The following is a 288358-nucleotide window of genomic DNA, read 5'->3' on the forward strand; positions in this document are numbered from 1 at the left end:
TGGATTTGAGATGGAAGTATAATAAATAAAAATCCCTACCATAACTAAAAAACCAAATTCATCCAGAACTTTGTCTGTGCAAAGATTTAAGAATTGATACATGGACTGACCATCAACTGCTCCAGCTAGGCTGGAGGCTGGATGTTGAAATTTCTACACTGGTGTCCTGGGTTCAGCAGTAGCAGTAATTTTTCTCCTTCTTAGTAGCTGGCGCAGTGCTGTGGTTTTGACTTTCAGCCTGGGAACAGCGCTGATAACACCAATGTTTTTAGTTGCTGCTCAGTAATGTTTACTCCGACCAAGAACTTTCTGAGCCTCATGCTCTGCCAGGGAGGAGGGGAAGCTGGGAGGAAGCACAGACAGGGCACCCAACCCAAACTAGCCAAAGGGGTATTCCATACCACAGCACGTCATGCCCAGTGTATAAACTGGGGGCAGTTACCCAGAAGGGCTAGATCACTGCTCAGGTCAGGCTCAGTATTGGTCAGCAGGTGGTGAGCGGCTGTATTCTTCTCCTTTGTTATTTCCCTTATCATTATTATTATTGGTGGTAGCAGTAGTGATTTGTGTTATACCTGAGTTACTAAACTGTTCTTATCTCAACCCGTGGGAGTTACATTCTTTTGATTCTCCTCCTCATCCCTCCGAGAGCAAGGGGAGGAACAGGGGAGAGCGAGCGAGTGGCAGCTATTATAAAACATCACTTCTAGCTTGCTTCATCGCCTGAGTACATTCACATGTTCTTCATAGCACAGCTTTCTCCAGCAATTCAGGAGCTACCATGCTGCTAAACTAGACTGACAGTCCAATACAATCCTTCCCATCCTAATAGCCTGATTTTTTTTCTCGGAGGTTTCACCATCAGTTCTAACGCTGTCTCATCTAGGGGGTGTTCTAAACTCAGATTCAGGCTAGTTTTTTTGCTGGCTTTGCAGCAAGTTCTGACCCATAGCTGAGACAGCATTTGTACTTCTGACAGCTCTCAGAGTTTGTACCTTGTTTGAAAGCCATGCATTTGCAGAAGGATAAAAAAGCATCTCTGTATGTTAATTACTGTGTTTACAATGGCCCTAGTGGCAATGGCAACAGTCAGTTTCATCTAATGATATTTTCCTGCGAAGACATGAAATTTTTATACCCATAGACCAACCTCTACCAACTTGAGTTAATTTCTGATAGCACCTTTGGCATATATTCTGTTAATGTCCAGTTTTACCCTACTGCTCTCAGAGGTCTGTGTTTATGTGGTTTATTGGAGGCTACTTTAGACAGTCTGGGTTTGCCCTTACAATGGCTGGTGAATCCTAACAATTCTGTCAAGCACCAGCCCTGGATTTTCCACTGTTCCTGTCATTTTGCCACTTCATATCATCCTGCTTGTTTTAAGGGTCTCACCTTGAGTTTACATCTCAAATTCACCGCAAAGCTCTTACTGTCTTCAGAAGCTCTGTATTAGAACCTAAATGGTTCCATTACTCAGGCAGCTACTACCAGGCAAGTCTCACGGTAAAGACGAATAGATGGAAGCCCACAGGGACAGCTGTGTAGGAAAGCCTGCAGCAAAGGCCTCATTGCGCTGGAGAAAGAGCTCCTGGTTGTGGTCTGTCTGCAGCTCCTGGAGCCCTGGCTTTTTGTGCTTGTTGAAGAATTGCAGCTGCTGACACTGTCAATAGGCCAGAAAAAGGAGCAGCTGAAAGAGAGGGAGGAAGAGAAGGACGATGTAGGACCTCTTGACTTGACCCCACACTTCTGTAGTGTAATTTTTTCCTCCCTCTCCCTTGCCATACTTCACCCATAAAAAACTTGATTATTATGATTTAATGCAGGTGAAGAGAATTACACTTTTAAGACTTGAAGAGTTGTTTCATTTTCAACCCTAGGGGTTTACAGTGAGGGAGTGGGAAATGAGTTATGAGAGATCATGGGTGTGATTTTACACATATGGGTTTTTTTGGGCATTCAGGCTCAGGAGCTGGGTTTTTAACACTGCTGAAAAAATTCCAAACTGAGGATTGCAAACTTCAAATGAATGCCATAAAATGAAATGCAATCTTTGCACAAGACCATTTGTCTCTTAAATTTCACATCCAACAATCGTAACAGCATCCTTGTAAATCTAGAAAATTCATTGTTCATGTTATTTTGTGTTTAAATACAGAACGTTAATTAAACCCCTATTTTAAAGCCTGTCGTTTACTGATGCATGTCTTACAGAATAAGCTATGGATCCTCAGCATACAGAGTGACTACAAAAAAGAAACTGTAATTTCCTATGTAGTTAAAATTTTTCTGGAGACCTTATTGCTTACCAAATACAGTTCAGTCATCTAATTATTATGTTTCCAAAAAACATGTTGTTTCAATAACTGAGCTCCTTATTAGATATTTCTCTTGCAAAGCGAATTCGGAACTTTCCATCCTGTTTTGTTTGGTTGCTTTTTTTTCCCTACACCACGTAACTGCATAGATTTGGCATATAATTGGACATATTCATGTTTTAGCAGATGAAGAAAAAACGGAAATCTAGGGGTTTTTTTAAGAGCTGAGTGATTATTTTTATTATTGAAAATATGATAAACATATTCTGTAGACAACCTTACAGCTGATTGAGAAAAGCCTGTAAAGAGAGCTGTAGCCCTTCAGGACAGCGTTATGCTTTGGGGACCCTGCAGGAGGCCAGGGCACAAGAAGATCCAGTTGGGCTCAAGACTGTGGGCTACTGGGACCACGGGGCTGCTTGGGCAGACCTTGCTCCCAGCTGGACTAAAGCAGTGCCAGAGCTGTGACTGATGCTTTGACATAGGAAGCCTACCAGCAGTATGAGAAGAGCTTGGTTTTGGAAGCTACTGTATGATCCAAGGCTAGACCAGGAGAGATGGATGTGTGTGGGATATTGAACCCTGACTGTGGAATTTGCTGGCATGCTCCAACATGGGCTTCAGTTTACCTTCTTGCAAAAACCATGATGTGCAGTGGGAAAAAGAGGACTTGTAGGTCGTACAGCACAGTTCACCTGGTAAGAGGCTTACCAGTCTGGATGCAGACTGATACCAGTCTGATTGCTCAGATGTTACCTAAGGATTAAAGAGCCCTGCTGTTTCCTCCAAATTCCTCATTTCTTCCTGCATCAAGAAATTTCAACCAGTCTTTGAAAATACATGCTGGAGTCTTTCACTCCAAGCCCTCCTGGCTGCAGCTCACAAGCAACAGATACTGCTCTCCAGCTTACTGATCCCTTATCTAGAGGGAAGCTGTTCTGAAAGCTCTCTGCTTAATAAAAGCATGCCATCTATCACACATCATAAAAATGAAATAGAGGGATGTCAGACAGCAAATATAAACACTCCCACAGACCTCCTGCCACTGTAAAATATTTATGGGGTTGGAGCTAGACTGGCATACTGTCCCTGATAATGTTCCCACTGGCTTACCAGCACCTACAGTTTTCTTGGCTGTTCGCAGAACAGTTTCAGCTCTAGTTTCAATTCAATAAATGACTTTATCCAGGCCCTGCCCTTAAGAAAGTCCCAGATGTGGCCAGCTCCCCCTCACTGCACTAAAACTGTGTTCAGCTGTATCAGAATAGCCATAATTAAGCCTACTTTGAGCACTGTGGTTTTCAAAGAATAGTCCCAAAAGTCTAACTGCCACCACCTCATTTCCCCCCATGAAATTTCTCACACAAATCACCATGAACTGTCAAGGCAACAAAAGTCCTTCTTAGACAAAAGAGCCAGAACAGAGGAAATAAAAACAGGCTGTTCACCAAGTTTAACATAAAACCCAAAACCTCGTCAACCCCAAAACCTGCAATTTTGGGAAATCATGTGTGAAACCACCACCATTTCCATCTTTTCTCCTACAGGTGGCATGTAATAGTACAGTTTTCAGTGCTATTGTTCTTGACTTATGAGATGTTCATAACATTCTTACGAATTTCCAAGAATTTTTGTGTAGGAATGCCAATAATAGCTCACTGAGAAAGTCAGATCTGTAGAAGAAATCCTGAATGGAAAGAGCAAAGAAGACACTTTTTCATTACCATAAAAACCTCTTCTGAGGAACAGCTCTGAGTCCAAGTGAGAAAGCCTCAAGCAGTAAGCAGAGGAGTGAGTCTGCATAAACAGAGCTCCCTGAAAGATACAGCAGGATGTGATGCCAAAGAAATGTCTCTGATTTTCAACATGATGTGGAAAAAATTAAAAACAAAGAATGAAAGGGAGAATGATACAGAAAGGTGCTGTTGGCAGAGTGGGCCACCAGAATAAGACTGGTACTGCAGCCAGAGATTCAAAAGCTCACAGCAGGATAACCAGAAAGTAGATCAAATATTTATGCTGAACTTTTCTTCTGGTTTTAAGACTCCAACACTCCACTCCAACAGCCTTTTTACTACCATACAGACATAAAGTCCATCAAAGGATGTGAGAGCAGAAGTTCATCAGAAAGCACTTTTATATTTAAGTGATAAGTGCTTTACGCTAAGACACAAATGAAGGGTAGTTCTCCTGATAGGGCTTTTATGTACATAAATCTGATGGACACCCAATGCAATGTTGATTAGAAAATCTACCTCACATGAATGGGCTGCTTTTACTCGAATGCTCTTTCCTAGCTGTGCAGTTCTCTTTATTTTTTATTAAAGCATGTGGCTGCTCTGAGAAGCTGTGCTGCTGAAAGGAATTGCAGTGAGCATAATACCAACTGCTCATCATTGCATATTTTTCCAACACTAGCAAGAGAATGCTAGAATAAGAGTCCAAAAGGAATTTTGTTCCATTATAAACTCATACACTTGGAAGCTCAATTAGTCCTTCACTCATTGAATTCCATAGCAAAATTAGGGCTGGATCCCATTTGCTTTGGACAGAGGGGGAAATACATTGGAAACACACTGCAGAGAGAGTTTGCTGCACCAGAACAGCCTGAGGTGGGAGGCAAGAGCCACACTAGGTAAAGGATCTAGGGTGAAGGAAGTATTTCATAGAAGTCATGAAAGTTATGATCAACAATCTGGATCCAAATCATAAAGAAGTTACCTTCTCAGTAAAACCTCCTGTAATTAAAATCACCTAAGTTCAAAAGGGAAAAAAGAATGCCTTGCTACGTTCTTAATGAAAGCCAGGATACTTGAGTGTAGTTACCTGAAAAAAGCAGGCTGAAATTTTGAAAGCCTCTAGTGTTAAATACAAAAGTCAGCTTGCAGCAAGCCAAGACTAGACTTTCTTGCTGATAATACAGTTAAACAAAGTAATACTTATTTGATTAAGTGTGGCTTGGAATTCTTTCTGTTTGCATCTCTCGAGTCACATAAAAATACACTAAGTTAAAAATCTGAATAATTACAGTAGTGGCTTTATTTATAAAAGCTGCCACTTCTTTTGCCAGGTCATTTGGAGCATTCTGCAGCAAAATAAACATATGTTGAAAATATAAACACACTAACATGAAAACAGCCTCTTCGCATTTGAACAAGGGCCAGTTAAAAAAGGCAAAAGATAAAATAATAAAAATAAAATAAATTAAAATAAAATAAGCCATCAGGTAAAGGGAGAAGACAGAAAATAGAAACAAAAAAAAAAAAAAGATAAATCACAGATCAAATGTGACTTAGCTGAAACACCTCTGAAGCAAAGTGGGAGGACAGCTGGAAATACCCTCTAAGATGCTGTCTTATGACAGTGACTGGGATGGGGGGAAGCAGTTACTGGGCCAGTGCAGGTGCTCTCCAGTGACAAAACACCACAAATACCTTGTGGGGGTGTTCCACTGCTGTCATTCTGAAAAGAAGGAAAGGATAAAACATTGAAAGTCTTCTCTCTTGCAAAATAAGCCCTGGCACCTGCTCTGCCCCGTGCCCGCCAGCCTGCTCTCCACGGATATGTGGAGAAGCAGTCTTCACAGTATGAACCAGCTGCATCTATGCCCTCTCTCCAGAGGAAAGACGCACCTCAAGAAAAGTGTCATGACCTGAAGGGAATTGTTGTGTCCCTTAGCTCCATTTTACTCTCATTCCTTTCCCTGCCTTAACCTGTAAACTGCAAATCTGGAAGAGGGATAGACCAATCCAGAAAATATCAAGTAAGAATTCAAGACTACAAGGGACTGTGTCCAGGTGGCAGCAGATCACAGCAGCCTCAGCACGTAGGAAGCCTCCACAGGTCCTAACACTACTGAGGCCCTTAAGACAAGGGTGAGCTACCAACCTGCTTAGCATTATAAACTGCATGTGGAAAACCTCCTATGTCAGAGAGTTCCCAGCATCATGGGTCTGCCACCAGTCATGATGGTGCACATGAACTACTCTGAACTACACCTGGAACTGCTGGAAATTTCTAGTTTCCAGGACTTAAAACAAGAACAGAAAAAAACCCAAATCCTAAACACCCAAACCAAACATGTATTTGCTCCTCTCACACAATTCTTTGGATTTTTAACTCGGTAACTTTAAGCCATCAAAATTAACCACAGAAAGTTCCTGTCCAGGAATAAGCCCTGAGCTCTTTCATGACACCAAACACCCTCAGCATCATTCATTCACCTTTCTTTAAAAGAGAAACAACCTTTATATGTGTCTTCAGCAGTTCTGTGAAGCCTCAGGCACACACCTCACAAAATATTTAAGCTCTTGCTTAACTTTATGCATTTAAACTCACAGGGCCCAGAGCAGGAACACAAAAATGGGTGTGCAGAGTGAAATATAACCCTTTATGCAATAGATTAAGTCAATATATTGTCTTGGTATCACCTCTGGCAAAGAACAAAATTTTAAAAGTAAAGGAAAGACCAATATTTTGCAATTAAATTAATAGCTGATCTTGATTCTGTGTTCAGATACATACACAAAATCCTAATGAAGTGCAAAAATGTCATTCATGTGAGTGCAAAGCTGAAATTAAAAGACTGTGTGGAGATCATTTAACTGCCTCAGAAGAGAAATTGAGCAAATGCTTTCTAGCTTTGCTTGTCAATGTGAGCAGAGACTAAGCATGGGTATAAACTTATCATCACTGGTACTACCAAAGCACAACAGGGTGTTGAAAGACATGTCTGAGGTATGGACAGAGAAGTCTGATCAGTGGTATTTCTACAGAAGCTCTTGGAGCTCTCATTAGAAGGAATGCCGGGGTACTCAGTGTATTGAGGCCTATACTGAATGCAGTTTCTGGCTGCAGAAATGTAACTCTTCATAAAAAGTCAACAGCACTCTTTTTATTGGCAAGTACCTGAATGACACCTTGGGTAGCCTGAGGATACTCAGAATAGTGTGCTGTGTCAGAGACATCACTGTACTTTTAAAAAGCCTCACTAGTCCAGACACACAAATCAGGTTTTCTTTTGTTTATACAGTGCCTGAAAGAGATACTATTTAAATTTAACACAGTAAACTATCAATGAGGAGAATTCTGGAAACATTTGGTGTTCCATATTCTTGACTGCCCTCATGATAATTCTGTTTCAGAGTAATTTCTAGATCTTAATCCATCTCCCTCTCTTAGGATCACTTATTTGATCTCTCTACCCCTTCTATATAACCATGGTTACCAGATATGAAGGCAAGAAATACTGAACCATCAAACAATCTGAGCAGGCTTTAGCCATTCAATGATCCCGAGGATGCGATGCAGGGACACAGCTAAGGGGCTGTACAGCTACATGCCAGCTTCATCTGTCCCTAGCTTATACTGTACCAGGAGAAGCGCTCTCGGCTGTGTTGCTCCTGGTCCCTGGAGAGGTACCTGAGCTTGAGCTGCTTAGGTTTAAATAAAATCTCAGCTGAGGAGCAGTCAGATGACTTCCAAGAGACTGTCCTTTTCATGATCTGACACGAACAGTGACATGGACTATACAAGAGTCCCCACACACAGAGATCCTAAAATCACGGGGCCAAATTTATTCTCAGTGTAGCTGTATTGGCACTAATGAAGCTACATCTGGGATGAATTTGGTGCTTAGCCTGCAAAAAATGAAACCTTATAAAAATCTATGGCTGAATTAATGACAATGCTGAACAGTAAGTAATTTTCCAGTAGGTTCCAATACACAGTGGTAATAAATTGTTTTCCTTCTTTACTGGCAGCCAGCCTTGTTTAATCAGACTGCTAGAAGCTGGGAAATGTCCAGAAATCATAGCTGCTCTTTGCTCCTCAAACATGGTATCCTTTAGGGCTAAAAAACCTGACTATGTGTACACCTGTGATACACCAGCACAACATCCTCCCCTGACAGGTCTGCTTTGCACAGCAGCATCCAGTCTGAAGCTCTGCTGTTTCCAAAGGGCTGGAGTTGGTGCAGAAAGCAAAACTGATGTCCTGACAGACGAGTGTAAAGGCATAGCTCCCTAATGCATTAAGTATTACTTGAATGAACTATGGCTGGAGAACATCTCTCAGGAGAGAAGGGGAAAAGTCTGTAAGAAGAGAGTCCCACTGAAACGTTGCTCCTGCCTGAGATGGCAAAGCTGGCAGAAAACCTCACCCCAGCAAGCAGCACAAGTGAAGAAATGGCTATTCTGATGCAGCTCTATTTTACCCTGCACACTTGAGAGCAACAAGAAATGCAGAACTAGCTTTGTGGAAGGTCCATGTGGGGCACAGGTGTGTTCACTAACCTCTCTCCCCCCGATTCTCAGTTCTGGCTGCAAGGGAATGTGTTGCCATGGTCTTTGCCACTGAAATTAATTTTGCTCTGACTGCAAGATAATATGATCCATTGTGTTGCTGTGAAAAATACCAAGGGAAGAATAAAATACTTGTTTTAAAAATGATGTAACTTAATGTTCCCAAATGTTCACGAAAACAGCATTTCAAAAAGAGAATGGGAAAAAAAACAACCCATAGAAAAAAGGTATTCTAATAGCCTTTGGTTTTTAACTTCTTTCCTGCCACTGAAAACAGTGGCCTCTGTCTAGCATTTAACCTTTCTTGCACCTCCACAGAACTTCGGCTGAAGCACTGAAAAGCTGTAGTATGTGCTGTTGCTTCACACTAGCTGTACTCATGTTATTATGATACAAATGAATGTATCTGACTCACAGCAGGCATCATACCTATAAAGAACTCCGAGGGCTGTAATATCTCTAAAGACCTCAAACAATATAATTAATTATAAACCATTCTAGATTTCCATAATCAGAGTGAACCTTTCCAGGTGTTCTTTAGCCAAATCACTTAAGCAGTGTCCAGGTTTCTTTACAAACAATGTTCCATTTGCTCGTTTATAGTTTTCTGTCCTTTGGCCTCCTTAAAATGTGAGATTCAAATCTGCTACTTCTTAATCTTCAGGAATCTCTTGCTGACCCTTGAACTTCTAGAAAATGGCAGTGAAAGGATTGCAGATGTGCTCCTCTTAAAAACTTATGGATATACATTATCTGGACTTTAGGCTCTGTCTGCTTTTAGCGTAGCTGATACTGCTGTTATCTCTAACATGTGGGCAGACTCTCACCCTTCCTTTCCTTTCTGCAGACAGCTACAAATGAGCTGTTTAACAAATGTGCTGTTTCCTATCACCCAATATCTATTCCTCACTATCATTTTTCATTGACCCCATCATCATCCTTTGTATGCTGTGTATATATATAAGATCATTTAACATCTATCACACTAGCCACATATAAATTCCAGAACTGGACAGTTGTAAGATACTATTTTACATGGAACCAACCTCAGTTATCTGAATGATTTGCAGATGTGATCTAGGAGCTGCCTTGTAGTGCCGTGGGAGGAATGGTTACTGTGACCAATAGCTTCCTATTGCACGCTGGAGTGTGACCACTGTTTGCAGTATTAGAGTCACCCTCAGTATCAGCTCCTAAGTAGTACAATAATCAAGTTATGCAAAGTGGGCAAAAGTGTCTTTTGATGAAGTAAACAGGAAAACCTATTTCCAATTCTATTAGGAAAAACAAATGAACTAGTGTTTGTTCTTGGATGATTAGACTCAGAAGTATGTGGTGGGTTTGAGAAGCTTCCATCGATGACTCCTCTGCCACTTTACATTATGGTTCTCCTTCTGGAGCACTTTGGAAGAGCTGACAGTGCCTTAATTGCTCAGCAGATGACTCCAATGATGTCAGTGGCAATGGGGTTATTCTTTCTTTGATTTTGAAAAGGCCTGATATATTTTACTTTCCTCTGCAGCTTCCTGGAATTCTACACAAAATACAGTATATTTTGTATTTACTAGCACCTTTTCTTTATTCTCAACATTTTGCATATTCCCTAACTGTAATAACCTGTGATGTACAATAAGGATGAAGAAAGCAAAAAGCAATCAATAAGCCTACTGCCAGTTCAGGTATTCCTTATGTTGGTTAACAATTCACATATGCTGAAAGCTCCCTAAAATTTTGTACATTTCTTAAAGGTATATTCAGATATAGTAGATATATTTAGTATGCACTACAAGAACTAATTTAAAAATCACAACTGACAAGTAGAATCATATCAGCTCACTGTGACATCCTTCTTTCTAATAGCCAGCCAAAATTATCCCTTGTAACAGAGCTACAATTCATTATTTTTGGGTAGGAAGAGGCATCAAAAGCCAACATCTTTGGTTTAAGTAAATGTAATGAATGTGTATTTATTACTATCACTTCAGCAATAGATGTTAATTTGTGTAGTAACAAAGTAGAGAATATCAATATGAAATGGACCAATTGATGCAGCTCACATACAGCCAAGCAGCTGACAGTAAGTAAATCCCAGGGGTAATGCTGTTCTCCTTAAATGACTGACATTTACAAGGAGAATTTAGCCGTTAAATGCTCAGCAGGTGTAAGGTGGGATGTCATCATGTCTTTTCATTTTCCCATTTTTCTTCTGCTCGAGCTGCCCCTATATTGGGTTTCCGTAACAATCACAGAAGTGTCACCATCTGATAAGCGACCTGGTTTACAGATTCAGGGAAAGCTTATTTTACAGATATTAAAATGCAGTCAAGGCAGCAGATTTTAAAAGGAGTTGTCCCCCATTATTGTTATTTGATTTTCTGCAGCTCATCAAGTTTTGTATTCATTAAGCCACGACTTTTTCCATAGTAAAGCAGAGACTAAACTGCTCATAGCCTACCAGATAAACATATTTTCCACCAGAAGCACACACCGGAGACTTTGCTTCAAGATGGTTCTTTTTCCCTTACAAATGTCATGTTAAGCCTTCAGCCTCTCAGAAACCCTCAGTTTATTTACAATGACAAATATACGCTGTGGTTTATAGTAAATATTTAAGTCAGCATGTTTGATGTTACTTCTCTGGTTCAAGCAGACACCCGCTTGTTGCACTGCAGGGTCAGCACACTATAAGATTCAGTATTTAAACTTACTGAGATCCTTATGGCAGTCCCCAGAGATAGGAAGAATGCACAGTGGCATGGAGAGCCCCACATTCCTCATGCTAGGCACTGAAGCACCGTGTAGGACCGGCAGGGAAAGGTGATGGCCGATGTGGTGGCTCTGCGCCAGTGGGATCGGGGCACCGGGGCCGCCCTAGACTGGTGGTGGCTGCAGGAGAGGCGCTCCTTAAGGTGGTTTATGCCATAAAATTGAAAAGGTTTATTAAGTACCTGCACAGAGCCACTGCGTTACAGACCGTACCGGCAAAGGAACCCAGGCTCGCTGTAAGTGACCGGGCCGTGAGGCCAGGCCGCCGAAGACGCCCATCTCTGCTCCACAGATAGACCCGCGGCCGCCGGGGGGCGCTGCGCAACAGGGTACGGCGGGGCCGCCGGAAAGCCGCAGGGAGGGGAGGGCGCAGCCCCGCCCCGCCCCGAGGCTGTTGCGCGCCTGGGCTGGGCTGGGGGACGCGGCCGGGGGACGCGGCCGGGGGCAGCGGGGTTGGCCGCTGTCCTCTGTTACCCGGCGGAGAACGGGGAGTGCTCGCCAGGCTTACGGAGCGCGGTCGTGGCTCTTGCCTCATCGCCTTCCCCCGAGCCTTGGGGCGCTGCGTGCTCAGACCCCCCCTTGGAGGCCCAGGGCAGCGCCGCAGCTGCTGGCGGTCACAGAATCAGGATGGTTTGAACGGACCGTTAAAGTTTATCTAGACCACCCCGCCTGCCCTGAGCAGGGACATCGCTGTGCTTGCCGTGAAGCCCCAGGCGGGAGGCACCCTGCATGGCAGGCAGAGACCCACAGTGTGCCAGCTCTGTGTGGTAGCCACGTCCTGAGGGGCAGCCGAGGGCCGGTCCAGGCTGCCTCAGGCGCCCCGCTGGCCCTGGGATCACTGTGGCCGCTTCCTGGGTCACCACACGGGCGGCACAGCCCATGGCTGGTGGCAGAGAGCAGGCAGGGGTGCGGGCTCTACCCGTGGCCTCAGGGTGGGCGTCCACAAGTTCTTTCAGCTCACCTAATCCATTGAAAAATTATTTTAACTTCTGTTGGGTTTGGGGTTTTTTTCCTCCTCTGCATTTTTTACATCTTACTCCAAGCTTTTTGAGGTTTTATTTCTATTTTCAAAACAAACAGAGAGAGTGCTTTCTTCTGGTTGTGTGTAAGCATAAGCACCCTCTAGATACAGTCCTGAATATTTTTATTTACTTTTTTTTCCAGCATATTTCATCTGTGTCTTATTCACAGTGCAAACAAATACTTGAGTATTATGACATCTCAACTGGGCTTCTTGAACGTGATTACACAGCATTACCCAAAACCTCCTTGAGCCAGTGAAGTGGCTCACAAGTGCTGTTTACAGCCCCTGATGGAGGCCCTGCTCCTCTCCCAGCTCCATCTCCACAGCTAATTAAAACAACTGTGGTATAAAAAGGATGTTGGGATCATTTGTGCTAACACATCTCTGTCAAGCCGTGTTTGTTCCAGAATTAGGGAATCCTGACTTTCTGGATTCTATATTCTCCTCTGGGAATGAGTTGAGAGACTCACCAGTCAAGGGCAGCTGGCTACAGCTGTCAGCCTGACTTTTGGCCAAAGCTGTTGTTATGTTTGACATACAACTTTTAAACATTTAAATTATATACAGAAACATTTAATGATTTTTCCCCCTTGAGACTTCCTGAAGTATTACAAGCAGGTAGAAACGAGACTGTGTTGCTCGGTATTTCCAGTGTTTAGGCACTTCTGCTGAGTCTTTACTTTCAGTTGTGCCAAGGAAGCGCTGACTGGTACATCCTAGCTGGGGCTCCACAGATCTTAGTGGAAGAAGGTGTCACCTAAAGGGAAGATCTGTAAACTTTCTGTGACTGAGATGACCTTTGTGTGAAATAAAATATCTTCATTCATATTCATATCTATCTGCCTTGAATATGCCATCTATTCATAACCTGTCTGCCTTGAATTACGCTGTCAAGTGTGCATACTAAATCATAGAAAACATTTAGAAATATCAAATTCTGTGGTTCAACTCTGATTTTTTTTTGTTTTTCCACAATAGTCGTAGTATAAACTAGGGATCATGAGGGCTTTCCCTTGAAACGATCTGAAATGTCCTACAGCCACAGAAATTTTTCTTACCTACTTGCGTTTTACATGAGAACACCAAGTTATATTTTCTCTGTTTTTATGGGAAGACTGTGCAGGTAACTGAAGAGTGAGCAGGACTAAGTCTTGAGACTCAAGAGAAAATGAGTCCAAAGAATGGCTTAGAAGAGAATAAATGTTATTGAAAGATTTTTTTGTCTTTTCCTAACCTAATTCTGGCATACAATTAACCTCACAATGCAGGATGCTCATTTATTTGGTGGCCTCTCATAGCAGTTGTATCCATTTCCCACAGTTGACTGGAGTCATGGGGCATTCCAGTGAACAGTATGCTGAATAACAGGCTTACAACATGGACCAAGTGCTGAGAGATGGTGTACATTAGGTTCGGCACAGTGCCACGCTAATGTGATGGCACAGCTTCCAGATGGGAGCTGGCTCCTCTCCTGCCAGCTCAGAGTGCAGGCAGAGCGAACCCATGTCTGCCTGCACCCATCTGCCCTATGAGTCCCTGCTTTGCCAGAAGGTAAGAAAATGCATTATCACACAGAACATACATGGTTCCTATTTGTGCAAATGGCTTCCTTATATTCCCGGCTAAGCTTCTAAAATAAACTGTCTTGCTGCTGATATGCTAGAGTTCATGTGCAGTTTCCTTCTCTTGCAGAGCCTGAGGAACCGATAACTTAAGTTGATTTGAAGAGGCTATTTAAGAACTAAGCAACAGTGCTGCAATGATAGGAAGCCATTTGTTTCTTTCGTGCTGGGTGCTTGGGCAATGCAGCATATGGGTTATGCCGTCTTGTGCAATGCACAACCACATATTCATTTACACAGAAACAGTCTGAACTGGCATTCCAGTTTCCCACACTCTCATCTGAGAAATACAAATGAAGCTCAACGGAACAGGGTTTTGCCCTCCTGACTATACCAATAACCATCCCACATCCTCTAGAGTGTTCTTTCATAGTGCATTTAAGGGATAAAGTTTTCCCACTAAAAATTGCCACAGGAACATTCTCTGTTCATCAAAACATGAAACCAAGTGGCTGCTGCTCCTAGAAAAACATGAAGACATTGTTGTGAACATTGCTTTAGTATTTACAGGGAAATGGGAAAAAAAGCACCCTTTTAGAGAGATTTAACTCAAATCCCCATGTGCAGCAGGGCTGCCTATAGCCTAAAGCCAATAGTTTTTGATCCTATGCCTTGCAATCTGAAGCTATCCAGTGGTTCTGCAGTTGTGTTTGTTTTGGAAGATACACAACAAATTATGAGAGAAAGTGTATACGAGATATCACAAAGACCTGTAGGGAAAGGGGTTGCGGCTCCGAGGAGGGGAAAGCTTTGTGCGTGTGGCCTCTGAAAACCAAAAAAATGTCTGTAGATAATATTTGCTTTTTCTGCACTCCTTTGGGCAAACTAAAATAAAGGACAGAGGGAAATTACAGGATTTTTTAAGCTATAGCCCTTGGTTACTAAGGCTCAGACAATGTTTTAATCAGTTGATCTACTGAGGAGGGGAGCAGAATGTTTTAGCCTCAAACTTTCAGAGAAGGTTGTAGAGCAGACAGGAAATCTGCACTGTAAATGGGAATCTGCTGTGAGATGGTTGAAATGCTGAAGTTCTGTTGGGGGAGGGGGGAAAAATAGCCATCTGAATTTTCTTACATCTCCAGTTGGAATGAAAAGTGAAAATTTATACCCTCCCGTATACCAAGTATTCCCCAAAGTTGAATTTTGGGAATACCAAAGTGGACTTATCAGAACATTTCATTTGAGTGAAGTCAGAGCATTTTGTCTTGATAAAGTAAAAAGACTTTGTTTCAGCTTTTGATTTGGAAGCTCTTTGACACAAAAAATGATGGAAGCCTGTTATCTGGAGGATGTGTTCCTCCCTGAAAAATGTCATGGATTGTTTTTTCAAGCAAGCTGGGCCAGGAGAAGTTCATTGGAATCTAACTCTGCAGTGATGGGAAACTTCATAGTAACTCAAAAGACACTAAAACATTCTAGTAAGAGTGGCAGCAGCTTGAAAATCCTCAGATTTCAACCTGCAAGGATACTGGAATGCATCTTTGCTTGGAAGTTCAATGAAAAAACTTGTAACAGGTAAAGGAGGACAGATAGCCCCTCCATCTTACATGCAATGGGCACTATGTGCAGCTAGCCCAGTCTTCATTAGCTTAAGACAGTGGTATATTAAAAACATTCTGACCAAGCCAAAATAAATGGCCTCAGTATATTAAATTTTTCTTATGCCCATAGGAAATCAAAAACACAGTAAAGGCACTGCAAAATACTGAGGGTACCTTGGCTTTTGCACATGGAGATGATTCAGATCCATGTTTTTACGTGTCTGTTTGTATAGCCAGCTTGTAAAGGTGAGAAACTGTTTCATCTTTACTGTGGTTTCTCCTGCTCCAGGAACTGGAGCACAAGGTTACCGTGGCAATGAATTACAATCTGAAAATTGCACATTAGAGGGCTAACGGAGCTGGCAATCACATTACATATATATAGATACAATATATATACAGTGCTACAGTATGAAATCTATTGAAAAACTGTTATTATTTTGAGTAACTTTTTAAATCAGCATAATTAAGGCGACATGGTCAAATAAAAGAATTATTAGTAACTGGGCAGTTAATTGTGACTGTGATTAGTTTTCAGTTGTAACTAGCAGTTGTTATCCTGACGTCACCTTACTTTAGAAAATGTCAGAACAGCCTTGCCAAGCAGCCAGAAACCCAGGCTGTGAGGTGAAAATAAAAGTGTTACATATATATAATGATGGAAGTTCTACAAGTAGATTAAATGTTCATCAGTGGGAAAAATGACAGAAAAAGCAAGAGAAAATGTTGTTGGCCTCAAGGGAGCTACAAAGGAAGCAAGCTAAGGAACGTGCAAGTAAGGAAGGAAGAGCAGGGTTCAGACTAAAAACAAGTGAAAACAGACATGTTATCTTGGCCCAAGAAGTCCCTCACTGCTGGCTTTCATGAAAATAAAGTCAGATGCAGATCCTAATATTTATTAATCATGAAAGGGATGATAAAAAATAGTTATGTGACTAAATGCAAGTGAAATTTCACAGGTGAGTGAGTAAAGGAGGGAGGAACTATTGGCCACAGCTGACAAAATGCAAAGTGCACAGAACAAGTAAAAATGAAGAGATGGGAAATAGTGATTTACTACAATTGAGCCCTTAATGGAAACAGATTAATTTCAGGTTGTACAAGGGAAAGACATGAAATGTGAACTCTATTATCTGATCTGATACTGAGGAGGAGGGCAGTTATTTTAAAGGAGATTCATATGGTTGATAAGGAGGAAGGAAATAAGAACAAGTTTCAATTAAGACCTGGGAAACCAGGGAGGAACGAAACAACAAACACTGTCAAGGAGATGGACTAGCTGACCTTGCAGGTCTTCTCTATCTCATGCTTCTTTGACTCTTCTGAAAAGAGCAGGGTCTCAGCAGATATTTAGGATGTCATGTTAATGGCCAACTTCAGCAAAAAGGACTTGTCCAGCTATAAAGAGTTGCTTTTCTGCAACCTCTTTGTGATTTTAGGATAGTGAAGTTACTAAAATGCAGCTCTGAGTTTCATCAAACCATATCTTTAACATACTGGCAATGAATAGAGGTTCAGCTTTTCTCCTCTTACAGTTCAAGTGTGGTAGTATCCGAGTTGTGAATTATTTTGATGTTTTTCCAGCTGCTTTGTAGTCTGCTGAGAATAACCAGGATATTTGGCTGTGCTGATCTGCAGTCACTTCACATAGAAGCCACCCTGTTCACGTGCTGGCAAGCATCCGGTTGGTATTTGTGGGTCACGCTCCAGTAGTTTGCTGTAGCCTTGCACTGGGCTGTTTCATTGCACACCGTTTCATCCAAGTCCTTGGTTTTGGGCAGATGCAAGATACTTGCTTTCTGAGTTCTTCCCCAGCTAAACAAGAATGACCACAACCGTGGAGATGGTGGTAAGGTACTTTCTAACAGCCTGTCCACCAGTCACATCCTTCCTAAGCACTTAATTTTTGCCTGCTTGCCTGTCCTGTTCTGTTTTTTAATTTGCAGTCATGCTCTGACTGTTCAAAAAGACGAGCAGCTGCAGGGTGTTTTAACAGGCATGGCTGCTGGAAAACGTTTTCTCCAGAGCTGCACTTCACCCTCTATTTTCCCTCCTCTCCTGGGCAACCTCACTTGTACCTAGCACCCAGTCCCTGAACACAAAGCTGTTGAGAATCACCTTTCAGGGCTGGTAGATGTCCAGAAAGACCTTTAGCCAACTCTTATGTTCTTTGGTTTTCATGCAAAGGCCGGGGTGCTTCAGTACAGTGGGAAATAATCACAGTCTTACTGACATTCATGTCCAGCTCTGCAGATGTGTGGATTCATCAGTAGTGAAGAAAGTATTTTTTCTCCCTCATCTGCATTTGCACCAGCCAGAGCAATGGGTGATGCCATCTCACAGGACACAGTCTCGCTCCATTTAGAGGGGAGATCAGCTACAAATTGACAGATTGGGTCAAAGGCTTTCAATAGCCCATACAGCCCGACGGAAAGTGCAGCTCCTAGTCTGGCGCAAATTCACGGGCGTGTAGAAGCATGCAAAGCAAACTCTGCACTTCTAGGACTACATACTGAGAAAGCCATGCTCTTAATGGTGTAAGGTCAATGCTAGCACCAAGATGTCTTGCACAGTGAAAGCATGTGTATGACATTAGTTGACATCAGCATTATTCTGTGTTATTAATGACAATGGCATCTGTAGTTACTGAAACCATCCACAGCGGTGCTCTCTAGTTTTACTAGCATCAACATCATCATACAACCAGGTACCAGAGTTCTCTTTTAATGAAGAAAGTCCAGGAAGTTGTTGACCACTGAAGGCCAACAGATCTGTAGTGGCAGGAGCCTGTCCCTGTTTTGGTTTACACAACAGACTTTGATGATTTGGAAGCTGTTATTTCTCAGCCCTTTGGAGAGGGAGGTTCTGCACTAACACCAGATGCTGACTCCAGACAATGTTTACTAGCCCTGAGAAAACTGCACTTCCATTGATATGGGTGGCTTTTTGTGGTGCATTGACTTGCTGCTCAGTGTTTGTAAACTTTTTGGTCAGTTCTTCCCAGGTCTCTGAAAGGTGTGGAGCTGCTACAGCTGCCCCAGGGCAGTGGTGCAGTTGACACCCAGCTCCTCCAGTCTGTCCCTTGCTTGGACAAATCTTAGTAGCAAACTAATTGGAAGTGCCAGATACAGCCACCAGAGAATATGTGAAAGGGATGGAGGCTCAAGCTAGTCAGACTGACTGTTGCAGATAGCTTGTCCAGCTTCAGCTTTATAAACAGTATATACTTTGCTTCCTACTTCTGCATGAGAGTGTGGGAGACAGTGTGTACAAACATAACTGGAAAAGCCCTCGATACATACTGTCTTTTAATCGAGTATGTCCTAGAGAGGGAAAGAATAAACATTAGTAAACAATTCTGACCTTCCCCTAACCTTTGCAATGAAATCATCCTATAATTTATGGTTTGATTTTTTAGAATAACTTTTTATTAGATGAACAAGCTTATGTGAGCATGAAAGAGTTCATCAGTCAAGAACATAGGTACACAACTCCTGAAGAGTAGGAAGAATAGGCTCCTTTTTTTGCCCCACACAAAAAAGAAAGAGTCATGAAGAATGTCTTGAGCACGAGTTGGAATCCAGACAGATGTGGAAAAACCCTCTCCTTTTTGTGTTTTATGGCACTCTGCTATCTTTTCAAAGTTCTGTTTTTTGTGTCAGCACTCAGCAGATTTAAGGTGAGATAAAGTGCCCATTCTTTTCTTTTTACCCCCTTTTTTTCCCCCAGCAGAGTATCTGGGATCTTAAAACCAAAAAAACCTTTTGATTTATCAGCCCTAATTGTCTTGTTTCAGAGGAGATCATTAGCACGCCCAGACATAGCGCAGATGTTCCAGTGATGACATGTCAGCAGAAGGAGTGTATTTCTCCTTTGCTTCCTCCCTCTTTCTTATTTATTGTCTAATCTCCTTCCCCTCAACACATTTGTCATTTATATCAGTGTGATGCTTGTTAGTGGGAGTGAAGGGGAAGGAGCAGCACTTGCAGCATGGCAGGACTATGCTGCCAGTGGTGGTGAGCACTACTGGGCTGGGCTAGTGCTGCAGCTGCAGGGCAGGGAGGTCTCAGAGATGGGGTGGCCCATGCATTTCTGTGTGCTGTGAAACCAGCTTATTACTGTGGGTGTCCTCTGCTGAGCATGGCTATGGCGTATCAGCACATGGGGTAGTGTGTATCAGGATATTAGTAGGATTAGCAGGGATGGGTAGGACTCCCTTGGATACACAGGCAGCCAGCATTTGTATGTCTTGCCTGAGAAAAGCATCCCACCATTACCTGAGTAAACCATCTCAACTGCTGTCCTGGCTTCATGCCCTGGTGATGAGGCCCTTTCCCCGAGGCTGTTCATTTGCAGGCAGCCTGGGTGAAAAAAGGCTTACAACAATTCAGCTTCTGCAGCACACTTACTTAAGCAAAGTATTATTTATGAACATTTTCCTTTAAGAACTAAATGTCCTCTGGCCTGAGGGAGAGCAATAAATGCACTAAATTATGTTCTCAATCCAGAATTAATCTGTTTGACTGAACAAGGGAGTAAAGAAGGGATGAAACAAGAGCTTTGATTTATAAAGGAGTTTTCCTTCCAGCTGCCTGGCAGTCTGTGTTGGAGAGCACAGACCCTAGGACACCCCTGAGTCTGAAAAGTTAAAGAGCAAAAATTGCAATTATATCTAGAATTTTAAAACATTTCCTGTAAGGAAAATCCCTAAGGAACAGGAAAGATGAGAAAGACCCCAGATAGCCATCTTGATAAGAAACATTTTGCAAAGAAAAACTAACAGAAGCCCTGCCAAATCAGGATCCTTGGTACATGGTTATATATAAAGTCCTTCTCATTTCCCCCTCAAACCTATGCTGCATGCAAGACTAATTTTATTCTTGTCATGGCAAATAATTCCATGGCTGCTTTCCATTTTAGGAGTAAAGGCCAAACTGCTGAAGTACAGTTGCACCCAATTTAAGTTCCAGTATATCTGCATGAGTAGTTATTAACATAGTTATTAACTCTTAACACATTCACAACAGAAATGTCATACAGAGGCATCATATTTCCCACCGTATCTTGTATGTTTTTAACATGAGGAAGCCAGTAATGGGGTGAGCCAGAATGCACAACTTCCACCTTCCAGTTCCACTTTCCTCATTCATTAAGAAAGCTGTGGAAGACCTTGGGAAGAGCTGAAGAGCTCACAGCTGCTGCTCTCCCACCCCAAACAAGATATCCACAAAGACACAATCCCCCTCCTCCTTCCTACCCCGCATCACTCTCCGTCTGGAGAGAAGGGAGGTTTTGGTAGCAGTTCTGACTTTGTGATGGCAAAGGGAAGCAGTTTGGGCTTCAGTGCTCCTGAGTCTTTTGTAGCCAAACTTTAATATTAAAATTACTGCCTCCAAACAGGAATTCTCTTCAATTGACTAACAAGTCCAGAGTTAGCTTTTTTGTGGCACAGATGCTCAGATTATTTTCCTGCTTTGTCTGCACAGCACAGTCCTTCCCTGAATTATGCTTCTTAGAATGCACTCAGCATTGGTTTTGGAATAACGTGTTTCCATTCTAAACACATTTCTTTAAAGCAGTAAAGATACCTACAAACCCAGGGCCCCGAGAAGACAAGAACCTGTCTTCTGTAAGAGAAGGAAATGAGGTTGTCTTTGTCATTGGGGCTGACTAAAACCATCGCTGGCTGTGGTACACATTTCTTACTGTAAGATATGAATGGTTTGTGCCTTCCTTGCTGGATGTCACCGTGGTAGGTCAAGAAAAGATCCTGCATGAACTGTTAGGGTTAAATTACTCCCTCAATAGAAGGTTGCCATGGAACACTTGCATCTGGAATAAGTCCAGCAGTTTCCTGAACAGTCCTGTGCTCTGCAGGGCCTTCTAAACTTGCTGCTGGAGAGCTCGTTAGTGAGTTATTAGTGCAGTGGAGATAACAGGTCTTTTTGCCAGTCAAGATGCATTGTTTGGAAATCTGTTCTTGTCTAGCTATATCTTAAAAATGAGACTATAAATGTATTTGCTAAAAAGGCAGCACTGATAGATGGCATACTTCTTTAAAGCACTTGATGTTGTAGGATACTTTAAATGCAAAGGAGCTTCAGTCAGAATCAGCATGCCCCATATGGAGTGGATTACCAACCAAAGAGACAATATGTGTCAAAATAGAATTTGGAAGCAGGAGAACATTGGCAATGGAATGTCATCATTGAGCAAGTGTATTTCTAAGAGGAATCCAGTTTTCCTCCCATGTTATTTAATGCTTTTATCAATAAACACATAGGAAACATAAGCTTAATATTACTGTAATATTAATATGTATAAAATGTTGATATTGGTATAACGTATTGATAACAAACTGCCCATGCAAAGGCAGTGTAAGATGTAACAATTGTGTGCTGAAGTTTAACAAATTTGGACTGCAAATGAAATATGGACTTTCAACAGTGAGGACAGCTAAATAGCTGGCAAATCACCTCATCAGAATACCTGTCAGGTGAATTTAACATAGTGTGTAATTAATTCCCACATAATTGGATGTTCAGGAGATGCGGATAACTGCTCAAGGGTGAAGAATGGCAAAGTCTGAGCCATGGTAGAGTCTTTTGTTTCATGGTGATGGACTGTCAGGCAAGTGCTTTCATAGCTGTCATGTGGGACCAGTGGATTTGTTTCAAGACTGAGCAAGGAGATCGCCATGTCTCTGCCCTCAGTTTTCCATAGTGTTTTTCACCACTTTTAATCAGAATTTCTCCTCCACGTTTGTTCTGGTGATACATACAACTACCAGGAAGAGTTACAGGAAATGGTGCAGGAACAAGTCAAGCACACATGGGAGTGTTTGGAAAGCCAGTTGTTAGATGCACTTCAGATGCTGCTCATTTGGGATACTGGTAGCTGTTCTGCTCACAGTTATTTCCAAAAATACACTAAACACTGACGTGAACAGCAAATTCTTTCCTTAATCAATACTTTCACTTTGGCACAGTTTTGTTCTGTGTTAGACAAATTAGAAAGGGAAAAGTGGCTGCAAATAGAAGCTAAAATATTTCAGACAAAAAAGAAGATCCATTATGGGGAAGATTCTGTTCTCTACTGAGTGGCATTCTTAGAAACAAGTGAAGTTCAATATTTCTTCCCAAAACCTTGTCCTCAGTCTGGCACGCTTATGGGAAAAGCAAACCAAGAATAGCATGCAGGACATGGTATATTACAAATACTCTAGGCATTATGAATGTAAACCAAAATATGTCACTGTAGATGTTATTGCCTTGTAGACTATTAATTTCTCTTCTCTTTTATTATCCCAAAATAAGTTTCTTTATAAACTAACAAACTTATAAACTGTGTGCAAACTTATAAACTGAGGTAAAAACCTCAGAGATATATTTTTTCAGATGCTATATTCATTTAAAATAACTTTGTGACTTTTACTTAAATAAATATTAAGGTCTTCAAACATTGACCTTTCTCTTCAGAAATGGAGTTGTTCTTAAACAGTTAAGCATCTGGGTGAGTTTCTTCTTTTGAAAGAGGGAATTGAAATAAAGAGAGATTTAAAAATAAAACCAGATGCAGATAAACACTTGAATTTCAGGATCAGAAATCAATCTTTTGGTTAAAAAGTATTCAATGACAAACTACATCAGCTTGAGAACTGCGTTGTTTTGAACTGCATATCATTCACCTTCATGAAACAACAAAACCCTCCAACCCTCGAGAACTGCTGTCAGATATCCTAGAGACAGATGCAAGTGTTGCAGGCTGGATCCTCTCTATATGTATTTCCCCAGCCTTCATATCTTTTCTTTACACCAAAGAAAAATTTTCTTTTTCTGTCTCTTCATCCCATATTTTCCTAAATATTCACAGTTTAGCCTTAAGGTTGAAGAAGTCACACTCCAACACAGCATGTGAATGAAGCTGTGAGGCAGTGGTGGACTCTGTACTGCTGATCTCCAAGTCACCGTCTCTGCAAAGAGTCTTTCTGTCCGCTAAACACCCCTGATGCTGGCTGACTTCAGTGGGGCCTGCAAAGTAGTAAGCTTTTCAGAAATACACAGAATCATAGAATCATAGAATGGTTGAGGTTGGAAATGGAAAGTTCCAAACCCCCTGCCATGGGCAGGGACACCTCACACTAGACCATGTCACACAAGGCTTCGTCCAACCTGGCCTTGAACACTGCCAGGGGATGGAGCATTTACCACTTCTTTGGGCAACCTGTTCCAGTACCTCACCACCCTAACAGGAAAGAACTTCTTTATATCTAACCTGAACTTCCCTGTTTAAGTTTGAACCCATTACCCCTTGTCCTGTCACTACAGTCCTTGACGAAGAGTCCCTCCCCAGCATCCCTATAGGCCCCCTTCAGATACTGGCAGGCTGCTATGAGGTCTCCACGCAGCCTTCTCTTCTCCAGGCTGAACAGGCCCAACTTTCTCAGCCTGTCTTCATACGGGAGGTGCTCCAGTCCCCTGATCATCCTCGTGGCCCTCCTCTGGACTTGTTTCAGCAGTTCCATGTCCTTTTTATGTTGAGGACACCAGAACTGCACACAATACTCCAGGTGAGGTCTCACGAGAGGAGAGCAGAGGGGCAGAATCACCTCCTTCGACCTGCTGGTCACGCTCCTTTTGATGCAGCCCAGGATACGGTTGGCTTTCTGGGCTGCGAGCGCACACTGAAGCCGGCTCATGTTCATTTTCTCATCAACCAGCACCCCCAAGTCCTTCTCCTCAGGGCCGCTCTGAATCTCTTCTTTGCCCAATCTGTAGCTGTGTCTGGGATTGCTCCAACCCAGGTGTAGGACCTTGCACTCGGCATGGTTAAACTTCATAAGGTTGGCATCAGCCCACCTCACAAGCGTGTCAAGGTCCCTCTGGATGGCATCCCTTCCCTCCAGCATATCAACCGGACCACACAGCTTGGTGTCATCAGCAAACTTGCTGAGGGCGCACTCAATCCCACTGTCCATGTCAGTGACGAAGATGTTGAACAAGACTGGTCCCAACACTGATCCCTGAGGGACACCACTTGTTACCGGTCTCCACCCGGACATCGAGCCATTGACCACAGCTCTTTGTGTGCGGCCATCCAGCCAGTTCTTTATCCACCGAGTGGTCTATCCATCAAATTGATATCTCTCCAATTTAGAGACAAGGATGTCATGCGGGACAGTGTCGAATGCTTTGCACAAGTCCAGGTAGATGACATCAATTGCACTACCCCTGTCCGTCAGTTCCATAGCCCCATCATAGAAGGCCACCAAATTGGTCAGGCAGGATTTCCCCTTAGTGAAGCCATGCTGGCTGTCACCAAGCACCTTGTTGTTTTTCATGTGCCTTAGCATGCCTTCCAGGAGAATGTGCTCCAAGATTTTGCCAGGCACAGAGGTGAGACTGACTGGTCTGTAGCTCCCTGGGTCTTCCATTTTCCCCAAATGCATACCAAAAAGCATCAGGATTAGCCAGTTATAAAATCTGCTGTTGTTACTGTGGCTGTGGCTTCTCATAATTAGTTTCAAGATAGGTAAAGTTTCTGATGCTGAGATGCTTCTGACAATGTGCATGAGGCTGAGTGGGTAGTACTGATGTAAATCACCACCCATGCTCTTAGCAGGGTTGCTGTTGCAGTCCCTCACTGAATTTGCACTGGGGCTGCACTCTGTCAACAGAAGCAGCACGTTTCTGTACTTCCCAAGAAAAGGAGAAAAATGGCTGCATGGAAGAAACTTCCGCATTACAGACATTCCAGTTGTTCCTTTGAGCCGCAGCCATAACTCTCTCCAGATGTAACCCTTCACTTCTCCCTCTTTACGAGTTTATTTTCCTTGTAAGGAAGAAAAACATGGAAAAGATTTTTGGTGGGTGTAAACCAAACTGAGAAGTACCGAATGTAAAGAATGAAGAAGCCTTTACACAATATCCAACTACAGCCAGTGAACTGAGTCGCAACACACAAAGCCATGGAAGTACTAAACCCCATCAGATCCCTCTGTCTAGGTGGAATTCATCTTCTTGCTTAACATTACATGGGAGAAGAGTATGCCTTTGCTGGTACATACGCAGGAAAGGAAATCTCTGCCTCAGTCTATGGCTTGAGGAAGGAGTATTTGTCCTCAGTAGCTCCTGCTGCAAACTCTGGACCAGACCGAAGTCTGAAGGTGCTACACACATCCTGCCTAAGAGGTTTTGATCACAGCAAACACGTACGTACAAGGCTGTGGCAGCTCCACAGCTCTCATTCTTATTTGTAGGTGCTCTCTAGAGGAGGAAAAAGGTATACAGTGAATGCACTCATTTTCACACTTTTTAAGCAGTCTCCTGGTGGGAGTATGGTGATCGGTTTGGATTTCAGTTTAAGTTTTGAGCATAGGCACATGCTTTTCCAGTCTTTGTGTAAGAAAGGACAAACACTTCCCATTTTTCATGGCTGGAGGGTCACTGCAGCTAATCCTCTGCCTAGGCCTGACAAAACAGGAATAGAAGTAAGCACGTGGAAGCAAGTGAAGACCTTCTGTTGGGGAGTGATGGACACTGAATTGCCACTGAACAGCATCTCAGTGTGAGGCCTGCTGTTCTGGTATGTGTGAGATATCGTAATCTTCCAAGGATGGTCTGAACTACTGATTCCGTAATACACTTTTGAAAGAAAATCTGCATACACATATGCAAAAGGCAGCGATTATTCCATATTTTATGTCAACACATAGATATCCTACAGAGTATTGTTTTTATCCCTTCCACCCAGCTTCTTTTTTTCTTTGGTCTGGTTTGTGTTTAGATTCTTATTAAAAACATGTGAAAGTATCACAAACATGAATTTGGCTGCCAGAAGTTAGGTTCCTAAAACCATATGTAGGTATCTTAGAATGGCTGATGTTCAGAGATGGGGAATTCAGAATGTGACAGAGCAAAGTATTGATTTAGATGCTTACATAAAAAAAAAAAAATACAGATGCTTGTTTTAAGCTATCAAATTGGAAAAAAATTGGCTAGTATAATCAAGAAAGCAGCACAAAAACTGTGAACTTCTGAGCACCTGACAAGTTAAATGCTTAAATGATTAGCAGAACATGGCAAGGCCACAAACTTTCCAAGACATTCACTGGGAATCTTAAACAAAATGGTTGGAATTCTAGCCTTCTTCAAGTTCACTTGTTATTGGCAATAGACCAACATTCAGACTGACTGTGAGCAAACCAAAGGCTGATTTAAGAGTAATATAGAAGCCTTAGTTCAGCAGAGCAATTTGTACCACATACTAGTTGGGGCTGCCAGCCTGAGGAGGTATCCAACCTTAGCAGTGCTGCTTCTACTGCTGCTTTCTCTAGATGCTCATGCTTTACTGCAGGTACTCGGAAGTGTATGAGCATGAGCACTTTATTGCCAGGGTTTTTTCAACTTGTGCAGAATAACTTGAAGTCTGTGGGAGACATGAAGCCACTCAACCTGCTCAGGCTGTGCTGCACACTGACAGGCTCAAGAAAGGACCAAAGGAGAAAGGTGCTGAGGGAGCTGGCGGAGGTCATTGCTAGGCCACTTTCCATCATCTTTGGTAAGTCGTGGGAAATGGGCGAGGTGCCTGAGGATTGGCGGATGGCAAAGGTCACACCAATCTATAAGAAGGGCAAGAAGGAGGACCCGGGTAATTATAGACCGGTCAGCCTTACCTCCATCCCTGGAAAGATGATGGAACAACTTATTCTTGACTCCATCACTAGGCATATCAAGGATCAGGGGGTCATTAAGAACAGCCAACATGGTTTTATGAGGGGGAAGTCATGTATGACCAACCTTATAGCCTTCTATGAGGAAGTGACTAGGTGGAGGGATGATGGTAGAGCGGTAGATGTAGTTTTTCTTGATTTCAGTAAGGCATTTGATACTGTCTCCCACAGCATCCTCATAGATAAGCTAAGGAAGTGTGGGCTTGACGATCAAGTAGTGAGGTGGATCGAGAACTGGTTGAAAGGAAGAAGGCAGAGAGTTGTGGTCAATGGCGCAGAATCTAGCTGGAGGTCTGTGACTAGTGGAGTTCCTCAGGGGTCGGTGCTGGGACCAGTGCTGTTTAATATTTTCATCAATGACCTGGATGAGGGAACTGAGTGCACCCTCAGCAAGTTTGCTGATGACACAAAACTGGGAGGAGTGGCTGACACACCAGAGGACTGTGCTGCCATTCAGCGAGACCTGGACAGGCTGGAGAGTTGGGCGGGGAGAAACTTGATGAAATTTAACAAGGGCAAGTGTAGAGTCTTGCATCTGGGGAAGAACAACCCCATGTACCAGTACAGGTTGGGGGTTGACCTGCTGGAAAGTAGTGAAGGGGAAAGGGACCTGGGGGTCCTGGTGGATAGGAGGATGACCATGAGCCAGCAATGTGCTCTTGTGGCCAAGAAGGCAAATGGCATCTTAGGGTGCATTAGAAAGGGAGTGGTTAGTAGGTCAAGAGAGGTTCTCCTCCCCCTCTACTCAGCCTTGGTGAGGCCGCATCTGGAATATTGCGTCCAGTTCTGGGCCCCTCTGTTCAAGAAGGACAGGGAATTGCTTGAAGGAGTCCAGCGCAGAGCCACAAAGATGATTAAGGGAGTGGAACATCTCCCTTATGAGGAGAGGCTGAGGGAGCTGGGTCTCTTTAGCTTGCAAAAGAGGAGACTGAGGGGTGACCTCATCAATGTTTACAAATATGTGAAGGGTAGGTGTCAGGATGATGGAGCTAGGCTTTTTTCAGTGATATCCAGTGATAGGACAAGGGGCAATGGGTGTAAACTGGAACATAGGAAGTTCCACGTTAACATCAGGAAGAACTTCTTTACTGTAAGAGTGACAGAGCACTGGAACAGGTTGCCCAGGGGGGTTGTGGAGTCTCCTACACTGGAGATATTCAAGGCCCGCCTGGACAAGTTCCTGTGTGATGTACTGTAGGTTACCCTGCTCTTGCAGGGGGGTTGGACTAGATGATCTTTTTAGGTCCCTTCCAACCCTTGGGATTCTGTGATTCTGTGATTCTGTGACACTGCATATATCATAGAATCATAGAATAGTTAGGGTTAGAAAAGGACCTTAAGATCATCTAGTTCCAACTCCCCTGCCATGGGCAGGGACACCTCACACTAGACCATGTCACACAAGGCTTCGTCCAGCCTGGCCTTGAACACCGCCAGGGATGGAGCATTCACAGCTTACCTGGCAACCTGTTCCAGTGCCTCACCACCCTAACAGGAAAGAATTTCCTCCTCATATCCAATCTAAACTTCCCCTGTTTAAGTTTTAACCCATTACCCCTTGTCCTGTCACTACAGTCCCTAATGAAGAGTCCCTCCCCAGCATCCCTATAGGCCCCCTTCAGATACTGGAAGGCTGCTATGAGGCCTCCACGCAGCCTTCTCTTCTCCAGGCTGAACAGCCCCAACTTTCTCAGCCTGTCTTCATACAGGAGGTGCTCCAGTCCCCTGATCATCCTTGTGGCCCTCCCCTGCACTTCTTCCAACAGTTCCATGTCCTTGTTAATGTTGAGGACACCAGAACTGCACACAATACTCCAGGTGAGGTCTTACAAGAGCAGAGTAGAGGGGCAGGATCACCTCCTTCGACCTGCTGGTCACGCGCCTTTTGATGCAGCCCAGGATACGGTTGGCTTCTGGGCTGCGAGCACACACTGAAGCTGGCTCATGTTCATTTTCTCATCAACCAACACCCCCAAGTCCTTCTGCGCAGGGCCGCTCTGAATCTCTTCTCTGCCCAACCTGTAGCTGTGCCTGGGATACCTGGGATACCAGCCTCTTGAATACAACACTTAGCCATAAAGCAGCGAAAGTGAGTGCTAGACTCTATTAAACCTGTCAGGATCTGAATAACTATTTGTTTCTCAGGAGAAGAGCATAACTGTATGATGGACATCTCTGGGAAGAGACATGCACTTCCTCATCACACAGGATAAGCACCAATGGTGCAGAAAACAATGCTGGGCACCTGGGACCCACAAGAGAGTGAGTGACCTTCTGGCACTCAGTAACATGGGACCATCTTGGGGTGGGTAAAAGCCGATACTTGTGCATTTTGTAATACAAAAGATACACACTACTCACTCGTATGAGCAAAAACTGTAACTGTGCACTCCTGGAAGACCAGACTAGTTGGTTAACTGCAGCCAGACCCTCCCACTCCCTCTCCCTGCAGCTCTATGTTCCCACTTCACTACGGGCTGCTGCAAACCACAGCACAGCTGAGAGCAGAGCAGGCAACAAAGGGCTGCAACAAGCTCCCAGGCACAGCCTCTTGCTGCCTGCCTCCCCTACCTCACACACCAGTGCTCTTCTGAGAATGTGGCCCTGGGGCAGCGCATCCCGGTGGCACCTAGTGCCTCAGCCCTCAGAGGAGCATGGAAAAAGAAGGAGTTGGTGCCTGCTGTTTCCTCTTTGGCACCAGACTCGAGTGCTGCCGGATGGGCTCAAGGGAGTTGCTGGAGAGCAGACCCACAGCTGGCATTTCCACTGGCTGTATAAGGCATTGGGGTAACTAGGAGAGATGCTCTGGATTGCCTAGATGGGACAGATGACTTCTATTTAGGTATTAAGATGCCAAATTTAGGAATCCAGAATAGGAAGTCTGCTTATGGCCTTGGTGCGCTATGACCGTTGCTTATTATGCTGCTCATAATTGTGTCATTGTTTCCGTATGGTTCCTGCTTTATTATATCCATCTGCTGCTCCATATTTTATATTTGAAGTGCAGGCTTTCTGTGCCACAGATTTGCTCTGTGCTTATCACATAGTACAGGCATGCCAACACCCAAATTCTGCACTTCCCTGGAGCCCCTGGCAGAAGCGCTTCACAGTTAAATGAAACAGTTAAGACAGTAGATAGTTTAGGAAGAAGCTTCATTTCTGCTTAGAGCACCAGCAGTTGAGTTTTTTGCTTGCTGGTGCCTGCTGTCTATGGCAGCAAAAATTCAGGAGTTGAAGGGCAAATCAAGAAGCTGATTCTCCTCTCAGTCTTTTCAAGCTGTAGACATCATTGTCAGTGTGCTGAGAAGACAAGTTTTCATGAAGGCTTTAGACGTCATCTTTGCATCTTTCTTTGTATCCAGCTAAAACAAGGAGTTACAACATTAGGCACAGACTGCTGCCACCCTCTTCTACTCATGGTGGTTTCACAGCAGCTTTGCATGCCAGTATGAAGTGACCCTGCTAGGTTTAACAAAAGGCCATTCTTGGGCCAAGATTTTCAAGTGCTACAATGATCCTGACTGCTCAGCTGTCTCGGGCTGCTCAGGTCTTGACTTTTCAGAGGGCACCCAGGAATTCAGTGCCCCAGTGACTTCACTTTCAACCACTACTTATGGTTGAGTCAGCATCTCAGCCTGGATGTTGCTCAGGGACATGCGTTTTCATTCCTCAAAATCCACTTCAATGATCTGATTCATGGTTATTTGTGTATGCGTATTCCCATGCTGGGCTGTACTCCCTCAGTTACAGACAAAAAAGGCAATACTCCGGCGTGCAGTAGAGCAAAGGCAAGGCTCTACATATCTTTTTGCTGAAAACCTGCACAGTCTTTTGTTGAGAAGTTCTAGAAATTATATGTAGTTCCTAGATAATTTTATGTTCAAAAGAAAAGCAGATGTGATCCCTTTGGTGTCCATGGATGCAAAGTTGAGAAGTATTTAATAGTTACAGTTCTTCCCACCTGAATTGTTCTACACAACAGCTTTGAAAACTGTAATTTGCATGATGCTTCGGTAGGTTTATATGTGACTGGATTGATGATGATGGAATAAGCAGACTTTTTCAGTAGGCCTGAGATGAATTAGTAGCTTAAATCACAGTACCCACAACTACTTTCCTCATCAGTTTGGTTTTACTTTATTTCACCAGTTATAACTGATGCCCCTAATGAAGCAGGTGTAAGCAGCTAAAAAATAACCCTATATGGTTTCACAGGTCTGTGGGGAAAGTAAGGGAGCAGTCACATTCTTCTGCAATACAGGCACTTGAACTTGCAGTAACTGCTCCCCAGAGGCTCACATTATCCAGCATTGATAGAGCACTGTAAGTTTGCTTCAGCCTTTGAGAAATAGGGAAGGCCTGGTTTCTATCTTAAGAGTTTATTATCTGCAAGATGTATACAGCATTATTGTTCAGTGGCCCTGCTGCAGATGAGAAGGTGAGGGATGCAGTGCTTTGCCCAAAGTTACATGAAGTTTGTGGTCAAAAGAATGGACCATGTTTGCCCAAGTTGAGTCCAGCACCCAAGCACAAGGCCATCCCTTCACTCCTGTGTTTTCAATGTACATTGGCAACAGTGGCCACCCCAGAGGAAGCTGTGGGGCCTGAGGTGGTGGTGGTAGAGCTGTTAATAAAGCTCCAGGGTACATACTATAAGGCAGCTTTGGAGATCAGGCCTGCTTTAGTAGCCAAGAGGAAAAGGCAGAGCTCACCTAAGGACAGGTCACTGGGAGAGGTTCTGTTGAGGGGTGGTCTGCAAGGAACGGGCCAGGACATTGTTCTGGGACACAGGGGACGAGCCCGGGAAGAAAAATGGTCAAGAGACATTACATGGAGCAACAAAAGACCCATGGAGAGATGGTTTATCATTGAGAAAGTGTAGGTGTGTGTGAAAGAGCGGGATATGAGTGATTTGGGGAATACCATCCCCAGCGTGTGCCTGGGTATCTGTGTTGACGTGGCCATTGAAAGCTGCTCCTCATGTAACCGCTCAGCAGTCCTGTGAGAATTACACAGCTGCTGTACCCTCTCCGACAGGACTAGGCCCTGCCCAAGGCTCCTTGAGGAGCGCTGGGGGTAGCCACGGGTGAGACCAGCCTTTGGGAGGCCTGTAGTGTCCAGCTGGAGCCCCACCACATCAAAGAGCTGGAAAACAACTGGTGAAGTCAGGAGTGTGGGGAGAGAGAGCTGGGGAGCTGCTGCTGCTGTGGTGTGTGGGAGATTACAGCTGGAAGCACAGGGAGCTGCGAGGTGGCCAGAGGGCGGACAAGCCACGTGCCTGTAGGATGGAGTGAGGGCACATGGAATAAGACAGAGGAAGAGAATGCAGAGAGGAAATAGGGAGGCCAAGCACAGAGCCCCTCAGTCCTTTGGCAGCCAAGTAATCCTCTCTCCTTGTCAGGTCAGCACTGGAGCCAATCCACATCTTTCCAGGCACTGCTCCTCCTTGGTGGTGCTCACACCCCTCACTGCCACCTCCCCTTCTCCTGCAGACCTGCTTAGGCTGTCCCTTTGAGTGGCTAACTGAAAGGGCAGTAGTTAAAAGCTCACCAGCTCTTTCTGAGTGTGCTTGAAAAAGCCTACTCATATTTTTTCCTGCACTTCATTCCTGCTCTCCAGAAAAAGCATTTTTGAGAGAATAAAACCAGCTAATCATGATCTATCTACATAAGATCAGTATATACCTAACACAGAATACCAACTGCAGCAATGGTGCTGAAGAGTCCGCAACACGTTTTGCAAGATTTGCTCTTAAAGACATTGCAGTGAGTCAATGTATTGGAAGCCTAACGGCTTCACACAGATGTTGTTTGCTGAAAATGGCTGGAGGGTCAAGTTCAGGCTTACTTTGTTCTACTAAATTACAGAACAAAGACTTGGCTGGTTGCTTAGCGAAATAATCTGTAATAGATACCATAGGACTGACTTTTTGTGTGTATATGGGCATTAGAGAAGTGGGGTGGAGACTAAACACCCCTTCCCTCCAAATCAGGCAGAATATATTCTCATCAATCATATGGGAATTACTGAAAAGTTGCACACATGTTCAGGAGACAGGAGATATGCTCAGCTTTTAAAACAAGAAGCAGATGGAAAGGAGATGGCATTGATTCCGGCTGAGTGTGTTAGAGCAGGTAATAATTAAACAAGAAGCACCCAACAGAGTAGAGCAAGACACTACACAATCTTTGAGACAAAGGGAAGACATCCGAAGGTCTGAGAACTGTTACAGCATTAGAATTTTCCCTTTTGTGAGAGTAACTGCTCGTTGCAGAGCATGGAAGGTTCACAGCAGTGTTTGGAGCTGCCCAACCAAAGGGAAAACATGGTCCTTCCCCCTTGCTCTGTATTCCTGCCTGGTCTATCTGTTAGCAAGTGTCTTGTCAAACACAAATATCAATGTTAGTAATGTCTAAGTGCTTCCTTAGTACCAAAATAAATCAAATGTAGAATTAAAGAAATAGTAAAATTTAAAAATATCACACAAAAAATTAATTACAGCCTATCTTAAATAGGATAACTGTCATCTTCACTACATCAGTTAACTTTTCAATTCCATTGCTGATTTAGTTGTGGCTCCTTCATCTCTTAGCAAAGAATTACTTCAGTTGAACTACTTAAAACTGTATATAAGGACTGAAGCTATCTCCGTATGTAGAGGAGCTTCTAAATATGTGTAACAACACTTGATAAACAAATAAATGAAAAAAAATCAAATAAAAAATACCATTTAAATGCCAGTTTACTCCTCAGGTCTCCTGAGTAAGCCAGGCATAGGCAGAAAGTTTCCACTAAATGCTTAGTTTTTACTAGCTTGATAAAAATGTCTTTCTGTTACCTTTGTATAGCACAGTGAAAGATGTCATACAGCCTCAGCAAATACTGAACAGTCACTTTAAAACAGCAGTGAAGCCAGAAGCTTGTAGCAGACACTGGAACAAATTCAAGTCTCATGTCTTTGCCACCTCCTTCCTTCTCTGAAAGTCAATGCAGTGAATTCAGCCCTTCATTTAAGAATGAGAGGGATTCACAGATAACTCAATAGTCCTGTCACAGCTGCAGAGGAATTTTTTCCTTTCGTTATCTAATTACTAGGGAAATGGTCTTCCTCAAATGTTGCATGAGCAATGAATCAGTTGGTCACTGTGGAAAAAAAAATCGCTGCAGTAGATCATTAGTCTCATAATCTTCTGGGGTCACAACTTTGTATCTCCTGTAGCTGAGCCTTACTTCCAATCCATCCATCTTACCAGTCAACCTTCTTGTTCCTGATCTACTCTATGTGTTTAAAGGTTTATTTCTCCTCTACAGCTTCCTAGCCCTTCCCTGTAAGTCATTTATTGGTAACGTAGCATCCTACAGCCTCCTTAAGTGCTTAAGTCCCTTGTGCCCAGCCACCTTGTGTTTGTGCTTGTACCCATTATGCTTGAAGGACAAGGCTTCTGTGGTGTCATGTTCTCCTGTAGAAAAAGAAATCTTTCCCAGTTTTAGGCACCGAGAAAATTTGTCCTTCTCTAAAGGGAAGTTTCTTCCTGGTGTACTGAGTCAAATTATCTCACCCTCCTGCCTAGTTTAATTTACCCGTGCTCGGCCTGTTCTCATACACAGAGCATATAGCAGGGGACGACAAACTGTTGGATCTTTAAAAATTAAATCTTTAGGTTTTCATGTTAGTTGCATGGCGAGTGTTTGTTATAACAGAGCTTTGACATGCTTGGAAGTCTCAGCAGACACCTGAGATACTTCCTGATGTCTCTTTTGTGCCTAAAAGGGGAAAAGTCCAGATTTAAGCCTGGGTCTTTTTGCTTTTGCTGGGAAAATGTTAAACTTCATGACCAGGAGAGCAACGGAAGACAGATGTTGTTTGTGTTTTTGCCATACCCTTGATTTGGTTGCCTTCTATTTGTCTTCTGTGGGTATAAAATGTGCTCTCCCCGGGTTTGCTGTAAGGTTTGCTTGGTGTTTGGTCTTTACAGCGATGAGGGATGAGGGCACACCCTGCTCCTCCTTGACAGGAGAATTGCGAAATTTAAGGTTGATGTTTTGTTAATATGGCTCTGAATGTGAATTTGGGTAAACTGCCGACAAGTAAGCTAGCCCATGCAATGCACTGACCAATTCACATAGCATCCTCAATTCTGCTCTGCTGCCGTTATCCTGAGCTGCCACAGTCCAGTTTTGGAAAGAGTTGCTGAAGTTTCCTTTGCAATCTGTTACTGAAACAAAGAACAGTACACAACCCAATGAAATGTGGTGCATCAGTTAAGTAGAGCAACATGACGAAAACATCTGAAAAGCGAGTTGAACAATTACTTCCATTCTTCCTTTCTGAAAAATCACCGTGTACAGTAGGGTAGCATCTTGAATGGTTAAGTGCCCCTTAAATACAACATACAGGCAAAACAAGAACAGTGCTTCAATATTAAAAGCATTCCTGCTGTGTCACATCATGCCGCCTGCATAAGCTAAATTCAAGACTTTTTATTGTCAAGAGGCACTATCGTTACACTACATTTTAATATGGATCTTTGCCAACAATCATAAATAAAACACTCACTCATGAACAATTCCTAAAGGCAGTGTGTCAGATGGTATTTCATTAAAGTTTGCTACAATGTAGAGGAACACTGTAGGTCATGGCCAGTTGTGATTTTCCTTCCCCTGAATGTCTCTGGGTGCTTTGTCTATTCCCAAAAGACTTTTTAGTTAATTTATGTCATGGCTATCAGAAGATCCTTCTTGGTAATGGATGAATGAAATCACAGGTAAAGGGTAGAGAAAATCAGTGCCATTGTCAAGAGATGTCTAATGTGGGAAACCTGTAAAAGCTGTGACAGCAAAAAAGCTGGATAAGGCAGAAAAAATTTTAAATGCAGGATGGTGACAAGAAAAAATTCTTGTTAATAACCTGGTGGTTAAATGAAAATTGTATTTCCTAAATGCCTTTAAAGATTAAATCCATACGTGACAACATATTCAAATGTACTGGTCTCTGTTATGTAAATTCTGAATTTTCCATAAAACAGAAAATGTCACTTGACACTTGATACTCTTCAGAAATCTGCTGCAGGGATGAAAAAATTGGACAGCCTTGTTCAAACTCGGCAAGAAGCATGCGAAGTAAAAGATGAATGTCTCTCTGTTTACCAGACCGCTGTGGTGGTCATAGCAATAAACAGTTTTAAAAGGCTTTAATTTATAAAGTAACCTCCTGGTTTTTCTTCTCGCTGGACCACTCCTGTATTCTCAGCAATTAGCTGCTCACCACATGTATCTGAAGCATAAGGCTGAATTACTTTCACAGAAAGCTGTATTTAGTAACTCATTACAAGGCTGACATCACTGAAACAAAAGTTCAGTCATGTAGGGATGTGGCAGAGGTTATCATGCAGCACATTACTAATATACTAGGGGGAAAGATTATGTCAACTGCCTGCTAGTGTCCACATCCAGGATGCAATCTCCCCAGGGGATAAACACTCTTGGCAAGCACTGAAACCCAGAAATCTTCCTTGCAAAGCTGTTTGCAATTTGCAGCCAAAGCTATTCACAAATGCTGGGACCCAAGACTACAGTCCTTGACAGCACACGGCTCCAGACATTTCCATGGGGGAAGTTTAATCTACAAGGATGTAGAAATATAAAACAAAGTATTGCTCAAAGTAACTGTTTGTCAGATCATGTGCCTCTAATTTGGTTTCCAGTGACATTACACAGCTGCAGCCAATGGATTCCAGCCAGGCCCAGCAGTCACTGAGGTTCTTTTTGGTTTAAATTTAGTATCTGAACATGTTTTGCTCATCATTAAAATGGAGAGTAATTGCTCAAAAGTGAACCATAGATGTTACAACTGCAAAGAACTTATTAGGTCACCTAGTCCCATCCTCAGAGCAATGCAGGATTGAAAACACATTGCAACAAATACTAAACAGAGCTGTGTTTGGTTTCTTTTTTTCTGTTCTTTTTCTTTATTGTAATCATTAATCAGTATATTCGAAAGTTTAAGAAACAACCACAAATGCCAGTGTAAACATGCTTCAGGTATATAAGTAATATAAAGTATTGCACATACAAAAGTCCTGTGTTCGGTATCTCCTTACGGTGCTATTTCATCAGAGTTGTGTGGATGATGAGACTGTAATGAGCTAGCTGATCTTATTTCTGAGGTTGCTACACACAACAGTTCAATATTTACAAAAGCTAGAAGCTCACTGTATTTTCCATGGGAGAATGATTTTGCCTGGAATGTATGGGGTACAGAGGTGTGCAAATATGGGACAGGCTTGCTTTATGGTGATACTTATCAGCTGATTCCTCTACTCTACCAGGGGTCAGCTCAAACCCGTTTAGGGGATGGAGTCTGTTTAGTGGTTTTTTGGGAGACTGGGAAGTGGTCAGGCCTCCCCATCCTCAGAAAACAAGAGTGAAGCGCCTCAGTTTTTTGGGGCAAGTGCTGCCTCCTCCTCTCATTGAATCTCATGGGCACACTGCATCTAATAAGCTGAAGACTCCATAGAGGTCCTCCTGCAATTTTGCCTTAGATATGAAGATGGAACACACCTGCTCAGGTTTCTAGCTTCTGCTTGTATTTCACAGGTCAGCCTGCCTGCAAGAAATGGTAAAACTGTAAAATCTGTTTGACAGAAGTGACAATGTCTCATGGCTAGTCCTGTCCCAAAGTCTTAGGAAGAAAGGTAGTAACTTAAAATGAGCCAAGTACTGTAGGTTACCCTGCTCTTGCAGGGGGGTTGGACTAGATGATCTTTTTAGGTCCCTTCCAACCCTTGGGATTCTGTGATTCTGTGATTCTGTGATGAGGACATTTGCTGATTAAGAACATGAGATGGATTAGAAAGAAAAGGAGCTCAGGAGAAGGGAAGTGTGATGTGTGTTTCAGAAAATGAACAATCCCTCCTGAAGTTTACCCAATATAACTAATTTCACACTCACAGGCAGCACTGGAAAACTCAAACTTTCAGGCACAAATTTGCACAGATGAGAGCTTAGAGCCCCTGCTGAGATAAGGACCATTTGCTGATAGAAGAGAAAGAATGAAGCCTCTCTTCTTCAGAATCCTCAACCCACAAAAAAACCCCAAACCAATCAAACTCTTCCCCTCTCCCTCTCCTCTGCCCCACCAAATGTATATTTTTATACTCTTTATCTCAAAATACCTTTCCTTCTTTTTGTCCATGCTTGGCTGGCTGGCATCCTGTTTTTCTGCATAAATACAAATCCGTTCCACCTTCCTTGCAAGACTTTGCTTAGGAAATCATTAGAATCAGCCCTCAACTTCGCTGAAATCAACAGTTCATGTTGCCAGCTTTTAAATTGTAAAGTAATAACAGTATAAGACAAAGATTTCTTTACGTGAACAGTGTTAGGGTGTATGACACAAATTAAACAGAAGATACAGTGGCAGTAACCATGCCATTTTAAGAGGTCATTTCCACAAAGTAACAGGATGATGACAAAAAAACCCTACCCTAGCCCAAAACCCCCAAGCCTTCTCAGTATCACCACTATGGCTGTGATAATTTAAAGCAGCATTTCACAAACGATGGAATCCTGTGTCGGCTGTACAGGTGTCAGCCATCAGCAATACAAGGAGAAGGTAACTCATCCCCTTCTCTAGTCTGTGCATGGATTTATCTGTGTGTGATACTGCCAGCTCTGGATTGAAAGAGATACAGCATGTACTTGTTTATCATATCTTCTCTTGTAAAATGTTGCATAAATCCACTTTGCAAAACACTTTCTAGCCAAGAAAGATGTGTTCTGTGTGTACAATAGGTTTACTTTTCTATTTACATGCAAGATAAGTACGTGATTTCTATTTTTTTTACGTTCTCTCAAAATCTAAGTTGATGATTATATCAGATATTTATCCCGAAAAGGTGGAAAAATAAATAATTGTGCCCCATCTATGAAGTTCTTTATAGACTACCTTTGTTTTTCAGAAGTACTTTCACAGTACTGATATATTGCTTGTCTCCCTGAGCCATAATTTCATAAAAGTTCTTATTCTTAGGGAGGTGTCAAAGGTATTCTGCATGATACAGTAGCATTCAGAAGTTTTGTCCTGGCCCATCTTCTAGACAATACAGCAATGCAAGTGTTCTCTCCTTGGGAGATTTGGGCTTGTTCTGGAAGCATCTCAGTATAACACACGTGTTCAAAAGCATCTGCTGAAATGTAGACTGACTGGAATATGGGATAAACATTCTGTTCAGTGGTGAGTGTGTTTGTAAGGCAGTGATAAAGCTCCTTTCTTTGGCAAGGATGGCCATCATGTGGCATGTTCTCAGAACATTGCATAGATCAGATTATGACACCATGTCACTTGCATGTACAATAGAAGACTTGTGGAAGGAATCCTTCATTTAATCCTCATCATGTCTCTAGTTTCAGGCAGGATTCTGACTTGAACTGTCACTCTCTTCCTCTATGCATCAGTAGTCTTGTTATTTGTCAGTTGTTGCCTGTCAGCCATGTCATCTTGAGGAGGTCTAGTTCTGTCAAAAAAGCCACACTGCAGGAAACAATCAACAGAAACAAAGGCATCATGGTAAGACAACCACAGGAAGACTCAGATGCAGTTTGATTCTTTACTTAGTTAACCTGAAAGGTCAGATAAAATCTATGGCAGCTTGATAGACTGTGAAGCTTTTTAATTTCTATTCAAATCGTTCCTTATGAAAAATGAAAGCTTTAGGTGCAAGGCATTGAGTTTAAAAAGTCAACTAATATGAAAGGTATCTTTGCAGGAGATGTAAAGTAGGTCTGAATGCTGGTACTGACTAATCAGAAAACTGCTGATTTTAGCTCAGCAAGACACTCATTCAGAAAAGATATTTAGATTGACAAATTGTAATAATAATAGAGGTGGAATATGTGTTGGGAAATGTGCTCAGGACAGTGTTGCGAGCTAGACTAAAGATCATGAAAGATGAGATTCCTCTCACCTAACTCTGTCTAAAAGTTACCCTTTTGATTGAAAGGTTGAAAATTATGTAGACTTCACAACAGGTCAAAGAAGAGTACCACCAAAAGGTAATTCCTTTTATCCTCCCATGTTTTAGACATAGCGTTTTGCTGTTATTAACTGACTAGGCGAATCTGGAAATTTAACATGGGCTGGACACCTACCCCATACCTTTAGGCAGCTAAAGGCAGATGAGCTATAGCCTAAAACTTAAGAAATTTTTTTAATGGGAACTGAGAGGATGACTGAAAGCTGCATTGGCTCCCTGTAATACAGCATTTTCCAGTAACTTAAAACTTGTGAATGGAGTCTAACAACCAACACAGAACTAGAAAACTTTAAAATCAGAAGATATGGCATACTAATATGAAAGGAAATCTAAAAACTAATTCTCAAAGCTGGGAATGTTGTTACATGCTGACAAAAACTGGAAGTTCCTGAAGTACTCAGAGAAAACAAAGCTACAGTCACTTCTTTTTGAACCTAAACATCCTGAAAAAGAGGATCCTAGGTCTTGGAAAACAGAGCCAACTCTTCATGCCCATTTATAACCAGATTTTAATAATAAAGGAGGACTTTGAAAACAAGTTCCCTGCATAAAGGTCAGTGACATTAGCATGTCCGAAATACCAAAACAAAAAAGACACATGTGTATTCTTGCTTTTGCTCCAAACTATTAAAGATGATGAAATTCCAGCCTCTCTTTTTCTGATCTGTCAGTGTCTTCTAGTATATTTCCATTTTTGTAAGGCAACAGTAACAGTAATAATGCAACATACCTTCCATAAGGCTAAGGTCAACATAGCTAGTACCAGTAGTCCAAGAAGTATTGCTAGTATTATAACCCATAAAGGGATTACAAAGGAGACATTTGGAGTGGACCAAACAACAGATGTTCTGATCTGAAATGAAAAGAATACATTGAATTAACAAAAATTAAGCAAGTAAAGCAAATTTGCCAGTAGACTACAGAGGTTATAAGCATTCACTTCAACAGCATCTTTGAGGATTAGAAATACACGTTGCTTGGAATTCTTCCATGTTGGCTTCATTTACTGGAAGTTGTTTTCCACTTGTTCATGATAATTACTAGAAATGGGATTTGCACATACATATAAATCTTGTGATGTCAGACATATTAATCATTTTCATTTAATACAGAGTTGCAAAAAATACCCTTCTCTGCAGATGCTTCAAGGAACAAAGTTCTACTTGCATGCTGGTACAGCCTGGGCCAGTGTGACTGATTTATGCTGAATTACTCTGAAACAATGGTTGACTTCAGCCCAAACCCTTAATTCACACCACAACAGATACCAGTATATTATTCTAATTTTTGCTGACACACCAGTATACATTTTAACCAAGACTTGCATATCAGCTAAGCAATCCAAGAATGAAACTCAAGCAGAATGCATTGTCTTTGTGATAAAGCCAAATGCATACTATGATGCTACTCCTTAAAAGAAGCCAAACATATGGACTATTATCTAAATGGGATATAGGCATGAAACTCTCTTATTGTCTAAGGCTCTAGAAAGAGGCAGGTATGTATAACAAGAGTTGTCAAAGGTTTTAATTGACTTAGATAACTTCTCTCTAGACATTCATCTCAACAAAGAGTAATAATAACCCTTCTGTATTTCTGTTTCTGGGACCATCCACATATGTAACGTCCTCCTCACTCTCCCTTCAATACCTTGTACCAAACTTATTCTACGCTCTAAGACTCCTCTTGGAAGGTTCCATGTTAATCTCATTGAATATTTGCTCTCTCCCTGCTGCTCCCAAGTGGGAAGGAATGAGTTTGAGCTTTCCTTAGCTCCTCAGCCACAATTACGTCCGTTCAGTTTTAGTTTATTTTCTCAAAATCTCCTCTTTATTGTTAGCCTTGGAAATTATTTCTCTCTGGGGTTTTCTCTCTCGTTGGACCTCTCTCATTTACTCCTAGTCTCCTTTAAACAGGATAAGTATGTGCCAGATGGAAGTTATTTTCTTCATGACAAGATGAAATTGGTTTGCAAAGCAAACTGATTACACAAACTCTCAAGTGGTCTTCCTCTTCAGTGGTTGAGGTACAGCTAGAAAATCTACTCTTCTTAATAAGCTGCTTGGCTATTGCCCAATTTCTGAGCTGCACTCACTGCAAATTCCCTGTCTGCTTGTTGGGTTTTTGTATTCTTAGCTCACTGGTTGATGCACCTGAAATTCAGCACAATTTCATTCATGGAACAGCATCCTAAGTTTGAAGACTGGACATGACTTCATAGTCCAGCCCAAAAGTAAATCAATTTCTGTGCCTCTCACTATTCTCCTTGAAGATGGTAGATTTCAGCCTTTCTGCAACATCTAGCCCATTCCTCTCACTCTTTCTCATGATCAGCATACTTTCCCAGACTTTTCATTCTGCAAGCACCAGCAGATTTGTCTCAGCTACTGTCATGCTTAACTGGAAGACATTTTTGAATAGTCCTTTCCACTTACTTCATCTGTGCAGCCTGCTGTCCCCTGCTCTGACACAGCACTCTGTAAGCTGATGAGGTCTACTGATACATATATTTTTTATAATATCCCTCAATGTTATGGGACGCAGATCATAATTGAAATAGGGACAAACTTTCTATGTGGGACACCATTTGCTTTCTACCAAAGCTTACATTGAGGGTTACACAGAAAAATCTGAGACACTGCCCAGCCCTTTTGAGGTCAACACTTTGACATGGATCTTCACCTAGAAGATATAGTGCTTGCAGTGCCATACCATCATTGATCTAACAAATATATTCAGCTACTACATTCTGGTGCAGCTGTAAATAGTTCTGACACTAGAAGACCTCAAAATGATAGCATATACAAGGAATAAATATGCTAGCCAATTACGGGGAAAAATACTATTTCAAGGCCAGCAGAATTAGTAAGAAACCCCATGAAATCCTACTCTTGGGTCCTAACAGATTTCTTGCCATTTCAGGGATACCATTCCCTTCCCCAGCCTCCTCTCTGGGTTACTTAGCCACTGCAGAACTGCAGAGGCTCTCTGTATCATTAGGTTCAGCAAAATCAGTGCTCATTTAGTAAGGACAAAATGTTTTTGAATGGCTCTCCTTGTGTCTCAGTGGTACTGTATCTGGCATTAAAATGCAAAGGCAGAGGAAAAGGTCATCTGAACTGTCTGCAGATTCCTTCCCAGAGAAAACCCAGTAGGGTCCATCCAGACCTCAAAGCATGTTTGACATCCTGCTGAAATCAGTGGAAACAGTCTATTTCATTAGGGACAGTGGATTTCATTAGGCTTTAGATAAAGCAGATAGTAGTGTATGCAACTACAAGTACCTCTGTAGCCACTCCATGTCTTCTTTTATGCACCACTTCCTGTGTGTTTGCTGCATTTGCATGTTTTGTTTTCTTCCCTCAGACTGTGAAAACAATAAGGCAACCTAGCTGTTCTTGTGATACCTATAGAGCAGCTATCAGCATGGGTCCAGATAAAGACATTTGGGTCTTCCTGAGGACACACTGTAATCAATTATTAGTGGTGTAGCAGTGCTCAGATTTGCTTGTATTGCATGGGTTCAGAATCCTCTCTCCCTACTTCCTTCTGTCATTCTGCCTTTACAGATAGTAGAGTCAACTTAGAGTGTAATTTAAGTAGCTCAGCTGGAGCCTGACAAATGCTGAAATATAAACAAGAAACTGTAATCTTACAGAAGTGCAGAGCATCATGCTTATAATCCTTAGATTATCAGCAATGAGTAAAACAGACAGCAGAAATCAGGTCTCTCCTGTATTCAGAATGCTGCTGCAAGGCTGCCACATCTCTCTTCCCTTGCAGGAGGGAGGGCAATGGCTAATGAGATATTTGCCTGCTAAAATCCTAAAACCATTCTGTTGTACCCACACCCTTTTCTCATTAATCCTTCTTTGTCTTGGGTTTTTGAAAGCAAGGGAAGGGTTGTGCTAAATGCTTGAGATTTATTTCCTGAGCAGGGGATTATATGTAGCCGTCAGTCTCACTCCTGCCTGTGTGCATTACCAGTAGAATATAACACCCCTGGGCTCCTCTATACAAAGACTTGCAGGGCTACTAATGCAATTCATGGTGAATAGTTTGACACTGCAAGTTCTGAACACCCACGGAGGCAGAAGCTGGAGGGAAAGAAAGAAACAAAGCATCCCTTCAGTTTTGCCTGCCTCATTTCAGTGTTTCCACAGAAGTCTGTCCCTCCTCCACCCCATGCTGTCCACAACAGTTTTACATGTGATTTTGATTTAAGACAAGTTTGTATTATTGAGCTTGGAGTTCTATCATCTTCTCCGTGTGGTAGGTTTAGTACTGCAGGATCTGAGCCAGTGAACATTATCTGGGGGGGAATTATCTGTTTTCATTTAAGGTGGCCAATGTGAAGAAGCAGAATTTTTACACACGTGTTGCATGTTGGCACTGTACTTTCAGTGTGTGTTGGCTTTCCTCTCCACTCATGACTAGAAGACCTTCTTATAGTGGACACTGAAAACAGTGGTTGCTTCTCTGTCAGGCTGGTGAAAAGCACACAGACTTGAGAGGAGCCATCTGACTTTTGGCCTTTCACACTGCTGATTGTCTCACACCTTTTGTATGCAAAAGACTGACAAGGAATGCCATCTGGCTCAAGCTCTGAGATGAGGGTGAAGCTAACCAGACAGTTATGGTCAGAGCCTTTGTCTGCTATTGGAAATAAATTCCAAGCTAGTCTTAGCACAGATGCTGTCTGACATTCTTAACTTCAGGATCATTGTTGTAGTTCCATGAAAGTAATTTGTTGCTCATGGAAGTATTTCTATACGGGGCTTTTATTTTCCTTTTTTAAAACGTGCCACAGTGAAGCACATTGTAAGCAGATAAAACAAACGTTAGGGTTTTTGCCATTGATTTTTGTACAGTTTTGATTGTGCTCCTGATTTTGGTGTTACTTCAAAATTGTTTTCAACTCCACTGCAAGGCAGCGTAACACAGTAAAGCATATGTGGTAAATTGCCAGTTCATCAGCAGTCCCTTGTGGACAGATGGGAATTAGGTTTTACTAGAGCAAACACAGAATCACAGAATGGTTTGGGTTGGAAAGAACCTTAAGATCATCTAGTTCCAACCCCCCTGCCATGGGCAGGGACACCTCACACTAGACCAAGGCAGCCCAGGATACGGTTGGCCTTCTGGGCTGTGAGCGCACACTGCCGGCCCATGTTAAGTTTCTCATCAACCAACACCCCCAATCTATAGTCACAATTCAGTGCCTGCTAATGGGATTCTCACAAAGCTGTTTTTCCCCTCTTGTTCTTTAAAAGACACATTTTAAAAAATAAAAATAACTTCTCCATAATTCAATCTGCTATTTTAGGCAACAGTAGCTAAACTGATTATTATTCTAATGCTACCTCTTTTATTTCCCATGATGACCTTTCTCTAATCTTTTTTGCTTACACAGACTGAGAAACAGGAACTCTTTAGTACTCCTACATGTTCCCATCCAGCCTTTGCAGCATGATGTTCTTGTATGCACTGAAAAAATGCTCAACATAAAATGTAAAAGCTCCCTTGAGCTTGGAGTTACAAGTAATATTGACATTTTTATTTACATTTTACAAATGTTTGTGCAACTGTATTTCATAAGGAATCTAAGCACATTTAAAATGAAAGTACTACCACTGTGTAATAGCTAAAAAGGGAGTTATAAGCCTAAAACCAGTCTAAAGTCTATATATAAAACCAGTCTATAAGTCTAAAACCAGTTTTACTCACTGTAGGACACTGGTCAAAATCTTAGACTAGAGGCATCCTGTCTGAAGATCCTATTAAATATTTAAGAAAATCAAGCATATTTTATTAAGCACCAAAACTGGCTCAAGACTCTTAAATTAAAATGGAACAAACTATTGCTTATTCTAACTCTGTATTTTGTATTATAAAAAGTACTTTCACCTTGTATATGAAACTCATCAAGTAGGGTAGCATTTTTTATCATAAAACCGCTAAGAAAAAGTGTCCGTTTTCTCTTGAATGGTAGAACTGTTAACAAGGAAATCCAGTCAGTTGTACAATATATAGGTGTAATCTCAAGCCTATCAAAATTAATAGTAATACTTTTATTGATGTCAATAGATTCTGGTTTAAGATCCAATAAGTAAGTTCCAAGCTAATTTTCTGTCTGATGCCACTTTAACTCTATGGTCTTACTAGACAAGATTCCGATTTTCTTATATTTACATAGCCTTTCACATACCTATGTATTATGGCAGGGGTGTTGGAACTAGATTATTTTAAGGTCCTTTCCAACCCTAACTATTCTATAATTCTATGACCCTCTGTCAATATATAGACCTATATTCTATGATGGTGGAAATAAAGACCTCAGTGCTGCAAATATGACTACATGACTCTGTACGTTACTGGTGTATATGGGATTATTCATTGTCACTAAAATTATATATACATATCAGCCTGCATAATTGGAACCCAGTACTCTATGAGTTAAATGAAGGACATATGCTCTATTGTTTTAGAATATGTTATCTACACTATATAAACTGTAAAGTTCTAGATGACTATTAGATATGTACTTTTGACAATTAATTTTAAGATATTAAAATCTTTATTCCACTTCCACCCTTGCATTGTCTGAAAGAAACCTATAAACTTCCAAATAAATCTTTGGAGACTTTTAAAATACAACCAGTGATCTTTTTCAGAAGGAGCAAAAATATTAAGCACCGTCCAACTTCAAGCAAATATTTCTTCTTGCAAGTGGAACATCAAAAGAGCTTGTGCATATAACACATCAAGTTGTAGAGCTGGCAAGCATCCACTGCCATGTTCAGATATGAAACAACATAAAAGCGCTATCATTTTTCAACATTTTACAGTTGCCATTACAGGCATTTTGCTGTAAATCATCTGCGGCAAATAACAAGCATTATACTGGCTGGAGTAAGAGAATAAAATGCTTATCTGATCATTTGGTAGATCATCTGACACTTTTTTGAGAACAGCAGGCTATCACCTGGGGTGAAGCACTTCAGTCCACATGAAGGCACCACTATCAACAGAGTTCTGCACAACATGTGTTTCTGGTATGTAACACATGCTGCAAGAAAATAAAAAGAGCCTGAGTATATCTGTCAGCTTGGAGCCTTTGAACCTTTCTGGATGAATACTGTATTAAGCATCAAATCTCTCTGGTGAAATCATAATTAGTGGTTGGAGTCACTGAGCCTATAGGACCAAGATTTCACCTTACGTCTTCACAGAATAAGTATCAATCAACCATTCAATCTGGCCTTGTTCAAACCAAAACTTTATAGCTTGTATCCTCTAAAATACATTCAAAGTAAGCAGTAGTGTGCATTATTATGTTGCTTTTCCACATAAGAAAACATTCTGCTCCCTACTACAACATCTCAACAGACTGATAAAAAGTATTTGCACCACAATTTAACTTGGAAAAGTTTGTACTGAGCTTACCTTTTACAAGAAGGACTGTAAATGATAAATCTTTAGAAAGATGAGAACAGTAAGTCTTCAAATTTCAGGTTACTCTTATATTAGAATCAAATTATGCACTCATATATTACTTATTTTTATCAGTAAGGACAAAACAGAGTGAATTTTAATCATGGTATAAAACACTATAAGAAGCAAGTTCCTTTAAATTGCTCCCCAGAGTCAATGCTTTGGCATCAGCAAACAACTAAATTAAAGTTACACCTCCAAGATTAATTTTTTATGTAATAATTCATGGCCATACAAATCTTGCTCTGCAAATAGATACTTTGGTATCTATCTATCTATCTATCTATCTATCTATCTATCTATCTATCTATCTATCTATCTATCTATCTATCTATCTATCTGCTTATCTACTTACCTACCTACTTATTACATCTGTAGGGGTTACCAGGTAATTTCATATCTTGCACCTGATGTGCCGTGAGGTGGAAACCCTAGAGAGGCATGGACTCCCTTCTGAAAATCAGGGTATCAAAGAAGTTTAATACAGATGAGAGAGAAGTTTCCAGAAACAATCCATTACTGCTGGTTGGGAGAAGAGCAGGATCTCTAAACCTGACAGAAACAAGGTTTTGGATTCTGCACAAAAATTTCCTCCAGATTTTTTTTACCCTGAACAAGGTAACTAGATACTTGCTTTATCAGTTTTGTTGTTTTCTTCTGGGTGAAAAATCCACCCTGACTGCAATAAAGCACTTTGCACATTAGTGAAGCAAGAGACTATTTTAAAATGGAATTAGTATCGTATATCATCAACTTCCACAGAAAGCAATAAAGGTATTTCCTTGATGTATTATTTCAGGAATTTACACTACAGACACAGGAAAGACTGATCTCAGTATTTTCATCTATAAAAACTCTCATAGCTGTGATCAAAATGACCCAATATATGTGCTTCACAAAAAGACCCCATTTTCAGTTACTCACGGCTATGGTTCCCTCAGGGAGCTTTGTTGGTTGTACTTTATACGGCATGCTCTTAACTTTGAAGGACACATTGGAAGACAGAGTATAGAGATCATTCTTTCTCTGAAATTCAGTAAAAAAGGAAATTATTAAAACCCATGTTTATGCTTAAAAGCACTACGAGAAACAAGAAGAGAAAAAAATACAGAGCACTGATTTCCTAAGGCAAAGATGGCTTTTTTTGGTAAAGGGTGCAGTCATCCTGGGATCTGTATGTGTCCACGAGACAAATACATCATACAGCATAAAGCTTAACTACAAAGATTTCATGTTCATATGTGGAAGCGTTAGATGTGCAGAAAGACACATACAGTTGTTTCTCATAGTTCTGTCTGAAATAGGAGACTGGTGAGTTTGAAGCAGGGGGGAGGTTTATGGGGTGTCTATGTTTTAAAATCTTGCTTCTGCTCACCAAACCCAAAACAAATGCAGGTATCTTCAGAAGATTTCTGGCCCGTGTTGAGACCAGACTGGTAGAGCTCCTGAAGGCATCAAAGGAATGGCTGTGCCTTCCCATCAAAGAACAACAATAGGAACAAACATCTTTGCACTTCACTTAGAGTGTGATTGATTTCTTATTGCAGTAGAGCTCAAAACCCCCAGAAGAACTGCCTTTGCTTTTTTTACTACATTATGCAACTGCAATAGGAATGTATAGAAGTCATTGTTTAACTTATATATATGTATAAATACTTATATAGCTCTCATTAAGTACTTCAACAAACCCAAAGATGTGCAGACATAAAAAAAATAAAAGAAGTATTGCTCTGCTAGTTCTCTGTGTTTTATTTATGCTTGTCTGTATTTATAAACTATTATTCAATTAGGCATCACTCTCCCTGGTTCAGAATGACTTAAAAGTGCTACATTATATAGCTCATGCTGTGATTTTTAATTAGTGTTTTCACCTCATTTGGAAGCCAGGTTGGCACTGACACACTACATCTGACCCCTTGTGTCTCATCGTGCTCTTCTAACCTTGGCAATAATCTCCCTCTCTGTGCGAAGTGCCTTGAAACGACAGTTAAGTGCTGGCATGTCCACTGGAAAAAAAAGTTGCCTAAATCTGTAACAATCCGGGATAAGTGCTGACATGTGAAGTGCATGTTCCCTAAAAGAATCTTAATAGTTGCAACATTTACTACAAGGATACAAATATTTTCCACACACATATTTTGAATCCTATTGAGCTCTTTGCATCATTGATATTTAACTGGAGTTATTTTTGAAGGTTAAGCACATCAGGTATCAAGTAAATCTTTTAGTTCACTTTGAATTTTACATGTTTCAATTTCAACCAAATGTTATCTTGTCACAGACAGATGATCCTCCACTCCAGCTACATCCTTTTTTTCCTTGTTTTTATCCCAAAGACGGATGGCTGAGTGGGTACCGTGCTTTTCTGGAAGGCAACAATCCTGCTTCTAATTCCACCTCTGCAACTGATTTTTGGGTGACACCACATGCAACTCATCTCATACATGCCATCCTATGTAAAATTGGGGTAGTGGTACAGATCTCTGAAAGTGCTTTGATATGCTCTAAAAAGTGTTAGGAAGTCAAGTGTTAATATGTCCACTGGAATACAGAGGGCTGGGAGTTATGCCTATCATATCGCTTTACATTATACTCCTGGAATTAAACAGTTTTCATCTCCTGTATGAGAATATTTTCAAAGCCCTTAATCATTCTTGCTAGCTGTGCCAACCCTTTCTAAATAATGATGTTCAGAATTCAACACACTATTTGGTTACTGCTTTACTGTTTCGTAGATCAGCAACTGAAGTAAGAAGACCCCATGATAATTTACGTTAATGTTTCTTTTCTTCACTGATGGAGAAAGGTTTGTGATGTGAAAATGGTCTGAAATAAGCATAACCTAAACCTGGGAGCCAACGTGGACACAGCTGGATTACCATAGCCCAACTAAAGTTTTCAGAGAACTGATGAGTTTGGGAGGCACCTCTGGACATTCATTGTCTTACTCCGGCCACATGCTCAGAACAGGGTCAACTAGAGCAGTATGTTCAGGACCATGTCCATTTGGGTTTTGAATATGTCCAAGAACAGAGACTCCACAAACTCTAGGAGCAACCTATTCCAGTGTTTGACTACCGCTACAGTAAAAAATTTCTTTTAATGTTTAAATGGAATTTTCTGTATTTTAATTTGTGCTTCTTCCCACTTATCCTGTTACTGGATATCATTGAGAAGGCCTGGCTCTGTCTTCTTTACTCCCTCCTATATCAGATGTTTACACACACTGCTAAGATCATGCCCAAGCCTTTTCTTCTTCAGACTGAACAATCCCATATGTCTCAGCCTCTCCTGGTGTTTCAGATGCTCCAAGGCCTTAATCATTGTTGTGGCCCTTGGCTGGACTTGATCCAGTATGTCCATGTCTCACTTGTCCCAGGGAGCCCAGGACTGGACACAGCACTCTAGATCTGTTTCACCATTGCTGACTAGAAAGAGTCACCTCCCTCAACCGGCTGGCATTGCTTTTCCTAATGCAGCCCAAGAGGCTGTCAACTTTCTTTGCTGCAAGGGCAGACACACTGGGCTGATGTTCAACTTGGTGTCCACCGGGACACCAAGATCCTTCGCTAGAACACTGCCTTCCAGCTGGTTGGCCTCCAGCCTGTGCTAATGTACTGCGTTATTGCTCCTGTGGTACAGGACTTTGCATTTCCCTTCGTCACACTTTGTGAAATTCCTGCCAGCCCACTTCTCCAGCCTCTTCTGAAGGGCAGTGCAACCATCTGGTGTATCAATGACTCCTTCTACTGTTCTGTCATCTGCAAACTTGCTGAAAGTGTATCCTGTCCCATTATCAAAGTAACTAATGATGTTAAATAGTACTGGCCCTGGTACTGACCCCTGGGATATACTACTACTGACAGACTTCCAGCCAACTTCATGCTGCTGATCACAACACTTCAATCCTGGCAGTTCTGTTTTGAATCCACAGCTCTGACCACCTATCTTCATTTATTTTGACAGTGTCAAAAACCTTGCTAAAGTCCAGATACAAAACAATGACTGCTCTTCACTTGTCCTCCAAGATGAACCTCAATTATCACAGAAGGCTATCGGGTTGTCATGATTTCCCCTTCATAAATCCACACTGTCAACTCCCCATCACCTTCTTGTCCTTCAAATGTTTGCAAATGGCTTCCAGTTTTTTTCCTCCATCACTTTATCAGGGATTGAACTGAGGCTGACTGGCCTGTAGTTCTCTTGATCCTCCTTCCTGAAGACCGGTGTGACATTTACTTTCTTCCAAACCTCAGGAACTTCTCCCAGTCACCATGACTTCAAAGATGATTGAGAGTGATCTCTCACTGACAGCTCCCTCAGCACTTGTAGGTGTATCCCATCAGGTCCTTTGGACTTTTTAATGTCCAATTTGTTTTACTGTTCCCCTAACCTGATATTCCTCCACCAAAGGTAAATGTTGATTGCTGCAGGTTTTGCCTCTGGTCATAGAGGCCTCATATGACTATATGCAGATTTTACCAGCAAAGACCAAAGTGAAGGAGGCATTGAGTAACCCAGCCCCTTCTGTGTCTCATTCAGCAGAACAGCCATATTTTCCCTGAAGGCATATTTTCAGCTGAAGGCTGCTCTCCTGCGGTCCAGGGTTATAGTTCTGGTATTGGCCTTGTCCACTCTGTCTTCTTTTTAAAAAACTAGTTTTCTCTTTAAATATGTGTTTACCAGTGACATCCCTGGCAGTGTTCAAGGCCAGGTTGGATGAAGCCTTGGGTGGGATGGTTTAGTGTGAGGTGTCCCTGACTATGGCAGGGGGGTTGGAACTGGATGATCTTGAGGTCCTTTCCAACCCTAACTATTCTATGATTCTATGATTCTATGACATGAAGCCAGCACATTTAGTGCCTTCTGGAACTCATTTGGCTATGCCATAATTTTGTCCTTTTAAAATACTGAGAGCAGCTGAATGTTTATTATCGGAATATTTAACCTCTTCTTGGGGCTTACATTAGGAATGAGCAATATGACGAAAACTACTTTAAATAACGACATTGGGATAGTCAAATCAGCTCCTTAACATAGACAGCAGGGAAGCCAACCACCGTTTCTATCAATCAAGAGTGTTTGAAATGAAAAATTAGACCAATTTAATATTGCACTTGGCAAATACATATTTTTTATACACTTTCATGGTGCTGAACATCTATGAATAATTTTTGTGAAATTTTGTGAAAAAATAGTTTTTCCTCATCACAGTAATTATTTTCTATTTTCAGACTCAAGCCGTTCTTCCTCTTTTACTCTACAGTGATAGACTTCTCGCACAAAGCCCCAGCATGCTTCTGTAGTTGTGGAATGATCTGCATTCAGAAAAAAAACCAAAAAAGCCTTGTGTTTTCAATTCTAAGCAATTCATATTAAGCAGAATTTTGCATATTATTTCTATGCTTTATAAAAGTAATCTGTTATGGAGAGAGCAGGATATGTTATATTATTAAAGAAGTAGACCTTTGACATAACAGCCTGATTGACTAGGGTACAGTAAAGGCATTAACTCTCTTGAAACATCATCTAAAGGAAACACAGCACTCATGGAAAAATAAATTGTTTCACCTACTATACATGGCTTATTTCATTTTCAGCTTATATCAGCAGTAAGAACATCAGAGAAGGGTACTTCCTGTGGATTAATGCTTGGCTGGGGTTAATAACCTTGGGTTGTGCCCACAGCTATCAACTCTTCTTGAGCCTTTGTTAGGCTCCTGGAAATGCTGCACATCTCCATTGCTTTACAGGAATGGAGACTATAAAAGACTCAAGAGTATTTTTCCTGCATTCACAGAATTATGTGTTTGTGGCAAAGGGCTTTGAAACAATGACTGTGGTCAGCAGCAGTTGCAAACAGGATTTTTACTTGTACCAACACCTTGCAGATACATGCAGCTGTCTCTCCCATACCCTTGTTTGTAATTCTCAAGTCGTTTGTGAGAAACGTTTCTTTACTGTATCATTTTTTAAATGGTGTATGCTTAAATATGCAGTATTTACTGGAAGGAGCAGAACCTGTGGTTTGCAATTCAAGCTGAGGACTTCATTATGGCTCAGAGGAAGGCGAAGGAGGAATTTGGTATTTATGATTGTCAGTGCCTAATGACCAACAGTAGGGAGCCCAGCCCAGTGTAGCCTAAGCCAGCTACACTGGTCTTTTGAGGTTCCTCTTGTGTTAGAACAGCAGAGCCGGCTCTTGAGCACGTTGCTGAGACAGTAGCTTGCCAGTATCTTGGTAAGCAGGCAAAACACAGCCATTCCCTGTGTTGTGTGGGTGGTAGATCCCTGCTGGTGTGTTTATTAAGGCTTCTCGCTCTCTACACACTTTTGTTTTACAAATAGATTTTTGAACTGAAAGCTTTGTTTTCTTTAACAGTTGTGAGACACAGAAGCATTCAGAAATGATGGAAAGTGTTCCAAACAAATATTCAGTATAATGTTTCTCTAAGTACTATTGAGACAAACAGAAATAATGCGGGAAGTGCTGGAAAATCCTGGATAATTTGAAGGAGAGTTTTCCAGCCTCCAGCTGGTAGTTTGTGCAGGAAGCTCACGCAAAAACCTGAAGTCTCCCCAAAGCATCGTTAAAGGATATGGACGCATTCTAGTCAGAGACCAGGCTAAAATGCAGGTACAAATACGGCCCACAGGTAGACTAATGGTAGGAGGAACAAAACTTTTAGCAGCTTAAAGGAGTCTGACAGTTCATTGTTTTTCTGCAGGTTTGAAGAGTTTAACTACTGGAGAGATTCCCCAGAACGATTTTGTTCCATTTCCTCTGTGGAACATTTTCAGCTTCTCCGAAATACTTTTTTTCTGGTTAGGTGTAGCCCAGTGAAGTCACCCTAACTGAAGGGCATGTACTTTCTCTATCACAAGCTGCACACTTTGGTGGAATTTTCCCCCCAGAACTTACGTCTTTTGCATTTGGAGCTCAGTATTGTTACAGCAGTATTGGCCCTGCTTGATTAAAACTTGTTTCCTTTTGCGTCTGCTGGAGTCTGGCACATTTTAGACAAGAGGGAAAGCAATACAGTGTTACCTTTTAAATATATGCTTTGGGAATTCACTAGCTTGCTTGCTTTGACCCATACCTCCAAAAACCTGAACTACTGCCAATATAGAGTAGCTTGCATAAATGCCGAGAGTAGAGGTCATACAACTATTAGTTCTTGTATTAATTTGTTAGAAAAATGTATGTATAGCTCTGTGCATGGTCAAAAAGTACTTGTGCTATCTGTAACAAGAGGGTATGTCCACCCATATGTATCTGTGACCAAAGACAGCTCCTCTGAAAATCAAGACATCTTCATCTCTATCATTAACTTCTTAAACTTCACATATTATATCATTTACATTAATTTTATCAGACTTTTAAATTACAATAGAGGCAGGTATTTTGTTGTGATTTCAGAAGACTTTAATTTACAGATTTTAAATTATCGATTTAAGATGCTATTTCTTCACATACCTAACGTTACCTATACTTTAGCTCACCTAGCAAGCGTCTCGTGTTCTGCTCTTGTTGACATTTTGACATTATTTTAAATAACAATGAATGAAAACAGAACTAGTCCACACCCTAAACCCTCCATCTAGTTCAGCCCAGGGCCAAGGCTATTTCTTTCTAGCCTTTATTCCACATAAACAACTGAGTCCAGTGTAATACAGCATTTTTGACACACACGGTTTTATTTTCTACATATTTTGCTTTTTCAAATAACAAGGGTTGTTTGACATAAAGGCAAATTTCTTTGTTGACTTCCTCCTTTTGTTATTTTATGAGGCCTGAAGGGCAGTGCATCAAGTTTATGGCTCTTATTCCCACTCTGAATTAAAATAATATACTTAAGTTCCCTACGTGTCTTATAAATGGCAATTAATGAGAGAACAAGGTATCTCTCTCACTGATTTTCCTGGTGCTTCCCCAGTTCCATCCATGGATAGAGAATTTAGGCTGGACACAGAATTATTCTTTGAAAACACTAACCAAACTTCCCTTGAGCTCAAGGAAGAAGTGGAATCTTACAGCAACATGTGGGTAGGGAAAAGGATGAGCCATCCTACAGACCCCCTGGGTGCAGAGGCCTCATGGCAAACACTCCTACAAAAACATCTTTTGCTTACTCCACTGTCCTTACATACACTTCCTATCAAACAAGACTTTTTATGGGCTGTGATTTTACCTTTCATCTGTATCCTGAGGAAACATTTCTATTTCCTTCAAATAGTAACTTGCGAGCCTTGTAAAGGCTCAAAAACTCCATGTAAATCAACAGCATCTTTTTCCAAGTAAAAAAAAAAAGGTAATCCCCAGAGAACTGCTGCATCCTCCCATTTGTGTTGCAGAAGCTGCCAGAATAACATGACCCCTGCTTCACATGCAAACTTAGATACTGAGAAGAGAGAGAGCAAGTAGTGTGATGGGATCTGGTTGACTTCCTCCCACTCACCTCAAAACAGTTCCCTTTTTCACAGCCCCTTTTAAAATTAAGTTATACAACCATCGCCATAAAAGACTGTAGACCATAATTAGTTTCCTAAAAAGGGCATCATCTGCTCTTAGTAAGCCTGTAAACTTCCTAGTTCCTAAGGTTATTCCAGAAGTAAACTAAAGTATACCTAAAAAGCAACTGCTGTTAGCTAGGCTGAAATCTGCAGATTCAATCTGAGGAATGAAATACAGTCAAATAATCAGGATATGGTGGTTCTGAACCAGTAAGGAAGATTGAAGGGCCAGACTGGACTGCACAGTCATGGTTTTGTAAAGAAACTTAAGAGTAAAAATTGCTGTCTCTACAGCAACATCCCAAACTCTTTTGCACTTTCAATTAATGTATGAAATTTTCATATACTAAAGAAAGCACGATAATAGTGAAATACAACATTCCTGAAGAGTGTTATAATCTAAATGAAGATATGGTGATATGCAGAAGAAATTGTGCTCATTAAAGCTGAGAACACACTGTCATTACACACTTTCTCCTCATAGATATGCTAATACAAACCTCAGAAGAATTTTATTGAAAGTGATTGATTAATGCTAGGATGAAGTAATTCCCATTTCTCATCGAAGTTATATGGATCAGTCTGCATATTCTGTTGCCATAAAAGATCAGTCATGTATTGAGTGACTCCTTCCTCTTCCACTTAGTTTAACTGACAACAGCTGACCCCTTTGCCTCTTGACAGTTGTAATCTGTCACCTTAAAACCCAGACTCCCATAACATATAACAGTTAAATGACGTGCAATGATTAGACATGTTTGAGTAAATAAAGCAGCCCAAATTTCCCAACCAGCCAACAAAGACACAGATAGACATTGTGCAAAGGCCAAGAAGAATCACAGACTTTTTTGGATTAACTTCAAAGCCTGGCTGTAAATATGAACCCTCTAGTAAAGCTGACTTTTGGACTCAGATTTGCTGATCAAGCAAGTAATAGCCTGATTCGTGCAAAAGAGAAACAACCTTACATGGTTATGTTACGTTGCGTCCTGTTAGGGCTATATTATGTTCCCATTTGTGTAATCATGGTATTTCTGAGTCATGAGGGGGAGATCCGAGGAGATCTTGCCCTATGTTCTTTGAACTCTGATAGGTACTTTTAAATATAAGACTCAGGAGTTGGCTAGTAAAACATCTGTTTCAAAAATTCATTTCTAAATGATGAATCTGTACCATCTGTCTGATTTGTGACATCGTTCCAGGCTCCAAGCTCTTTGGACCCTTACAGCACTGTTGGACATAGAACTTGGCTCATTCTTTCAGCCTGTATTGAAAGTTTCTCAGAGTGATAAAAATCTCCTTCTGGGAGAGCCTGGGGAGGCAGTAATATAAAAACACCCACAGAGGGTGTGCAAAATTCCCAAAAGGTTTGAAGCTTATTTTGTTTTCTTTCAATGTTATTGAATATAATTGTGTTGTTTCTCTCTTGACTTTTAGACAGATCCAGATATTTGAATTTGGCACCCCTGACTGTGTGAACTTTAAGAGCTAGAAGGGAGAAAAATCTAGTTTTAATCTGAGAAAGCTGAAAGGGAACAGAAACATGGCAGCCACACTGTAATAGGGTGCTGCCTTAGTACACAAAGCCATGTTTTGCCTTCTCTGTTAAATAGTTGAGTGGCTCTGAACACGCACTCATCCTTCATTTTAGATGCCTAAAAATGGAAATATATGCTTGACATAATAAAGATGATGAGTGCTGCAACACCCACATCTGAAGTGTCTGACCTCAGACTGCTATCCAAACCCTGAAATTCAATATCTAGGCTCCCTGTACAGCATACCAAGACAATGAGGTACTCAGGCAAATTGACTTGTACTAACCATCAGGGTAGTGCATGAGGACTGTCCCTTATCAGGAAAAGAGGCACCCAAATCAGGATTAAGTGAGAATATTTACACCCTTTCAGAAGGCAGCATCTAAAAATTACTTAAAAGGATCCTAAAGCATTAGTTGAAAGACTTAAAGACTTTATTCAATATTCAGCAGCAGATGCCAGAGCTGGCAGTCTGGTGATTAGAGAATTCATGACTGGAAGACATGAATTCAATTCCCTCCTCAGCTTGAGAAACCCCATATCCCTGCTTTATAGAGTGATGGTGTTCCCTTTCTGCTGAAGCTGCACCTCTACAAGGACATTAAAAGTAATTGAGAGGTCTAGAAGGGTATAGAAATGAGAAAGAGCCTGATGAAATACCTTGTTATTTTGGGCCATCAGCTAGAAGTCCTTCCAGTTCTCTCATCCTTCATCTCCTTGCGTTCATTGCCTGGCACCTGGGCCTATCATCACTGTTAGAGTGAATGTTTTAATTGTACTTCCTTGATGAGAAATTTTGTTGAGAATCTCCATATTTTACTACTGGTGAACTGAGTGAAGGGAGGTTCAGGCATAGCAAGCAGGACTTACTAAGGAGCAAGGAGGAGCTAAAAGGCCTGCAGCCCTGGCATTGCTTACTTGTGTTTCCATACCCCCAAGTCCCAAGGCATACTTTGACCGTTCTCTGCTATCCAGATCAGAAGGAAGGCAGGAAAGGTGTTTCAAATCAGCTAGATAAAGAATCCTTTAAAGACATCTCTCTGTCTTGTCACTGGCTACAGAGTTAGGCAAACAAAACTGACATCAAATTTGCAGATGACTAAAATTAGACGTGTCCCACTGCCCCATTAAACATGCCACTGAATTTCATGCAGTTATCCTTGTTCTGAACCTAAGTCAGGCTAGCTAAACTTACAATTTAGAAAAATATTTTGTCTTTATGAAGAGCCACTTTTGTCTTTATGAAGCCACTAAGGAGATTGCGTGTCTTCTGTAGCTAGTTTTGTTGCAACTGTTACACATCCTCTGTCACATCCAAAAAATGAGAGAGGCATTCTCTGTTTCTCATTATTTTTTTTTTTTTTTTAGCTTTAATCTCTTACAGTTATTTCTTGTTCCATACTAAACTGGACTTGGAAAAACTTTTATGAGGCTAATACCCACTGAAATAGCTGTAAACAGCCTAGAAAATTGGCATCTAGGGATCTGTGCAAGGAGTTTCATTTACGTGTGTGTTTTTTCACAGGACCTTGGTTTTGGCCCTTAAAGAGTTACTTAGACTTCACCAGTAGAATGATGAAGAGAAAGACTTGATTGAATCTGGAATATATCACATCCAGTTCGCAGTAAGGTAGTTAGCTAAGGGAGCTAAGTGTTACTTCTTGCTTGGTGAGGAAGACAGGGAAGGTTCACTGTGATACTGCTTGCACAGAGCAGTGACCAAAATTATCACAGATTGTTCCAGCCAAGGAGAATATCTCTGCCTCTTTGCCTGTCTCAATGTGTTAGGAACAGTGGACTAGTGCAGTTAAGAGAGACTAGCCAGTGTGCAAATGTCGGGTAGACTCTTACTGGAATGAGAACAAAATTGAATAAAATTCCCACCATATTTTCCAAAATGTGCTTTTTCTATGAGTGCAGAGATGCTTTACTGGCATTTTCTGTGCAAAACTTTGTCAGATCTTTGCAAAAGATTACACTAGAAGATGTCCACCTCAGTTACCAAGATTTGGGAGGACAGAGGGACATTCAAACTATCAAGATCTTGGGCTTAAATTTAAACCAGAGCCTGCCCTTTTTTCCCCACTAGCAGATGACTCACTGAGCAAACCTAAATGGAGTACATTTAGCCTAGCCTTTCAAACACATTTGCTAAATATGCCTCTACCTAAAAGCATTATATATTTGTTACAGGAAGTGAAGAAAAGCTATGGCATGGTTAAACTTCGTGAAGTGGGCTGATGCCAACCTTACGAAGTTTAACCATGCCGAGTGCAAGGTCCTGCACCTGAGTCGGAGCAATCCCAGGCACAGCTACAGGTTGGGCAGAGAAGAGATTCAGAGCAGCCCTGCGGAGAAGGACTTGGGGGTGCTGGTCGATGAGAAAATGAACATGAGCCGGCTTCAGTGTGCGCTCGCAGCCCAGAAAGCCAACCGTATCCTGGGCTGCATCGAAAGGCGCGTGACCAGAAGGTCGAAGGAGCTGATCCTGCCCCTCTACTCTGCTCTCGTGAGACCTCACCTGGAGTATTGTGTACAGTTCTGGTGTCCTCAACATAAAAAGGACATGGAACTGTTGGAACAAGTCCAGAGGAGGGCCACGAGGATGATCAGGGGACTGGAGCACCTCCCGTATGAAGACAGGCTGAGGAAGTTGGGGCTGGAGAAGAGAAGGCTGCATGGAGACCTCATAGCAGCCTTCCAGTATCTGAAGGGGCCTATAGGGATGCTGGGGAGGGACTATTCGTCAGGGACTGTGGTGACAGGACAAGGGGTAACAGATTCAAACTTAAACAGGGGAAGTTTAGATTGGATATAAGGAGGAAGTTCTTTACTGTGAGGGTGGTGAGGCACTGGAATGGGTTGCCCAGGGAAGTTGCGAGTGCTCCATCCCTGGCAGTGTTCAAGGCCACGTTGGACGAAACCTTGGGTGGCACAGTTTAGCAAGAGGTGTCCCTGCCCATAGCAGGGGTGTTGGAACTAGATGATCTTAAGATCCTTTCCAACCCTAACTATTCTATGATTCTATATACAAGTTTCTTGGAATTGATTGTTTATGAAAAGAATTGACAAATCAGGAATTAATTCACCTAGTATCTGAAAGGATGCCCTTTGTTACTGAGCTAGACAGAAATCACTTTTCCTCAAGTAAGGCCAAATAATTCTATGCTCTTTTCAGTCATAATGGTGCTCATAGCTGTTGCAGAAGAAACACAGAATGTACCCTTTCTCTAGTCCTGATAGAGAGGTAGACAAACCTTTCATGTTATCCTTCTGGTAAGTACTGCCATAGTCCCGTACACTAAGAGAAACCCATGACCCTCAAAGTATGTAACCACTGTGGATTTGGAGCCATGATGATTAGCCATTGAACTGGCATTCAATTTCCTGTAAATACTGTCCCATCTGTACTCTTGTTTCTCCAGGAAAGCAAGTCAAGCAAGTTGTAATCTGAAGATCCTCAGTTCTTTCCTTCCTAGGTTAAGAGGTACTGTCAATAAATCATTCTTCTACAGCTATGGGGAACACAAGAAGGTTCTCGTGTTCTAGGTAGAAAGACTGGCGAATTTTAAATTACATTAAGAAGGAAGGTGATAATCAATCAGTTTGACCAACAGAGGATCTCCAGATTTTTCCTAGTAACAGCAAACTGAATTATAAGTTTTCCAATGCCCAGTGTTACAGATACGACAACCACATTGCCAGCTGTGAGGTAACAGCTCACAGTGCAATCCCTCTGCTTTATGCAGTACAGATAGAATTCTGAGGGCAGGTGAAGTTGCAAATGCAAGAATTTTCAAAGAGAAGTTTATTTTTTTCCATGGTCTGCATTGTCCATTCTTTTTAGTGGTGATACACAGATTGTCACTACAAGAGTATTTGTATGCATATGAGCTCAATACATATTACTCTTCCCTAGATTAACAGACAATAACAATAAATTTTTAAGCTGGACACAGTGTACACCATATACTATTTGTCTCCAAGAAAAACCTTTCATTGGGAAAGACATGATGAATGCACAGCACATCGTGGAGACCTAAATGATCATTGACTTGGACCAGTCTAGGAAAGCAGAAACAAAACCAGGAGAGGTGTTTAAAAATAATCTTGGTATTTTCATGTAAGATTCAGGACATAAATTAGAGAGGGGGTGATAGTGAAAAAAAGAATAAGCAGCATGCATGCGACCTGAACAGGAAGCAGTGAGATGTTACCTTCAAAGAAAGTGATAACAAAAAGGATTTGCATTTGATCCATTCAATGCCATCATTTGTATTCTTACATATCTGTTCAAATAAAAGATGCAGGGGTCTTATGCATAGAAAGAGACTTTTGTGTGCATTACCTCCAGGAATGTTTGGGCCCATAGCCGGGACCTGATTTTCAGCGCTGCACTCTTTCCTTTTTCCAGTTGTCCCACAGTGCAGGAAATCAGGATACACTTCACATTTGTACAGTTCTGTGTGCAAAACAAAGGGAAGTCATACTTGTGCTTTAAAAGTGCATATAATCATTTTCAAATGCTTGTGCTTTAAAAATGCATATAATCACTTTCAAATGCCATAAACTAGCAAAACAAATCAACTTCCCCTTAAAGAATTAAATCAGTAGCTTCATCTAATATACACGATAGATATCCCATGAGTCATTGTGAGAACTATAAACCAAGGGGGAGAGTCTTTTTGCACTACCAGTGAATACAACCACCTACCTATAGTAATGAATATAAAAGTAATAATTTTCAACAACATTTACTCTGAAAAACTCTTAAAATATCCAGGTACTTATTAATCCTTTGAAGCATGTGCTTTGTCTTCATCTATCAGTCATTTTGTGATTTCAACACTTCTTTTTCATGTTCTCTATGCCTAAAGCCTTTATGTTCTTAAATTTTTCTCTTAACTCTCCTTTTACTGATGTTTACGTTATAGCAGCCAGAATATTTGCTCAGATTCTTTAGTTGCTCTACTTGAAACTTGCTGTCCATGAAACATTCCTGATGAGCAGTGATTCTGGCTCATACACAGGGTTGAAGACAAAAGCCAAGCAATGCAACTCAAAACTATATACTCTGTTAAAGTCTGCCAGAAGAATGTCTCAAAGGTTGAAGGCTGACTGGAAGCCACAGAAGGAAATGAGCAGAGTCTCACAGGGTAACCACAAAAATTATGTGGTTGTTTGGGGTGTAGAAAGGAAGAAAGATCTTATAGAAAAACGAGTAAATGTGTGTGTAAAATAATGTATAGGTATATATATGCAAATGGATTTTGCCTTTTTAGTTTTCGTTTGATTCATGAGGAAGGCTCAGGTTTTAATTGATTCACATTTTTAGAACAGAGATCTGTAAAAGAATCCTTCCCTTACAGATGTTTTATTGACACTCATCACAGAAGGTCTTGTGACCTTGAAAGCAAAACCAAGTTTTCATAAGTATGTTCCCTTGGGACAGTGAGAATGGCTACATTACCAAAGCCCATACTTCAGGAAATGAGATGATAATGTATGTATTCCCTAAAGGAATACATACACAGCTTTATACATATCTTTCCCTGCAAATCCAAATCTCTGTCTTATCACAAGTTAAGTAGAAGATGTGTGCTTACTCACTGTTTTCTGCCTGAAAAATGAAACTGCAAACCCTGGAACTTGCAATTCTAAACTTTTTTTTTCTTCTAATGAATATTTCTAAGTATCTGTTTATTTGGCTTTTTTGGCTTATTTGGCTTTTCACATTTAAACATTCTCTAACCAGATTTATTTATCTTGCAGGAAAGAGGAGAGCTATTTTCATTAATCATAGTAGTCAAAAACACATATCAACAAAATAAATCATTAATATGCAGAAAAGTCTACTTTTGGCTGACATTTTAGGACCTGAACACATATTTCTATTATTCTTAGTAATGCATTTAGCCTGTAGTGATTTTCACAACACTGTAACATTAGAACTAATGGAAAAGAAACCAAATGTTTAACAAACAATGTAAATATAAGTTCTCAGAACACTTTTTCCTCTCTGTAAAAATGCTTTGATGAAAAAAAACTTAGAATTTATGATTTGACAAAAATCCAAATTTTAACAAAGAATCACCTTTGGCCAATCAACCATTTTCCAGAGCAACAAGTCACTTTCCATGTATACTTCCAATATGTCAAATAAAAATTTATTTTTTCTGGATCCATAGTATGCAATGCCAAAGGCACACAGAATTGAGACACATGTCTAACTGAACAAATGACATGCTGCTTTTCTATGGCCATCCTGGAAAAGTCCTGCTATATATCCAGTGGTAAGCACCGTATCCAACCCTAACCGAATTTGTACTTATTAAAAGCATAATGCACTAGAAGACTGCTTATCACAGAGCCAATTTTACATTAGTAAGTACTCAGCTAAATACTGTCTACATCAAGCAGCTGAAAAATCTCTGCTTCCTAGTTTAAGATGCAGGCACAGTACATACTTAAAAACTTTGTTAACCACTTTCAGTTGCTGCAGTAATTTCTATGGTGGTAGCACATGAACCTAATCACTGAGAAAGATAACTGATAATTTAGGTATTACTGAAGAACAGATTAAGTGTTCTGTGGTATTAACTGGAATGTCTTCAATAGCCTGGGCATTTTTCCTGCAGCCCCAGTGGAATCAGATTCTTCCCAGGGTATTAGGTTGATGAAAGAATTACATAGGAAACAACAGTGATTATTGTTTCAAATGGGTTCATCTGTGATTTTGTTTTTAATAACATTATGGTATTCATTACTTTCAGATTCTATCTTCTTCCTGTTATAAAAATTGCCAAATTAACTTCCAGAAGCAGCATAATTATTCTATTACTCCAGAATACTTAGGTCTGTGAGGTTCTCTTCTTCCTACCAAATTCTAGTGATGTCATGCAATTCAAACATGAGCTTGCATTAAACAGCTTAATATGAGACTGGACAGCATGACAGAAGCTCTGCCTGGGGTTTAGAAAAATAGAAGGAAAGCACTGACTGCATGACCCCAAGGTCACCAAGTTTGAAAACAGCCTCCAGGCAAGGGGAGCTGATACCTGAAGTGCTGAATTTTCTAAGGATGGGGCATTGTATGCAGCAGTGCAAAAAACCCTAACCTTCTGAAAATACAGCCAAGGTCAAATACTCAGGTACCAGAATGGCTAATCAGAACTATTTTCATGGGAGAGAGATCTCTCTCTTGCTCCAGCATTGTCTGTAATGTTTAAAATGCATTTGCCTTGCTCGTGGTACTGTAAGTACCTTTCCACATGAATATAAATACTGACTGGGGAAAACAAATATATTCCAAAGCATTTGCATGTCAGAACTATTACTTTACATGAAAATGTTCATTTTAAGTGTGAATTACGCTTTATGAAAGAGCCAGAATGCTAGGAGTCAAGCTAACAGTGATATACCTACCTTCAGAAGACTGACTCTGAAATATAATTCATTAGAAAAAGGTGCATTCTCCAAATCTGTGTTGAAATTCCGTGTGATAAGTGTGCAACTGCAAGACCACGAAGGTTTCTCTGTAAGCAGCCAGGAGTAAGACAACCAGGAATCTGGCATGTGTGATCTTTAATGCAAAGCCGTGTCAAACAAAATAGCTAACCTGTGGCTTGGTGATATGTAATAAGCAGTATTTTAAACTTAGGGCTTAAAAATCACTTAGAAAAATACTTAAAAATCAGTAAATAAATTGCAGTCAAACCAACAGCCACCTTGATAAACTGTATGTGTATTCCCAGTTGATAGTGTTTAGATAGCTCACCAATATTTTTGCAGAGTTTTTCCTGTAAGGTTCTGCCACTGTGATTTCCCTTCTCCTGATGTAATGAGAAATTGTGGAATTATATAAAAAAGCAGCAAGTTCAGGAGTGTCTTGTGGAATAGCAAACTGCAAAGAGAAAAAAAATGTGAATGCTAATGACATACTCATGCAATGATTCTAACAGATTTGTTCTCTTTTCAGAGGTCTTGAATTTTGGATTAACACTGTTTTTTCAATTTAACTCCACAGCCATGAGAATATGCTGTCTTCAGCTATGAGTATGATGAGTAATAGCATAGCAAGATATTGCTCAGTTATAACAGATGCCATTTTTTCCACTTTTCACTGGCATTAATTTCATTGCTGTACTTGATTTTGTTAGACTCTTTGGGTCAGAATCTGATCCCTATAACAGAATAAATTCAAAGCTGCTGCACAGAAATCTCGTAATTAGTTCAGATCAGAATTTGTCTATTGAAATAAATATAAGGATTTTACAGCTTCAGAACATAAAAGAAAAGGAAACCTGAATTCTAGCACTGCAACTTTTGCTCATTATTTTTTACAGATTTCTTTAGGTAACAACTCAAATTTGTATAACGCAACAGCTTGTTCTTTTTTATTCTCATATTACATGTACTCTCTTCAGCATTTCTGTTCTCTGATTAAAAGCTGTATTTATTGTTGGTAGTTTGATTTCTACACAGAGCATTTATGGCTTCTTTCAAGAAGCCTCAGAGAACACCTGGGAATAGAGTTGTTATGAGGGAAAGATAAATCGTAATTCGTAACAATCTAATCATGTAAAATCACAACAAAACACATGAGGAAATTTGCAATAAGTTCTCAACAGGAATTCAGCTAAACATAGATGAGACTATTCTTTAAGGGCATCAGATTATAAAAAGCTACACCAGATCCATCTTATCAGTACCTTTAACCTCTGAACATAAAATATGTTAAATTCCTGAAGAAAACTATCGTAATTGTAAGAAATGTTGTACACTAGAGGGAAATGAATAGCTATAAACACACAAAACCTTCCACACACTAATGCTGTGTAGTACTAGATTTGGAAAACCTGTACTATTCTTCTGATTAAAATCATGAGGTTGAAGAAGGAACCGTTTTGATATTCTCTGAGACTTTCAGTCAAAAGCATCCAACAAAGTGAATGATACTAGAATTTATTAACTGATGAAAACCCCTTAGGCAAAAATAAGATGGTTTTTTTTCTATTGCTTAATTAGGTTAACATTGTCTTTTTGCAATAAGGAAACAGTTAAATAGCTAGTAAATCTCTTCCTCTCAATGTGATAACATGTGGGAATTCTCTTTCCAGGATTCTTTCAGCAGCACATATACACTTCTTTAATGATGACAAATTAAAAGAACCACAACATATTATCACACGCCTTTGAAGAAGCCCTCAATATATAATCACAACTGATGCATACGTAGATCCGTTTGAACACGAGATGGTTTCTATATAAGTCTTTTTTTTTTTTTTTAATATAGATTGTAGTCAATCATGTTAATGGATGCACCTGACCCATGTGGTGGATTTTAGCTGTTATTTTGCTGCTCCTCCAACAGATACCTCACTCATGGTACTGCAGTGCTCAGCTACTGAGAATGTGCCATGTGTGTCACCTTGTATTGGCTACCGTAGTTGGAAACCACTGCCTATACCTCTGGTATTTGTAGACACAGGCTCCATAAAACTACTTTTCGCCATCAGTCTGGGGAAAAATAACCCAACTCTTCAGAAATAAATATTGGCTCAGGCCAAAAGTCCATCTTCTCATCAGCACTACCTTTAAACAGGTGTGGAAGGAAGAGTTCATTCATACATTCAGGAACAGGACATTCATACACAATGCTCTCTCCTAATAACTTTCAGCTTCCAAATGTTTTCAGTTTAGGGACTTCCTGATCTGCATGAATTTTTTGTTCATTTATTAATCTTCACTGGTCTTCTCTTTTGCAAATTTGTCCAGTTTCCTTTTAAAACCATGTAAACTTCTAATCCTGACTACTTCCCCTGGCAACAAGTTCCAGATATCTAATAACTGCCACTATGAACTGCCACTTCCGTTTGCTTGTTTGAATCTGGCTTTACAGGCTTCATTTGATGCTCCAATTCTGGTACAGTGAACATGCTGCCCTCCTGTGCAGGAACAGGCAGAGCAGTCAATCACTACCCACACTCTTCTCGCCACTTCTGATCTTGCAGATCACATTTCTGCATAGTCACCTCCTTTCTAGATTAAAGCACCCTAGTGTACTTAGTTCCTCTGTTCCGTATCTTTCATCAGTCCTTTCCCTACACTTCACACCTTTTGCAAGACTCATAATTTTATTATCATTTCACATACCTCAGTGCCTTCAGAGGAAGATAAGCTACACGGAAGTCCCTAAGTAAGAGTCATCCCGTGTGTGCAGAGGTTTAATTTATCTTTGTGGAAGAAACAGAAAAAAAGAGGAAACCTTTCTACAAGACCAGAGATTCAGCAATGGGGAAGAAGACACTGATCTAACTGAAACTGAACCATCTAAGTAATTTCAAACGGGAAACGCCCAAGAACCCAAAGAGAGCTAGGTTCTGAAACCCAAGAGGAGCCATGCATATAATGTCCTTACACTTATTTGGGAATTTGAGCCAGCCATCCTGCTGTTTATACAAAACCTGAAGGAAGTTTTCTCTGTATCCTCTTCCCATCTGAAGCAATAGATAAGCATGACATATCTGAAACCTGATTTGTCTATTCATGCTATTCAGTGCTTTGAAAAACTGCAAATAAGGATGCTTAAATTCTTGCAATAATGATTGTGCATCCACAGCCATATTCTACTAAGACAGATGGAGCAATATTTCATTATTACAGGAAGATTTCTCAGAAGCCTCATAAGAATTGAGTCCTGTTTATGTAACAGATGCAATCATTGGCAAGGAGGAGAAGCAAGAGCAAACTAAAAAAATAAAGCAATAATAACCATCAAAACCACATTGCCTGAAAATGTCATAAGAATTGTGGCACTATTCTACCTAGCAGCTCTGCCCTCCTGACAGTAATGCTCTCAGTTTCTTAACTGAAACTTAGAGCACAGTGACTAGGGAGGGATGAAATCCTTTTCATGTACTTGCAACATGATCTGCTTTAATAATGTATTCGGTAAACATCATTTTTTCTGTATTCTTGTAAGTATATATTGCAGTTCTGTCTCTTGCAGCTCCTGTGGTTGTGAGAAATCCCCTTCACTCGAAAGATGTCCCCACTTCCATCTACTGTACTAAACTCAAACCCCTCTTGGTATGCAAAAGACGCATAGTACTTTTAGCATTTGGAACACAGCTCTCTCGGCAAGATGTTTAGCAGGCTACTGGTTAAACTCGACAAGTGCTGTTTACTCCAGAAGTGTCTGGAATCAGTTATGCTTAATAAATTGGATACCTTGTTTTTGATGGAATAATATGTAGAGCTGTGTTTAGCTAAATCTTCTGACTTGGAGCCAAACCAAGTTCTTTTGGGGGGATCTGCCATCACAAACATAGATCTTAAAACAGGCTTGTAGACACTGCTGTATCAACACTTTTAACTGAGGCAGCTGCTACTAGGCTTCCCCTTGTTACTCTTTCCTCCAAACTCTGAGATCTCCAGCTCTGCTACAAAATAAAAACCATGTCCATGGAAGGGGAAGAGATTTGGACAGTAAACAATACCTAAGAATAACACTTCTGAAAAAATAGGCAGAGGAATTTTCTCTTTTTTGCTGGTATGATTAAAATAATTACACAATCATTTCCAAGTAGAAAAACCAAAACGCTGTCATGTTGCTGACAAAGTTGTAACAATTATGAGTTAATACTGATTAAGCCATAGAACATTTGTAGACTATATGAAGGCTTTTATCAAGTGGCAGTACATGAAAACTTCCATTTCTAGAGTATATGCAGAATGCAGAATTCCAGTTGATAGCTTCACTTCATAGGATATTGAAAGTATGTTCTTTGAAAAATTAAAATCATTAACACTTTAAGACGGGTAAAAAATACATAGGCTTCTAAAATTACTCCCATTCTACAGATTATACTGTCTCATACAATGCTGAACTTAAACATCATATAAAATATCGCACATGATATTAAAACCTGTGGGGAGCCCACAGGGAAGCTCACGGCTGGAGCGTTTGTCCTGCAGGGACAGGATAAGGGACCAGTGCTTGTTCAGCCCAGAGGTGAGAATGCTTTGAGTGGGCTGAAGCTGTCAAAGGGAGAAGGCTGTCACAAAAATGAAGCCAGGTTTTTCACAGAGGTGCGCGGTGGTATGATGTGGCAATGGGATAAGTGGAAACAACAGAAATTCAGACTGAACGTTGGGAAAAACCTTTTTCCTGTAAGGGCAATCCAGAAGCATAAAAATTTGCCCAGAGAGGTTTTGCAGCCTCCATTCTTGTTTTTTTTTTTTTTAAAGACTGGACTGGATAAAGCCCTGAAGAATCTAGTCTGATCTTACAGCTGATCCTGCTTGAGTAGGATGTTGGATCAGAGTGCTCCTAAGGTCCCTTCAAACCTGAATTAGCCTGTGATACTGAATAAAACAAGTCACTATTCAAATTATTTGTATCACCAGGTAAATTTTGTGTATTGGAATAAAACCCTAAAATTGTGTTACATGCTTTAAAAATACTGCTACAAAACCTGGTGTCTGTCTGTTGTGTATTAAATAAACAGCTCCAAGAAGTCAATGTTCTTCAATTTAATGATAGGACATTATTGTGCTATAAAGGAATTTCCCCACTGCTAACAGGTTCAGATGTAAGAGCTTTTGATAAACAAACCACTGATAGGCTGTATCAGACTCAACTGAAAAGCTATGTGCATCCCTTGACATAACAAAGGTTTATGTCACCTTTTGGAGATCATCCACTGAGCACCTGATGTGCAGATGACTTTCTGAATTAGTGTACTCTTTCAGACACAAGAATTCTTAGGATCTCATGAGAGCGGAAATATTTTGTCTCAGCTATTCAAAGCCATGTTATAAATGACCCTCAAGGAAAACCCTGCAAATTTCTGTTTAAAAAATTATCTTGTATCTGTGATACTGAATTGAAATACAAGTTTCTCCTGATAAGAAGAGAACAAAAACCAAATGCATACTGTGCAACACGTCTGCCAAACTAGAAACACTACACATTATACCTTGCTTCTTACCCAGTTAAAATGGTCTCAGGGTAACTAAAAAACTCCACAAAAGCTTCATCCTATTGTGAACTCTAGGCAGAAAAAAATCAAGCAAAGTGCAGACAGGGATGGAAATAAAAGAGGCTGACTTACCTTTATTTGCATTGTATTAATAGGAGAGCTGGTTTGACAGTGCAATGGTCCGTGTGTCTGAATATGAAGAATATAAAGAAGAAATTCTTCTCGACTGGACACAGGCCAACCAACATGGAGAACTGTATTGTTGATGGCACTTGGTCCTATGTTGTGCAGCTGCCAAACAAATATCATCAGTAATTTCCACGGCAGTAAACAAGAACAAAAAATACAGCAACCACTACTCAGACATTTTCAAATTCCTAGTGTTCACAGCCATGAAGTACTTTGGGAAAGATGTATAGTTTATTAATACAATTTTATTGATGGACAATCTGTGGCAGGTAGGGGAAAAGGACCTCTCTATGTTTGTTACAAAGACAGTGGAAAATCTAGGTGAACAACCTTTTCTGTCTGAGTCAGTGTTCAAGAAATCCATCACCTTTCCCACTTTTTTCTACATGAGAAAGCTGAAATTACCTAAAAAGGCATAAAACCCCCAAATCAAAACATACTAGCAAAATACACTATACAAATATATATACAATGAACCTTAACAGAACATGCTTGAAAATAGCCGAAACTTCAGGGCATGAAAGAATCGCATTTCAGAGTGCAGGAATAGAAGTTATAGCAGAGCTTAAACTAGTTTTTGTGGTTAAGAAAGAACTCTATTTTCAACATTTCTCAGTTCAGATTTCACCAAAAGAAAATAAGGAAGTAGTTTTCCTAAAGTAACATCCCCAGACATTATTCTTTTCTGGGGAAATGAATAAAGACAGAAATAACAGAAATCTGGGCTGTTAAAAAAGTTTTATTAGATCAGTTTACAATTTGAAAATATCTGATGGCCACAGGAAATTTGGATATGTGTTAACACTGGGCATGAGAGCTAAAGAAGCAGAGCACCATGAAGCTTTACTCAAAGCTTCTAGAGATGTAGAGAACCTCCTTTCTTTGAATGTGTAGAATTTTTGTGACAGATAAGCTTTACTTAGAACTGAATAAACCCCACTTGCAATCCTACGTCTTCTCCAGTAAAGGGTTTTTGGGTGGGTGTTTGGCCTTTTTTATGCTTTGCTGATACCAATAAACCATGAAAGTGGTTTAATCACTGTAACTAACCACTGTAACTATTTTAAAGTATTTTTTAAATACATTTGAAGTCACATATATAGTTCCACAAACAGCCCAAATGCTTGAGACAAGAATTTTTGTTAGAGAATTTTCAGTTTAGAGAATTATGTTAAGAAGAGGAATTCAGAAATAATATTTTGTATTTTACGGTCTAATTCATTACAGTTTTGTATTAGTCATGCAAATTGCAATCTTAAACTGTTGATTAAGCTCAGTTGCTTATATTTTCTTGAGTGCTAGTTTGTGAATTATGACCATACGTGAAGCACTCTGTTTTACCCCCTATAATAGAAGTCATCCATCAGATTCCAAAGATGGTCTTTATTCCATGAGGTTTCCTCAATGCACTTTCTTCTAACCTGAATGCTATTCTTTTAAATGAGGAATCAACCACAGAAAAAACACAACAGTATAAGGTAGAAATATGTATACTTCAGAAATTAAGAGTATTTTCAACTGAGCATTTTCTGAAGAATGACGTAAGAAGTTACATGTGTGTGTAAAGGTTTTTTTCAGTTAGCTAAAAATTACAGTAAAATTATTTTTTCCTGTGCACAACACTCACAGCTTTTAATGAGAAACCAGTCAAATAACTGAAAATGTTTGTCATTGATTACAATGAGCCTTTAAGCACTCTTTTTATAGAATCACAGAATCATAGAATAGTTAGGGTTGGAAAGTACCTCAAGATCATCTAGTTCCAACACCCCTGCCATAGGCAGGGACACCTCACACTAAACTATCCCACCCAAGGCTTCATCCAACCTGGCCTTGAACACTGCCAGGGATGGAGCACTCACAACCTCCCTGGGCAACCCATTCCATTGCCTCACCACTCTAACAGGAAAGAATTTCCTCCTTATATCCAATCTAAACTTCCCCTGTTTTAGTTTTAACCCGTTACCCCTTGTCCTGTCACTACAGTCCCTGACGAAGAGTCCCTCCCCAGCATCCCTATAGGCCCCCTTCACGTACTGGAAGGCTGCTATGAGGTCTCCACGCAGCCTTCTCTTCTCCAGGCTGAACAGCCCCAACTTCCTCAGCCTGTCTTCATACAGGAGGTGCTCCAGTCCCCTGATCATCCTCGTGGCCCTCCTCTGGACTTGTTCCAGCAGTCCCATGTCCTTTTTATGTTGAGGACACCAGAACTGCACACAATACTCCAGGTGAGGTCTCACGAGAGCAGAGTAGAGGGGCAGGATCAGCTCCTTCGACCTGCTGGTCACGCTCCTTTTGATGCAGCCCAGGATACGGTTGGCTTTCTGGGCTGCGAGCGCACACTGAAGCCAGCCCATGTTCATTTTCTCATCGACCAGCACCCCCAAGTCCTTCTGCGCAGGGCCGCTCTGAATCTCTTCTTTGCCCAATCATTATTGTCAAACACCCAAAATGTTTACAGATCCCTTAAATGTCAAAGACAGTCTCCTAAAAATAGCAAAATAGTATCTCCTTCACTAACATGAACAGATAGTGTGGTTGTGAATTCTCAGATTAAATTTGGTCATGTGCTAAAGTCAGATTGCTTACATTTGTGGCTTTATATAGTTTCAGATAAAGACAACAAACCAAATCCATTAGGATTTACATGGCTGCAGCATGAGGTCCTGTGGCAACAAATATAAATCTTACCTCATAAATGTGTTCTACTAAAGGACCAAGTTCTTCTTCTTTTGTAGGTTCCTCTTTGGGTTCCCAGTTGTGAAGCGGCAAAATAATTGTTGGGGGGTGAGACACTCTGTAATATATAAAACAAGTAACTGTTTTTAGTGATCAGCCATATTACTTCTAGAAAAAAGTCAAGATTATTAGAGAAACCTGAGCCCTTAAGGGCTTTTTTGGGGGGCATGCGTATTAGAATTAGGTGAGGTGAACAATACAATGCTTCCATAAAGTACTACCCAGTCCTTACAGACTACAGAGGGTGTGTGCATTTAGTTTCATACTTCCTCTGATGGACGATCCTTTCCAGACAAGGGAGAGACTCTTTCCTATTTAAAGAATGCAGTCTATCACACATGTACATCATTCTCACTGATGAGGTATCTGAATATATTATCCACAAAACTAGAGTAATGATACATAATGTATTTTTTCATTTCAGTTTAAAGCCTGTATATGTTTGATGCTATGCATCTTCCTTCCCTGCAAGACATTTTTAGATATTTAACTGCTCTGACTGTAAATTCCATATAACCTCTGTTATCATTCCTTTTAAAACCATTTCAAAGTAATCTATCTCATTTTACAAGCAGAAACTCATGTTTCAATAAATTGAATCAAGAACTAGAGCCTGAAATAGTGCTTCAGGCTTCCCATTTGCTTTGCAAATGAAGTAGCAGCTAAGGCATTCCCTGGAAAACTATTGCAGCTCGCAACACAAAGATCAAATATAAATGAAGAAAACAGTGACTTAATATTTGACATCTTTCTTTCTGCCTGCTATTTTATTTTTCCTTTCCTTCTCTGTCTGACCTCAAGAAAGAACCAAGTGTCTCCTGTTGACATTTCTATTTGAATCACAAGCATTTTCTTTCCCATAAAACCTGAAAGTTCCTTGGAGGGGTCCCATTCAGATGCCAACTTTAACCTTATTCATTTATTGTGTAGCTGGGAAATCAGATCCCAAGAATTTCTTTTGGCAGGGTAAATGAGTCAGTCTCACCTCTGTGCCTGGCAAAATCTTGGAGCACATTCTCCTGGATGGCATGCTAAGGCACATGAAAAACAACAAAGTGCTTGGTGACAGCCAGCATGGCTTCACTAAGGGGAAATCCTGCCTGACCAATTTGGTGGCCTTCTATGATGGGGCTACAGAACTGATGGACAAGGGTAAAGCAGTTGATGTCATCTACCTGCACTTGTGCAAAGCGTTTGACACTGTCCCACACAACATCCTTGTCTCTAAACTGGAGAGACATCAATTTGATGGATGGACCACTCGGTGGATAAAGAACTGGCTGGACGGCCGCACACAAAGAGTTGTGGTCAATGGCTCAATGTCCGGCTGGAGACTGGTAACGAGTGGTGTCCCTCAGGGATCGGTGTTGGGACCGGTCTTGTTTAACATCTTCATCGCTGACATGGACAGTGGGATTGAGTGCGCCCTCAGCAAGTTTGCTGATGACACCAAGCTGTGTGGTTTGGTTGATACGCTTGAGGGAAGGGATGCCATCCAGAGGAACCTCGACATGCTTGTGAGGTGGGCTGATGCCAGCCTTATGAAGTTCAACCATGATAAGTGCAAGGTCCTACACCTGGGTCGGAGCAATCCCAGGCACAGCTACAGGTTGGGCAGAGAAGAGATTCAGAGCGGCCCTGCGCAGAAGGACTTGGGGGTGCTGGTCGATGAGAAAATGAACATGGGCTGGCTTCAGTGTGCGCTCGCAGCCCAGAAAGCCAACCGTATCCTGAGCTGCATCAAAAGGAGCGTGACCAGCAGGTCAAAGGAGGTGATCCTGCCCCTCTACTCTGCTCTTGTGAGACCTCACCTGGAGTATTGTGTGCAGTTCTGGTGTCCTCAACATAAAAAGGACATGGAACTGCTGGAACAAGTCCAGAGGAGGGCCACGAGGATGATCAGGGGACTGGAGCAGCTCCCGTATGAAGATAGGCTGAGGAAGTTGGGGCTGTTCAGCCTGCAGAAGAGGAGGCTGCGTGGAGACCTCATAGCAGCCTTCCAGTATCTGAAGGGGGCCTATAGGGATGGTGGGGAGGGACTCTTCGTCAGGGACTGTAGTGACAGGACAAGGGGTAACGGGTTAAAACTAAAACAGGGGAAGTTTAGATTGGATATAAGGAGGAAGTTCTTTCCTGTTAGGGTGTTGACGCACTGGAATTGGCTGCCCAGGGAGGTTGTGAGTGCTCCATCCCTGGCGGTGTTCAAGGCCAGGTTGGATGAAGCCTTGGGTGGGATGGTTTAGTGTGAGGTGTCCCTGCCAATGCAGGGGTGTTGGAGCTAGATGATCTTGAGGTCCTTTCCAACCCTAACTATTCTATGATTCTGTGATTCTATGAGTTCTGGCACAGATGTCTGCCATCTGCTAGCACTGAGAGTAACTCTTGGTGCTAAAATGGTCAGAATTACCTTTTCTTTACAAGGCTCAACAATCATTGCTTTGCTGGTTTTCAGAATCTTTAGCTGAAAGAAAAGCTGTAAAATTTCAATGTTTGTTCTGCCAAAGCTGAAAGTTTGCTGACGGGAAACTTTTAAAAAAAGAATTGCTAATGAGGGTCTTTGTTATTTTGTTCCCAGCATATAACATTTAACTAAAATGGACTTCAGTACACCAATATTAATTCACTTTCCCTTGACTCTCAAGAGAGAAAGCATGACAGCAGATTGCCCCTTGAAGTAAAGAACAGAAGCCTGGATGGTTTGGTTGGAAACACTGACGTCTTAAAATATTTCAGGGAGAAACAAACTGTTCTTGCTTCCAGCTTTTACGTCATAATCAATGAATGAAATGTGTTATAGAAATGCTTGTAAAGAATATAGCTTCTCAAAGCAGCAACGGATCCCACAGAAGAACAACATAATACAATCCAGCTAACATACAACTGTTCATGAAATTTAGGATATCTTGGAGTATCATGCTAACTCTAGATACTTCCTCAGACTTCAAAATACCGGCAGCTTGTACTAACAAGTATGCCAGAGGAAAAATTTACAAACCAAGCCAAATAATAAAGGAAGTGAAACATATTCATTACAAACTAATTTCTGATAAGGTACTAAGCCTACTTAGCTTGTTATATTTCACAAAAGGATTAGAATTATTAATTGTTGTTGGAGAACAGTAATAGGTTACAAAAGCCAAGATACAGAGAACCTTAAGCTACTGCAAAAATTTGTAAACCATAAACTGCACATAGACAAAAAGAATCAGGCATGAGGCTTCAAAACCCAGTGTTTCCTATTACACTGCCTGTGCATTATTTTTCTGTATCCCCCATTCCTCTAGTACTATTTCAAAAGTGGGAAATAACAACTATAATACTCTAGGACTTTTATAGGAAAAAAAGATAAGCAGAATAACCAAATCTTAGTTAAAGGAGCAACTGCTCACTGAATGAACTATCTAATGAGCCACCTAGATTTCTTTTGAACAGGATACTGAAGAAGACTTCTTCCTTTCTGATAGACGCAGTATTTGCTCGGGTCCACTGTGCAAGTATATATGCGTGTATACATACACATAATTTGATAACTACTTACTTTTCTTTAGTAAAATGTACAATGTTTCCAGTTTCACTTTGTGCAACTGTGCAGAGCAGTAGGGAAACCAATGCAAGATATTTTCAAGTCCAAATGTGGACACAGTCTCCCTTTTATTTTTATCTAGGAAATTGTGAGCAAATAGTTCCCTTGGAGCTGTATGCTTTAACATCACTGAGTAATTAGCAAAATCTGTCAACAAAGCATTTGGGAATTTTCCTTTGTACATGCATGCTATAGTTAATAAGAAAACTAAAAGACTTAAGAGGAAAGGAACTGGAAGTCATTCAGTTTAATAATGCCTCTGTATTTAATGACCTGTTTCTTAGCACTGCAGGCAGCAATTCAAGCCACTTTTTCCACTTGTGGGCATGCTGTTTTTAAGAACATAGGATGTTTTGGTCATTTCATTCATCTATTTACCTATTACAGAACTTTTCATTAAAAACAATACACTGTAGCACAGAGAGAAAATGGTGGAAGCAAAAAGTTTCTCCGAAGTTTACAAAGGATACAAAAAGTTTGGAAGATTTTTCTGCGAAAGTGATGAGCCACCTCACTGACAGAAAACCCGCAACAAACCAAACAACAAAACTAGAATCCACAGCACTGGAAACAGCCCTTACTGAGAAGTCTTGTGCATGTATCCATAACCATTTCACTGATGCACTGAAACTCCAGGATGTCCTTAACCTGGGCGTCCACACATGGCAACATCTAGCAGCTGCTGGCTCCTAGCATTCTCTCACACAACTGCAGCCCACCAACTAACCCCTATGATTCCTATTTCCTCAGCCTCTATTTCTCTTTCTGCATTATCTTCCCACTCATTCTGTATTTTTCACCTCTTTTCCTATGCAGCTCCTTTCTCTAGATCACCAGTAACTACGGAAAGTGAAATAATACTCTTGTTTCTGTTTGTTAAACGTAGTCTTTCAACCGCTCCTTTTCAGAAATAAAAGCATTAACATATATCCACACAGTCTTTGAGTGACAGTCCTCTTTTTTTCCACCTAACTCTAGCCTTAGGGTTAGCCTTCTTAACCTCAAAAACACTTACAAAAACGTGATGAAAACTACTTTCAAAATCTCCCTGGCTTAGATTGAATATTAGAGCAGAAAATATGGTCCCTGTGATCTGCAAAATAACTTGACCCTGCTCATGAGAGGTAGTCAAAGTTTTGTCTTAGAAGTGATAATAATAAATGGATTTTTATAAATCCATAAGAACATAAATGCATTTTTTTTTTTACACCAAATGTAGCCCATTGAGGCGCATAATGTAAGAGACATCTTCCCCTCTTGCATCAACCAGCCTCATGGCCTGACTATGGGAGCGAAGCTGGGCCATGTACCTGCCTTCTCCCCTCACAAAGCTGAGAATGGTTAAGGTCCAGAGCTGTAGTTTGTGAAAAGGAGATGTAGGTAACCTGAGATCCCAGACAAAAAGCATTTTGGGCAATTATTTACTTTAAAAGCACATCCCCCCGACTTCCTCCAGGATGCCAGAATAGAGTCTAGTTCCAAAATTTTACAGGGTAGCCTGAAATTCAGGGACTCATAGAATTATAGAATTGTTTAGGTTGGAGAAGACCTTTAAGATTATTGAATACAACCAATAACCTAGCACTACCAAGTCCACCACTAAACCATGTCCCTAAGTGCCAGATCTGAATGTCTTTTAAATATCTCCAGGGATGGTGATTCAACCACTTCCCTGGGTAGCCTGTTCCAATGCTTGACAACCCTTTCAGTGAAGAGGTTTTTCTTCTTAATATCCATCCTAAACCTCCCCTAAGGTCCGCCCTGAGCCTCCTTTTCTCCAGGCTAACCAACCCCAGTTCCCTCAGCCACTCCTCGTAAGACTTGTGCTCCAGACCCTTCACCAGTTTTTGCTGCCCTTCTCTGGATTCTCCCCAGCACCTCAATGTCTTTCTCCTAGTGAGGGTCCCAGAGCTGAACACAGTATTCAAGGTGCAGCTTCACCAGTGCTGAGTACAGGAGGACGATCACTTCCCTAGTCCTGCTGGCCACACTGTTTCTGATATAAACCAGGATGCTTTTGGCTTTCTTGACCACCTGGGCACAAGCTGGCTCATGTTCAGCTGGCAATTATCACCTTATGCATTTTTTAGTTTCTGAAGCCAAGCTGTATGTGAGAATAGAGATAGAAATCATATCCTGGGATTCTTTAGTTTTGGCATCCCATGTGTCAGTGGACAGGCACCTGTTTCAGGTGCAAATGTAAGATTCCTACAACAGTAGCTGACTGACCTCTTGTCATAGCTCATTCCTTTTTAATCCTTTCTCCAAAGGCCTCACCCTACTCCCTATTACTATATGCCTTGCCATAATGTGTTTCATCCTTCCATGCATAAAAGCATTAGATTCTGCTTTGGTATTCGGAATTAAGTGCCTAAGCAGACCTACACATATGAACAGGTATTTTGCATGAGCAACTTCAACACATAATTTGAATTCTCAGATAAAATGTTAGCTCTGACTGGTGTTATGACTGTGTGGGATTCTACAGCATACTGCACTTGCACAGATAGTAAATTTATTGGAGTCCATGTGGGTAGTCTAGCCCCATATAACCTGGTAAATCCTTAGTAGCCCCATCCCACAAGTCTAGTAAGGATGACACTACCTGGTAATTCTCAGACATTCTGGATGGATAAAGTGTTTGAGATTATAATGTGCCAAAAGATTCACTACATGAGATTATTCTATGTTGAAAGATTTAATAAAAAAAATAGTTGCTACTGTTATGAATTGAAATGATTAAATACTTACCCTCTGATCTGTACTTGAGCTGCAGCACTGATGTTGATACGCAGGTTAACTAAATTGCTGATGGGATTAACCTTGTTAGAACTGTAAACAAGGTTTGAAAAAGGTTAATTAGCAGAACTCCAGAATGTTATAAATACAGCACTGAATATCACAAGGCCTACAATTAGGAAGCAATGCCATTGGATATATTACAGCATTGGCTTGGTATCACCACTTTTCAGTCTTGTAGGACACTGGTATTTCACTTTGATACTATCTGAGCTCATCACATGTTTAATAATCAACTCAAGCTTCCTTTGAAGACTCCTATGCATGAATATGATGTAAATTTATTTAGCTCAGAATATCATGTAAATTCCTTGTTCAACTTGGCTATCTGTATGGATAGGAGTATCTTAATAGCATACAAGGGTGTTTCATGCATTGGAAGAAGGCAGTATGAGTGAACAAGATAGGCTTTGTTATGAAAAATATTTGATTTTATGACTCCAAACTTGTGACTTCTGCATGATAGTCTTTGAAGAAAAAGAACCAAAATAAGCTGTTTCTTTACCTTTATTTTCTCTCCTCCCCTGTTCGGAGAGTATTTACAGTCTTAATCCCACTTAACAGTGAAAACAGATCCCTATGTGTAAAGCCTAGTGCTCTTACTCATTTTGTTGCCTTATTGCAAAATCTTAAAGGTAGTTTCTCTTACGTCAAAAGGCCATCTCTATAACTGTAGCCCATTCCTATAAGAAGATTTTCCAGGTTCATATTCATGAAGACAGTGAAAATAAATAATTACAGATTAAAAATTTATTTAATTATGGGATTAATGATCCTAATTTTGGAGGTTTTTTTCCAAGCAAGTATGGAAGTACTTCCTTGCTTCATGCAGACCAAGTTTTTGTTGCTGTCACAGTTTACTGTTATCACATCTGGGTAGCATCAGTCAAACGGAAACATTCAGAGGAGGCCAGCATTCCCAGTGACTGACTCCTGAGGAGTAAAGGGCAATACTGCTTTGATCCAGGCTTTCTGGTTACAGATTGCTAAAATTAGGAGCAGCTCTAATTTGTCTGTAAACTAACGTAGATTCCCCTCACATATAATTTGAACTTTTGATATAATCCTCTATATCCATTGCTTTGAGTACAAAAATACAGAAGTTGCTTTAAGTATAAAAATGACTATACCATGAATTTGTTAGAATAAACTGCTCTCCAATTTGTATAATGGTGATATTTTCCACAGAATTAAAATACAGATTTTGATCATATATATTATGCATTCAAAACTTGTTTGTAGTTTATGGTATTTTGCAGAGAAGAAAATAGTTTAAATAAAAGTGCAGGACATCTCACTTATTTAAGGGGCATATAATTGCCTAGCAAAATCCACATCAGGAAAAGAATCAGATTTCAAGACACTACTCAGCCTCTTGCTTATTTCCTTTAAGGAATGAACTTCATTCAGTCTTGCAAATCAAAATATTTGTTTTCCACTTTATGTTTTGAAGCAAATTAAAGGTATTTCTTTTGAATAACCTGGACCAGGAGACAAATTCAGACATCACCTCTGCTTCCCTTTCCTTCCATTTAGGTAATATCCTGTTTCTGCCTTATGGATTTCTGTTTCCTTTTTCTTTTAAGATTGTTTTACCTGTTCACTAAGGGCACAGATATGCACAAACTGTAGTGCTGCTTGAGAATTAATGTACAAAGCAGTGAGTTTTAACTGCATTGTACATTCTTTATGTGGAAAGTTCTACCTTTTTTTTTTTTTTTTTTTTTTTAAGTAAAAACACTGGTGTGTCCTTCATCATTTTGATACCAGTTTGTGGAAACTGTCCTTTTCGGTCACACAACATATTTCCTCCCTTTACATTTTAGTGAGTCACACTCATGGAGAAGCATGAGATGTTGCTATTTCCTGAAGTTCAGACTTACTCCTTAGTACAGCTTTCTCACTTTTTCTACAAAAGTGACCTACCCTCAACTCTTATTATCTGGACAGATTTACCTACCCAAAAATCTCAGTGTCTCCAATTTCATAATATGAAAAGGGTAGTGACAAAAGCCTCCAATACCCATTTAAAACTGTATTGTTTGCATTAATGCCCTGACAGTGAACAGTGGTATGGACATGGGACCTGAAAGCTAGACATCCTATCTTGTATCTCTCTCTGGAGGAGCACATATATGATCTCCAGCTCACCAGCCAGACCCCTGGAGAGGGCTGAGGCCTGACCCAACACCTCATTGTCTTCTGTGGCACTGTTGTGCCCTTTCTGAGTTCCTGCACTTCCCTTCCTTCAAGGGTTACATTATGAAAACATGACTTAAACATTTTAAGTGCCTCAGTTATTTACCACAGTGAACATGATCAAGGCCCTCATTAAAGGCCAGACATTAGCAATTAAGTCTCTGTGTGTGGGACAGGAGGGCACATCAGGAACTCCGGTGTGCATTTGTGGAGGACAGATGGAGCAGAAGCCTTGCCACCAACTGAAGACGTTTGTTCTTGCTGTTATTCTAGAGCATCCCGTACTGTGCTTTTTTTGTCCCTGTGGAGGAAGTACTGCTTGCTGTATTCTCCAGCAGTAATATTTCAGTCCAACAAATGTGGAGGAAACTAATGGAAAAATGACAAAGCTTCACCTAAAACCATCAAACTGAAACCATTTTCTCTCTTCATGCCAGTAAATCTGTTGAGCACATTTTAACTGCTTTCCTTCTATTTTCTGAACTGTTGTGAAGAAGTGGCATGTCTTTTTGTTTTCAGAGCATGACAGGTTTTTAAATACAGAACTTTGTTACAAGGTGATCACTGTTCATTAATTCTGAAGTGGAAAACAAAGTGCAAATTTGGCAAATGTGCAGAAGATCCTTGGAGCACTGACTAAAATCAGGTAATCTGAATTTTAACAAAATAAAATCCTCAGAATAACTCTAAGACTAAATAATAAAAGCTAACAAGGTTCCAACTCTACAAAACTTCCTGAAGAAAGCTACCATAGGAAAGCCTGTGACATAACTACTGACGCTAAAGTGATCTTACATATTAAACTTCAGATATCTATAGGAATTCAGAATTTGATAAAATATCTAACCTCTTTATTTGCAGCTCAAAATTGATGCTGAAATCTGCATTTTCAAAATGCTGAACGGAAAATCGAATGCCTGTAGAGAACTGACAAAGAAATAAAACAACAGGTTACTAACAATGGTTAATCTCTCCATATCAAAAAAGCAGTACTGTTCAACATTTCATTTCACAGACCTGTATAGAATACTGTTGCTTTTTAAAATCAGTATGAAGTAATATTATTTAGTTGTTTTCAGGAAGAAATACTATCCTGCCAGTATACGTCACCAGATGGAAAATTTGGCTGGACAGAGGAAAGATCAAGAGCAGCAGAGAAGCACACTCCCAAGAACACAGCGGTGGGCCCTTCTTCATCCAGATAGTCTTTGCTTTACTTTGCCAAGTCAAAAGAAAGTAATAGCTGTCTGGCACCTCCCATCCCTCCCTCCATCCATGCATGCCTTTATCCATGTCTCCAAGGCTTCCTGCTCCTCCTGTTGTCCCTGAAACTGGGACATATGATCTGCATGTTTTAGGTGTTGCAGGGCTGACTGATGACTTGTTTTTCTTAAGCAGCAGCTGAATAGCTTAGTTTGATTTGGTTTGAGTTTTTCATTGCAGTTCAGTTAAGAGGAATACAGCTTCAACGTATTTGCAGGTCAGCTTATCACCTTTGTAGTCTTTACACTTGTAGTCATACACTTACAGTGTACGACTACAGAAGGTAGAGGGCAAAACACAGTTCCCAAAACTGAAGGAGATAAGCACTACCTTGTCTTTATGCAGACCTTGCTTCCTTCCTCTGGTAATTTCCATTTGCTTTGCAAATGGGCACAGAGTAAAGCAAAACAAGTTAATTCATAAGAGAGAATGAACTTGAGGGCTAACTGAAGGAGGAATATACAATAACATACGGTGCGATCTCTGTAAGTCTCTTGCTGTACATATTTACAGGCCTGGTATCTAAGTGGCATGGGAGCAGTAGGAGACACCATCTGCCCTCATTGTTAAATTAATAAAATTGTACTGCAATGTTTAAATTAATATTTTTAATTGCCTCATTTCAACTGCATGTCTGTTAAATCTCGTAATTTTTCTAATGTAAGTTTTGCATTGAGACTGCCAGCAAAGTCTACTGTCTGCAATCTTGAACAACTTCTCCCTCCCTCCCTTATTGCCTGATGGTAGAATTTCCTGCCAGATAACTTGCATGCTGTGCTTTCATTTCTTTAAAAAGGATGGTTACATATAGTCATATTCTTCATGTGGAGAAACAATCTTCCTGAGAAATTCATCAAAAGGCATTAGGAAATGAGGACATCATTCCTTCATCTCTGCCAGTATCTGAGTTGATTATGGGGGAGGGTGGAAGAACAAAAACAAAAAAAAAAAAAGAAGAGCTGTCTGCTTGGCACATTTTTCTTAACATACTTCGGGTAGCATTGCCAGCAACAGATCAGGACACAACAACTCAGAGTTTTATGTTCGGGACCTACATTCAACATCACTGAAGAGAAGCCATTTTCCTCTGTGGGTGTCACTTCAGAAGTTTAATCAATTCCTTTTTCCCAAGCTTTTAATTTTCATTCAGTTCTCCTTCTTTCCTCCCTTGCAGTGGTGCATCACTGAATTTTAGCCCGTCTCCAGAACAAGACTTAGCTAATGTTTCAATTACTGCTTTCAGTTGTCCTACGCTGAAAGCAATACTGTCATCATAAAAGAAATGGCAAATACAAATCTTTGAATTCTAACCATTTAAATGACATAGCTATAGCTAAGCTCTCTTTTTAGCAGTTAAACCTTTAAAATTAAAAGATAATGCTCATTCAATTAAACAGAAGCTGAATAGCTGACTTGCAATGGATAAGTTGTTTTTGAGACCACTTTCAGAGATGACTTTAACAACTGCATTGATATTGCATTCACCTTCAAAAATAAAAAGATTTTTTTTAATCTCTGAGACAAAAAATTCTAAATATTCAACCTGGCATTAATTCAACTTGGCATCTCTCTCACTGCTTTTACTAATCAGTTTGTATAAATTTGTTTCTACTTATAGCAACAACAAAAAAGATTTGATGAACCTAAGATAAAATTTTCCTCAGATAGAGCAGGCATGAACTGCAGTTTTGATGATCTGTTATACCCCTGAGGCTTAATCCCTTATCTAATACTGAAATACACTCCTACTGTACAAGTCTAATAAGTTGCAGATGTTGCCTTTTGTATGATGGTATGACTTTGTTAATGTCAAGTGGCTCTTGACACTGCCACTAATAATGGGGCAAAGATGTCCACACGCCCTTGCTGAAAACACACTGAGGCCAAATGAGCTGAATTTGCTGGAGCTTGTAACTTAGCAATCACTCAACCTCCTTATTTTAGTAGGCCAATCATTTTATCAGAATAGTTTAATTTTATTTAAAATTTTCCAAGTGAAGCTAGTTTAATTAAAATTGCATTATTTTCCACATCAGTAGCATCATGTATCTTTGAAATACATGTAATTTCTGCTTTAGTGATAAGCTTTAATCTGTTATTATGTGTGACAGTATCTAGGAGTACATTGGGAAACAGGGCTAGCTTTTTTTGAAGTGTCTTTCATATGCTGTCACTTTGGTACATACCAAGAAATAGGCAAGATGTTAGTTAGGGTGTTGAGGCACTGGAATGGGTTGCCCAGGGAGGTTGTGAGTGCTCCATCCCTGGCAGTGTTCAAGGCCAAGCTGGATGAAGCCTTGGGTAGGATGGTTTAGTGTGAGGTGTCCCTGCCCATGGCAGCGGGGTTGGAACTAGATGATCTTGAGGTCCTTTCCAACCCTAACTATTCTATGATTCTAAGATCTTACAAGTCTCCCAGTCTTCTAAACTTATTTCTATTCATTTCTATTAATTTCCAAATTGTTCTACTAGCATTTGTGATAAACTTACATCTCACTTTCTAAAGCTGCTGAACAGGCATTAGGAAGTTTGTCAGTCTGATCCATTTCATTGTCATAAATAAGCACTTTGAGCACTCTTTGCCAGTGAAATGGTATCTGACATTTAGTTTGCATTCTGAGCTATATGGTATTGTGATTTACCTTCCCAAAGTCAGAGGTACACCAATTTTGATGTCAATAACCCTTTTTGAAGATGTGTAGGGCCAGACAACTCTGTAGCCTGCTGCAGTAATGTCCCATGGGTTATATCACAAAATCCTGACACAACACTCATACTCATGATGTTAAAGAGTTCAAGAACTCTAGGATTTCAGGGTGCTGAAAAGTCATTAGGGTGACTCAATAGTTAAGAGTTTTAGGAATGTTTGATTGTGACCTAACCCTCCCTTCCCACTCCCTCACAACTTCCACAAAGAGTCCTTTCTGAACGAGTATTTTGAGAATAACTGATCTCCTTCCAGAGCAGAATTGTTTTGCAAAACTGGAAGTGGACCAGAGCAACCTTTCGTGATTTATGCGACTTGTACAAAGGGCTGGTATTTCACTTTTGGAAGTACATTTGCATCATAAATGCATTTGGACTGAAAAAGCTCAAGTCCTTTCACCTTTACTAAGCTTCCAGGAGAGCTGTTTTCAAAGGAAAAGTTAGGCTTTAAGCTTTCACTCACTATACTCAAGCACTTTTTCCAACTGGCTTTGTAATGCTCTATCTTCGTATACCTTAATTTTAAGCGCTGGATTCTTTCGTGTATAAGACAGAATATCCTTCAACATGTTACGAACCCTGCTGTTTTATTATGCTTCTTCTGTCTCTCTTTATGAAGTATTTTGCTTAGGAATATTTGGCAACAGTGCATTTATGGCAGCCATAGAGCTGATCCTGAAAAGAAACAGGATTAGTTACGCTGTGAGACTTCATAAGGAGACAGATGAGAGTAGTACTGCTTTAGTGGCCATCAAATAGCATTCCTGAAGTCATCACACTGCCAGCATTTTGGGTCAAGGATGAGGTAGAAACAGGGCTTTGCATTCAAAGGGAGGAGTGTGAAAGGCTATAGTCTAATACTGCCACATTCAGACCTTTCCTTTGCTTATGTTTATGACAATATGCACACCAGAAAGATATGCTCCTAGCTTGGTATACAATGTCAGTGTCTTTTGTGTTTAGTCTTCCTTTTCTTTTCCAAACTCATGTGTTTCTATGCTCTCCTTCCCCCCTGCCACTGCATTCTGATCATCCACAAGATTCATGTCCACTTCAGTCTGTATCCTGAGAATTTGCTGCTGCTATGAGACTAACCAGGAAACCACTAAGCAGATAATCCAGATCTGGTTTTCTGGTACAAGAAAATATTTGACTTGACTTGGAATATATCTAATGCTTCAGCCAATCATTGCCTCCATCATCCCATTATGAAAACTCCATTCCTCAGAAAGGTTTTCAACTACTCTTACTTTTTAGTAGTTTCATTTAGTAGAATAAACCAAAATCTACAAAACCTTTTTGCTCTCTTCTCTCTATCCTTCCTAGAAAATGTTTATAGTACCAGCTTCAGACTTCCAGTTCCACAGTAGTTCAACAGAGAACAATCCTCATCAGGCAGGTTCCAGCTCCCAGTAGGTCCATTGCTTGGGATTAATTTTTCAGTGGTTTCCACCTTCTTATAATCCCAAAGAGTCTCTCTGGGACTGCTCATGACCATGAAAGCAGACTGTATGAGACACCTCGTCTCACATTCATTTTCAAAAGCTCCATGACTGATCTGAAGCTAACCCTATGATCCAAACAAGTTTATTCTAGTCCCAGGCTCCTATGCGATGACTCAATTTGTTCTTACTATTGAGGGTCAGGCAGGAAATGCTTCAAGATCATAAGAGGCCAGGAGAACACTTCTTTATAGAAAGGCTGAAGAGTGAAATATTGATCTTCCATACGACAAATCTTAATTTCATAGGATTTTGAAAATACGATTTGCTTTGGTTTCTTTGCAAAGCCCCAGGTCCAATATAAAATGCAAACTGTGGTAGTTTTCAATTACAAGCTCCTGTTTATTCTTCATGTATGTTCATGTTGACTACTTAGATTTTATTAGGACAGCTTTTTATCTAGGTATAAAAGTTGGATTATCTGGGTTTAGTTAAATATACATAGCATTTATGAATATATGAGCAGCACTAGAATTCCTCTGGAAGGGGATCCATAGCCCAGCATTGATGGATTCAGCACTTCTGGGATTGCCTTGTTTTATCATGAAATAGAAGTGATGACAGCTGTGTAATGGGTAGCACTTTTTTAATCTCCAAATCTATGTTTAATCCTTATCTGCTGTCCATTGTCAGTTATTATTCAGTTCCACTTTTGTCTAAAAACAAGGCTACCAATGTTCCATCTGATGTGTAGCATGATTTATGAGTAAATGTCTTAGGAAAATGTTTAGAATTACATTAATAACTTGAAAGAAAACTTGATTCCAACCATATTTTCACATATATATAAATCATGATATAAACTGATAAGACAACTCTTGCACACTCAAGATAATAATCAGGCAAAGAAGCTGTCATTTACCATACATATCATAAGTAGAAAGAATACTAAAAGGGAGAAATAAACAGATCGCGTTATAGATTGGGATTCTCTCTTCATCACACTAGTGCAACTTTTCTGACTTAAATTGAGACACTCATTTTCTTTATAGTAAGTGAAATAAAACACAGGCTTTAACATCACTAACCTTTCAGAACACCAAATTGTTAGTTTTTCAGAAGCACAGTTCTTCCTCTTACTACACTGACAATTTCCTGTCTAAGTAAGTAATTTGCTTTACATGCTGCTTACTGAGACACATTCTGCTAATTAAGTAGGTTTCCATTTTCTCCCCTTTAAAACTCAATCAGGTAAAAATCAGTAAATGCATCTGGTTTTCCCTTACATTTGCGCCAGCCACCATGGGGTTCCCAAGATCACAAACCACCATTCTAGTTTCATTTTCCATCTTGTAATCACAGCTCAATACACGCAGTGCCTGTAACAAAAGGACACCGATATGGAGGTCAGAGATCACAGTGAAATGTATCCGGTTGGGAAAGTGATGTCTTTTTGTCTGTGACATGTCTTTTGATTTCAGACACCTGCTCAGTGCACTATCAAAACATTTAGTTGGTTATTGTCAGACAATGGGGGAAAACTGATGCCAGGGAAAAACAAACAGGAAAGTTTCCCAGTACCTTAAGAGCCATGATGAGATCACTCTATCCCTAGTTTTAATATACTGCTTTGTTGTTGTGAATCATTCCTATAGCCCTGATGACTCAATAGAGACAAAAAGAGTAGGCAAAACTGGGTGAGAAGGATAGGCCTTATGTTAATTGCCATAGTTGTTATCATCCATCATCAGTCTCTACAGACTGAATTTCTGGCATCGGCAGAACTTTATCAAGGACCAAGTCTAAAACTTTATTTTCTAACATGTGGTAAAGTACTTAGAATATTAAATACTTGTGTAAAAACATAAACTGTTACCTGTGTCTAGAATTCAGCAACAAAGGAGATTATAGATTTTTACATTATCAGAAATTAAACTACTTTTTGCTCATAGCAATAAGTACAATTTAACTGTTTTTCTAGCAACTCTTCATTCAAAGTCCAGTTTTTACCTAACATTTCTCAGGCAGTTTTGTTCAGTACCTTTGAGGATACGCTTGTATAATTTCCCTCTAAAGCTCTTAATGTTAAATGTATCCTTTCTTTTTTTTTTTCAACCCTTTAGTCTTTATCATTAGTTGTTATCATCTGTGACAAAACAGACTGTATAAAAGGAGAAACAGAAATAGTGCAAGTTAGGAGATACAGAGTAAGACAAAGCAACAAAATGTTTGCTTATTTTTCTGTTTTCCTCTTCAGCATATTCAATAAAAGAAAATACTTCCACATCTGTACAGAAGTAAACCAGCTTTGTAAAAGCAGGATGCAGCTAGTTGTTGCTATAAGGCTCTCTCACTACCTTTCCTCTCACTTGTGATTCTTACAGATTAAACAATACGTGCAAGGTCATGCTCTTTATATACAAAGACCTGAGAAATCTACAGACCACTGACTAGTGACTAATTCTTATCTGTAAAAGCCAGCATGGACATGCTGACCGTATAATTTCCTGAGATTAAAAGAAAAGATAGGGCATGTCCTAAAAGGAGCCCATGTAAATCATGCCCTCAGTCAGTATGCCTCACTGTATACTGACACTTTTAACAGTTTGTTAGGAAGAAACATAGTTTGTTACACAGCATGTCCAGTGCACTAATAGCCTTTTCAAGACTCTCTAGGGTTGGGAGGGAGGGATTTTTGCACTCTTTCCAGCTGGTTAATTAGAGGTGGGAAGCAACACAGGGGAGAAAAGAGGGCATTAATATAGCTGAAACCACACTTGTTTGGAAAACTCTTTGTTTTAGCATGATGTGTGGGTTTACAGTTTTGATTTTGTTTGGTGGCGCATGTGGAAATTAAGGTCTAAATATTAGAAAATAAAATATTAGAAATGTTAGAAAATAAAAATCCATCTAAAATAATATAAATATTAGAAAATAAATATCCATCTAAATATCAGAAAATAAAAAATCCACCTAAATTTGACATTTGGCACTTTATTAATACTGTATCATAGACCAGCACAGACAGCAAATCAGCCCTTATCACATAGGTTTTGTCACTCAAAGTCTGAGCAAGTAGAGATTTGTGAGTAGCTTTTCCCCAGTTTAGAGGTTATGCTCTTAGACTGAAAATGATTAATGGCACAGAATATATATGACCAGCATCACAAAAGCTAATTTGTGCAGCATAAAAATGTGACAAAGGGTCAGATGTGGTAGAATTTCTTCAATACTGAGATTTATTGCCTTTTTTTGTTCACTGATCACCTTTCTGAGGTGGTTAAGTACAAAACAGGAAAATTAAGACCAGGCACGAAGCAAGCAAGAGCAGACAGAGACTTACATACCTAGCATTGTCAGCATGTGTGAGTTCATATGGAACTCAGCCAGATGGAAGGTTTTGCCACAAAACCCTTCTACCTGCCACTGGTAGCAATTTATATTTTTATAGCAACACATGGTCTTTTTTTGGCAGAAGCAAACCCCCAACAATTAACACATGTGCTCCCAGGGTGCATTTTAACTGGAAAATGATTGGATGCTTTAAGTAATCCAGGCAGCCTACGAACTTGAAACTTTCTGGTGGTCTTAGCGATGAATTACTAATTGATGCCAGACCAGTTAAGCACAACAGGCTGCAGAGTAAAGACATCTCCTCTCTCTCCTTGATCAACACCTTCCGATTTTAATTTCTGAGGAAAAGTGGATGGATTAGGTACGAGGTGTCAGAATCTAGCTTCTTATCTAGCTGAGGTATGAAGAGCTAGTATTTGTCCTCACAAGATTCACATCATATCTCATTTAGTCAGCTACCATTGACTTATTGTAAGAATTTTCAGGTAAGACAAGAACGTTTCAGTTTTTCCCCTATTTTAAGACAGTGTCATGCTTTAGTTAAGAAAGGCATGAGGATAATGGCTCAGTGCCTATCCACTGCAATATAAATCTGGTGGTGATCTGCAGTTTCTAGTCTGAGCAGAAACAGTTATGCCAAAATTCATCATGTGTTTGGTGTGGAACAAATACCCTTTAGGGCTTTGTATTTGCATGACCAGCTTCACTTAGTTATTTCATGAGAATCTGGGTTCCAGCCATTGCTACTAACGCAGGATCGAGAGGTTCAATATGGGGAACTCTTTCACTGGGCAAAGGATCAGCACACAGTATTCAAGCAATGGCTTGGGATTCAAGCACCCAGTCGTGCTATTGTAGTGTAAGAATATACCATACAGCATGTATACACTGTCTCTGGATCTACTGCTGGCCATGAAAATACGAGGTAATATAATATGTGGTTACAGTTTTTCCATTGCAGCTAATCTCAGTAACTCCACACCTAATGCATATGGACAGTTACTACAAGCCAGTGGGTTTCCAGGAACTTGTAAAGCTGTGGTAATTTACTCATTTACCTGGTCTCTGGACCTTTTAAGTGTTTTAGCAATACAGCTAATGAATAACACATTTGATTTCATTGTAAGTCACTGCATTTCATTAATCAGCTTTTGACTGAAGGAAATATCAGTATGTGCAAGAATCAATGAAACTTCAAAATTACATCCTTGGCCTCAAACTTTAAGATCACATGCATTTACTTGGCTCTCTGCTTGCCTTTGATCATGTACATCTTTGCAAAACACTCCCTTGGTACAGTTGCACAGTGTATGTACAATATGCTACAGAATCAGGTTGGAGATAACAAGATAATGTCAGCCGAGGCAGGTCAAACATTGTACTCCATAAAGCTGAAGGCAAGTGAATTTTCAGTTAAGTTGTTGATTTTAACACTTTCTTAGTGTAATTCAAATGATGTATATAACCCAATAAATTGTTTGAAAAAATTCAGTTTGGACAGGAAATACGGAATAAATTTGTTTCTCTATTAGGTAGACTAAATTCAGAGTAACCCCATAGTAAAGTAGCTTAATATACTTTATGAGTATAGTTACTTTGAAATGATGGCAGCATAATAGAATTATTTGATTCTAAACATTTTTCAGTTCCATCAGAAACGTATCGAATGATTTACTCAGCTCATTACGTTTCATTTATTCTGCTCTGAGTCTACCTGTTTTGCTGGCTCAGAGGTGAATATGATCTCTGCCTTAATACAAGGAATTCTGCAGTTTGGAGAAAAACAGCTACACAGAGGACTGTAAACACTGATATACTGAAGAGTCAATGAAATCCTTAGCTGCAGAGCTTTAAGAGCATGATTGCAACAGGCTCTACCACAAATCCAACTGTTTGCTCAAATGACTGTATTAAATGAAGTACATTTCTGGAGCAGTCACACATGCCCCACTGGCAGGGTGCAGTGCAAACACAAATTCAGAAGTGAAATCCTGACTCCACTGAAACTGGCAGTAAAACATTAATTTTAACCTATGGTCCATGCATCAAAGTACCAGCAGACCTAGAGACCTTTTTTCCACATACCTCAGTGGTTACTGCATAGCAGTGTGATAATTTCTTCTGTGTTCTTGTCAAGCAGTTCAACCTGCCATATTTTTTTTAAGCCCTATAGATTGAAATAATTAAGTTCCTCTTTAATTTATACTCATTTACACTATGACCCTGAAGAATTTGGCCATCCTGGTAACACATGAACCTCTGAGCACTCAGGGAAAAAAATTAAAAACCCTGCTAATTCTTGTTCGAAGTGGTCAAATTACTTAATTTGCACATTTAGACAGAATGAATTAAATGAGAAAACACAAGAAGGTTATAAAAGAATGTCTGAGTTTAAAAATCTGTTTTTCCAGCCTAAATTTTCTTTTTAAATTACAAAGATTACATGTTCTTTCTCATGCTCACAGCAGTTTTAGATGGCATACTGCAGCTCAGAGAAGTGACTGAACACATACTACAGCCAACCTCCACCAGTGGTTAAATGCCAGAAGATTTTAGCTTTGTCTTTTAAAAGAAAATTACCATACCAATTTCTTTCCAAATGCACTAAGAAGTGAATTTTTCAGTTTATTTAAATGGCACCATAGTATCATGAAGACCATAGTTTTTAAAAATATTTACAGTTTAAAACCAACAGAAAGACTAAACTTGCTTTCAGTACCATACATAACCCTTGTGAAAACTGCCCCTGAAATGCAGACGAAAAGACACTAAGAATGACATAGACAGTAGGACTAATGTTTTGTTCCGTCTCAGAAAGAACTTTATGACATCTCTTTGTATGGAATAAGTATGAAAAGTAAGAGGATAAGGAAATGGCTGGTAAGTTGCGTTCAACTTCCTTAAAAATATTTGCCTTTAGAAAGGAAATTAATTTGTTTTCTCCCACTCTCACCCTTGAGGCCCTTCTGAACATTTCAGGCACTGACAGAAAAAAGCAAGCTCATGTTGCAGCAGCTTGGGAGATTTATGTGCAGATGAGGCGATTGAGACTTGCTGTCCAACAGAGAATACATGAACACTCTGCTTGTTTGCAGGATAGTGTTTCGCCTTTGCTCTTAGAAAACAAACAGACCCAAGAAGGAAACACTGTGTGTTCAGTACAGCTCAGCAGGACTTCAGTCAACATTAGTCCTTCTGTGAACACTGACACATTTTACATTAGAACTGCTTTTTTGGCCTATCCATAAGACAAGATAATGACTACAATTGAGTCAAGTTTATACTGCAGTCAAAGTTCAGCTATTCAGGATATCAGAGACTGGGATATCCTTAATAATGGTAAAACACTGGTATGCTGGGACCATAAGAAAGCAGTGTCCAAGTGTCTGGGGTTCAGCAGGGCTCATTAACTTTGACTGAGAGCTGGTAACACAGGATCCAAGGTTGGAAGCACTCAGGGAATTCTGTACTATCACTCCCCGCTACTGGTAAGGTTTACTGTTTCAGAATCTGAATGATGCAAATACCTCTATCCCTAGGAGAAATGTGACAGTATCTGTATGATATTGTAACTAAGTTAATAGCAAGGCGCTGGACTTTAGCTGACTCTGAACAGAATGCTCCTGTCCTTCCTGACTTCTAGTGACATAGCTAATCTCTAGCCTGGCCTGTGTAAGCAAGGACAGCTGAGAGCCGATGGAATCTCCCTCCATAAGAGGCACCTCTTTACTTCCTGCTTTTGGGTGGTATACCCTAACAGGTGGTGAACCTTGCTCCCAGTTCTTCTGCTTTTTTACCACTAACATTTTGATTTTCATTTACCTTGTTGTTGCGTTCAACCCCAGTGTAATCTGCTTCAGGTGGAATCTTTATATGTAGTTCAGCTTCATAGGCTCCTTCCCCATCATTCCGTGGATTTATTATGAGCATGACATAGTTTTCTTCTCCAATTATTAGCTGATCTTTATCCCTGTAAAGGATGTACTACTTGTCAGGAGTTAAAACATGCACAATTACAATTTACATATGAATAGAGCACAAGGACATTTTGTTCTGAAAGATATTCTGTGAACACAGAATAAAATATTTTCCATAAAAATGACCCCATGGGAAAGAATGCCAGCACTGGGTAGGTTCTGTGGCTTACCACAAAACTTGAAAATTACTGATACAAAATTTCAGAGCCTGACTACTTTCTAACCAGAAAGAAGTATTTAGTGGAGGAACTGCTTGCCACAGGGGTCCCATCAGCAGTGTTTTCCAGAGGACACAAGGGTGGTGGAATTCCAGTTTTCCTCTCATGCCCATTGTAAAATGAACGATGACAGAAGACTTTCAGTGGCACTGTGCCCTTTCCTTTCACAGCTATGTACTGATTTTGACGGCACAATCACCTGTCAGAGGTTCCCCACTTGACATACTTCTCTGTCTATTGGAGGAACTGTTGCCATGTTTTGAAATTCTGTTATTCTGAGATGCATTCACCTCACTGTACAATCAGTTCAGGTGAACTGTGTCCCAAGTTCAAAGTCACTGGCACACTGAAATGAACAAATTTAAAATCTTTGAACAATCATTTGTATTATCTCTCAGCATTAAGACAACTAGGATCACTCCTAGCAAACACTTGCAAAACTATATTTTCTATGATAGCCATTAAACATCATGAATGTGTCTGACAAAAATACGTTTTCAAGTGTGTATTTCTCCATTTCTGGGTTTTCTAGAGGAAATGGATGTGCAAATTAAAATCTGTAAATTAGGTAAGAATGAGTAGCTATAGCAAACAAAAGAACTGTATTCTACACATTCTGTTAAGGCAGCTATAAGAGTCCAGATTTTGTTATATGTGGCATCATTTATTTTATATAACTTACGGCACAGCAGAAAGCTGCAAGTCAGGAACGCACAAGTTGTCCTCCCCACAGTCAACCAGAATGTAAGCCTGGATTGTTGCAAAATAAAAGAAGTTGTAATACAGTTAGTGCATCCTTCAGAGTCTAAATCACTTCATTAAATATCACTAACTCATATGTCTTTAGTATCATTAGCACTGCCTTAGTGAATCAATCTCTTTCTCATTTCTGTAAGTTCCTTTCCGCACAAGTAGTTGGAGACTATGCATACTGTCAACTATGCCCTTAGCAGAATAGTAACACTTTTCAGGTCCTTTCCCACACTAAATTGTCTTATATATTCTAGAATGAAATTAAAATTATCAACACAACAAAGTTTTGGAAATGCTTTAAAGGCCTGTTTCTATATTTATATTCAATTTACATTTTGAATTAATTAAATCCTTGCTGTGCAATTTCTTGGCATGATATTCTGTTATAAGGAAGATGACAGAGTATTTGTAAATGCTTTCATGTTTATAATACAGAAAATGTGGCATGCAAAATTCATACCTGTTCTGTTAATGAGTTTTTCTGGTAATAGTTCAGTATTGGCTTCACAGTCAAGCTATCTTCAAAACTGGATTCATCCAAACTATAATTCAAGTTTATACTGATGGGAGATAGTTTATCTCTAAATTCTGTTTCATCCTGTAAGCAACAATCACATAATAAAAAACAATGGTTAAATACAATTATTTTAGATTAGTACAGTATGGCAACAGATTCAGACTTCAGTCTTTATCAAGGTAAAGATATGGTTCTGACAGCTGCTGGCCAAATTATGGCTGTAGGCAATGTCATTAGGAAAGCAAAGTGACTCAACAGTAACTGGAATGCCCAGAACACATTGCCTCCACAGCCCCACATCTGGAAGAAGGTGGCTGAGCTGAGTAGACCCAGAATTTTTTCAAAGCATTAGCCTAAAATGAAGCTGTTTAAAAGAGACACACAGAACCAACTCCTATCAGCTACTGCCCACCTTCCTTTCAGAATGGAGGTAGGGCATGTGTGGATTTGTGGAGGTAACATTGTTGGTTTACTCCAAAATCAAGAATTTATATGGATTAACAATGGTAATACTCCACCACCTTTATTGCCTGAGTATTGCTTTACATACTGCTTGAGACTTCTTTCTTTTACCTCCCACGGCATTTCTAGGACCAGCCTTGGAATCTGCTTCAATCACGAGGTAATTCCAGCTGCAAGTGAGTAACTAATGACACTTTCTCCTTCACAACCTCAGTTCCACAGTTTTAAGTTTTCTAAAAACAATTTTAAAATATCTTAAAAATATTTTAAAAACAGATTAATTGTAGGCCAGTATTGCTGGTGACACTCCTTCAAAATACCTTTTGAAAATGAATTGGCATGATCTTTTGCATGTTTAGTGGACTGTCCCACAGTGAACATCACAGGGAGAGCAATCTTGCATTTTTGTATCAGGAGATGCAGTATTTAATCAGAATTTCCAGAAAAGCATGAAATGAATGTATTTGTACACAGAGGAACTGTACGCTCTTTAAAGGAGTCTTTCTTTTATACTTACATTGACAAAAGATGAGCCAAAGATTTACATAGAGAATTTTGCCCAGGTAGAAGAATGTTCTGGACACCCAGATGAGGGCTTTCCTGTCTCACATTTCCGCAATTTTGGGATCTAAGAACAATGGAAATTGTTCTTCCTTTTCCAGTGGCTCCTTTTTTCTATTATTATCTTTGGATGCTTGATACTACTCAAATATTTTGAACAACTTACTCTGAGATAAACAAGAAAGTCCTGGCAATGGAGCTGTTTCTGTCTTTCTATCACAATGGAGAAATAATGATGTGACTGATGGTAATCAAAGAAGAGGGTCCTCTTAACAGCTCCTTTCTGTTTCAATGAATCTAGTTGCAATTCACCTTTCAGCACTAAAGGATAGAAGTAAATCACATTTTCATTAATTTAACATGGAAAGAAAAAATAGTAAACTATTACTTACGTATTATAGACAATTACTCTAATAAAGTCTTCCAAGCAGGACTAATTCATGGTTTAAGTGCCTGTCTGTTTAGCAGCACAGTAGTTTTTAATCCAAAATATGGAGTATATGTAATTTAAGTTTACTAATTTCATTTACAGATTGTACTTTTACTGAACTTCTGCTTCTTTTTATTTATTTATTTTCAAAACATAACATTCTCCAACAGGGTACATTCTTGGTTTTATTTGGAAAATTGCCTAAGCTGAATAAAAAAATCCTTCAAGTGAATAATACAAGCTTTGTGTTTTATATATATGTATCTGCATATACCTACACACACACACATCTTTTTAACTGTATTTTCTTGCCTTAGGGAGATCTCACTCATATCATGTTTTAAGATGTAAGATAAAAATACATCTGAAATTGAGTGGGCCAGAGTAAATTACAGGAATACAAAACATTTCTTACCTATCCCATCTGAAATACTTTGACCTTCAAAATCTGCGCAGACTCTTACAGTGAAGCTACATGTAAAAAAAGTAGAAGTAATTATTAGCAGAAAGAGAATTGGCAGTTCCCAAGTCTACCTTTTAAGCTTTCTTTTCTCAAAAATATTTTCATTGAGATCTGCTTTTAGCTACCTGTGACATTCTCTAAGTTAGCAAGTCTCCTATGGTCCACTAATAATCAAAGAAGAGAAGGTCTGAATATCTTCCAGGGAAAGGTATGGAGAAAAGCCTCTGTTCCCACTAATTCTTGAGACAGCCTACAGACGTAACACTTCCAATACTATTGGCAAAGTTGGGTTCCTTATGTTGACCTTCAGCAAACCACCTTTGTATGAAGCTGTCTGCTGAAGTCCTTTTTGGTTCATCATGGTCAAATAAGAAAGATCCTTGAGCATTTAGCCAACACTCAAGCTGTTTTCTATCAAATCAAAACACACAGGATGCCAATGTATTCCATGACATTCCATTATTCATTATTTCAAAAAAGCTCTAATTCACTCCAAACATACCAACTGAATTGTTCAATTTGTGTGGCACAAGACTAACCAGAATGTATTTTAATTTGCTACATTTAGCATAAAGTGACAGACACCTGACCTAAATCAAAGTACAGAGAAAGTGATTATTCATGTCCATTAATTAATATACTAATGTAACACATTCTACACAATGCAAAACACTGTAAGTTTATTGTTTTTCATTTGCCTGCTCATAGTGTACAGGAATCTTTTTTGAGCCTAGCAATATTTACATCACAGTTATAACTGTATTACCTAAACATCAGACATAATTATTTCTCATAATGAACATTTCTTTCTATTTCTCTGTAAGAAAAGCAATAAATTTGCAGTTACAGTCAACATCTGACAGGAGAAGCCCGTCATAGTTTTATTGGCTGATAAATTCTAAGAAGATTTACTATAAAAATTAATTTTAAAAACCTAAAAATTAAAAACGCTTGTAGAAAAGTTTAACTTCATAAGGCATCTATGCAAGTTATATAAATATATAACTGAATCATATGTTAAAAAGCTTTCACAAGTTACTCTGGATAGCTAAGGAAACAGATATACTAATGCTTGTTGCTGTTAACAGGGTGTACTTTCCTGATGAGTGAGAAAACAAGAAGTCTGTCACTGGAAAAATGCTTTTGATTTTTGATTCCTGCTGTCACATTCCACAAGTACTTAGCTCTCCACACAATTATTTCCAAATAAGTCCCATATAATGTAAGAAAATTGGTGATGTGAAGGGTTTGGGGCTTTCTAAAACTTTCAAGTGTCCTGGTTACCAATCATTCTTCAAGAGCATTTTCATGGCTTCAGAAAATACTTTGTTGTATATATATATGTGTATGCATATATGTATGTGTACGCATACATAAGACTCAGCTAAACATGAATTGTAGGTTAGCACTGGAAGATGTGAAATCATCTTGGGTTAAATAAAAGTAAATTTAAAGTAGTCATTGCTCTTAATCTCCTCACTAGTGTTATACTATAGACTAACTTCTCCACGCAGTGGATTCAACGCCAGTGACATAACCTTTAAAATAACCTATAATCACATTCTAATTGCATGTTTGCTTCCTCTGACAAATGTAATGAAACTGTGCCACATCTGGGATTCATGTCACTCTCATGACCCTGTTAAACACTTCCCTCTTGGGCAAAAAAAATTGCCTCATGCCATTAAACTCCACTTAACTGTAGCCTTCAAATGACTTTACACTCCATGCAGAAAGTGCAAATTCAGTCATATTCTTACTTCTTTGCAATTAAAAATTAACACATGAAGAACCAATTATTCCTAATACACAAGGACGAGGACTAGAACAACGAAAATGAGAAAAGCTTGTGTAATTGCCTAAGTGCAATTTAGACATCAGGCTTCATAGGCCAGTCTCACATATCATGGCATAATAGCGGATTTTCACAAATGTAAACTCATGAACTGCCATCGTGTATTAAACGTTGTGACCTCACTTTGGAGGTCTCACATAATTTTTGCACTGTCATGTTTAAAAATAAGGCTGAGTTAAAAATCCATCTTGAAATGCTTTACTTGTTAAATAGCACAATTTCAGTGTACGTTTAATTTACTGTAATGAACAGAGTAGTTCATCATACACATGTTATAACAAAGTCACATTCTTAAGTGTTACTTTAAGAGCCAAGGTTTAATCCTTCCTCTACCGGCAGAGCACCTCCTAGGCACAGTAAAAAATACAATAGCTGGGCTTAGAAGCTTGTTTGTAGGAGCAATCAACCAAACAAGACTATTAACAGTTTAAAGAAGAAAACTTCAGCAGATAAGGAACAAGTGGGAAACAGTCCATCATCCTAAAGCATATGAACTTTTACATGCTATCAATCTTGCCTTTCTGAAGAGATGCTCGTATCACTCAAGCTTATGTGTGATCTATGTCTGATTTGAAGAGTATTTGACTATAGCTACAAAGCAGAGGGAAAGCTTTAAACCTGAATTTACTAGCTTTTCCTGGTAGTCTCAGGTCAACAAACTAGTTTGTTTTAATTACTTTTATCTTCTTCAGGTAGACAGAAACGTTTTTAATTATTTTATATTTTAATTATTAGAAGAAGTAGCTTAAAAATATTCCTCTTTCTTCAAAACTACTCATGGCATAGATGGGGGTAGTCTCTTTAGAAGTCAATCCAAATTACCTAATATTACCCAAAATGGTTAATCCTTAGAAAATCAGTTACACATAATGTTTTCCGGACTGCAGGTTCTCCCAGAAAGAATTTATTTTGGTCTGGCTATTCTAGTAGGTGAAAAAATAGCAAACTTAGTTCAGGAAGTGAAAAGCAAGGAATTACCAGATCCTACCAGACATCATTTGTTATTGTTAACAATTTCTTTAGCACACAGGATTGCACATGGAGAGGAAGAATGAATAATGCATTAGCAGAAAGGCACTTTAAGCTCTGATGCTATAGACCTCCATTCTGTGTGAGGCTTATAGCTAACCTGCAAGGTCACAAACCTCTACAGAAGAATAGCAGAAGCTGTTATCCTCTACTGATGAATGACCTTTAAACAAATTGTTTCCTTTTTGAAGAATAATACTTAAAAGCAAGTCAATATAGTTCTATTTTGATGCTCTTGGCCTACTTCTGGATTTTGTTATGCCAAAGTCTAACCCAGTGACCCAGAATGACCAACACAGAGCTTGAATCCTGAAGGTTTTCCATGGCTACGCTATGTCACATGGCCAGACTGCGGCAACACAAATGCTGCTAGATAACTCAAATGACTGCCTTTTGGCTACCTCTAGGACTACTAAAACTAATACTATCAAAGCACTCAGCTGCATTCCTGGCACAGCAGAGGTCTGCAACACAGCAAGGGGCTTCCTGGGTAGCAACTGTCACCACTTGCCTACTTTACTCCTATCAGCCCCTGAGGTGTAAGGTACAAGATTTCTGACTCCTGGCCACATGACTTTGCTGTCTGACTCATGGAGTCAGGCTTGCCCCAGACTAGGGCAAATCTCACACAAAGATATTTCAACAAAGTACAAAGGCCCTTAGGTCCCTATCCATGGGGCACCAATCACATCCAGTTTCAAATTAAGTCAATGGGAAAGGAAAATACTAGGAATAGAAAGGAGCAAAATTAGAAAAATACCTCAAAAGTTACGCAGTTAAGAACAACATTTGATAATCAGATCTCAAATGGTAACAGAAATACCAGTGCAGGGGTAAATTAGACCTCTAGGTAGCTGGAACCCAGTCTTGGGCTTAATAGATTATATGATGTGGAAACAGCTTTTTAAAAAGTAAGCATTTATTTACCCCTTTTTCCAGAAATTGACCTGCATCTTTCAAACTTAAAAAAAAAAAAAAAAAGAAAAAAAAATTAACATTTTCTTTCATAGCTTCGAAGTTGCAGAATTTGTTCCAAATGTATTAGGTTTTGGGAACTCAGAAAGAGTCACATTTTAAAAATGGCAGAGAAAGAATTACATGTTTCTAGAAGGTCAGACAATTCTCTTAAGAATGTGCATAAAAATGTCTTTTTGTGCATATCTCCTCTGTGCTGCAGCTTTCAGATCTATATCTTGGCAAAAATAATATTCTCCTAATAGTTTAAAATGTGGAATAATCTAAATTATTCATACACACACACTTCCTCAAGCTTTTTGGGTAGGAGGTTTTCTTTCATTCTAATTTTGCAGTGTCAGTCCGTACACATTTTATACAGGTTGCACAGCTGGCTCAGAGACACAGAAATCTATCCCATGGGACTGAGGAATTCTTTGCTTGCTGGAGTTTCCCTACTAATAGTTTTCATATGGAGAATACAAGCTTCAACTAAGGAGAAAAATTACAACATGGAAAATAGCAGCTGATCTTCAATTGTTTTGTAACACAAACCAAATCTTTAGGGAAGAGGATTTTTGAATAAAGCAGACAGAAACTAAATTATGCTCTTGTATTAAAACTCTTGTAGATATAAACCAAATACCTTCTGGCTTATTGTAACACAGTAATGAAAAGTAGTGAAAATACTGCATGTTAAAGGAGCATATTTTGTTTTTTCTCATTTTTTAAAACCATGTCTCACAGCAGGAATAGTTTTTTTACAGAAATGTTTCTATTTATTTTCTTGTGCGAAACCACACCTTTTTTTCTTTAGTACACTGTTGGCAAACATTAAGGTTTCAAAATCATTTCCATTATGACAAAAATCATTCTTAAAAAGTATGAAAATTCTGAAAAAACATAATTTCGATCAATGAACATGCTTCAGGCCAGTGCTGATATTTTAAATTCTCTATCACATCAACTATTAAATCAAAAGGTGCTTGAATCAAAAAAATCAGGATGGATCTTGATCTGGATCCTATTCCAGAAAGGCCAAAGCTTTTTAAAGTTGTGAGACTTAGTTCTATCAAGTGCCTTCCCCATTGCTCTGTAAATTGGTGATTTTCTACACAGGATATAGGAACAAGGAACATTATGGCAAATATGGGAAGTCCCATAAAGTGTGGAAGAATAGAGCAAAAGTGAAACTCTCTTGACAGCCGCTTTCCAGATGCACTGAAAGCTGACTCATTTAGCCGTTTAGATGTACCCCAGTTGAGTTTCTTTATGACTACTGAATGAACTTTTTCTGGTCATGAGTATTTTTTCTGGTTCATATTTAATAATTTGTTCTATAAACACTTTTGCTGACTTTGACATTTGAGATGATTTTTAGAATTCATTTGATATAAAGAGTATCTCAAGTGTGGGGAATCCCTTTGACCACCTCTGGTTTAAAAGCAGTGAAAAATTTCTGCAGTCAACTTGTCTTCTGGAGTCCTCCTTTACACATGGATGTCCTTTTCATCCAGCCCACTTCCTGGCAGGATTTCTGCTTCTAATGTGTTTAAATAAAATTATATGAATAGTTTTTCTGTCTTAGAAATCTGTTCCTCTGTGTCTCTGGCAGGACTCACTTCTATTTTGTATTCAAGTTGTACGTGTTTATGCTCTGTTTTGTTTTCAGTTTCCTCATTTGTTATGATTTCCACTTTTAAACAGTATCTTATGTATTTGCAATAGCCTCTTTTATCAGCTGTTCCTGGGGTCCTTTCTAAGTGAATTTTTACTAGTGTAGTAAACGTGCCTTTATGTGCTATTATGTGCTATTAGATAGCCTCCAACTGTCCTGCAAGCATTTTATATTTGTAACTGATCTTAAATTGTTTTAATTAGCTTCAAGTTTTTGAATGTACTTTTTCGTTTCAAAGTTAAATGCTACTGTGGCGGAGGGTTTCTCTTTTAAAGATATATGCAACATTGTCTTGTACAAGGCACTAAAAAAACTCTGACCAATGACAGCCAGAGACAGCATTCTGTGAACTGCTCTCAGGATGGCCAGCCAGATATCTTCTCTCTTCCACAAAGGACTGAGATCTGTCTTTCTCTAGCAGAAAACAGTGGATCCACCAACTCTTTGCATCACTTTCACTGAAATATTTTCTCAAGAAAGATGTGTATTTTGACAGATCATTGTTCCTGTGTTTTGTCTGTCTTAGCTGTTTCACGTTCCATTCATCCAAGCACTGCATGTGAATTTGTATCTTGATCCCTAGGAGACAATGAGCATTCTCCTACACAGGCGATCCAGTGTATGAAAGCACTCAACCTTTAAGTACTTCATTTTGAGAATCTGTGAAGTACTGGAAGACATCTAAAAAACCTCTGTTCTGTATAGGGTTTTTTGTTGCATTCAACATAGTATGTTTGAGCATCTTTTTTGAACTTTGCATATGTTCAACAAAAAGCTGCAAGAAAAGTTAGGAAGTTAGGAATAGAAAGAGGATGAGGATTTTTTTTGGTCTTATCATGAACTTACCAAGCCACCAAAAGCTGAGATTCAGGGATCAGACAAGTTTTATTGTCTGGATTCACAATCATGGGGTTCAGAATGAGCTGAGCATTCACCGTCACCACAGGTCTGGCTCTGAGGGACAGAAACAAGGTTCACTGCACACAGGAGCACATTAGTACCTATGTTGCAGCAGAGAAAACACTTAACAGAGATGGTTACATTGAAGCCAGAAATATAGGGCTGCTTCTGAGGAAATATTTACATAATCCTCCTCCTACCCAAAAGAACTTTATGGTTTTTGTCAGAAACTGTAACTCCTACTATGACATTTTGAAAGTTCTTCACAAAAGAAATCATAGGTCAACGGCATCAGTGAAACAGCCTCCTACAGTTAACCAATAGGTGTCTCTTGGGACTAAGGCACATCGGACACATTTCATCACATTGGATTTTCATAAAGGTGCAGAGTCTGCCTTTTGGGATTTACAGCAGTCTTCTGGCCATACTTTATACAGCTGGATTTGTTATATACCGTCTCCACTAACAGTGACATAATCAGACTTGCTAACTCTGTTTAAGATTCTTAAAACAAGAAACAATTTGGTTAAAGTAGAAATTGATCTACAATATCTTGAGCCAATAAACAACTCTGTCTGACAGGCCTTGAGACAATCAACTTCAGAAACCAGGAACAATCATCACAAAATTCTGCTGAATATGCAAATACACAGTTATAGTGATTGGAATCATCCCTTAGAATAACAATCTGTTAAGTAATGAGATAATCTATAGCTGAGAACAATTTGGAAGACAAATGAAAACAAGAAAGGGTCTAAATTCTGCTTTTTTAAGACCGCAGTACTATTTTATAGTAGCTTACTTAATTCTGGCAAAAAGTTTGTTAAAAAATTAATTTCCTCATATTTTAATCCACAGCTGAGCTTTTACAATTACTTCTCTATACTACTTCAGCAAAACATTAAAAAAATTACTTTCTCTGCAAGAGTGAAAACTTTTTTTTCTAGCATACTGCAGTTAATAAAATCCTGTTTCTCCAATATGACAAGTTGCGTATTTGATATACTCTGGCCAGGAAATGGCCTCCTGCTATTCATTTTCTTAAATTAAATTGAACACATTTTTACTGCTATCTAAAATACACACTGGATCTAATTCTCCAGTGTTTCACATCCTGTGCAGTCATTCATGCCACTGCAACATGATGCACTGCAAAGTATTCACATGGTTCTTTCTCTGGGCAGCAGGAAAATCAGGTCTACTCACTACACCTATGACGGCAGCTAAAACAAGCTAGCATTCCTGTTTTACTAAACTCATGCTTTGACAAATATTCAGCTGGGAAGCAGAACATGCCTTTCCTCAGTCAGGTACTGTTGGGAATACAGACTACAAGAAGACAGACAGGAATCAAGAAATATGACTACATTGTTGCATCAATGGATGGTAGATCTTTAAATGCAAGGAACTGTCGGCATGGCCGGACTATGAGGGTAGCAAATATTTGTTTATGCATTTGGTAGCTTCACTTCATACCTCTAACCAAGCAGTGCGTTTAGTGAAAATCCATAGTCAGCAACAACCTTGTGATTTTTAAAACAGGATAAAATGTCTTTCTAGCACCATTCCCACATGGAAAAAATCAGTTTAGAATGTTATGCTTTTTAAATTTCTCATTTAAAATTAACTGAGGAGTCAAACATTCCAGAAGTTTCTTGACTTAAGACTCAAGCATGGAAAGTATGGAAAATTTCATTGAAAATGACAGTTTTAAGCATGGGAAAAAAGCTTTTGTTTCTCACAGGATGCTTAGTTTATCATCTGTAATTATCATCTTTTACACATTGCACTACGGAAACAAAGGAATGTGAAATTTGCTTATTTGCAGAACTCCTACCAAAGCTGTAAAATAGAAAATCCATTGTATTACCACTTACCTGTAAACAACTGCTTTTCCAGCTCCAAATGCACCTACAATTAAATCTGGAAAAACAAAACAGCTTCAGAAGAACTATATAGAGGCCTCTCATGCATTTTTTTCCCAGTCTAAATAAGACTATTTACATTAAAAGAGCAGTAACATAAAACAAGTGTGATAATTCCTTTCTAAGTGATTTTTTTTTTTTTTCCAAAAGTGTACCTGGAAGAAACATATTACATTGTCAGAGATGGCCTTATAAATGCCTTGGTGGTATCCAGTAAGTGCCAATCTATTTAAGACAAGACTAGCCATGCCACAATCTCACTTCTCTCCAGCTTTCAAGGAGTATTCAAGGGGGAAAAGGATACCATTAACCCTATATATTTTATTCTAAACCATTAATTTTCCATTACACAGAGAGATACAAACCACTTTGTTGTCACTTTCATACAGGTCATGTTGAAAATTTACAATGTTCCTTCCTGAAAATCCTTCCCATCCTGCTTTATGTTTTAAGCAATCTGTTCATTAATGGAAGCATTACACCTCTGCATACATAAATACAATGCACAGGTCAGAGGATGGCTGATTTCATAGTTTCTAATGTTTTCAGCATCGTAGCAGCATGTACTAAGTCTTATGATAATTATCCGTCTAAAGCCATCTATTTCCCCATCGATCACCATTTGGAGCCAACAACCCCAGCACTACACTGGGCCCTCATCACATCTTTGTTATTGGATACCAGCCTGGGCTGGGAATTTACAGGCTCATATATGTCTTCTTTTTGCTTGGAGTCCCGTGCAGGGCCAAGATCCAGACTGGCTTGCTGGACTACTCAGGCCTATTGGAGAAAAGCTGGAGCCAAGCAGTGAAGAAAAAGGATCAGCTTCCCTGCTGCCTCTAGCTGGAGCACAGTTCAAGAAAAAGAAAGAGCTTTGTTCCATTTTCAAACTCCCTAGTGCCCATCTGGGCACCTTTTTCACTCCACTGTTACCGTATGATTTGATTTACACATGTCCAATTCAGTAGACTGAATCTTACAACAGACCTTGCAGTGGTACAGACTGGCAACCTAAATTGATCTAAATGAGTTAATCGAAACAATACTCAGGGTTGTAAACAAAACCTTACTTGCTTGTTTCCATTGTTTGAACACTGGTTTGCTTATGAAGCCCTGAAGCAAACAAGCATGATGCAAATACCAAATTTGATGGTAATCAGTTGGGTAGTTTGGGCCAGGTCTGGCAGTGTGTTTTCCAGCACTCTGCCTTTCAGATGATGAGGATTCCACTAGTTTAAACAAGAACTCCACATGGACAACAGCCTGTCCTACAATGAATGCCACTGAAGAATGTCAGCAGAGAGGAGCAGACATGGACAGTTTATGGGTCTGATCCTCTTTCTGTACAACATTTACATTTTTCTACTTTCATTGGCCTTAGAGAAATAGGCTTCAGGGTCAGGAATGTTTTAAATAGAAGAAAAAAAAGAGTGTTGTTTCTATCTCCTTTTTGGGACATTTATAAGTTCTTTTCACTAGCAGCTTTACAGACAGCTTGCACACAGTACCAAAACCTAAAGATGCTTTCTTTTAAATAAACAACTGATTGAGATGTAACCACCACCATAAAGGCTGCACAGTGCACATGGCAGAACTTTTTCTGTCAGCTCCCCAGTAGCAGCACCCATGGTAACCCCCAAAAGATTGAATGTTTTATTGGGTGTTTTTTGCAATTGTGTTTGGATTTTTTTTTTTTTTGGTGGGGTTTAGTTTGGGTTTTTTTAAAGGAAAAAAGAAACATCATGTTATGAACAGAAAGTGAAAGACAAGAAGGAAGACGTTTCTGTTCTGTTTCCCAGTTGAACACTCTTTATGAGTTCTGCAACAGACTTAACTTAGGGTATGTACTGTTTCAAACTCAATAACTCAAAAGGTTTCAATACAGGGCTATTTTATGGCAGACACAAAACAGGTAGTTGTCTGAGACTTATCCAGATCCTGATCTTGTGATGATTTCATAATCTGATCTTTCACTAAAAAATTAAGCACTCCAACCTTTCACAGGCACAAGGGAAAGCTTGAACACACAACTTGAGTAAGCTTAATAAAACGGAGCCTGTTTGAATTTGAAGATAAAAAGAATGAGTCTGTCACATACAATTTGCCTCACTGGTACAAGCAAACTCTTTAATTTCTACAGCTGTGTGGATTTAGGTCCCCACTGTCTCAGCATCCGCTCTGTAATATTAAAGGAGATTTTGCACATCTGCTTAATAGTTAAATCCTGGTTTCTTTGGAACAGAGTCCAGCTTTTTGATGACAGAGAGTAATGGGTCTAAAGGAACAACTGTAGGCCCCAGTTGCCGAAAGATTGGTTTTCCATGAGCAGTCTTCTTGCATTGCCACCTCAGCCGGGTTTGGAGGCACAGCAAAAAAAGATGAGGACATTCAATCATGGCATCATCACAAAGGCTCTATTTGAGCACAATCTATTGGGCAGCCAGGACTGTGCTCATCCTGCTCTCATTTGGAAGCTCTCACTTTTTCCCTGACATGTTCCTTACTTTCTCTTCTAAGCCATGCTTATTCTTGACCCAAAGAGCTTGAATGGACGAAACTACTCAGGAAGAGAAGTGGACTTAAGAATGAATATGCAAACAACAAAACATACTTCTACCCAGTAGTGCCATATATGATCTAATATAAGGAGTAAGTCATTACATATTCCAGCAGAGCATTCACTAGAAGATCCATTAGGGATTTTGCTTTGGTTCTACTTGTTCTGTTACAGAACAGTAGTTTTATTCTTCTTTTTTCCATTGCCTTGTGGGGGCTTCTATACCGATCATTGGAAAAAAAAACATTTTTGACATTGATACGAATCCATGAGATTTGAATACATATCCACACTTTTAGAAGCAGAATTTTTGAATTTCTTGTGTTCTGCAGAAGAAAAGTAACTAATAATTTCTCTGAAAAAATGCATGAGACGTCTAAATTATCCGAAGTTTGGAAACTTTCCCCTCCTAAGAATAGAGAGAAGTTGTCTTAAGTCATTGCTAATGCTACACATGCAATGTCACTGATACAAAGGTCACAGCTGAAAAATAAGTGTTTAGCAAGCAATTTGGAATTACATAGCAGTAAAAGCCAGCTTAACTACTTATAAACCTCCCAGAGTCTAAAGAAGACAGTATGAAAACCTTTGCTTCTTTGCATTTGTGAAGGGTTTTTTTCAAGCCCCATAAAAGGAGAGAGAAAGAGAGAGAAAGAAAGAAAAAGTATAGAAAAAAGAATAAATGAGCTTTGGGGTCACAACCACACTGCAAAAACTAAGAAAACAAGCACAGAGTGACTCTGAAGGAATTTTCAACTTGAATTTCAAGCTTGTGGTTGTATGCAATAAAATCCCAGTTGGTGGTGTTCACAGAGCTTAATCCTGAAACAAGTGTCTTTGGCATGTACTTTGCTGAAGTCAAGGGGCACTGTGCAACGTTAAACAATCCTAATGCTGATTTCAGATATTACTTTGCTCTGAAGGGAAGGCTTGCAAGGTACTGTCCAGTGAAGAAGATCCATTTTTTTGAGATAAATTTATCATAAAAGGTCAAGGAAGGAGTATTCACAGATGGCACTGAAGGCACATCGGTTTTTGCAAGCTGCTTTTGTGCTATATGTCTGTGCCAGACCTGAAACACCATGTGATAAAGGGCAGAAACTTGCCATGATGCTTACTAAGCATTCAACCAGCTGGAGGAAGTAGGAAAATCCACAAAGTGTTACCTCCAGTCTCAACAAGATATATTCATTTAATAATTCGAGCAAATTCTTTTGGTTTTCAAAGGACGTCTTCATCTCCTGTGAAAGACCCAGCCCCAGGGACTCTGAGCAGAGAGGAACATGTGCTGTGCTCAGCATCCCATACTTGGCTGGAGTCTGTCCAGCAATCCCAAGAGAAATTGCTAAGGCATGGTATCTCATCTCACTTCACCGGAGACAGTGGCCAAGAACAACAGCCAATGAAGGACTACATAATTGGCACACGCTTCACTTGTGAGAAACCCAGAAATGAAACAATAAGATAGCTGAGTCACCTCCCCACTGCAACCCTACCAGGATACAGGCAGGGAAGTGTTGATGTTATGGACTCAGAATGATTTGCTGACAGCCTTAAACACCATTTTTTGTAGTCTGTCAGTTTAATTGCAGAGTATAAATAAGAACTGGAAAACAATTAAATCTGATCCGAGTATGGGTGCTAATGGAAATTTCATAAAAGAGAAAACTGAGTAACTGGAAACCCTGTTGAAAAATCTCTGTGAGCTTTTCTTGTGTTTTGTTTCCCTCAGTGCATCAGGTGCCGGAAAGGCCCGTGGTCAGATTTCTGTTTGTTTTCTAGAGTTTCAGAGAGCAGTACACTCCCAAATCTCAGTAGGAAAGGTCCAGAATAAAATTTCCTTTAAATGGCCATTACTTCAGGTTTCACTATAATAAACAACACAGGACTATCCAGTTCAGCCAACTTTACTCAAGAATTTGAGTTAAATACTACAAACAACCACCCCTCAAATCAGAGTCACTTGATTCCAATCATACCATTCTCAATTGCCTTGATCCTTCTTTGTTTTTCAACCATTCTGGTAGCAGGTCTGTTAACACCTAAACCTAATTCATTCCAATGCTGCCTTTTGTCTGAATGTGTCCTTTTCATAACAGAATGTTATTATTCATTATATTACAAACAAATCCAAAAGAGTTAATGTTCAATCACTTCACTAAATCCCTACTTAGTGGGATTGATTATCCTTACATTCCACTGGGTACAATATTGTCATTTCATTAAATATCTCAAAGAATTTTAGAAAAGCATGCCTGTAAATTGCACAGATAACAATTTGCCATAAAACTAGCATATTTGTAGGAAATTCTTAGCTTGTCAGTACATTTTTGAGTGATTATTCATGTGAAAACTTAATTAGCTGGTAGAAATACTTCAGCTTTTCTGCATCTGGGGCAGAACTCACTCCTTGTTCTGGCTCCCACGACTGCAGCCTTCTGACCAAAGCAGATGCCACTTCTCATTGATTTAATTTGTTTGTCTTCCACAAATCTCCTGGACCAACTTCATAATTTAGTCATCACGAGGTTATGATTTGTGATATTGTTGGCACAATGCCTATTGTTCTCAAAAAAAATCATGAATGCTGAAGAACCCTTGCCTCTCAGAAACTTGAGGATTTTCTTCCTGCTGTTTGAGTTAAGGTACTTTGCAGATAGAGCTGTTAAATACTCTTATTTTAATAAGATTAGACCGGATTACTGAAGTTCTGAGTGAAATTTGTCTGATTGTCAAAATGTATCCTCTTTAAAATGTTTCTAGAGTAATTTGTTTATATTATCTACATGCTATTCTTAAGATAACAGCTGAGCATGAAGATGCCTTTATACATTTCCCTAAGATGAGAAAGGCTTGACTAAAAAGAATAACCAAAGGAACAGCCCTGCAGCTGTGTTTGGATAAAAGCAGGATACCTTGAAGATGAATCTTCAGTGGCACTGCCTCCAGGGTGACTCTCTAAATTAATAATGAACAACTTGCACAAGAATCTAAGCAGGCAGGAAGCAGAAACAATAGTGCATAATTCACTTAAGCAATTAACTAATTAACTAATCAACAGTCTTTGAATAATGAATTAATCCAGAGCACTGCTCTGAATCCACCCACAGTCTTAAAAGAAACTGGGTAAATCATCCTGGTTCACAAACACGTTTGAAGAAACTACAGTGTGCTGGAGGATATGCTGCAAGCAAGTGACTGAGCAAGTAAGCAAGCTTAATGAGTTGACTAAATTATTCATTATAAACTCTTTCCTCAGCTATAATCAGCCATCAAGTGACTGAACATATGCTGAAATGTGAGGGTGGAAACCTTGCAGCCTCCAAATGCCTGAACCCTACACAGATAGATGAACCAGCTGGAAGTGCGGCACTGTCACGTAGATAATCACAGGCTCCAAACACTCAGTGGCGACCAGCTTTGAACAGATGCCCAGAAGCCAAAAGGAACAAATTTCTTTCCCATTAAACAGATTTATGGATATATCTTGTTCCTATGAAAATTAAACTATGCTAAGGGAAAAAGACAAAATTATAAACAAAATAAACTACAATTCAAAATACATACCTAAGCTGAGGTTACAGTCCATGCTCCAGGCCTTGATGACATAAATACAGCTCAGGATGGAGCAAAGGGCCCCTAAAAGCCCCAGATTTACTGGGGAGTGGAGTGGAAGCTGTATTGAAAGGTATAATTACATTGCTCAGATGTTCCCACACAGAAGACTGCCAGCAAGGTTGTACTGAGTCAGGGATTTCAGAATAAATTTATGCAAACCTTGAAGAGCTGCTGTTACAGAGAATGCCAGGGCTATATGAACTGTGCTATGTGCCTCATCAGTATGGCCTCAGACATGGCATGATGCTTTGCCATGTCCTAACCTCAGTACCAAAAAAGTGCAGTACAGAATCTTGCACATAATTCCTTCCAACTACTACTGCATTTGCACTTAAACTGATCAAAAAAGCCCATCAGCCCATCTCTTACACTTTTTCATTCCATTCACTGCATTCCAGCTTTATTTCTTTAACCCGCTTTATTTTTTTACACAACTGTCAATCCAGAGTAACGGCATTAAGTCAGTATTTACTATAGCAGCATTAAGTGAGATCAGATCCTCTCCTTTGGATATAACCTCAGAACATGAGCTGTCAGAAAGCTGTGAAATGGACAGTCTGCTGAAAGATGTCACAATTACATCAGTGTTAGTAAATCAGTGTCAGAGAATGTAATGTGTCTGTGTACCATACCTGCACCATCTGCTGTGGTATCAATAAGATTGGCCCTAAAGCAATTGGCCCATGCCAATTATTAGCCTCCAAAAGAGAGCACTTAGCAATCCTGTTTTGGGAAGAAAGTGAATTTGAAAGTATGGATAAGGACTGTTCAGTGGCAGTTTAGAGCTAAAGACAGCATATTTAATTTACTACGGTAGGTGCATCTTTAAAGGATTATTTGGTCTTTTCCGTCAAATACTGGGTACATATTGTATACTGGAGAGATACTGATGTAGTATGCTAAAAAGTTTGTCAGTGTCATGCTTGGAAGACTGGGAAAGCTTCGTGTTGTTTGTTCCTCTGAATAGTCACATCAAAAAGAATGGAGCTGGCTTGGTACATCCAATCTATCTGACTGTCAGGTTTAATTTGCTTCCTCTTACTGCTTCCCTCTCACTAGCTCTAACTGACTATAAAGCTTAGTCAGGTTCTGCCTAACTCTTAAATCACTACAGGGAAAGAAGAATCCATCCATTCACTACCATCACCACCACTGTCTGGCATTGAAATTCTTCTGCTAGGTGAGGAACAGTGCTCGGTTTGTTTGGCGCTGGAGCTAGGGAATGAACAACATCAGAGAGAGAGAGAAACTGCATATCTTTAAAATGACACAGCTGTTAGGATGATCAGCAGAGTTTTCTGGCTCTGATGCTTCCCAGGGTTGAAAGTTTCCCACTACCCCCGAGCCTGCAAAGCGGAGACTACCATATTATCACCCCTGTCTGTGTAGATAAAGGAACAGTTCTGGGCACATAACATCTGGAGTGTCTGCGAATATGACACAATTTACAGAAGACCTTCCCTGGAAAGCTGTGGTGACGTAAACCAAGGATTGTACTTAATAACAAAATCTAACTCTTCCCTGTTGAAAGGTTAGAAAAATCCTAGCATCTTCACAATGCTGAAAGTAGAGGTCTGTTACTGTTACAGTGATAACATCTATGCCAGGGCAGCTGAAGACAGATAGTCATTACATTGACAGGACTGCTAATGAAAATTAAAAACAGCCCTGTCTCCATGCTGACCCTACTAGAGAGTTTCATTTTTAGGTACGATGTTGACTAGTTGGTCATTCATCTGTCTGTATCCTGTGCTTTGTGCAGTGAGTGGCTACACAAGTGAAATTAAAATAAAGTCAGGACATGAGCTTAAGCCCAGATTTTCATAATTTTAGCACAGACTCTGGTCATATTTTAGTATATACTCTTCCAGATAGTAGCCAGTAATGCTCTGGACCAAGGACCTTTCTCAAAAGGCAGTTTGGATACAGCCATCCTGTTTCAGTGGGCAGGAAGGTTTCATCTGAGGATGGTGAGCTGTGCTGTGACCCAGCAGGACTGTACAATTCCCTGGATATCTCCTGTTGGCCACTTCTGGAGACATGCAACAGTGCTAGACAGATCTCTCACCTACATCCATATGGCTGCATTATGTTCTTCCTTGCCCACTCTTCTACTCCACCATTAAATCTGCCCATGATCAGTTTTCTCCCATATTTATTATACAACTGGAGTCCTGGGGGAGAAGAAAGTCTTCCTCTGCCTTTCCTAAATAAGACCAAGAAGCAAGAGGTGGTCTTTCTCCCTTTGCTGGCCAGGAGTTGCAGGAAGATGAGGATGGAGAAACCACCCTTCCATCCAGAGGGAAGCAAGAGGACTTGTTCAGCCCTGAGTATTAGGCTGCCTTTGTCTGCTCCCTATTTCCTTCTCTGATCCTGATCTTATACTGGCATTTGGATAAAGAAAGATATCGCCTCCTGTACCAAATGGCTGCTCTTCTCCAGAAGGCTGTGATTCACCTTCACTTTTTAGGAACTGTATTCCCCAACTGATTATTCAGCCTCTGAGAGCAGTGGTTCCTGGGCTCAATAGAGTTGAGCCCAGGATGAAGCTTAGCAGTCTGTGATAAGAAGCCACACAAACAGCTGGTATCTTCTGGCTTCCAGGTCTGAGACCTGCTCCAAGAACCTTAATACATGCTCTGATTCAAAGAAGAAGATCTGAAACTCTCAAAATGCTTTTAATGCACTAAAAATGAAATAGGAGAGTAACTCACATCTCTCAGCCTCTCATTTCTCTGCAGGGATGTGCCTGCCTGTTGTAGTTTAACCCTAGCTGAGAATTCAGTACCACTCTGCGGATCAATTCCACTCACCACCCCAATGGGATGGGAAGGAGAACTGGAAAATGTAAAACTGATGAGTTGAGAACAGCTTAATAACTGAAATTAAAAATATTGTATTTATAAATACTAATACTAAAAGAAAAATGAGAGAGAATAAAATCCAAGAAAGACAAGTGAAGCACAATGCAATTGCTCACCACCTGGTGCCTGACACCCAGCCTGACCCTGAGCCTGATCAGCCTCTACTGGCCAACTCCCCCCCAGTTTATATATCGAGCATAACATGCTGTGGTATGGAATACCCTTTCAGCTAGTTTGGGCCAGGTGTCCTGTCTCTGCTCCCCCACAGCTTCTTGTGCCCCTCCTCACTGGCAGAGCATGAGAGTCCTTGATTTAGAGTAGGCACTACTTAGCAACAACCAAAACATCTATGTGTTAACATACTAAATCCAAAACACAGCACTGTAACAGCAACCAAGAAAAAAACTAACTCGATCCCAGCCAAAACCAGGACACTGCCTCAAGACCAGTGTTAGGCTCCAGGGCATACAAGCACAGCTATAGTTATGTGAGTCCTCACAAACTGGTGCCAGTCCTAAACTTCTTGCAAGCATGATCCCTCTTTAAGCTCATGTAGTTTCACACAATACTTGAACTATAGCCATGGTAGAGCCAATTCCTTGGAAAATCTCACCTTAGATTGTGGCAATACATATTTATACCTGCAGCCCCACATCACAGCTGGCTCTTACTTCCCAGGCAATAGGAACTGAACTGCTGAGAGTGACGAGTCAGCATAATGTGGGTTTACGACATTTTTCTTTTATAAAATGGTGGATTTTATAATATACACTTTCAAAAGCTTAAATGAAAAATTTTGAGATTATTTTCTTCTAATATTTCATGACACAATTTGAACTGCAGTCCTGATCAGCAGTTCGGCAAGCAATGAATTAAAGGCTAGTTTCCGAGACCTTCTGTAGTCAGCAAACACTCTGCCTCTCAGCTGACGTCTAAAATAAAACATCCTTCCTATTCTGTCCAATTTCAGTACCTCGTTTCCTCTTTCTACAAGAGCTGCCCTTCAGCATTTCCGTCAGGAGGTGAAGAAGAAAAGCTCTGACACGAGAAGGATTACTTACTTAGTTGCCTAGTGTGTTTGTCCTGGTCTTGCATTTCCCTGTATTATTTCCTTTTTTTTTTTCTTCCATAGGAAGCCATTCTATTTTTGTGCTAAAACTGTGCCATGGTTGTGCTATTTTTTCAGCTTTTTTGGTGCTTCAAGCCTTTCTGAGTTAAAGAAGAGGTGGTTGATGGAGAGTGAGGTTTTTATTTTCTGTTATTTACTGACAGATTCTTAACAGTGCTCTGGATTGACCATCCAGATATTCAGCTCAGAGGTGGAAGGAAAAGCTAGTTAAAGTAAATACAGGTTTGGGCTTGGGTTTGGTGTTTATAAAATAAATAATTCATGTAATAAACCAAAACCATCGAACACATAGTGAGCTGATACTACAACATGAAATTCCTCAAATAGGATGCATAGTGGAGACAAGTAGGACAGCTCCATGAAATCTCACAACTGAACTGACTATAGCAGTTCCTCAGTACACATTTAGAAAGATGGAGACCCATCACCCAAGCTTTTCACAAATTAGCTTAAGAGATGCTCCATATAAAGTATGCTAATACACTTCTTAGACTTCTACCCTTCTTTCTTCCCCATGCTGCTCAAAGATGACCTTCCTTATCTCTATCTTTTCAATCTTACAAATGTCAGGAATGCAATATCCTGTTTTCTTTGGTTTTGCTGGGGGGCCTCGTGGGTGCTTTAGGAAATGCTTAAATGCTGAAACTTTAATAAAGAGCTCTGTTGTCCAAAAGAACCTCATTAGTCATGGACAATGAAAGACTATTAATAGCAACATCAACAATATGCAAACAAAAAGAGCAGTGTTTAAAAGCCCCTTCTTTTCTGAAAAGCTAAAGATCCTCTCACTTCACTCTTGTGATAGCCTCACTTTATCACTCTGCAGTCAGCTTTTCTGTTTGTAAAACAGTAATTTCTATTGTAAACATCCCTACCCAGAAACTCTCTTCTGCTTTTGGAAAGACACCTCCCAAGTGTTTTTCAATCCATCACAAAAAAAGTAAAAGAGATCCCATTACTGACCCTTTGAAAATCACAATTTTCACTTTTGAAACAACTTTTAACAACACTGTCCTTTAAATAACCCAGGCTAAAATGTGATTTCATAGTTAAGTTAGAGAAGTAAAGACTGATAGCATTTTACTGTGGATGAACCTTTCATAAGAAAAATATATGATGTTTTACTGCACACCCCTGCTAAGGCTTCTGAATTGCCATGAAAAGAAACAGAACAGATTTGCTTCTAGAGGAGAGAGTAAATACAAGCACATTTAAAATAGCTCCAACATTCAGAATACTTAAATGCTAGGAACATGCCTCTTAAATATCTCCCTGGTGAAGCTCAACTAATGTTATAAACTTGATGAATTTGAATGTGTGCCAGGTAAACTAATAAGGGAGAATGAAGGCTAACCTAAAAAGCAAGAGTCCATATGGCAAAATGAAATAAAAGGGGTAGAAGGACCCAAATGAAATATCTGCATTTAAGCAATGTATTTGCATTCTCTCTGCTTTTTTGAAATGCAGTCAAAGCCATTAAGTAACTATGTATAGCTCAATGTCTGTTTGGACAGCAGAAAACAACTTAGCAACACAACCAAGTCAATCCCTTCTTCTAAAGCACAGCATGTTTTTCATTAAGAAAGAATGCTAGGATGAAGGAGACCTTGCAAGTTCAATAAGCTAAAGGCATCCAATTTTTAGAAGTGGGGGGAAAGGGTTAAGCTTTTTATTGTAAACTTCACATGTTTTATGTTAATGTAACCATTTAAGCCCTTTCTTGACTTTCTGATCATGTCTTTTGACAGGAAAGGGAGTATTTGTTTTGTCTGATTTTAACTCTCAGGAAAGCAGGCTAGAACTATCCAAAAATATCTATTCTTTATTCTGACCCCTGCCTTCCAAAAGCAGCAGTTTAGGCATGATGCATTTTCCAGAGAATGGAAGTATGAATTCCCCTTACTAATGGAAAAATCTTACCTGGGTAATCATTCTTGTCTACATCTGAGTCTCCTCTTAGAGTGAAGCCAAATCCCGAAGGCATGGACTGTGAGGCCCAGGCTCCATTGAGAACCTGGGAAGGGTTGGTATTTAACCCATTACTGTATCCATTGTAAATTAGCACTTTTCCTCTTCTATCTTCTCCTGCAAATGGTGCACCAATAGCAATGTCTGCAGTGCAACAGAAGGATAAAAAGAATGGGCACGATTAAAATAAAGCAAAAATTAAGTCCCTAAGTCTATATACATGCAGGAACTTCAATGTTCTGTACTTCCATATGGATTCTAGTTTTAACGCAAATATACAAAAATGTTTGTAGTGTCTTTTCGGTGTCACTTTCATGACAAAAGGTTATAAAATCATCCTATGAAAGGGTTATTGCATTATACTAAATAGGCAGTCCACATTGGATTCCTCCACTGTATTTCCAGGGCGTTCAATAAGCTTTAATAAACCAAGATCTAATCTAGCGCCTGCTTCTACTTCCATATTTTTAAAGAGACACAAATTATTCTTGAGTTCCTCTGTCACCTAATTAATACAGAACAGCTGTTAGATGAATTTTCTTTTTCCAGATAAAGTATTGAACATAGACAAAAAAACAAAACCCAAAAAAACCCACTCAAACTTCTAGTGCTTTAGCGTGCAAAAGAGAGCAATGAAATAAAATGTTTTGGTCTATACCAAGCCAACTTCTTACTGAGAAATGGAAATAGTACCGAGTCAGGAACTGAACAGGAGTCCTTGGGCATTATGCAGTTAAGCACTGACATCCTTAAAAATGAGGTGACATATCCAAGAAGCACAACTTATAATGCTCTTCTTACTTCCTACACATGGGATGTGGAGAGAATCATGTGTCTAGATTGAGATTCAACAGCCGCACGAGCTGATTTACCTAATAGGGAACATTAGAGGAGGATACGTATCTACAACTCTCACTTTTAGATTCTGATCTAGCAGCTGATGCTGGACTCCTTTACTAAACTTGACTTCAGCACTTGGAATTTGTACCTTTGCTCTAAAGGTAGAAGTACACCAAAGCTCTATAGCATCTACAGTTATGAAGCAGAAGACTTTGCCTCCAGATCCTTCTTAACCTTCTCTGTACACTGAGAGAAAACAGTAGGAATGTCTCCATGCTGCCTTACCAGAATGCTGGAGAGCAGGGATACCAGCCTTCCCTGCCCAGAGAAGCAGAGGGCACCTACTATTGCTCACAGGTAAAAAAAAGTCACCACTGTGGAGTTCAGACCAGCTGAGCTGGTGGGATTCCAGGAAAACCCTTCTGCCCACAGGACAATATTCAGATTTTGTGCACCCTGAACTTAAATACAATCCTATGGCTCCTGGCATGACATATACCTTGCACAGGAGCCACACACTGGTGACATTGCCCTAGAATCTAGCGGCTATGGTGCTGTGAAAAACAGCCTTCAAGTTACAAAGGAGCTAGGACCATTAATTTTTCTGTAGTGGGCCAACCGTCTTCAAGGCTACTGTACAAAACACCTCCTCCAGGAAAATCTCCTTGCAGTTTCAGATGCAGAGATGCTTGCTTTGCATCTTGGAAATAAGAACTAAGAAAATATATGCAGGGAAAAACAAGCTGCAGCTGACCATGTCTGAAGAGGCTAGCTAGGTATTCAAGGCACCCAAGCTATTTCAGATAACTCAGCAAGTTAGTTTACTTGGACTGTTATACAGAGATATATATCATTATATTACATATAAATTACCATTATATCCATCCTGATTGAGATCTCCAAGGTGTGTGATTGCACTGCCAAATCTACCAAACACTTCAGTGCCTGTCAGAACTTGTGCATCTTGGAAGAGGAAAGCACTTTCTTGCAGGTACAGATAAACTTGCCCAACTTCTTTAGGTTTGCTCTCAAATTCTCGTTCCATGAAGAGAGGGGCACCAACTAAAATATCATCTAAACTGGAACAGTCAAACAAAAACCAGTGTCACTGAGATACTGAGTGTAATCCACACAGTTAATGCATTTGTTAAACAGGAAGCTGATAATTATCATCATAGAGTCATAGGCTAACTGAGGTAAGAAAGCGTTTCTGGAGTTCTAGTTCAAACACTTAGTCAGCTAGGGAAGGCTGCCCAGGGCCATGCTGAATCCAGTTTTGAATATCTCCATGGATGTAGACTCCACAGCTTCTCTAGGCAACTGCTTCCAGTGCTGGATCACCCTCACACCAAAAACATTTCTTCCCAGGTTTAAATGGAGTTTCTCGCACTTCAGTTTATGCCCACAATAGACACTGAAAAGCTATACTACAAAGTTCATGATCTAGGAGTCAGGGATTTAACTAAGAGGGGAACCTGTGTTAACAGAGCAAATTCTGTCTGCTAACAGTGCTAGTGAGAGAGAATTTTATTATAAAATCTAGCTTTTAAAAGTGATATATGAGTAAGTGAACAATAGAAAAATTGCCACTTTCCAGCAGATTTTTGAAGCAATATACATAAATCACAGAACCACAGACTCATTTAGGCTGGAAGGAACCTTGAAGATCATCTAGTTCCAAGCACCTCATCATAGGCAGGGACACTTTCCACTAGACCAGGTTGCTCAAAGCCCCATCCAATCTGGCCTTGAACACATGTTAAGCCTTTTTCATCCAAATGCTGTCCCTTCTCTTCAAAATGGAAACATTATGAAATTGTTTTAAAAAATGAAACGTGGTTAGAGCACCAATTAATAGTGAATGCCTCACCACTAATTCAAATGGAAGCTGGGAGACAAAGCCAAAGCTTTATTTAAGAAAACACTTCTGTTTAATATTAAGTACATGAGTAGTTGCAGTGCTCATGTAATTTGCTGTATTAAGTGTTAAAGGGAAAGGACATAATAAAATCACAAAAATATGAGGCTTAGAGGGAAAAGTCCTCCTTTTCCCTCAATCAGTATAAGAATCAGTAGAAGAAGACGGACTAATCAAACAGTATTTTGCATGTTGTTCTAAATGGGGGTGTTTTGAAACATGTTATCAACATCCATTTAGCAGGGAAAAAAGACCCTTTACTGAACAGTAAAGAATAAAACAAGGCAAGATTGATAGACACATAACAAGCAGAAATATTCTTAATAAATTATTCTGAGATATGAAATGATCATATCAGATTAATTTTTGAAGGTTGCTCAAACCCATATAAAGTAATAGGATAATTTCAATTATATTCAGTAGATGTTGCCCATTCATATTAAAGAACTCTGTTATTGTAAATAACTAACGCAACTTGATCCCAAAATTTTCGATTTAGAAAAAATATTCTCTTGCTTTAATGGGAAATTTTGTTCAAACTATATCAAACTTGTAGAAAATCTTTCAATATTCCTAATTGTGATGTCTTCACAAAGGCTTTATCCATTAGTAAACCAACTAATAACATTGCATTATATTGTTTTCCCAATTCTGAAAGAAAAAAACCCCTATGTGATTTGGGAGTAGCTCAGCTAAGATATGTATCATATAATTTTGTACAGAATATCTCATCTAGAAGCCTTTTGATCACATTGTAGAACTTACACATTCTACAAATTGTGACAAAGTACTTCTAGAAATGTTATTTTCCTATTACATTTTATAGCATGTTTCCATAAAGGAAACTGTAATTCAAAATATCAGGTCACTTCAGTACAGTTGTTCTATTCTTTATACATCAGACTTTACCCCATGGCATGAATAACTTAAAAAGGAAGGAAGTAGATCCTGACTTGACATCAAAGGTGGGATTTGCCTTTCACATATCAAAAGTCCTCCTCTACTAATGAAAGTTGTTCATGTGGGACAGAATGTCAGCTGAAACAGTCACCATGAAACAATAGCAACAAGAAAAACATCATAAATGCTCTTTTTTTTTTTACAAGTTTTTTTACATATGTTATGCACTAAAAGCATTATACAGTATTACTAACACCAATTACTATTCTATTACATTGCAGCCCAGACACTTCTAGTAAGACTGGGACCCCACATATGCTGTATAAACCACGACGTAAAAGATGAGCTTGGCTCCAATGAATAGTTTACAAATGAAGGATTATAAAACTAAGGGGAGATTTTTTTACGGGTGTTAAGGAATCAAAAGATTCAGAGCCAGGAAGCTCCCAGTATATAGGTATAAAATATGTAGATACCTAGACACCTTTAAAGCTCTGGTCCATAGAGCAATATCTAGAGTGCCTACAATGGTGAACAGAGGCAGACTATTTATCATCCACAGTGGCCTAAAATTCAGCAGAAGCTTAACCCAGAATACAAGATTCGCCAGGTGAGACACAAAACAAGCAGACAGGAAGGAGCTGGAGTCTGTTGTGCACGGATCACAGCAGCTCAGCTGGAAAAGCATAGTGCTGGGCTTATTTTTCTAGGAAAATTTCTACTTTGTTAAAATAAATTACAATGGCTGCCTAAAATACATGAACAGGCCAGGGACCAGAACCCAGTAACTAGGATGGCTTGCCTTCTGATGTGCTGAGGGAAAGGTGGGAGGAAGGCAGTAATCTAAATTTCACTGACCTTTCTAAACTGGTTACAGGCACAGAGCTACCTGGAACACCCACAGCACTCAGTTTGCCTTCCCTCCAGGTCTTGGCATGTCCCACCCACACCAAAACCTTCCTTTCCTCACCCTCTTGATTATTCCCCTTCTCTGTCAGTGCCGAGCTCTGTAGGTCAAGGCAAGCTGCTTCAGCAAGCCCTCTGCAAGAAGGAATTCTACCTCAGGAAGTTCTAGTGGTTTGAGTTTGGTTTGGTTTTTGCACTGTCACAACAGCGTACTACAGCCAGAGAGGAAGGATTCTTCCGCTACCCTGGTCTCTCTGATCCTCGTTTACTTATAACTGATTTCTCTCCAAGTGGGTCACAAGCAAGCAATTGCTGTTTACCATGCTTTATAGTCAGTTTCACCTTCCAGCTCCTACCATTCAAATATCTAGACATCAAGCAGTCAAACGTGTGTGTGTGTCATTTGTGGGGTTATGAGCATCTATGTGATTAGAATCATGTGTTTTTTGTTGTTGAAGAAGGCTATTTCAATTGGCTTTTAAATTGTAGGAGTTTATATCTACAAAATTAAAGTTCTGAGCCATATTCAGGTTCATGTGATCCCTTTTAAAAGCCTGTAAGAGCAAAGCATAAGCAAATGCCCCTGGACAGTAATATTAAACCATAAAGTGCAGTTCATTTTGCAATGGTATTTTGAACTGGTTCATTAGATTTATTTCAATACTGCACTAAGAAGTTGCAGTTAATATAAATCATATATTTATTTTGTCTAACACAATAAGGTAACTAGCCAGTACTGCTTCCTTTCTGTTAACAAAAACTTTAAAAGGCACAAGCTGACCACCTGCTGTGACTGTGTGCAGTTCCTTTGTATCCTGCTGAGCAATAAAAAGCAGGAGTATGGGAAATGCCAAGAGGTCAAAGTATAACTATGGAAAGCTTTGATAAAGGCCAAATAAAAGACCAGTAAACAGTTTATTCCACTATTTTTATTGGGCTGTTCCAGTCTAAATTGGAAGTGTTCTCTTTTTCTTCTTTACTAGGAATGTAGTCTGTAAGTTGATAGCAAAGTTGTTTTGTCAAGTTTCATTGTGGATTTCTCATTATAAGCACTGGGCAATTAAATGGTAGTTCAAATAATATCCTGAATTTCTCTATTCTGCCTACAACATGATGTGGTTCAGATAAAACTAAGAGTCACCCCAGAACACCTTAAGAACTGCTGGAGCAGAAAGGTATACACAGCATTTTTTCCCTAGGGTAAGCCTAATCATTGAGCCTTTTCTTCAGTCCTGTTACAGCAAAGCATCATTCCTATTACTCTTTTCAGCATATAACTTCGTCAGATTTCTCATACTGATAAAGCCAGCACTTATTTTTATCCTTAGATACACAGAAAACCTAAGTGAATTTGAAGTGACATTTCCCTTTTACTTTTTTTCCTCTCTCTGTTTTACTCTCCCTTTCAGACAAATATTTGTATCAACTACGTGTGCAAACTAGCAAAGGCAGACTACACATCTAATCAGACATGTTTATCAAGTTAAGCTTTTTGTGTTTTGTTTTCGGTGGGATGTTTGGATCACAGAGACAGTCATTAGATTTCTTTTAAGATACAGACTGGGAGACCACACAGGCCTCAACAGCAGTTTGATTATATTATTGACATAAACTGTGGTCTTAGAGGTCCACAGAAAATACGAGACCTGCCAAGTAACCCCATGGTTCACAGGAAATAACCTGCACAGGAAGTAGTTTGGTTCAGTGAAAAGTTAAATAGCAAGTTCTCTAAAAGTCTAATGAGTGTCTATTGTAACTTAATGTTTCTCCACACTTTCACATTAGTAAAGTGCTATGGTACTACGACAAAATTTGACCTCAGAAACTTGGAAAGATCTGAATACTATGAAGCAGCTGAAACATCTGAAACTTCTTTTTGTTGTTGTTGTTGTTGTTATTGATTCTGGGTTTGGGGGGTTTTTTTGTTTGTTTTGTTTTGGAAACAAAGTGCTGACCAGCACTCTCCCTCAGTCAAGCACAGTGCTGGTCATAACAACTGTGGCCATTGACACTTTTTGGTCCTCTGGATGATGAAAATAGATGTCCAATCAGCAGGTGCTCGAATGAGGAGCTTTTAAAATTGAGAAGTGAAGCTATGGATGGTCCACATGTGAGAAGGCTTACCTGCTTTTGAGAATGGGAGAATGAATTTTTGACTTTCACCTATCTCTTCCCAATAGTAGCTTGTGCTGTTTATTTGCTGTTCTATAAGGATCTGTTTCCTAAGACATTAGACATTCCTGCTCTGCCACACTGTTTTGAATAAATATTCAGGAAGACAAACTCACCCAAACTAGGCCTGCAAATACCTGTGCCACTGCAACTGCAGAAAGATAAACCTACATGAATAATTAAAATTAGAAAAGCAGAGAAGCCAAGAGAAGCATTTTGAGGTACGAAGCACCTGAAAACCTATGTCTATTAATAAACATCAGGCATTGCTTCTATGAATGTTCAGTGGAGCTGAATATATTTGGTAACCTACCCATCATTGTTAACATCAGATACTGCAACAGTGTACCCAAAATAAGACGCCATCTGGAAATAAAAAACAACAGATAGGCTTTCACGTATCAATTTAATTTTTTTTTTACTGATAATCCTCTTTGTTTCTATGGTCATTAATTCTAAAATCTATTTTATATATTGAAGCTATGTTAATAAAACTATATCCTCTAGAGATGTTATATTTGATCACATAGTTGTTTGACATTACCTGTTCACCAGTGAAATTCTGGACAAAGGTCAAGTCTGAAGAATTAATAATTGAGACCTGGAAACAGAAAAACATGGAAAGTTTCAAGCACAACATCACTGCAAACCAATCTGTCACACTGTGGCCAAGAAAAAACAATTATTTTCTGTCTCACCACAGTTTTCCTATATGATCTTGAATGAATCACTAAGATTTTATGAGTCTCATATAAATACAAATAAATATATAAATACAAATAAATATATAAATAAAATGGGGAAATAAACGGGAAAAAGACTGCTTCCCTTCCTTACTGGACACTGAACAGAAGCAAATCAGATTGTCAGCTAATCAGCGACTACATTATTAGTCATGAAAACAGGAACTTATACCATAAAGAAATATATGCATACATACATAAGCACTCACATACACACTTTTCCTCTGAAAAATGATATGGATAAGTTCCAGAGACACAATGATTTCTGGGTTCACAAAACTAGAGAATGTGTCTGTGGCTAGGGTCTCTGTTTCCCAGTCAGGTTAGTTCTGAAACTTTCTTTTCCTATGAGGTAAAAGATGCATCCACATACATATGTAATTTTCTCCCATCACTTCTAACTTAGTATTTTGCATCTAGTATTCAGTGTATATACTTAGAGCACTTAAAATAAACAGTGGGTATGAATTATCTGAACTTGGACTTCTCACCACTGTAGACACAGAACTGCACATGAAATATGCTAACCTAAGGGTAAGCTCAGGTCTGAGAACACTCACTGGGTATAAGGATTCTGGTCATACTCAAAGCATGCTTGAAATTGCCTATTGTAAACAGACTTCAGAAGGGACTAAGCACTTAATATTCAAAAGTAAGGCATTTCAGCCCAGCCAGATAAGCCTGAGAGCGAAAGTCAGTAGCATTTTTCTCTTATTAGAAAGCTTAGGAACAAGGAGACAGAAAATACAATGTAGCCTTTAGCTTTCCAAAGAGTCTAACTGCCTTCTCAATATAAAAAGGATAATATGTGGGTCCAGTACATACATAGCCAAAGTTCTGCGCTCCCCTTGGGACTCCAGCAACCAACTCTGAAAGTAAATGATCAAACAGTGAATTGGTTATGCCACTAGTCGTACATGCAACATGTATCCCATGCCACTTAAATCTTCCTTGATATATAACACTTAGGATTTTAATTTGTTATCGTATCAGAAGCACCTGCAAATCCCTTAAAGGCATTTACTCATAAGTTTTTAACTTCCCCTAAGTGCATTTAGTTGCACGAAATAGTGTATCTTAAATTTTGAATACACTCATCCAGACAACTCTTTCTGCCTAGCATCAGTTGACATAGCACAGCATAATAAAGCTCTTAGTACAATTCAGCTTGTTATCTGACAGCTGTGGATTGATGCAAACAGAATTTATTGTGGCATCGCACATTACAGTTCAGAAGCTAAACACAACTGTCCTTACAAATACTTCTTTCTGATTGCACAACTGTTTGCCTCGTCTATTATTTTGCTTGATGCCATGAAAGTGACAAGTTCTGCACAGGCTATCTAAAAGTATTAAAATGAAATTTTTGTGAGTGACACTGGAATGACCCATTGAACAAGAACATGATGCATTTGGTCTAGCTGCCTTACAGGATGTAATTCTGCTCAGTGGTGAAATCTCAAACAACTAGTGGAAAAAAATAGGGGAGGGAAATGAGAAGAGAGCAGTCACAGCCTGCAGTCTTACTTGTCTTAATCTTCCCTCATTAGGATATCTATATCAGAAGACAGCAGCAGTAACTTCAGATGCCAGAGAACCTCAGACACCTGCCTGTACTGACCTAGCATTCCTCTGTTCCTCTCTGGATTTATATACTCTCCTGTTGAATGTGTTTGGTCAAGGGGAGATGGAAGGAACAATGACTTATTGAACAGGAGATGGGATGACTCCTAGTTTTTTTGAACCCGTTATGGCACAGGACTGTAAACTCTAATTTATAGGGATTAGGCAGCAGCAGCTCTGAGGAGAGGGGTTCATTTGTAGAAAGGTGCTATATCTCTATTGGCTTTGTGCGTCTGGACTATGGGGCTGTTCACCCCATCAAGAAAGCTAACCCTTAAACAATACTTTCTGACTGACTGTCAGCCTTACACAAAAACATAGCCCTTTAGGTATGAAACACCAGAATCACAGATATTTTCAGTTTACTATATGTTTGAAATCAGGTATACACTCATAATACCTACAAAAAACTAAATCATGGACAAATTTCTACTTATAACTAACTATTTTAACACACTCTACAAAAGAGACAGCTGTGATGGGAGCTTTACTACTAGGGTGGATTCAGCTTGCAGGGACACAACAAAACTAGCGTTCAATTTCTAACACACCCAGAAAACTTTACAACTTAAAAATCAGACAACATTCAGCTGTCACTTTGTGCTATGAGTTCAGCACAGCAGTTAAGTGGGATTTAAGTCTTGTTGGTATTTAGTTAAAGCATCAGTTGTGTTCCAGGAACTACTGCTCTTAAACCTAGCCCCTGCAGGATGGATTGCTCTGACTTGTCAGAGAACTGCAGAACTATGTTTCTGGAGCTGCCACTTTCCAGGGCAGTTTTCCCTGGCCATGTGAAATTAATAAATATTCTATGTCACCTTTTGCCAGAGGGAACAACTTGAACCTCAGTGTTTGAGCTGAATTCTAAGTAATGTAATGACATTCTGCACATGTAAGAAAAGCTTTATCCTGCAATTTTGGTCAAAAGTTGTTCCTCAGTGCACGTTGCTCTACTTCATCAAAACATGACTGTAGACTGCTAGAAGGTCGTGTTTTACTGATCATGAAACATTTCAAGTGAAGGTTTCACAGTGATGTGTTTAAGCAATGCTATTAAGTATGGGAAAGTCTGGTTCTTTGTGGATGACAGTTGCTGCCTAAATGGAAGTTGTTCTAAATATATCCTGTATCAAACTTACTTGATCCAAGAACCTTTACAAAGTCTCAAGCATAATTCTATATTCAGAGATTTATGAATTCAGCTTTTCCTAATTCAAGCGAAAACTGAACACCTCACCTTCCTGCAGAATGTTTTTTCTCCTTCTAAACTCAGCTTTTAATAAAAGGAACTCAATTCTTCTGTCTCCTGATGTTAAATGTAAGGCTCAGGGTAGGAGCAAGAGCACGGGGAACTTATTCTTACAGCATTATGCCTGTGCAGGAAAATACAATGTATGAAAAGGATCAGTTAATGAACTGCCCCAGGCACCCCATCCTTAAGGCACATGGACTGGAACTAGGGAAACTTTTATAGAGCAAAGAGCTGCTTTCACCAGTAAGAGCTGGTATAGACACCTGTCTTTCTCCAGAAGCATCTGAATGTTACCCCCTAGCCTGAGCTGTGAAGTTTATGTGGCAGTCAGAAGTGTGCTTTTAACATGCACAGACATTTCCAAGCCATGTTGCACCTGGCCAGCCATATGCTGAGGTCCAGCAACCTCTATGAAGGTGAGTAACTTGAATATGGACTGAAAGACTGTACAGGACTGCACCGTTGGCTCTACATGGAAATTAGGAAATTAATAGGTGCATGGCCATGCGGTTTCTATTCAAGTACGTAGCTTCTTACCTTGTTCAGAATCCCCAGTAAATTCCCCAGCAGCCACTGAGTATCCTGTTTAAAGGTAAATTACAAGGAAAACACTTGATAAACTATTTGTTTAAAAAAAAAACCATGCAAGCTCTATCAGATTTTTCTGTTCACCAGATCAGCACAATGCAATTTTTCTAACATCAGTATACTAAAACTGTGTGGAAGAAAGGGAAAATTGTTTATCATATTATTATGGCTAAATTAAGTGTAGGTCTGAATGTATAATAAATCTATCCCTTTTCTCAAAAAATGAGTTTTAAAATCGTTAATACTTCATAATTTATCTGAAAAACCAGCAGCTACTGTGGTGGTTTGCCCTAACAGCTACTGGCACAGTTTAGGTCTTCATTACTGTACTGTAACATCTGAGTATCCTGTTTCAGCCTATACAGAAGACAGATTTCCAAAGATGCAGTGAAGTCCCTCCTGGAGCTTTAGTAAACCTGTGAAATAATTGCTGTTGACACAGTAAAGACTTTTGGATTTTATCAGGGACTGTAACTTCAAATCTATGGGCAGAGCACTGCATCTTTTCTATACTTATGTGAAGAAAAAACTATCTTACATGCAGAGACACATTAATATCATTACAAATAAAAAGATATAATTGGGAACATTTTGTATTTCTGCTTAATTATTTAAGATCAAATAATAAGAAACCCAATGAGCCATTTAAGATCTCAACGCTCAAACCATGCTCCTGTGCATAATTATAAGCATGGTCATAATCCCGTTGAAGTAACTAACAAAATACTAATTTGCTGTTGTGCAGAACATGTTCAAATCATCTCAAAATTGGGACATTAGTAATTTAGGGCTACTTTTCAATATATGTAAGAGCCACGCTCTTAGAACATATTGCTAATTGGCACAGAGATTAGCTTACCCATGTAATTGTCATCATATGAGGGTGGTGCCACTCCTGTTTGCTTCTCTCGTGCCAGTTTCCTCAGAATATCCTTGAAGGAATAATTTGCAATGATATCCACAATACTTGCAGTGATTACCTGACCTGGATTCAAATAACTTCATAAATGAAAGGAGCAGAAAGGAGAGATAGTTTCTACAAAACAGGGCTAGCAGTACATTGGAACAGAGCTGAAGGGATAATATAGCACAGATGCAAACAGCAGACATCTTCTCCCAATCTTTCTCCATTATTACTCTGAAAGTCCTAAGAGTGCACATAAATCAGTACAATAGGCATTCAGACTTTACTGGACTACCACAAAAACATCTCAAGATCCATATCAAGGTGCTGATTCAAACTAAAGTCTAGCATTTTCAGGCTCAGCTACCTTTTGATGGTGTACTGTATAAATGTAGTAGACCAGTGGAAGCAATGTCTTAATGAAGAATTCAAAGCTATGAGTTCTCTGCCATCATAATCAATTAGATCTTCCTCCTTCAATGGCAATGCAAAACCACACACTAATGAGCCAGACAATGGGCAAGTTGGTAGTCAGAGTCTGGGAAATCAGCTACATGACATGTCAGAACAGGTTAGAGCAAAAATACCCTTTTAACCCTTTACTAAAACCACTTCAGGTTTTATCTACATGAAAAACTACATCTTGGAAATTACAGTGATGCCACAAATAAGCTAAAAATAGATGCAGATAGCAATGAAAAGGCGGCGTTCACAAATAAGTAAGTGAAAAAAACTGAAAATATTGCATTCATTGCACAAATTTTAGCTATTTTTAAAACTGCAGTATTTCTAGGGAAGAAGTGTGCTTACTAATCAAATGACAAATGTGCTAAATTGGCAACAAAAGAAGTTACTTCTATTTGTTTCGCCTCCTACCCAACCTTCATCCTGAGTTCTCTCTGACTTATTTTTATCCTCAATTGCTTGCTAAGCAATTCTTCTGACTTACATTTGCTGAAAATAAGACCAGAGACTGGTTATCTTAAACTGAGAAAACAACGGAAATCTAGTACAACATTTTCCACAATACTTTCTGCTTCACTTCTTAGATCAAGTTAACCAGCCAGATGAACATACCTTGCCAATAAAAACTACCAGGCCCGCCTACTATCAGGTCTCCATTCTACAAAAAGCAGAATTGAATAAAATTACACAACAAAAGAACACAACAAAATTAAGCGTGCATGGGAAAAACAATTTAAATGACCAAAAGAATATCAGAATCATGACAAAGGAGAATAGCTCCGTACAAGGAAAGGATGTAGGTGCATGGACATGCAGGGAAAGCCACAGTCAAATAAAGTTAAGATCACCCTATGCATCTTCACTTGAATAAAAACCATAATTTTTTTAGCACTAACATAGCACTCTAAAAATTGCTGATTATTTGTAACTAAGTCAGCATAACAGGGTATTTGCATTCATTGAAGCAACATAATGCTTTACAGAAAATACACTTTTGTCTGCTGTACCACGAGGTCTTTACTCCTCGACTATTAACAGTGTGAATAACTATGTAGGTGCAGAACACTGAAAACAACAGCAATGACCAAAGTTATGTGAGATCCTGGTGCTGTAATAATGGCACATGTAATAACAATAATTGCACAGTTTATTCTTTGGCCCATAATGTTGTTTCCGGATCTTCTTGGCATATAAGAACAACTAGCTGTTTCCCCTAAGCACTTTCACTGTCACCTCCAAAGAGAATGGTCTTACTCAATGACTTCTCTGTACTCCAAAGGCATCTTTATACAGAATCACAGAATCACAGAATCCCAAGGGTTGGAAGGGACCTCAAAAGATCATCTAGTCCAACCCCCCTGCAAGAGCAAGGTAACCTACAGTACATCACACAGGAACTTGTCCAGGCGGGCCTTGAATATCTCCAGTGTAGGAGACTCCACAACCCCCCTGGGCAACCTGTTCCAGTGCTCTGTCACTCTTACAGTAAAGAAGTTCTTCCTGATGTTAACGTGGAACTTCCTATGCTCCAGTTTACACCCATTGCCCATTGTCCTATCACTGGATATCACTGAAAAAAGCCTAGCTCCATCATCCTGACACCTACCCTTTACATATTTGTAAACATTGATGAGGTCACCCCTCAGTCTCCTCTTCTCCAAGCTAAAGAGACCCAGCTCCCTCAGCCTCTCCTCATAAGGGAGATGTTCCACTCCCTTAATCATCTTTGTGGCTCTGCGCTGGACTCCTTCTAGCAATTCCCTGTCCTTCTTGAACAGAGGGGCCCAGAACTGGACGCAATATTCCAGATGCGGCCTCACCAAGGCTGAGTAGAGGGGGAGGAGAACCTCTCTTGACCTACTAACCACTCCCTTTCTAATGCACCCTAAGATGCCATTTGCCTTCTTGGCCACAAGAGCACATTGCTGGCTCATGGTCATCCTCCTATCCACTAGGACCCCCAGGTCCCTTTCCCCTTCGCTACTTTCCAGCAGGTCAACCCCCAACCTGTACTGGTACATGGGGTTGTTCTTCCCCAGATGCAAGACTCTACACTTGCCCTTGTTAAATTTCATCAAGTTTCTCCCCGCCCAACTCTCCAGCCTGTCCAGGTCTCGCTGAATGGCAGCACAGTCCTCTGGTGTGTCAGCCACTCCTCCCAGTTTTGTGTCATCAGCAAACTTGCTGAGGGTGCACTCAGTTCCCTCATCCAGGTCATTGATGAAAATATTAAACAGCACCGGTCCCAGCACCGACCCCTGAGGAACTCCACTAGTCACAGACCTCCAGCTAGATTCTGCGCCATTGACCACAACTCTCTTTACAAGCTATTTTAACTTTTTAAAACTAGCTGGTACCCACCCATTATTTCCTGAAAGTCAGGTCTTTGGATAGCATTGTAACTGGGACACACTGAGATAGAAGAACATAAAAATTTTTGCCTAATTATTAAGACAGACTGAGCAGTAAGATTGGAATGCTGCCAATTGATAAACAAGTGCTGATTGCAGTATTTCTTTTATTAATGAAACCAGGAAGTTTGAAGCTTGCAAAGGGGGAAAAAACTTGCAAAAACTTCACAAAACTCTCCATATGCAACAGCATGGGTAAACTCTTGATCGCTTGTGCTTGAACACTGGTGAGATATCAGAATTACATTTGTTAAAGAATTTCGGAAGAATAATCTCACCTTGTAAAAATCTAAGCTGAAACCTGCTTGACAAAAGCCTTGTCCTTCGGGATCTGCATTGCCTGCAATTATGAACATAGAAGACTTTTATTGATTTCACAGTACACATGGAAGACAGCTTACACATCCCTGGAACTGTAAGGCTGTAAATGCAAAATTACCAAAATACATGAAAAGATATGCATCCTTTTTTAGAAGAGGCAGAGCAAAACAAGACTTTCTATAGGACCCTGAACATGCAGCTCCCTTGTGAAGATTTTGAATAGCAGGAGCAGGAATATAGGAGTTAGTCGGGACTTCTGCCTCTCAGTGCTAAGGAAGGACCTTTGCAACAACTACCAGGGATTCAGTTTTAATTTGGCCGGACATACAAAAATAAACAACTTAACAAGAAATCCTAGAATGGTCACCAGAGTCTGCTCTGCCATAAACACAAGAATTAGTGTTTACCAAGGCATTCTCAAAAAATGCTGACTGACATAGTAGATGGCTCAGCATGGGTCAATGTTCAGATGACATTTAGTTATCTGTACTATGGCTAGGGAAAGGGCACATGTCCTTCACAAAGGCCAGGCCTTTAATTGATATACATTTGCTCAATGAGGATTGAACAGAAAATCTAAAAACAGATTTTCTGATAGGCCACGGAAAGCATTATTGGGCTACATTATTATCACATATCTGTCAGATGTCAAGAAAATACAGCTACATGAAGTGGTGCTGTCTCTAAATCTCCACAGGAAAGAGACCTTTTAATTATGTGAAGTGTCTGATTTTTCTGTAAAACACCTGTTACTTTCTTGACAAAATCAGAAACTCAAAGGTAGGAACACAGTTTGCAATAGAGGAACAGTTAAAGATGTGTTTTGAAATTAGCCCATGTGCACAGGGCAAGAATGCTAGCTGCAGTAGCAGAGTCTTTGTATCATGATAAGGAACAACATCATAGATTTGCTTCCACAGTTTCCCCTGGAAGGGACAGGTAAGCCCATTGTATTTGCTGTCTAACACACGTTGCCTTTAGAAATGTAACTGAAAGAACAATTATCTTATCTGTCAACGCACAAACTGCCACAGACCTAGCCCAGTCTAAAGCTCAGTAAAGTCACATATTAAAATCCTATTGATTTTAATAGTGTGGAGCACTGAGATTAATGAAGGTATTAAGAATCAGCATAAACACTTAGACACAGGATGCTGAACAGGATGAACAACTGATATAATCTAAAGTGTGGCATTTTCTGCAGACTTCTAGGTAACTGAACTTGGTTCTAAATATATATGTATTTTTTCCCTACTCCCCTAGAAGTAAGGCCCAGAGATGGCTACCACATCCTCAAAACAGCACAGAGAAGAATGTAGAACAGCACTGCTAGTGTGCATGGCTTTCTTCCATGCTGGAAGTTCTTCATAAATGAGCTATTGTGAATAGTATTGGCATGAATGCTGTAGAGGCTGTGTTTCTGTACAGGATCTGGTCTTCAGATGGTGATCCTGTGATGAGAGATTTATACTTAGCATAAGCATGAATAATTGGTTTAAAATGCTATTTGGTTCTTATCTAGATCTGTTTGCTACATTTTAAAGCCATTTAAATTGAACCAATTATAACTCATCACTATAACTGCGTAAGCTTAATTTACTTAATTTTTCCCCTTTCAATTAAACAATAAAGCACCCAATTACAGGCATATAATTGAATGTCAATTTTTCGCTAAACCCTCATCCAGTGCAATAATGTCATATAGTAATCTTCGTTCAACCAAGACTGTGTGAAGACTGAAAGGATGAAAGCACAGAGTACAATATCAATTCCTCCAGCACGGGATTGCTCCTATTTATACTTACTGTTGCGACAAGGTGAATATTCAGCATAGGCACTGAAGTTCTGAATTGCTACATAGCAGGTGCCAACAGGGTCCTTTTCAGGGCTGTCTTTAAGGGTTCTCCAATGATATAAGGGAGCACAAGCCTATCAAAACAGAAACAATGTTGTACGCACCTCTCACATACTCACCTATCTGGCAATTGTAGTTAATAAACAGTGTATGAGGATTCTCTCTGGTACTGTATCATTCATTCACAATGTATTGACAGAAGAAAATGCAGGACCACTGCTTCTTATAGTTTCATTATAACCTGAAAAGCATAATCTGATCTTTCACTTACAGGTCTTTGTAGGTGAAATCTGTCAGGGAACACCCCTCACATTAAAGCATATGTTAGAGATACCCTCTAAGCCTGCCTTATAAGTAATATATTTGCTCTATTACTGCTCATTGCACAAGATTTGATCCCATAGTTTAACATATAGATCACATACATGTGGTTGAAGACATTCCTACTTCTGTCCTGATATGTCTAAAGATAATGGGTGTTGCTGTCATTATATTCAGAAGGAAATTTGTTGTGTCATATCATTTATCACAATCATCAAATTGTGTCTTATAAAACCTTAAACTTTTAGAGAGATGATACAGCTATAATGGATTCAACAGTCTCTGGGTGAACATGTTTTTGCTAGGTTCTGGCTACTGAACTAATTTGATCTGTGTTACAGTAGTGGTGTTACAAACATTGCAGTATAAGGATAAAAGATATACAAGCGGTGGAGAGAGTGACATCATCTTTTTTGAAAGTAACACAGATAATTGGAAAAATAAAAAAGATAAGCTGTCAGGTATGCAAGTCATTCTTTAGGGGCTCCTGTGACCTAAAACTTTTCAATTGTCAGGGTGGTGGAGACACTAATTCTCCCTACAACCTTGCCTCTGTAAGATACAAACAAATCCTTTGTTCATTTCCTACCTTGTCTTACTTCTCCAAGCAGAAGCCTGTCTACCTCTGGCAAGGTTTTGTTATTATTCACAGTACTATATAAACCTTCATTCTACAATCAGTTCCAGCTGGATGAACCACTGTGCTACTCAGTGCTTACCAAGGAAGCCAGCACTTGTGGAACAATGGTTTAAGGAATTGGGACTCTTAGTACGTCCCTACCTAGAAGACCTTACAGATTAAAACAGAAAGCAAAACCAGAGTGCAGTGAAGAAGAGTATGTGTCTTATGAGCATGATTTTAGGTACATATGACATCGAGCAAAATAGATGGAAACAAGAGCTCAATATAAGCAGAACTGTTGACCTGACACAGTTTACCATCACATCTGAGTTTTTTAAAAATAGAAGTTTCTGACAGCTTGGTGACATTTTCTTTTTCTCTCCATTCAAAGCTTAAAAGGCAAACTTTTCTACCTTCACTCTTACCAGTTTTGCTTGAAAAGTGTTGACTATATGTCTGATAAGCCTGAGAAGAGTTATCAGAGGCAAACCAAAGTTTGGTCAGTACAGACACAGCACATCAGTTGGTGCTGAGGTTTTCGGTTAACTTGATTAAGATTCACCAAATGATGATAAAGAAGCTTTATTTTGAACTGTTTGGTGGAGTACACAAAATGAAAAATCTGCAGCTATTTTTAGCATTTTTACATCCACTTAGCTCTGCAACATGACAGGGTGATGTTTTATTCATTACCTATTTCATGTCAAAATCCTTCCCTAGGTTAACCACAAGGCATACTACATAAGGGAAAGCATTTCCTTTAGACTTCTTTCCTTATGACTACTTATTGAGTAATAACTGGAAGTTTTAAACAAATCCCAAGACACAAACTGTGGCTTTGCAACCGTAAAAACTAACAAAATTAATGACCAAATTAATTATTCTTATCACAGTTATTTTAGTTGCATTTTTGATGTAAACTTTTGTGTAAATATAAAATGTCTATGTATAAGCAGCACCACCGCTACTTTGCTAAGCAATAAAAGTATCTGCCCCCTGCTGGGGTTCTCTATGAACACAGGTGAAATGCTCAGCGAAACTGAAAACCAAACATTGCACTTTGACAGCAGTCTTGATTAGGAACTTTCTTATTACTTTTTTTGTGGCTGCTTTACCAGGATTATGACACAGCTTTTCAAACCAATGTAAATATGACAAAAGAAGTTAGTACTTTCTCTCAGTAATGGGTCTTCAGCACAAAAATCTTGGCTTCCATTACATTCTGCATTTAACATTCCAAATAAATCTTCAGAATACAAAACATTTTATAGCATATAGCTATCAGTTCTTGTGTATCTCTAAAATATATTTATTATCTGTTAAAAAATCATAATTTATTTCATAAAAATATGGAATTCTGCTATTTTCATGACAGCAGGATTATCTTCACTAGGTCAGTTCAACCTGATTTTATAGGCTGCTTTCATTTTCTGAGTCATAATCTGTTTTATAATTCCAGCATAAGTCTAGAGTTTTTTCCATTATCTACACATAAAGAGCTATTAAAGACATACACTTGAGAAAAATAAACATTATCTCCAAATGAATACTGAATGCGTAAGACTTACCACAACTTTCTCCTTATGAGCTTTGACTGTTGCCCCAAACCACTGGTTTGTCTTAAACTCAATAGGTTCCCTGGTGCCATTGACTTTAATTTTCCTGTTGTCTGACAAGCAAAGAAGCAGTTGACAGCTTATTTTCAAAAAGTATTACCCTGAGAATTACAGATACAAGTGAACAGACTGATGGACATACTACATTGCATCCACTGTCATCATCTATCAGCTTAATAGGAAATGGACTTTCTCGTATCATTTATGCTTTTCACTGGTCAGCAGAAAACAACTTAAATTCATGTATGAAAATCAAAAGTAATTATATAGAAAGTTCAGAAAAAATAAAAAGGACTGAAAGAAGAAACCCTGTTTTCCCCCGCCAAAACAAACAAGCAAACAAAAAGGTTTAGCTGGAATTTATGATAAAGAATGAACAAGAATCTACAAAAGTAGGTGAAAAACCCTGAAAAGTTTTCTCATGTGTGGTAGAAGCTTCCCATGCCATGCAAAAAACATGTTCTATAATTAGTTTTTGTCAAACAAATGACATTTCTCAGCATGCTTATTCGAAGACCAACACTATAGATAGCAAAGGACTTAGTTCTTAACAGAATTACATGTGTACACACTGCCACAAGAGACAGCTTCTTAATGTTGCTTTATATACACTCTTGCAGATGTCAGCATAAGAGAAGCCATCTGGGCAAAGACTCAGGCCAATTATAATGCATTTCAGGTTTTAATAAAAAGCAGACATCCCTTCCTTTCACCCTCAGTTCTCTGAAGTAAACTGATTTCCCATATGTTCATGAGCTATGCTCTTCCCTTACAAGTCACTCCTAATGAACTTCTCAATTTATACACAAGCAGGGCATTACTCTTTCCCCCTTATATCTGCATTCCCTTATGTTTGCTTCTGGTTCCTATCAGGAGAGATTTCACAAGAATCAATCCTTTTTATTCAGTATACGTGACAATAAAACTATATACTATCTTCCTTAGAACGTAGGGAAAAAGTATGTCAGATTACATTCTATGGATTTGCACACAATTTTTAAACCTGCGGAAAAATGCAGTCAACTCTTTGAAAAGCCAACACTTCCTGGGATTTGCCCAATAGGAATAGAGGAGATTCCTGAAGGCTTTTCTAGGATGTTGGAGCACCAGTTACTTCAGCTCATGGTAACCTCATAAATATTACAGATATTAACTGAAGTAGCAACAAAAATACATTTTATCTAGAGGACACGGGTACTCTGTAATTTTTTCTAATAAGAAGAAAAGCTGAATGAGAATGCATCTGTGAAAGTTTGAAAGTCTCTGAGAAAACATCATCCTTCATACAAATACTTGGTTTTGTGCTGCACCAGTTACAGTAGCTAGTATGGAAATCCATTATTAGGGATAGGAGAGAGAGAAATTTTAGGAACATTTAGATCTTAAAAATTCAGGAAGTATAACTTAAAATCAATCAAAAAATATTAATTTTTAGAATGTATTTTATTTAAGTTATGCCAAAACTTTAAGAGTGTGGGAGACAGCGACACACCGCATTGCAGGAGCTGCCAGCTTCTCGCTAGTTGTTGGCAGCACCACTTGTGATTATTTTTTCCAGTGAAGTCAGACAATTTCAAACTTTAAAGGTTTCTTTTTTCTCGTTTAATGCTCCTGCAAATCTGAACATGATCAGTGTCCACAGATGAGATCCTGGTAGAAACAAAGCTTTTGAAGCTTGAAAATCAGCCATGGTCAGCTTACAGTAGCCAATGCTAGCCTGGCTCTGAGGATACTCACAAACAGTATTCTAACTTAAAAAGAGCTTACATTTTCAGTCAAACCAGCATACTTGTCTACTGGCAAAGTATACCAGAATTTGAAAAGAAGTTAGGTTTAAAACTAGGGCAACTGTTTGCAGGATTTATAAAACCACAGCTGAATTTACCAGTAAATCTGCAAGAACTGTACACACACCCACTGCGCTTAGTGGCACATGGTGTAGTATGAATCTTTCATCATGTGGTGTGGGATTTTCGTTATAAAATGATTAGTAAATCACCCCAGACACTATTAATAAATAGCTTTTTTCCCCCTAACTGAATCTCTTTTGTTAGAAATTCTCTAATCAGCTTTGTTCAGGATCCGGATTCACAGTTTCTGAGGCTATGCCTAAAAATACAGTTTCATCTTTTGTATCTAACAACCAATCAATATTTCAGATTGCTGTAAAACTATCACTGCTTCCCCTCCAACTTTATGAAAATGAAGCTATATACACAACTAACTTGCCTGAATACATGTAGACTGTTATTACTGTGCCCTGGTTGTATTCAGTTAGACAACAAGCCTCTGAACGAAGCCACTGTAAATGTCCACTTCTGAGCTAGTCATCCACTTAGAGATGCGGTAGGTATGGCACATGTTCTCCTCCTAAAGCAAATATCTGCGAAGGTCAGATGAACCATGGCCTAAATGTACTTTTTTTTTTCTTTACCAACTGTAGATAGCCATGGGTGACCAGTTTAGACCAGACTCAGGTAAAAACAATTTATTTACTCAGATAAATCCCAATCCAATTAAAAAAAAAGTTTTATTTGTGTCTTCAATACATCCCTCAAAACTGTGTTATCCAAGCATTTAAAAAATAACATGTCTGTACCCTGACAGCACCCTTATATGACAGGGAAATATCTCTCCTTGTGTTATTATGGGGATCTGAGGCCCACAGGCTATATCTATACTGTACCTTACCCAGGGGCTAAGCTGTACTTCCGTGAACAGCAAAAACTTGGCTTGAATTCAGGTTGCATTTAAATGTCATCTTCTCTTCTGGAAGAGAATGCCTGGCCCCTTTCAGGAAGGAGTCCAGGCTATCTCGTATCACGATACGTGACACTAGCGCAAGGACAGCCAGAATACAAGGCAGCAGCTGGGCTGGGCACACAACGCCTGAGCTTGTCCACACAGCGGTCCAGCGAGTGCCTTGAGTACCAGCTGGACTGTTTCAGAGCCAGCCCAGGAGCTGTTCCAGATGGTCAACAGTCTGGATGACTCGCAAATTTGGCTTCAAACTCAGCCCTGGAGTCACTCTTAATTCTACTGCCTAAGACAGCAGCCTGTATTGCAGGCTAAGGCCCAGACAAGCAGGAGTATACAAAGAGCAGACACATGTATAAATATAAACACAGGTACAAGGGCATCCTTAAACTGTATTTCAGCAACACAAAAGCATCTAATTTTCTGCTGCAGGAGCCAAGACTCCTATACATTGTTACTGCCCCACAATCCAAAAGCAGCTCTGGAGATGATGAAATATGATTCTCAAAATCAGCATTCCATCACCCATTTTTTAGACTTGAGGAACCTAGGGACTACCAAAGGGGAAAAAGCCCCTTAAAACACCAAAGGACTAGCTGGACAAGTAGAAAAGTTTGAATTCAGCAAATAGCAAACCTATGTAAAAACAGAGATTAATCTTTAGGAATTAGAACCTGAACCTAGAGCAAGTGGTAATGCCAATCCATCATTTGCACACATTAGACTAAATTTGGTGCTTTCTATGGTGACTGGTCTCTCAGTCACTGAGTCAGTACATTATAAACCATTTAACAGGCATGAATCAAACATTACTCTTGTAAATATTTCTTTGTTGCAGTAACCAGCATCTGCATAAGAAACAGATGTATTTGCAAACACCGACAGTGGCTCACTGCGATTCATTTGGCTCTTTAAAACTAGAAGTAAAAAAATGCATCCTCTAGTGTAACTTGGAAATACTCAAATGAACAAAAGCAGATAAAAATGTTTTAATCAAACTCAACATAGGGAAAAAATGCTTTTAATCAAAGCAACAAATCCAGCTAGGTAATACACCTGTAACTGTGTCAGGTAAGTTTCTCACTGTTCAGGAACTTCGAAAAGTGTTATCTTTACTTGCTCCATGTGTGTTTGCCTGTATCTACTGGATAAACACAGATGACCATTACCAAGCACCTGCAGCAGGCTCAGTTACACTCTGCTCCCTAAGCTGTACCTACTCAAGATTACAACCAGGATGGCAAATCCCTTTCAAATACCTGTTCTGATACATGTGTGTATGTACCTATGCACATCCATACAGATAAATAAATATAGACAATACAAAATGTGAAACATATATTTCATATATTTATACATAATTATATATAAACACAGTAGAGGTGAATAATCACCTCAACCTATCTATATTTATATAAAATGGGAATACAAACGTATAAAACCAACAAACATTTATATTTATATAAATACATATAGGTCAATGAAAGTGAATATCCCCCTCACACGGAGACAACACCTGGTATGCTATGTAGTTTTGAGACACCAGTACAAGATATGCAGATGTTTGGTCCAAAGAAGAAAACACAAAAGAGGATCTGTTTGCACTTCATCTGGTGTGCACTAGGTAGAGAGAGGAGAAAGCCAAAGTCCCATCTGAGGTATGCAGCAGAAAGAAAAGAGGCAACAGACACAAGCTGCAGAAAGTGCATTTCTGATTATATATAAAGAACAAACTCTTCTAAGTGAGGGTGATTAAGCACTGGAGCAGGATCCCCAAAGAGGCTATGGCATCTCCATCCTTGAGTAGATTCAGAACATGGTTATGCAAGCCTTTGAGCAACCTAATTTAACTTTGAAATGGGCATCGTTAGGGTACTGGCTTACAGAAGGGAAGAGAAAGAGGGAAGGGTTTGTACTGGCATACATGGTTCCATATTCTAGAAGTGAGGGAAGAGAGAGCATCTTGTCAACCCTCTGACCATTGCAGAGTAGTATCATTTTGGTATCACTACCATAAAAGAGTCCAATGATACCACCCATTTCTAAGCAAAGGGAAGTCAGTAACATTTACAGGGTCATTGCTATTACATGCTCAACAGAGCAACAGAATACAAATGCAAAGCTGGAGACTATGATCTAGAGAACCAAGCCACAGAATTGCTTTGGACATTAATGCTGGGGCAAAAAGACTCTATAGTGTTTAGAGACAGTAAGGATATGCAAAACACTTGCATGACAAGAAAAGTTGCTTCTATTTTGGGATTTATCTGACTCTGCAAACATCTATTGAATTTCTGTTTTTTATTGTGCCTTAGATGCTATTCAAATGAGTTATTTTAATTTAATAGATCATATCTAGAGAGCTTTATTTGGACTTCCATTCCATGAATCAAGAAAAAAAGAATCACCAAACCCAACAGCATTTTTTTCCCCTCAGTATAATCTGATCAAAAACATACTAAGACCTCAGAGCTTGAACTAACATCGCTAAGGGTATTTTTTCCCTTCTTTAGATAAAGTTGAGACTTATAAAAGAAACTCATGAGGGTCTATTATAAATCAGAATGCTACAAATGAACCATGAGGCTTCAGATAAGGTCTTACTGGCATAGTGGACTGAAATGTGTCAACATTTAAAAGAACAGCGAAGCTCTCCCTCAGCACTTTCTCTTCAGATGCAAATTCAGTTTTGTAACAGGATTCTAAATTTTCCCTAGAATCTTACCATCTCTACAGCTAACGATTTTTTCATGTAACTAAACCTCTCAAGTCCCACAATACATCCTTTCCTTACACAGTACCTGGGTTCTGTTACAATCAGCTCAACTGCTGGCCAGAGCAGCTCATGTTTTTTATCAACCGCACGCTTGGCCAGAAATGATCTACATCCCACTGCCCTGTTCCTCTTCAGAGGCTGTTCAAATTTTCTCCAACTAGTTTAGAAAAATAAACCTGTTTTACTAAAACTGGGAAAGTTAATTGATAGCAAAGACAACACCTCAGTGACTTCTGGAAACTTAGGAGAAGTAGTATCTAAAAATCTGCCTTTAGGAGCTAATTTAAAACATAAAAACTTGTTGCAGTCTGTTAAGTATTAGAATTAAAAGTTACCATTATAATGAGTTCCTGAAATCTGAACTATTAGCTTTTTACCGGATTTCAAATCCAACAGTGGACTTCAGGGGGCATTTAAGCTTGCTTCTGGCTGCAAGATGCTTTAAGTGGCTCATAAGCTCCCCAGTTAATCAAGCGGGGAGAAAGATTTCTTCATACTGCTCTCCTGCTACCTCTCCTGGCAGCTGAACGGAAGAGCACCCAGTTTAAACAAGGACTCGGTAATTTTACCTCAATGCTAAAGCAGAAATAGTAATTGTAAACCTCATTTCATAATAGAGGAACTGAAAAGAAGTTATCTTGGTGTAGTTAAGAGAGCAAAGACAGATCACAGCTCTTTAATATAATGCCAACACTTGTTCCCTTTTCCTATCACTGAGTTTCAAAGAGTATCACAGCCTTCCACTGCAATGAAATAGGATGGCTTTACAGAGCAGGGAAACAAGGGAGAAGGGTCTCTGCCCTTCAGTCCGTATCTCCTGGAGTAAGGGGATACTATAAACCCTTCCATTATACTGTATCTCAGTTTTATGCTGCAATGGAGCAAGCTAAAGCACTAGTTGTGCTTTCAAGGGCAGTGCTTTCAGCTTTCAAGAAGCTTTCAAGCTTCTTCCCAGAGTCTTGACCCCAGTGCCCAGATTTAGGGAGCTTTAAAGAACTGCAAACATGGAACTGCAGAGTCACTGCTGTATCAACAGCAGGAAACATGAAGAGTTCCTGCTAAAGCCCCTTCTTGGCTGAAGGCCATATCACTGGCCAACCCATACGGGAATGTCTTGTTACATGACTTGCTTATGGATGGGTTGGCTCAACTCCTATAGCATATCAAAATTTCATCCTCCTTCCCATCTCTGCTCCCCTGTCCCTTGTCAGGAACTGTATTTTGTCAATAGGATTAATTACTGATGTCAGTTTGTAAGTAAATCACCTCACTGCTTTGGAAATCCCTGGATTAGCTTCTCTGAAGACCAGAGAGAGGTGAGCTAAGCAATTTAGTTGACATCTGGGAAGAATTGCTGGTTGAACAATTTCAGTCAGGTGGCATTACTTTTAGGAATGGGCTGCAGATACTCCTGCACCTCTGTTAACTCCAACAAAGCTATCTTCTCAACAGAGAAGTTTAGCCACACACATTTCCACACAAACACAAGTTATGCATCTGCTCATAGCACTCAGACCAGGTTGGGCATCTCGTCATACGCACGGTGTCAAAGAGATGATTTTAGGAGTAGTCTTGATCTTGGGTATCAGTGTTAGTAGTAAGGATCCCAGTCTGACAGCTGGACCATGGCACTCAAAAGTAATGACACATTTTCTAAAGGTGTTTTACCTTTCACTAGGAATTGAGTACTGAACTGAATACTGAGTGTTCCTACTTGGAACAATAGTTATCAATGCAATGTCTACTCCCTCATGTGATCTTAATTTCTAAGAAGGAACAAGAAAGCTTCACAAGCAATAATGATTTGTCTTTTGTCATTTAGAGCTTATGTGACACAAAGAATGGAGCTTAGTCCTGAGTGTCACAGCTGTGTGGTGGAAGGAAGTTGGCTGTACCTTGCCAGTTACCCTGGGTGCAATTCTTGCAGTGTCAGATCTCTGATCCATGGGGAAACATTACAGTTGTCTTACACCAATGTCAAAATATCAGGTCCAGTTAGGCTTAGCACTTGTGTTCTCCTTTCAGGACTCTATAAAGTATTATTCACAAACAAAATTCTTCAACAAATTAGCCTTTACAGGACCAAAGACCATATCTCAGTGCTTACCATAATATTATCCCAAGCAAGCCTATTTTTTTCCACCAAGGTGGCTGTCGCTTACTTGGTTCCTTCAGATTACTTTCTGAACGAGTATTCCCTCTATCTAAGACACTATATACTTTACAAACTCAACACATTCTTTTTGCCTTCCTTCCCTTCCTTGACTTATAACCCTGATCTTGTTCATTGTTGCCCCTTAACAAGCCTTAAATACATGTGGAGAGAGATTTTGTTCCTGTTTAGTTTGTTATAATTTACACCCCCATAAACAAGGCATATCTATCCATCCTCAGTATCTGTAAAATACTGAATAACTATAAATTAGTGCAAAGCAACTCAACATCTGTAAAATCACAATATTCAACAATGTCCAGAATCTTGACTGCAGCTATCACAGAATACTAGTCAGTGTTCTCACTGTTTTCACTTATTAGGACCAAGATGTTAATAGTATTCACACAAATGACATCAAAACATTTGCAAGTGAAAGAACTCTTCTTGAAACTCTGTTCTTGTCGAAACAGTAAGATAATGTGTACAGTTACGTATGAGTCTTAGCAATTACGTGTCCACTTAAACACTCATTTGTGGCAGCAGAAGTCCAAATAACATCCAAGTGCATTGCATGTTTCCCCCTCAATGGCAGAACAAAACTTGCACTGAATGCAACCATACCTGAGCTTCATTTGTGTACCCAGTCCTTGCAAATGGAAGACATGAGCCTCATGCCCACGTATAATTTAAGCCAGTGGTTTTCAACCACTTGGATTTGTTGATCTCTTGAATTTTTTTGTTATGGTGGAAATTTCATAGTTTCATGACCTGCGGAATCTAACTTGGGATACAGTACTTGTGACTCTGCTTTTTTTTTTTTTGCAATATTCATAGAAGTCTTCCATTGAACTTTTGTGGCTGAAAAATACTGATTTAGTAAATTCTTTATCTATTTGTTGGGTCACACTGCCCTTTAAGTGTTACATTATACTCTTCCTTTCTTTCTAGTGCCACTCAATTTTTACTTCTGAACTTAATTTAAAATGCTTTCAACTATGCAGCAGTTTTGTCTCTTTTATTGTGCTTAGTGAATCTAACTGAAAGAGCTGATATTATTTGGTTAGTCAAGAAAAAAGTACTTTAAAAAGGAAGGCTTTGTATAAAAATGCATCAAAATGAAATCTTCCAGCTCTGAAGCAGTCTCTGTAGTTTTTCAGTTTTGTTTCAGAAAACATTCTCAAAGCTTTCCAAGACTTTTAAAAATCTTCTATGAGGCATGAAGCATTAATCTTTAAAATTAGAGCTGCCAGGGCTGAGTGCCCAGTCTTCTAACAATTACTGAGTGGTTTTGTTTTGGGAAAATGGATAATCTTGTGGCTAAGGAGCTGGAGGAGAAGAAAAAATCCTGAGTCAGTTACCAGTATCATCACCAACTTCATCTATGACCTTTGACAACTCAGACTGACTTTTTCTATTTATTAGAATAAAAGTGTGAATATAAATATAAAATGGGAATAGCAGCATTTCTGAGTGATGTTGTAGGGAGAAAGCACAGTGAGTACAAGGTGCCTGTACAAGAAAGAATGTAAACTGAAAATACCCTTATTAAGGACTGTCCAAATCCCCTTAGGCATACAATGGTCAAAAGCTTCAAAAGGAAATGTGTGTAACAGACTATCTGAAATAATATAATTTAGGATAGAGCTCACGTGGACTACTCTGCTTGGGGGAATAGAGAAAAAGATGGAGAACACACTCCTCTAAGTAGTGTATTTTGGAGGGAAAAAACTGACATGAAATATACAACCATACTAAAGCAAAAAGAGTAATCTAAGGCACGTTGGAGATGGCCCTTATGTTCCCGGCAATAAAGAACAGATGTTGGTACAAGCCACGCAAATCTTCCCACGATCCCAGTCTGTGAAGCAGCTGGCCAGTGAACAATGACACCTTTACTGGCCTCGGTACTGGAACGAGACAGCTAATGATAACTCTGCTAAACCTGCCTACATTGCACCATGTATCTACCCAATGAGCTCGCTCTGGCTTAACTTCAGCTGTCTACAAGTCATCTACCCAGAGGACACAACCAACCATCTCAGGCAGACTGAATGAATCACACTTTGGAGATTCCAAGCTGAATAGTTGCATGATAAAGTCCAAAGCCTTGTCAACATACTCATCAACCTGTGTTTGTGCCTTTATCTGAAACACAGTATCTGCGAAAGGACATCTCTGCCCAGAGTATGGAGTTGTTCTGAGTTTCCCACAGGAAAGCCAGATGTTCTCCTGGGATATCTAGTGATGAAACCTAGATGAAACTAAATGAAACCTTCCAGGTTTCATCAAAAGATTTTCATTAATTTTTCAAAATACCTCTTCAAAATGCAATAGAATTTTCATTTGGTCTGTAAGTTTTCTATTCAAACCTGAAATTGACTTGTACAGATAATATATTCCACTTCTGTTACATGAACTACCTAATCATAAAATGGAAATACAGGAATATTTCCTACACTGGCCTAATTTTAAAGATATACACTCAGGGCATATGACAATAAAAATATTGTGTGCATACTATGTCTGTACATTCACATTTATATATAACCATATGCTGTAGGTAGTACTACATGCCTTAGTAGGTACATAAACATACAGGACTATCTCTTACTCAACTATCTCTTACTCTGTTTTGAAGAGTTCCCAGAATGATGGGAGGGTCATTCTGAGCAGAGTTTCTAGACACTAACATCGAAGTAGGATGTGGGTGGCTGGAGCTGGAAGGGGTAGAGAGATGCACTCCTTACTTGCTACATTTAAGTAAGCTCTTCTAATTTAATTTGTGCTCTTAGAAAAGAAGTGAACTGCATTGTGTTTGCATTTAAATAAACCACAAATGTTAAGATTAAATATAAAGAATCACAATTTTTGCTTAATGATTAAACTGTCAAAGTCTGCTTAAATGAAGGAATCAGTTTTAAAGTCCCTGCAAACACTAGGTTTAAATTATTTTCAAGACCTATAAAGAGACAATAGAAAACATAAACAGCCTGAATTGTTTAAAACGTGTGTTCCCTCTAATTAAATAAGAAACATCTGTCTTGGGACTTTGGAAGTGGGTATACTCTATCCTCATTGTGCCTAAATCAGTTAGGATCTAGCTTCCAGTGATCAGAAGTAAAATTCTTTCTTGCTGAAAAGAATTCAGTAAGCATGCCACATGAGGTACTTCAGCCAGCTGAACAGACGGAAAACCCCTTGCTGAAAGTAACAGCAAATAGCAATCCTGTGAGTTCCAGGATTCAGGGAAGTGTATGAGACATTTGTCTTCTGAGCACTCAAACCCCCTTTTACTCCAGTGTTTTCAAAATGAGGAATCTGCTAAAAAACACCGAAGCATTATTAAAAAAAAGAAAATAACCAAACCAAAACAAAAACAAAACATGGCAGTTATAAAGATGAACTACACAGAGCTCCTGGAGGTCATACTCCTGTTATTTCTCTGAGGACCATTAAACCACTTCCCCACAAGCACACATGCATACAGCCTCCCAGGAGCAGAGTTTCTCCAGCCAACTGCAGATACGCAGCCCAAAGCGATACAACTAAAGCGAGCCCGGATGAAACTTGCGCCGAAGGGGGACCTGAGCATAGCCAAGCATCACGCACGATATCCAACGATTCACTTACTGGTGTTATCAAAGGGTATCTGCCTGCACTGGGTGGCGGGCCAGGCGCAGTAGTACACCGCTCCTCCTTCCACTATGTCTGGCTGCGTGGTGTTGGCTTTGGGAGCTCCCACCAGGACACTGACCCTGCGAAACACATCGAGAAGTTACCGGGAGATGGGGACCAACAGCCGACGGCCCCGGCGAGGGGGGCCGGGGACTGTCACCCCAGGTGTGCCTATCGCCTTCAGCACAGCCTGCCCCCAGCCACGGCCGAGCGGGAGGGGCCGAGGGCGCTCGCTGGGGCACAGCCCGGTCCCCGCCACCCCCCGGGACCGCGCCGAGGGAGCGACCAGCCCGGCGGCGGCGGCGGCACTCACGTGCTGGAGTCAGGGATGTAGAAGTCCACCGAGTACCCGAAGTAGCTGCCCGGGGGCCCGCTGTACACCGTTAGCTTCTCCTCGTCCAGGTTGAAGGCCACCAGCGCCGGCGCCCAGAGCAGAGCTGACAGGAGCAGGAGAGGGCACGGCCGATGCCGGTGCCGGGCGCGGCACCAGCAGCTGAGGCTCAGCATCCTGGCCCCTTCCGCGGACGGCTCTCGGGGGCAGAGCGGAGCGGAGCGGAGCAGCTGCCGTGAGGAGCCGCGGAGATCTGGCTGCCGCCGTGCGCTGGCAGCGGGACGGGGGCTGGCGGGGGAGGCTCGGCCACACTCACTCCGCCGCCGCCGCCGCCGCTGAAGAGCCAGCCGCGCTCGGGCGCCCCCTGGCGGCCCGTGCTCGGCGACAGGGGCGAGCAGCGCAGGGCAGCTGGAGCCCCGCGGCGGCCGTGGGGAGCCGCGGTGAGGCACGGCTGGGAGCAAGGTGGCTCGGAGGGGAAGGTCTTACTCTAGCAGGCAGCGTTTGAATCCGTGGGTCCCTCCGCTAACAGTCCGGGGCCGTCTCACCCGCGTCTCTGTCGCTGAAGGAGAAGCGGTCCCGGAGGTGTGGGCACCTCGGCCCAGCTCCGCAAGACTCCGCCGGCGCTGTCTGCCAGAGGGGATGGTGCTGGCAGCACTTGTGGCTGCGGTGTGGCCTTGGGGCCCCGGAGCAGGGAGGGCAGCGTTCTCCATCCCGGCTGAACACGGTGCTCGGGTGTTGCATTGCACCCAGCCACGCCGCATTTGGGGAAACCGGTTCATTTTACTGTGAAATTCTACCTGTGAAGTTGTGAGAAACGCTTGCTAAGCAGGACATCCGTTAACTTTGCCCGCAGAGTTACCTGTGGGTGTGTTTGGACAGTCGTGATCACAAGGAAACATGGTAGAGTTGAGGCTGGTGGATTCTGGTTTAATTTCTTTCAGTTTCCAGCGTTTTCAAGAGTTTGAACTGGAGCGATACCTGAAATTCGCTTTTAGGAAAGTAAAGTGCATAGGAAAACAAACTTTCATCAGTGTTATGGGACCCTAAGCATGGCTATTATTTTAACAAAGAGAAACAAACAGCAACCAAAACCACCGTCTAACCACAGGAAAGATGTAAATCCATCCACACAGTTTATTAGGAAATGCATTCCTCTGTAAGTCGCTCTGTTAGTGCTTCCCTGGCGACACAAAGTTTTCATATGCTGAAGGGGGCACCTTACACTGGCACAGAAGGAAAGCACTGTTGTAGTTCTTTACCACAGCTCTGTGCAGGAGCAGGTGTCCTGCCTCTTTTCCCACTGAAATAACCAATACCACTTTGCATCTGACGCTGAACAGAGCTTTTAGAAAGCTCCTCTTAATATTTCGTCATAGAAGCAACTAAAACCAGTAAAGCTGTGTAACTCCTGTCTTGATTCATTCTGACCTTGGCAAAGCCCACAGTAGTGTTCTGGGTGGTTTTGTCAAGAATATGTAAAACCTGACTGTCTGAAATGCTGCACAGCTAATGGGGGATCACACCCACATCTGGAGGAACAGCGCTCTTGTATTTTTTCTGGCCAACTCAAAGATACGAAGAAAAAGAGAAACATTTTACTGTGTATTCTGTTCCATTAGGAGGAAAAAAAAAAAAAGATTGTTTTCAGCTTTTATAATACAGATGTGTCCAAAACAATATCAGAGAAAGATCAGAGAACTCATTTATAAATATGTCACAGTAGAGCATACCTATGAAAGCAGCTGGGAGTAGTTTGTTTTGTTCTGAGGTTCTGTTTTCTTTACTTTGTGTTTATTTTATTTTAAGTGCTTCATGGCAAGATTATTCAGATAAGACTGACATTCCTGTTCACAAAAATAGAACAGTGTGTTTATTTCCAGCATTAACAGTGTGACCCTTAGCTGTCCCCACAGGCTTGTAATATTCCTTAATTCTGCTGGACTTACATTTGTGCTGACTTTACTCTTGCTGTTTAAGTGAAACATCACCATCATTTTGTTATTTTACATTGAACAAGATCTAAGCACCAGTAATAAATTCAGAAGTACCTCAATTACTTGTAGGGTTAATACCTACTCTTAAAAAGGCAAGAAAGTTGTATTGCTTTGTGCTAAGTAATAACTATGTCTTGCTCTTAGCATAACAGCCACTCTCCCCATACCCTTTTCCTTCTTCATATTAAGGAGATGTGAGTGTAGCATATTCCAAATCAATTCAAAAGGATAAATGGAAAGAATAACCTTTCTAGTTTTAGAAGGATTTGCAGTGTTTCCCTAAATAATCTGGACCTGTTCTGATCAGTGGAAGATTATTCCAAACTGTTTTCCTCAGACTTCTGTTTTCCGCAGATATTAGAAATGTTTGGGCTGGACCTTATGACCTGTGCTGCTCAAGAAGCAGCAGCTGCCCCAGTTGTTGGTAGGCTGAAGTTTGCTCTTCAGTGTACCTGTGACCTGACACATTAGCTGCTTGTAATACTAAACTAAAAAGTCTTGATATACTCTAGAACATGACATGGAACCCGGACAGACAGTTTTGTAAGAACATTTGGCCTAGAGTCCAAAAGTCATTATCTACCCTACAGAGTAACTGGAACGTCAGATGTGGGACCAAATAATACATGCAGAAAAATGCAAGATTCGTACTGTGGATTTCCACATACTATGTTATGTGCAGTAGGTGAGGTCATTATGGTCTTTCCAGTCTTAAAAATAGATCAGTCAAGGCTTCTGTGGAAAGTTTTGCTGAAGCAAAACTTAAATATTAGTATTTCATAGAAGGCTCTACTAGGAAAGCTTTGATCTTAGTAATGCACCTGCTGGCAGAGGAAGGGTATTTCAAAGATTAATACAGGATTGTAACACAAATATTTTTAAAATTAATTACAATTTTACTGTTAAATCTTTTCAAAAGGTGGCAGTACAGAAACTTAAGTGTCCAATTCCCATGGGAAAGCTTACCTTTTCTCTTAGTTGTTTCCTAGTTTTGTTTCTGTAGGTAGGAAGTTTTCTCCGTAACTGTAATTGGAGCCATTGTATTTTATATGTGGAGACAGTCATCCAGTGGGACAGCAAATGCACTGTGGAATGCGTTGCGCTAATGGAAGTTCTTGTTCCTGCTCATGAACTGTTGTGTAGACATACCCGTCTTGCTACTCTAATGGATTTTACTCCCACATCACTTGCCTACTCTATCCAGGCCCATCTTGGGCTCCTTTTCCCTAGACTCATCACCACAACAAAAAGAGGTAATTAAAAAGCATACAGATGGCTCAGATAAGCATTATTTCTAACTGTCTGAAAGATATAGCCAAGAACTTCAGCAGAAGTTATTTAAAACCAAAGTGCCCTGCAAGTGCTTCAGTCATTCACGCTTTTAAAGGGGTCTTCATGTGGATTTTAACAAGAATATTTACATTTGGATGTATACTGGCTGCTTACCTTGAACAGCTCAGGCTTTAACAAAGCAAAAATATATTAGTTAGCCTTGAGACTTTCAAATATTACTCACCTGGGCTAATATGAGGTACTGGAAGTAGTCTTTCCATTATTTATTTAGCTAATTTTTTAGAGCATCTAACTGTAAACTCCAGTATACATCGAAGTGGTAACAATTTCTCTTTTACCATTCAACCAGCACTTGACCCCAAGACCTCTTTGCCTTCATCTCTTTGTTATGGAAGTAAGTTTAGAGCAGAGGCACCAGCACCTTGCTGAACGATTTTCTGTCTCACAGGGCTTCAAGACATGAGAGGGAGAACCCAGTTTTCTGGACCAGCTATCTAAGGGCCTGCTAACTGTACCATGTTGCCACTTAGGACACCAGTTGTCTCTTGGAAGATACTGATCTTTATTTGGCAATTTAAACTGAACCGCTGTGAAATACATAAAAAAATCATTCACTTACAGTAGTAATCAAAATGCCATTTAATTGCAAATTTTGTTCATGTGCTTTCTTTACAGTTAGCAGCATCAATTTGCTCTGTGTTTAATTCCATGGAGTGCTGTGGACTTACAGACTAAGCCTCAATTTGCAAACTGCAATACATACATATATATATATACACACACATATGTAGCCTATGTTTTTGGCACTTAGAGCAGTACAACCTCTGAAAATTATATAGATTTCTGGTTATTTTTCTGTGGAAGCAAACTAGACATTAATGCCCCCCATATTATAAGTCTGCCTTCTAAACAACCACATGCTTTTAGGGGACAAAAGGTGAATTTCCATAAAATCAGAATCTCTTCCATCTTGTTCATCAGGGAGGCAAGGACAGGAAGGTTCATTTGGCTGCAGTTCTTGGATAAATGGCCAAGTTCCATTCACCACTGTTAGTTACATTAGGCACCATTAGCCTCTGTAGTCAAGAACACATGAAGTAAACCAGAAGGCAGGTCTCAAATCTGGGCAGTATGAAGGAAAAAGGATACAGGAATAAGGGTTCTTATACCACATTAAGCATCACATACATTTCTCTGGAGCGTGACAGAAGCTTTAATACAAGCTAATGCTTACACACAGGTCTCACTTAGCTAGGCATCTAAGTTTTATTTATTGTTTTGTGAGAGAGAACATAAACTGTATCTGACAGTGGACTAGAAAAAGGATGTTACTTCTAACAGATTCGGTCTGTGATTCAGTGCAGGCTGTGTTGTTCAAGTCTATTACAAGCCAAGACAAAATGGCAGAATCCAGGAGAAAGAGCAAGAGAAGTGACATTTCACCTTCTGAGACATCAGTGCGAGCCTGCCTAAAGACATTAACTGCAAAACCAGCTAAAGCAAGTATCTGTCAAGCCTATTTTAGGGAAAGTAAATTCCAGACTTGCCAGGCAGCCCAGATTAAGAGAATCTGCTTTAATTATCTGTATGCTTTTGAGTGCAACTACTCTTGCACAAGACTTTCATGACCAGGCCCAAGCAGCAAGGCCGAATACTAAGTTAAGTGGGTTACAGAAGATGAATTAAGGAATTTCTTCACATTATTGTCACCTGCAAAGGAACTGTTTTTTTCTAGAGAAGGAGATCTCCAAAAAAAGGTAAGGCAGCTGCTGAGTTCTGCAGTAAGGAATGGTCATGGGAATTTCAGAAGTTCATTTTTAAATGAGTCCTCATTGAACTTGTTTGGTAGCTGAGGGGAGGCAGGACTTCAGCAGTGGCCTCTGTAAGAAGTCACCTGGAGCTGTCCCCATGTTGCACAGAGCCAGTTCCAGCTGGCTCCATGACAGACTTGCCGCCAGACAAAGCTAAGCAAAGCTGGTGGTGTCTCTGTGATCACAAAGCATGAGAAATGCTGTGGGGCAGCTGGGAGGGAGGAGTGAGAATATGCAAGAGAAACAGCCCTGCAGATACCAAAGACAGCAATGAAGGAGGGGAGGAGGTGCTCCAGGCATGGGAGCAGAGATTCTCCTGAAGTCTATGGTGAAGCAAGCTGTACCCCTGCAGCCTGTGGTGAAGAAGGTTGTCCCCCCTGCAGCCCATGGAGATCCGCGGCAGAGCAGATGCCCACCTGCAGCCTGGGGAGGACCCCATACTGGCACAGGAGGATGCCGGAAGGAGGCTCTGACTCTGTGGAAAGCCTGCTGGAGCAGGCTCCTGGAAGGACCTGTGGCCCTGTGGAGGCAGGAGCTCACGCTAGAGCAACCAGCCAAGGCCAGCCACCACAGATCTATACTGTTCACCCACTTCCAGATGCAAACATAACAGACACATTGTACAGTCTTGCAGAGGACATTTCTGTAAGGGTCACACACAGGATGTTCTCTTTCCACCACTACCACACGCTTTACAGTGCACATTCTCCAACAAGGGTTCCCCCCCCAACACTACACACCTCATTTTCAACCAAATCAGTTTGTTTTCCTGCATGCTGATCATTCTGGAGTTATATTGTTATTTACATATGAAAATAGAATCTTAAAAATTACCAACTCTGAATGTGAAATCAAGCTCCGCTGGCAATAGCAGAGCCTCTGCAATCACAGTTAAGACGCAGTAAAATTATCTTCCCCACCCCGAGATGTGCTCAGCTCAAAACCTGATATTTATAAACCCGTGTTCCCTTTTCGGTATCTTAGAGAAGCAGGGAACAAATCTGATTAAAACCAAACTTACGGCATCATGATTCAAGGAAAAGATTTTATTTTAGGGCTAACAAGTTGATAATAAATAAAGGAATATAATAATGTAATAGCAGATGTTCTCATGCACTTAACACATACAGTAACGCTGGCTTACACTGCTGTTTGGACAAATTGAGAAGAGGTATTTGGCAATATTATAAGTTTGAATAGTTAAAGGATTATAGAACAAGAAATTCTTTCCGCTGTTTTTACATTTCTTTTATACAAATTCAAATAAATATTAATACATCTATTTTTCCTCGGATTTTGTTCACTTTTAACATGCCTGATAACTGAGCCACAGTAATATACAACTGCCAAGAAAGAGTATTTATGAATTATACTTACTGATATTCCTAAAGATGTATCATATTGATGTGACATTGTGCAAGCTCTTTAGGTAAAATTCGATTTCAGGTAAAATTGCAAAAAATTTAAAACTCATTAAAACATACCCAGTGCAAAGGCCAGTCTAGTCCACACATTATGGTACTGTAATGTAAGCCAATATAATTTAAATAATAGAACATGCCTATATGATTCAGAGGAAGCTGAATATGTTTCATGTTTTAAAGATCTGACATCTAATATGCAGATTCTGCAGTATCAGACATTTTTCAAATCTTCATGAGATGGCAAAATAACGCTAAGACTTCAGGCTTTTTTTTTGTTTTAAGGATAACTCACATTAACAGTACTACAGTGGCCAAAAAAGACAAACTATTATAATAGAAATCAATCTGATTAAAAAATTAAATATTCCAATTAACACTGAAAAAGTGTTTGTAATCATTATTTACAATTCATCAATGATACCAGTGTATAACTCCACACAGTCAAAGCAAACCACTTTCCAAGTAATACCAATGCTTGTATCCTCACTCAAGGATACCGTGGTTTTACGTTGTCAGTTCAAGGAAGGTGATCGATCTGTGGTCCACAGTAATTCGATATATGGCCATTTGGTTTGCAAGCAGCGTTTTACAGGAGTGTCATCCGTCTGCAGCATTGGTTCTTCAAAACCCATAACAACGGCTGTGCCTTCTACATACATGACCTGCCAAAATGAAACCAGTTATGGCAGCTCAAGGCTGTTTAAAAACGTTTAAGGTGAGATGATTTTCATTGGGCAGGAGAGGGTTTGTTATGACACTTTTTTCTTTTGATTACAAAGATTAAATCCATGATTTTTTTTATACACTTTTTATTTCTTCTTTTAATGAAATTAGGTATGAAATTGAAAAAAAAAAAATAATCAAAACTCAAGTGCCTGAAAACCCTGATCAGGCCATATTCATTTCACTGTTAATTCAACAGTTAAGGCCCAAATTCGTATAAGAAATAAATATGAAAATGCAATGCAAAAAATTCTGTGACAACAGATCTTCTGCTACTGTTGCACTTGCAAAGACTGATACAGTCATTTTATACAGGAAATGTTTCTTAGGCTTAACTTTATAGAGTTTTGATTTGCCGTAAAATGGAACTTCTGTTGTAAATCAGCTCTATTCAGAAAACAGTATTTTAAATGTTATAGGGAGAATCCTCAGAAAACAAAAAAACTTGTTTAAAATTTATTACGTGTATATGTTCAATAGCAAAAATAAATGCATTTGCCTACATTTTTGTATATGGAACTGTTGAAGATTTCACAGGGGTAATTTTAAGGACTTATATCCAAGCTATGCCATGGCCTGAGGATCTAGATTTTCTCAAAGAGTCTTCTCACTTGAAGCCATTTTTGTTCCCTATGTCTATGAATGCCTTACACTCTTCTACCCTAAATACTAATTCAGGAACTCACATAAAGGCAGTGCTGGTGTGTCATGTGTACTCTTTCTTCCAAGAAAGCTGAAAATTAAACTTGCATTTCCAACCCTCCCCCCCCCCCCCCCAACCCCGCAAATGGTTCAAAAAATATTGATTTTTGATGCAAATCTGGGCTACTAAAATATAGCACAAAAACAAATTCCAAAAATCTCATTTGAGATGTAGGGTTACTTATACGTGTTGCAATTTGTGTGACTCCATTGTCCTTTACAGTTCAGATCCCACTTCTCATGGATAAAGATGGAAAATGCGCTATTCAAAACATGCAGCTTAAAGAGATGTAGATTAGCCAATTGATCCAGTACACTACCTAGGAGATATTCAGGAGCACAACAGTTTCCAATTCCAAAAATATCCTTTTGGAATAAAATTCCTGAAGTAGTAGTTTTGTAAAAACAGTTGAGTATTTTGCCTGTAACTACAGTCAGTTTTGCATACTAGTTGTTATTAGGGTTAGGTTTGAGTCTCTTATATCTTACCTTTTCATTATAGTTTGACTGCTTCAGTCCATTGTAATGGTAAACAGTGAATGACTCTGAAACCCTGGAGTCCTAGTAGAAAGAAGACAGTTTCATATGACACATATATCATTGCTTCTCTTTATGACGAGACAGATGCATTTAAACAGGAAGACTCAAGGCCATTGTAAAAAAAGTACAATTTCTTTAAGGTGACATGAAAATTTTGTTCATTTTACCTTTCTTATTAGAAATAAAAAAAAGATGTCAGTAAATTAATAAGTTAATACCCCAAAAGCAATTAACGATTTTCTCTGTACATCTGGACACTCTAAACTACAACTTCAGCACTGACCATGTAGAAACCATCCTAATCTTTAAAGTCAGATACCTTATGTACTAGCCACATTTGTGTGTATTTATGACTGTCTGGATGCTACAAAGCTAAATATTTACTAAGGAGCAGATCCAATCTCCAACCCTTCATTTGAGAGCTAAGAAGTAATTTACACCTGTGCCTGCCTAACTGTAAACTACTTTAACTGTAAATTCATTGTGAAAACACCTGTTCAGCTGAGGCCTAACAGCAGATGTGCTGCAGTTGTCACCTTTACCATTCCAGGTGTTTAAATGCTTTAGTCCTAAAAGGACTGAAAAGCTTTGCATTTCACCGAATCAGGAAAAAAATCAGGTGTAATATTATCTCTTTTATGCCTATTGGACCAGGCTCGAAACAAAAGCTTATCCCTTTTTTAAGCAGACTGAGGTAAAGGCTGGAATGAGAATAAATCTGCTTGGGTTACAGTACTTCCATCAGATTACAAAAAGCCCTCATTCATTTTTTTCCTCTTACATGATTCAAAATCCTTATCTCTGTATGCGTCTCTCACAGCAACCCAAGCTGTTCAGTGGAGGGGTGTTGGTGAAAAGGAATAAGTGGTAACTCTACTTACAGGAATTGCTTCACAGAGATAAATAAAAGTGAGCTTTGCTGGAAGAAATGAGGACACTTATTCTGTTCACCAAGGAAGGTACGCTTACCCTGAAGGAAAAGAAGTGCTGCTTTCCAGTTCCTGCCCCATGGATGTCAAGAATTTTGTGCAGCAATTGTTTCCCAAATAGTGGGCTATCGGGGAACTGAGGAATCCCTCTCTCCAAGTGACTGCCCAAAACAGTCAGCACTAACAAGTCAGGCTTGCTCTCTCAGGCTGAATGATCTTTGTTTAAGCCAACAGCTTTAAACAGGAAAGCTGAGGAATCTTCGTGCTTTTGAGGTGGCATTTAACACTAAGACAGTAAGAATGGGGTTTGAATATTCGCATCAAAGAAGGAACCAAATCTAGATCTCAGCACTAGCTATGTGCTATTGTATAAAGAGAAACATCAACAATTCCAACTATCACTAGCATCTGCCGTTTCCTCACAGTGTTTTAGAGAAAGACACTCATCTTCATTTCTACAAAAGCCTCTGAAGAAGTACTCCTCTCAGCCCTTCTCTTGCCTCCACCAGCCTATCTTTCTGTCCCTGGAGAAACCCTCCCCCTTCTGCTGATACAAGCACCGGCATGGCCATGGCACAAACCTCCATAAACCTCCAAGGAGAGCTCTCATCTGGACCAGCTCCCTGTTCTGGAATTTTCCATTACCCTGGCAGACACTGACTTCCACATATGCTAAGCATAACTCTATCATGACTTTTTGTTAAACTGTCAAAAATTTTACATTATTGGAGATACAATAAAAATAGTTTAAAGATGCTTGTAATCTTTTCCCATTTGCTAGCAATTACAGCAGACAAGAATGATAAAACCAGTATGGTCGTTTATTCTCAGAAAAAACAAACTTATGTGAACTTTCTGAGTAAGGAACCAGTTCAGTTTCAAATGCAAAGTGATTATGTATTTCCTGAAGTCGATTTTAGAACTTGTTGCTACAATGGAGTTTCCTTCCAGTATAAAGCTGACAAATTCATGGACAGCTTATGCAAAATGGAAGCCTCCAGTTTGTTGTGCAATACAAGAAAAGAAATCATTTGCTGGTCACCTGTTCTGAATGCAATACTTGTTATTAGAAATAGCTCTGTGATATTGATGGAAGTGTTTAATGAATCAAAAAGACAAGAACAGACAATGCTCTGGAGCAATAAAGCGCTACTGATTACCTGCTCAGGGAAGAATTCTTGCAGAAAGGGACCCAGTAATATGATGCCCAGTCCTTCTGGGTCTAATTTGGTCTTCATGAGGTTTACACTGTGACAAAAACATTGAATATAAAAGTATGAGTAAGACATTTTTACTCTTGCCTAAGTTACGCTGCGCTACCACAGTACTGGCTGCCAAATATAGCAATACCATCCTATTTTTAATCGTGACAACTGCACCAGAATGGCATGCAAGTTGCCAAAACATAGTTATTTTTAAATAAAAGTAATTTGTTATTTTAAATTAAGTGCTAATTCTGAAGGACCACCATATTTGGTAAAATAATTTGAAACCCATATAATCTAAAACCAGGTTTACAACCCAAAAGGTGTTTTGCTATCTTGGAAGCATTCTTGAACTTAAGAGACATAAACCAGTCAGCTTTCAAATACAGCTCTGTAACTGCCAAATAACCTGTTTTTAAATGGAGGCTTGAAAAACCTCCAAGATTTTCTCTAAGTACACTGAAATAAAATTAGAGTTTAACAGATACGTTTCTTATTTACATCACATCCTTGATATTGAAGAAGCCAAACCCAATAAATAATGAAAATATTTACAGTTCTAATCTGACAGCCTTACTGCACGAATACAGTACCATTTCAGGTCACTACAGATGAATGCCAATTCTTATTTTTTATTTCTATTTAAGCAATATATTTCTACAGACATCAGATCACTTAAACATTTATTTGCATCTGCCTATCCTTTTGGCTAAGTTACAAGTTGTACCATACACAAGAATGTCCTCAGTGGGTCAGACCAACTGAGTGTCTTGCCAGTATCCTCCTTCTGACACTGTTCAGTAGTGGATGCTTATGATAGAGTACAACAGGACAGACAGTGATATCCTTAGTTTTCCCTCCCCATTTCCAGCAGTCTGCTGCTCAAAGACATCTTCAGTGAGAGGCAGTATATAAAATGCAAAGATATGTATTTCTTCTTTCCATGAATATGACTAATTGGCTTAGAACCCACATACACTTGTGGCACTTCATAAGCTCTGCTCACAAAATTAAACTATGGATTCTGGGAATAAGTATCTCCTCCTGTTTTGAACCTGTCACCCGACCATTCAGTTTAGTGACACCTCGTTTTTGCATTGTGAGAAGCAATTAACAATCAGTCTGTATTTATTCAGAAACTCCTGATTTTAGAAACCTCTCTTACATGCCAGTGGCTATCTCTCTCTTCCAGGTCAAACAGTCCTAACCTAGTTCTTCCTTGTACTGATGCCGTCCTTAATGTTAATAACCTTCAATTAGCCTTGTTGCCTTCCTGTTGACTTCCTACAATGTTCTTTTTAAAATGGAGTGAAACATCATACATTTATAAGATGGCATAATTTCTAGAAATCCCACTCTGTATGTCTGTCTACTACTGAGTATCAGTTTAAATCCAAGATCTGTTTCCTGAATTATAATATCTAGCTCACAAGCCAACAATATTTATGTAAAATCAGGATTGTTTTATCCCCTGTGCAATCATTCATTTTTGTTGTACTGAGACTTCTGATTTGCTTAAAAAAAGTACTACTGGCTTTTACTTTATAACTCTGCGGTTTAGTCTTCAGAAGATTTTAACTCTGCTTTATTTTGTATTTAATGTTCCATAAATGTAGATTCTTCCCTATTTGTTTTCCATGCAGGCACTACATTTTCCTTTCAGGAGACAGTGTCTTAGCTTCTCATAGCTACCTCTTTTACCACGTAGGCCTTTAACCACTTAGGTCTCTTTTGCCAGGGTATGTGGGCAGAAAGTGTCTTTCTAAGACCTTTTCAGTTACTGCAGCAGGTAAGCATTCTATCCTTTTGGCTACCAGTTATGTGTCTTCATTTTTAAATTTTTAGTAGTTTCCTTTCTTGGTCCTAACATAGTACTAGTAGTAAATTATTTGGCTTTTTTTTTTTTTCTGCACCAATTCACACACAATACATCATGTAATTCTTAAGAGTGGCTCGGTTAAGGAGCTTGGAAGAGGAATTTAAGGTTCGTAAGACAGAATGTGGTATTGCGATGATCCTATAAACTGTTAATTTAATAGCTAGGAAAAAAAAAAAGACATTTCACTATTCAAGAGAAACTACAACTGAGGATTCACAAGACACTGGACTTTCAACCTTCTATTCCTCATTCTTACTCTCAATTTAAGATATTTCAGTAGCTGTCTGAAACCTGCTGAAATTCTTGAAATCCCTAACAGAGCTGTAAAAACATTGTGTTTGTACACAGAACCAAGTCAGTAAAGGTAATTTTGAAAATGCATTTAAAAATACGCAATGAAATCAAAACAAGCAATATACTCACTAATGAAATATAAGAACTGTTTAAAAATGCAGAGCCATACTGTTCTTAAGTATGGACAGTGCACAAAGCTGAATCAGTTAAGCAGGAAGGGAGATTTAATAAAATTTGACTGCTGTTTGATGCTTTTTCATTCAGCAAACAGTTAGCACTGTTTGGCGTTACTGATATTGCAGCAGAGCTACCAAAACAAGTGTGTGTGCATGCTCCAGTCACTTTTGTAAGAGTCCTAGCATCTTAACTGAAGAGGTTATGAACACTGGGGTGATGATACTGATGGCAGTTGCACGGTAGCGGATGAGAAGTGTCTGGGGACAAAAGCCTCCAGCACTAGTCAAACAGATAGGATAAAATGTTTTAAACAAGCTAAACCTAGACTGACAGATGTACTCAACTCAGTGCCCCAAAGAGTATCAGATGTTTTTTTAGAAACAGACAAAACCAAAGAAGAGACCTGGGTTCTTAGATGTATTTACTAAAAGACTAGAAAATTTTACTAAAATCACATGCAGTGGTATTCAGTACTGGAATGGCTAATCCACTTTGGTAATTCACATCTGCCCTACAAAGTTTTTCCTTCTATACTTCTTAACCTCTAAGCAGGTCTGACCATTACTCATCTTGAGATTCTGAGAAGCTTGAAGACTTGAGTTAGATGATCACAAAGCATTTCCATTTAGTTCTTGAACTAAAAACGCAAGTAGTACACTTGGAAGCAATGACTTTACTTAAAACCAAGCAAATGAACAAAAAACAACCAGAAAAGCCTGTGTGGAATAGATAGGACATCTTGAGTAGGTCCTTAAGACAGTAATATTAGACAATGAACAAATCCGGCAAAAACCTTTAAGAGGAGTTGATTCAAGACTGAATATTCCATGATCTGATCGAGCTTTTTCAATATAGCAGACCGTCTGACTGGCTCCTCTGACATTATTTTGTAGTTGATTTGCTATGGGCAACAAAATAGGCCAGGGCTATGCCACAAATACCCTGAAGGCCGAACATCCCAACAGAAAAAATGCTGAATGCAAAAGGAGGATTTCTGTGGATTTACTGAGGCAGCAGAACAAAATGGCCAAAAGAAAGCTTCTGAGACCTATTAAACTAAGGCTTTTTTCTTTCCCTCACTTTAAAAAAAACCAACAACATATCTTTTGCAGATTTCACAGTGTACTGACATATTACGAATGCCAGCCTTTTGATCTTGGATTTTTTCCTGGTTTAGTTTCCTGGGTGTCTTTTGATTTCAATTTTCACTCCTACTCTTCATACAGAACAGCTCAGTGAACTTTGTTGTACTTAGTAACATTTGAAAGGACAAAAAATGGCATCAAATCTCAAGACAGCTGTGGTAAGCAAACTTGCAGTTTCCAGAGCCCTTCTACAGGAAGAATGGGTTTAGACCCCAATAAACTAGACTGTACATCTTCAAAAGAGCAGAACCATCTTTTGGAGAGGTAAAAAAGTTCAAGCACATAGTCCTCCTAAACATTTAATGGCAAAACATGGTAAGCTTTGACATTGAAGGTTGTTAACTGCTGCCACTGAGTATTAGTCCTGTCTGCCCACATAAAATCTAAAATAAATTACTTTTTCATTTGATAGTTTTAACTCTAATCCTAGAAATCAAGATGTCATCTCTGGAAACAAATGACAGTTATAAGCACTACAGGGTACTGAGTGCTGGTGAAAACAGAAGTGCAACTGGAACAGTTTCAGCTCCAAACTGTGTAGACAGATCCAGTGCTAATCCAATTGCTATTCTGACTTTGAATACGTAGAATGTTTGCCTCTTTTATCACAGTTTCACTGTCACCCAACATATGGAAATATAGTCACAACTACCTCCTCAATATATAGTAATACAGTAGATCTGAGGGTTTTTTTTTTTGTTTCTAATTATCACTACAAAAGTTAGGCATTTTAATTTGAGTTCCTCATGTTTAATTTAAAGCTGACTTAAATACTCTAAAATAACATTGTCCCCAGAACGCAAGCTAGAAAAATCCAAAACACCCCCCGCCCCCAAAATATAACTGACACATGGTTAATTGAAACCAGAAAAAAGAAACCTAAATTATAATTAATGTGTGGTTAAACCTCTGTAGTATTTAAATTTTATCGTACTTACTATTCAGGATCTGAAACAAGATCCAGAGCCTTCATTACGTCTTCTAGTAGAGAGTCAGATATAAAACCATTATCTGAAGAAGTAGCAAAGCTCCTCATTAGGAAAAGAAACAAGCTTTCCATAAGTACACATTTTACTCAAAAATACAAACATTACATATCTTTATCTTTAAAATTTGCAAGTGTGAGGTTCTAGAAGGAACATAGTTTTCAAACACTTCTCTCCCTCTTCAAAAAAGAAAGAGAACTATAACACAGAAACTCTGTTTACTGTTCATACACTCAGTAGCTTAATACTCACTAAGAATTCAATCTTTTTATAGCAATCTCCATCTCCGCTAGATACCTGGGGATGACAACTGTACTTTTTTTCCCTTTTGATTAATTAAACCAGCACCTGAATGGTGGACATCCTCTGCTTTCCAAAACATAAGAAAATTTTCTGTGTATGCCACATGCATTCAAGAACAAAATTTAATGAAGAATGCGATCACAGTGGATCAGTTATTTTAGGAAAATGTAAGGGAAATCAAATTATATTTAAGCTTTATGTTAATTAGAAAGAACATTACAAGGTTAAAAATCTTATGCTACAAGAACTCAGCTCCACAGCATTATACGCAACCTCCCTTACTATAGAATTCTCAGAAAATTTCTTCACATCACTTGTAGATTGACTTCTGCATAGAAAATACCTACTCTTACATACTAAGTATTTAATTCTTCTCTTAATCAGCTCAAGTATAAACAGGGTATTACCCTGGCATGGAATTTGAAATGGATTTTAAAGTGCAGTATTTGAAACAAATTTCAGAAAATGATGGTCCTCTTTTTTGAAGAGACACCCCTACACGATGCAGAACTCATCACTACCTGGAATTTGTCTCTGCTAGTGAGTACATTTCAACTAAAAAAATCTTATTTCAACATGAAGTACAGCCCTTACCCTCAGGGTCGTATGTCTGGAAAACCCTTCTAGCTTGTTCTGAAGGCGCTTCAGGAGCAACAAGAGCCATATCCTTAGGGAAGAAAAAAAAAAAGGAAAAAAAAAAAAACGAAGAAGAAAGCTGTCAGAATATTCTTAATTCAGATCCAGATTACTAAGGCAATGCTTAGCCATGCTACACAGCGTTGGACCTTAAATTAATGAAAATGTAAATATAACAGAAGAAAAATTTAGGTAATTTGGCAATATTGCTGGTATGTTAACGATTATTCCGCAGACTTCTATACAAACTTTACGTAACTCTCTTTGTGCAGATGTTATGGCACAAAAGCTAATTGGAGAATATATATATTATGTGGAGTTTTAGATTTATAGTATTGTTCCTCATGTCAGAAAACACACATACACGTACCCAGTGAAATTTATTCAGTGTACTATGAATACAATGAAATATATAAACATTATTTAGATAGAAAACTGTTAGAGAATGTTTTAAAGCCCATCTCATAGACTGGCAGAACATCAATTCATTAGCTGCATGAAAAAGTATGATTTCAACAGCAGCTATTGTAATGCTTCTATTTATCTGTGACTTTTTTCATTTCAAATACAATCATGCTTTCCAAAACATATGCGGAGGCACACTATTGAAAACCAGCAATAAGCACAGCCCTCTGGTTTTATGCCCCCAAAATTACTAGGAAAAAAAGTGAAATTGGTAAGTTACTCATAAGAAATTAAAGGTGGCATAAATAGTAAGAAATGCACCTATTCAAGACACCCTTTAGTCTAAAAAGATATAAAGATCTGATATTCAAATTGAAGATAAAACTCCAAAATAGAGCTCCAAAACCTGCTTGCTAGGAGTACTTAAATTCCTGCATCTCCTCTTGCAAATTTACAATCGCCCATGTTGTTTTTCCACAAAGAAAGGAAAATGAAAAACTTGCTCAGAGGGCAACACTGCATTTGGCAATACCAGTGCATAGTTTTTCTTCCTGTTGAAGTGAAAACGTGATGTTACCTGCTATGCTACGAACAGTAAAAACCCCAGAAACAGCAGCACTGACACTACTCCGAGTAATATTAAACTCTGAGAAACGTGCTTTTGTTTGTATTAAGCGAACTAATTTGTTACAAAACAAAGTGTCCTCGAGTTACATTAAAGTCTTTTATAAAGTATATGTTTTTGTTTTTTTCCTGTTCACTTCCTGTTCAGCTCAACTTTGCTTTCTGAAGATGACTTAGATTCTCCTGAAACAGAAAATCACAACACCATCCTCTCATTGTACCTGTATGTCCTAACAGTGAACTTTGGTTCAAACCATACAAATCTGTAAGTGTGAAGGAAAGCCCAGAAAAGAAATCAGAAAATGCAGAACTAAAAGATGCATAATGACCTACTGTTCTTTTAACAGATTAAGAGACCTGCTTTGGGGAAGGAACAGAAGCCAATCATACATTTGACCAGAATTCAATTCTTACCCAGTTTCTCTTAATAGCTGACTCCAAATCAGTCAAGAATTTAAGTATATACCTAGTGGCATCCAGCATATACTTAAAAACTTTCCTGAATGAAAGCCAACTGCCTAGGACACACCAATAAGAGTAACGAGAAACACAACATATGCTTAAAAATAATAGGCAACAGTTTTACTTTTAACAGATAAATGATACAGCTATTTCTGACATACGGTGCAAACAACGGGGGGTTACAGAGCTCCTCTCATTTCCATGTAGAGGAGAGACAAGAATTTGGTATTATACGGGATTATATTAGACAAAAAAGAGACATCTGTGCTGCCTTCCAAGGGTCTACATCAGTAGCCCATTATATACTTTCACTCCTAAGGGCTACTCCATTGCCACTTCAGCACAATGCAAACATCTACATTACAAAGTGAAGCAGTGCATAGAGGGAAGGACTGCAGTTCAATTTGCTGTGATGTACTGAAGGGAGTATCCACACTGCAACTTTACGGGCAATGAAGTTTGTGCCAAATGTCAGATTAGAAAGAATCCTCCAGTGTGAGGGTGATGGAACAGGTTTTCCTGAGGAGCTGTGGCTGCCCCATCCCTAGCAGTGTTCAAAGTCAGGCTGGACGGGGCTTGGAGCAGCCTGGTCTACTGGAACATGTGGCTGGGGGGTTGGAACTAGATGACCTTTAAAGTGCTTTCCAGCCCAATCCATTCTGTGATTCTGTACCTAGAACACCCACAGAAAATCAGTACTTTAACAGTGTATCTTCATGTTTATGTATATTCAAATATTTTCCTTAAACTATGTTGTAGATAAAGAGACCATAGTGTTTTAATAACATCTACAGCTCAACATAATAGGTTCATGATGCTGAACTATGTATAAAGTTGTGCAGTTGTTGAGTATAGATTCTCTACGATTCTCTACAATAACTCTTCTATAACTGGTAATGTTAATGTGATTATATAAGGTACACACATACACTGTAAAATTTGATAATATGTGACCAACTCTTAAATAATTTGGAATACTCTGGAAGTTTAATTTTTGGGGGTCAGTATTACAGAACATACTAAGTAGGAGTAGATTTCATTATCAGTAAATTACAGTAAACTACTGCAAATAATTCTCAGTTTAAAATCGATGGTGCCGTAGTATATGCAGCTTATTAACAACAAAATGGTCATTGATTTTAATATTCAGGGTTTCACTACAAAGAGGGGATCTTTTTATGGTAGGCTCCTATTAATGATTAGCAGCTCATGGAGCCACTGTAACAAGGGAGAACTCTTAAAATTTCCATGATATGGAAGGATATAACCAATGGAACTTCCAACTGCACAGGCGTTATTTAAAATGCAAACTACATAGTTCTACTTTGGTTTATGAGCATGCAGTTCTTTCCATAAAATCTTAGTGTAATCCAAGAATAAAGACTATCATTAGCACTGTTCTCCCTCCCCCCAAATTATCTTGTTAACGCTGTTCTTTCCACAGTTTCATGTGACTAAAACCAGATTTTTTAAAATAAATCTCCTGCAACTACCAACAATATTTATTTTTTTTTTGATAGACCGATTAAAGAGTGTGCATTTCTGTTGGCATTTTGGCTTTCCAGATTACTTCAGTTATTTTAGTCACTGAATGCACTACTTAGTACTGAAAATTCTCCATGTCTTTCAACTGAACTTTCAAATACGGTAAAGCCTCCCAATTATTACATGTTAATGCTTTTTATTTATTGAATGTGATTTATTGATACTCTAAGCAAGTCATTTCAGGGGGAAACTTAAAAAAGTTACCTGCCTTGGAGACATTACCAAAACCCTGCATCTCTTATCTTAAAAATAATTCTAGTTTTCAATTGAGACTGTTGTACTACAAATAGTTAAAACCGCAAGATTTTAATCCTGTATATACAAATCCCATGCACTGTCTAACTTCAGATGTCATTCACTTCCAGTATCCAGAAAACTTTAAAAGTTCAACTAGTCCATATATTTGTTTCTAGGGAGAAAGAAAGTAACATACCTCCTTCAGGCAGCAAGGCTGAAAACGTGACAAATATCTAACAAAAACATACTTCAGCTGCCCAAGCCGATATTTCATCATATGTGCCAAAATATATCCCCCACCCCAGCCTTATGAATTGTTATTTTGATGTATCCCATGCATCGAAAGTTCCATATAAGGGAATCCCATCAACAGTTAATTATTATAATTATTTCCAATACTAAATACAACATGTCACAAAAATCATGTTTCACTCGTTGGCTCTTGTGATACACAAACAAGTCATTTTATATTACTTTGAAAATTTATTCTCATCAGTAGTACCAGTTATTTTAAGATCCCATGTTTACCCCCAGAGGCAAAAAATACTCTTTGTAAGTTTTAATGAAAACATTCCAGAAGTTTTCATTCTCCAAATCAAAAGCAGAACATAATGGCTAAGCCACGCTGAAATCCTGACTATGAATTTTTACAAAGATCCCACCCTGAAAGACCTGTTGCCCTTGAAAATGAAATCTGTTTACATATGGACTGCTCTACAGTTCTACACCAGCACTGCTGGGTGATATGTGGAAGAATTACATATTGTAGCACTAATCTCCTTCTTAAAAATTTGCCTAAAGGCAATATAGAATCACTGATAAATTATCAATTTGCTATAATCAGATCTGCAAGAACGAAGATTATTTAATCTAGTCTTGTATTACAGAGAAAAGCATGTATTTTTCAATGCTATAATCAGTGGCTTTCAAGCCATTAACTTTTCCAAAATGGTTTCCTAAGAAAACAAGGTTGATGAGATCTCTGAAACCAATTCCCATCTCTCTAGCTGACTTCTGAATCCACTGCCCAATTTCCATATTATTTAACAGACAGAATGGGGTCTCATGACTGGTTGTTGAAACTGGAAGCCAAGCAGGGAGGAAACATACTGGTTTGTGTGCCCACTGAGTGGAAGAGGGAACGCAGAATCCTGCTGTGAACTGCTATGTTGGGCAACAGGTACAGCCATTCAAACACTGCTAGCCCAAGCCCAGACCTGGACTGCATGCTGGTAATCCACAGGAGACAAGCGGTGTGTTATTATAGCAGGTACGAGTGTGTGGGAATGGGAAAAAGAGAGGTGCAAGACAGAGACGGAAAGATCAAAAATCGCTTCAGAAAGGGTCTATGAGACAAGCTGCTGGAAGACAGGCTTCAGATGGTTTATTCTTACCTAATGTGCTTTGACATAGAAACGCTTACGTGTGTAGTTTTAAATTAGCTTAAAGTAGTTGCACTGTTTCACTAACTACCCAGAAGCAACCTTGGATTTCTTCGAAGAACACTGCTTTATTAAGGTTCACATCACTCTTGAGGGCTTCAGAGATGGCAAAACATTTGGTGAAGATACAGACTGTTCTGACAGATGCTGGGGAGGAAGGTGGCAGCAAAAGACCACATCAGAAATCCAAAAATCATTTGATAAAAGCATGGGTCCAATAAAAAGGAGAATAATGGGCAGTTATGCCATTATCCGTGCCACTTCCATGAAGGAGCCCTGAAAAGGGACAGAATTGGAGAACTATGCTAGAGCAACAAAGCAAAGCAACTCCTAGAGACCTTACCTGTGAATTCCATACTGAAGCATTTGATGTTATTTGACATAAATGTCAGTTGAAAGACTGCCAGTTGGGCTCTTAACAGAAAGATGTTCAATGAAGACTAGTTCAAGACTCCCACTGCTGTTCAGGGACATCATCTGCACCAATAGTTTGGAAGGGCTGCTGCCCATAGCTGTTGCAGTGGTAGTATCCTCTAAAAACTGCTTATAGTGCTTTTCTTGTGCTGGCTGGTGGAATATGACATTGGTCTGCAGCGTGTTATCTTCTGTGATAGAAAATATTAAAAGTGTCAAAGTAGTGGAAAATACCCACAGAATACTAGGAGGAATAAAAGATTTTCCTGCTTGAGAGCTGTATGCAGAGGAACTGAAAGAAACGTCCTTGACTTAGTTGTCCCTACAGAAGAGCTCTGTAGCCACAACTGTTCCCACTTCAGAATGGCAGGTGTCTAAGATCATGTACTGTATCCTGCTCAGCCCTGAAAAGGGACTTCGCTCTACCTGGGATTCAGAAAAAGCCGAAAGAAAATCCTTTCCTTGAACAAGGGAGGAAAAAGACAAAAGGAAGCATGCCACCCCCATGGTAGCAAAGTTCTTGTCATAGGTTAGATAATAAAACACAGGCCTTGTAATTCAGACCAGCAGAAGATTACATAGTGTTCAAACTGTAGAGGTGGTGGTGGAGGAGAAACACTCACGGTAAGCAATTTGTTTCAGCAAGGTGGTTGAAAGGGAGCGAACTGGCTCTAGTTGCACTCTGCCTTGTGAGTAAGATTGAAAGGACTGCATTTACTTGGCAGTACCTCCAGCACCTTGGTGGTACTGCAAATGAAGAGAGATCTTAATATGGCAGAATGAAAAGCTACATAAGGACAACTACTTATTGAAATCCTTTTTCACCTTCACCCATACTACCCAGACAGAAGAAGGAGCCTGCTTGATCCAAGGGTGGGGTGAGGCTGTAGAGGAAAAGTAAACACAAACCAAGGAGCAAGAATTAGTAATAGAGAGATCTACAGTGAGCACGCTCTCAGCCTATCCATCTGGAAAGCAGGGCTTAACATACACTCAGCTAAGTTATGGAAACCTTAATATAAGGTTCATTCCTGTGGGAGAGGATGGTTTAATGAGACAGTCATCAAAAAAAGCCACAGCACTGTGGTCTTTCAAAAACCAGAGAAACTCAGACTACAGCAAATATATGTTTAACAGTTACATTGCCATAGATGATGGGTTTTTTTAGTTCAAAACATTGCAAGAAGGCAACAATTCACTTGTTGACACATAAAGTAAGAGCTTTTCAGCATGTTTCCTGCTTTGAAGGACAGATTATAAAAGATTACTGTAGAGTCATATACATTTGGTATATAGTTTGTTTTGGGGTTTTTTTCTTTTTAAATTATTATTCACTTGTTTTGCTCATCATCACAGAACAACGACTGCTCTGAAAGCAAAAATATGTTACTGGAATTATACACCAGGAGTTAGCAAACTTGAGTTTATTGGAATTCTCATCTAATTACTAAATTACATATTACCCTTCAGTTACAAGTTTAATCCAAAAGGGAGCTTTTCAAATTATCTGTTGTTTGCCATATTTAGACATTTATTTCTTTAGGACAGAATATAGTAGTATACAAATGCCAAACTTCATTCCAAAGAGGAACCAAACTGGAAATGGGCAAATCCCATGGTTTAGGACTCCCCAAAACTTCACAATATAATTTATTCAAGGGGAATAGTAGCTTCTATTATCATGCAACTTTTTTCCTACTTCAGGAAAATATCTGTATTAGATAACATTCCTATACCTAATACAGTTTCTGTATCTAATACTGTTGTATCTAATATATCTAATACATAATACTGTTATATCTAATATATCTAATACATAGACGTGAAGTGTTTGCTATAAAACCCGTGGTGAGCGTTAACATACTATTTGGCAATTACAATAAGGAGGTAGGAAATGAACAAGTATGACAGATGGGTTCATCCATCAAACTGATGTCTCTCCAATTTAGAAAGAAGGATGTCATGCAGGACAGTGTCAAACACTCTGCACAAGTCACAAGTCTAGATGACACCAACTGCTTTTCCCTGTCCATCAGTTCTGCAGCCCCATCATTGAAGGCCACCAAACTCTACCATCAGGCATCACTGTTTTTCATGTGCCTTTGCATGCCTCCCAGGAGAATATGCTCCAAGATTTTGCCAGGCACGGAAGTGAGACTGACTGGTCTGTAATTACTTGGGTCATCCATTTTCGCCTTCTTGAAAATGGGGGTTATGTTTTCTTTTTTCCAGTCATCGGGAACTTCACCTGACTGCCATGATTTTTCAAATACGATGGCCAGTGGCTTAGCAGCTTCATTTGCCAGCTCCTTCAGGACCCGCGGATGGATTTCATCAGGTCCCATGGATTTGTGCACAGTCAAGTTCCCAAGATGATGTCAAACCTGATCCTCTCCTACAGTGGGCCTAGGGTCTTCATTCTCACAGTCCCTGCGTCTGCCTTCCAAAACTTAAGCAGCAGGGCTAGCGCACTTGTCAGTGAAGGCTAACGCAAAGAGGTCATTAAGAACCTTGGCCTTCTCCAAATCTCTCACGCTCCGCCAGTGAGGGGGGGGGGCACAAAAGCCGGGAGGGAACAGAGACAGGACACCTGACCCAAACTAGCCAAAGCTAGTTCATTCCATACCACAGCACATCATGCCCTGCATATAAACTGGGGGGAGTTACCCAGAAGGCCCAGATTGCTGCTCAGGTCGGTCTGGGTATTGGTCACTGGGTGGTGAAAAATTGTACTGTGCATCACTGCTGTTTATATTTTTGTTTCCCTTTCCCCTTTTAATTTTATGCTCTCTCCCCTGGTTGTTTATTTTTTTATTATTGTTATTATTATTAGTATTAGTATCATATTGGACTTTAGTTTACATTCCTTTGATTCTCCTCCCCAACCCACCCAGGGGGGAAGGGAGGGATGACTGAACAGCTGTGTGGTGCTGAGTTACTGGCTGGCTCTAAACCACGACAACATTGTATTAAAAAAGGTGTGTTAAAAAACACTTGATGTCAGCACACAGTGAAAGGCTGTATCCCACTGCACTGCTACCTGAGCAATAGCATAAACAATACATCACTATTTAGTATAGCAGTAAACAGAATAATCATCGCAGAACTGAGTAGCGCATGAACCTGGAAAGGCTGGGGCACCTGACTAGTGGAATAAGCAAATGGTGGAGGAAAAAGTATTTTGGTTTTTACTTCATTTGGCATTAGGAATAGTACTTTTTTACGCAACACTTCTCTGTAAATACAAATTTGGTTGATATTTAAAAGCTGCAATACTATTAAAACCTCTGTAAATGTATTCATCATATTTAAACAATGAGCCAGAATGCCTCTTCCTCCAAATTTGAAAAACAGAGTATCTACCCGTCATGTGATGACTCAGGCCCAATGTCTTCACTATTGTATCAAATATAGCTGGAATCAACATTGGTTTCACACCTAAAAAGGATATAGAATAATACAATGAGGTTCTCAGCCTTTTTTCCTATGCTGTTTGTTGACTTTTAGAATTCACTTGATACAGTGACTTACAAACTATAAAACTGCATTTAGCAATGTCGTTGATGCATTTGCTATTTGCAAGCTGCACTGCATATACTACCAAAAAGACAAGACTAAAATTCGTTTCTTTAAAAAATAGCCTTTCATTTGATATGACAACATGCATACAAACTAGAAGTTGCTCATACCTTCCTTCCTGAAACCTTCCTTCCTGAAACAATTCCTTCTAGGTGTTAATAAATACTCTTATGTGGTAGACCCATTCCATTACCATTCCAGTCTCCAATTCCACTTTATATAATAAGTCACTCATTCAAATACGAGGAAAAGGTAGGTACTCCTCAGGACTGCTTTGTCTACAACTGGACCCACCATTTCCATACTACTTCATGCATTTTTCACAACAGGTGCTTTACACATTCGCTGCTACAATCTATACCACTAAAATATAGCCAGCTAACTTTCAGAAATAATGCGGCATTTAAGGTATAGCCAAAATATTGTTTCATGGAGATGACTGCACATTAGTCTCACACATTCCCACAGCCTAGTGCTAATCTTTAAAAATCAGATAAAGTTTATTTTTTAACAAACTGAAGCACAAACTCAGACAAAGGAAAGTAAACAGATCATATGCTTTGAAGGGAGCCAGGAAACTAGAAAACTGAATAAATTGATGATTGCTAGAATCACTTTTTTCCTAATTATATTTAAAATAGACTTGAAGTGATTAGGGAATACAATTTTTCTAAAAATGGTTAATGTGGTATACATGGTTATTACTTAGGCATATTTTCTTTGTGAGTTTTCCAAGTCAGGAGTGCTCCTATGACATATTGAGAGGTTAGCAGTTCACAAGAAATTCCTTCATTTTTCATTTGTGGACTTAGTACAGGTTCTCTTAATTCCACTCTTGCTTTCTTTCCTTCTTTCCTCCTTTCTTCCTTCCTTCCTTCCTCTGTTTTAAAGGGCATCTCATGGAACAAGTGGCTGTGCTTTTTTAGATGTGAATTTTCCTGGATCAAAAGTTCCTATTAGAACTGCCAGAACTATTCCTCACACCCCATTTTACAAGTTTTCATCTAACCTTGGAAATAGCATGCAAGGAATCAATACATTCTCTCATCTACCTCAGCACAAACCAGGATTAAAATGTGTAACATTTCAGGAGTAGTAATTCAGTGACACAAAACTTGGAACAATGAAAACAAAAATATATGAAAAATGGTATCATCTAAGCAGCTCTACACTCAACTACTTCCTATATAAAACTGAATCTCTTCCTCTGAAAGAAAACAGATGGATGAGAAGTATTTTCCCAAAAGGAAGTAATTTGCTGATTTGCTTAGGGGCATATACAATGACATTTCATGGTCTGTACCAGCCAACCACAAACACTGTCCTTAAATTACCATTGTGAAAGCTGCAGATAATGGGAGGAATGTTAAAAATTTCCTAAAACTTTAAGAACATATAGATATGACTAAATGGCTGAAATTAGTCAGAGAATTAGGGTAAACACAGTGAGCACAATTCTTTTAGAATGGTAAATCCCAAACAACTGGTTAGATTAACATTCAGAGTCTTACATCTCAGTTTAATGACCTCTACATTACAGTTTCTATGTTTCAACTCAAAGGCAAATGGTGCAAAACCACATGACTGAGTTACCTCCTTATGATCTTAGTGAGGACCACACTATGAGAAGTAGATCCTCATAATTGCTACTCATTATTATGGGATGAACAGCAGTTCCGACAAGAGCAATTGAAGCATTACAGGACCCTGACTTAATTCCTAGATGTTCTCCCTTTAGAGCTTTTGCCACAAATTATCAAAATGCCTTCTACTGCCCAAAGATCCATTGTCCAGTCTTCAAAGACATTCACTTCTTTACCACCCAACCTCAGGAACTGGAAGACCACCAGAATGCTCTTTAATACTTTTCACATGCAATTTCCTCAACATATATAGGTATGTTATTATACTCCAGCCCTGATAAAAATAGGTCATGTGATCTTAGATTCCATAGCTATGTCTTTCTATTCCTAGCTCAACATTTTTAGTTACTGTACTAGGCTAATAAAAACAAAAAAATCCATATAGCTGGATCTCCACTTCAACACCTCTTTGTAGCTGTGCAGCAGATCACACTCCATTCTTCTAATAATACCTCAAAGACTCCCAAATCCTGTGTAACTAGAGTCCTACCTGACTCTGGAAGATGGAGTGATGATCCTGTATCACCAGTCCTAAAACCAGGAAATCCAAGTCAGGCCCACTAAAATTCTGAAAAATTTAGTACAGTCTCTTGACTCTGATTTAGGATATGAGAATGTATGTCATAATCACAGTGTTTCCAGTCTACTGCATCAGACTATAATTTGGTCCAAGTAGTGTCTATACTGGATTTCATATGGCACAATGATCCACAAATCCTAACTTTCTAGTTCTGCAGATCAGCCCCAGCTGTCTACCACTTCCATCTTCCCACTCAACCTTTCTACTATACTCTACATATCTCTGCTCCTCTTGGAAGTCCAGAGCTCTCCAAGAAACTCTGAGGCCCAAAAGGATGTCAGGTAGGTTGTAAAACCAGAATTAGTTCTTTATCTCTTGGACTGGAGAGGGCATACCTGGCTTCTTCACAATCCTTCTTTTCCAAGCCTCGTGCAAAACATAGAAGAGAACATGTCCTGTGGAAAGTTCATATAGTCACTCCAACTGGCTTTGGGTTCCCCACTAGTTAAAAATTCTTTTAGTATAGCTGAAGTACAGCTATACTAAACCCAAGATATCTGATTTTTTTCCCCTGCAGCTATCGCAGTTGGCTGATCATTCCAACAAAGTGGAAAATGGGAAAATAAAAGGAGACAGAAATGTTTCTCCTGACCAAAGCCAAAAAATTGTATGACAGCAGAGCTTCTCATGAAAGCTACCTTCACTTAAAGCCTAAATTACATTTCTAATAACAAAAAAACTCCCCAAAACCCAGAGACCTCATAAATGACAGTGCTACAGATTTGTTGTATTTAGAGAAAATAAAGCCACTATGACTTTGGGTAAATTGATATAATGAACTTGTTTCATTAAAAAGAAATACGCCACCATACACCGTTGCATCACAAAGTCTGTTTTACTACAATGAAAAGTTTCAACAAAGTCTAGAAGTTGCATGGATAAACACTGTTGTGAAAATCACTGATAAGAAGAAGCAAAGCACAAGTTTTCCCATGGAAAACTTCACAAACAAATAAACTGCCCAGAAATGTCTGATCATAGAAAGAAACTCACACCTATGTTAGAAAAAAATATCATCCACAAGTACAAACTGAATAGACTCACGAAGAACAGAATAAGGTTTCGCATTATGGTCTGTGATCTTCCAAAGCTAGAATAGGGTAGATACCTTACAGAAGCATTTTATTTTGAGGTGCCCCTGCCAACTATGAGGCCTCAAAGTTGGCCTTTCTGTTAGGAAACTGATTTGGACAAAGCACCCCTTATGAACTACAGCGTTATTCAAAACAATTTTAATTCACTTAGCAATAGCATTCATACTCTGAAGCTTAAACCAACCAGTAACTTCAATTTTCTTTGGAGGTCCACAGATCCCACAAGAAACAACCTGCTCTACCATTCCTTTCAAAAAGGGGTCTCTTCCTACAGAAAGGAGCTCTTAATTTAACAGCTAATAGAAACACTTGAAGATTCACTGCTGATTTAGCCAGGTCGGAGCTATTGTCAGGAACAGAGCAGCATTTGCCTCCCTGCTGTTAATCAGCACACAGTTAAACCCTTCTTTAGCCCAGAAGTTATTTCTGCACATCTATATTCTTTCTATTAGATATCTAGACTGTCCCAAGCAGAACAAATTCCACTTACTGAGGGAAAATAAAGACTCTGAAGCCACATGCTCTGTAACTACTTCCTGAAGTAGAATTCTTCAAAATCTGATTTTGATTTCTTCTCTGATAAAGACTTTTTCAAAATTTGATTACCTGCTCTCACTGGTCATGGGAGCAAAAAACAAAAGGAAGGGCATAGCTATTTTTCACTATCTTCTTAAAGTACAGGAGTTCCAAGTTAAAGGATAAATACGATTTATTTGGATATATACAGGTTACTTTTGCAGAGATAAGAGCTGCTAACGCACACTAGTAATGGTTGAATTTTTACATATGCATCTTCTTTTCTTTCATGGTCACTGACATTTTCTGTTGGTGTTCTGAGATTATATGCTGTACGAAATAACACCTGCCCTTAGCCCAGTTCTGGTAAATACCACTGACCCAAATTCAGAATCTCCTATAGCAGTGTCAGTGTTTGTTCAGGTGTCCCTCTGATGAACTTTGGTGAAAAGGATTCTTTAGGAACAGAAGTGAATGTTCTTTCTTCTGAGAGACAATACTATCAAGGATGCTGAAGAACAGCCCTGAGAACATGCAGAACAGGTTACAGTGATCAAAGTCAGAAAAATAAATGTAATCCAAACCTGTAAGTACAGTCCCAACACAGCAGAACAGGCACATTTTCCTTGAAAAGCAGTAATTTGTAACTTGTTCAGATGTCTCAGCTAGGAGTTTAGTCTGCTTATCTGATTCTTCGAGTCTAGAAGTGCCACAATGCTGTAACTGAAAATGGACAGATGCTGTTGTGGCCTCTGTGCTTCAAGACCTGTGAATAAACTAAGGGAATTTTTAAAAAACTTACACAGCTCTGAAGTGTCCCCATGGACAGTTTCAAGTCACCAGACAGACACTCATTCCATCCTGTCTTTTAACTTCCAAAGAGTCTGAATTCAAACTTTCAGACAATGTGAATGTGCACATCAGCAGATAGTAGTTAGAAAGCAGCTATTAACCTGCTGTTATTCTTCCTATTGTTTGTACTGAAATATTTTCTTGTTCTATTTCATATAACATTTTCAACCTGTTGGCATTCTTCTTTGTAGCGTCTGACCACACTCTTGACATTCCTAAAGTTCTGAAGAGTCTCAGCTTGTTCCAACTTCCTATGTTACAAGCATCATAAAAATAACCAAGAACAGACCATACAGCACTTGATCCAGAGCATCACAGCTTTATCCCTATATCAAGTAATTTAAAGCTGCCCCAATTCTCACTTTTTTTCCTACAATAAAATAAAAAACCAGAAAACCAACCCAAACCCTAACAAAAAACAAAACCAAAAGTCCTTTAACTTTAAAGTTGATTTTTAGACAACATTTACAATACTGTCTATTTGCCTTACCACCATCTGACAGAGCATGCAGGAATACTTAGTGTGTCAGAAGAAAGCTTCCTTGATCGTTTTTGTTGGCCTGAGGCCATTTGAAAGTTTTCTTACTGAGAGGGAGGGAGGGAGGGCAGGGAGAGGCAGGAATGATGACTGCTTGGATTTAGCTGCCTATGAAGAACCTACATACTCATTTTCAGGGAAAATCTACCTTGTTGCAAATGCACAGTCCATTACCACTAGCAGCAATAGCCACCCTTATTTCTTCAGCAAATGTTAAATTTGTATAGCTGAGTATTAAGCAACTTTCTGGACTTATACACACACAGCTGTAACTGAAAGAAAGATAACACATTGGGATTAATCAGTTCTCCCTGCTAAAGTTTGTCGCCTCTCCAAACTATTGACACAAGCTTTTGCAGCTCTATTACGATATACATAAGTATAAGAGTTATGAAAAACTAACTGTTCAGGTGATACAGATACTCATATGTCCTTTCCAACTACATACCACACTCATCTGCAGAACAAGCTGTAATATTTTTATTAAATTCAGTGTTCCAGGTGTGGCCTCACAAGTGCTGAGTAGAGAGGGAGATGATCCACTGCACTTCAACTCGTTGTGTCTGCATGGTTGCCTCCAATATATATAACTGTAAGTAACTGTTTGGCTGGCAACAGATCAGCTAAGATCCAGGAAGAAAAATTACTGATATTCTCATCAATAAAACCTTTTGCTTGTTGAACCTCCCATGCTCGAGAAATGTCTCCACGACAGCAACGAAGATTGTCCCGCTCCCCAATTTTACCCTGCTACTTGTCCATAGTAGCACTAGCCTGGGAAGATTGCTTTATTCTAGGTTTCTAGGCCAAATTATTTTTATATCAACTAATGACAAAGGTGACTACTATTTTGCCTAGTAACTGCCTAATGTTCATCTATTTAATCATAAGGGTTTAGGCTCCTGTAAATCATAAGCAGCTTGAAAGAATTAAAGCTGCATTTACTTTTTTTCAAACTTAATCTGCACTACTTTTGGCTCCACAGTTCATTTTTCTCTTTCCATTCTGAAGATTTCTCTCTCATGTAATCAAAATCACCATCAAGACAGAAGTTACATCCTCAGTATCAAGCACCAGCCAGACAATTACACACACTACTTCAATAACTTGCTGACTAACCACTGGCAATTAATTCCAAGTTTCTTCCTGTAGTTTTTGGCATGTAGCTTCAACTGACAAAATAAATGGACTGCTGACATGATTTGTATTTCCACTGTAGCTGACATCTCTGCTCCACCTGAAATGTTCAGCAAGCTTAAATTTATAAATGGTGAGATCAGACATGCAAATTCCAGGACTCAGAACTTTGACACACCTTCAGCTCCTGCTTCTTTACATCAAATAAAAAAAAAAAAAAAAAAATCTAGGATATTCTTTGCCAAGCCTATGCTGCTTCCCTTCCCTGCTTTATTTCCTAAGATAATAATCACAACCTTCAGCTTTCTGCAGGCTAAGCGGAGTTCAGTGAAGAAAAAGGAACCAAGCTGTATTGGAGGCGCCAGACATTGATGCCAATTATGTTAAACCCAGCAAACAGGCCCCAGCATCCTAAGAGAAAGAGCATTAGAAAAAGATTTCTATCTGGAAAGGGTCACTGTAGGAACAAAACATTAAGAAGGTGTAGTAACATTCTAGACAGGTAAGGTATATTTGACTGGTATAACAGAGTGATTATGCCTATTTGCATCAGACTGCTATCTAGAAGACAAGGTACTGACTTCAATGGTATAATTCAGAAAAAAATGTGGATTAGATTTCAAAATTGAAATAAAAAAGCTTTACTGGTAAGAGAGGCAGAAAAAAAAAACCATTCAAAGGAGGATAAGGATTTTTCTGTCACCATGGAGTAAGGAAGAAAAAGCATTTATCAGACACAAGGGATTCAGGGAAGCTCTAGCACAGCATTTGCAGCAGAATCTGCAAAAAAAAAAATACTCAGTGTGCAACACAGACTAATTAATTTAAAGGATTTTTAAATTTAAAGGTAAAGAACCACTGCCACATGCAAATTCTCATTGTACTGGGAGGTTTGTTCGTTTTTCTAAGAAAAATCTTAGGTTTTGTGTTCCCTTTTTAAAGATTAATTTCCCTAAAGAAAACTTTGGCCTAAATAGCTCAACTTTGTCTTATGTTCTAGTACTTACTTTCAAGATTTAAACCTACGATAGTCATTCATTTGTAAGATACTAAGGATAGGAAAGCTCATTTCTAGTAAGTACTAATAAATGTACTAGTAAGTAGCATTTAAAGTTTCAACAGCTATTTTTAAGCAGAAAGAAGTGTTGCATAGAAATAGAAAAATGTAAGTAAAGCAACTTAAATCTTCAACTAAAGAAACAGAAACTGTCTTCTCAGAAAATTTGGTCTCATATTTTGAGAACTCATCTGAAAAGCTTTTTGTATGTTCTACAGATTACAGTACATACTTGATAAAATAAATATAAGGAATTTATTATTACAGTCCTGATACATATTTTAAATCTAGAATAAATACAAGGAATTATTATTAGAGTGTTGATACTGAATTTAAATCCAGAACAATAAACTATGGTTATAGATTAAAAATTGTGAAAGTACTGTCCGGGAGATTAAACTACGAAGAGGCACCTACACATAACTATTTCCTTTTTATATCTCTCACACTATAGAAATTTAACACAGTGCTTACCCCAATTATGGTATTCTAAAGCGTAACCTTCCCCCAACCTAATAAATTAATCTAGAACTGAAAGACTTTACTAAAATTTATGAGATATCATTAAACCATATAAACAACTCTGCCTTAAAGGGAAGGCTTAATTAAAACATTTGGTGACTACATTTTTACATTAAAGCCACATGAAACTCACACTGTAGCAAGATCTGAACTTTGAATTTATGCGGTGTTTATCTGCCCGAGGTTACCAAAAAATCATATCGAAAATACCTTAGCAAAAAAGACTGTGAGGTGCGTTTCACTGCCAAGTATCCAAATGGGAAATTTTGGAGATTTCAAATAGGAACCAACCTAAAAAAGTGCAACAAAATCAGAAACACAAAGCAAACCCAAAAGATTCATCTAGTTAGTGATCAAGTTAATGAGAATTCAGTTAGTGGAGTTCCAACTGCTCTGAAAACTAATATAAAACATCAATGAGATGACAAAACAGTCTAAAATACTTAGATTTTAATTTCGATCACTGGGTTTTTTTTTTTTTGTTTTTTTTTTTTTTTTTTTTGACAAGATAGCTTACGATAATTAACTGAAATAAAACAGCAGTGAGATTGTAGTATCAACAATATCCCTTATTTCACCATTGGAGACATGCTTCAAACTGTACATAAATACTCTTATGCTTAACAATACTACAACTGGATGTTAAATGAGGCAGAAGTCCACATGACTTATTAGCTGGTTTTGGATGAATCAACTCAGAACTGACATTTTCTTAATAAACGGACAGTTAGTTACAGTCAATACACCAGTGCTGTGCAAACTACTTAATCCTCTTTAACCTTGACATAAGCTACAGGTATTCAGTAGAGATTGACAAGAATAATCAAAAAGCCTTTTGAAATTGAGTAGTAACATTGTTTCAAAGTTGTATTTGTAAAGCAAGAAATGTACAACAGGAAGAAACAATATGGACTAGGCTGCACTTCAGTTACTTTCAAATGTTCACAGATAAATACGTAAGTAGCTTTTAGGTCTTCAACATATTCTATTCAGAATACACTTACTTTACAGTTGTTTTACCATATTTACTTATGGCTCTTAAATTGAAGACAGTGATAGCATAAAACAACAATAAAACTGCAACATTCATCCACTGTGAGACTTCAGAGTTTTATCAGCATCTGCATAACTTGCATTAAGCCTTATTTTAGTAAAAATGTAAGCTTCTGCCTGGCTATATTACATTGGTACAATAAAGTTCTAATTTAAATAGCAACAACATTTTCCCAGTAAGATGCATTTAACAACTTTTTCATGTATTTGTTTTTCATGCGGCATTATAAGGTCCTTTGCAACCCTAACTATTCTATGATTCTATGATTATTCTCAGGTTTAATGTCAACATACTCTGAAAATTCTTTAGTATCTCAAATTCACAGTGAAGCTGTTAGCAATACTGTCTAAGAGGTCAACACCACCTTAATAAAGTTCTTAAATGATGCATAAAACTGCTTACCTTACAATATCTCAGAGATTCCATCAATGTCAAAAAGCCTACTGTTGCCTGTTTATGTATACCAAGAAGTTCTGTTCAAAACAAAACAAAAAATTACAAGAAAAATCTGAAAAGACTCTTCTAAGCAGGTTTGGGTTTTTTTTAACTTTAAAAATTGATCAACTAACAACAATTCTAAGAATCATGCAGTGTTAGCAACAATAGCAAAACATCATGATATAGTCAAAGGCCAGTAACAGTTTCATAACTTCCCTCTCTAAGAGCCAAAAGTACAAGTTTACTGTTGATAGCCTTTTTTCAAAAGCTGTTGGATTTGGTAGAATACCAAGTACTTGTAACTTGCACCAGAATTATTCTCAGAAAAATTTAAGAAAAGCAGCTATCTTGAAGAGGAAAGAATCCCATATATATGCATATATGTGTTACCCCACACTCCCACCCTTTTTTTTTTTTTTTTTTCAGAGATAGTTCTCTGGTAGTTTTTATCCTTCATAATTTCACACTCTGAATAATAAAACAACTTTGCAACTAATAGTTTTGTTTGTAGGAAAGAAAGCATTTACTCTATTTGGCATTCTGTTCTGACTTCCACTTAATGCATCCTACAGCTCTCAAACACACACACAGCTGTCAGGAATAGCTGAAATATTTATGTACAACTGATTGGAAGAGCACTTACAGACCCTTATTGAAGAATAAAAGTACTTCAAAATTTAAGCTTAGAAACTAGCTATAAGCATAAGGATTTGAAGAAGCTCTGGGCTTACATACATATCATCGCAGCAGTGCAAGTATTGTCTACTTGGAACATTTCTGCTAGGTCCCCAAACTACCTAAATAAAGAGCAGTACATGCCTGATCCTGCAAATAAACATGGGAACACACACCATGACCAATTTAAAAATATCTGTATTTCCTTTTTTTCAGAGCACAATGACTTTCTATTTGAAAGTTCCCTCTAAAGCACTAAGTTCCAACTATGTTTTTTAACACTGATAATTCATGTACAACAGCATAAAACTATGACAACCTTCATTGATGGGCTAAAGCCTCAGGACCACAGGAAGTAAAATAAACTCTTCTAAATATTTCTGGACTTCCAAAAACCAACTCTGCATTTCACCGTAACTCATAGCACTAGGCATGGGATGCCATGGTTTCTTCACCAACTTCAAGCTTACCTCACTGAATTTTGCAACAGTGAAGAAGTTATAGTGATGGCTTAGCATTTTCCTCTACTGTTTAGCAAAAGAAACCCAAACAAAACAAACCCCACCCCCCAAAAAAAACCCAAACCACAACCCAAAGAAACAAACAAAAAGAACCCCAAAAAACCAACGAAACAAAAAAAAAAAACAAGCCCAAACAACTGAAACCAAACAAAAACCCAACTTCAACAAAACAACTGCCAAAACCTTACAAATACTAACTTGTTCCTTGCCTTTGTGGCCTGGAAGTACAACTGCTTCCTTGGAGTTGTCAGCTATACATATCAAAAGGTTCTTTTTACAGTGCAGAATCCTTTGATTTGAAACTGTGTTTTTAAGGATTATCTTCAAACTTGCCTGGAATTAAAACATTAAGGGGGGCACAGATAATACTTTGCAGCAGCCCATTATCTCACTGACTTATAGCTATGTTGCTATAAACTACCATTTGCTGAAACAATTCATCCTTTGAGCTGAGGGCAAGAGAATTAGCCTAAATAAAAACCAAAAAACCCACTAGTGAAGGATCCTTCAAACTAGGGAAGAGCTACTTTTCAGAAATAGCACATTTATATGTGCAATGAAGGGAAATGAATGGCAGAAGTAAGCAACAGAATGTTAAAATTTTAACACATCACATGTATTTCTTAAAAATCATTCACAGATATCAATGTAAAGTTCAGTCGGCTAAACTAAGGCTTCAGATTTAGTAGCTAATGCTCAGATCAGTACAGCAAAGTCACATATAAATAATACTTAGTACTCAGAAAATGATTTGGAATAATTCTATGATTTAAGTATTTTCTTCCCTTTACAGATAACTGAGTATCTCATAGTCAAGCTACATTGACTGTGTATGTGAAAGCTGTTAGGTTAACTTCAGCACAGTCATGGGTCTACCCATGCCTCCTTCAGAATTAGTCAACTGGTAAGACAGGAACAAAACCAAAAATCACTCTTCTATGAGTTACAAGGAAACAAAGGAAACCAAGCTGCTCTAAATCAAAGTTCATCCCTGTTTATATAATCACCTGACCGAAAAAAAAAAACCCACCAAAACACACACCTGCAAGAGATCTGGTAACACCAAAGATCACCTAAGAAAACGAATATGTACACCTCTTGTCAGAAAGTTAGCTCCTCCTTTTTCAAAATGTACTCTTGCAACGTACTTCAATTTCTAAAAAGGGAGAAACCTCAAGCCTTTACAAAAAAAAAAACAGGTCCAAACAAACGCCGGTTTTAAAAATCTAGTGATAGCTTCCAACCGTATCGGATACCGCCACCTAGTGACAACAGAAACACATCAAGAATTCCTGGACACTACTTAGAAAAACCTATTACAGCATTTTCTATATTTATATTAAATTGCTACACGTCCCATAAGAATTAAACTCTTTAATAAAAGAGAAAAAAATATATTCACCTCCCTATATTCTTCCTATTGTGGATAATTGTGGCAAGAGAGGAGAATATAGTAAGAAGAAAGATTTAAAAGGGAATACACAGAAAGTTAAAGAAGATGCATCATTCCACTGGTATTCTTAGCAGTGGTAACCAAGAATAATTCCAGTTAGTAACTCCTAGCATATTTAGAAAATACGCAATACTGTAAGAGTCAGAGCTCTGAGTATAATCTGCAAATTACCTGGTAATGCCTTAAGTTTCTAATTTAGTATAGATTTTTGTCACTGATAAAATTACTGGCAGGACCTTTAAAATGGCTTTAAAATAATTTAAGAAATTTACTTCTTAATTAAAAATTTATTACCTAAACAGCTGAACATGAGGTAAAGCAGCTTTATGTAACTTCTGAGTAAAAACTGTAAGGCAAATGCTGTTTCAGAAACTCAATTTAGTAAACGTGTTTACTTATGATAACAGCATCACCTAACTAGCATCTTTTCCATTCCTGCGTTGTGGCTGAATCTTCACACTGCTGCCCCTGCAAATATGCCATGAACCACATCACATCCATTGCTTTCTGCAGTTCCTTAGCACCGCTGTTCCCCCAATACCAGGGATACCTCTCCTGTCCCTCAGTTTCAGAAGTTCCTAATTGCAGAAGTACCTGAAATCTTTCCATTATACATGGAAAGATAAAGCAGCACTGTCAATCAACTCTGTACAATACTAATGTCAAACCACTCAACTTGTATTTCCTTGACCAGATGAATTTTAGGCAAGTGACCAGTAACCAAACCAGAAAAATGCACTAAAAGCTAGCTTCAAAAAATAGTCAGCAAATACATTTAGTACTTGTTTTTTTCACACCTGCAACCTTTCTGCAAGAGAAATTCATAGGATTGGTAGAAAAGAAGCCAAATAAAGTCAAAATGCTAGAGAAATGACTGAAGAAGATGACAAATACGACTGATAAAGGAAATGTGACAATGTATCCAAAATTCAGTCTTGCCTAAGTAGCTGTGAACAGTACTGGCCGCTCTTCATCCCTCTTGCTGATAGACTACACAAATCACTTTGTAATATACAATGTAATAGACTTAGAACAGTGAATTAGCTGGGTTTGACTGTAATTATCCCAAGAACTTGAAGAAAATGGAGGGCTCCCAACATTAGTTAAGTTCAATTACTCGACTGGTGAAAAACAGGACACATAATATGGGATTCTTAAAATTTATGAAAAATTATACTCTGGTCCTTCTCTCACGCCAAAGAGAGACAGATGTTTCTATGGGAGTTCTGGATTTTTAGGGCAGAACTGATGAGAACCTAAATGTGAAATATTACTGAGTGCAAAGAGTTCAATATGCTCAGTAAAATAAAACAATTCTAACTTGGGTAACTAACAAATAAGGTCTACCAGAAAGAAATCTGAAAGACAAGGGGATGAACTGCAAAGATTTCAAAAAAAGTTATGTTAAATTGTAAAACAGCAAATTATCCCAGTTCAAAGGAAAGCTGCAAGAGCAATTCAGATTGATCATAATCTAACAATTCAGACTGATAAATCACAATCTAAAAATCAAAAAGTGATGACTTGGATGACGGAAAAATCCTTGTAATAAACATGCTGATGAGCCCAAGATAAACTTTGGAGCAATAGCAGAGAGGATGCAAACACTTTCATAATCCAAGTGTTCCTGCTTTCAAATAATCTGTTTGTCAGATTAAATGCAAGAACCCCACAGAAGTTTCCCAATCACCTCTGTGGCCCTCCACCACACTCATTCCACTACATCAGTATCTTTCCTGTACCGTGGAGCCCAAAGTGGATATACCACTCCAGAGGTGGTCCCACAAGTGCCAGATAGAGGGAAAAACCATCACTTCCCTCCTCCTAACGTAGCCCACAGTGCAGCTGGCCTTCTTTGCCAGAATGGCATGCTGATGCCTCATGGTCAACTCACTCAGGTTCTTTCCTGCAAAGCTGCATCCTAGCCAGCCAGTACTGCCTTGTGCTCTTGCATAGGCTTATTCCACCCCAGACGCAGGATCTGAGAATGAGACCATTTCTCTAGTTTGATGCGGCTGTTCTGAATAGTGGCACTATACCCAGTGTAATGACCAACTTTCACAACTTGCAAAGACTACATTTCCTTCCATTATTCAGGCCACCAGTTATCTTGTAATTTCAACCTGCAGCTGACAATCCTGTATTCGTCAATATTAACAGAGATTTAGTGCAAGTATGTTTTATTTCCATTGGAGGTCTGCTTAAATCAAAGGACAGTAAACAAGGAGACTGTCAAAACAGAAATAGAGCACAGAGCACATTCCAAATCTGTAGGTCACAGTAAGTAAAAAATATGAACAAGCATAAAATAGAATCAACTTACTCATTCCTGAACATTCTCTGTCTCCATCCCACACATTGGAAACAGCATGCCCCGTCAACAGGAGGTTAATCAAACTTTGGCTACATAACAGAAAGAAACAGCCTATCAAAAGGGATATAAAATTCATTTCTGAAAAAGTGGTTAACTCTAACAAATGCAAAAATATTGTATTACCTGGTCAGCTAAGCAGGTACTGACCAAGTATATTCCTTTAATTAGCTTGTATTTGTAATTCAGTGATGCTAATACCATCTCTACTCTTTCAACCAACACAGTGATACAAAAATGTAGCCCCGAATTTGGGAATTATTCCTCTGAAAGTTCAGCAATAACAGAAGCATTTCCTCAGAAATGTGTTACTTTTAGCTAGCACAAAGTTATGGTTGAATCTTTGTTGCCATATCAATATTTTCCTAAAAGAATGATCAGTTATAGACACATAAAAAAAAAAATAGCGCACTAATCTATTTTAAGAGGCAGCGACCATATTTTGCAGCTTACCTTCCATGACCGTAAACGGGATCTATCAATGGCTCAGCTGCATCTTCAATTTCATTTTTAATATTTTCAATACCCTGCAGAAAAATTACAAACATTTTGCTCTTTTAAGGAATAACTTGCCACATATACAACAACAGAATGCAACAGTAAAACATTAGGAGGCTGATGTCCTTACATGAGCTGATACCTAAACACACTTCTCTTGGTAAGAGATGTTGGAGATTTATGAGGTAATATGTTTCCAAAATATGCAATTTTATCATTAAAGGAGAAAAGAAAGAAAAAAAAACAAAACAGGACTGAGGTTTTCACACTGGAAATGAACAGCAACATGGAATGAAGACACCATTCCATGCATTTGTCTAGATTTGATTCAGTTTATCAGTTTAGTGTTCACCTTTTATGGGAAAAAAGGGTTATATGATCAAACTTTCTCTTAACAAAGAAAAACACACACACATAAAAAGCATCAAACAGCCCACAAACCTTTGTGAGTATTACAGAATACAGAAAGAGCAATACACCAAATCTGTTTGTCCACACCGAATACTGATCCCAGACTGCATCCTTCATTTCAGGGAAACTTTTGAATGCTCGTTTACTAAAGACAGAAAAACCCAACAAAAAAGAAGATTGTATTTATATGAGGCATTAGCATAGTGTCACAAAGCACAAGAACTACTAATAGCCAACATGAAAATACCCAAGTAAAAGCTGAGTAAAACTGGTGTTATACACAGAATGACACAGCAGCTGTTCTGGAGTTACTATAACTGCCATAAAGTCATTAGTATTTACCCATCAGAAGATGAATAATTCTGGAGCAATGTGCAAAAATGAACATAGTTTTTATATGCAAACACTAAGCATGAAGTTATACACACTTGTGAAATAGCAGAGGGTTGAACCAGTAATTCTACAACACACTGTTACTGAAACTGAATAGTCTATGTATCACCAAAATAAATTTGCATTATACAGCATTCTGAAAGACTTTCAGTCCATAAACAGTGGAAAAAAATCCCCAACCTTCAGGTAAGAACATTTTTCAGGCTTTCAAAGTAATTATTACATTTCCCATGAGAATTTGATTTTGTTAGACTAGATTTGGTAAAAAGCAGTATGTTAAAAACCATGAGAGGTATGTTAAAATCTAGGAAACTTATCTAGTTGTATAACAGCGTTGCTGTCTGGATGATAAGGTAACTCCAGGTGACCATGTATTTAAAAAGAAATAAAAAAGGAATTAAAAAAAAAAAAAAAAAAAGAGGAAAGGAAAAGATCCATCAAGGTTCCAGTGACGTAATGCACTTTCTATTTCTTGGGACAGAGCTAAATACTTTTCAGAACACAAACATCAGGTTGTACTGAGTAACTCAAACTAGATCACACTCTCTGCTTATCTTGCATAAACTTGTGTGTTAATTTCTTTCACATTTTTATAAAGTATTGTTTAAAAAAAAATAAACATCTACAAAAATATATATCCATACACAGGTTTATTCTGCCTAACACTTGAGATTTTTAATCTACCTTTCATTATCAATAGGTATGCATGGCACACAAGGTATGCAAGGCAAAGTCAGTTCTGAAATCCATCATTCATCTTGCTCTGAAGGCATATGCCAGTGTTAATTTTCAGTGAGAAAGGCTGAGAAAAACTGAAGTGGGTACCACAAGTTCAGAGATGGAGGAGGTGAGTGGAAGGGGCAGGGGGAGCAGGAAATTAGTGTTTCGATCAGATAACATCACAAATTGTATACCTTCCTCTTCTGTCTTTCTTCATATGATGATGGGTTTAAAGAACAAACTATAATTACTACTGAAATGACAACCAGTAGCTACTGTAGTCCTAATTAGCAACATTTTCCATCTCAACTGTTTTTTAAAATTCTGTTGCTCTTTATTTCCTCTTTGGGGATTTATTCGTATAATGATTACAACAATTACTAGAACTGTAAGCTCTGCATTTAGACCCCCAGAAGACAGCAGTTTTTAAAGCATGAAACAAAAGATGAAATATTCTTACAAATATTTCTTATGTTGTCTCAAATAAGGAGAAATACCACATCACATTTTTTTCAGTATAAAGCTTTTCAGCCAGAATTACTTGTGAAGACTATGTATAAATACTGAGGACTAACATCTTCAACTTAAACATGACTCTTAGTAAGATATGCTCGTATACTTGAAAAGCACAAGTTATCTGGCAAATTTCCCACATTACATTGCTCCAGTTTTATTTTAAAGCTAATGCTTATGCTCAAAATATTCCATTTTAAACAGCAAAATGAAAGAAAAACCACCAAAACCCCCAAACCAAAATTTGAAATCTACGCTTAACCTGATGTGTAACACAAAAAGCTCCTGAACATACCCCTTTTAGGGCTGTGAATATTAGTGTTACTTCAAAATACTGTATTTTAAATGTTCCAACGTATTACTTACTGAATTAATGCATGAAATCGCTCAAAGCCAAGCTCTTCGACAGCCAAGGCAGCTATACACAAGAGACACTTTTCAGCACTACACATGGCAAAAAAATGACACAAGATACACACAGCAAGCTAGTATACTTTCAAGCTTTAATTATATTTTTAATCCTCCCTTAAGATTTAATTTTTTTTAGTGATTAGTATAAACTAATTTACCATACCATTAAGATTCCACCATACAAATTAGTGAGAACATTTCTATTTGGACTAATTGATTTATTAAAAGCACAAAGCCACTGGAGTGGATAGCCTTGAAAATATTTGTCAAATACTAAGCACTTGATTTGTTTACAAAACATGGCTGTCACAAAGTCATCAAGCATATGCATACTGTAAATATAATTTTGCAGGTCAAGAAGAAGTATTATTTCCTAGAAAAGCAAGCATGATTATTTGAATCATTTTATCAATGTAGGTAAGCTGTATTTTTTCTTCATATATACATTTCTATTACCAAAATTTTGGTGGTTTTTTCCCCCTTTTAATGTCTATTTATGACAAACAAGTAGAATTATTCTAAACAGTGTTATACATCCTGTTTTTAAAGAAATTCTCAATGGTTTCTTTTAATAATGAATAAACAGCCTTTCAAATAAGATTCGTGTCCAAGACAGAAAAAAAATACAGCATTAGTGTCTTCCCAAGTTCAACACAGGCTTTATACCTTTGTTCCCCTCAACATTTCCAAACCAAAGAGATGAAATGAACTTTTAAAATCAATTTTTTTTTTACCAAGGGGAAATTATACTTGCCAGTTGTGCAATCATCAAATTCTATAGGCTTTCAAATATGAAGACTCTAGCAGTCTTTAGTGCCCCTTAGGTCCACAAGGACTTTATATTCTTACTAGAAGAATAATACAAATGAGCCTTCTGATAAATGCCACTTAATGATGAATATCTAAAAAATGTCTGACCACGTAGCTACTGAATTTGGCTGCATTCAATTCATTAAAGCCCTGAAGTCATAAGGCTAATACTACTGATTAATTCTTCCCACAAGAACTCTAGGAAAGGCTTTTTATGCTCTTTCTGATTATATTTTGAATGATGCACTTGACTCTCCTACATGCAAATACAACAGTTTCTACAGGAATAAAATACTTTCATTTTCTACTTCAGAAATAACGCAGCCGTAGCCCTAGGAGTGTTAGGTTTTGACTTTTGAAAAACTACACAGAGTCGGTAAAATTACATTATCATGAGCAGAACTAAACTTAAGAAAATGTATTTTTAAGACTTTTATTTATAATACGAAATAATGAATCTAAACTGCAGAAAATGTTCCAGGAACTAACCCTGATGCAAGAATGTTATGTTTTGTAAGCAGAAAGTTAGAGGGACTAAATCATATAAAGCAATCTTTGAACCTGGGAACTTGCACTACTACAGCCAATGCATGGCCAACAAGAAGTCACTGGTATACACCACAAAAGCAGATGAAAAATGCTATTGCATTCAGTAAGTGTGCTCGAATCCACCTTTTGTTCACACAGCAGGATGATAGGCAGTTTCATTCTGTTACTACAGAACAGAGTGAAATGGTAAAAGAACTACTATTTGAAACAAACGGAAAGAAGTAGAAATCCTAAAGAAAAGCGTAACTATATGTAACCCAAACAATGCTAAATAAAGACAGTGCTTAGAGGAGAGGAAGAGAACAAACAGCATTAGAACATGAGCTGTATGAGAGACACAACTGGACTCATGCTGTGTCTAATGATATTTCATGGTTTTATTATAAACACATTCCCATATTCAATTCCCAATTAGCAGCAGCCTGCCACATGGAATTGTATTTGTAATACTCCCCCACACATCTCTTAAGTCCTACCAACTATGACAATGCCAGTTCCTATTTTTATTGATTACAGCAACCAAGCATGAAATAAGTTTATTCCTTTGCACTAGTAGTAACAGAACTCTACGTAATTAATAATACCTTCTTCTCCACATCTTTGTCCCAAGCTTAACCAGGGAAGAAGCTAGTCTAGCAGGACAGAAAAGAAAAACAAAACAAAAAACCCTAACAAATACATATTAAATAAGGAAGTGTACTGCATTATACAGATAAAGTAAAATACTGTTTGAACTGTAAAATACATACAAGAGGTACATTCAGTGTCTAGCAGGGAATGTAGGATAAGAACAACAAAGGTTAACATTGCTCATAACAAAAGTAGACTTCATGCTATGTATCCTGCTGTTCCTAAGAACATTCCATGGTACTGAGGACAAGTCATGCAGAACTTGTAGACTTGTACAGAAATATGAACAATGTAGATATGTAACAGAATGGATTAGTTCATTAATTGCGTGTTGAGAGCAATTACTGACTGTGTGTTTAAAAAGACCTTCTGCTAAACAGTTTCAACAGTTAAAAGTTCTTTAGAATAAGGCAATAGATTAATAAACAGGACAGTAAAAGTGCATGGATTACTAGGCTCTGCTTCGCTTTTTCTTCAAAGGAAGCTTCATAATATGAGAAAAAGTTTCAGAGATAACTAAAAATCCACAGAAATTAGGAATTTCAATCACAACCGCCTTATCTTGCAAAGGAAAATTTTCTTTTTTCTTTTAAACACAAAAGCTGTATCTACAACTTTCTCTATACTTTTTCCTAATACAAAACCCCTGCTTATGTGGTGACGTGTTTTTTTTCAATTAAGTAACATTTTAATTATTGTTTGAGCCTTCTAAAGCATCTGATAGAAGCAGATGAAGCTGACTTGTAACATAAACAGCTCCTGCACTATTAATTGCTATAGCTAGCTGTGCATATATAAATCTACTTGTAGATTTCTTACTTTGTAGTTATGCCACAAACTGCAGAATAAAATATTCCTTCCATCAAAAGACAGCACCTTTATAAACATGTTCTCATGCAAAAAGCTTTTCATACTTCTGAAGGGACACATTTGGAACAAAAACTAAAAGAGGCTTATCTCTTAACATGTTAGGTATCTCCTAATAAAAGATTAGTAAATACATGTCTCAATGATCATGTGTGCATAGATGAACTTCCCATGTCACTGGCTCCACAGCAGTTAGATGACTAGATATCTTAGCGCAACAGATGATGTTTACTAGATCCCTGATGTCAGTGACTAATCATAGAATCTCCCATTAGAAGGGACCCATAAGGATCATCAAGTCCAACCCTTCACTCCTCACAGGACTACCCAACACTAAATCATGTGATTAAGAATGTCCTCCAGTTGCTCCTTCTGATAGTCTAGGTGCTGACTGACCTCTCTTTCAGTGAAGAACATTTTCCTAATGTCCCATATGAACTTCCCCTGACACAGCTTCATTCCATTTCCTCATGTCCTATTGTTGGTTACCAGAGAGAGGAGATCCTCTCTGGAGCTCTCTGGAAGACCTCCCCCTCCGCTGCCCCCCTTAAGGAAGTTGTGTACTGTGATGAGGTCACCCCTTAGCCTTCTTTTCTCCAAGCTAAACAAAACAAGTGACATCTCAGCTGCTCCTCCTAAGTCCCGCCCTCAAGACCTTTCACCACCTTGGTCACTGTCCTCTGGGCACACTCTTAATAGCTTCATGACCTTCTCGTATTTAGATGTCCAAAACTGCACACAGTACTCAACATGGGGCCTCACCATTGCAGTGTAGAGTGGGACAATCACCTTCCTCAACCAGATAGCTGTGCTGTGCTTGATGCACCCCAGGACACGGTTGGCCCTTTTGACTGCCAGGGCACACTGTTAACTCATGTTCAATTTGCCATCAACCCAAACCCCTATTTAATGCCTTGGATGGAACAACTGTACAGAATCTTCTTCAAACTGTTTTGGAAACAATAGTTATGACAGTTACTGCAGTTATTCAAAATATCAAGCTGCATATGAAAGAATCAAGACATTTCCAAAAAAGAGGTAACCAAAAAATTCTAACTCAAAAAAAACCAGAACAAAACCCTCTTTAATCTACTAGATTTGATTAAGCTGTTTTGGTACTGCACATAATCAAAGGAAAAAAGACTACTTTTCCGTAACAGGGGATCCAGAATATTTTATAGTAGATCAAGCACTGCAGAAATTCCTACAAAAGCTCTTCTGAAATAAAGCAACAAGTGACACATCAAAATATTTCTCCAGTGTTAGGAAGCATATAGATTTTTTCAAATTAAAGTCACACCAGGCCCCAATAAATAACAAAATAAAATTGAAAAATTACAGAAATTGCTCAAATTCAAAAGAAACACATATCAGAACTCCAGTTATAGATAGCACATTCCTTTCAACAAGAAGGATCAATGCCTCTGATTACAACAGACAAAAATCCATCTCTTGCTAATGGAATCACAAAGGCGAAAAAGGACCATCTGTGTAACAATAAGCACTGCCCCTCAAAAAAACCGTAATACTTCAGTAAGTGATGGGTAATTTAGTATAGAAATACATCTTACAAGGCTGTTCCTCTTGATGACTAGATTCTGCAGGACTTTCAGAAATACTAGCAGTTTCTTCGGTTGTTTTTCCTCTTATCCACGTTGCCAGAGAGTACGACTCTGAATTATCAGAGCAAGCCATTTCCAAAATGTCACATAATGTATGACAGAGAAGGTTCTTCTGGTCCTCTTCTGAAAGATCAGAGACCTTCATGAGTTCAGTTGCTGCTAATCAGTACATTATATAAGCCACTAGTATCTTTTTAAATACAATGTTATCTAAATAATTGAGTTGATTACTTTTATCTTGTTAATTATTAATGTTAATTGCTGTTGGACTATACTGGACCAAATAATTATAAAGCTGCCTTTAGAAAAATGTGGTTTAATATGATTTCTAATCCATTTCCTTTCCTAATAATAGATTTCAATTAAATATTTATAAAACATAGAAGTACTATGGACAGACACAGACCTCACAAATGGGAGTTTAGAGACATGTATACATACTGTATGACTCAGAATGGTATGGAAGAACAGTTTAAAATGTACAATATTTTAAAGTCTTTGTACTGGGACATGCTTTACAAATAAAAAATAAGGAGAAAAAGAAGACTCAGTACCTGGACAGTCTCTCCAATTAGACTTCTCACTGGTAAAAAGCCTCTTCAAAAGGAATGCCTTTGTTATCAAAACATAAAATAATATCAAAATACACGACACACCAACTTTTACATTGTGTCACAAAGCATTTTTGTATGTTGTTAGAAGGTTGCTCGTAATTTAGTAGGAGACCCCAAGCCTGCACTGTTTACTGATTTTTCCCATTCAAACTAACTACAAAGGTAGCCTCACACTTGATCGAGTTTAAATCTCAAGTATGCTTCAAATACACAGAGTGTATATCTACATAAACATCTCTGGACTCAAAGGACTGCATTACTGGAGTAAAAAGCCCATCTCTTTTAACCACTGCAATTCATAATTCACATAACAGAATAACAAAAAACTACACATATGTATATCCCTGATTTGTTTTCCATCAACACTAATGTAATTAGAAGAACAGATTCAAAGAGAAGGAACAATGAAAGAAAAAAATTTGGGAAGTAGACTCCTAGTCTTTGTAATTACTCTGTTAAGATGCTCTTTCAGGTACTTGTAGCACCTTAAAAATAGATGCTTCAACTTTCACAGGCTCAAAAACTGATTACTTCAAGGCATTCTAATATAGTTTGCTAAAGCAGCCATTGTGACACATATATCACCCTTCTTAAGTACAGGGAATTTGACAGATGAGAAAGGATTAGGATTACATTTATATCTGATCTTTTACTTCTCTCCTTTACCTTGCACTACCCATTTCCAAGTTAGCCTCTGCTTGGATCAACCTGCACCACTTCCTCAAACAAATCCACTTCCGTAAACTTCCAGTTCAAAATCAGACCATCTCTACCTTTCTACTGAGTTTTCTGTCTCCTCCACACTGTATTATGAAATCCAAATACAACTGATCTGCAATTCTTTTAATATTTTAGTTCCACATACATAAAGAATAGATTTTGGGCTTACTAATTTTAAACCATTTCTACAATAAAAATATCTTACCTGCACAGGTGCAATCACTGCACAAGGGCCACCTTCAAATTGTTCTAATGCAGTTGATTCAGATTCACTAAAGACAAATCCTGGCAAATGAAAAATTAGTATATTTAGTGAAATATGTAAACAAGCACATGTTTATGTATACTCCTTCCCTAACAGAAATGACACCCATTCTATTCTCCTCTACAAATTAGCTAAGTTTTCAAGATTTTTTTTTCCCTTCTGATTATGCAAAAGAATGTGCTTCAACTATATGAAGAAAAAAAAAAGTCATGAATACAGATGAAAGCACAGAAATTACTTATCTCAGCAATGAAATCATGACTAGAAGGGGACAACAGCTAGGGTTTTAAAGAAAAGGATTCTTAACAGCAAAACTGTCACTAGAACACATTTGGCTGAACACATTAACCATAATTTTATTATGGTTTATTTCTTATATATAAAATAAAAATTGTGATAATATTTTTTTTTTACATATGTAAAATAAAGGCTGTCTTTGGACCCTCACTGAACATGCATAATATGTTTCTCTTCCCTACGAAGGGCACAGTATGCAACCCACTGATCTCATTTCTGGCTTATTAGTGCTTCCTATTAAGACTGAATTATGCTGAACAACTGAAATATTTACTCGTATCACTGAACCAAGCCTCTTAAGGGTTTTCTTTCAGAGAAGAGACACTGTATTTATTGAGATGCAAGATCACTCATTTTCCCCCTCCCCCCAGTCTTTAATGTATTTGTATTTCAGAATTACCTGACCGCCACATAACAGAGCAAATACTGGAGTAATTACTGCAAAATTGTTTGTTTCTACCTTGCCCTTATACTTTTCTTCAAGATACAGAGATTCACAGCTTGCATTTCTCACAGATAAGTGCATATACACGGATTACTACCTCGATGAAGCAGATACCCAGCAACCTACTCACAGTGAGTGATAGTTTGCATTATCTTCTAAGTGCTGATAAGATTGTGCTGAAGTTACTCTAGTTCAATGTAATCTAAAAACCATGCAACTGTAGTCAGCAACCCAGCAAGCACAAGCAAGTAGAGGTAGGGAGAAAGGGGACACGCATGCATATTTTCGCAGCAGTGTCAGGCTAAGCACAAAGAATATTCAATGCTGCTTTCCCACACTTTCTCCTCTTCCCAATTCTGTATCACTACATGCTGCCATATCAAAAGCATCTCTAATCCCTGGATGTGAATTTGTACTGGGGAAATGCGTGTCCCCAGTGCAGACTTCCACACTATTGCATGACAGTTATATCACCCAAACCAGCACAAGAGAGGATTACTTTATGTTTTGTGGGCCATATTTCATCACATAAATGACTGTTGTTCAACAACAATGTGATTTTTTTTTTTTAAAGGATGGATCAATGTAGCCATTCTTCTTTTAAAAAAAGGGGTTTCCCCTGTGTCTGACAGAAGGCTCCAGGGTTTGGGTTTTTTTTTAACTGAATGTGCAAATGTGCATTACAAACATTTATTTTATATCCGAACCCCATATGCAGATCAATCCTACATGCTTAAGTCCCCAGCATCACCTAATGTAGCAACAAAGCTCCATTAATCCATACTTTAACCAAAGTTTGCACTCATTAAGCCTGTTAACATGCTTCAATAAGAAATACCACCAGTCCTTTAAACTCTCTGAATTAGTTTATGCAGGCTTATGATATTAAAAGCTAAGTCATCTTCTACTTTGAAGCATGACTGCATGCTATCTAAACACACCGCAACCACCAGGCTTTTTTTAGTTGTTTTAATGATTTAGCCACTGCAGAAGAAAAACATACTTGGATGTGGTATCACTGAACCACATTTAAGAAATCTTGAATTTGTTTCACATTCTTCAGGCTTCTTATAGAAAGCATGAGCTGTCTCAGATTAAACCTGCTCTATTTTTCAAAACTGCTACCTAAAAATAAAGAAAATTGAGTGTGACCCTCCAGAGTGAACACAAATTTGAGGCAGATAATGCAAAATTGATATTACACAGAATTTAAAAGAATCCAACCAAAGCAAAAAAACATGCTTCATGCCTAACGGAACATTTAATTTCTTCTTACCTAAATGCTGCTTATTGCATCGTAAACATCAATTTTGTTCTAAAATCTGTTAAGCCCTTAAAAGTTAAGTGCTTCAGGGATATTAGTCTTACTCTCTTTTTTACAACTTCTACAAAATCTGAAGTCAGCTCAGGCAAAATCTCAAAACCCTGTAGTGTGAAGTCCAGCTGGGTTAAAGGCTACCTCAGCCTACAGTCACACCTACTTACCTTTCTACCCTCCACAGTAATTACACCTTGGGCAATCTCTATAAACATCCATCAACTCCAGGCTCATCCATGTGATTCATAGGAATGGCCTGGCCACCCTTTAAGCTACCACCTAAGACTAGCATCTCTAATCCAGACTAATTTCTACTTAAGAGCGAGTGGGCTGCAGCCAAAAGCATCTTTTAAAAAAAAAACCAAAAACAAAAAAACAAAACATCTGCCTCCTTTTTATCCATTACTATAATTATTTACCTATAAGACATGGAAGACAGTATGATCATCATTCATCTTCCTTTTAATTTATAACCCTATTAAAGGCTCCATTAACCCCAATTTTTTTTTCCAACATCACTACTATTCTACAGCTTTGACCTCACTGACCCTATTTTTTTCCAATTTCACTACTGTTCTACTGCTTTAACCTTTTTTCTGGGCAAGGGGAGAAGCATGTCTAGATTCCTGTTGGCAATCAGTGTATTGCCCAACATTGTCAGTTATGGTCAGTATGATATTCCCAAATCTGTCTTTGTATCATTTGTCCTCTATTAATCACAACACACACTTTTATTCTCTTTATTTCCCCAAAACAGCATTTACCGAGGCCCATGTTTCTTTCTATATCTAACTGTTAAATCTTCTACACAGAGTTTGCCAAAATTAATGTATGGCTTAGTTACTTACTCTTGTTTTTCATCTAACACTTCACATCATTGCCCAAAGCACTACAAACCACATTCATTCTTTTATTATGACAGTCCCACTGCTTTCCTGCATCTCTTTATTATTTGCCTATTTCTCAAAATACTGCTATTGTTGGGTTATTTCGTTTTGGTTTTTTTTTTTTTTTTTTTTTTTTTTTTTTTTACAGCCAAGACAGTGTAGACATTGGTAACACTAGTTTTACAAAGGATGCTGTACTTCACTGTTTTCACTCTCTGTGAGAATGAATGAAAGAAACAAGGGGAGTAGCTAAAGAGCATGCAACATTACCCACATTAGAAAAAAAACTTGTTCTATCTCTGATCAAACTAGCTACAAAGATGCTGGGCTATTGATTTTTTTTGTCCTGTTCTCTGCAGAGCCAGCCTCTCACCATGGAACCACATTTCTTTTTCTCTTTTGGAATACCAGAAATGCCTGACAGAAACATTAGAACAACCCATTATTACCCAAATACAAGGTTTGAAACATGTCTTAATGTTTCATCCTTTCTCTAGAGCTGGGCGTAGAATGATAAGACACATTTTGCATGGCTTTGGGTTTTCAAAGTGTGTTTTTATAGTAAACAAACTTCTGAAATTTTCTGTAGGGAAAAAAATCCCAAATCAAACCAGACAACTTTTTCTCACACACAAAGAAAGGAGCGCTTACTACAGCAATACCACAACAAAACTCCCAATAATGGGTTGTGGATAAAGAACCAGGAAGTCATTGAAGGGTTTGAGGAATGTATCCAAATTACTTAGTAGGCTAGCACTAAACTGGGCAAAAAGCTGCCAGAAAACTAAGATAAAATTCCAATGCATCTGCCTTCTTTCACACCTTTGTAAAAACCCTGAAACTCTTTGACTGAAACTTCTGAATCTGAACCCCGATAAAAGCCTTCTATGTGAGCATTCCTCAAGACCTTTTATTTTCTTGAAGCCCATCCGGAATAAAGAATGGATTCACTACCACTGTATCTTTTCTTAAAGTAAGGACAGTATCTTTCCAGATACTCCTTTTCAGGCCTAGGCAGAAGCAAAGAGTTTCAGGGTTCACTAATTATCCGGGTAATTGTGTTACAGGGCATTTCAAATTCTCACTGTTCTGAGACTACATCATTAGTCACCATGCCCACTAGGCAGAAAATACAATCTTAAAAGCTTCACTTACATGTTCACACCCCATTTTTTCACAGTAAATGGTATCACCTATTCTCCTTCCAGTTTAACAGTGCTGAAAGGGCTGTTACTTACATACAGACATAGTCTCTCAAAAACCCGTATTTCTGTTCCAAAGCCTAACTTTTCATTCAGCAAGCTTCACAAGAGGTTTTGAAACCTTCAGAATGAACTCAATATTTTAAGACAACTCTGTATTATGTTAATGCATTAAATAAACATTTAAATCTCATACACAATAAAAAGGCATTTGCCAGTCTAGAACAGCAAGATGTGGTTATTTTCTGTGTAAACACAGTGTCATTACCCCAAAACCAATATGTTACTCCAAGAGAGGAAAGAAGAAAAAAGTTTACCAGTATAAAACTGAGAACAGACTTCTTCCCTAGAGAAGGCTGTTAGATAGCTCTACTCAGCAGCATGTCCCCACTGTTTTTCCAAAAGCTACTGTTGTCTCACATTTAATAGTAGTATGCCTTGTGTTAGGAAGACAGACTACTTCTTGCTGGCAGAATTAGCAAATCTACTTAAACAGAAACAACACCTTCTGCTTATACAGAAGCTCTAAGTTGGTGGTCATCAGTACTTCTTTCTTTGAAGGCCTTCTCACATGATGTGTGAATTCCTGGCAGCAAGTTTGGTTTCTAACTTATTAATTTTTACAGATGCCTTACAAGCAGCCCATAGACCATGACCTGAAGACCACTCACCAAGGTTTAGTTTGCTAAGTGTGACTGGCATTGGTAAAGCAGAAGCTCCACCAGAAGACTTGAAGAGTCAATACTTATGGCAGACAAGCAGCAACAAGTAGGCAGAGGTCAGCCAACAGGAGTAACCACCTCCTCCAGCTGTTTGTATAATCCATACTTGTCTATACTCTAACTGTGAATAAATGAAAAATGCTTTTCTTCCTGATTAACTGTTTACAAGTAATATGGAACTCAGAGATGAAAAGCAGACAAGTGCAAATATTCTATTAATCACAGCCATCAGAACGTTTTACAAGAATTACAGAGATACCAATCACTATTTCTCTTCCATCACCCAAATTAATTCAAAGTTATTAAACTCAACACAGAGGAACACTTTTCCAATTGCTACTTCTATTTAAGACTTTAAAGAGTGGCAAGTGTGCTCCTTCTGCTCAAAATGTATCTGCTTGCTTGGTAAAGATATTATTTCCTAGTAACCCTGCTCTGATCGTGGTCTAACAATATTATAGCTCCAAAGACTTAAACCCACTACTACAGAATCTAGCTCCTCAACCAAGGATGTAATAAAAGCCAATCTGGTGATGTTTCAGTGTAGTGGACCAAAAACAGAGTTCCAAGCATGTAATAAACAGAAAACCTACAGAGAATAGGGGAGAATGACAGCTTGTCTTTTCTGCCTCTCCTTCCAGCTCTCAGGCTTAAAGAGGATCTAGATAAAACACTTTTTTTACATTGTATGTTACACGTATCGTTCATATACATGAACACTATTCATGTATACATGAACTATAGTATTAAAACTTCCCTGCAATGCTTCTGAAGTTAAATAGTTGTTTTGAGAAGACTGGCCCATATCTTTGTTTCCAAAGACCAGTTGGAAAATAGCTTAAGTAATTTTGAAAGGATGCTGCGCTCAAACATGCCAGACATTCATAGCTGTGTAGACCTGATGCTACATGCCTCAAGGCTGATCTGAAGAGTGCCTCTATGAACAGCATTTGTGTCTTGGGTCAATGAATAAAATAACTCCTAACAAGAGTATGCTTCTTTAGGGTTCAGTCCTCCCTAACTCCTTCCCAAGTCATCATATTTATGCCAAGAAACACTGAAGTACAGAACCAAGCCTTTACACTACATTCTATGTCCACTTTGAGGATTTTGGAGAACAGTACTTACAAAGTTCAAACTGCAAATTCTTCTGCAACCATAAAGAAAAATAAAGCTATTTAAAACCAACCAAACAAAAACCAACTGCAACAACAGCTTTGCAACCATGCCTTTAAATCAGGAATCAAACCAGTATATTTAAAGCTGCCAGTGCAGCAAACTGAGGGAGTTAGTCACCAACTTCAAACAGCACAGCACACTAGCTAGGTCAGTTCTGTTAACTGGCCGCAGATCAGCCTCCCCCAGTTCTGACCAAACAACTATGATGGTTAACGAGTGTGGTGCATGACAAGGATTCCCAGAACACTGCTATGTTTACTGAGAAACTGGCTGGTTTGAGTCTTACATTACTCAACACCCTCCCTACTCTCTACTTTTCTTTCCAACTGTAAACTATAATTCTTAACTTCCAAATGGTTTGAGAAAGGATCAGACAACATTCAGAAATAAATACCAGTGTTGGCACGACACCCTAAGAAAACTCAAAACCAAACTACAAAAAAAAAAAAAAAACCCAAACACCAGACCACTTGTATGATACTTTCTGTACATATGATGTGAAACAAGGCTCTGTCTTTTAAACTTTGTGGAAATAATAAAGCTTGATTTTTATGCTCAGGGTTTTTTTAATCTTGATGAGTCAGTTTTGACAAAACTCTGCAGTAAGTAAATGGCGCAGAACTTTTTCAACAGAACAGAAATCAAAAGTTGGGTAAATACATTATGCTGCTACACAACATAAAGAACCAAGTCTGACTTTTTTGATTCCCAGCACAAATCCTCCAAACAACACACTAGTTTACTGCCATGTGGTTTTACTACATGAAATTGACTATACTAAAGAGGATGCAGAGAAGGAAACAGATATACTACACAGTATAGTTACAGGACTTTTCCCAAAGACAGTTAAGAAATAATAGCTCCTTTCCAGGACCCACCAAGAACACGAGAGGCCTGTTCCATTAATCTTTCACAGGATCACATGTGTGGGACATTACAACACACATTCCAGTAAGTACGGAAATGGCTAAAAATTCTTATACAAACTATCTTGAAAAATGTCGATTTTGGTAATCTAACATTACTAGTTAAAAAAAATAATTAAACATTTTAACACTACTTTCTCTGATTTCACAAAAACCTTGTACTGAAACAGAAATACTCAACCAAAACTTGAGATATTTAAAAATTATATTTCAATTAAAATAATTGATTCAGTAAAAAAAGTAGCACTTTATTAGGCCTGCTTAAATTCTAGACCTTAGAAGGAATTTAGCACTTCTTCCCCCAACTATTTCTCACTGAATGATCTGATCACAAATCAACCTATGGAAAAAGATAGGAGAGTCTCTGTACTCTGGGTCCTGTGAGAGGGGAGAAGCTGTGCAGCTCCCAAATCAACATCACACATGCATCTAATAAAACTACGTAAACGACGAAACTCACGTTAAAAAAACCAAACAGAAGAGCAAGGAACAGAGAGCACTAAAAACATCCTTCTGTTTCGGCCAACATTAACCTGAGACTTGAACGCATTATATTATTTTTTATCTATGAATTTCACTATCGTTTGGAGATTTTCTCCAGTAATTAGTGATGTTTTTTATTAAGATGTTCATAACCATTACTAGAACTCTTCAAAGCCCACAGTAAGTTACAGAGAAGGTTATTACTCCCTTCTTCCAGCCAGGACAGGTACAGAGACAGTTTTCTTGAGCATTATTTTTATTGGTAAAGTCTCTCTACTACACACCCTGCAACTGCAGTTTTGGAAGAACACCACGAAGTCTCCATCAAGAGGAAACTATGCGTAGGTTGCATAATTTAAATACGGTAAAACACCTTACAAATACCTCAGGTTCCACGGTTGTTTTGCTTTATCTCTTGCCCCACCCTAAAGACGGCGTGCACCTGCTTCAACCGCGGAAGAACCAGTTTAAAACAATGCGTGGGTCTGTCCCAAGCCTGCCCTCACTTTCGCCACGTCTATTTAAGACTCCCATACTCTTCCTCTTCCCCCCCCCCCCCCCAAAATATATATATAAAAACCCCAGACAACTCGTGTTCATGCTCCCACAAGCTATGTAAATAACGGCACAAGATGCTGTGAGATACATTTTAAGAAGTGCGGTCCCCTCCCCACTGTTTCAAGGTCCTTTGCAGGTTTGTAGCCAAAGACGACCAAGCTGCAAAAACGTAACGCTTAGCCAGTGAAACTGCTGTATCATTTTTCCCGTGGGCCACGCGGAGTTGCCGGCGACGGGAACATGAACGACAACGACTACCCCCCGTCCCCGTCCCCGTCCCCTTCCACAGCGGCGCGGCGCGGCGCGACCACCGCCCCTCTCGAACACACGGACACGGATAGCCCCGCATTCCCCGCGGCGCCAGCGGAGGCGGCCGGGCAACCGCCCGGGAGAGCTGTGGGTGTGTCCGGGCAGGTGGGCCGAGAGCTGTGGGGCGGGCCGAGGACTGAGCAAGGCCTCCGGTGAGGAGGGGGCAGAAGGCCGGGCAGGCACCGGGGCGGACGGAGGGCCGGGCGGGGAGCGGGGCCGGGACACGGTTCACGGTTCACGCAGATACCTTGCGCCCAACGGCAGAAGATGGTGTCGGCCAGTCCGCGGGGCCCGGCCTTCTTGCCCCACACCAGGTGGACAAGTTCCTGGCCCGCCTCAGACATGACGGGGCGACGGCAGCCCTGAGGCCGGGCGGGCGAGGCGGCTCCCGGCAGCAGAAGCTCCTGTAACAGCCGCGGCCCCTGCGCAGGGGAGGGGCCGCACCGGGAGGGCGGGGCCAGGGCGGGATCTGGCCGGGCGGCACTGGGAGGTGCGCATGCGTGGCGGCCGCTTTTCCGCTTCCCCAGCAGGCCGTCGTGCTTCCGCGGGAGACGGGGGAAGGGTGGCGGGGGTACTGGGGTAGGCTGCGTCGGCCGGAGCGCAGGTAGGCGGTGAGGAGAGCTGCGCTGCGCTGCTCTGCTCTGCTCTGTCCTGGTAGCCCGGGTGCTAGCGAGACCGCAGCATGGTGTGTGGGGTGTGTGTAGGCGAGCGTAGCACTGAGCCCAAGTAGTAGCCCGCATGGAATCATTCTGTGATTTTATAATCAAGCCTGAGGCGTCTCTGCTCATGTCAGCGGGGTTGTAACTAGATGGTCTTAAGCTCTTTTCAAATCCAAATCATTCTGTGATCCTACGGTTGTCAGCCGCGGCTGCGAGGCCAGTTTCTTCAGCGAGCAGGTCCCATTGGCCTCTCGCCCTCTGGGTTCGGGCGGGCTGCTGCTTGCACTGCGGTTTGGGTGCTGCTCTGCACGGGCTGCCCCAGACAGTTCCTTAGCTGCTGAGGTGCGGGAAGTGGCACTGAAGGAGATGGCCTTTAAGGTTTCATGCGAAGCAGACAAATCAAGTGTTAAGGCTTCCAGTCATTAATATGGGCTGGATATATCAAGGTGCCTCAGGAATTCAGTCATGCCAGTGTTTAGAGTGTTTTTCTTTATAGTGTTCTGTAGTGGTGTGGAAGTGCTAATGACATAGGTAAAATGTAGTGCTACCATATGTACATGAAAAATCTATACTATTTCAGAAACAGCTCTTTTACCTGGCAGTACATACATTCATACAGTGGTTTGAAATGAAGAATGAAAGGTAGACATTTAATTTTCTTAGACCACTTAGAGGAGTGGTGTTAGATGGACATCCTGTGAACTTGAATATATTTTTGGGAAGTAACTCTGCTTAATGTAGTAATAATTTTTATTTTTTTTTTCCCCCAACAGACACTCTAGAAATAAAGGTTGGCTATTTGTATAAAAGATAATTGCCATTCTAATGGGAATTCTTCATGAAGGTTTTGTGGTCAGTGTTGTGTACTAGATTAACATAGACTTCATTAAACAAAATTCTTCCAAAGGGTGGTAACTATTACCACTGGCAAGACTGGATTAAGGATGTTCTCTTTGAAAAAAGTGCTTCAATCTAAAAATTTTCTAGGTGAGGCTATTGCATATGCCATCTTAGAATTCTTTATGTCGTGTACAGATGGAATTGTGCTGTGATGTGCCTACCCACTTCATCATTGCATACACTCATTACTTTTACGGAGATTAAGCACATAGGGAGACTGAAATGTGCAGTCATTCTGCTTTAAGTATGTAAATGGTCAGTATCAGGGTGTTTAAAAGCTTTCTAACATGTCATACCACAAAATGATCAGAAGATGGTGTGGTTGTACTGATTTTTTAAGCATTTTCAAATAGCTGAGCTATTAAACATTTTCTGAATAATTACTGACAAGCCATCAATTTCCATTGGTATCGATTACAGAATGCATTCTGGATTTGCATAAGTAATGCTTATAATGGACACTTCCTGATTTTTAGCATGAAGAAAGAACTCCAAATGAGAAAGAATTTAAAGGCATAACAACTAAATCATGTTCTGGACATACTACAATAAAGGTCATAGTATTTTTAGTTTCTCTGTGATTCGAATAAATTTTTCAGTAAAATGCAAATTATGTAGATAAAGTATTTTGAGTTTAATGCTAGGTATAGCAGGGTTGGAATTGTAATATCCCATAAGAAGGAGGCAAATATCAAAGTGTATGTATTTTAAAGTGTATTGAATATAGCTTTGAAATATTTCAGAGAATGTATATCACAGTGGTGTGATGGTGCAAGCATAAGTCAACTAGCTCAACAAAGTTCAGACAATCCATTGATAAGAAGTCTTTATGAGGAGGAGGAAGGAACTGCAAGTTTTAGCTCATCTCCTCAAGCTGCTAGGCTTGTTCTGAGGAAGCAAACTTACATTGCCATGGATGCTCAAGGTGTACTCTGAAAAAAAACGATTTGGTGAATGAGTGGAGAATTGAGAGGTGCTGTAAAACAAAGGTGCTGAATCTACAGCTGGATGATGGCCACTGCTGTGTGGAAGAGGGATTGTACCATCCTGAGGCACCAAAAGGCTGGAAAAGCTCCTCCATTTCCCTCTCTGGTACATTGAATCATTATTTGTGTGTTGTCAAAAGCAAGTTAATTAGAATGAGAGTGCCCTGTGATGGGTGCAAACAGGATCCACACCGAAACAGGTATAAGGAAAAGCTCAGTCACAAACTTGGGAGCTGTGAGCAGAAGAGGTGCTGCTGTTTAATGTGCAAATAAGTGCAATTGTTTTGCTTTTTCCTCATAGTGTGGAAGAATGCTTGTTGGCTGCGCATCTGTGATTATGAGCTAGCAGCTAATCCTCTTGTAAAGTCACAATATGAAGTTGAATTTGTATTTCTAACCTGAGTTAGAATGACAAATAGCCACATTTTGGTGTGGTGGCAGTTTTGTTGTGTAGCAGTGATAGTGAGCTTTTAGGCTATTAGCCTAGCTCTCTGCTATGTAAAAATGACTTAACTTCTGAAGTGACTGTTGTATATCTCTGGTATTGCTAACTTGCTCCATGTAATTTGAATACAGATACGAGAAAGCAAGTCTTCAGAATTGCTATACTGACAAAAGCAAAGACAGCCATGAGAGACACAAGCTGTAGATTGATTTTATCTATCTTGATTTGGTTCAAGATTTGTGTGGTTCAATATAGACAAAAAGTAATCTGGGAACAAGGAAGCAATTTTGGGCATATGTGCCAACTGGAAAACCTGCCATGTGCTGGTTAGGAAAAATGTTAGGAAATTATTTTGGAAATGCCACTGAAATCATTAGCCTTACTGTTATGCTAACAGGCAGGGTACTTAACAAAGCGATCCCACACTAGCCATATAACATGCATGGTTTATTAAGCAAGCACATTATAGCAAATAAGGTCACTAAAGCAAACAAGCACGCTAACCTGAATCAGGTATATATAACAAATAAGCGCAATAAAGTGAATCATATATATGTAGGTATAACACACAGGAAAATTAGCAATGCATCAAATCATTACTGCATAGAGAGAACAGTAATTAAGAATTAAGAAATACACCAATTACCACCTAATCATCATCCGGGCCCACACTCCCAGCTGGGAAACCCTGTTGCAGTTGATGTCAGGAATCTCAGGTAATTGGGGAAAATTCCTACATGGTGCATCCACCACGTGGTGAGGCTTTGGATTTGGCTGCAAGAGGGTCCTGCTTTTATACTCTTAGAACAAACGGCTTTATGCCAGATTTCTAATTGTTTACTTGTGGCTGTGCAGTTTCTCATGATCTCCCTGTTCGCTTTGAGTGTTGGGCAGGCGCCCTGGTGTGGGCAAGTATGAAAGCCATAGAAGAGTGCCATGCTTGTGTTTTCCTGCTTCTTTCTGACAAACAGCCACAGTGAACATAAATATATATACGTTATCAAATACACTTTGACAAAAACATACTTTACTATGTATCTTACAGTCATGAGCAGGGTTCAACTCTCAACTAGGTTCCCATCCATTACACTAATAAAAATGGCAAAAAGGAAACTGTATAATCAGCTCTAGAAAATGGCACTGAATACAAGTGAATGAGACTGTCAATGTCATCAGTTATGACTTTTGAACTCCTACTGCTCATCTTTTAAGTTTTGGGCATTCATAAGCTAGTGATACGCATGCCAAAGAATGGGACTGGGAAATACGTGTGTGAATTTGTGGAGGTTGCAGTTCGTGAGGAGGAGACTAGAAAGGAGGATTAGGAGAAAAGCATATGAGAAGACTGGTATTTTGGGTTTAGGAGCATACCAGGGGTTCTGTTTTTAAAGGTTGTTAGTTATGTTCACTAGGGGAAAAACTACGGGCTCAGTCATGTCTAGTATCAGGTTGACTTATATACACTGAACAGAATGTGTGTGGATTGGAGTACTTTCTAAAAATATGAAACAGTGGTGTTTAAATCTTGTTTCTGTGGACTCTGGGATGTATGCACAGTACTGTAAAGTCAGGGTTTCATGAAAGACAAACCAGCAGACTCCTCTGCATATTGGGTCTTTTCCTCCTTAGCATGTTTAAACGTATGCAAATCAAGAAAGATTAAAAATCGGTACTCGAAAGCATTGCTTGGATATATTCTGAGTAGAATGCACAGGTTTGAACTACTTTTCCAGATAGTTTCTATCCAATGCACAAGTCTTGTTTTCGTTGGTTTGGGGCTTGTTTTTTTTCTTTAACGATGGACTGCCATCTTGTGGCACTTTCAGAAATAGCTGCAAGTTTTCTTTTTTTCTTTTTAAATAATATGCACTGTTCACTTAATTTTTTTTTCCCCATTGTGAAATGCTGTTAATTCCCTCTGCAGACTGGTTTGGTGGTTTTGGGTTTTATTAGGAAAAGATAGCAATAGCCTTTTTCTTCCTTCTAGTTTCTAATCCAGACTCACTTGGTTTATCTTGATTCTGTTGATCTCAGTATGTAACACCTCATAGCAGTTCACTACACATAACAAGAAGATAAAGAACATAAGCATATGTTCTGTATGTGTGCAGGCCCTTTTGGTTTACTTAATGTATTTTTTAAGGATTAAGTCTATTCATGAAAGTTTTTGTATTAATTGAGGGTTTACAGGCTTTATGGGTATGAACTGTTGACAGTGAGCAGTACAAATGACAAATATTGTATATTTTTGCCAGACAAATCTCAATAAAGTTCATCTACAGTGAGATAGCTTTGTCTTACTTGTCTTTAAAAATTTGTTGTCTGTCTTGGGTAGTAGGAAAAACAAATATATTAATAAATGTCAAGCAGCTTAGTGCATACAGCTCCAAAGGGAATCACAGTGCTGGTATGTAATGGTATATTTATTCTATTTAAGTTTATTTAAATTGTTCTGATATTAATGAGGAGGTAGAATTGCCTATAACAATTATAAGTTTCCTACAGTTCCATTTTCTGTTACTCCTTTAATCACTTCACTTCCCCCCCCCCCCAACCTAATGAAAATCACACCATGAGGTCTATATAGAAAAAAAGGTTATGAAGAAGTTGGAACATTATGGTGGGCTAGAAAGGGCAACTGAACCAAATCACAAGGGTTTAGTTGTTTACCTGTTGTTTGGATACCTAACATGCTACCAATGCCTGTGTACCAGGCCTTTGTTGATAGTGGAACCTGAAGTGTTATGTACCTGTTTGCTTTCACAATGATTCCTGAGAGAAATTTTGATACAAAAAAGTCCACTCAAAATTCCATTTACGTGCACATTTGTGTCTGGGAATAACTAATGTTATCATTTTACAAGATGGTAATGTATTTTGAGCTGTGCATTATCACCACATTCTCTGAGTAGGTAGACTCCCAGTCTCAGAAACAGAAAGCTCTGATGTATCTTATTTTCTCATTCTAAATGTTGTATTAGTGCTAGATTTGAAAAAATTCTTGGAGGACTGACTCCTATTGGAATTATAGAAAAGTGAAAATGGGCAATTTTTTGGTGGATATTTGCCATCAGAATCTGTCCATGAGATAAAACAAGCTATTGATTAGCCTGAGTGTGTTAATCTTTGGGATTGATGTCCCTGAGGAATGGGAAGGCATTTCTGAAGAATCACAACTTTCTGTAATAGCAAATACAGCAAGTTAAAAAAGAATTCTTTCTTACACACACACACGTGTATATATATATATATATATATATAGTATCTTAATGCTATAGATGATAGTCTAGTCTTAAGTGAGCTGTTTAAAACTGCTGGAACTAGAACCGATGAGTGAATATCCGTGTATGTTACCATAAAAGTCAGTTGGAGAAACTCTCTTAAGACTCAGTTTGGAGTTCTAGAAAGCAGGCATTCTTTATTGTCGAGCTGGGCACACAGCGAATGGTTTCACAAAGGTGAGTGCTCCCCTTATGTGCCTTCAGCAGCTACTTACTTAGCATGCTCATGCATATTTACAGTCTTTCCAGGAGCTAATTATAATATTTGCATCCTAATTAAGCGTGCACTTCTTGCTGAGCTGGGGGTGGTCTCTGGTGGTTGTCGACAGTCTTCTTCACTGTGTTTACTGAGTGACCTCGGTGCTTGTGCATGCTTGCAAGGTCCTAGTGGTGAGTTAGCAGGGGTATGTCCTTGCTTCTGTGCTGTTCCAGTCTCGCTCCACGTTGGGCGCCACTCTGTTGTCTTGAAGGCTAGCATCCTTGGTCTTATTTACTGTCTCCTTAAGTTATCGCTCCCATGATGTTTCTTCCCCAGTCAGCCAAACATACCTTTCTCTCTACTTAAGTTAGAACAGTTTGGGCTATTCTGCTATATTAAAGGCACACACACTATTGTTAGTTTAAAATTTAAGCCTACCTATATTAATAGTACAACCTACACCAGAACATAATGATTCTACTCACTGTTGCATTTCATTTAAGATCAGTAAGTATGGAAAAAAGTATGACAGAAAATGGACTATTTTAGAAACAGTCATTTATTCATTTTTTGCAAGTTATTGTGGTGGCATTCTCATGTTGTTTAAAGGCAAGAGTCTTTTTTTTTTTTTTTTATTTCCCCTCCCAAAGCATGCAAGCATGCTGAGCTTTTCTCTTATTTTCAAATAAAATGATCTTACAGAGACAGGTAAAATTTAAACATTCAGTTATGCTTATATAACAATATCCTTGTATCCTGTGACTCATACGCAGTGTATGGTTTACAGCAAATACCTCCGGATTATGGCCTGCAATGTTTTTGGAGAGAAAAAGGAAAAAAAATGGCATTGTAATTGGCAAGAAAAAGTCTGTAATTATTAAGACTATTAGGAATATAATTACATTAAGAATGTCAAGTACCAACACAGTGATGTTAATACTGTCTCTCTGGCATTATTAGTTACAAGTGGCTCAGACCAGCTTAGTGCGACATGAATGGGCTAATAACTTGCTCTGCAGTCACTGCCCTCTGGTTAATTGCATAGTTTACCTGGCAGTGACAGTGCACTGAAGAAAAGATAAGAACAGCTAGTAATGCAGTTAAATTTTTAAAAGGCAATTTTAGTAATATGAACTACATTTCAAGCTGGAACATTATTTGAAACTAAAACCTGAATTGTTTATTTTCAATAAAGCTGTACTGAAATATATTAATAGTATTGAAATGTTAACAGAATTAAATGCACATAATTTAGTCAAAATTGGATGGGAAAGTTCCAGTTCCGCAAAAGGACTAGTTTCCTGCAGAAAATTCCATCGAAGTATTTAGACCAGTTTTACTTTTTATCTTGGAGAGAATGGGGGAAAGTTAGTTTTGCTGGGAAAGCTTTGTGTTGGAAGAATGCAGAATGAAGAGGTTGTTCAGGCTGCTGATAGGAGAAAATGAAGATACTCAAAAGTCTGTATTAAAAGGGACAGGAACAGCATTCTGTACGTGTGGCCATCAAAACCATTTGCCCATTTAAATGTCTTGCTGTCTAAATTATTTTTCTTACTTTCACAGGTTTTCTGTTCTGAATTATTTTCTGAAAGCCAGGCACAGTTGTGCTCCTCTTTATGTTCTCATTTCTTTTTCATCTACAGTACTTATGTTTCATGACACCTGCCTTTTGTTTAATTTTCCATCCTTAACCATTGTTCTGACACCTTAAGTATTAATATAAAGGTTATTGCTTTTTTATTCCCATATGACATTTTGCCCCTCAGGTCTGTTATGGAAATTCATTGTTTCATCTTTTTTTCACAAAGGTAGCTGAAAATCTCATCTACTTTCATACTGATAGCCTTTCCCTAAGAGTCTGTGAGTTCCTTCGGCCTGTGACACACTCTGCAAAAGTATCACGTATCTGTGACATTTTAAGAATACATAAGGAAGAATACAAGGACAAGAGATTCACAGCGAGAAATCATGTTGGGAACAGTAAATTTGTTTAGAGGAGATGCTGGGCAGCACTGAGAAAAGCATCCACCAGATAAGAAAGGGAGGTCATGAGTAAGTTACTGTAACTTCGGAATTGATTTGAGATTGGTTGTTTCTTTCATCAGAACATGAATTTCTGCTTGCTCCTTATGGAATGTTATCATCACACCAGCCTATGCTATAGGATTTTTATACATCAGTATGGCTTATATATCACTTATTGCATAGACCATGAATGTGTGAGTCAGGCACTCAATCGTGTGGTTGCTTCAGATCATTAAAATTCAAATTGCTACATTTGAATAAAAGTTCTTTGTCCACTAGAGGGTGTTGTGGTTCTTAGAATAGCTAGAATAATGCTGCTTAGTTTGACTAAAGTCAGCGCAATAAAAAAATCCTTGGCACAATCGGGTGGCTAAGAAATTAAGGGTCAGGGAGCTTTGCTGATTTATAGCAACTGAACATCTGCTTTGGAACACACAAAATGAAGGATTTGAAATTTATGGTTTCCTACAACACCATGACTTGTCCCTGTTTTACATACTGTTGGATTTTTACTGGCAACTTTTATTCTTGAACATATAAACCACTTTATTCTTTTTTTCTTTTAAATTTCTCCACCTACAAAATTATGCTGACATTTTTGTTTGCTTGTAATTTTCTCATTTTCTTTATAACAAAAGAATTAACACTACTAAAATGTAATACACATTCTCCCGTTCATTTGTCATTCTAAGCAGCAATTGAGAGGCATCAAAGCTTCAAGAGATGATTGTAATCTAGAATATTTAGATGAATTAGGAACATATCCTCAGTACCACGTTCCTCTCTTAGTTAAAAACTCTGTAGATTAATAGAAGTATTTCCTCAATACTGCATTCCTCTGTTAGTTAAAACAATCTATTCTTGAGATAAAATACTTTGACTGGTTCATGGTCCTCATGGGAGTGTTATAAAAAGTTTCCTTTTAAATTTTGCCATTAGGTGAAAACAAGTAAGGTTCCATTTTGTACAAATTGAGTTTGTACTGAAGGGGGCCTACAAGGATGTGGGAGAGGGACTCTTCATCAAGGACTGTAGCCATAGGACAAGGGGGAGTGGGTTTAAAATTAAACAGAGGAAGTTCAAGTTAGATATAAGGAAGAAGTTCTTTACTGTGAGGGTGGTGAGGCACTGGAACAGGTTGCTCAAAGAAGTGGTAAATTCTCCATCCCTGGCATTGTTCAAGGCCAGGTTGGACAGGGCTTGAGCTACATGGTTGAGTGTGAGGTGTCCCTGCTCATGGCAGGGGGTTGGAACTAGATGATCTTAAGGTCCTTTCCAGCCCAAACCATTCTATGATTCTATGATTCATTGGATTTTATAAAACTCAGTTCCAGAAATGTCTGAGGGTATCAAGAGGTGCATTTTTTTTCCCTCTTCTTCCCCTCTGCCCCTTTGGAATATACTAAATATCTTTAGGTATTACATGCTCTTAGAAAAATATATGAACTCCTGAAAAGTAAGACTAAGAAGAAAGCTTTCCATCCAGCATAACAGTGTGACTTCTGGTAACACTGCTGTTCAGAAGGAATAATCAGCAGATTAATCTAGAGTATTATAGCAACTCTCAAGATGGCTAGATGTGGAAAACAGAGGTGACAGCCTGATATTGGGGCATCTTGTTGAGTCACTAGAAATGGTTGAAGTTGAAATGCTTGTTATTAAATTGTATGAAACTGGTAACGTCAGAGCCTGTTCTGCAATTTGACATATGGTACCTCCTTGCATAGGGTTCTACAAAACTTAGCACTACGTGAAGCACGTATGGATGAGTTTCAAAATCCTTTCGTCTCTATCGCCTCATCATTTTTTTTGTTTTATATATCATCGGAAGCAGTTAGGATTAGTATACAGTCAGCGGCATCATCTATGTGCAGAGAAATCCTTGAGTAGCTTTCTTCACCTCTTCTTTAATAGCTTAATTCTGGAGCAGTGCAACTGAAAGCAAAATGCAAGAGCATGTCAGGAGCTGTGAATGTGAGTTGGTGCTACGATTAATCACATGACAAGAGTGGAACATTTTTGGCTTGGCAACTTTCACATGACACTGAAAGTCAAAATCAATGTGCAGCTTAATATGGCAAAAATTTCAACAAGCTTTGTGTGTTTCAGTGAAGAAATATGTTCATTTCAAGGAATTAGTGGTGAGGATGTATACCCTAAGCCTTGCACCTCTGGGCTTCCAGTGTTGTTGCATTTGCATCAGAAGTTGCTACCCTGACAGAGCGAATGAAAATCCTGAGGGAGATGCAAGGCCAGCACAGAACTGGTTGTGGCTTCCCAGATTTCTGGATTATTTTTTTATTATTATTATCTTTATGTAATAGTTTGCAGTTGTTGAAAACAGTTGCTGAGCAACTTGTCGCTATATGTTGTGGCCTCCTTATCTGTGGTAAGCTTTCTTCGGGTTACCTATATATCCTCTGTGCCATGTGGTCTGGGAGGGACATCCACATTCCATTCTATGATGAGACGACTAGCTGAGCAGATAAGGGGAGAGCAGTGGATGCTGTATGTCTTGCATTTAGCAAGGCCTTTAACAGTCTACCTAGGATTCTTACAGCCCAACTGCTGAGCTATGGACTAGATAAATAGACAGTAAGGTGGGTGGAAAATTATCTCAACCCCTAAGCTTTAAGGGTGGTGATCACTGGTACAAAGCTCACAGCTGGCTATGAGTGTCATACCTCAGGGATTGATGCCAACAATGCTTGTCTTCAGTAAGAACTTGTACACTGGATAGAGTGCATCCTTTGCAAGTTTGGTGCTAATATGAGTTGCAAAGGGCCATCAGTACACTGGAGGGCAGGGCTGGTGGTTGAGGGATTTTGTCAGCCTCCAGAAATGGGCTGTCAGGAATCTCATGAAATTCACCAAAGGCAAATGTGAAGTCCTGCATCTGGGGTGGAATGAGCCCATGCAAAAGCACAAGGCAGGACTGGCTGGCTAAGAGGCAGCTTTGTAGAAAAGGATCCAAGGTCCTTGTGGGCAGTGAGTTACACATGAACCATCAGTGTGCCCTTCTGGCAGGGAAAGCCAGCTACATTAGGAGGATAGTCAGCAGGTGGAGAGGAAGTGATGGTTCTTTCCCTCTTTCTGGAATTCGTGAGGCCACATCTCTGGTGCTGTATCCAGTTTTGGCTTACCCTGCACAGAAAAGACATTGACAGAGTGAACAAGTGCATCAGAGGGCCATAGTGATGCTTCAGGGGCTGAAAACCATGATATACAAAGGAAGGACTAAGAGAGAAATTTGTTCCATCCTAAGAAAAGGTGGCTAATGCAGCTGAGGGAGTCTTGATTGCTGTGTATGACTACCGAACAGAAGGATGTTGAGAGGACAGAGCTAGACTTTTATCAGAGGAGCACCGTGGAAAGACAGGAGGCTGTGACATGAGAAACTCCATCCCAGTGCAAGGGGAAAATCTTTTGCCCCAGGAGTGGTCAAATGCTGGAGCAGGTTGCCTGGATAGGTTGTTGAATCTCTGCCCATGGAGATACTTGAAACTTGAGTGGCCATTGCCTTCAGCAGCTGGATCTATATTGTAGTAGGAGGTTGGTGTAAATGTTCTCCCTTGGTTCCTTCCAACTGACATGACTCACTCTGAGGGATTTATTTACATGGTGGTCATTAAGTGTGTATGGACTAATGCCAGTAAGAGAGATCTATTTCTCTTTATTCATATTTTTAAAGTAGAAAATAGAGGTCAATAGTATTTCACTTTGCATGGGACGGTATAAAGATGAAACAACTAAAATTGAGAAGAAATAAGTTGTGAATTTTCATTTGTATGGTATGTTACTTGAATCTTGGAAGTGCATTAACAGTATACAGTTATTTCACCTTCTCCATCTTCTTGATACTTCATTTGATATAGAGTGCTTTGATTAACAGATAAGCAGTTTCCTACTGGAAGTCTCTTGAGGCCTTCCAGCCCCATTAATAGCTAGAAAATTAACAGACTTTGAGAATTTCCCCTCTGACAGTCCAGTATTTGAAAGCTTAAAAAAGAAAGGTTTGTATGTAGTTAGTAATCAGTTACAGGGTCATCTTTGTTCCCTTAAGCTAATGGTCCAGAGAGGAAAAGCACAGGACAAAAATAGTGTGCAATGTATACCAAAGTCTAAAGTCTGGTATCAGGTTGACTACTGCACATCGATAATTGAGCCGTTTCTAGTCTTTCTTGGTTCTCTCTCTTGCAATTCCCCCCCCCCCCCCCCCCATGTTATATATTTCTTGTATCAAATAATTTTATTCAGAAATAAATAGTAGTTACAGAGACATTATAGCCTCACTATGGGATTAAATACACACACAGTTCTGGGTGAACTTGTATAAATCATAACAGTGTACTCCATCAACTTCCAGTTTTACACCCGTAAGATAAGGCATTAAGTACAGTTTTTACTTTGTAAAATGAAGAAAGGGAAACAATAAGAATTTATTGGACCCAATAAACAAAAGAAAAGGGAGTAGAATTTAAGAAGTTGTGTGCTAACTTGAAACAATCCAGAGATGAATATTAAATATGTGTGCTATGTATCTATAGCTGTTCAGTGTAATAAATAACACGAAAAAAAACTGTCAATCATAGGACCCAGCTTAGTTTCGGCATTTGTGTAAGATCAAGAATCATTGTTTTGTGTAAGATCAACCAGGCTGAATGAGAAACTACAGACTGACTTTTTACATTCCACTCCTTTGAACTGGGTTTGTGTAGGTAAAGACTAGGAAATAATAATGCGCCAGCTGTTTCCTATGTTACCAAATGTTACAGCTACCTTGCTGTTTGCCTATAGATCTTGCTATAGCTGGGTCTTTTGCCCTCTTTGAGCTTCTTAATGGGCATGGTCAGCAGTATTTGATTTCCCTGCTTGCCTCGAAGTTTTGCAATGTCAAAATTAATATTTTAGATTACTGAACGGAATTAGGATTCAGCACAAAGATTTGTTATTGACTTGTTGGAAATTAGGACAGGTCTGGAAGCATTATCTCCTGCAGTACGTTCTGAAGTATTTTTCAAGAAAAATTTAAAATACATTTTAAAGTATTTTCAATAAACACCTTACTAACTGTTTTGCCAGAAAGCATGAAAAATACATTATGCTCTTACATCTAACTGTGCATGGTAAAGAAATACGGTAGTGTTAACTTATGTAATCAACATGTTAAGTCCAAAGCTGGATGGATTTTCAACAAGTGGTTTTGAAGGGCTGCCATTTTCCTGTACTTAACTACAAGTTAATGTCAATGAAATGGTGTAATAAAGCATTTTTCAGGAACTGAAGCAAAATAGCTTTCACAGGGGAAATTTTTAAATCAGATCCTATATATTTACTTTTTGTAACAGTCACCCAAATACCAGTAGTAGTTCCCTAGACAGAAGATGGTCTCTTTCCTGTTTCAGAATAAATGGTACAAAAAGCTTGGTTGTGATGGTGTTAGAAACGTTTTGATGTTGGATGCCGAGTACATCACAAAAGTCATCTTCAATGCCTGTCCAAATTTCTGTTAGTATGAAAGCTGGCATGAATGCCAGTGCCAGACCTTCAGCTTAAAAAATTGGCAGAGATGTGCCAGATGCTCTTCCAGCAGCTCACCTGGAACACTGAAGGCAATAGGAACTCTACTTGGTTTTTGAAACACACACCCTTTTCCCAGTATATCAGTACCCAGTACTGAATTCTGTCTTCATCAGTGGAAGTTCAGGATACAAGTGCTTCTTCAGAATCATCAACAGTCAAACAATGGGAGAGAGATCTGCTTTATTTTTCATCTAAAGCTAACTGAGAAGCTTTACCAAAATAATCACCCACACAATATATTCAGCCAATGAGAGTGTTCAAAAGCTTCTCAAAGCTGTACTGTTATGGTATGCCTAAAAGGAAAAGCTTGAAGATCAGTCACCAAAGACACACAATCACCCTAAAGTAGTTACTAACTGCCAGTATCTGGTTTCAGGCTGGAGCAAGCAGTAAGCTACACAGCACTAGCTTCTTTAGGTATTTGTGTCATGTATGTTTATAATGCAAAAACTGAAAGAGAGTATAAGGTCCACTGAAAAATACATTTCTTATTACAGCTAATTTTTTTTTGAGTTCCTTACCAGACGTAAGAGAAACATAACTGTGAAAGGGAAAAAAAAAAACACCCCAATATTATTCTACTTAGAAGATAGTGAAATCTTTTAATATTGAAGGAGAGAATAGGATTAAGTTGGTCAAAAGAGACTGATTTCATTGAAGAAGAAAATAGCTGTAAGACTTAAAGTACCTCTGAAAGTGGGGAAAGAAAGGCAAAAAAAACCCTGAAAACCTTATTAAAATCTCATTAGGAAAAAAAATAGGTTAGTAATGCAAAGGTAAACCAATTGTAAGAAAAGTAATTAGAGTGTGGTGGGTTGACCCTGGCTGGATGCCTGGTGCCCACCTCTATCACTCCCCTTCCTGCTCCTGGACAGGGAAAAGACAGCACAATGAAAGTCTTGTGGGTTTAGGTAAAGGCAAGGAGAGATCACTTACCAGTTACTGTCACGGACAAACCTTTCACAGGGTCACAGTCTTCTTCAGGCATCCTCCTGCTCTGGCATGGGGTCCTCCATGGGTTGCAGATGGATGTCTCCTCCACTGTGCACCTCCATGGGCTGCAAGGGGACTGTGCCTCACCATGGGCTGCACCATGGGCTGCAGGGAATCCTCTGCTGCAGTGCCTGGAGCACCTCCTCCCCTCCTTCTGCACTGACCTTGGTATTTGAAAAGCTGCTCCTCTCACATATTCTCATTCCTCTCTCCCGGCTGCAGCTCCTCCTGGGCAGTAGTTTTATTCAGTTTTTTAAGTATGTCATCCCAGAGGCACTACCACCATTGCTTATGGCCTCAGCCATGGCCATCGGCGGGTGCGTCTGGAGCCGGCTGGCATTGGCTCTATTAGACACAGAGGAAGCTTCTAGCAGCTTCTCACAGCAGCCCCTCCCTTCCAAAACCTTGCCATGTAAAGTGTATTATTTGTTCTGAAGGCCATGCTTTTTTGCATTTTTTTCTCAACCTGTCTGAAGTGTGATTTAAGGTTAATAAGGTGTTCCTCGCCCAAACCTGTAAGGAATCCATGAAGCAGGGCCATTTGACATCTTAACAAGTGCCCTAGATGCCCAGCGATCCTCCGAGTGTCTGAAGTTTACGGAACTGTTCTGCAGTCAACAGGCAGAGGGCAAGCACCACAAATGTCAAAGGAAGCAGAAGGCTTTCACAGTGACTCTTGATGACACTGAAGGGTCTCTCACATACACTCACACAGCCAATGCTGTGAAAGCCGAAAGGTAAAGATCCTTGGTGTCTCATTTTATTGGTTTTGTTTAATTTGAATTCCTAAACAAACAAAGCACATGCAATTATTCTTTTAGTCTGTCTCTGCATCTTTCCTTTCAACTATACCTAAAACCTTCTGAATCCTAGAAACTAATTTCAAACAATATGGACAGTGTGGATCTGGTATCTTAAAGGTACTGAATTTTGAGAAGCTTTGTGAAAATTGGTATTTGAGATTTCCTTTATTGAGGAAAAGACAAAAAGAACTTATATGTGTTAGTACATGTAGAACCGCTACTTGTGCTGAAACAGAAATTGGCTGGGCAGTTACCATGTGTGAGATTTCACCTTTTGCCCAGACAAATACTGGGATAGAAGCAGGAGCTGTGGCAGCCAAACTGTGTGGGGGATGTCATACATAACCTGCTAGGTGAAAAGGACTCATTAATTCTGTTGCTTATGAAAAAATATGTTGTATGATTCTTGTTATATTTCAATGTAAAATATTTATGATCACAGTTGAAAATACTCATAGAAACAGACTATAAGATTTATTCCTTGTTTTGTAATTAAGTTTTACTAGTATATTGTAGTTACATATATATTTTTGTTTCAAATAACTTTTAACATATATGCTCACAGGGGCGTCCTGGCCTAGTCAACTAAGCCCTTTCAATAAAGTAGAGAACTGTTTTTTTGTTGTCCACAAGTCATGCGATATCTTCCCTAGGAAAGTTATATGCAGTTTTTAAAGAGCATTTTTGGTCAAGAAAACTTTGATTTTTTTTCTACTCACTGCAAACAATGACATTTCAAATAAAGCTGCAATTCTTCCTCTGCCTTGAATAAAGATAGTTTTAACAGAAACTTCTTAAATCAGGAGAAAATACATGATTTAGTGCTCTCACTTGCAGTTCTATAAGCTACGTAATGTTAGTTCTCTCACCTGCAGTTCTATAAACCATGTAATGTTATATTATAAAACTTTGGTAGATATACGATACAGACTTCACAGTCAGTTTGCAGAACGTGTTTGTCTAGAATACAGTAAGTTAAACTATGGAAAAGTTTGTGCAATCCGTTTTCTTACTATTAAAAAAAAAAGGAAGAACAAACCCAACATGTTCTGCTACTGCTATTAAAATGATTAAGTAATTTACACTGCAGAGATCCACTTCCAAACTTAAGCCCTCAAACAAAACCATTGTTTTTCAACACAGGGAAAGTACATAGAGCTCCTGGCTTCATTCTATTTTGATGAAATATGTCATTGGTAAAAGAGAGTTCAAGCTTCCCTAAACCAATTAAAATGTTTTTGCCTCAGGTGGTAAATAAAAACACATGATAGAACTAAAGCAGACTGGGAGAGTGGTAATCAGTACAGTGGTTCAGTATTGAACAATATTGAACACTGTAACAATAACACATAATAAATCATTTTGAAAGGTACATTGGATATATTTTTTTCAAGGACAGATAAAGTATACTCACAAGGATCAAAAGGACACTTTAGTTATTTTTATGTTCTATTTTAGAAATTATTGGCAGTTCCTTTTTAAAGTAGCGTTAGCTTGATGGCAAAATATTTATGAGAATACTTTTGGGTATAGGTGAGTTGGATGTAAATATGTTTTATTGAAAGATTTCTTGGAAGCATTATGCAACTGTAATGTTTCACTTTTAAGAGCACTATCTTGATTTTTATACATTAAGTATCTGGATCTTATAAATTTGAGATGTAGTCAATCCACTTATATCATGCAAGCCAATGATAAGAGTTCAGGTTGTGTTGTTACTGTACCATCTTTTCCTTTATACAAGTAATTTACTAAATGAAAAATTGTTTGTATTAGAAGAACATTTTGCTAAAGCCATGCCCAGATTCCTGGCAGTTCCAGCAGACTCAGTATTTCACCCAGAAGGTTCAAAAGGAATCCAAACAGACTGTTCTTTGCATTTTTACACTCCACAAAATGAGTCAGTTTGATGCGGTTCATTCACCCAAGTCCATGAAAGGTAACAGTTAATGTACAGAATGGCAAAGTATGCTGAAAAACAAAAACTATATGTTTAGAATAGAAATTATTTAAACAATAAGGCAAAGCAAAATTTACAGTGTGACTTCTGCGTTTTGACCTTGAAACCAAACTTTTTCATTTTGATTAAATTGCTTTTTTTATTTACTTCATTTACTACTTTGTTTACTTCTCAAATGTAATTTCCTTTAACTAGATTATGTCCTAATTTGGGAAAATTATTGCCCATTTTCAGTAAGAACTCGTCCATTTCTGAGAAATATTTGCACCTGCTGATGACGTATACCCATTTAAGAAAACGAGCTTCCATTGTTTTCCTTTGCATCATCAGAATTTCCTTATTTGAACACAAGCATGCCAAAATACTCAAAGACGATGAGCAAAAGCTTTTATGGAACCTAGCTTTACTTCAATAGGACTGAGAACTCCTGTATAAGCAACAGATCTTGTACTTATTTCAGTTGCTTGCCTAATGACTAAAACTGTGCTTTGCTTCCTTGTAAACACTTCTGAAAGTTCTGCTCTTGTATCTCTTCCCCACAAATTTTGTTGATTGGGGTTTTTTTCTTTTGTGACAATAGCTTTTTACTGTGATAAAGCTGACATTCTCTTCTAGATTTTGTGTGTCAGTAAATCATTTTTAGAACTATAAAGTTCTAAAATATCCAGGAAACATTATAAGCATCTTCCTGTAAAACTGCAGTTCTTTGTTCATGTATGAATTAATGAATGATTGGAGCATTGTATGGTTTTACTTCCAACTTTTTATGAGCTACATTTTTTCCCCATTGTCAAAGAGATTTTTGAGCTGAGTTACAGGTGCCAAGGAGATAATGAAGATTCCCCATGATCTAAACTGAGCAACAAGAAAAAGTCTTGCTATTGTATTTGTATGAAAGGGCTATTACCCATTAGATGCCAGCTTCTAGCTATGCAGTGACATTATGCTTAACAAAGAGGTTCATGCTTTCTGCACCCTCTCAACCTAAGATGAACAAAAAAGAGAGTATCAGGATCCATAGGAGCGCTGATTAATCTTTCCAACTGCTTGAGGTTGAAGAAAACCCCAATGGTTGCAAATATCATACTGCATAATTATCAACTTCTGCTTACCAGTCTCTAATGTTAATTCCAGCAGATAGCATAAAGATGTGTTTAAAATGTTATTGTGTTTGATTTGGAAAAAGAACATTAGATTTTCAAACAGAAGCATTTGGAAAATGGGATTTTAAAGTAAAATTTAAAATATTGTGTTGCAGTCGAGTCCAGCAAATCATAGCAATTTGTGGTCATGACCCAATACGGCCGTTGCTGGAAGCATTAGGAAGTGGTGGCAGCTTAGCCAAACTGCAGTGAGTGGAAGAGCTGCTGAATGTCACCAACTAAAGGCTGGAAATAAAAGGGCTGTTCTGGGCCATAGCAAGGAGAGAGCTGAGCTGTACTTGCCACCCATTTCTTCCTCCCATCCCCAGGAAAATCCATGATAAATGAGCGTGCTGAAAATTGTCTTCTGCAGACTGTTCTGTATGTTAGCTTGTATTTGGCCAGTCTCAGTTTCAAATATATTGAAGCAGCCAATAGACTAGACAATCCTAATATGTAAAAGATACATTAAATAGGTCATTACATCATCAGAAAACCAGTATTTGGTTCTGAGTGATCACATTACTACGAATATGAAATATAACACATTATCTTGAATTATACCTAAACACTTTATTACATTCTTGTATTAAGAGAGAAAGGTTACTACTAAATGAGAACTGACAGTTCAAGCAGGCGGTCTCATTTAACATCAGACCTGTCGTCTGCTGGAAGTTCTGGTTTTATCTGTGAGATTTTGATCACTACTATGTTGTTTGTTTTTTTTCTGGAACCTGTATCAGTTGAGGTAGATGAAGTCTTTCTGCTTTTTACAGGGAACTGAATAGCACCAAAACTAAAATTATTACATAGGGTTATGGAATGTTATTTAATCAACTAGTGGATTCAAAGAATGTAATAATTTAATGCTTATTTATTTTAGTTTAATATGTTCATACTGTGTTTGTTTTATCCTTTAACTGAATTACCACAATACAGACTTTTGGAAACACATAGTTTGGATATTTCTTTTCCAGATACTAGCTTTATAACTCTGTTAAGAACAGAAGGTCTTCTATGTGATGGTGCCTTTGTACCCTCTTCCTCAAGAGGTGAAAAGTGGGATGCATGAGTAAAGCTCACCCAAAGTGTATTTTATTAGCAGAATTTAGTAGCACATTAGTGACTGTCTACCAAGTAGAAAACAAGCTGTACCTCTTCACAAGCACCATCAGTTGCCTTTTGAATGCTCTTTCCTGCCATGTCCGAGGATGTCCTCCAGAGCATTCTGAGACTGTGTTTGTACTGAGGTTTAATCCACCGCAAATATTGTTCATGCACCCATTCATATGTATGTCACTGTTGAGCTATTAGCATTGCTATACACAGTGTTTCTGTTTAAGAAAGTTAGAATAGGATAAAAAAAAACCTCTTTCCTATTGGAAAATTTCCCTTAAGGCCAAATGAATTTGATAGTACTGTAAAAATTTTGTGATAAAATGCCAGACTTTTCAGGTCAAAATATAACTGGGATGCTGAAGGTAAATTCTGGAGGACCCCAGATTAGCTAAAAATTTGTTGTAGTTCACGTGGATTATTGTGTCAGCATCCCCAGAAATCCTGTGGGAAATGTCTTAGATTTGGGTAAAGCTCTCAGTGGACAGGAGTCTTCATCAGAAAGCAACACACATGCTGGAAATGGAAGTGAAAGGGAGTTTGATTAACTTTTGCTACTGCTTGGGAAAGCTGAGACCAAATTTTCTCTCTTTCCCAAAGGACAGTCAAGGTCAAGGACAACAAATATCTTTTGAGAAGGGAGTTTGGAGAAGTTCTTAGTGCAGCACTACCATGTGGAATACTCTGCTTCTATTATGCATTAGTTGACCTCTCAAGGTAAATATTTACCTTCACAGGAAGAAAACAGCAGTAACAAAAATACAATAGATGTCATTTGCAGCTTTAAAAAGTGCAAGATAATGCCCCTTCCATTTTTTTATCATATTTTTTTTTACTACTACTGTTTAGGGACATGAAAGAGGGACGAAAGTTTCAGTATTCTGTGCACTGTATTAACAAATGCAGAAGGCAATCATTATCCCAGTGTTTATCAGAAAATTGGTATTTCATGCAAAATGTGGCAAATGACAGCAAATGTGATAGATCCAAGAAACAGCGTGAAGAAAAAAGAATGTTACATTTATTAAATGATACCTGAATTTTAGTGTAAGCCTTAATGCCTTATGTATTTCCTTTTTCTTTTTACACCTCTTTTTTTTTCTATAGGCAACGTAGAAATTGATTAAGTGATGAAAAAGAACCTCCAAATCATAGAAATTAAAGGTTCTACTTCATCATTCTTATTCTCCAGTGCTTTGTTTGGTCTCATTTTAAAGGAACCCCATGGCAGCAAAGCCATTACTGCGTTCCTGTGTTTATTCCAAACCCGTAAGAGCATTAAAGGATTTCTCACATTGGTTCCATATTTTTCCAGATTTTCAATATCTTTTATCCTAAAAGATATTTTGGGCTATCTAGATTATCCTAAGAAACTGATCTTTATATCCTTCAAATATTTGTGGCCACCCTTTGTAGCTTCATGCAAGGTTTGATTTTTTTACACCAGTACTCGTGGCCACCAAGCACATGCATTGTATTCCTGTGGGTCCTCTCCAGGGAAACATGGGGAAGAAATATTGCTGCTTTCTAGGCAGTTACACAAATGTGCAGTCCTAAAAAGGCATAAAGCTTAAACAAGATGCATTTTACTGTGTCATATTTGATGTGCATTTCTTTCAGGAGCAGCCCTAGTTTCTCTTGTCACCAGTGCTCAGTTAAAGCTATTTGCTGTATGCGCCTCCCCGCTGCTGTGCCGATAGGTCTGTAGGGGGGTTCCCACTGGTAAGCTAGGTCAGGAAACTAATAAAGGCTGCAGTTTTTAATTATTCTTCCTTTAGGTTATTTTTAGGATATCATCTGTCTCTATAGCGCCAGCAGGTGATTTGCTATTTCAGATGCTATTCTGGTCTTCCACAAACCATTTTACACACAGTGGTTTCTTGCAGCTCATCCCAGCTGTATTTTGTTAACTAAAAACTGGAAAGATAAACAACCTGAATCTTAAACATCCACAATTAAAGTGCCAAATGCATGTACATATTAAAGATATTTAGTCAGTGTGATTTCCTCATAGTATATCTGTTCATATTTAAGAATTATGATCTTAATTGTGCTGTGTTTTCGATTTTTCTTTGTTCCCACTCATGCTCTCAGAAGACTGAAAAAGTATTGCTGCTCTTCCTATAATATATACACTTGAGAAAACACTGAAAAGGCATTTTTGTTAAGTACTCCAGGCAATAACAGAGCATTGATGCAGCTACTTTGGCCATCCCACATTCTTACTGGTTTTGCACCAGAAGGCAAGAAACAGAAAGTCAGTCCCAAAGTGGTATTACAGTACACCCTAGTGACCCAGTTCTAGACAGATATAAATCATGTAACCATACATCTATTTATTCCCCAGCTTGTATTGATAACGGGGTTGCTCCAACTCAGATGCAGTACCAAACGGATTAACTAGGTGCTGACACCTTCACTGCTTCCCTACTCCCCATCCTGATCCATTTGGTTTTGCACTGACCAGACCTACTGCCTCTGGACTCCTTACTTAGCTTGAAGGTGAAGAAGGCATATAAGCAGTAGTGGAAAGAATACTCCTGTATCACTTGTTTGACTTGAGCAGTTGGTCAATGAGGTATTTCTTTTAGGAGAAGTGGTTGAGGGAGTCGGGTGTTTTGGTATCATTTTTTTATTTACAAAGATTGCTCAAAATGTCAGGAATTATAAGCCTCTTTCAGATAGCATTTGGCATAACTCTTCCTGGGCTTTTTTTAGGGCTATAATCCCAATGTTGTTCAGGACATATTGTTGATTTATTGATTCCTTCTCTTCATGTCTTTGGTCTTTTTGCCTCAAATGCACAAAACAGTATTCTGCAAAAATCTTCCCACCTGCATAACTGATGTGCTTTTGTTTGTCTGTCATACGTGCTTGCTCCTGAGTTGGCACAACTGTTGCTTCATGTCACATTGTTGCATGAAGGAGTTCAATGGCATTTTACAACTGTCTTTTTCTGCCTACAAAAAAACCACTCAAGTGATCAAAGTGGAGCTCTTCCTAGAACAGATATCAATCGAAGTATATAGCGCACAGTAAGGTGCATGGTTGGTGTGATGGGTTTAAATGTTTTAGAGTAACCTAATTTTAACATAAATACCTGATACAAAATTAGTAAGGGGCTACAGCTGGTCAAATAGGAATTAATGGATAAATCATGTGAGAGAGGTAAAATAATGTAGGTTTTGATATTAAGTGAAAGATAAGGAGAATAAACAAAAGGAAGAGTCCCAGGCCTGTAAGAGATCGTAATGGATATTAGTCCAGCCATATGGAATGGAGAGACTGAGACAGCTGGGGTTAAGTGACCTGAAAAAATCTCACACACTTAAGTCTTAAAGTAGAGTATCATGCTCCTAGTATCTTATTCCAGCTTAGAGGGGAATAGGTGAAAAATCAAATTCATACAATTTGTCAGCTACTAAACTAATTAATACATCAGGTGAGTTCCAGGCTTTCTGATACAAAACTAATTTTTGTGCATTTTGAGCATTTTGAATCCATGTGCCTTTGCCATCACCTCTGATAATCTTTGCTGTTGCAGTTCAGTTACAAACTATATTTCCAACAGTTCACCAGGAAAATGTCCTTAAATGGCAGAACTTGTGCAAGGGGATGTATGTTTGAAGCTTTCTTAATGTCGTGCAAAAATAAGTATGTCACCTGGGAAAAAATAGGTACTCAAATATTATTTCATGGTGGGGCCTTTCTCCCTCAGGTCATACCCTCTTGAGAAAAATAATCTTAGCATTCTGCTTGAATAGAACCTGCAGTCCTTGAATGTTATTACAGAGCTTTTATTCCTAGACTTTCCTACCTTAGTTTCTTTATAGGGGAATGTTATTTTTCAGGTGGAGGGGGATGAGAAGGAAAATATTAAATATTGTTAGGATGCTTTCTTCATCCTCTTTTAATTCCATGCTCCACAGATCCAATAAAGAATAGGAGTATCTCTTTGGCTTTACCCAGTAATTCTTGATCTAAATCCAACTGTCAGTGACGTAAGCGCAACTCTTTTATTCCTGTAGGAAAAAATTACAATGAACTTAGCACTGGACTCAAGTATCACTTTTCTACTTTAAAAGGGACAGAAGCACTCATCTGTCGGCCTGACCCAGTCTCAAGGGAGGTGTGTTGCCTACCTGGGGCACGGATCAGGGATGTTGCAAAGAGCCTGCCTGCTCTAGTAAGTCCAACGGACTATTACCCACTTCTAGTGATCCATGTGGGTGCTAGGGATATAGATAGTAGCAGCCTGGGGAACATAAAGAAGGACTACAGAGCCCTGGGAGAGGTGGTTAGGGGCTCTGGAGCTCAGATAAAAAAAGCTCTGGAGCTTTTCATCAATTCTCCAGGATACAGGGGAGGACCGTAAAAAAGCTAGGAGGATTGGCCAGGTTAATAAATGGTTAAAAGGGTGGTGCCATAGTCAGGGGTTTGGGTGTCTTGAACATGGGACCCAAGTTTGTAGGCCAGGTCTACTGGGGGCTGGTGGAGCTGCTCTGATAAAGAAGGGGAAGAGCGGTTTTGGTGGGAGGCTTGCCCGGCTGGTCAAGAAAGCTTTAAACTAGATGTGTTGGGGGAGGGGGGCATCATTCCATCCCAACACTCCCAGTCAGTTGCCAGCACCTATAATAAATGCTTGGAGCAATGTAGAGATATTCCAGCCGCTCCAGCCAATGATCTGGCTTCGTTTGGAGCTTGGCTCAGATGCCTCTATACAAACGCCCATAGCATGGGGAACAAACAAGAGGAATTAGAGATGTGTGCACGTCTGCAGGGGTATGATATAATAGGCATCACAGAAACATGGTGGGATGGCTCCTATGACTGGAGTGTTGGAATGGAAGGTTACAGGCTCTTTAGAAAAGACAGGCCTGGCAGGCGGGGAGGGGGAGTTGCCCTTTATGTTAGGGATAGGCTGGAGAGTATGGAACTCTGTCTGGGGGCAGGTGAGCAACCAACGGAGAATTTGTGGGTCAGGGTTAGACAGCTATGGGGGACATTACTGTGTGGTTCTGCTACAGATCACCCGATCAAGAGGACTCTGTGAATGAAGCGCTCTACAGACAGATAGGAAAAGCCTCACACTTGCAGGCACTTGTTCTCATAGGGGACTTCAACCATCCTGATATCTGTTGGAGGGATGGTACGACCCAGCACAAGCAATCCAGGAGGTTCCTCGATTGTGTGGAGACAACTTCCTTCCGCAAGTAATAGAGGAGCTGACAAGGAGAGGTGCCATGCTTGACCTTGTGCTCACCAACAGGGAAGGGCTCGTTGGAAATGTGATGCTCCAGGGCAGCCTTGGTTACAGTGGTCATGAGATGGTCGAATTTGAGATCCTCAGGACAGTGGGAACAGCGTGCAGCAAGCTCACTGCCCTGGACTTCAAGAGAGCAGACTTTGGCCTCTTCAGGAGCCTGCTTAGTAAGGTTCCATGGGATATAGCCCTAGAGGATGGGGGGGGCCCAAGGCTGTTGGTTGATATTCAAGGATCACCTGCTACAAGCTCAGGAGTGCTGCATCCCAACTAGAAGGAAGTGCAGCAGGAGGGCCAGGAGACCTCCTTGGATGGATAAGGAGCTGCTGAGGAAACTTCAAAGGAAAAAAGAGGCTTATAAAAGGTGGAAGCAAGGACAGGCAGCCTGGGTAGAGTACAGGGATGTTGTCCGGGAAGCTAGGGACCAGGTTAGGAAGGCTAAGGCCCAGTTAGAATTAAACTTGGCCAGGGATGTTAAGGATGACAGGAAGGGATGCTATAGGTACGAAGCGAATAAAAAACAGACCAGGGACAATGTAGGCCCCTAAGGAAGCTCTTGGGAGAACTGGCTACCCTGGATTTGGAGAAGGCTGAGGTTCTGAATGACTTCTTTGCCTCGGTCTTCACTGGCAAAGGCTCTGACCACATCACCAAAGTCTTGGAAGGCAGACGCAGGGGCTGTGAGAATGAAGACCTTGGGCCCACTGTAGGAGAGGATCTGGTTCAAGACCATCTTAAAAATCTGAACGTGCACAAGTCCATGGGACCTGATGGAATCCATCCGCGGGTCCTGAAGGAGCTGGCGAATGAAGTTGCTAAGCCACTGGCCATCATATTTGAAAAATCATGGCAGTCAGGTGAAGTTCCTGATGACTGGAAAAAGGGAAATATAACCCCCATTTTCAAGAAGGGGAAAATGGAAGCCCCGGGGAACTACAGACCAGTCAGTCTCACCTCTGTGCCTGGCAAAATCTTGGAGCACATTCTCCTGGAAGACATTCTAAAGCACATGAAAAACAGCAAGGTGCTTGGTGACAGCCAGCATGGCTTCACTAAGGGGAAATCCTGCCTGACCAATTTGGTGGCCTTCTATGATGGGGCTACAGAATTGATGGACAGGGATAGAGCAGTTGATGTCATCTACCTGGACTTGTGTAAAGCATTTGACACTGTCCCCCATGACATCCTTGTCTCTAAACTGGAGAGGCATCAATTTGATGGACGGACCTCTCGGTGGATAAAGAACTGGCTGGATGGCCACACACAAAGAGTTGTGGTCAATGGCTCAATGTCCGGCTGGAGACCGGTAACGAGTGGTGTCCCTCAGGGATCGGTGTTGGGACCTGTCTTGTTCAACATCTTCATCGCTGACATGGACAGTGGGATTGAGTGCGCCCTCAGCAAGTTTGCCGGTGACACCAAGCTGTGTGGTTTGGTTGATATGCTGGAGGAAAGGGATGCCATCCAGAGGGACCTTGACACACTTGTGAGGTGGACTGATGCCAACCTTATGAAGTTCAACCATGACAAGTGCAAGGTCCTACACCTGGGTTGGAGCAATCCCAGGCACAGCTACAGGTTGGGCAGAGAAGAGATTCAGAGCGGCCCTGCAGAGAAGGACTTGGGGGTGTTGGTCAATGAGAAACAGGCCATGAGCCAGCTTCAGTGTGCGCTCGCAGCCCAGAAAGCCAACCGTATCCTGGGCTGCATCAAGAGGAGCGTGACCAGCAGGTCGAAGGAGGTGATCCTGCCCCTCTGCTCTGCTCTTGTGAGACCTCACCTGGAGTATTGTGTGCAGTTCTGGTGTCCTCAACATAAAAAGGACATGGAACTGCTGGAACAAGTCCAGAGGAGGGCCACGAGGATGATCAGGGGACTGGAGCACCTCCCGTATGAAGACAGGCTGAGAAAGTTGGGGCTGTTCAGCCTGGAGAAGAGAAGGCTGCGTGGAGGCCTCATAGCAGCTTTCCAGTATCTGAAGGGGGCCTATAGGGATGCTGGGGAGGGACTCTTCATCAGGGACTGTAGTGACAGGACAAGGGGTAACGGGTTAAAACTTAAACAGGGGAAGTTTAGATTGGATATAAGGAGGAAATTCTTTCCTGTTAGGGTGGTGAGGCACTGGAATCGGTTGCCCAAGGAAGCTGTGAATGCTCCATCCCTGGTGGTGTTCAAGGCCAGGTTGGACAGAGCCACGGGTGACATGGTTTAGTGTAAGGTGTCCCTGCCCATGGCAGGGGTGTTGGAACTAGATGATCTTAAGGTCCTTTCCAACCCTAACTATTCTATGATTCTATGATCACATACAAGCTTAGCTTATACAAATGTGCAATAGCTTGAACACAAGCAGTAGCCACAAAAACACCAAGATGGAAGAAACATGGCTGTGCCATTCTCCCAAATTAACAGAAATTGCCCTTTTTTCTTTATCTTGCAAGATTATGAAATATTATGAGATTTTAGGAACAAAGAAAATGGATGAGATCATCTTTTGTGTTTGCTAACAATAGAAACACAGTACTATGCTGTTTCCAATTAACAGTGGAGCAATACTGGAACATATGCCATTAATACACAGGTAAAGGGATTTTTCTGCTAATCAGAATGAATTGCTGCATTCAACACAGAGCTGCTACAGGTCTTTAAATTGCTTTTGCCTTGCTGTATGGATATAGCCGAACATAGCTTAATACATTTTTTACATGATGTAATTTTACCTAACTCATACAATGTCAGGGTAATAATAACGATATTCTAATATTAATGCAAGCACAAGATATACATATTGATGAATAATGGTCATATGTTTTTGGATCTCCTTGCCAAGTCATATTAAAATGACAAATAATTGCCATTGCTTCAGAGAAATGGTGCAGGCTCTGTAGTCAAAAAGCACATTAGGGACCCACAGCGTCCATTTGTTATCCTTTGTCAGGAAAACATGGTTCTTTAATGAAAGTGAATGAAAGGACACTGATTGAGGACAGTGACACTAAACCTCTTTCTCAACAGGAGCCATGACATGAGTATTAATAAGCAGATTGAAAGGTTAAGACTCAGCTTTGAAACTCTGGAAGCACAGTAGAATCTGAAATAACTCCCCCCTCATAATATGGGGAAAATCACAGTGTAAAATGCAATGTATAAGCCTTCTGGCCACAGGAGGATAGAGTGAATGGAAATTGGTTCCCAGACAATTCAGGCAAATGCCATTTAAAATTTTAACCAAAATATATTTTTGTTAAAGTCTTGCTTTTAATTCTGTCTTGATAAACGATCTCTTTCCTTCTCATTATCCCATCCCTTTTTGCTCCCAGCACCATAAAAGTGCTAACGAAATCAACCTGGGCATTTCCTAAGCATTAACAAGAGTAACTGAGAAAGCAAGGGCACAAGGATGCAGCCTGAGTTAAGTACAAATCAGTAGCCTAAAGCAACGCATTTAGTAAGAATCCAACATGTATGTTACTTGGGAGAATGAAGCGTTATCAGTTTAAGATTTTTGAATGCATAATTCATTACAGTGATCACTTAGTAATTACTGAGAATCTAGAGGAGCTAGTCAGGGTCATGGATGAGTCTGAAACAGGCAGTCCCTGATCCTGCTGAGCTCTGTACATATGTGTGGTCCCACCAAATCAGTGGTGCACGGAAGGGGACAGTGCATGTGCATGTGTCTCTGCAGGATGGTGGCTGGAGCTGTTGTGTCTCTGTTGGTAAGGTTTTGCCTCTCTGAAACTCTGTATGATCTGCACAAACCCTGTATGATCACAGTCTGTGACCACCTTTGCAGGTTTATGTTCTTTTTATAGTCCTACTTTCCTATGCACAGAAAATATCTTCCAGGAACTTAATGGGTTTACTGTTATAGGGAAAAGTCCTACAATACTCAAATATCATTTTCTCCATTCCAGTAGCAAAGCTGGGCAAAACACTCAAAGTCTAGATGTGTTTGAATGCAGAGACTGGTTCTGTTCGTCACAGAGATAAAGTGATGTGCAATGTTCACGATTAGATTTCAGTATATTCCAACAAGATTAGAAGACTAACTGAATGTTTTACCTCCTAAACACCTGACAAAATGGCAAACCATTTGAATCTTCAAACATATTAAAGAAAATCATTTAAATACAGATTTAAGTGTATTTAAGTGGTTATAATAATTCCAAATTACTTTGAAGTATTTGGTTTATCTTTAGGCAAGGCTAATAACAATGTGGGCCAAATCTGCACCAGGTAATTTAGAGGCCCTGGGACTATTTACTGAGGCAGAAGCCAACAGCATGGCATGACCCATATCCATATTATTAAACACTTTGAGTCTTCAAACAGGTTGCCTCCATGCATGCTGCCAGCTTGTGGTAACTCCTAAACTGTGCTTAGGAGTTGGCTGAGATAGCTAGTTGAGACAGGGCAAAATTATATCATGACTTTAATAATTGTATGATAGAGGAGTTCCATTGTTCACTGGTGCTGTTTTGTTTAATGGTATATCTGTGTGTTAGGGACTGGTAACAGACTGATTTCTTCAGTAAACAGTCACTGAATCAATACAAGTTGATGTTATTTTATATTCAAACTAGGGAAACAACTGAGATTGTAAGGATGAAATGGCTACAGAAAATAATCTAAGAGATCCCTGTGAGATGATTCAATTTAAATTAAGCATAAAGAAAATGTAAAAGTAATTTGCATTGATAGTACTTGATTGAAAGTAATTTGTCAAGCAAGGGACCACCATCTGTTGGAAATCACAAAGGGGAAAAAAAGGAGTGTATATGCTGGTGAGATGATGGAAATCCTCGGCTCACTTCTGGGTCTTCTCCTTATCGGTTACGCTGCATGTATGTTGGATCCTGAAGCTTTCTCTTGAACCTCACCATTAATTCCTTCCCAGGGGAAATCCAAGTGTGTTACTAGGTAGAAGGTGAAGTTCACTCTGGGGACTGTTTTCCATATATGGGTAGAGAGAGCTTAAATACATTTAATTCCCTTTGTCCTGTATAGACATCCGACCCTGTTTCAGCAAACCCAGTACCTCTTATGTATCACACACGTTCAAACAGTGTCCTTGGTCTGACATTACTCTGGCATACAGCGATTCAGTTTCCTTTTTATTTTGGGCACCTTAACTGGAAAGCCACAAGAGAATCAGTATGCATTCTTAGGTCCACAGGACTATCATGCAGACACCACAGGGGACCCAGATCAAGTGCTGTGCAATTTAGACATGGTTGGCACTCACTAGAAAAAGGACTGCACGTCCCAAGCAGTGTGGGCATGAGTAATTCTGCACCATTTGTCTCTGTGTCCTCTGCTGTTACCTGTAGTAGGTGCCTTAAGTGACTTGGGTGCAGTCTTGGTTAAAGGATAACTCTGACACTGACTGTATGCAAGAGTGTGAAAGGTAATCGGTCTTTGACTGCATCAGGTGAAGCATTTCTAAGAGAGAATGAAATGTGAATGCCATTTTATAAGGCCCTACTGAGATCTCATCTGGAGTACTGATAAAATTCTGCTCACTTACCTACAGTAAAGCTGAAATCAATTAGAAACAATTGTGAAGAAGAGTTCCCTGGATGATCAAGGAGCTGGAGATCACAATAGGGTTTTATTAGTCTTATAAAAAGTGAGCTAGAAAAGGATGTGATTGCTTTAATTAGATCAGGAGGATGGACATGAGGGACTGAGAATTGCCTAAACTTAAGGGCGTTGTTGACTCAAAACAGATGAGTATAGATGAGTAAACATATGAATAAATAAATTTATGCTAAAATACAAGGAGAGATTGCAGCCTGCAGGAGAGAGAGCATACGTTCAGAAACGCCTCACGGATGTATGTGTGCCTTGCGTATTTCCACATACATACTGTGTCACGCAATTTGAACTTAGCAAATTTGAAAATTTAGCCCTTGTTGAGTGGCTTGTTTGAATGGAGCATCTGCTGCCTGACGGGTTTTAAGGTTTTTCTTTTGTTTTGCTTCATTTCTGATCTGCGGTGAGGCTTGTTCTGCCAATGACAGGGGGGACAAATTGTTCATAAATCTTGTGTGCCATTCCAGGTACAGTATATTTTCAGTACTGTAGTTCTCATGTGCAGTGTTAGAAGTAGTTGAATGAAGAGACAGAACGCCAATATCTTGGTAAATAATAGCCTTGTTTTTCTTGCTGATGGTCTGATCTTTCTGGAGCTGCTTCCCAGAATCCTAGGCCCTAATGAGACTGGCCTCAATGATCCAGTAATGAGCTTGTGTTGTCACTGTATTTTTTCATAGTGGAGTGAGATTTGAGGAAACTTGAGATATCAAAGTGGAGAATTTAAGGCTTGTTATACTGCACTGGAATTCACTGCAAAATACTTCTTACTTTTTCTCATACTATGATAGTGTATACTTTTACAATTTTCCTCTGGAAAAGGGGTTATCGTTATGGCTGTGAGGTAAACTCATTCAGTGATGAAGTCAGACTACTGCAGTCACTAATGACATTCACAATACCAGTTTCATGTCAGTTTTATATTTAGAGAAATAATATACATGCAAAATGTGTTTTAAAATGTATCGGTATAACAGAATCAAAAAAATCTCCATTGATAGGAATTAAATAGAAGTGTATCCATTATTCCCTTTTCATACCTGAGGTATAAAAAATACTCTTTTCCCTAGTTAGGCTGTCCGTTAGGCTTTTAACCAGTGTTTAACAACACTGACAGTTCCCCTTTGTCCTTATGGCTCTCAGTGTAGTCAGTGCCCGCTATTACATTTAACCTAAATCGCAGTCTCACTGGTGATAACTGTATTCAGCCAATTGTTATTCACAGCTTATTCGAGTGAGAGTTAAAGACAGATTGCTACAGGTTTTCATTTTTCGTGGAGGTTGGGCAAAAATACTTCCCAGCGTAACCAGCATAGGGTCCCATTACAGGAGATGCCATCACCTTGTAAACTAAGGGTCCTGTAACCACACAGCCCTTTTACTTCATCTCAGCTTGGGAAATTCTCCATCAGTTGAAGAAATAACGGCATGCACATACCCATACACTGTTTATCATGTTTATCATCTTGGATATCACCTCCAGTGATGACTGTGAAAGTTAGAAAAGCAAGGACTGAAAAATCTAGTGGCAGAGCCTATCCCTGACTAAGCACTGCTAGCTTCCATTGAGTTTTGTGGATGGGCCACGCTTGGCCCCAGGACACTATCTTTATGAAGTTCATAACAAATTAATCACATGTGTCTTCAGCAGAACTGTGTTACTCTTACTGCAGAGAGATAATGAGCCTTCCTGGATGGTTAGGCTTGAAAAGTTTCAATTTGTAAATAAGCACATAATTAATACTTCCAAAAAAAATATTTCCTAGTGTTATTTTAATGGCTTAATTTTCACACTAACCAGACAATCTGGTTTAAAATTCATATAAAGGCAGGTTTTTTTAATGCAAAAAATACAAAGCATCAAAATCAACTCTATTTGAATACAGAATCATAATATTTTTCTAATCAGATTAATCACATAAATTCAGTAAAATATAATTTTGTTACAACTCTATTGTAAAAGCCCATTTCTACAGTACGGAGTAATGCCCAGCATCTCAGAGAGATTAAGGTGCCTAAATAGCTTTGAGGTTCGGGGAATAAATGCCATAGTTTAAATGTGCAAGGAACTGAACAGACTTAATTTTGCCCATGTGTGCCTCCATCTGCTTTAATCTTGCCATGTCTGAAATGAGACTGCTTACGTGCAGAAAGCCAAGCCTGTACCAAGATTATATCCTTGCCTGAATCAGGATCAGAGTCCTGCAGTTTCACTTGATGTCAAATGCTTTCAGTGTCCTATCTCATTCCTACCTATGCTTTGGGTTGTTTTTTTCCTTTTACTTCAGAAGGAATAGAATCAAATGCAAATATTCTTCACTGCTTGAAGTAATTTATACAAATCCATTAATTCAAGTCTATAGCTAGGACAAACCCAGTGATTTTTTAGGCAAATTTTGAGTGGATAGAGAAGTCAACAGCTATCTTTACTTGCCAATGAAAAGAAAATTCCTTGAGGTTGTCTACAGAACTTGCTCCCTTACATACAGTCTTTACTCCAGTTCGGAGGGTGCTCTGCATGGGAAGGTAATGAAGGTGCCAGCCATGCATAACTAAAAAGCTTGTAAATTATGTTGCCATCAGATGCTGGAGGATATGGTCCTGCTGCAGGAAAAGCGTTGGCTTTCATGTATCTGAGGCATTTTTCAGAAGATACTAAGGAAGAATATTGGATGCATAATTAGGTTTTCTTGAAGGTATGTTAATGCATTAGAGGTAGATCATGCAATAATTTCTATTATCCCACATTACCTATGTTTTGGTTGAGCAATTTTATCACTACTTATATTTCTGCATCTCTTGGTATTTTTCTAGAATAAATGTATTTGAGAAAATGGAAAATTATAGTTGCTCTCTACATGCACCATGCCTTTCCTTTCTTCTTTCTCTTCATTTTATTCCCTTTATATTTTCTTTCCCCTTTAATTTAATGGGAACCATACGCAGAAGCCAGGCAGATAAATGTACTGAAACCTTGTTAGCATTTAATCTCTTTTTAGATAAATGCAACTATTGCTGTCAATGGTACCAGAGCCTTGTCCAGCAGTCATCTGAGGAACTTGCTCATCCATTTTTCACAGTGTGTCATTACTATCAGTCACTGAAGATTGTGATCCAGAATATTCGTTCCTGATGAAAACAAAGAATTAAGCCACAGGGCTTCAGAAAATTGCTTTCATATTCAAGCAGTGCTACACATATACAGACACCTTGTTGATGATTTTTCTGCCCTGAAGAAAATATATTGCTCCTGCCACAAACCTGTCTTTTGGCACTTTGTCACTTACAAGTGATGATAAAATTGCAACAAAGAGACTTCTTTTTAATCTCACAGTTCATCGTTTGTACTCTGGACAGTCCTCTCTTTGTCCTCACGTTTAGTTTAGATAACGTGGAAAAATCCTTTTAGTTGCCTCTGAACTTTTCTTAAAACTACAAAATCCCAAAAGTCAGCCCCAATGTACCCTCAAATTTTCAATATGACAACTCTTTTCTTCATGTGTCTCACTTGGAGTAAAAGCTCTGTGTGCATTTTAAACATATATATATATATTTAGGCAGATGAATTTCAGGCAGCCTTTTTGATTTCTAGAGTCACATCAAACTGTAAGCTTTAGAGAGACATTTAATCCCTTTAATTCTGTGAGAACTCCAGAATCACGTGATAACTGTATTCCTAAAATTCTGACCATTATTAGATCACTTGTTACTGCTAAACACTTAACATGTTATTTCTTTTTTATTCAGTTATATGGTCCAGCAATTCAAAGTTGCAGAAAACTTTTGATGGATAAAAAGACAGAAAAATTCAGAATAAATCTGTGTGCATGTTGAATATTTTGAAGGCAGACTTTCACGCCATTTGCACAAACAGCAATTTATCTGGCTACATTCTTTTTGATACTTTTTTCCCTGCATTTGCTGGGGGATTTTTTTCTCATCTTTGTCAGCTTCTTCTTCAGCTTTATATCTCAATGAAATCCCAAACCTGTCTGTGGCGTAACAAGTCTAGTGCCACAGGATTTGGATGCAACACATGCAACGTTTTGTCTGTTTTGTCTCCTGTCTGCACTCTCTTCCAGTCTGAATCTCTTCTAGTTGGAAGTCTGGGAAGAGCAAAGGAGAAAAAGAGGCTTAAAGTCTCCTGAAAAGGGCAGCACGAGGTATCCTTGCAGTATGCTTTCCTCTGTCCACATTGTACATCAGGCTTGTCTGCTTGTCTCCCGTGCATCTGACAACTCGTACCCGAGAATAAGACAGGGTTGGAACGAGGTGGAACCAAAACTGGTGTCATGCTTTTCATGTGGGGCTTAAACATATTGTTTAAAAAAAATTAAAAGGTGCCATGAGTACTCAGGAGAGATTCTTTACCTTTTCTCTCTTAGTTTGGTGTCCCTGGTTACCACCAAGCAGAGGCTGTGGAACCATCAAACATCCCTTAGGATGGAGGAAGGGTCAGCTCCTGTGATCTCTATCACACACAAGGGCTTGAAGAGTGTGTCCAATGGAAGAGACGGATAGACCCAGAAATTCAAAGTTTACTGATACAACTTCCAGAAGCGTAGGACTTTCACAGTTCCTTCTATGAGAAAGCCAAGCATTAAGAAATACAGACATGGATGCTCAGGTTCCTAAATAACTAATAAAGGTCATCCCCCCTGTAAGTGTCCAGGGGAAAATGTGAAGATAATGAACCCAAATTGTCTAGTTTAATTATACTGCTTGAAAACCTTCACAGTAAATCAAGATGTATGCCTAAATAGCTAGGTTCAGAAAACCATTTCTTTCACTAGGTAAACTACCCTTTTAGAGTTACTAACTATTCTTTCTTGTTCTGATATTTGCCTTATTAAGTTTAATTTTCTACTAATTGTTTATAGCATGAATACATCCAGACATGCTTTCCTTTCTCAGGACTTGCACTACAGTAATCCTCAAAACTAGTAGTTTCTAAAAGGAACGGTTTAGAATAGAAAGAAATTTCTATGATATCCTGAATGCCTGCAATGGTTAAGAATGCTAATGTAGAAGTGTCCAAACTAAGTTTCGCAGCCAAAGAAACAGTTAATGGTGGAGAACAATATTTTGGACTTCAGATTTAAAAAGCAATTCCTAGAAAAATGTGTAAATATTGTTGTTCGAAGTAGTTTCTCAGTACAATATTGTATCTGAAATCATCATATAAGGGGTGGGACATTACTTTTACTACAAATTTTCTCTCAAACTCTTTTATTACGTAAGTCACCTTTTCCTTACCTTATACTGGTCACATGAGATTTTGCACAGGTATCATAAAATTATATGTGCTTCCATGTCAAAAACACATTCAAAAAGGCAAGAGTAAGTGCATTTCCTCAAATACAGATATAAACTAGAAGCAGAAAAATATGGATAAAAGACCCAAACCCAAACCAAAATGGTGAAAAGCATAAGCAGCTTTAAGACTTCATGGATTTTAAGATTGATGGATTTTTCTCGAAATCTTAGGAGGCTTTTGTGCTAGTGTATTTCACAGCAGCTACTGGTAGTTTCTGAACTTGTATTTTAAGGTTGTGTCTATACCAGGGGTGCAGTTCTGAACAGATACAAGATATTTTACCCTTGCATATGTAATAAAATTCGTGCACTCTTGCTGTGCTTACACAGTGCCGCTCGCGTGCCTATGGCATACTCAGCAGCATGGCTTCATGCCTCTACTCCCATATTTGGCCCTGGTTACCATATCTCACACAGACCAGCTGTGCTAAAAAGAGACAGCACACAGCAGCTGAACTGATTCAAACTGCATCTTGTACTCAAACACTGAATCAACCTGTAACCCAGTTAAAAACTCCTGGATGAGACCTGTTACAGTCAAATGCAGGAAGAGCTGTGCTGAACCAGCATAGAGGGCTGAAGCTGAGGCTTCACCTGGTTCTGCACTAGGAACAAGACATACCTGTCTCCAAGCAGCATAGCTGGGATAGCTCAGATATAGCTGAGCATACCATGAGACTGGTAAAGGGTATAACACAGACAGGAATGTTAATGTAATTGTATTGTGCCAGAAATTCCCCCTGGGTTTATAGAACACTTTTAAATCAGCAGGTAATTCAGGCTTTAGCGATAATTTTCCCAGCTCTGGCATTTTGCCTGGGTATAGCTGTTAGTGGTTTTATTCAGTTGTATTTATTTCTGCAACAATCTTCTAGTATTTAATGATCTCTGGTTTGTTATTTCTTTGTTTAGTGAAGCAAAGCTTCTCTGTCACAGTCCTGAATCTCGCTCTGGGGATGCCTGCGGTAACCCTGGCAACCTCCATAACAGGGTGGGCTACAGCTTCAGCACCTCTCCCCCAACAAAGCAGGGTCCTTCCCCCAAGCCTGCAGTGCAGCAGCAGCAGCAGCGAGGCGCCACCTGAGCTGGAGCCCATCACTGCTCCTGAAATGTCACCTGGGCTTTTGGTGTTAAGGATGCAAGGCTGATGCCTGCATGCAGTTATGCATTTGCTTTTGCATGATCGCATAGTCCCCTTTGTTAGAAAAAAACCTAACCCTATTTATATTAAGCCTATAATGTAATTTTTGAGAGGGTGTTTAGGTGCTACCACACAGTTCTTCATCAAGATAGGTGGCAGGGCTGAAGGCCAAACATGTCTTGTCAGCTTTTGAGATGTTGTCATTACTATTCATACTGGAAAATATGCAACAAGCCCTTTAAAATTCTTTTTTTTTTTTAATCCACTATTTGAGTAAACAGTTCTGTGTTTGCTATAGAAAAGTAGTTTCTTAAGAAAGAAGGTATTTTCTATCCTATTCTATGGGATCCTCAAGCACTCTCAGTTAACATAATCCATAGCCTATTAACATAATCTATATTACATTCTCCGGTATCATCTATTAGGTTATACATCCATAAGGACATGTGAAATTAGTATGCACCTTACAAATCTTAACTGACTTTTTTTTACAGGTATTTCCCAAGACTCTTTAGTCCCATTTCATACGTGTATACTTAAAAACATTATTAGGAAGGAAATTTTTGACTGAGAGGCATAAAATACGGGCTGTCCCTCTCTTGAGAGATGTGGGCAGTCACTGTGGCTTCAAGAGGGAGCACTCTACATGGTTAAAATTCCTTCAAACTGAACTACTGTAAATTTTTAAACCATACATTCTCACTGTAGTCCTCTGGTTCACGCAATCCAGCTCAGTGTTTCACATCTTCTCTCCAATATCTTTCCAGTTTATAGTCTGCTTCAGGTCTGTTGCTTTCCAGGGTGCGTAACTTTACTATGTTCATGTTTCTGAGAGCCAATATGGTTACCTTTTTTCTCTAGATCTAGTATTTCTCAGAATAATTCCTCCTAGAAGGTTCCAAAAAGCATTCAAAAGAATAAATGTTTTTTGCAGAATGTCTTAAACATTTGAAACAAATCACTTTGGTTTTAGGTATATTAGTGACTTAGTTTACCCTTCATTAAAATGCCAGGGGATAAAAGTTTGTTTTTACATTTACTCTTCCAAATTCAGCATGTGAAATACATCGATTTATTGTTATTAGTTCAACCAAGCCAAGAACTTGCTCGAGTACTGGGGCTTTCTGTGACAATTGAATTTAAATTGATTCATGACATAAGATTAATGAATAATTTGTTCTCGATATGTTGTTGTGGGTGCTAAAGGCTGAAGTGATAGACTTACTGTTCACATTTCTGTGTCATTCAAGCCTAGGACAAAACTGGAATGAGAAAGGGACAAGAAGGATTAGACTCAAGGTTACAGTTTGAATTAGGGTTGAGACTGGGACAGAAGCCTGAACTGGGAGATTTACTGCTTGATCCTCTGAGACCTTGTCCATGTCGTTTTCAGAGCTATGTGATGCACTGCTGGTATAGCAGTATCTATGGTGTTGTGGATAGTGTTAAGGATTATTATACTGGCTTAATGCTTGGATTTTGCTTATCTTCCACAGTGAGGATGAGGGCTGAGACACACAGGGTCTTCCACTTCATATACTTGTTGGGTATGGGGTTTGTCATAATGTAATGTTAAAGAGAGGCTTGGATGTAGGTTAGTTTATTTGTGCATGTGGAGAGTTCAAGTCTGGCGTGCGTCTTCATTCTTGTAGCTATTTTATGATTTATCCCTATTTCATGCTGTACCAAGGGGCAGCAGGCTGCAGTTCAGGTCGCCTGCAATCCAGGCCAACTTGAAGACCATGGCAATAGTGGCCTTGAAGACGCTTTCCGGTAAGGTCTGCAAGGAGCCTCAGCCATTGATCCATCCTCAAATTCATGGTTAGGCAAGACTCTGAAAAGACAGTGGATGGCTCATGGCTGTGTTGGGCCATGTGAAAGCCAAATCTGATGGAGGCTGGATGTGGATTTTAATTTTACATGAAAGCACTTCATCTTCTTATTTTATAATCACAGCCCCAACACTAATTGTAGCAATTCCACCTTTATGTTAAAAGACAATGCAAATCAAAGCAGTTTCTGCACATTTAATGAACTGTGAGGCACTGACTGTCATGCTTTCATTGGACTGCAGTCAAAATCCAGCGTTTTATTCACTTCTAGGTCCTGCTTCTCAAATATTGTATAGTGAGAGGCTTGCATAATGCTTTGCTTCACATTATTTAAGAGTATATTACTGATTGTAAGTGATGTTACATAGAGTACTACAAAGGCCTTCCTAGAGACAACAGTAGAATTGCAGATAAATGTAATCAGGGAATGTTTAAACTACAATGCCTCACAGCTAGAAACTTCTGGAAACAAAACATAAATTGAATAATATGAATCATATGTATGGGTGAATCATAAAATAATACACTCTGAATATAAATAACATTCTAGTATTATGAACTTCATAATGATGATACCTAATAATAATTCTATTTCAGTCTAATGTTTATAATGAGGACAGCTATCTTTGTGGACCATGGAGCTAACTATTATGGGTATGTTACTGCAGTGGGATGTATGTGATTGCTTCTCAGCAGGCTAACCAAAATAGCACAGATATCAGGAAACCAAACACAGCAGAATCCAGAAGACAAAATATTTTATTAGGTATATTAATAAAAGAAAATCACATGACTTTACTGGCAGTGACATAGAAAAGTTTGGGCTAGACCATTTCGCATTTCACTGCTCCAGTGTGTTTGCTTTCTTTGCCAGGTTTTGCAGCATGGGCTTTGCTCCAGGGTAAGCAGTTTAAGCCTGGATCAAATGTGCAGTTTTCGTACTGTTTCTTTTCCCTTTGATATCTGGCTTTTCAGGGAGCTTTCAACTCTCACTATTTCAATATGGGAATAGGAAGGTTCGTCTGAATATTATTACTCTTGTAAAACTGAAGCATTACTGATTTCTACAACAGGTTTATTGTTTTCCTGACAAAGATGACAATCATTCCATCTTCCAGCACTGGAATATCAGCACACATTAGTGTTAAGGATAAACTCACTGTAGTATCCTGTTTACAGATGATTTCTTTGTCTCCTGAATAATGTCTTGAAAATTTGGTGACAAGATTTGGTAACAGACTGTCATTTAGGACATATTATACCACCTGTAGTTTGCCAGTTGCTAAAAACACAAAGGTAGGAACATCCATTATGCTTGTACATAACAAGGGCTTTCAAAACAACAATGCAAAACACCTTGTTCCAGGTACATCCATTCTCTCATTGTCAAAACCGGCAGCACAGTCAGCCATGGAAAAAAGAAATGGCTGAACTCTTAGATCCTGTGCGTATCAATGCGTATGGAGTTCGTCATGAGGTGATACTTTTGGAACACAAACTGTGATATACAGTCATTGCTTTGAAATGTTATAGAATAACTTGGAAAGAAAAATATAAATATCCACTGTCATGGGGTGCCAGAAGGCATGAAAAATCACCACCCAATAAATCTTGTTGGGTTAAAAAATGAGTTTGTGGCACGTCTAGGACTGAATACACATGATTACCTGATTTATGGGAGTTATGAAGTTACATGGTGCCACTTGAGAAGCCCAAGGCAGGGAGCTGTGCAGGTGGAAGGATAAGTAGTGATTATATTTGATTTTCAATGCTGAGATAGAAAGGAAGAAAAAGTTCCATCAAGCCTCGATCACTCTTTGAGACACTGTTCTGAAAATATCTTTCAATAACAGCATTTGGGCAGTTTCAAGTACCACAGCAGGGTGGTCCTTTACTGAAAAAGAATACAAAAACCCTAAATGTTTGGTTTCAATTACTTCTGAGAACAGAATGGGAGTAAGGAATTTGCTGCCCAAAATTTAAAAAGATGCATATGTTTCTTCATTGTAATCATTACCTTCAGTAAGAACTTGAAATGTAAAGTCTACCATGTGTCAACATGGGACAGTTATTTCAAGCTAAGCTTCCCAGAGAACAGTTAATTAAATCTTAACTTTGCAAGATGATTTTTTTTAGGACACCAACAACACTTTATGTGAAAATTCTTCCTTAATGGAGAGGAAAAGGTAGATTAATGAAGTGAATTGAGGTTTGCAAAGAGCATGGGCTGAACAGGCTGAGACTGATTAGAGTGGACAGGGGGAAAAGCAGATACAAGCCATAGGGCAGATGCAGAAGGATGTTTGACTTCACTCTCCATTCAAAACTCTGAAGCTGAGTGCACATTTAGGAGAAATCTTGTTTCAACACTCACTGGCAGAATAACTTGTTATTTATTTATTTATCTGTCTACCTATCTATTTATTTATTTCTGTTAGATGTTTACATTAAAGATTGCAATTAATACATGAGGTCAACCAGGAAAAACCTGTGAATATAATTCTCCCCCTTGCTAAGGAACTGCTTGGGGCCAGTATGATTCTCTGGCAGAACTCGCATTCTTCCATGTTGCATTAAAAGAATATGAATATGAAGAAATAACATAAAAAAAGAAAACTAAAGTGAATATTGCAGTTGCAAAATGCAAAATGTACTGTGTTATGCACTGTGTTTTCACATACAAATTTGCCCTAAAAAATTCTGGCTTATTCCGGCAGTGGGTACATTTAGCTGGTTAGCAACTATATCAGGTTTTTTAAACCAAGTATCTCAAGCAGAATTAAATTTTCCTTTCAAAAGGAATTAATTTGCTTTGTTTCTCAAAAACATACCCCAGGAACCAGCCCTCAGTCAAAATAATACTTGATGAAAAATAGGAAATCTGTTATTCCTGCAATTTTATGACCAAATTTAGTACTAAACTTTATTAAGCAATGTTTCGCTTTTATAATTTAATAGACTCACAGCTTAGAAGCGTGCTGTACTTCCAGAAGAGGTTAAGAAATCTACTTGTGCATCTCACAAATAATTCTGGCAGGTAAGAGCCAAAGTGCTGGTTTTTGTATGGGCACCTATGTATAATTGTGTAGTGGACTTCCATGGGAACAACATGGCATTATTGAAGATTTGTCTTGAAAGATTTATCTTATTCTGTTAAAACAAGGAATTAGATTTATCTCTTTTGGTATCATAGGTCTTCATTGAGTCAAATAAACCATATTTTGTTTACCACCCTGGAAAGATATAAATGCTAAATACTCTTTAACTCTATTTTATGAGAGTGAATATTATATTCCTCTTCCCAGTGACCTTTTATTGCCTTGTGAATAAAAAAATAATATACCAGACAGAAATAACAGCCAGAGGAAGGTGGGATTTATGAGCATGCCAACTCCACTAAAACCAAAGGATAAACATAATAGTCTCGGAATAAAAATGGTGAATTATCTAGTGATCTATTCTTAAAACTTTAAAATAACTTTTCTCGGAAAATTAGAGCTTTACTTATGTCATCAGTGCAGAAGTAAAAGAGTGCAGGTATCCCTTCCTTGCATGCTAATGAATCAAAGAAATTTTGATATATCCTATTTGTAAGGATCTGTAATGAATGAACTGTCCATCCAGTCTATAATACAGAATTAAATACATGAGCTGCATAACATCTCTAAATTCCGAACGCAGTATTTTTTTGTTGCAAATAATTGCATGAAGTCTACAATTTTTCAAAATAAGGCAAATAATCAAGTTTTGATGTCGGAATCTGTCTGCTCTGAAGGATCTCTGATTTTGAAATGCAGTCTGTTTTGAGAATTAACTGAAAAATGGAAACTTTTTTTCCTGAGATCAGCTCTCAGAACTTTCTTTTACACTATACAGAAATATTATTTAGGTGGCATCATGCTAAAGTCCTTACTGAAATGCAGATTGACTAGTTCTTCTACACTTTAACAAACAGTTATCTTCTCAAAATATGTGGTTAGTCTAGTTCAATAATCTCACTTTACATTTTAACCCACTTCCCATTTATAGTTAAATCTGATTTTTCTTTAACTTGAAACTCTTACTGAAGTCATGCACTTGGATACATCAGACTCACAGGTATAAAGCTGATTTTTTAATCTCAAGGCTTTCCTCTTTTCTTAAATGTAAAAGACTCACAAGTATTAGTTTTACTATTTTTGCAGTCATATGATCTTGCACCTGCATTGACAGATCAGTACAAATGCTTGGCATTTCTGTCATGTACTTGTTCATGAAGACTTCTAGGACGGGGAACAGCTTGTTTTCCCAGTTTAGATACATTTTGCGCTTTGATTCTCTTTCCAACTGGTGTTTAGTAGTTTCTGATTCTCTACCCCCTCCAATTAGCCCATAGGATCCTTTAGAGAGGATCTCTTTGCAAGGCGGGCAGTGAACCCCCTGTCTCAAGAACTTTCAGGCTGCAGATGGAATGTGAGGGGCAAGAATGAAAGGAGAGGGAGACAGGAACCTCTGCAAATTTGAGAAAGGGAGTAGTTTCAGGGGAGTCAGGAGAACAAGGGAAAATGGGGTAGGGTCTGTCTATGCTGGATCTCAGCAGGGAGTTGTGGTCAAGTACTTTGTTAAGTGGGGTTCAGAATGACCTGCTGGGTCATGAGATGGCTGCTTCCTCCCAGGACGCGGATGTTTGATAGGGAAGCACACAAGTATAGCATATTTTGTACCTTTCACATTCCCAGGCAAGTTGCACTCTCTGAGTTCTCATTTGTCTCCTGTGGAAGTGCTTAGGATGGGTACAGGGACATCTCATAGAAGTACAGAATCAACTAAAAGGTGGAAAAGACCTTTAAGATCATTGAGTCTAACCATGCTACTACAGTGGGTCAGGTGAGGACTTTTATCTTTTTTCTTTTTTTATATATTAATTTTATGTGTATTTAGATTTTGTTCCTTATTTCATATTTCATATAGTTTTTCATATTACCATCAAACTAATGCTTACTGATGAAATTTCACAGTTGCATGTATTTCCTAAGCAACCTGTTCTTCTGTAAAAAAATAAATTAACTCATTCTTAATTATCTCTACTCTGGAGACAGTGCTCATCCATAACTCACTGAGGAGATAAGCAAACAAGATTGCTGGAGTGGTGGCCTTCATTCCTTGATGCTTTCAAGGGACCATGTAGAGACTCCCATCGTTATCTCCAAGGTGGAAGACTGAAGTGAAAGAGCAACTTTGCATATTACCTTTCTCAAAACCAGGCACATGCACCTCTGAGCACTATACAGAATTTGCTAGATTTTCAACTGCACAAAGTAACAAAGTCAAAACCTGAAGCGAATTATGCTTGGTATTTTTGTTCAGAAGATGAAATGAGTGTTCTACTGCCCTAAGAGCTCATAGATTTTTATGCTAAATTAATGACAAATATATTTGTGAAGGAAATGTCCATTTTGCACCTGTAATAGAATTTTCTTGCAGCAGTAGCAGCTGTGTCTGTTCCATGTAGATGACAGGCTGACAAATGGAAAGATTATTTCTGTTCCTTCTTTCATTTGACTGTCATAAATCTGAAAAATGCGGAATAGATTTTTTTGTGCATTTTATCAGATCTTATAGGAAGATCCAAGATGGCAGAAAGGGCACAGTTCCAGAATATAAATTAAGGTCTGTATTGGTACCACCAGCAGTCTCTCAACATGATTTGACAGTGTCTTTGTCAAATCGATATGCAATGCTTTGTTGTACTAGAGGAGTAAGTGGATATGTCTGATAAAATAAACAGTGTGTTGTCCATGCCATTGACATGAATGCTTATTTAATAAGATCCTTTTGATTCAGTCAGTTTTCATATTTATACAACTGCAAATCCTGCAGAAGCAGTTGTGTCAGCCATCTGTATAACCTCATATTCCATAGAGATGCAGATCTATTCAGCTTTGTCTTGAGGTGTGTATACAGTGCTTCTGCATCAATAGTAAATACTGTGATAATTTATATTCACCCTGCATAGGCAGACACAAAGCTTTATCCTTTTTCAGTGGTGATACAAAGACCAGACAAACCGGATGTTGAGCTATTGGTCAGCTCTAGGTGCTCTTTGTCACGAGGCATTTCACTCTGTGCTGCTCAGGAGATGGCCAATTTGGGGCAGTAATTAACCATGGACCTGCAGATCCACAGCATTTTTTTCTTGGTTTTCAGTGCAAAATTCTTCTCAGACATAAAGCTGCTCAATTTAAGACAAATATAGATTCTTAACACATACCTGTGGCAATTCAAAGGCAGTAGGTTAAGTTTTATTTTTGCTGGTGAGCCTCTAAAGCCAGGGAAAATACCATCCTAGACTGCACTGCAAAGCATCTTCAGGGGATAGTGGTGTCAGTAGAAACTGATGTCTCAGATCGCTAACACAATTAGATTGCAAAATCCTCGCTAAGCCTTGAATGACATAGCTCAGATGTAATTTTATTTGGCTGTTCTGATGAATGCCTAAATCATTTTTTAATTATAAACTCTATTTATTCTATCATTTTCTTCTTCTTTTTATTCCTATACTCACATACAAGCACAGGTACTCTTTATCCAATTGAAATATTAAGATTATATAATCAGAGGGCACTTTAACGTCATCTTTTAGTAAATGAAAGGTCATATTACAATAAGGATTTATGGTTGTCTGGTTACCCTGAGAAAGTCCTTTTATTTATAGTGTAAAAATGAAAGCCAGGTTCTGTTTTTTAACTGTGTGATGACTTCCCATCACTATAAGCCTTTCTTATTTCTCATAGTGTAAGAGATACTAGTCGCTGCTTGAGCATGGGTGAGACAAACTTTTTTTTTATGGACTAGCTGGATATAGGAAGACTTACATGTCTTTCTTTTTTCACTCATACTGCTTCTACAGAGCCAGGCACGTCCCCTTTCTACCTCAAATATCCCAAAACCTTTACCTTTTCTTCTTTTCATGTTCATAGGCAATGAAAATCACCTTTTATAGGAGATCTGTGTAAAGATCAGCCCCTCACATCTGAGGCCTTGAGCAGAATCTAGGCTTTGCGCTTAATATTTTGCACACAGAGCGAGCAACAGTGTGTTTGAAATGGTAAAACTATAATTTTTTGTTTGAAATTATAAAGCTATAAGACAGCTGTTTTAACTTGAATGTAGACGGCCTGCTTTAGTGTATCTCCCTGATCTTCCTTAAAGTGAGAAAGAACAGTCTAAACTGGAGAGGGCAAGCATGCACAAGTGGGCTGGTGCCTTCAAATGCAGCGAGTGGGAGGTACAAAGCTCCCCATGTGCCTCCCCTCTTTCTCCTACACTATACGTTCAACATCCATCTCCAGATGGAGTGAAACAAGGAAGAAGCAGAGAGGTCGTTCCATTCCTCCTCCATAGCATGGCCGCCTTCGTAGGATGATTCAGGAAATTATCCCTCTTCATGCATTCCACCCTCTGGCAAGCATCTTCCCCACGGAGGATGCCAGCAACATTTCTACCTCCAGGAGGAAGGAGATAAAATTGTAAATAACATTTAAGAGTTAACTATTTTTGGCTGCGTTACATAGGCTGGAAGTCATATTTTCTCCTTCAGAAATTTGTTTTGTATGATCTGACTGAGGCAAGTCAGGGAGGGAACACGACTTTTGTACAACTACAGGTGCCACAGAGCAGATAGTAGCACAAGTGAGATTTAAATGTAATGAAAAACAGGAAATCACAAAGGGCAGAGTGACTGTCACAGCCCTGGTGGCAGAAATCCCACCCATGCTGCAGCTTCTCTAACATTAAGCAAACCTGTACTGCAATTCAGATGCATCCCATGGCACAAACACCACCCCTCCTCTAGGCCAGCACCGTGCCAAACTGAGTTGTGAAAATGTTCTCTGAGCAAGGCAGCAGCACCATTTCTACCCTTACCTGAAAGAGAAACATTTTGTTCTGCTCTGTGGACAAATGTGCAGAGGCAAAACACAGCTACCTGATTACGTACATTCTCCTACAGTCTGGTGTCTCTCTGAAAAGATGCTGGTGGGTTGCAGATAAACTCTACTGCCGGTCCCAAGTTCTTAGCCAAAGCATTTTAACCATGGCTGTTCATAGTTCTCAAATTTGCACACTCCCAAATCTGGATACTTCACTGTTTGGTTTTGGGTTTTTTTCCCACAAATACTAGCTGGTACCTCAGGTTTCAAAGCAAGCTCCCCATTCACAGGCTCTGGTTGCTCCTATAGGTCCTTTCCAGTTACATCTAGCCTGCCAGGCAGTGACGCTGCACTGATGTCTGGGCTTGCACCACGCCGCCTCCTCTGTCCCTGGAAAAAACCCAAGGCACACAAACCAGTAAGGAACAGAATTGCTTGAACCTGATCTAAACTGCAGGCTATGCTTAATTCGTAGTCTAAATATAGCCTATGAATTGCTACTTAAGCTTCCAGATTTTTACTTGAGAATCATAGAATCACCTAGGTTGGAAAAGACCTTTAAGATCATCAAGTCCAACCATTACTCCAGGACCGCCAAGACCACCGCTGAACTATATCACTAAGGGCCTTATCTACACGGTTTTTGAACACTTCCAGGGATGGTGATGCCACCACTGCCCTGGGCAGCCTGTTCCAATGCCTGCTCACTCTCTCAGTGAAAAAGGTTTTCCTAATGCCCAATCTAAACCTCCTCTGGCACAGCTTGAGCCCGTTTCCTTCTGTCCTATCACTTGCTACCTGTGAGAGGAGACTGATCCCCATCTCACTACAACCTTCTTTATGGTAGTTGCAGAGAGCGATAAGGAAGAACATGGCAGACAATAAACGGCAAGATCTTAGAAAGCTTTTACTCATTCATAATAATATTTAAGACAGCACTTCACTATACAAAAAAAAAAAAAAAAAAAAGAGAGCACTTCCATTTACAAAACAGTAAAGAGCACTAAAGAGCCACCTTCCTCAGACAAGGAGGATTCAAAAAGAACAGGTCTTGTCTCTTGGTGCTTCCTTTTGAGACTGCATATTCGGTAGATAAATATTAAGTGATTTAACTGCCTAACTTGATAAAGCACAAAGTTTTGAGGTTTTTTTTCAGTATAATATACTAGTGCCTATGAATGCACATTGCATGTGGACATATGTCCTGGGTTCAGCAGTAGCAGTCGTTTTTCTCCTTCTTAGTAGGTGGTGCAGTGCTGTGTTTTTGACTTTCAGCCTGGTAACAGTGCTGATAACACCAATGTTTTTAGTTGCTGCTCAGTAATGTTTACTCTGACGAAGGACTTTCTGAGTCTCATGCGCTGCCAGGGAGGAGGGGAAACCGGGAAGAAGCAGAGACAGGACACCTGACCCAAACTAACCAAAGGGGTATTCCATACCACAGCACATCATGCCCACTATATAAACTGGGGACAGTTACCCGGAAGGGCTAGATCACTGCTCGGGTCGGGCTAGGTATCAGTCGGTGGGTGGTGAGCAGTTGTATTCTCTTCCTTTGTTATTTCCCTTATCATTATTATCACTGGTGGCAGCAGCAGTGATTTGTGTTATACCTTAGTTACTGGGCTGTTCTTATCTCAACCTGTGGGAGTTATATTCTTTTGATTCTCCTCCCCATTCAATGGAGGAAGGTGGGGGGGAGTGAGTGAGCGCCTGCATGGTTCTGAGTTACCAGCTGGGCATAAACCATGACAGTGTATGAATGTAGCCCACATGAAATGCATTTAGTATCAGTTAAATATTTAAATGTCATGAATTGCAATTATAAATAGAAAATAGTAGTAAAACTATTCTAGTTCTGGTAGTGGTTCTACAAAATATGATTCTTGACCCTGCTGAGCTGTCTAGCACTTTCATTATTAACAACTTTCTAGGAACAAAGTCCTAGTAAAGTTTGTAAATATCCCACAAATCATGATACAAAACAACAAACAAATTTGCTGGCATTTAAACAGCTATGTTCAATTCATGCCCAAATGTCAGGGACAAAGACTGGTGCATTAGGAAACACACCTCTAGAAACAGAAATTCTGAAAAACATCTTGGGGTTCGGAGCAGATGACCTGCTGCTCAGTGCTGTGGCAAGAAGAGTCAATGTAGATAAAACAGGATAATCTCAAGTAAGGAGGTTATACTGGGGAGTATTTTGTCTCTATCTCTAGTTATATGAAGCCTAGAAGACAGGAGGGGAAAACAGTGTGGTGGATTCAAAACTAACAAAACGATTAATTTTTTTTTTAAATGCTTCATGTTTAAACTGCTAAACTCATCGGCATACAATATGATGGATACCAAAAGCTTATGCTAATGAAACCAGTTCTTGTAAGTACCTTCCAGGGAGCACTCCTGACCACATAGGTGTCTGTCATAAAGCTGAAGGCTGGTAGAGGAGTCCAGAAAATATCACTTCTTTCCTTTTCTAAACTTCCCCTGAATCATCCACTACCCATCACAGTCAAAGAGAAGCCATCTATCTAGAAAGACCTTGGGTCTGACCTACTGCAGCTAGTCATATGTTGTTGTTCCACTACTGCTTATATTTACCATCCTAATACATGATCAGATCTCTGATCTCGTGTCCAGTTCTGATGTTCACAGTCCAGGACGGAAACTGAAAATGTGAAGATTGTAAGAATATTTGAAAGTATCAGGAAACAAATACTAAGGGATCATGTTATATTTCCCTTAAGAAGGGAAGGGCTAATGGATATTTTGCTTATAGTCCAAACGTATCTTACTGGGAAAGGCCAAACTCATCATCAGCAGAAAAAAGTCATGCATGATGGTAGGATTCATCTGACCAAATACAGATGTCTATACCTGAGCTGGTCCATCTAGAAGCTCTGTGTGTCAATACTAAGCAATATTCTCAGTGGATTATAAAGCACAATTCATCTCTATCTAAAGCAGATGTCTAAAACAAGTTAGATGAATCACTCCCTTAATGTTTCTATTTGCTCCACTGTCTGTGAAAGGCACCTAGTGTGACTAGCACAGTTGCAGTCCTCTAGTGAAGGTGCCCAAAGTTGGTTGAATCTTATTCCTAATGCCCATGGAATGATTAGTAGGTATCAGTAGGAGTAGTAGAGTACAGGTTACTGCTTAGTGTGGTTAGTGATTGGAACATGTTATGAAAGCCTAAGATGGCTCCTCTTTCAAAGGCTCTTTAAAAATTAAGGTTACATTTTACTTCCTAGAAATTATATCCTAGTTGAATCACAGCTGTTGGCCTTGTGCCAGAGGATTCCTTTGGCCCATGTTGTACAGGAGGTCAGGCTATCAAATCATAATGATTCTTCCTGGCCTTAAAAATCTGTGCCTTCAATCACTGCTAATGAATAGTGGCATGTTTTCAATGCCTTATTAAGTAGCTCTTGATCAATACAGATGTGTCATTTACCTGCAGGGTTTTTCCCACAATTGTTAGCTGCTGCTGCTGCATTTGTTTGAAAGGATGTTAATTTACAGATCAGCTTGTGAATCCCAGGCATACTGAAGTTTTCTATTAGTACCAAAGGCCAGATTCGGCAGTGACTCAGAGGGTGGTAGACGTCCCCCTTAGCACTCTGCTACCTGCTGTGCAGCCAGAAGTGTAGCATGGCCCTTTCTATCAATATCATGGCAACATCCAGCCCTGTGTAGCCAAATTTATCCTTGCTATTCAAGGGTAAACTCTTACTTAGTTTGCAGTGAAAATGTCTGAATTTAAAGCTCAGCATTTAAGAAGAATCTTTCCCAACTCAGTCTTTACTGTCAATGACAGGCTTATCCGTTGTATAGGACACCTTTATAACTGTCATTGTCATACAGAAAGAAAAGATAATGGTGTGTCCATACCTTAGTGAAAGCAAGGGTAGCACAGAACACAAAGTATTATGGCAAGCTCTAGTTAAACTTAGTTTTCACAACTACAGTTTTACTTTGCATTGCTGCCATTTGGGATGACTAACCAGGACTTGCACACAATAGCTATGTTTTTGCAGTAGCTGGTATGAAATCACGTTGTGAGTCAATGCAACAACAACAACAACACTTTTGACTGGTCTGAATATTTCACCAACTGAAAAATTTTCTATTAATTTTTTTAGATTTATGACAATCATAGTAGGTCCTGACACTCTCCCTTCATTATGTTTGGTGTTATTCAAAATCCTGCATGTTTAGCTTTTACTAAAGGGCTGATCAAGAATTGCATGGTGGAAAGGGATGATGAATAATATTATAAACCCATAAAAATCTGTTTCTCATGGGCTGAACAGTGATCAGTATCACTGGTAATAATCACTGTCTCATCTGATTTGCTTTCACCCCACAAATGAGCATGGCTGGGAAAGCTGTACCTGAAAGGCTTAAATTCCTGGTTCCTAAAGCCTGTTCTCCAGCTGCAGGTGCTCAGATATCTCTAAGGTACTATCAGCAAGCCAAGTCATAAATCACAGAGACTTGCTGTTTACCACTATGACTGATCTCCAAAAACAGGATCAATGCAGCTTATTCCTGAAACCTGAAAACAAGTGTATATATAAGATGAAGTGTCGAGAAAGACAATATTAAAAAGAAGGTCAAACTTTAATTCACCTTGGTTCCCAGAAACATTCCTTAAAGCCTCCCGATGAGAATGATTTCACAACCTGTGTGGATTGCATTACGCCTACCCTTGAACTAAATCCTTTAAACATAGTTACTGACTCATTTTTATTCTAAAAAATCTTTACTGTGGTCACATCCCTCTTAGCCAATAAGGCAAAGGAATTAAATGTAGTTTTCAATGGTGTTTTTGCTCCTAGGAGGCTCACTCCAGGTTTTGCCCCAGTTTTGGGCAATGGAGGGGCATCTTTTTGCACTGTTCCAGGAGAGTCTTGGAGAAAAACAAGCACTGTGAGGCAGTGGTGCATAGAACAGTCTATATTACCCAGCACAGGAAACTTCCTTGTTGTGGGGAGAAGGCAAAATTCAAAGCTCCTGCCAATCTAATTCCCTTCTCCTTGCACAAAGTAAAGTCATTACTCTGCAAAGAAAGATTGCTCTCCCTCTCACAATCTGGTCTTTAACTCCAGCATCCAGCACTGAGACACAGGAGGAATTCTCACAGCCTTTGGCATCTCTCTGCTGTGTGCCAGCTGAACCACAATTTGTTCCTCTCTGGATACATCCTGCAACTAAAGGAGCAGACTGCGCTATCATCATACTTCTATAAGGTGAGATCAAAGTACCAGTACTCATCCCAGGACCCTGTTTCTGAGAGTGGACAGCAGCAGATGGGAAAAAAATGTAAGAAAAAGGCAAACTACAGTGACACCTTCCCAGTGTGTTTGCCCCAACTCTGGATCTGTGCCACACACATTTCCTCAGCTACAGCCAAAATAGGCTCTACTTTTCTCCATAAAATGTTTGCAACCAATACTGTACATTCTTCTCCCTGGAGTTGATCCTCAAGGTAGCAGTGCCACCATAAATCCAAAGCATCTACTGTTCATCTAGTTGTATTACATTCTTCACCAGTTACAACAGAACCGGGCTTTCTCCTGGCAGGCTGCCTCTTTCTTTGTGGCACAGCTTGAAACAGGAATCTCACAAATGGGTAGGCAAACCCCACTCTGGGACAACTCACTAACACCATATTTGTATAACGTTGCTGACTTTCATGGAGCTGGACTACATTTTCACTGGACTGTCATGTTTCAAAGCTGAGCTAGAAGAAAAGCTTTGGCACCTATTACAGTTTTAGAGCAGAGCTGTGCAGGCATGGCTGGGTACATGGGCAAAGGAAATGTTCACACCATGTTCTGGTGCCAACTTGAGCATTCAAGAAGTCTTCTGTAGCCAAGAGAAAAGGAAGGCATGTACCTCAGCTCTACAATTTTCCTAGAAAGAACAGCCTCCTCATCTAGTTTCTAAATCTGGAGGTAAAATTTGTGCACCTTCTCCATTACTCCAACATTCTCCATTTACCGATTTGATTTAAAAATAAAACTAAGTGACTAGATCTCTGACAATCTGTGGTGGCCCAGCATCTTGCCCTGCAGCAGTTTCAACTCTGGCAACAACAACAGAACTTTTAGGAATAAAAGCTCTGACTGATTTTCTAGTTAACTTTATTTATTGTAATTAGCTTTACTTAATTATACATACAGCTGTTCTGCACCCTCAACATAGCTCAGGGGACTGTTTAAAGTGCTTAAGTCTAAATGTCATGTTTTAGCACAGTATAGAGCACAGTATTCTTCTCAGAATCTGGTGGGAGGGAAGGGCATCCAGCAGCCCATCTTTCTTTTCTTTCATTCCCTACACAAACTCCCAGCACATCCTTCTCCCCTATTCCTTTTCTTCTTGGGCAAGGGAGAGAGATCTGCTCCTCCTGCTATACCCGGTGCCCAGGGCACTGAAGGGGTGCGGAGATCACCACCTTCAACCCTTCCCAGGGCACACACTTGCTGTAAGACTCACCCGGTGTAGTGAGAGGAGCAATATGCCTCAAAGACAATCTTAATCTTGACTTTCCTGCTATCTTTTCACCACTGGGATATAGAGGTCTTCTTCTTTCCTTATCACAGATAAACGGTGGAAATATTTACAATATAGAATCCCCTGTTACAAATCTTGTAACAAGACCTTCCTTAAAGTCAAGCTTCAGAAAGACTTTTCCCACCTTGTTTGCAAAGCATTCCTATGCTCCTAAAATTCGTTAATAAATTCTCTGTCTAAATCACCTCAGCACAAAAGGCAGCACAATTTCAGCAAATCAAGCACTTACATCAACAATCACCTGGACTCTTCTACTAGCTTCATATTGTTTATTAAAAGTAGGTAATGACAATATTTGAGATAGATTGGAATTTTAATCTGCTTTTCTATCAGATGAGTCTATGCAAGGTCACCTTCACTGCAGTTCAGATACTCACGTGTGCACATTCCCTACACAGATAAATAGTGCCGTCCAATTCTGACTGTATTATCATTTCACTTAAAATAGTTTAATCATTTTCCCCTCCCAACAGAGTTTTGATATCCTTATCTTTACCAGGTCTTTCCTGTTTTGTCAAACTTTTGCAAGCAAGATGTAGAAGGTGCCAGAACATCTTGGGGATAATTACTCTTCAACTAATTTGAAGCAGTAATGATGATATTCTAGATTTTTATGGAGCAAATGTTTTATGTTTTATTAATTGCACTTGTTCTTTGGTATTTTTCATTATGTCTAATAGGCTTCCAGGTTTACTGTCTAACTACTCCTATGCTGCACATCTTGTACCCCAAAAGAAAGCCTTTATGATAGCACTAAAACCCAGATGCTGGCTTTTGGAGAAGAAAAGAATTTATGAAGAAAAGTTTAGTCAGAAGCATGGTCACTGTTTGTGATGGGGAATGTCTGGTAGATTTGCCATTTCACAAACTCAGGTATCAGCATACTGATTCTGTTTGTCTAATGCAGCCACAGATTGTACCACACAAGCTTGTATCCTAGCAAGGTACCTCAGAAAGTCTAACAGGTATAACCAACAAAATTCCCTATACCTTTTCCCCATAGCCATCTGCCTCTTCCTTCTCCCTCTTCTTAACTTCACCCCTCACTGGCGAGAGCATGGGACTTTTGACTGAACTGTTGGGCAATTTTGGATTCTGTTGGGAACATCACATCAAAGGTTTGAGACTGGCGGGGCGGTCTGGTGAGCCGAGTAGTGTCCTGGAGCCTGTGTTGGGGTACTGTAAGGGTGGAAATGCAAAAGATCTGGTATCTTCCTGGGAAGGGAGCTGCTTTCTCCAAACTTCTGCAAACCCTTATAGGATGTTGGAGGTGATGACCAGGAGCAAGTAAGATGGGGGCACCTAAGTTTGGCTATTAAATGATTCAGTGCTTCTGTAAAAATCTTTCAATATCTATGTACCATTTAAGGCACCTGAATATGCCTTTCCAAACTTTAAAACCAATATTCAAAGGGGAGCCTGCTGTTGCATCCTGTTTTTTTGTTTAAATAATCCTTGTCCTTCATGCATTGCACAGCACAGAACACTGCAATGGCTTTGATTCTCACATCACTCCTGTAGCTTAGGAAAGCACCATTTAAGAGACAGGAATAAAACACAGAGCCTGTGGCTTCCATGTAATCCTTCCAGATGTTTGTAGTGGTGCAGGGATGTGATGTCAGTCTCTGGATACTCCTTTGAGTATTTTTTCTTCTTAATACTACTGGCTGGTGAGGCTGAGGACATCAAGCTATAGCTTCGTAGGCAGACTAAAGCATATTTTAAAGTGAAAGTCAAATTATTATTTTCTAATGAATTATTGGGTATTTCTTGTATACCTTGCAGAAAAAAACATAGCTCTGCACAACAGATGGATGCCTAAGTGTCCTGCTGTGCCCCTGTGAGGCTCTGTTTTGCAAATGAATAAAACACAGAGGCAGATATATTCCTGACCTCTACTCAGGACATGTTCCTACTTATTTAGAGAGCCTAAGAGGATGCAGGTTATACTCTTTTCCATCAGTTTCACTGGTGTTTTGCTACAGACAAGAGTCTTGGAGTCAAGTAAAAATAGCCTTAGCTGACTGAAGGTTTTGTAGCACAAAAGTGGTTGGTGGGGCTGTGTGACTGTTGTTGTGGGGGGCGGGAATATTTATGGACTTCTGTCGTGGTTTAAATGCAGCCAGTAACTCAGAACCACGTAGCCGCTCGCTCACTCCCCCGCCCTTCCTCCCCCCCAGCTCCTGGAGGGATGGGGAGGAGAATAGAAAGAATGTAACTCCCACAGGTTGAGATAAGAGCAGCCCAGTAACTAAGGTATAACACAAATCCCTACTGCTACCACCAATGATAATAATGATAAGGGAAATAACAAGGGAAGAGAATACAACTGCTCACCAACAGCCAACCGGTACCCAGCCTGACCCAGCAGTGATCTAACCCTTCCGGGTAACTCCCCCAGTTTACATAGTGGGCATGACGTGCTGTGGTATGGAATACCTCTTTGGCTAGTTTGGGTCAGGTGTCCTGTCTCTGCTTCCTCCTGGCTTCCCCTCCTCCCTGGCAGAGCACGAGACTCAGAAAGTCCTTGGTCAGAGTGAACATTACTGAGCAGCAACCAAAAACATTGGTGTTATCAGCGCTGTTCCCAGGCTGAAAGTCAAAACCACAGCACTGCATCAGCTACTAAGAAGGAGAAAAATGACTGCTACTGCTGAACCCAGGACAACTCTAACTTTAGGAGCACCATTGTGCAATTCCTTCTTTAAAAAGTTGCTGAAAATTGATTTTATTTCTTACCACTGAATATTACTTTTTTCCCTGTCTCTTCACTACCCAGAGAAAGTCAAAGTTTGTGAAGCTAAAGGGGTGGCATGTGTCTCATGAAGTGGTGCTCTTTATCTGAGGTTCTCAAAGTCCTCTGCTGGGCCTGTCAGCATGCTTGTCTTCATTTTCAACTGAGGCTAACTAAAGCACAGAGAAGTCTTTAACTGCAGGGATTAACAAGTGATTAACTGGAAATCTGAAAATGGCACTCAGAAAGACTGTGTCCATCTCCCGTAAAGGAGGACTTAATGAGTAATTTTAGAAAAGAACAGTTAAAAGTCTCAGAGAAGTCAGAGTCCTCTTCCTCCAAGTGCAATGATTCAAATACTGAGAGATGGGTAACAGGCCTGTTGCTTTATTGGAATTTGTTCTGGACCCTCAAACTTACTGTTTCATTGGCGTCAGCACCAAGTCTCAGGGGCAGATCTCCTCCTTTTCAATATTCTTAAAAACCCAGGTGCCAGGTCTGGCCCCGAGAAGCCAGAGTCACATGAGAAACCAGAAACAGCAGAAGAATATGTCACTGAAAGTAAGAGCAACTCATTAGCAATGTATCAACTCACACTTGTAAATTTACATCTGACATTTAACTGTTATCTCATCCTCCTAGGAACCATATCTGTATTTGTTCACAATATTGCATCCTCTGATACTTGAAGAGTAAGGCTCAAATTCACAAAGGGGCTGAAGTACAAGTGCTGGTGCAATAGACAGGTGCTATTGCCTAAGAAGCCAGGGTCCAGCAATATGATTCCCAGAGCAAATGGGAGTTTAAGCACTCTAGGATTAAATTCATGATGCCAGTGTGTCAAGATGGTCAGTAGGGAGTAATAAAGAAGTCCTGAGAGAACTGCTGAACATTGGATTTACAGTCCAAGAGCACTCCCTGAACTTAGGTACACACAACTAAGTTGTTCCTTGGATATATGCATCTATGTGTCTTTTCTTAGGAAAGGTAATGGCAGGAGAAGGAGAGGTGTGATAGGTTGTCAGACTTAATACCTGTAATGACCCAATGCACTTAAGCAGGTTATGTAACAGTTGAGCTAATTTTGTCATTTTTATTTTATGTTTAGAATCATGTGTCCCATGTCTTTGCTGAGAATTACCGATGCTTCCAAAACTGAGGAAAAAAAACCAAAACCAAACAAGAAAAGAAAAAAACAAAACCAAAAATCCACAATCCCCAGCTCCAAACAGTAAGATATGCATCAATATTCCTTGGTAGAAGATTTTCAAATTGGCTGTTATTTCAGACAGAAGTGTGTTATCCTGAAACTGGAAAGAACATATTCATCTGATTTTGCTCACTCTTTATGAGCTGAAATGTTTAAATCTATGTTGGCTTCCAGTAACAATAAAAAAAAACAAATACGTTGTTAAATCACAAGGTAGGCAGATATTGGAGGAAAACTCTAGACCCAGTGCACAGGTATCTAGGAACAAGTTTCTTTTAGTGGACTTTACAAAACCTGTTGGCAAACACAATCCTAACTAAATAATGCTGATTGTACTTCTTCCCAAGAAGAAATAATTGAAAGGAATCAACTGATGAATGAAATGAATGGTGTCCCATCACAGCAAATGGTGATAAATAGAAACACTTTGGTGTTGCTAACTTTCACACTAATGTGAACTGCTCAGTATAATTTATTATTTTTTTTTTTTTTTTTTACCTTTTGCAGGCTGGTTCTTTGTGCTAAATCTGATGTTAAAGTGATAAATTAGGAAGAGAAAGGTTGTCTAATGAGCAAGTAGGCAGCAATATATCAAAAAAACCCAAACGAATCTAGGCTGTAACAGATCTATGGGTTTGGGGTTTTTTTTGTGCTGCTTTGAGGGTAGAAAAGCATACTTAGTCTGAAGATGCAGTCCAAAATATGTTCCTTTCCATATATATGCATGATAGGCATACATATATGCGTATTATCTTCAAATACGTGTTGAAATCTGCAGGACTGGAAGGACAATCCGTACACATGATCAGTGGAACAGTTTGCAGTTACTTTCCTCTTTGTATTTAAAGAGGCAACTATACATCTGTGTTTCTGAAAGTGAAGCCCTTCATTTTGTGCAGTAAAATCAATGGGGAAGTGCTCATTTAATTCAGTGAATATTTGTTCAAATGCTTAATTTTCTTACTTTCAAGGCAGAATGCAGTCCTGCTAGGGAATATATTTAATGACAGGCAAAGTACCTCTGAAAGTGTCTTCATTATTCTGTTCAAAATGCTTAATGAATAGAGGGGATTAATTTTTTGTCCTACGTTTGGAAATGTTGAAAATTTAAACCATACAGATATCAGAAATCATAATATTGAAAATTTTCATGAAGCAATAGTGTGGGTGAAATTGCCATTTCTGATTTCAAATATTTCATTTTGCTTCTGACTTCTGTTTTTTAAGCAACTTAAATGTCAGAATAGAAGTAATTTTGAACTGCAAATCCAGCATGTACTTTTCTTTGAATAGTAGCATTGGAAGTTTCATGCTGTTTATGTAAATATTCTTTTTGTAAGCTAAAATAAAGTTCTTTTCCTGTATTTTGGTTTAAACATCTTTTCAGCAAGAAAGCTGTTTATATATACAACCCCTCTACAGACACTTATTCTGTGGCAAATTCTGCATAGTTTCTACAACTAGCAAGTTAAAATCATTTTCCCTTTTTCCTCTTATTCATTGGTGAATTTCCTTAAAGTGTCTCTCATCTTTAATGATGCATTGCATATCAATCTGAGAATAATTTTGTCTTCCAGCTGTCTGCTGAAAACACCAAACAAAGACAACCTGATAAAGATGATGGTTTGCCCTAGTGCTTTCAGCCGAGTATTTTGCTCACTATCAGGAAGATCTGATCCAGAGGTTTGCTATCTAGGATTTTAATGGTCTATGAAGATCTACATGAAAATCATTGCAAGATGAAAAAAATTTAATTTATTAAATTCTGACTCCCTGTACTAGTAATGTTGCTCTGAAGCAAAGCCTGTTCTTCCTATAATCTTTCAATTCTGTATTTAGCCGTGTTGCTTTTCTTGATGTTGGTCCTGTATTGTCCTGATTTTTTCACTCTGGTTGGTTATCTTTGGGGAACCCAGTTCTTTTTTCATTTTCATTTTCATCCTAGAGGACATTTATGCCAGACAAACCTTCCTCAAACTAACTACAAGGCTTTTCTTTACCATTCCCCCAGCCTAGTGCATGGGCACGATTGGTTACTGCTAGATAAAAGGCAGATAATACCTTAGCAGACAGCTGTGTATGTAAACTTATGATGGAAACGTCAGACAAATGGAAGATAACCTCCTGTGGCTGCAGTGTACCTTCTTCTCATATTTCTCACAGACTAAAAATAGGCTTTTGTGTTTATCTACAATTTGGGTTTTTTATTTTCTATGGGTTTCCTATTAATAATGGACAAAAAACTAATTAAAAAAAAAATCTCTCTGTGTGCTTTGGCTCTCTTCTTATTGCTGAGTTAGCAACCCTAGCTACACACTGAGATGACTGGTAGAGCTGCAGGTCCTAATTGCTATGTCTGCAATACATTTTTCCCTCACTGGCAATGAGCAGCTTTTCCCCTTTTTTTGTTAAGCTTCTAGGTAATAATATTATTATTCCAAATGTATGGAAGGGGAAAGACACCCAAATATACACCAGATGAGAGCCTCAGTGAAGCATTTAAAAACGTATCCTGAAATTTTTCTTTTTAATTGGAAAAATCCCTTTACCCATGTGTTTATTCTTTTTCAAAGGTTAGTTACCTCATCTAAATTTCATCTTTACTCTCCACCTCACATTTTGTGCTTCTCCTCAGTTACAACATGAGCTGAGAGTCTTGCAGGACCTCTGGGAATTTGAGAAATACTGCCATATTCACAGAAGCCTACACTAAAGATACCTTGGTTTACCTGCCTTCAAAATCAGCTGAAGTTCCCTTTGACATTTTCTATGGTCATGCAGGAAATCTTTGGAGAAGCAGACACCTAAACCTAGAGCATTTGATGTTATATGGTTTTGTCCATGGTTGAGTGCAACTTCTTGTCTGGACAAATGATATCAGATCTTCTTAAAGATCAGCAACATTTATGACTTTTTGTGGTTTTGGGAGGAGAGGGACAAAGAATATGGACTTATTCATACGTGGAATGGGAATGTGCATCCTACACTTTGGATAGCATGATGGAGCAGACTACTACAAAGCAAGGCCTGGGGAAAATCCATGGAGTACAATCAGAAAACATTTGCTGAACTAAGGAATCATGTAGTAAGTAGTAGATCAGATTTATTTATCTGGGGACAGTTTTCTTACATTTGCAGAGGTAGAGCTTCTGTCTGGAAATGCACATTAATGTTCTAGCTGACCTGTGGTTTTTAGTTGTAATAAGAAAGTAATGAGTTTTTTGATTTTTCAGGTACCATAAATTGTTTTGGGATACCACAGCATAAGATACAGTGGGTCAGAAGACTAAATGTTAAATGTTTTTTCAGTGTCTGAGAGAAATAATGCTGCAGATAAGTGGCACAGGAATGTATATTAATCAGCCTCCCCTACGTCAAACATTTTCATCATCCTTGCTATGTAAATCTAGCTTATTTGCATGATTCTCATTAGCATTTCGTGTCTTCAGGAATCTGCACATGAAATGATTTGCCTTTCTCCAGCTGCACCACAGCAAAAGTTTGCATTCAATTACTGCTAGAGTATATGCCACTTAAAACTAAAGTGCTCTGTTTTGCTGAGTTGAGTCATCAGTAAAGGGTCTGCAACATCCATCTTGTAACCAACTGTAGTCAGACCTTTTAATTAATGGCTTGGGATTCTGCTTTGTCTTTTAGAAGGATAAAATCTAATTGCAGTTCGGATTAGGCTGTCTAATGAACATGACCACAAAGCAATTGATCAAAACTAATAGGGGGAATAGTTATGCCGATGTTAAGTAAACGTCTTGCTTGTTTTGCTTAAATAACTAAAGGAAGCATTGCAAAAATTACTAATGCATTATTTACTTCTTAGAATTTTAGCCAAATACTTTGCTGTGGTTCAAAGACAGAAACTCTAAGCCATATTTTCCTAGGACTAGGAATATTGCTTATTCATATTCCATTTAGTTCAATTTACAAAGATGCTGTTCTGAGAGTTTTTTTGACATGGCAAATCTAATTTTAATTTAGATTTTAATCTTTTTGAAGGGGTAATCTACAGGTTTAATTTCACACATGAAAACAAAACAAAACCCAATTTTCTCCTATGGAATGTTTTATTTTATTAATGTAAGCAAGCCTTATGTCCTAATTAGGCACAGTTGGAGATAAGAAGATAAACTTTCAATTTTTCAATATGTTCATAGAATGCCTGTAGGCAAGAATTAGGTTAAGAGTATGAAATCTGTGCTCCAAATGCACAGTAAATATTTCACATTTACACAATATAGCAATATAGCTTCAAAGTCTTTTCTCCTCAATGTTTAGTTAGAGAAAATTTCTGTCACCTGAGCAAGGGTTTCAAGATAAAAGTCTTATACAAAGACCATGTAAGATTAACTTGTACAGTACAATTATTTAGATACAAGACTCTCATATTTAGATATGTTCAGATACGCAAACAGAAGTCCAAGCTCCGTTTACTTTTTTTTTTCTTCTTGCCATGAGGAAAATTACTTAAATATAGACAATGTTTTCAGGTTAACCATTTATGAGAATTTGTATGGGAAGGTCAGTTTAAGATAATAATAAAAATCCTTGAAATGAGAACAATTTATTGAAATGTCATGCTAGAGACATTCCTTCAGATTAAAGAAAAGTTTAAAAATAAACAAAAGAAGATATAAGAAAGTTTACTAGACTAAATGTAGATTCCATTAATTGGAATAATTTCAGAGGATCACAGAATGGTGGGAAGGGACCTCTGGAGATCATCTAGCCCAACCTTCTGCTGGGAGCATGGTCAACTACAGCAGGTTTCTCAAGGCCATGTCCAGCTGGATTTTGAATATCTGAAATGATGGAGATGCCACAGCCTTTCTGAGCAGCCTGTGTCACTGTCTGACCACCCACAGAGTAAAAAAAGCTTTTTTCTTATGTCTGTGTCTCTTGCACTGGGGAGCTCAGGTCCAGACACAATGCCATGAAGGCACCTCACCAGGGCTGAGTAAAGAGGGAGGATTGCCTCCCTTGACCTGCTCTTAATGCTTCTCCTAATACGGCCTTGGGGCCTGCAGGCAAATTTTGCCTAACTTTCAGTATCTGCAAAGCAAATGTTAGTATCTAACCTAGCTACCTGAAGATGTCTTTGCAATCGGTGGAAAGAAATAGGAACATCTGATGGAAGCAGGATAAACTGCACCCTAGAATTGTGTATTTCGTTCTATTGATAGTAGAGGCAATCTAAATTACTAACTCAAATTAGAATCCTAGGACTAAATATGATACATTCGACCCCTAAAGCACAACTTAGAATTCATGAAACTAAACACAAGAAGGGGTCTGCTGTGCCTAAACACTTGGCAACTATTTACATCTAGTCCTATTTGGGAGTTAAAACAAATTTACAGAGGTCACAATTTACTAAGGATTACTTTTGTTTGGAAACATGATCAGAGAAGAAGTACTTATCTTTTATAGAAGAACCTGTTCACCAGAGTATTCACTCAAGATGGTTTCTACCTTTTGCATGGGCATGGACAGAAAATTCATTAAAAAAGAAAAGAAAAAAAAATTATTGGCATCTTAGCTTACAACACCACTTGCATAGAGCATCGGCTCTCACGATTGACAGTTGCTGTCAGATGGCAACAGCAGTCTCTGCTGCAGGAGTTTCTGCATCAGTGTCTTTGGGTGGTTTGAGATTACAAGAGCTGCTGCTCTGCTCTGTTCTAACCTGGTTGGCTTATGGTCCTATGTGGCCACTCCAGCACACGGTTATCTTAACTACGTAGAAAACAACTCTGAAATATCTTATCTGACCATTTCTGTAGCTGCAGGAACAATTTCTACTATTTCCAAGTGTTTTATCACGTTATCAGTTCTACAGCAGAAACAGCCTGCGCATCTCTAGGACACTCTTGCTAATCAACATATTTGAGCACACAAATTGTTGCCTGTGGAGAATCTCCAGCACTGTCTGAAATTCCCATCTGGAAAGTTCCTGGCGCAATCAGTCAAATACTTTGCTATGGAGGAGCGACTTCTATCACTCATTCCAAATCAGTGCACTGTCTCAAACCAGTCTGTTCTCTCACTGAGGCAAATGGCTGGCTGCAGGGTTGTTGATTACCCAGGTAAATAATGTCTGAAGCATGCACAGAGGCACAGCTCTGATACCCAGCTACACCACTATTATGATAAACTGTATTTTCATACCAGGAACTCACTTTTATTCCACAGCTCTTACCACTCTGCCCAGCAATGAAAGGACTGTCCCATGACTTGTCCACACTAAATGCATAAGGTATCCTTAGAGCAAGGGCCATGGCCCAGAATTTCTTTTCCCAAGAGTGTGTCTTTCCAGTTTCCTCCCTGGGATGTGCATTTTCCCGAGTTCAGTGGCTCACCCCAGAAGGAGCAACAAGGCAGTTCCCATTGTGCCTGCTTCGCAGCTTGCTTTCAGGGCAGTATTCTGCAAAGTAGTATATATAGATTGAAGCATTACTGGATACCACAGAATTCAAATGTAAGGCAAATCCATAAGAAATAACCTTTATTAGTCAAATTGCTTTAGTGGAAATTTTTCTTTAAATCTACAACATTTTACAAACAGCTTTCCATCTATTTATCTCCTTCCACTTTTACACAGAAATGCACCATGGAAAGCTCCATTTAGCTTATAACTATAGTTTGAATAATGAGTGAAATCAATATATTTCTCAAAAATATTCCTACAGCAAAAAAGGCAGGCTTCCTTCTTATTCTGTGTAGAAACCAATGTAGAAGTATTATTTTTTAACTACATAAAAGCTGCAATGAAATTGCAAAGGAAGCCAGCAAACGAAATTTAGAAATCAATGCTTTAGTAAGTATTTCAAGGCTGTTCACTGTCATAAATAACCATTTCAAAATATGAGGCCAAATTGATTCATTAATGAGAAAGGAAAATATAATGTAAAAACATGAGACTTTGCTGTAATGAGGAGATAAGAGGGGTGATGAGCAGTGATATATATTTTTTCCTATGTATGTGAAATAAAGGCACTAAGATCACTGCAGAAGGCCAATCAGAAAGTAACACATTTTTCTTTTACGCACAAAAATGCAAGGCTCTAAAATATAAGATCCCAAAATAAAGTCAATGAATCAGCATAATAAGACTAGAATTGTAAAATTATAAAATCATTTAGGCTGGAAATGACCTTTCGGGTCACTGAGTCCAACTATTAACCTAGCACTGCCAAGTTCACCACTAAACCATGTCCCTAAACACCACATCTACACATATTGATCTCCAGTATAAACCTCCCCTGGCACAGCTTGAAGCCGTTACCTCTTGTCCTATCAGTTGTTACTTGGAAGACTGACCCCCACCTCATTACAACCCCCTTTCAAGTAGCTGTAGAGAGCGGTAAGGTCTCCCCTGAGCCTTCTCTTCTCCAGACTAAACAACCCCAGTTCCTTCAGTCAGTCCTCATTACACTTGCACTGCAGGCCCTTCACCACCTTTGTTGCCCTTCTCTGGACCTGCTCCAGCACCTCAATGTCTTTCTTACAGTGAAGGGCCCAGAACTGAACACAGTGTTGGAGGTGCAGCCTCACCAATGCCAAGTACAGGGGGATGATCACTGCCCTGACCCTGCTGGCCACACTGTGGCTGATACAGTCCAGGTTGCTCTTGGCCACCTGGGCACAAGATGGCTCATGTTGAGCTGTCTGCCAACCAGTACTCCCAGATCTGTTTTCTCCAAGCAGCTTTCCAGCTGGTTTTCCCCAAGCCTGTAGCATTGCATGGGGTTGTTGTGGCCCAGATGCAGGACCCAGCACTTTGCCTTGTTGAACCTCATACCACTGGCCCCAGCTCCTCAATCCAGCCTGTCCAGATCCCTCTGCAGAGGTTTCCTATCCTCCAGCAGATCAACACTCCTGCCCAGTCAGGTGCACAGCTGATTAGGTCGGGTCTCCCCAGCAGGGGCAATATTTTCAATTGGTGAATACCTTCAATTACACCAGCTGGCTCCATTCTTACACAAATATCCCGGTTTTCAGTTTAGAATTCTTGTCACTAGAATATGCCTCAGTGATCTCTGAAGAGAATCAGGACTATTACCTTTAAGTACCCACATCTGAACTTGCTTTCAGACTCCCATGCAAGAATGAGATGTGCAAGATTGCACAAATAGCCCAAGAGACAGGTAACATGTCACATGAATAATTTTGAACTCAGTAACTGGTATATCTCAAATGCATCTTAAGCCTAAAATACTAAGCTTCCTACAATTAAAAAGTGATTCACATGTTCCAAACAACATTTGCAGGAGCGCGGCGCGGCGGCTGTTGAGGCGTTGGCGCCGGCAGCAGAGCGGGAGGAGGTCTCGCCTCAGGGTCAGGCCCGTTCTGGGGGCTCTACTCTGGCTGCCCCGGCGGTGGCAGCGTCGGCCCCAGGCAGAGCCGATGAGAGGGGAGGCTGCAGCGCAGAGCTCGGGGTGCAGGAACTGCCTGCACCGCTCTCGTGAGGCGAGGGGGCACAACGGCCGGGGCTGCACTCGGTGCGCGCTGGTGGAGGCCCTCCTGCAGCTGCGGCTGAGCTGCGGGACGTTGTCAGTACGCAAAAGGTGTCAGGGAAGGTGAGCGAGAGCTGGGCTGCTTGCTCCAGGCCCAGGCTGAGCAGGGACCACAAGGATACAGGATACCACCTACAGAAAAGAATGAGGGCGTTAACCCAGGAAGTTGGAAGCCAGTAACGAAAAAAAAAGAAAGGAGGAAAGGCTCCTTATCCAGCAGTAATCAGAGTCCCCCAGATACTAGTTTTTACAAACGCCTGAGTTGTTTCTTTCGGAGAAACAGAACCAGAGGCGAGAGCCTGAGAACAACCACGCTCCATCAGGAGTCCGTCTGGCCTGATCCTCTCTCTCCAGCGGCACCCCGTACAGGTCTAAAGGAGAGCATGTGAGGAGTGCAGGTGTATTTGTGTCAGGGTCCAGGGGGTGTTCATAGGCTTCAATGCCTGGGACCAGCCCCCCTTGGGACCTGCATTGCAGATGGCCGCTCAGACCTACGTCAGAGCTTGTCATGCAGAACTATATGCATGGCACATCATAGCCGTTCTGTTCTACTCCGTTCCGTTCCGTTCCATTCCATGCCATTCCCTGCATGCACGGTGTGTTGTGTAATGATGTGACCATTATTTACCTGAAATACTAAGAGGTTTTCAGCACCAAAACCACTTTCAGAGACACAAATCAGACACAAATCAGGTTACAGGTGGAAAGAGCATTTTATTTCTTTATAAATGACGCTATTTCATTAACCTTACTTCATTTCAGTTAATTTTAGTCTAGTCTAGATGATATTTCCTTTTTCTAGGTCTTGCAGAGCTGATGCCCACAAGCACTAACCCGATGCCCGTGCGTAGCCAGCAGCAGGCTGACGCATCCTTCAGTCTACCCTGAGAAAACATCCCGTGCAGCCTGAGCAAGGAAAAAAGCTGTGCCAGGAGCGGTGCCGCGGTGGTGCAAGAGCAGTGCAAGAAAGAGCCCAGCCGGAATGTGCTGGGGAAGAGCTGACAAGGGGTGGTGCTCAATGCTACAGAGAGAAGCAGCAACGTCCCGGGGCCACGCTGGGGCCACCCTGGAAGTCCCGGGGCCACGCTGGGGCCACCCTGGGAGTGCAGAAGGCTTCCTCCCCCCGGATGCGGGGCACGAGGGCCACCTGCATGGAGCACGAGCAGCTGCCTTTGAGCTACAATAGCCCAAAGGAGCCCCATGGAGGGGCTGTGCTCGGCTGCGGAGGAGGCAAAAAACCCCGGGGACACTTGCTAGTCCACCTGGGGGCAAAAAAGCCTTCCCCCCCCAGCTGCAGGACACGAGGGGCCACCTTCGTGGTGCATGAGCAGCAGGCGATAACGCAGAGCACCAGGACCAGAGGAGCCCTGACAAGTGGTCGTGCTCAGTGCTCAGAGGAAGGCAAAAAACCCCCGGGGACCGGTGCCAATCTGCCCCGGGGGAAAATTCCTTCCTGACCCCAGCGCTGGCGATCGGCTACTCCCTGAGCACGTGAGCAAGACCTGCTCCCGGTCCACGGGCTGGTTATGCCTCTGAGGGGACAAGGGGACGCTGGCACTGCCTGTTCCGCCTCCACCTGGAGCCCTCTCAGGGGCTCCCAAGAAGAGCAAAATGCCGCTGGCCTGATGGAGCCTGGGAGCAAGAACCCTTCCGGTGCCTGGCGCTGGAGCTCCAAAGCACTGGCGGAGGGCGCTGGGCTTTATAGTGCCCCAGAGCACTGTGACGCTGCGTTGCCGGGTGCTGGCACTATGACACGGGGGTGACGGGGTGCCCGCAGCCCTGCCCACCGCAGCCCTGCTGCTGCCCCTTTGCCCAGCGGGCCTTGGAGAAAGGCCTTTGGGCTGCTGGCCCTGAGGCAGTGCCTGTGCCCAGGAGGCCCCTGCGGGCTGTCCCTGCCCATGGCGGCCCCTGCGGGCTGTCCCTCTACATTAATCGCTATGACCAGACTGTATCAATAAAGGCTTTTATATCACATACAGTCATTTGAGTGTGGCAATCCCGGAAGGAAGGAAGGCAGGGAGGAAGGAAGGGAGGAAGGAAGGGTGGAAGGAAGGAAGGAGGGAGGGAAGGAGGGAAGGAGGGAAGGAAGGAAGGGAGGGAGGGAGGGATGGAGGGGAGGGAGGGAGGAAGGGAGGAAGGAGATGAAACAAAGAAAGAATGAAAAGAAAAAAAAGAAAGAACGGGGTTTTTGTTCCCTCTGCATGAACATTGCAGAAACACAAAGAGCATACAGGATTTCCTCACCGTTCCTTCGTTACCCATACACCAAGTGGCACTTGCTACTGCACTGCTTATGGTGAGATCTTCTTCTTGGGAAGGAGAAGAGTTTCAGAAATCTCTTCTGCGTTTGTTACACGGGGTGCTTAGACATTTGCTTGTGTTTATTAACATTCATGTGTCTAGTTTGGGGGCTTACCTCTTGTATTGCTGCTTGAGTGCATCATTTCACTGGCTGCTGCCTAATTCCGTGTTCTTGATGGGTCAATAAAGTGCTTTGATCCCAATTCGGATTAAACCGCGTGTTCTGAGCAGCTTTTCCCTGCAACACTCAAGAAAAACAAGGAACCGACTCAGCTGTGTAGAACGGTTTTAGAAACCAAAGCTAAATATCGCGTAAGGGCACTGTACGGAGGGCAGAGATTGAGAGCCTGGCGACAAATCCCCCCAGCACATTAGTCCAGATGCTTGAAATGCAGAATGCCCACCTGTCTGTCTCCCATAGGCTTATTTCTCGCGCGGTCTATCGGGAGGGAAAGGGACAGTCAGCGAGTTTGTCATTGGAGATGTTGGTGTAGGCTGCAGAAGACAGCCCCGGCTGGGTTCCTATCTGAAATGAGGAAATGTTTGTGTCTGTCTGACCAAACTCTTCCTTTAGGGAATAAAACACCTATGTTTTTCACATACGAGAGCAGAAAATGCTACTGCCTCTGCCCGGCTCTGGTAGAAAGTGAGCATAAGCACCTCTTGGAAACAAGAAGGAAAAAGCAACGTAGACAACCAGAAACGCACCCATCTCTTTCTATAGCTGTATCATCTCTGTATCTCTACATCTCTACCTACACCCCTCTCTCTCTCTCCCTATATCCTGGGTTGGCGCAACTAAGTCCTCACCTCGCAGCAGTACTGGTAGGTGCAACGGCAGGCGTGTGCTGAGGCCACCCGTGTGAAACACCAGAGCTGCAGCCGAGGCAGAGGGAGGCAAGCTGGAGGGAACCGCGGCAGCGATGCTGTTGCAAGAGCTTTCCTAAGCGAAGGTAGGAAACAGGAGAAGCTGTGCGGGGACAGCTTGACGCCAGTTCCCACGGTGTCCTGAGTTGGGAGCCAAAGGGAAGGGCGGGCTCTAGAAGGAAAGGATCGAGAAAGAGTGACCTCCCTCCCTAGATGGGAGAAGAGCAGGGCCATGGGGGAAAGGAGGCGATGGATTGAAATCTCTTCCCTGTGCTACAGAAACGCATTGCATGCTCGGTAATGGCAAGTACTGACGAGTTTTGCTCTGCCGGGCAAAGGACCGGCGTCCTCGGGCACAGGCTGGCGTGTCCATTCATGGGCCCCAGTCTCAGCCCTGTGGCCACGGTCCCCTACAGAAAAATTTCCCCTTTCTAGTTTCACAGGTATATGTCTGCGCGTGTCAATGAACCACATAACTGGCAACTAACTGAAAACCCTAACGGCAACTCTGCTCACATCATCCCAAACAAATTACTTAATAAAAGGGCTATTTCTTAGTGATGCAAAGAGGTCTCCTTTACGTAACTAGGATTTCACCAGAAGACGCTTTTCTGAAAGGTGAAGGCTTTAAAGCTTGTCTACAGGATTTTTGGTTTCAGGTGAATTGCACGAGACGACGGCAAATATTCCACTGAGCACAAAACCCCGAATTCCAGCGCAGTCATCTGTGGGGTCTGGTAGAATCGTTAGTCCTCTCTTTATTCGTTATAACGTCTCCTTGACTGTGGAAATGTAAAACCGGCATGCGACTCAATGCGATCATCAGGCACAGCCAACGTGGGCTCACGAAGGGAAAGTCCTGTTTAGCTAATTGGAGATCCTGCTATGATAAGGTGACCCGCCTAGCGAGTGAAGGGATGGTGGTGGATACGGTTTTTCCAGGTTTCAGTGAGGCTTTTGGTACTGTCCCTGACGGCATCCTTCTGGACACATTGTCCAGCTGCAAGATGAACAGATAGGTGTTGCACTGGGCGAAGAACTGGCTGAATGGCAGGGCTCAGAGGGTTGCAGTGAACCGGGCTACATCTGCCTGGCAACTGGTCAGCAGTGATGTTCCTCAGGGATCGGTTCTAGGTCTAGTTCTGTTCAATCTTCTTATCAATGATCTGTCTGCAGGAGTTGAATGCGTCATTGGCAAGTTTGCTGATGCTGCTGAGAGGTGCTGTTGACCCTCTCTAGGCACAAGAGGTCTGGCAGAGGGATCTAGATAGACTGGGGCATTGGGCAACCACCGATGGCATGAAAGTGAACAAGAGCAGCCGCTGAATTCCACACCCGAGATGGAGGAATGGCAGCCACAAGCGTGTGGCACAAGTGTCCAGCTGGGAGAGGGGTGGCTGGAGAGCAGCCCTGAAGGAAGGGATCTGGAGGGGCTGGTTGGCAGCAGGCTCAGTGTGAGTCAGCAATGTGCCCCGGCAGCCAAGAGGGCAAACCGCTTGCTGGGGCGCATCACGCGCAGCATGACCTGCCGGTTGGAAGAGGTGATTGTCCTGCTGTAGTCAGCGCTGGTGCAGGCTCACTCTGAGTACTGGGCGCAGTTCCGGGCCCCACCATTTCAGAACAGGAAGGTCCTGGACTGCGTCCAGAGGAGGGCACCAAAGGTGGAGACAGGGCTGGCAGGCATGTCCTGGGAGGAGCGGCTGAGGGCACCGCCTTTGTCTAGCGCAGGGAAAAGGAGGCTGAGGGGTGACCTGACCACTCTCTACAGCTCTTCCCAAGGAGGGGAAATGGAGAGGGAGGTGCTGACCTCTTCTCGCTGGGATCCACGCAGAAGTCGTGTGGGAATGGTTCAGAGCTGCTCCTGGGGAGGTTTAGAATAGACTTTAGGAAGCGTTTCTTTACGTGGGGGGTGTCCAAAAACCGGAACAGGCTTCCTAGAGAGGTAGCCAATGCCCTATGCCCATCGGTGTTTCGGGGGCATTTGGGCAACACCCTTAACGACATGCTTTAACTTTTGGCCAGCCCCGATGTGGTCGAGCAGTTGGACTCGATGATCAGTGTAGGTCTCTTCCAACTTCCAGGTTTTTTCTGCCTACTTCCTGCTTTCCCCATCAGTACACGCTGAGGAAATACCGGATGCCGTTTCTTCCCAGCCCTGCGCTAGCGGAAGGGATTGAATGGGTAACCATGTGCCGCCACAGGCATTGGCTCTGTCACTTTGTGGGAAGGAGGCCTGTGCCTTCTGACGGGGGGGTCGATTGTCTCTGGCTAATCTGAGCATCGGAACAGAGTTGCGAAAAACACGTGTGAACTGGTTTTTGAAACTCTTGTGTGTTCATCCGGTTTGTTCGGGTTTCACAGGACAGCAAAAGGGCACGTCTCTGACGCCAGTGAGGCTCAGAGATCAAGCTCTCAGCCTGAAGCCCCACGTGCTCCTGGACTCAGTGATTGCAGATCTTTTGTACGTGGGCGATACCTGCTCATTTCCTTGTGATTTCTCCCCACTCCCAACTCCTGCCCTCCCCCAGATACTAGTTTTTACAAACGCCTGAGTTGTTTCTTTCGGAGAAACAGAACCAGAGGCGAGAGCCTGAGAACAACCACGCTCCATCAGGAGTCCGTCTGGCCTGATCCTCTCTCTCCAGCGGCACCCCGTACAGGTCTAAAGTAGAGCATATGAGGAGTGCAGGTGTATTTGTGTCAGGGTCCAGGGGGTGTTCATAGGCTTCAATGCCTGGGACCAGCCCCCCTTGGGACCTGCATTGCAGATGGCCGCTCAGACCTACGTCAGAGCTTGTCATGCAGAACTATATGCATGGCACATCATAGCCGTTCTGTTCTACTCCGTTCCGTTCCGTTCCATTCCATGCCATTCCCTGCATGCACGGTGTGTTGTGTAATGATGTGACCATTATTTACCTGAAATACTAAGAGGTTTTCAGCACCAAAACCACTTTCAGAGACACAAATCAGACACAAATCAGGTTACAGGTGGAAAGAGCATTTTATTTCTTTATAAATGACGCTATTTCATTAACCTTACTTCATTTCAGTTAATTTTAGTCTAGTCTAGATGATATTTCCTTTTTCTAGGTCTTGCAGAGCTGATGCCCACAAGCACTAACCCGATGCCCATGCGTAGCCAGCAGCAGGCTGACGCATCCTTCAGTCTACCCTGAGAAAACATCCCGTGCAGCCTGAGCAAGGAAAAAAGCCGTGCCAGGAGCGGTGCCGCGGTGGTGCGAGAGCAGTGCAAGAAAGAGCCCAGCCGGAATGTGCTGGGGAAGAGCTGACAAGGGGTGGTGCTCAATGCTACAGAGAGAAGCAGCAACGTCCCGGGGCCACGCTGGGGCCACCCTGGAAGTCCCGGGGCCACGCTGGGGCCACCCTGGGAGTGCAGAAGGCTTCCTCCCCCCGGATGCGGGGCACGAGGGCCACCTGCGTGGAGCACGAGCAGCTGCCTTTGAGCTACAATAGCCCAAAGGAGCCCCATGGAGGGGCTGTGCTCGGCTGCGGAGGAGGCAAAAAACCCCGGGGACACTTGCTAGTCCACCTGGGGGCAAAAAAGCCTTCCCCCCCCAGCTGCAGGACACGAGGGGCCACCTTCGTGGTGCATGAGCAGCAGGCGATAACGCAGAGCACCAGGACCAGAGGAGCCCTGACAAGTGGTCGTGCTCAGTGCTCAGAGGAAGGCAAAAAACCCCCGGGGACCGGTGCCAATCTGCCCCGGGGGAAAATTCCTTCCTGACCCCAGCGCTGGCGATCGGCTACTCCCTGAGCACGTGAGCAAGACCTGCTCCCGGTCCACGGGCTGGTTATGCCTCTGAGGGGACAAGGGGACGCTGGCACTGCCTGTTCCGCCTCCACCTGGAGCCCTCTCAGGGGCTCCCAAGAAGAGCAAAATGCCGCTGGCCTGATGGAGCCTGGGAGCAAGAACCCTTCCGGTGCCTGGCGCTGGAGCTCCAAAGCACTGGCGGAGGGCGCTGGGCTTTATAGTGCCCCAGAGCACTGTGACGCTGCGTTGCCGGGTGCTGGCACTATGACACGGGGGTGACGGGGTGCCCGCAGCCCTGCCCACCGCAGCCCTGCTGCTGCCCCTTTGCCCAGCGGGCCTTGGAGAAAGGCCTTTGGGCTGCTGGCCCTGAGGCAGTGCCTGTGCCCAGGAGGCCCCTGCGGGCTGTCCCTGCCCATGGCGGCCCCTGCGGGCTGTCCCTCTACATTAATCGCTATGACCAGACTGTATCAATAAAGGCTTTTATATCACATACAGTCATTTGAGTGTGGCGATCCCGGAAGGAAGGAAGGCAGGGAGGAAGGAAGGGAGGAAGGAAGGGTGGAAGGAAGGAAGGAGGGAAGGAGGGAAGGTGGGAAGGAGGGAGGGAGGGAGGGAGGGGAGGGAGGGAGGAAGGGAGGAAGGAGATGAAACAAAGAAAGAAAGAAAAGAAAAAAAAGAAAGAACGGGGTTTTTGTTCCCTCTGCATGAACATTGCAGAAACACAGAGAGCATACAGGATTTCCTCACCGTTCCTTCGTTACCCATACACCAAGTGGCACTTGCTACTGCACTGCTTATGGTGAGATCTTCTTCTTGGGAAGGAGAAGAGTTTCAGAAATCTCTTCTGCGTTTGTTACACGGGGTGCTTAGACATTTGCTTGTGTTTATTAACATTCATGTGTCTAGTTTGGGGGCTTACCTCTTGTATTGCTGCTTGAGTGCATCATTTCACTGGCTGCTGCCTAATTCCGTGTTCTTGATGGGTCAATAAAGTGCTTTGATCCCAATTCGGATTAAACCGCGTGTTCTGAGCAGCTTTTCCCTGCAACACTCAAGAAAAACAAGGAACCGACTCAGCTGTGTAGAACGGTTTTAGAAACCAAAGCTAAATATCGCGTAAGGGCACTGTACGGAGGGCAGAGATTGAGAGCCTGGCGACAAATCCCCCCAGCACATTAGTCCAGATGCTTGAAATGCAGAATGCCCACCTGTCTGTCTCCCATAGGCTTATTTCTCGCGCGGTCTATCGGGAGGGAAAGGGACAGTCAGCGAGTTTGTCATTGGAGATGTTGGTGTAGGCTGCAGAAGACAGCCCCGGCTGGGTTCCTATCTGAAATGAGGAAATGTTTGTGTCTGTCTGACCAAACTCTTCCTTTAGGGAATAAAACACCTATGTTTTTCACATACGAGAGCAGAAAATGCTACTGCCTCTGCCCGGCTCTGGTAGAAAGTGAGCATAATCACCTCTTGGAAACAAGAAGGAAAAAGCAACGTAGACAACCAGAAACGCACCCATCTCTTTCTATAGCTGTATCATCTCTGTATCTCTACATCTCTACCTACACCCCTCTCTCTCTCTCCCTATATCCTGGGTTGGCGCAACTAAGTCCTCACCTCGCAGCAGTACTGGTAGGTGCAACGGCAGGCGTGTGCTGAGGCCACCCGTGTGAAACACCAGAGCTGCAGCCGAGGCAGAGGGAGGCAAGCTGGAGGGAACCGCGGCAGCGATGCTGTTGCAAGAGCTTTCCTAAGCGAAGGTAGGAAACAGGAGAAGCTGTGCGGGGACAGCTTGACGCCAGTTCCCACGGTGTCCTGAGTTGGGAGCCAAAGGGAAGGGCGGGCTCTAGAAGGAAAGGATCGAGAAAGAGTGACCTCCCTCCCTAGATGGGAGAAGAGCAGGGCCATGGGGGAAAGGAGGCGATGGATTGAAATCTCTTCCCTGTGCTACAGAAACGCATTGCATGCTCGGTAATGGCAAGTACTGACGAGTTTTGCTCTGCCGGGCAAAGGACCGGCGTCCTCGGGCACAGGCTGGCGTGTCCATTCATGGGCCCCAGTCTCAGCCCTGTGGCCACGGTCCCTTACAGAAAAATTTCCCCTTTCTAGTTTCACAGGTATATGTCTGCGCGTGTCAATGAACCACATAACTGGCAACTAACTGAAAACCCTAACGGCAACTCTGCTCACATCATCCCAAACAAATTACTTAATAAAAGGGCTATTTCTTAGTGATGCAAAGAGGTCTCCTTTACGTAACTAGGATTTCACCAGAAGACGCTTTTCTGAAAGGTGAAGGCTTTAAAGCTTGTCTACAGGATTTTTGGTTTCAGGTGAATTGCACGAGACGACGGCAAATATTCCACTGAGCACAAAACCCCGAATTCCAGCGCAGTCATCTGTGGGGTCTGGTAGAATCGTTAGTCCTCTCTTTATTCGTTATAACGTCTCCTTGACTGTGGAAATGTAAAACCGGCATGCGACTCAATGCGATCATCAGGCACAGCCAACGTGGGCTCACGAAGGGAAAGTCCTGTTTAGCTAATTGGAGATCCTGCTATGATAAGGTGACCCGCCTAGCGAGTGAAGGGATGGTGGTGGATACGGTTTTTCCAGGTTTCAGTGAGGCTTTTGGTACTGTCCCTGACGGCATCCTTCTGGACACATTGTCCAGCTGCAAGATGAACAGATAGGTGTTGCACTGGGCGAAGAACTGGCTGAATGGCAGGGCTCAGAGGGTTGCAGTGAACCGGGCTACATCTGCCTGGCAACTGGTCAGCAGTGATGTTCCTCAGGGATCGGTTCTAGGTCTAGTTCTGTTCAATCTTCTTATCAATGATCTGTCTGCAGGAGTTGAATGCGTCATTGGCAAGTTTGCTGATGCTGCTGAGAGGTGCTGTTGACCCTCTCTAGGCACAAGAGGTCTGGCAGAGGGATCTAGATAGACTGGGGCATTGGGCAACCACCGATGGCATGAAAGTGAACAAGAGCAGCCGCTGAATTCCACACCCGAGATGGAGGAATGGCAGCCACAAGCGTGTGGCACAAGTGTCCAGCTGGGAGAGGGGTGGCTGGAGAGCAGCCCTGAAGGAAGGGATCTGGAGGGGCTGGTTGGCAGCAGGCTCAGTGTGAGTCAGCAATGTGCCCCGGCAGCCAAGAGGGCAAACCGCTTGCTGGGGCGCATCACGCGCAGCATGACCTGCCGGTTGGAAGAGGTGATTGTCCTGCTGTAGTCAGCGCTGGTGCAGGCTCACTCTGAGTACTGGGCGCAGTTCCGGGCCCCACCATTTCAGAACAGGAAGGTCCTGGACTGCGTTCAGAGGAGGGCACCAAAGGTGGAGACAGGGCTGGCAGGCATGTCCTGGGAGGAGCGGCTGAGGGCACCGCCTTTGTCTAGCGCAGGGAAAAGGAGGCTGAGAGGTGACCTGACCGCTCTCTACAGCTCTTCCCAAGGAGGGGAAATGGAGAGGGAGGTGCTGACCTCTTCTCGCTGGGATCCACGCAGAAGTCGTGTGGGAATGGTTCAGAGCTGCGCCTGGGGAGGTTTAGAGTAGACTTTAGGAAGCGTTTCTTTACGTGGGGGGTGTCCAAAAACCGGAACAGGCTTCCTAGAGAGGTAGCCACTGCCCTACGCCCATCGGTGTTTCGGGGGCATTTGGGCAACACCCTTAACGACATGCTTTAACTTTTGGCCAGCCCCGATGTGGTCAAGCAGTTGGACTCGATGATCAGTGTAGGTCTCTTCCAACTTCCAGGTTTTTTCTCCCTACTTCCTGCTTTCCCCATCAGTACACGCTGAGGAAATACCGGATGCCATTTCTTCCCAGCCCTGCGCTAGCGGAAGGGATTGAATGGGTAACCATGTGCCGCCGCAGGCATTGGCTCTGTCACTTTGTGGGAAGGAGGCCTGTGCCTTCTGACGGGGGGGTCGATTGTCTCTGGCTAATCTGAGCATCGGAACAGAGTTGCGAAAAACACGTGTGAACTGGTTTTTGAAACTCTTGTGTGTTCATCCGGTTTGTTTGGGTTTCACAGGACAGCAAAAGGGCACGTCTCTGACGCCAGTGAGGCTCAGAGATCAAGCTCTCAGCCTGAAGCCCCACGTGCTCCTGGACTCAGTGATTGCAGATCTTTTGTACGTGGGCGATACCTGCTCATTTCCTTGTGATTTCTCCCCACTCCCAACTCCTGCCCTCCCCCAGATACTAGTTTTTACAAACGCCTGAGTTGTTTCTTTCGGAGAAACAGAACCAGAGGCGAGAGCCTGAGAACAACCACGCTCCATCAGGAGTCCGTCTGGCCTGATCCTCTCTCTCCAGCGGCACCCCGTACAGGTCTAAAGGAGAGCATATGAGGAGTGCAGGTGTATTTGTGTCAGGGTCCAGGGGGTGTTCATAGGCTTCAATGCCTGGGACCAGCCCCCCTTGGGACCTGCATTGCAGATGGCCGCTCAGACCTACGTCAGAGCTTGTCATGCAGAACTATATGCATGGCACATCATAGCCGTTCTGTTCTACTCCGTTCCGTTCCGTTCCATTCCATGCCATTCCCTGCATGCACGGTGTGTTGTGTAATGATGTGACCATTATTTACCTGAAATACTAAGAGGTTTTCAGCACCAAAACCACTTTCAGAGACACAAATCAGACACAAATCAGGTTACAGGTGGAAAGAGCATTTTATTTCTTTATAAATGACGCTATTTCATTAACCTTACTTCATTTCAGTTAATTTTAGTCTAGTCTAGATGATATTTCCTTTTTCTAGGTCTTGCAGAGCTGATGCCCACAAGCACTAACCCGATGCCCATGCGTAGCCAGCAGCAGGCTGACGCATCCTTCAGTCTACCCTGAGAAAACATCCCGTGCAGCCTGAGCAAGGAAAAAAGCCGTGCCAGGAGCGGTGCCGCGGTGGTGCGAGAGCAGTGCAAGAAAGAGCCCAGCCGGAATGTGCTGGGGAAGAGCTGACAAGGGGTGGTGCTCAATGCTACAGAGAGAAGCAGCAACGTCCCGGGGCCACGCTGGGGCCACCCTGGAAGTCCCGGGGCCACGCTGGGGCCACCCTGGGAGTGCAGAAGGCTTCCTCCCCCCGGATGCGGGGCACGAGGGCCACCTGCGTGGAGCACGAGCAGCTGCCTTTGAGCTACAATAGCCCAAAGGAGCCCCATGGAGGGGCTGTGCTCGGCTGCGGAGGAGGCAAAAAACCCCGGGGACACTTGCTAGTCCACCTGGGGGCAAAAAAGCCTTCCCCCCCCAGCTGCAGGACACGAGGGGCCACCTTCGTGGTGCATGAGCAGCAGGCGATAACGCAGAGCACCAGGACCAGAGGAGCCCTGACAAGTGGTCGTGCTCAGTGCTCAGAGGAAGGCAAAAAACCCCCGGGGACCGGTGCCAATCTGCCCCGGGGGAAAATTCCTTCCTGACCCCAGCGCTGGCGATCGGCTACTCCCTGAGCACGTGAGCAAGACCTGCTCCCGGTCCACGGGCTGGTTATGCCTCTGAGGGGACAAGGGGACGCTGGCACTGCCTGTTCCGCCTCCACCTGGAGCCCTCTCAGGGGCTCCCAAGAAGAGCAAAATGCCGCTGGCCTGATGGAGCCTGGGAGCAAGAACCCTTCCGGTGCCTGGCGCTGGAGCTCCAAAGCACTGGCGGAGGGCGCTGGGCTTTATAGTGCCCCAGAGCACTGTGACGCTGCGTTGCCGGGTGCTGGCACTATGACACGGGGGTGACGGGGTGCCCGCAGCCCTGCCCACCGCAGCCCTGCTGCTGCCCCTTTGCCCAGCGGGCCTTGGAGAAAGGCCTTTGGGCTGCTGGCCCTGAGGCAGTGCCTGTGCCCAGGAGGCCCCTGCGGGCTGTCCCTGCCCATGGCGGCCCCTGCGGGCTGTCCCTCTACATTAATCGCTATGACCAGACTGTATCAATAAAGGCTTTTATATCACATACAGTCATTTGAGTGTGGCGATCCCGGAAGGAAGGAAGGCAGGGAGGAAGGAAGGGAGGAAGGAAGGGTGGAAGGAAGGAAGGAGGGAAGGAGGGAAGGTGGGAAGGAGGGAGGGAGGGAGGGAGGGGAGGGAGGGAGGAAGGGAGGAAGGAGATGAAACAAAGAAAGAAAGAAAAGAAAAAAAAGAAAGAACGGGGTTTTTGTTCCCTCTGCATGAACATTGCAGAAACACAGAGAGCATACAGGATTTCCTCACCGTTCCTTCGTTACCCATACACCAAGTGGCACTTGCTACTGCACTGCTTATGGTGAGATCTTCTTCTTGGGAAGGAGAAGAGTTTCAGAAATCTCTTCTGCGTTTGTTACACGGGGTGCTTAGACATTTGCTTGTGTTTATTAACATTCATGTGTCTAGTTTGGGGGCTTACCTCTTGTATTGCTGCTTGAGTGCATCATTTCACTGGCTGCTGCCTAATTCCGTGTTCTTGATGGGTCAATAAAGTGCTTTGATCCCAATTCGGATTAAACCGCGTGTTCTGAGCAGCTTTTCCCTGCAACACTCAAGAAAAACAAGGAACCGACTCAGCTGTGTAGAACGGTTTTAGAAACCAAAGCTAAATATCGCGTAAGGGCACTGTACGGAGGGCAGAGATTGAGAGCCTGGCGACAAATCCCCCCAGCACATTAGTCCAGATGCTTGAAATGCAGAATGCCCACCTGTCTGTCTCCCATAGGCTTATTTCTCGCGCGGTCTATCGGGAGGGAAAGGGACAGTCAGCGAGTTTGTCATTGGAGATGTTGGTGTAGGCTGCAGAAGACAGCCCCGGCTGGGTTCCTATCTGAAATGAGGAAATGTTTGTGTCTGTCTGACCAAACTCTTCCTTTAGGGAATAAAACACCTATGTTTTTCACATACGAGAGCAGAAAATGCTACTGCCTCTGCCCGGCTCTGGTAGAAAGTGAGCATAAGCACCTCTTGGAAACAAGAAGGAAAAAGCAACGTAGACAACCAGAAACGCACCCATCTCTTTCTATAGCTGTATCATCTCTGTATCTCTACATCTCTACCTACACCCCTCTCTCTCTCTCCCTATATCCTGGGTTGGCGCAACTAAGTCCTCACCTCGCAGCAGTACTGGTAGGTGCAACGGCAGGCGTGTGCTGAGGCCACCCGTGTGAAACACCAGAGCTGCAGCCGAGGCAGAGGGAGGCAAGCTGGAGGGAACCGCGGCAGCGATGCTGTTGCAAGAGCTTTCCTAAGCGAAGGTAGGAAACAGGAGAAGCTGTGCGGGGACAGCTTGACGCCAGTTCCCACGGTGTCCTGAGTTGGGAGCCAAAGGGAAGGGCGGGCTCTAGAAGGAAAGGATCGAGAAAGAGTGACCTCCCTCCCTAGATGGGAGAAGAGCAGGGCCATGGGGGAAAGGAGGCGATGGATTGAAATCTCTTCCCTGTGCTACAGAAACGCATTGCATGCTCGGTAATGGCAAGTACTGACGAGTTTTGCTCTGCCGGGCAAAGGACCGGCGTCCTCGGGCACAGGCTGGCGTGTCCATTCATGGGCCCCAGTCTCAGCCCTGTGGCCACGGTCCCCTACAGAAAAATTTCCCCTTTCTAGTTTCACAGGTATATGTCTGCGCGTGTCAATGAACCACATAACTGGCAACTAACTGAAAACCCTAACGGCAACTCTGCTCACATCATCCCAAACAAATTACTTAATAAAAGGGCTATTTCTTAGTGATGCAAAGAGGTCTCCTTTACGTAACTAGGATTTCACCAGAAGACGCTTTTCTGAAAGGTGAAGGCTTTAAAGCTTGTCTACAGGATTTTTGGTTTCAGGTGAATTGCACGAGACGACGGCAAATATTCCACTGAGCACAAAACCCCGAATTCCAGCGCAGTCATCTGTGGGGTCTGGTAGAATCGTTAGTCCTCTCTTTATTCGTTATAACGTCTCCTTGACTGTGGAAATGTAAAACCGGCATGCGACTCAATGCGATCATCAGGCACAGCCAACGTGGGCTCACGAAGGGAAAGTCCTGTTTAGCTAATTGGAGATCCTGCTATGATAAGGTGACCCGCCTAGCGAGTGAAGGGATGGTGGTGGATACGGTTTTTCCAGGTTTCAGTGAGGCTTTTGGTACTGTCCCTGACGGCATCCTTCTGGACACATTGTCCAGCTGCAAGATGAACAGATAGGTGTTGCACTGGGCGAAGAACTGGCTGAATGGCAGGGCTCAGAGGGTTGCAGTGAACCGGGCTACATCTGCCTGGCAACTGGTCAGCAGTGATGTTCCTCAGGGATCGGTTCTAGGTCTAGTTCTGTTCAATCTTCTTATCAATGATCTGTCTGCAGGAGTTGAATGCGTCATTGGCAAGTTTGCTGATGCTGCTGAGAGGTGCTGTTGACCCTCTCTAGGCACAAGAGGTCTGGCAGAGGGATCTAGATAGACTGGGGCATTGGGCAACCACCGATGGCATGAAAGTGAACAAGAGCAGCCGCTGAATTCCACACCCGAGATGGAGGAATGGCAGCCACAAGCGTGTGGCACAAGTGTCCAGCTGGGAGA

At 40.0% G+C, this 288358-nt stretch overlaps 2 protein-coding genes across 12 annotated transcripts; both read right to left on the bottom strand.

Moving 5' to 3' along the window:
* Window positions 1-34028: 34028 nt before the first annotated feature.
* ITGA8 (integrin subunit alpha 8) lies at window positions 34029-150420 on the bottom strand. The gene is made up of 32 exons (XM_065666475.1): window positions 150136-150420; window positions 149778-149902; window positions 138412-138512; window positions 135851-135974; window positions 134003-134064; window positions 131926-131971; window positions 130804-130929; window positions 129894-129938; window positions 127307-127350; window positions 126283-126339; window positions 126052-126104; window positions 120716-120921; window positions 118955-119146; window positions 106819-106864; window positions 104888-104995; window positions 98478-98533; window positions 97799-97953; window positions 96553-96690; window positions 96022-96089; window positions 94967-95114; window positions 89077-89169; window positions 83227-83306; window positions 80133-80213; window positions 73751-73856; window positions 71003-71161; window positions 65662-65787; window positions 62233-62346; window positions 48757-48858; window positions 41069-41191; window positions 38479-39836; window positions 35420-35520; window positions 34029-34447 (listed from the first exon to the last, which is right to left on the bottom strand). Exons 1-30 carry the CDS (start codon window positions 150327-150329, stop codon window positions 39750-39752), a joined length of 3165 nt encoding a protein of 1054 aa, XP_065522547.1. The 5' UTR covers window positions 150330-150420; the 3' UTR covers window positions 34029-34447; window positions 35420-35520; window positions 38479-39749.
* A 5862-nt stretch (window positions 150421-156282) lies between these two features.
* MINDY3 (MINDY lysine 48 deubiquitinase 3) lies at window positions 156283-207153 on the bottom strand. Of its 11 annotated transcripts, none has more exons than XM_065666477.1 (15): window positions 206950-207153; window positions 198317-198396; window positions 197332-197389; window positions 196727-196900; window positions 192255-192306; window positions 190293-190407; window positions 189807-189880; window positions 189306-189385; window positions 184298-184368; window positions 183052-183132; window positions 166153-166225; window positions 165208-165250; window positions 160730-160817; window positions 158590-158661; window positions 156283-157337 (listed from the first exon to the last, which is right to left on the bottom strand). In XM_065666477.1, exons 1-15 carry the CDS (start codon window positions 207044-207046, stop codon window positions 157188-157190), a joined length of 1308 nt encoding a protein of 435 aa, XP_065522549.1. In that variant the 5' UTR covers window positions 207047-207153; the 3' UTR covers window positions 156283-157187. The 11 variants fall into 11 exon arrangements, 7 of the variants coding, with proteins under 7 accessions (XP_065522549.1, XP_065522548.1, XP_065522553.1 ...); XM_065666476.1 differs by having other exon boundaries at window positions 165208-165280; XR_010609915.1 differs by lacking the exons at window positions 156283-157337; window positions 158590-158661; window positions 160730-160817 and adding exons at window positions 174687-174761; window positions 177461-177520; window positions 179320-179458.
* Window positions 207154-288358: the final 81205 nt, after the last annotated feature.

The sequence above is a fragment of the Lathamus discolor genome, chromosome 2 (genome assembly GCF_037157495.1).
Source record: "Lathamus discolor isolate bLatDis1 chromosome 2, bLatDis1.hap1, whole genome shotgun sequence".
Lineage (NCBI taxonomy): Eukaryota > Metazoa > Chordata > Aves > Psittaciformes > Psittacidae > Lathamus > Lathamus discolor.

Excerpts from the sequence above, each read along its gene's own strand:
- ITGA8 (XM_065666475.1), bottom strand. The coding sequence starts at position 150,329 with ATGCTGAGCCTCAGCTGCTGGTGCCGCGCCCGGCACCGGCATCGGCCG. Across the intron at positions 126,105-126,282 it reads AGAATTTCACTGGTGAACAG|ATGGCGTCTTATTTTGGGTA; the intron begins GTAATGTCAAAC and ends TTTTATTTCCAG. Across the intron at positions 96,090-96,552 it reads AAAACTCATTAACAGAACAG|GCTTACATTCTGGTTGACTG; the intron begins GTATGAATTTTG and ends GCAACAATCCAG.
- MINDY3 (XM_065666476.1), bottom strand. The coding sequence starts at position 207,046 with ATGTCTGAGGCGGGCCAGGAACTTGTCCACCTGGTGTGGGGCAAGAAG. Across the intron at positions 165,281-166,152 it reads CCAGACATACGACCCTGAGG|ATAATGGTTTTATATCTGAC; the intron begins GTAAGGGCTGTA and ends CTACTTCTTCAG. Across the intron at positions 160,818-165,207 it reads CTTGTTTCAGATCCTGAATA|TGTAAACCTCATGAAGACCA; the intron begins GTAAGTACGATA and ends TTTTTGTCACAG.